This window comes from Gambusia affinis, linkage group LG12 (assembly GCF_019740435.1).
Source record: "Gambusia affinis linkage group LG12, SWU_Gaff_1.0, whole genome shotgun sequence".
In the NCBI taxonomy this organism is placed as follows: Eukaryota; Metazoa; Chordata; class Actinopteri; order Cyprinodontiformes; family Poeciliidae; genus Gambusia; species Gambusia affinis.
The window spans coordinates 3,581,918-3,860,852 of NC_057879.1; the positions used below are offsets into that span (position 1 = coordinate 3,581,918).

The window sequence follows — 278,935 nt, forward strand, 5'->3', positions numbered from 1 at the left end:
AGCAAACACTTGTGGCACTGCGCATCAGCTGAGCTCATTAAAGGAGCTTCTTCTCAGTGCAGCGCTGGCAAAAACGTTGCTAAAGGGTTAATAGAGGAGCCATGTTGTGATGACTTCCTTTAAGTGGCGTTTTAGACAGAGGCCCAAATGCAACTGATGTTTATATATGCATCATTTTTACAACAGCTGAATGCAACATAGTTACTTGATTGTGCTATAAAATGATTCGACGTGTCTTGAGGACACGTAGTTCCTCTTCTTTAAGGACAAAGCAGGAAACATTTGCAACGTAGCGAACACAAATCCCTCAACTCAGTTCTACATGAAATTTATGGGCGGAGATAGGGTGACCAGACGTCCTCTTTTTCCCGGACATGTCCTACTTTTCAGACCTGAAAAAATGTCCGGGGGGAATTTCAAAATCATCCGGGATTTTGGTCAACTGCCTCAAAACACATTACATAGCTTACAGTGCATTGTGATTACATTGCCACTCCGTTCCACTACTCCATTCCAGGTTTCTTTGTATGTATTATCGATTTTGCCTCGAGTTTCTTGGCGCAGTATTTTAGGAGACTGGGAGAAAAAAACGGCGAGCATTTCCAGCTATTAATAGGGTCTGGTGTCGGTTTCTATGGTTCGAAGGTATAAATAAAAACAGTCTCCCTCAGAGCGGGACCACGAGCGGAAAAACCTTGAAATCTTTATTTCCTGCTCTTTGTAGTTGCACCTTTCACTCTCCAAAGCCTTTGAAAGCGGCTCTTAAGAGAGAAACAACAGACTGTGTGGCCCTCTCAGGAGCCACTGGAGAGCCGTGTGACAGAGGACAGGCGTCACCCGGCTCTCCAGCTGGTCCCTCCATACGCTGGGGAGCACCACCGCGGCGGCGGCACGCTGCTGGGACTGCACAGCCTCACGACGGGGACTTTAAAAAAAAAAACAAAACAACGAGAGCTTCCTTTGGCAGCCTTTTTAATAAACGAGCTCATTGAGTAAACCAAACACGCCCACGCGCTCGCACATGCAGGTGACTCGCTCTAACATCTGAGAGAAAACGTGCAGCTCCTTGATGTGAAGAGCTGCCGCATTCGCTGTGGTGAAGCTGCACATGCGTACGCAGCAGCGAGAGGATATGATGACCTTTCAATCAGCGGCTCTCTGTGGCTCAATAAAAATTGAGACGTTTTTATCTCAGGAGAGACTGAAAACGCCGGGAGGTCACGGGGGAGTTTCCACGGTAGCGGCTTCGCAGCAAACACCGTTATAATATTTTAAAATGGAAAGTTGACTTAATCATGCGCTCACACAGAACTTTAGTGCAGTGGTTCCCAGAAGATTTTCTTCCGGGCCCCGGATTACAATGAAATCCTCCCAACAAATGAAAACAATAAATAAAAATCAACTGGGCGCACACATCGTTCAACCAGACATAAACCTATTCACATATTTTATTTTCAAACTCCACTGAAGTTTATTTCACACTTCAGGTTGCAACAAAACACTATAAACCATCTTTACAGTGAAACACTTTTGTGTGACTGGTTTTTTTTTGTTTTTTTTTTAGTTCTTTACTGTAGAAGAGTATTCTTTGCTGTCAGTGTTATAACAATATATATATATATATATATATTTTTTTTTTTTAAAAAGCCTCTGTGCAAAATGGGGTTAAAACACAAAGAGCTCCCAGAGAGGAAAATAAATTCAAATAAAGGTTTGTTGTGCAAAAATGACTTTAATCTTCCGGTCTTTTCAGTGGAACTGCTGGTTGCTGCAGATCTTCTCAAATCTGGGTTGCAGGTGTGACGCTGCAGCCCTGAGTTCATTTTCAGTGTCCGGCTTTGATCTGTATTTGGTCTCGATTGAGGCCACGGCAGAAAAACCTATTTCACGTTGGTAGGATGCGGCAAAAGGAAGAAGTGTGGCCAGTCCTCTCTTTCCTAGCAGAGGGTAATCTTTCTCCACTCCTATCCAAAATGCATCCAGTGTCTTTCAACTAAATGTCTTTGACCTCATTGTTGAATCAGAGGTGATATCAATGAGCTGCTCCTCTTCTGATGGGGTGTTTGTTGCACTGAAGCGATTGCGGATCCAGTCGTATTCTTTGGAATCCTGCACCAGGAAATATTTCTGGAAACTTTTCCGAAGGGCAGAGATGTGAGGCTTTCATGCATGAGATATGCAGGTTTCGTGAGGAACCCGTTACACTTATATCTGTGCTTTCCTCCTCCAAAAAGATGAGGATCTCATCTCGCATTTCCTCGCACGGTGCCGAAAAAAATCCGGGCTTTCGTTGCTTCATTCAGCTCGGGACCCAGCTGTTTAGACGCCAGTGCCTCACGGTGTATCATGCGTTGTGTCCACTGCACATTGTGTGTGTGTGTGTTTGGGGGGGGGAGACGCTCTTAATGAGCGCTTGCAGACCTCCCCGTTTCCCCAGCCATGGCCTGCGCGCCGTCTGTGCAGATCCCCACACAGTTCTCCCATTTCGGATCGGCCTCTTTCAAGTAAGAGTAAATGATTTTAAAGAGTCCTTCTGTGGTGGACCACAATAATGAGCAATAAATATAGAATTGTAAGCATGTAGCAGTGTAGAGTCTCTAGGTTTTCTGCGTACAGGTTACAACTTTGATGCTTATAATAGAATTTATCTTTAAAAGCTCTGGTGGTGCAATGAATAGATCTTCCCTCATTCGGAGCCATCATGACATCGGTGGAATAGGAATAATGTCCGCAAAGGAGTCCCATATCCTCAAAAATTCTTTAATGTAGTTATTCAGAAGAAAAAGAAACAAAAAACGTAGTGGTTATGTCACATAATCTTTACATAATAAATGTAGGAAAACTATGTCTCTCATAAGGGGTTTAAAAAAAAGACCCTGTATTCCGACAGCAGCCAATGACTGACAACAGGCTTGCTAGTTTTTCACATCTTCATGCTGACGCAAACCTAAATGTCATCTCACCTCTCCGCTTTGTCGGAACGCAGCTTCTGATCGGCACCACGCTCCGCTTGCTCGATCATTTTTGTCGCCGTTAACGAACTGCCGCGTCTCACACTCCTCTGGAACAGAGAGGCCGGCGTATTGACTGCACACACGAGGCGAGGCGAGAAGTAAACACAACCACCACTCTCTGCGTGAACAGACGACATAGGAGGAGAGAAAAGTCACAAATTGTGCGGCCGGAGTTGGAAACCTGCACCAAATTAGATTTCCTTGTGCCTGAGTGAATATGTCGAGCAGCTAGCAGGAAATTAGCCCAGCTTGATCTCAAATAAAAGCTTTTATTTTATTTTTTTGTCTCAGTTAGACTTCCGCATAGCCACAATTAATGCCTGCCTAAATGGAGGCTCCACGCAGGAAATGTCACGTTTCCAGCCAGGGGTGTATTGGAGTTCTGGACTAAAAGCTCAAATGAACGGAGCTGAAAACCAGCCGTACCAGCTGGAGCAAAGCTAAAGAACGTGACGTTGTTCGTTCCCCGTTTACTGAGCTGAGAAATCTGCCAAACAAATCCCAAGAAAGGACATCAGATATTTGATCTACTCATCCACACGCGTTTCTAACATTGCTCAAGTGTGTTTTAAATGAATAAGGCTGGTAGTGAAGAGCTCTACAGACACTTGAAGATTCATGGATCTACTCTGCCGAGCAGCGTTGGCGCTCCCGTGATGACTCGCGTGGAGTTTGACGACGATGCGGGTCGATCAGTCTGTTTTTAAACGCGGTAGGTTTAAACACTCCAACGGCGAGACCACTTTCACTTAATTAGAGTCCAGTAAAAATGTGTCGGTGGAGTCACAGCAAAAAATAGCAGGTTTCACCAGTTACAATGTTCAGCACGAATGGCTACATTAGGCTATTCTTTTATTTTTTTAGACAAAAAAAAAATCGCATGTTAAAATCGCAAGTTATGTGATTTTAACATGCAGTGGTATTCTATCAGCTATAATGTTTGTTCCAATGAAAAATGAAAGGGAAACTTTTGAAAATAACTTTTCAACGGTTATACATTTTTTTATAAGCCCATTTTTCTATGGCCAAAATAATTTTTATTGCTGTGATATAATATTTTGAGCTTAAATTTTTTTTTTCACAAGCTGTAAGTGGAAAATCATATTAATACCACTAATCTATGTGTATTTAATCTACATCATTTTTCACTTAATTAATTTGGCTACAAAAGTAAATGCTCATTTTTATGGTATTCTAATTTATTTAATGATTATATGTATAGTAAGAGAGATAATCTCAATTAAGGTTAAGCATATAGATGGTAAATAAAAGTTGCCTGAGAACAGAGCCTGGAGGAACCTCGCATGTAATCTTACAGATTTCTAATTGAGTAGTAATGAATAAAGATTCATCATGACAAGAACATAAATATTTCACCTAAATCTTATTAGAGTCACTAAAAGACTTTATTCATAATGTTACACTTTAGGCAAAAAATAAACACAGCAACCCTTTTTTTTTTTTTTTTTTTTTTTTTTACACAAGAAACATTTTATATTCATGAGGTTCAAACGAGATACGAACAAGATGGCCACATTCGAACTCAGCCGAGTGCTGCTTCTTTGACGTATGGAGACATTTCAGATGAAAACTGATGTTTGCCTGGTCAGAGTTTGACATGAAATGACAGGAAATGGGTCTGATGAGCGGATCGCTCCGGCCCAGAAGCCTGCCGCCTGAATGCTGCTTACAAGGGTGTATAAAAACCAAACTATGCATCATAAACACACACCGCTGCGCACGTTCAGGAGACAAACACGGGGTCAAGGCAATCTCCACTTCCATTTTTACTGCAACGCCACACGTGCTCCCAAAGCGGAAAAAGCAATAGGAACAGAGCGTGTAGGTGAATTAACATATTGACGGCGTCAGTGGATGCCAGATGGATTTATGGAGAAGAGGGGGGGAAAAAAAAGTTGAGTCAAAGTAACTGGAAAAAAGGAGGATAGTGATTGAAACAAACGAGATTCTCTGCTTAGTTAGTAGGAGCAAGAGAGAGAGAGAGAGAGAGAGAGAGAGAGAGAAGAAAAGGAGGTGGGATGAACATCAGCCATCAAATACGGGAAATCAAAGCCTCAGACCAGTCCAGATTTAAAAGCAACGCAAAGAAACAAGGGACAGAAAAAGGAACCTGGAGTTAACGTTTCCTTCCAAAGTATCTTTTCTCATTTTGCAACAGGCTCCTCAACCTGGAGGTGAGTTTATTTTATATAATTCCTCGCATTAATCTCAATGACTCTGCAGCATGTCAAGAGGGGGTCACATACAAATCCACTGTGGGAAATCCAAACAAACGCTTCTCTGGAGTCTTTACTGTCAAAGCACAAATTCTTTACAAAAACAAAAACAGATTGACTTGACAGCATTTAATAATAAACAGGGTTTTGTTTTGTTTTTAGTGAAACTGAACTTTTTTTTTTTTAATGTGAATGCGAACAGCGTTATTGGACCTTTACAGCTAAGTTGTGTTGAACATATTCTATTTTCCACTAAATGAATCACCTTGAAGTGGCTTTTATCTAAAAGCTGCTGCTTTAAATAAACACACACTGCTGGAGGTTAGGAAGCAACAGTTTGTTCTTATTGAAGTGGGGATTAGTATTAGGGTTAGTTAAAAGAAAATTAGAACAATGTATAATTTTTATAGATGTAACACTGGCGTGGGACAAGATAGCAGGGTTATTGAATTTAACATGATTTAAATCAATCATGTTAATTAAACTTAGATATCCAAAGTTTTTGAAAGTCAAGGATCATTTTCAAGTAAAATGATGAAACAATGACCTTTTTTCCCCCCCATCTCATCTGGTTATGTCAGCATCACAAGATTGATTTGGTTTCAAATGTTTTGATTGAAAAAGTCAATTTAAAGCATGATATGTCACAGCTGATAATTTTATAGAGATTAATAGGTCAATTTTTGCAGCCAGTCCCTGTGGGAATATCCAGTTCTGCTGGTTAAAAGTAGAGGATCTACAAATGAGTCACAGAAGCAGCTGATATGGACGATGTTGCAAATTGTTTGAACAAAAAAGGGAAAGTCATCCAGCATGTTCAGATCAGCCTACCAATTAGGATAGAAGTATTTTATGTATGAGCTTTTTCTTTCTTTCTTTCTTTCTTTTTTTTTAAAGAAGTCAATTACAACAAAGAAAAACATTCAGCACTGTGTTCGGCTGATAGCGACACGGAAATGAAAAGCAGATAAGCAGCTTTCTCACCGGAGAAACGGGGAGAGGCGCCGAGTGTGACGGGTTTCTCAAACATCGACAGCCGATCCTCGAGCAGGTTTCAGCTTTTCCAGTCGTTCAAAACAGAAGAGATCTGGTCTTAGTGTTTTATTGAGCTTCCAGATGGAGGATAAAAAAACAAAACAAAAAAAAAACAAAAAAAAAAAACACTTGCTTCATCTGCTTCTCTACGTTTCCCTACGCACAGAGCAGAGGAGCAGGACTTACAGTTGATTGTCAGTACAATGAGAAGAAATACATTAAGAACTAAGAACACAGATAATAAATATAAATAAATACCATAAAAAGATGATTGTACTTATAAAGTAACACATAAATACTGTTGTACTTTTAGTGAATAAATGGATAACACTACTTTTAATTGTGTTTGTAAGATTAGGTCTGCTATGTAAAATTAATATGGCAGGGTTTTTTTGTTGTTTTTTTTTTTTTACTAAAGCAAACAGATACTGCTGTGGAAGCATTAAACCACCAGAGCCACGAAATACATTCAGGAGCAGAAGGAGGAAAAAAGTTTCTCCCTATGACGAGCTACAAAGCTCGTTAAAACCAGAACGTTTCTGGGTAGAATTACAAAAGTCATAAAAACGACGGGCCTCCAAACAGCAGCGCAGCGAGGAGGGGAGCCTGTCCACCGTTTTCTTCCCTCTTTCGCTGTCCAGCTGTCACTCTTTCAGCGGCTCTGCTCGGAGGAACTTTGTGGCCAATCACTAAAATCTGGGCCTGCAAATGATCCTGATGTGAACAAGTTAGTTCTAATGTTATTTTCTGCCTGCTGAGCCTGTTGTGCCATGTGGACGTCAAGTGGACAGTAATCAGTAAACATTGTAACTGGACTTTGTGGTCTTCCATTCATTGAAAATTGTAAGTATTGAATTGTGGGAAATTTTTATCTTTTACCTAAATTTGTTGTCGTAATGATGTTATTAAGCCCCCAATTGCAAAATTGAGATTTTTCTTTTGACAAAGAAAATCTTTGTAATGGAAACGCAGCTGGCGTCTCCTGGAGACAAATCAATGGAGACAATGTACTTTGCATTGAATGAATTTAACAATCTATAAAGTTTTGATGATTGACAGTCAAAAATGTCTTCTTTCTCTTTTCTCCCTTCCCACTTAATAAGTGAGAAACCCACCTGCAGCTGCCAACATGTCAGAGCTGAACTGCTCTCTCGCTGCTCTCGCTATGACCGCTGCCACGGTCTTCAGTGACGTGGGCTGCCCGGAGATCGCTGTGATGTGTGGGGTGAACATCTCCTGGGTATTGGCCAATGCGACGGAACAAGATGTGAGGGAAATGTGTTTGAGCGAGGAGGAGTACCTCACTCTGCAACTGGGGCCAGCAATGTCCCCCAGGTTTCTTCCTGTGTGTATCACCTACCTGGTCATTTTCATGGTGGGTGTTCTGGGAAACTCCTTGACCTGCGCTGTGATTTTGCGCTACAAGGTGATGCAGACCCCCACCAACTACTACCTGCTCAGCCTGGCCGTCTCGGACCTGCTGGTGCTGCTGCTTGGCATGCCGCTGGAGCTCTACGAGATGCAGCAGAACTACCCCTTCCTGCTCGGGGAGGGAGGATGCTACTTCAAAATCTTTCTGTTTGAGACGGTCTGCTTCGCCTCCATCCTCAACGTTACGGCCCTCAGTGTGGAACGTTACGTGGCGGTGGTGCACCCCCTCAAGGTCAAGTACCTGGCAACACGAGCTCACGCCAAGAGGGTCATCTTAGTGCTGTGGGGTCTGTCCATGATGTGTGCCGTGCCCAACGCCAGCTTGCACGGGATAATGGTGCTTCCTCCACGATTTGGACGAGAGTTTCCCCGATCTGCCATTTGTAGTACGTACTGAATGCTAACCCCATTCATTCATTCTGCATTCTGAAGAGCGAAATGTCATGTGGAAAGAGTCAACAGTTTGAGGCACAACTACAAGGCAGTAGCATTCTTCAAGTTATTTGTTACGTTTTAAAACCTGGTATTTCTGCTTCTGAATAAAGTTTTAGTCCTATGATGCCTCCTTGCATAATATTGTGATCTTAGCCAATCTGCTACTTCTCACTGTTGCCTCTCTGTCCCTAGATGTGGTCAAGCCTGCCTGGATGTATAACATGATCATCCTGATCGCCACCTTGGTCTTCTTTGCGCTCCCTTTGCTGATCATTAGCATTCTTTACCTCCTCATTGGCCTGCAGCTGCACAGGGAGAAGGTCACGAACACGGCAGCGGCTAATGGCTACAGCCTTGGAGCCGACTCCTTGTCCAGATGCCACAGGCAGAGACTGAGCAAACGCAACCTGCAAGTCACCAAGATGCTCTGTATGTTGCTTTTTTGTTGTTGTTGTTTTTTAAGTTTTTCACTAAGTTACTCAGCAAATGAAAAAACGGTAAAATTTTAAGTGATGTTTATTGTTTAATTCTTTACAGAGCCCCCTAGTGGACATGAGGAAATTGTTTTTCTTTTGCATTGCGTCGCTAAATTTTAGGATTCCCACACAGTAGGTTTTGGGTTTTCTCACAACAGTGTAGTCCGATCATATGGCATCTTGAGTTATGAAAGTCTTCCTGCTACAATATGATGTTTTTGTACAGTTTTTTTCATGCATGTTAATATCTCATTTCGAGTTTTTTTTATATATATTTATTTTTCTTTAGGATACAAATGCATCATAAACGCATGCGCTACATTCAAAAGCAAAACAGGTCAGTCATGGGCTTTCCATCCCTCTCCATAAACAGAAACTTTGCGTGAGAAGGAAAGAAAGAAAGAAGTCAAGTAACAGTTTGTACTCTGTCTTTTTGCATTGGTAATCCGAATGGTTACTAAAGGGATGTTCTTACGTCTCCACCACACAAACAAACAGTTAATAGATCGACGTCCAAGCAGTTTATGCAGCAAAGAGTCAAGAATGTAGAAACATGTTTTCACTGAGGCCGCTTGAAGGTATTTAGACTTTTAAAACAATATCCGTTATCACTACGACTGCATACAAAATAAATCAGGGAGCACTTGCTAATTTATTGCGAGGGAGTGGAACAGTTCAACACACACAACAACAACAAAAACGTTTCTTGGCATATTTTGTCCTAACTTACCCTCTCGGTGTTTTCCAGCCGTGCTGGTCGTCGTCTTCAGCCTCTGCTGGGCTCCCTTCCACGTGGACCGCTTGATGTGGAGCTACATCGACCCGTCGTCCGCTCGGCACCAGATGATCTTCGAGAGCGTCCACATCGTCTCCGGCGTCTGCTTCTACCTGAGCTCCGCCGTCAACCCCGTCCTCTACAACCTGATGTCGACGCGGTTCAGGGAGCGCTTCGGCCACATCACGTGCCGCGCCAGAGGCTGCCCGGCGCGTTCGCACTTCAAGAAGAGTCAGTCCGGCACCTTGAGCGAGGAGGCGCACGACAGCGAGAAATGGACTTAGCGGCCCTCTGGGGGAGTTCACGGAAAGTTGTCAGAAATAAATTGGCAAAAGAAGTAACTGAATAAAAAATAAATAAAATAAATAAAAAAAACAATGGGGCGTAATAGGAGCCTCGGCGTTCGTTTATATGGTAATTTAATGAGCACCGGACTCTTCTGGAGGGTTCTGGGCTGACCACCGATGTCATGATGGCTCCAAATGAGGGAAAATCTGTTCATTGCACCACCAGAGCTTTTTAAGATAAATTCTGTTATAAGCATCAAAGCTGTAACCTATAGGCAGAAAACCTAGAGACTCTACACTGCTACATGCTTACAATTCTATATTTTTTGCTCATTACTGTGGTCCAAAAGCACCCAGAAGTTAAGCAGGAAGGATTTTACTGGTCACTGAACCGTCGTGAAAGCAGAGAAATAAACTAAAAAGGGTGAAATGGAAAGTTTCCCCACATATTAATTTGCACAGTTTAGCAAAAATATAGAGGGGGGGGGGAGAAACAGTAAATAAGTGTTCGCACCTTTAAGTTAATACTTTTATGAAGCACTTTTTTTGACTGTATCAGTATCTTCTTATAAAGGTGCTGTTGTTACACAGTGGATGATTAACACTTATTTTATGTCATAAAAGAAAAAATAAATTAGCTTCATTTTCCAAAGTCATGTTTTCATTCATTTACAAATGTCACTGTTTCAAAGTAAAGAAGTAATTGGCAAGTTAAATATTAAGCCCCAAGCTAAATATTTAACTCTAAACTAAATATTTAGCTATCAAGCTAAATATCCTTTCTGAATATTTAGTTAGTGAGTGAAATATTTAAATATAGATTCATCCATCCATCCTTTTTCTGTTCACCCTTCGTCCCTAACGGGGTCAGGAGGGTTGCTGGTGTCAATCTCCAGCTGCGTTCCGGGTGAGAGGCGGGGGTCAACCTGGACAGGTCGCCAGTCTGTCGCAAAATGTATGACCTCAGATGATCATCACATTTATTACCTGTAATGTTCAATTACAGAAAATTCTGGGACAGGATCTGTTTCATTACATGTTCACTTCTTACCTGAAATGTGTTAAATACAACAAATATTTCCTTAAAGTGTGATCTAATCCATAACTTTTACTTGTCACCTTTATTGTTTTCTCTGAACACATTAGATGTTTAAAGATGGGCTCCTTCATCTGGTTTGATTGTTTACATTAAATGTTTACTGCAAAATGTCTGATTATATTATTGTTTAACCACATGAAATTTATGTCAAAATATAATCTTCCATTGCATGCATGTTTATTACCTGAAATATTTTAAATATCAAACTTTTACTGAAAATGGGATTCATTTCTACATGCAACTTGAAGAGCTTGAATCAAACGTTTCAAGAATGTTTAAATGATGAATCGAGAGAAAACAGCCACTTTCCAACTGTAAATATATTTCAACGTATTTCCTCTTGAGGAACATTTGAAGAACCGTTTCAAATGTTCTTCAGGAAGATCTTTGTGTGGCGTTTCTTCAGGTTAGCTTAGAAAGTGAGCTATTGTTACGGAGGGAGGGAGGGGAGGAAAATGCTTCAGCGGGTCATGCAATATGGAAAGGATGAAAATGAAACGCTTAGACGATGTCAGACGAGAGCGTAGACAAAGATTATCCAGCTGCTGAGAGCTGACAAATGGTTTGGTAATGATGCAGCATTATGGGTGTGCCACAGCAACGCTAATGAAGACCAATCTCTCCCCCGGTTTCCGTCCCCCGTAACGAGGGTGGAACACACTGCTCACATATATTGGCCCTGCAAATTGACCTATTTAAAACACCGTGTCTCTGTATCACCCAAGTAATGGCATTCACTCAAGCAGACGGAGCCATTTGCAGCAAGTGCCAGGGGGAGTGTGTGTGTGTGTGTGTGCGTGTGTGTGTGTGTGTGTGTGTGTGAGCAAGACCGGTGCCGTGAAAATTAAAGAAGCCAGGCCAAATGAAATGTGTGATCTGCTTCATTTCACTTCCACGGGAGGATCTGGGAGCGTCTTCGAGCCGAAAGCCGTAAAAGTCCAGAGCTGGAAACAATAAAAAAAAATAATAATAAATAAAAAACGTTGATGTGAAACATCAACCCAGCGAAACGTAAGCAGCCGGTCGGAGGATGTGCAGATTATCTCGGTCGCAACCGTTGCTGGATTTCCATTCATCACAAGCGGAAGTGCGATTCAAAGTCATCATAGTGACGTATTCTGATGAGTATTTCAGCTTGGATTTAGGATCTTCAGTAAAACCTGGTGAATTGGTCAAATTACAGACCAGAAGCGGCTGTAGAGCTGGATATTGGAAAGGCCAAGCTGGGTTTTGGACAATGTTCATTTCACAGCAGAGTAATGATTTTGGAGGCGATAATGCAAAACCACCCTGAAGACATGACAGTTGCGGAAGATTAGATTCTAGCAGGACGAAATGATTTGCTTTATGGTAGGTGTGAGCATAGAGGTTCATGCACTGTTTGAACAAGCAGTTGGGTGTTCATTTAACTCTTCAAACTGCTGTTAATTCCCTGCATTTTATTTGGGTTTAATGAATATTTTTGAGTTGAAATGGAGTTTTGACATCTAACAGACACCTGGAGCACTTCACGGGACTTTTTAGAGTAAGTATTGTTAAGTTTTCTAAGAGAGTCATGTGAAGTTATTATTGGTAATATTTCCCATACCGGCTTCGATCAGCATGACATTGGTGGAAAAGCAAACGAGTGATGGAAGCTCGTCAGAAGTGCTCCGTGTCTGGTACAAACACAACGCTGAACAAAACTGCACAAAATTTAAAGATGAAAAAAAATAAGAGTCAGCCGTATTTTTTCCCCTCAAACGTTTTCATGTCCCTGGACATAAAAATACTACAATATAATGTCTGATTTCGAGGATGGAGCGTCCACAACAGCTTGAAAGCTACAGTTTCCAAGCTTCCTCCTCACAGAGCTTCCTTGCCCCGTGACTCCCCCACTCAGCTCCTTCGGACTAGCCAGCAGCAATTAGCAAACCTCTTGCAGAACTGCACAGCAGCTCAGCTCATTATATGAGCTACTTCTCAGTGCAACGCTGGCAAAAACGTCAATCAGTGTTGAGATGACTTCCTGCAAGCGAAGTTTCAGAAAGAGCAGGAGTTTCTCAAGCAGAGGCCCAAGTTCACAGACATTAAAATTACAAAGTCAAATTTCTTTCAGACATTCACATCATTTTTAGAACAACTAAAGCCAACGCAGTTATTTGATTGTGCTACGAAATGATTTGACTCTACTGGACAATACTGCCCCTTTAAGAGGAAAAGCTTAAAAAATCTATTTCTTCAGGAGACCAGATATGAAAAATGAGCCGAATTATAAGAGTCACGTCCAAATTTTAATTGAACAAACAGGGTACCAGAAGGATTAAAGCATCGCCGTTAATCCCTCAACTCTAGACAGATATTCCATATAACTGTAGATTCCCCAGCTTCAACGAGTTAATATTTAAAAAATATCTATAGAGAATATGTAGTTTTTTTTTTCTCTTGAAACAAGGAGAACACGAGGGGATTCATATTTTAATTAGCAAACTGGTTTCAGTTGCAGCGCGTCCTTTAGAGACGGTTTTTATCCACCGCTAAGAGTGCAGTTAATTAGGCTGGACTGGAGAGGGTGTTGTTTTCTTTAATTACCTGTGTGCTGAATGAAAGCTCGCTCCCTAATTGGACTGAAACAGAATTCCTTATATAGACACAGGTTCATATCAGTTTGTTTGATGAAGGAGTTTTGTTTTTTTTCACCCATTAATTGTTGCTGCTGCCAGTTATTTATGTTCGTTGAAAAGAAATCAAATCAATGCTGTTGGTTGGGATTGACATTTAGAAAACACAAAGGTAACAAGGTGCATATATGCTACTTATATCCCTGTTTTTCTTTGCTCTAAATATAAACGTCTTGCTCAGAGACAGAAGGAGGTCACAGGAAGCTGAAGAAGCAACAGATTGGATCGCTCTTTGCCAGCCAGAGGAGAAAACGTCAACAACCGAGGACTGAGCGTGTGACCAACGAGACCTCTGTGTGGACAACACCATCCCCACCAGAACGGTGAGATGTTTCCCTATGGATAAACCCTGGATCACTGTTAAACAAGAAAAAAGAAAAGCCTTTCAGGAACAAGACGGGGAGTTTTTGAGGATTCGGGAGGAAGCTGGAGAATAAACTGCAGAGGAACAATATCAGAGATGAAGAAGATCACAGACTACAGGCCATCCTGCCAACCCACAGCCATCACCATCTACTGCAACTGAATCATTTTTAATTAATAAGAGTTACCACAGTGTCTAATTTCCCTTTGGGGTCAATACGGTATTTTTGAATTTGAGTTTAAGTACTAGAAGAATTAACTTGGTTGGGAATAAACTCTTAACTAAAGGACCTGTGATGATGCAGTTCCTGATTAATTACAGTCAGAATAGAGAAATTAACACACACACACAAAATTCAAAATAGTTGATCTGTTTTTGGCAAACAGAGTCATACAGGCCAAAAGATGTGGACAAAAAAAACAAAAAAAAAATACACACGAGAGCTGTGACAGTGACTCCAAAGGCAGCATCAAAACAATGCAGAAACAGGCTTCTAAAATATATAAAATTAATACATATATTTATATATATATATATATATATATATATATATATATATATATATATATATATATATATATATATATATGTAACAAAAAACATCCTGCAAAATAGTTTGTATAAGCTGGTGGAGTTTAAAAGAAAATAAAGGAAATAAAAGCCCAACATAGCTTACTGGATGGCTTCAGAGATAAGAATAAACGTCCACAGCATAAAAGACATTAAAAAAACGCTCCCTGAGGGAAAATGTAAGAGATGGAGCTCATCAAACATTTCCTCTCCATTCTTTCAAGCGCACCGTGCTTCAGGCCTTTTTGGGACAGTACTTCCTCTCAAACTGAGCTACGTTGAATTTCCGGAGGCAGCCTTTGTAGTTCATGTAGCGGATCTTCCCGAAGACGGGCCTCTCCGCCCAGCCCTGGTCGTGGATGCCGCAGATGGACCACATGCAGCCTGCGGGACGAGACATCCGGCGGAGGAAGAGAAAGAGTGAGAAAACGAGACACAAGAGGACTCGACCCGTCACAACGGTCCTGCTGTTTCTCACCGACGAAGCCGTTGGGGTCCTGACCGTCCAGCTCGTAGCGGTCGTTCAGGTAGAGAGCGATGGAGAGCGCCTCCTCCGGCGAGCGGGTCCACTCCAGGATTTTCTTGGCCCAGTACATCCTCAGGAAACCGTGCATCTTCCCCTCCGCTACCATCTGGTACTGATGGGGGAAACAACGAGTGTCAAAGATAATTAAATAGTTCAAATGAATGATAAAAAGAAAATGCTAAAAATCACATTTTCCCCTTCACAGTTATACAATACTTCTACGGTGTTTTGTAAACTTTTAGTTGAATACGTTTCAACATATGTGTTGAAGTTTTAGTTATCGACTGTTAAAAATTGTCCTAGTAGATGTTTTTATTCCTGCTCTTATTTTGAAGTGTTCGTGTAGCAGTTCCATTTCCTCTCCTCATCCTCTCTCTCTTTATTTCAAAGAAACAGACAGTGGAGAACAAGATAAACATTAAATTCAATGTTTATCTTGTATTTAATGTTTCTTAATGTACATATGCTATGTACAATAATTTTGACATAATGTACATAAGATATGTACATTATTTCAAAACTAAATTTGTCCTCCAGGGTTGTAGTCTTTAAAGTGCAGATATAATAGCTTTAGCATTAGCTTCTGCTAACTACCGTGCTAGTTAATTAGTGTAGCAGTATAGCAATAGCTCCTGTAAAATATTGTATTGCTTTAAAGCTTTAGCATAAGTTTCTGCTAACTACCGGGTTGGTGTTGGGTTTCACTTTAGTGGAACTAATGTTTGTGATTAACACGCTAGGATTAGTACAACAAATTACTAAAATCATTCTGGATGCCTCTTGGATATTTAATGTGGATTTCATCATACCTGAGCTCCGTTCCATAACTTGTCGTGTGTTTGTGCTTTCTCCAGCTGCTCCCGGGTGTAAATGCGTTCCCTCTTGTCTTTGGCGTGGTCCTTCAGGGTCTTCTGGGCCCACTCATAAGCACCTAGGAGCCACGGCCACGATCCAAGATCAGAACAGAAAACTTGAGTTCATTTCTACTGAATTCATTCGGACAAACGTCTGCCGCCTCACTTCTGACGAGACACACCGACCTTCCACTTTGTCGTACTTCTCGTTGTAGAAGCAGAAGTTGTCGGTCAGCTCCCGGCGCACCACCAGCTCCTCGATGAAGGCGGCCACAGACTCGCTGGCGTTTTTCCCGCAGCGCCGGACCTGCAGCGCCACACGCTGGGCTGAAAGCTGGCCTGATCAGAGGAGGGGCACAGAAACGTACAGTATGTAGTCGGAGTCGCGTGAAGTGAGGAGAAGGACATCGGTCTGGACTTGACGGCTCCGGTGAGATCGGTGAAGATCTAACGGAAACATCTCTTGCCTACCGAAGCGGATCCACGGGGAGAGCTGGCTGAGAGCGGCCATGTTGGGGTCGTTGCGCTGCGTGGCGAACAGCTTCAGGCGGACATCGATGAAGGACTCCAGCATGGCCATGCCGGCCTCTGAGCCGGGCGTGGCCCACTGAGGCTCCCCTACTGTTCTGTCAACGTCCAGGGAGGCCAGGGTTTCCTCCCAGTCTACAGGCTGAGGCAGAGCAAACCGGTCAAGTCAAAGCAGCACACCGGACAGCCACAGGCAACATGACCGGCCTATTTAAGGTCACAGCATCTCAGTTGATGTCTGGATTTCTGCCAGAGCCTGCTGCCCTTATGCAGCATTGTTCTGCTGCATACGGGCAGATCTAGTCAGTCTAACTCTACGCTTCGTGCTCTCAGTGAGGTCATGCTTTATTATTTATTTTACATTATATTTTGAATTCCTAATAGCACCTTCTGAGCCATTTCAAAGAAAGTTTGCCATAGTTTTTTTTTTTACATGTTTAATGAAGATAATCAACCTTTATTGTTTTTGTTATTTTCAGATTCTTTATTATTTATTTTACATTGGATGTTCTGCTCCTAATTGAACTGACTGAACAAATTCTGGTTGTTTTTACATGTTTGACCAAAGCTTGTGAAGCTGCTGGTGTGTTTAATTGTGCAGATATCAAATTAATTTGTAATTCAGTATATTAATGTCTCTTGGTTTAAAAATAAGAAGTGTGTTTTAAGTCAATTAACCTGTTTTTTCCTGTATCGCCCGATACTGAACCTCAGATATTGGAAGTGAAGAACATATCTGCTGGTATTTCCACAGCGTTTCCCTACTCTTGAGCAGCATTTTGCTATTTTATATGCACAAATATTCAAGTACATTTTTTTTTAATTATTTTATATAAATGTAAAATATATATATATTTATATCTGTGAACTTACTTTAGCTGTTCTCGTGGCAGTCTGTTGGTGTTTCTCTACAGGAGGAAAGTCAGTGAGGAACTCAGGCAGAAGGTTGGTGATTTTTCCTCTGATGGTTCTGGCAGAATACTCCAGCTTGGGTGAAGCTACCCAGCAGGGAACGATATTATGGGCATCAACCTGTCAATAAAGGGCAGAAATAGCAGGAGACGGTGGAAACAATACAAATGTGGCTAATTTTATACCGTAGTTCAACACAAAGTAAAGAATAATTGCGAAGTGGTATGAAAGGAATACATAGTCATTTTTGTTTCCAATGAAAACATAAAAATCAGGTGTGCATGCGTGGCCACAAATCTTACAGCAGACGATGGAAGACGTTGTTCTGGACCATACGGCTGAAAACGTATCACAATGTCAGTGTTTCATACCAGTCGATATCTATAGTTGTTGATTAGTTTTTTTGTTTCGAAATACTGTTGAACTGGTGGCGTGACCTTTCCCTGATTTATCCAAACAAGTTACTCAACAGGTTGTTGCTAGGAACCCAAAGAGCGAGCGAGTTATTTGATGCCACCAGCCTAGCTTAGCTGGCTGCGAGAGGTTGAGTGGCTAAAGCCTTTCCTCTGCCTACGTCCCCCAGAATGCCGTGCGGTCCTGGATGGGAATTCAGTGAAATTATTGAACGTTCCATCAGATTTTTATGTCCTGGAAAAAAACATTTCCTTCCACTGTGCAGTTCTACACTTTTTTGTTGCTCTTTATTATCAAAATCACAGTAAAAGCATTAAGGTTTGTAGCTTCGATGCGTCTAAGTTGTGTGAGTTGCTGCGAGTTATTTTCTGCGTGCTCAGCTCTTCCAACCTGTATGAGGGGGATGTCCTTGGAAAGCTTCTTTTTGACGTCGTTCAGCCACTGCTGAGGCTCTCTGAGGGGGGAGAAGTCGGTCACCACGGCGCCCAGACCGCGGTCAGACACGAAGCCGGGCAGGACTTCGCCCGGAGCCCCGCGCAGCAGGTGGAACTGGACGTTCAGCCGCTTGCAGTCCTGTTGGACGCAGACGGGAGAGCCAGGCTGAAACTCACAGTTCGTCAACAACCTGCCATATGCAGCTTTTAATTAAAACGCCAAACGACTGACTCTTCCGAAGGCGTGTTCACTGGCAACAGGTATAACTCGGTTACATAAACTCTGCTGTGGTTAGCAGGACTGAGGAAGTGTGAAAGCAGCCGTCTGTTTCCCGGTTCAGATCACAGTGGAAACATTTTCAGTGGGATTAAAGTTGGGCTCATTAATGCGAGCCTGTTTTAGAGCAGGGTGGAAAAGGGTTTGCCTCTTCCTGGTTTTCTGTTTTGTTTTGCATATTTATCCACATTCCAGAGTTTTAGAATATCACTGAAATTTAAATATACCGCATATTTATTTATATAAACAGAATAACAAATTGTAGAGTAAGGGACATATTTACTATGTAAGAAAGTAACACTGTAATTAATATTATAGATTAGCACCTACGGTATGCGTTATCCTGTCTACTATTTTTGCCAAACAGGGAAGTGATATTTCGAAATGATATACTTTTGTAAACAAGAGCTTAATTTTTAGGTTTTGAATGCAACCAAGTTAAAATTCAGCCATACCGTAATTGATTTTCTTAATCTCATCTGAAAAATATGCAGTGCATTAAAAAAAAAAAAAAACATTTTTGCCACTGTATCAAAAAATGGTATTGGGTATTTTTCTTAGCATCATATCAAGTTTGAAAGTTTCAGATTGTGACAATCCCACTTAATGTTTAAGCAGACAGCTGCAAATTTCAGGACCAGGAGCTCCTTTCTCAATATGAGGATGATGCTGATAAACCACTGCAAATGATCTTTACTGATCAGATATCCAGGGAGGATTATTGAAATGCTAGCGAAAGACATGCAAAGAGACATTTAACTGAATATTACAGAGGGTGTATGAATATCTTTGAGAATGTATAAATAAGTTTAACTCTATGTTTACTGCTGCCTTCACAGGTAGGAAAAAAAAAAGTTTGAATGTCTCATTCAGGGCCGATTTAGTGAAAATGAAAATAAATTCGGCCGGCTAAAATAGTTGGCTAATTTGAGCCATTTTTTCTTGTTTTAAGCATCTTGATGCAACCAAATGTTTCACTCGCTTTATATATTTTGTAAAAACACACAATCAAAGTGGTACCTTTGCGACTTCTTGCAGTCCCTTCAGCAGAAAAGCGTAATGTCTCAGTGTGGACAGCTCCGATTTCGGGACCACCAGACAGAAACACACATGCAGGGGGAGCTCTTCCTTTGCGGCCAGCTGTTGCGCACGGATCAAGGCCCAGTTATCTTTATTAGAGTTAGACAGGAGAAGTGAAAACATAGAGTAGAATACACGTCCTCATGAGTCTGACAGATCGTTGTGTGGCATATTGTCACCTTGCACCCTCTGGTCTCTCTGCATCCAGTACAGCACTCCCTCCGAGCCCTGCTTGATCTTCTCCGTGTCGGTGAGAAACCGCTGGCGCTTCTTGTTGAACTTCATGTCCTTCTTGTCCTCCCTCTGCTGCTTCACCAGGTTCTGCAGCCAGCCCGCGGCTTTCTCCGCCTTCTCCACCTTCGGCTGCTTGGCGCTGGGCTCCTTTCCTCCCTCGGCAGTCGGCGCCTTGCGTTTTTTCCCCGACATGGTGGCTCCGCCGAATGAAGCGAAGGAGAGTTTCGGTCTGCGAGCCTGACTGGGGAGTCGCGCGAGCCTCGGGGCTGTTATCGGTGCGGTGAGAAGATGAGATCTGAAGAAAGAAAAGCACAGAGAAAACTGGAAGCGCTCGCGAGCAAATACAAAAGAATTAGCATAAAAAGCGAATACATTAATTGGCAAAACGTGCACAGGGTGTTAATGTTTTCTATCAATGAACCAAACTTTCATTCAAACAGCTCAGCATCAAAAATACAAACCTTTTCCACACACGGAGCAGCATACACGGTGGAAGCCTTCAAGACCGGCCTTTTTTTAGGTGCAGTCAGTCGTGAAAGCTCATTTTTTAATGGAAGAAAGACGAGGAAGCAAACAGAAAACAGCCTCTCACGTAACCTTCTCGCTTTACACAACCACTTGGTGGCAGCTTTCATAATACTGTATTCATTGGATTTGACTACATGTCCCGTCATGCCTCTGTGAGAAATCTCCAGCGGTCATAATGTATGGCAAGCTCATTGCCTAGTTACTCGGTATCCTTGGCATCAGTAGGATATGGCAAGATAGCTGTAAAAATACTTACATATCCTTGCTCATTTTTGGCCTATAATTCGTAGACATTTGACCCGCAGACAGAAGAATTAAAAGTTTAATTAAATAGAGCGCTCTTATTTAGATTCATATTTTGATCACACATGACTAAATCAAACTTTATATATTCTAAGAAATGCTGAGTCACGACTTGTGATTCAGTTAAAAATGTAAGAGGTTATGAAGCATTGTCCATAATACTCATCTGAAAGATTTATATTAGAAAGAAAAATGGTGCAAGAAATTAGAAAATGGTTACATTTCTTTATCTTTATGAATATAAAAAAACATAAAGGAACGTTATTCAATTTCTAAGCAGAAGAGGACTGTACGCTAAAATTCAGATTTAAATCCCCATCATATCCACTCCGTAGCGGTAGGTGGCAGTACACACTTGAAAATCCACAAATAAATCACAAAGAAGCGATAGATAGATAGATAGATAGATAGATAGATAGATAGATAGATAGATAGATAGATAGATAGATAGATAGATAGATAGATAGATAGATAGATAGATAGATAGATAGATAGATAAGAATATTCTTTTGAATCAGGTTGTATTATTTATTTATTTTTTTTTAGAAATAAAACCCTCATAAGCTTCAGTCCCTACCAGTAGATGGCAGTAACATAAATCTTCAGGTTTCTTGCCAACCGTCAAAAAGCACCAGAAGAAGAAACGGATTAAGAAAGCGAAGAAGAAGAAGAAGAGGCGTTCCGGCTGGAGAAGGTTGCTCTGTTGTGGCAGAGCTCCAGAAGCCAGCAGAACCTTCCGCTGGCTGCTGGTCCATTTCTGGAGCGGCTGTCCTGGTTTGAGTGATGAAGAACGGTGGCTTCAGCACAAGACGAAGGGAAATGGCGGCCGTTCCCGATAAAGTCGATATGTCCTTAGGTAACATTCTCCCTTTTTCTTTTCTTTTTTTTTTTACTACCAAAATAGATTCCTTGCGATGTTAGCATCTGCTTAGTAGCATCAGCCAGGCAGTCTGGATAAATATAAACATGGCATTTCTCGCTTTTCTCATTTCGACAGATGACATAATTCGCCTAAATAAAAGGGAGAAACAGTTGATAAGAAGACAAGCTAATGTGAATCGCAGACCGTTCAAGAAGAAAGGCCGTTTGAGTCAAATCAGGAGCGGAGCAGCAGCGCAGAGAGGTGGGAGCTAACCTTCCCCTGCTACTGCGGCGAGGTCCCGTTACAAATCATTAAAACTGTGGGCAAATTGTCATCTCACCAGGAGGTGGCGCACCCCGAGGAGGAGCGGCTGTGCTAAGAAACAGGAGGCTTCCTCCTCTGGTGGGTCGGCGGCGGGGTCAGGGGGTCATCACCGGGCTGGCGGCCAGGAGGCCCGCCGTCCTGCTGAAACGAGCCGGAGTTCTGAGCAGATCAGCAGCCAGCCAGGTAACACCCAGACTGAGAGGTCGGCAGATGATGCGTTCAATGCCCAAGAGGGAATCTCTGGTTCAGTTTAAACACAGAGGTTGCATCCGTGGACATCCTGGACTCGTTCTGTGTTGTTAACACATTCAGAGTGAAGTTCTCACAGTTGGAGATGTGAGAGGAGGCATCTGTCCACAGGAAGTACAGTGTGAAAGGGATTGTTTGCTAAACAGCGAGCGTCGCATATGAAGCTTCCAGCGGTGGGGGAGTAAAATAACATGTTTATAGAAATCATGAATGATTCAGCTGAAAGCAACAGACAGGAAAAGTAGCTGCTACTTTCAGCACGTGGAGTCCTCACAGTCATGCCAGGTTGATCAGGACTACAGTTACAGTCGGGTCCCATGATTCGTTATCAGATAAAGACGACGCAACATTCTGAGTTAATTCCTTATTAAAATGCATTACAGCCATTTCCGGATCGCCTCAAGCATGTGTTTCATGTCATATTGTCCGTTTCTCATCCATTCGTCCCCGTTGGACAGGCTGTTTGCAGATAACAGTCGAATCGTGTCATCTGTAGAAATATCTGCGAATGTTTTGTAAATCTAATTTAAACGCGTTCAATACACGGCGACAGATTTCTTCGTGTTTTTACGATCTTCATAATCAGACGTGACGAGACGTGGAGATGAAATTTTGGGAACAAATTAAACTTTAGAGACTACGGAGCATGAGGAATGGTCTGAGTGAAGCGGCTCTCGGAGCTTTTCCCAAACTCCTGGCTCGCATTTAGCTACAACAGTTTTTCCTTCCACTTAGCTTTCCATCGAACAGCCAGATTCTTTATCAGTGTCTGTTAAGCAGCTGTGAAGTCGGGAGTCTTCCTCCCGATTGTGAAGTGATCTTTATTTTCTTTCTGCTCTAAATGGATTAAAATGCATTTTTGTCTTTTGTTTGTTTTTTTTGTTTTTTTGCATAAGAACCCTCCTTTCGCCTCGTTCGTTCAGAAGGCTCGTCCGCGGACGAGGCCCTTCATTCAGCGCTCGGAGGCCCAGTACAGGAGGCCGGAGGTGCCGAGGCGGCCATACCGGCAGCCCGATCCACAGAGAGGCCAGAACGCGGCAGCGTTGTCGTCGTCTAGGAGACCGTTCCAGCTGCGGCGACGGTGAGATCCAATGGGCCCCGCTGAGACACGGAGCCCCATCCGTCTTGAGCGTTTCCACAGCTTGTCATTTCCTCTCTGCAGACCTCTGCCGCCGGTCCAGCAGACGCAGAGGGAGGCGCGCCAGGCCACATTCCTTTTCCGCAGAGGGCTCAAGGTGCGCCACGGTAACGCTGACGTGGATGAACATCAGACCTGATGTTTCCCAAGGCGACACGTTTAATATCCTCTGTGCTGTGCAGGTTCAAGCCCAGGTACAGAAGACACACCTTCACACTCCTCCAGCCAGAACACGGCAGTAAGTGTCCTCAGTGTGATTGGTTGGGTCCATTAGAAAGAGAGGCTGGGCGTCCCTTAAAAGTCTTAAGTTCACATATCTAAAATTAATGCCTTATAAATTGATTTAAAAAATGGACATGTATATCTGCATGCATGACGCAGCTCTCCTGCTTGCCCACTAGGTGGCGCACGTCTACAGCTGGCAGTGGGATTCTGACTGTTTCCATTGACAACCCGACAGCCAGAACTCAACCAGAGTGAGCGTTCAGTGCCACCTCCTCCGATTAGAAGGTTCTGTGGAGAGATAACTTATCTAAACACACCTCTGCCTCCAACAGCATCTGTGTTTAACTTGCTTGTAGGCCCCCTACTGCCTGGACGCTGCACCCGCCGCCTGTCAGCTCGGCTCCGGTCAAGGTGGAGACGGAGGAGAAGAAGGTCCCTAAAGGAGTCCCTCTGCAGTTTGACATCAACAGCGTCGGGAAGCCGGTAAGAAGACGTTCAGATTTCTTCCTGCAGGTGATTTTAATTTTTTTTATTTTTCGGGTCATTCATTCATTAGTGTCCGTTTTGTTTTTTGCCTCCCCAGCAAACGTCGATGACTCTGAACGAGCGATTCCGCATCCTCAAAGATCGTCGCGTCGCCACGGCGCAGAGCGGCCGGGGCAGCAGGTTTGTTACAGTGGGTTAGCCCGGCATGGAGGAAGAGATGACGTCCCAAAGACCCTCCGTCCCACTCTGACTCCGCCTCGACGACGGGACATGTGCCGAGTCGCTGTGATGCCACTGAGAGGGAAGCCTGAATGGGACAAATAAGCAGGATTCACACGGCTGCTCCGTCACCGGAGCAGTTGGGAATAAGCTTCCATTTTCTCCTTGATGTCGGTGTAGTCAACCTTTTGTGTTGTGACAACTCAGTGCAGGGGAATATTTAAAACTCCTTTTTTTTTCTCCCCATTATGACTCAGAACTGTTAACACCACAAACACTTTTTGAAAAGCATTTTGTTTTCAGAGAAGACGACTGCGTATTTGCTAGGATGGCTTTTGGGGAAAGAATGTTTTTCTGCCATGAATTTTGTAAGTTCTTTAAATAAAAAGATTGTCTAAATACTGATCCTGATACAGCATTATGACCATGACTTCTGATTCTCAATATTTAAAAATCAACATTTTTGAGCTCTATATTATGTTATAATGCTAATCCATTATCCAAAACATACCTGGAGCTTTGCTTTCATTTTTTCCTACATCTTTAAGAAATTCTCTAATTTCCAGAGGCAACCATTCAGCTGTGCAAAACACCTGAGTGGACCTAGCCCCGCCTCCTTGGAGCTTTCCCTCTGGAATTAGTTACTTTAACTGTATAATTTAGACCTAAAGAGTAAGCAGCTATTGGGTTTTAAAACTAGTTCAGTCTGGAGAAATCTACTGAAACTGATCAAAGCTAATGGCTAATTAACTGTCAACTTGTCACTTATTACGTAAAAGTTGATAAGACTTACCAGCTACCAGGCCAAAAGCTAACAAGCGTCGAGTTATTAGGTGTGGTTGTTGTAATCCTGACCGGACACACGTCAGCTGCTTCGCCCAGTTGGAACGTTTAAACACGAGCCGAGCCGCACAGCCACACAGGCACGAGTGAAACGACATCTTGGAATCGGAATATTGCTTTTATTTAAATACAATAAAATTTTGCAAAGTAACAAAACTATTGGCATATGAAATTCAAACACCATTTGACTGAACAAAAACATGGCTCACTTCATTTCGTCTGCGACTAGTGTCGGCAACACTAGGTTTTATTTTCAACTCGCTGCTCGGCAACAGAAACTCCCCTGACTCCCCCCCCCTCTCACTCCCCCAAAATCATTTACACTGTTCAGACTATCTTACAAGAGTGCTGAATAAAAATGAGGTAAGAAAGTGGTTTGAAGGTTACAGATCATGCAGAACATGCTGAACAGCAACGAAACTATTTTTGTGTAGGAGGAAATAACAAAACAAAAAAAAACAAAAAAAAAAAATCATGTGTGCATCTCAAAAGAAATCGATTTACACAGCTTTTAATCTTTGGTTGACGTACGTTGAAGTATGTTGGATGATTTCACAGCTTCTTCCCCCTCCCTCCCCTCCGTTGGCCCCGCCTCCCACAGGAAAACCAGTGGAGCTAAAACTGAAAGTAAAGAGGGGGGGCATGGTAATACTCTTAAATTCACTTTAAGATCAAATAAGTGGGTTTTCTTCAACTCCCCCCCCCCCCTTTGCTGGCTTATATTAACATCTGACGTCGACAGGTGCTGTCGCCCATCAAGGCGAATAATACTTTATACTATACAAAAATGTACATTCAATCGAGCTCAAGCTATGGATTGGCAATTGCAGCGTGATATCTGAGTTAGTGTTAAACATTTGTCAGAATTTTCATTTTATTTTGCCTACATTTTATTCGTCTTCACAGAGGGCAGCCTGGGATGAGGCTGAGCTGTTAAAACACTGTAAAACAGAGAAGAAGAAGAGTTGTTGTCACCGGGCTACTATTCAACAGGTTTCATGGAATTGTTCATTTTTGTGGAAATAGCAGCCCTGTAATAAATAAACACTAATAACAGTGGAACTCAGGAGGACCAATGTGAGAGTTGGACTTGATGCAAGGTGACGGCAGCAGTGTTGGCGCTCCGACAAAAACAAAGTAAAGACTCTCCCAGTTCTTGGATCTCGACATTGAGCAGTTAACCCCTAACGACTCTGTCTCGTTTAAAAAAATAAGCACTTTTTCTCTACTTCCTGTTTGTCTCTTTTCCGCCGGTGAACCCCTTTGAGCGCGTTTCAGGTCAGGCGGTGCGGTTTGGGTTTGGTTCTGAAGCCGCTCCAGCCTGCTTGCCACTCGCCCCTCTCACACTTCCGGTTAGCCTCTCTCTCTCTCTCTCTCTGAAACACACACACCCTTTGATGATTGCATTAACACTGGAAAGGCCCACAGTACAGACACACGCATACATTTCAAAACCAGTTCACAGTCTCGCTTGCTAGCTTGCTAACACACCCCCACACGCATGCGAGCCGCGCGCTCGCACACACACACACACACACAGAAGCACTGTACTTTGTGGTCAAGCTGGTGGCTAAAGACAGTTTCTTTCTTTTTAATTTCACATATACTAATTATATTAAGTTGTACAAGGAGATGCTTTGTTTCTGCCCTGTGTGAAGCAGGGCAGACGCTCTTCAAGCGGAGGTGACGTTGGGCTGCAGTTGTTGGCCAGCGTCGAGTTGAGTCTGGAGCTGCTGAGGCTGGAGCTGCTGAGGCTGGAGCTGCTGGGGTTTGGGATGGAGCTGCTGGAGGCCGGGGGGGGAGGTGGACCCGGGGGCAGCAGCGGCGGCGGCAGTGGTGGCCGGGGCGGCGACGGTCTGAGTCGTTAGCTGAGACAGCTGCTCGCTGTTAGCCAGGGATTTGAGCACGGCGTTCTCCCGCTCCAGCACAGAGTTCCTCTCAAACAGCTCCTTGATCTGCTCCTTCAGCACCTCCACCTCCTCACGCACCGCATACATCAGATGGCTTTTCACCAGGTCCTGCACAAACACACGGAAAGGAGCAGGTGGGTCAAGGGGCAGGTTGCGGTGAAGCGCAGCAATTACACGATTTTATTAAAAGTGGGTGTATTTCAATAATTTAATTTAAAAAAAATCTGAAACCTCATTGAATCACAGATTCAATTATTAGTTAACTTTAGCGATTGATAGCTAATGTCAACCCAAAATTCTGTTTTCTTCAAGAATTGGAGTACTACTAACAAAAAATAAAACAGTAATTTTTTTTTTTTTTTTGACAAAATAATTTTAAAAAAGGCTGGTAAAATAAGCGTTTCTAGTAATAAAGGCTAACCTGGAAGACTGCATTCAAGTTTTGAATCTATACATTGGAAATTTCTGACATTACTATCTATAATAATGGAACTGAAGGCCTGAACATATTTCACTCTCTCTCTCGTGAATCGAAAGAAGTTGGAGGTTTCACTTTCTGCAATCAATTAAAGAAAGAAATTAAAATTCTGACGATTTTAATTAGAATATTTTCTTATAGAGAACAAATAACTGAGGAGCTTACCATTGCCTGTTCAATTTTATTATCAATGGCAACAATGTTGGTTCCAGAGGCACTGAAAGAAAAAAAGACAGAAGGAATTAGATTAGCTTTACAAAACACCCAATACAAGAAATTGATCTAGGCAGCGTAGATGGCATCAGTCAGTGCGTATTTAAAGGAAAAAGAGGAAAAAGTTCTTTTACAACAGAGTAAAGAGGGCAAACATTGTCTTTATAACACATAATCAGTGTTAACATTTAATAATAAAATCAGAAACTCTAGAGATGTCCTGGCCTGGTCACATAAAGGAAGGAAACACCGAAGTGAAGAAAATGGAGAAGACAAACTTGGTTATATTGGCACAATACTTTATAGGAGGAACATCTGATATTTCCGGAAATATTTTAAGATGATAAAAAGGAAGGAAGTGGAAGGAACGGCCTTCATCTGAAAAACCTGGTGGATAAAATCCAGTAAAAGAAACAAGCAGAAGAAGTCACTTAATTGGGAGCACTTAATTATTGTTGCAGCGATGAAACAGGAAAAAAAGGACAAAAAAATGTCACATTGTTGTGAGTCGGTTCTACGCAGTATTGACTCAGGAGGCGGGAATACAAATAAAATAAAATTTATTATCCCACAGAGGGGAAACTGAGGCGTGTAACCGCAGCATCGAGGTATGCAGGTTTACACAAACGTCTTCAGAAAGTGTTATGAAAATATATAAAATTAAAGCTGCAAGCAGCCTCGTGCGGCCCTCGCAGCAAGCGCTGCTCCGGCTCACTGGCCACCGCGGAGTTCCAGCCGCCGCGGAAGCTCTCGCACCGTTTACAGAGCCGGCGCACGCTCGCCGCAGCTGGAGCCGTCGCCAACCTTCCCGCCCGATCGCCCGCCAGGCGGCACTGCGTGAATCGTTCGGCAGCGCTCCCGACGACTCACAAAAAATCTAAGCATGAGATCGGTCCATTTACGGCGGAGATATAGCGGATGGATTGACCTAGGGGGCGCAGTGGCGTAAAATTACATTTCAAAACATTTGAGCTCTTTAAAGGTTACCACAGGTCTTACATTTCAAGTTTGGTGCCAATCGGATCATCCATGTGTGATTTAAAGACAATCGTATGAATATGGCGAGGGTCATTTGGAAGTGGGTGGGGCTAATGATCAAATCATTCTATCCAGGTGGTGCAGCAGCGGCACATCTAAAAGTTGCAGGACAGCGGCCCTTGAGGACTGGAGTTTGACACCCCTGCTGTAAGAAGATGGTTGGATAAATAATTTTAATATTAAATAATATGATTTCTTCAATAGCTTCCAAATCGTGTGCCCCATTAACTCAAAATCAAGGTGAAATTGTTACATTCATCTTTATTACATTTGACCCCCTTTTATTTAACTAATTTTATATTTAAAAAATATACTGTATATAAGAAAAATTCATAAAATGTATTACCTCACATGATCATCACATTTGTTAGCTGTAATGTTCAATTACATAAAATTGGAGGACAGAATCTATTTCATCACATGCTCACTTCTTACATGAAACATGTTAAATACAACAAATATTTACTTTAAGTGTGACAGTGACAGTTTAACCTTAGTGATGTCATCATTTGACCACATGACGATTAATCACTGAAAGTTTGGTTACTCTGAGCTCCGTCTACTGTGAAAATCACATTGAGCTTTGCCAATTCTTAATTGTAAGCTATTGTTGGTAACATCAACAATGTTTCTCCACTGGTAAGGTTGAACTGAAGAGGAGATTGTCCAAAAAATAAAAACGTGAGTAATTTGTGTGGTTCACTGCTGTGTGGAAAACTCTAAGAATTACTTTAAAGCCCCCCACCCCACCCACCGCCTCCAGGTTCTGCGTTACGGCCCTGCGTTTAATATCAAAGCTCAGCGATCCTCCTGCAATTCCACAGCTCAGATTGCTGCACAGATTTGTGACACTTATCTCAATATTAATTATTATAGTGGCGTTAAGTTGCCATTATAATTCTTGGCAACTACGGACACGTTCATTCGTGGCTGTTTTCACGTTTTTTGGACCAGTTTATTTTATTGTCTAATAAATAAAATTCACTTCCTGTCAACACCTTTGAGGTAATATCGTTTAATAGGTTTGCCAGGCAAACTTTTAACTGTAAGGATATTTTGAAAGTACTAAACTCCACAGCTTTGAGTGTGCAGCCCATGTACGGTTAAAACAAAATAATGTGGCTTCCATTAAATGAGCAAGAAATTGTTTAGCATATCAGACTCACCAGAATCCACATCTCTGCAGCAAACACGTTGATAAGTTGGAATGCAACAACAGGACATCTCACCGCTAATACCCATGACATCTGTCTCCTATTCGTTAGGTCCGACAGCTTAGCTACGTTAGCTTGACTGTCAACCGTCATATTCACCCCTTCGGGGGGGAGCGGGGGGGGGGGTGCGCGTGCGTGCGTGCGTTATAAAGATCGAACTGCACACATATCATGACGGCTTGATTGATCGTGAATGTTATCCGTGGAGGCTATTTTTATCCCAACGAGCCAGACATTGCTACGTAAATGTGGGCGGCGGCGGGGGCGGGGGGGGGGGGGCGTGCGAAAACCGAACTGAGAAATAAGATTTAAGCTTTGGCATGCGCTACGTACAAGATGTTTTGAAACAATGTTTCCACAATTTTCTTAATTATAAAGATGATTCAAAAATAAAAATATCAGAAATTCTTCTTTTCTTTTTTTACTTCAGGGAAAATTAATAAGCAGCCGTACAGCTGCAGGCGCTGCTCTCTCCGTTAAATCAAGCATGCTTCTGTGCACTTAATAGCTTAGCTGCGTTAGCTTGACTGTCAACCGTCATATTCAGTTCTCTAGTGCTAATAAGTGATATAAACGCAAATATAGGAGATGGAAATGTATACTTACATAATAAAAACGAACATGCAGACGGGATTAAGGAAGGATTGATCGTTAATGTTATCCGTGGAGGCTATTTTTATCCCAACGAGCCAGCAGAAGTATCGAAAACAACGTAACTGTGGAACTACAAAATACACAGATGCATCTTTGGGAATTGCAGTGGTAAAAATGTACACATAGTCATGTATGGCGTGATAGTGACACCAAGTGGTTAATATCGCCATTACAGCACCTCTCTCATACTGTGTAATTCTCGCCTTATTCATGTGTGGAGTAACAGTGACACCAAGAGGACTTAATGGGAATAACATATGTTTTTTTCTAAAAAATCTAAAATTACAGAAAATCCGTTGAATTTAGAATATGGCTCCAAGAGACTATTTTGTTCGTCCTGAAAAGATACACATATGTACCAAGTTTGGTAATTCTAGGTTGAAGCATGGCTTGAGGCTGATCATTTAAAATTTTCTAGCCGCCATAAATACATTAGGCCACGCCCACCAAATTTTATTATGGATTTCTTTCAGGGGTGGATAAGGATCCATCCTAGTGAGTTTGGAACAGCTTTGCCCAAAACTGTGGAATCAGAGCCAAGCGTGTAATGACAGCGGCGTTAGAGGTCACCGCCATGCCGCCGCCACGCCCACCTGCTCCATCAAAGCCGGTCGGGCTGGAATCCAACATACACCAGAATGTCTTCTGTGTCTGGAAAAACTTTCAAGTTGATTAGGTCAAAGGTGTAAGATAGCGACCGTTCCCAGTAAAACATGACACTTCCTGTTCTCAGGGGGCGTGGCCTGAGTGATGTCATCATTTGACCACAGGGTCTTTTGGGTCAATCCATGATGATCAATCACTGAAAGTTTGGTTCCTCTGAGAGTTTTACTGTAGGAGTTATAAGAGTTTTATGTTTCATGGCGAATAGTCAAAGTTTGACACATAGCCACGCCCACATACTTTGAAGTACGAGAATTCCTTTGATAACTTTTCACCTTTGATGCCTCAAGTGTGTGCTGAGCGATTTTGAAGTCTGTATCTGAAAAACTGTAGGAGGAGTTCGATCAAATCTGAAGGCTGTAAACATCAAAATGGGGTCAATTTTGGAACTTCATTCCAAAATGGCCGACTTCCTGTTGGGTTGAGACCATGGATCCAAGAGACTTTTTGTACATCAGGACAATATACAGATGTGTAAGAAGTTTACGTAATTGTAGGTTAAACCATGGCTAGGGGCTGGTCATTTAAAATTTTCTAGGGGCGCTATAGAGAAATTAGGCCACGCCCACCAAATTTTATTATGGATTCCTGTCTTGGGGTGGATAAAGATCCATCCTAGTGAGTTTGGAGAAGTTTGGCCCAAAACTGTGGAATTCAGAGCCAAGCGTATGACAGCGGCGTTAGAGGTCACTTAGCCACGCCGCCACGCCCACCTGCTCCATCAAAGCCGGTCGGGCTGGAATCCCTTATAGAGCGACATGTTTCCTGTCTGTTAACACAGTTTCATGTTGATTAGGTCAAAGGTGTAATATAGGGACCGTTCCCAGTAAAACATGACACTTCCTGTTCTCAGGGGGCGTGGCCTTAGTGATGTCATCATTTGACCCCAGGGTATTTTAGGTCAACCCATGATGCTCAATCACTGAAAGTTTGGTTCCTCTGAGAGTTTTAGTGTAGGCGGTATAACTGTTTAGAGTTTCGTGGCGAGTTGGTGAACTGTGACCCCCGCTAGCCCCCCTTCAGCATACTCAAAAGTCACCGTTTGATAACTTTTAATCGGCCATGCCTTATGATCAGACTGACCGAGTTTGAAGCCGATCAATCGAAATCCCTAGGAGGAGTTCGATCAAATACGAAGGGTGTAAACGGCAAAAATCGGGTCAAAATGTGACCTTCGATCCAAAATGGCCGACTTCCTGTGATACTTGGACTATGACAATAATTGTAAATTCTGAGCGTCTTGGGGAGCTCTACAACTGTACCAAATTTCAAGTCTCTACGACAAAGTAAGTGAATAGAAAAGGGTCTTTTGAAAATTTCTAGGTGGCGCTGTTGAGCCATTTTTGTTGCGATTTTTGCGACGACCTTAAAATACGTAAATTTTAAACAGTCTCTATGCGTCCGCCAAATTTGGTGAGTTTTTGAATATGTTAAAGCCTCCAAAAAGGCAATTCATTTGGGTGGAAGAATAATAAAGAATAATAAACAGTACAGATACAATAGGCCTTCGCAGCGCTTTGCTGCTCGGGCCTAACAAGATTTGCAATAATGGCAATAATAGTAATGATATAATGCAGAAGATAAAGATACTGTGCAGTTATTAGAATAGAAATATTGTACTCGTAATCCAAGGTACAAATGAGCAGGATGATTTTGGTTTATTTAACCTCATACCATTTCACAATTATGAACTACTTCTGTTGGTTTGTCATAAAAAAAAACCAACCTGGTGTGGTAGTGAGACAAAATATGAATCCCTTTTGAAAAACACTTTAGTATGAGCAAAATGACTTTCCTCCACTAGAGGGCGACAGAAAGCTTCATGTCCAGCTGCAGCAGCAATCTGTAAACTGTTGTCCACAAATTCTCATGAGTTTCTGAAACAATATTTTTGAAAGACCTGAAGCTCAATCCCAGCATGCCTTGCAGCACAGTCCCCGTCCTGTCGGAACCCTGAACCCTACCCTCGACCCCCTACTGGGCACAAGACGTCCTGTTCCTCCGCAGTCCGTCTGGCTGGTGTGCGCGAGACGGGCGGAAGCGCTAAGGCTGATTGTTATCAGTGGGATGTGCTGGGGAGGAATACTTCCCATACCTCTGCTGCCATGACGCCCCATCACTCATTCTATTCTCTCCTTCCCTCTGGTTCGTTCCTAAGATACGACTAGGCTACATGGCCCACCCGGCCTCACGCCGCTCCTGAACGCCCGCTACGAGAGATCCGCTCTGCGACACACGCCCATCGCTGCAAGACACAAATTTGTCCTCAATTCTTTACCCCCCACCCAACCACCACCACCACGAGGGCGAACCGTTTCATGACCCAAAGCTGCGAAAAATGTGTGTTTAATTTAGGCACAGTGAGCTCTCCTAAACTTTTCCTCCCTAATGGAATTTTTTTTCCTCCTCTCAGTCTATAAAACAAAGAGCTGATGGGCTCTGGGTTCCACCCTTGTTGCTTCAGTGGCTTTTGACAGTACAGAAAAATGAAACCACACTCTGTACACCCTACCGCTCCACACTGCCCCGGTGTGTTTGGGTTCACACCAGCCCAGTATTTGCCTACTTCTGGAAATGACATGACTTGATTTGCAATTTGAAGAGACAATGGCACAAACAAACCACACAAAGTTTCTCTTATGCCTCTCTAATCAGAGATTTCTTAATTTGCTTACTCAAACGTTCATCTAGGTTCCCTAAAATCATTCACAGATAACCCAAACTGCGACAGATCTTCTCCTGTGGTTCCTCCTCCCAGAACTCCCAATGATCTCACTTCTACAGAGAAACAGAAAGGAAGAGAAAGAGAGAGAGAGAAGCAGTCTTCCCTAGAGCTTTTCCTGCAGAACTCCTGTAATCACATCAGGGACTAGAAGACGAGGAAAATTCGAAACACCAGTGTGCACTGTCAGCGGGACTTGTGCCAGTGACGGATCTGTAACTATGGTGACCGGAAAACATCGGTAACACAACAACCGTTCCTATGGAGTCGTAGAAGATTTGTGGGCTCAGATTCTTGTTAAACCCTGAAGGTTTGGGTTGATGCTCGCGACTTTAGCTGCGGATGTAGTACTTGCGCTGATGCAAGCAGAGAAACAAAATCCTATCAGTGTCATATTAGGACACCATCTAGTAATCAAAGTACTTGCGAGAACAACTGGAAGTTCTTTCAGGTAATCAGGAGGAGCGGGTTCTGGAAACCACACGAGTGACTGAAGAAATTTCTTTATGCTTTTGGGGGGAACTAGTACAGAAATCCATCTGTCATCAACTCAGTCCCCTCAAAAGGAGTCTGTGTCCATACATCAGTGTGTAAAGTTGAGCCTCTGAAGCTAATGGGCTGGGCTGAAATGAAACAGAATGCCAAAGTGGGTTTCAGCTTACTCTTGATTGTGCAACAGATACTCCTACATCAACACGGCTGACATTTACAAGCCCCGCATACGGGTTCCCATACAGCACTGACAGCTAAACAAGGAATGCCAATAAAAGTCCACTAGAGATAGCAAAGTATAGAAGGGCGAGAAGCTCATCAAATTGTTGTCATTTGTGACAGATCTACTGATGCGTTTAAGAGCAGCAGGGTTCCCGCTGCGGCGGAGCGCTTTACTGTCGGGCTTCCATGGCGATAAGACGCGAGCAGAGATTGGCAGGCGAGATCCTGACGGCGTCATAACTTCACCTGGTCAACAGAAATGCATACAGTATATTCACAGCCCTTCAACTTTTTTCCCTATGTTGTGAATGTATCAGTAGCTGCGTTTCCATTGCAAATGAGCGCAGATATTTGAATATGTTCTGCTGATATAAGCAGCTACGTGAGAAATAATAATAATCCGCCCCTGGTAGCGCTGCTCTTCATCCATCAGTCGTCATCATCATCAGGCGTCGGACAGACAATCTTCTTAATACTTGGGAGTGGCTACGTGTTCTGTGTTATACACTGCGATTTTGCAGAAAAGCTGTGGATTCGACATGTTTGTCTGACGCACAACCTTTTACAAACTGTGCATCTTCGGACCGAACACGCAAACTGAATCACCCCAAAACAAACCATTATCCCGCTGCTTTCTGTCGCCGTCTGTCGTTTTCGCCAGCAGTAGCATCCGGTTTTGATCATGTGCCTCGTGTGATCCAAGTAGATCTATTTCAATATGGCAGACAGAGGTGTAAAGAGAAGCAGCAAAAGCAAATGAGATGGATAAGCAGCGCTTGCCAAAAACCGCTGATGTCCGAGACTGCAACGAGTGATTATTCTAGCAATTATTCTGATGATTATTCAACTTATTGAATAAAAACAAAATTGGCCCATGGTGCAGATTTTCTATTTGCCCACGTAAATATTTTTATACAATACTAGAAATGCTTTAAGGCACATATGTCAGAGTCAAGGCCCGCGGGCCACATCCGGCCCGCGAGAAGATTTTCTACGGCCCCTGGGATGATCTTGATTTATTATTAGAACCGGCCCGCAGCAAGCCGGCACCCCGTCTGAAAAAAATGCGTTCGATCGTCTGGCACTTCGCCGATCGTCTCGTCTGGCGCACCCCCGTTCGATCCTCTGGCGCGCGCCCCCAGTCCGCTTACGAAGGCTTGGGCCGGTCCGCTGCACTAGACCAAATGCGTCATTTAAAAAAATCTCAATGAACATTCGATCAGTCCGGCCCTCGGCTTGTAGCTAAATTTTTTATTTGGCCCTCCGTCCATTTGACTTTGACACCCCTGCTTTAAGGGATGCAAATGAACAATTCAATTCTTTAAAAAAAAAATAAATAAAACATTCTATTGCCTCAAATGAAGCAACATGACATTCTTTTAGTGAATCTCAGGAGTTTTGGGTAAAACATGGTGGTTCTTGCCTTAAAAGCTATATTATTTTGTACAGTTTAGGCTGAATTACTGCTCGGAGTATGTTTTTTTTCAACAAATGCCCTTCTTTAGGCTGGACAGTCTAGCAATCGATTAATCATTAACTGAACTTGTGGACGATTATTTCAACAATTGATTAATCGCAGTTAATCGTTTCAGCCATACTTGCATCATTCCGGACATGTTACTGTGAAATATCTGGATATGGATATGGAGCTGTTAGCATGCCCCGACAGTCATGCAGCAACAGTCTTCAGTCAGAGGCCTCTTGAGACTTGCTGCAGGACTGACTGCTACTGGAGATTCTTCTTGCCCAAAGATTTATAGCCTCAACCACTCTTTGAAGATACTTGGATGATATGAGTTACAAAAATTATTTTCCCTTTGGAATAAATAAAGGATATTCAAATTAAATAGTGTGTTTTGTTTTTTTTCTCATTTCAGTCAACGGACAACTTCCACCAGTTGTGCTTAACGCGTTCTTACACAAGCATCCACCATGAGTCTTCAGTGAACATAAAGAGGAAGTACAAAACCTGCACCCGAGCAAGCTTCAAAAGATAATTTGGGTGGCAATGTCATGCAAATGAATGGAGTTGTAAAACTATTGAGGGTCAGATCACGTTTCTATTTAGAGCTTCGTCTCAGCAAACAAGGCCCAAGGAAATCAAATGGTTTGTGGTGAGAACCCAAGACTGAGGGAAAAAAAGAAAAGAAAAAAAAAGGAAGTAGTTAACTGTTCATAAAGCATTTACTGAAACCTTTTCTGCACTTAGAGTCAGTTTTAGATCAGTTCTTTCGTAGCTTAAAGGCAAAGATTGGCATCATCAGAGCTGGTTGTGTCCTCTTTGTAAGAGATCAGGTAAAACTCACAGCACCTGTTTTCAAGTTGCAGCAGCAAGGTTTTTTTTCCATCTAAAAGTAACAAAACACAATCGGCTAAAACGACATATTATTACAGGGGCAATCACTTGTCTTCACTTGTTGTTCAATGGGGACAACTGGTATGTATTGGGAGATTGTGAATACAACCAGCAGTAGTTGAGCTGCTAGTTTCCACTGGTGGGAAGCTGGCAGCTCAACAGACATCTTGGTGTTTAATTACTTTCAGTTACTAGTCACTTGTAACACTGTATTGAAAACGTTATAATTTTCTGTTACAGCAACTACATTTTCTAACTTGAACTCAAAACTGATCTTGGCATCAGAAATGTTTCCAGTTTCATCAGGTTTCTGAGAGTTAAACCTTGCCAAAACGTCTAAAAACAAAACAAAAAAATGTCTTAAAAAATACAAAAACATATGGTGAATGAGGCAAAAGTATGTAGTTTCTAATAACACCACAAAATGAGTGAAAAGCTTCCATAAATGGATCAGTTTTCTAGGGAAGGAAGTTGGATTCAGCAGATAACTTGATGTTGAATTAGTTAAAATAAAGTTTCCTAAAGCCCAAATCCTTCTGTCACATCTGTCTTGGAGTGAGAAATGAGAAAGAAAAAAATAAAGTCAGTTAAGCATGATCTGTCTGGTAAAGTTTCTTTTTAGTTGTTTTTTTTTTTTGTAAGCTTCTGTATTTGTCGACTTTCAGTTATGCTAAGAGAAATAACTGAACGTTTGAGCATTTTAATAGTCAGTTCATTCAGTTTCTGATTTACCCAGAAGATAAAGTATTTAGTTGCTGCTTATAGTTCATAAAAACAAAACTGAAGTCGGCTGGCACAAAAAGTCTGATCAATGTCTTAATAAACGTCAAAAAACCGACTATGTAGTTAGATTCTGACAGACAGGGTGGATCACCAAAAAAAAATAAAAAACCCTGCTGGGTAGATTATCCATCATGTTAAAATGGCTGTTAGAAACGTTAAATCTGTTTTCTTCTTTGGGATTTCACTAAACCCGTTCCGTGACTTCATCTTGAAACGGACCCCAAACAAGCCCGAGCAAAAAAACAAAAACAACAAAAAACTGGACAATTATGGGTCAACAACATGAGGGGTCATCAACACCAAGATCTACAACACACACCGGCCCAAACACATCACCAGTTGTCCCCGGCTTCCATGGAAACGCAAGCAGACTCGGGTTGATTGGCGTCTCCACAACACCAACCGCTCAGAGAAGCAAAGGAAAAGCTAAACCCTCGTAACGAGGCCGCTAGCTTCATCTCACGGCTTTGTTCTGGTCCAGTTAAAACGGGCGGCACAGATCCACTTCGCGCTAAAGCTGCAGCCATTAAAAGCGAGACGTGCATTGATTATTTTATTTTTTTTGGAGTGTACAGTTCCTCAGTTGGCTGCTGACGGTGTGTCAGCTGTATATTCCTCTTAAAGCAGTTTCATTTCCTGTCACTTATGCTTTCAGCTGTTTCTTTTCCATTCTTGTAAATGTCATCACAGCAAAGTTGAGTTCCTTTAAAGAGGGGCCCCTCGCTACTGGCCTCCCACACCGTCAGCTGGACATTTTCTTAAGAGTCACACAGCAATCAAGGAACAGAAGAACAGATTTCAGTGAAAAACTGTTCTGATTGCAACAAAGCAGTCTTGAAAACATTAAGACTTTAAACCTTGTTTAGAACTATAACTTTGTGGTGATACAAGTACCACACAGATCTGACCATCAACTAAAGTGAGAAAATTAGTGAAATTAGAGAAATTAGTGCAGCAATGCTTCTTCTTGGCAATAAAAAAAAAAAAAAAAGACACTGACCAGCATTTGCAGGTTGAGCAGCCAAGTTCATTACACAGGTTGTAACTCCATAAACTTAATTCTTCTATTGATTTTAGAGTTATCTTCTGGAAAAAAATTAGCAAACGAGAATAATCTGGTTTAATAGCGTATGGAGTGACCGTACACAAAGTTTACTAAAAGTAAAGTTCACGCATCGCCACCGGTTGAAGAATTTAACCTGGATAAGCATTTAGATCGCCTCCTACGATAAGACTCGCACCATTGTCGCTAACTCCGTTTGTGTGGCAACCGGGGCAGCATGCTCCACATGTTCTCCGCACGTTGGCCTTGTGGTCCAACTGCTGCAGGCAAAATCTGATTCATCATGGAATGAGACTTTCCTCCTCAAATTTTACTGCACATGCTGCAGACATCAACGCAAACCGTCCTGATGGTAAATGGTAATTATGACCCATCCTGGCAGCCCTAAGAGACCGCAGACTGTCGGCTTGTCTGAGTAGGGAATTGATAGCCGGTGGTCTGGTGAACCTGCAGAAAACTACCTTCGGTTCTCAATTGTTACGGAGTGAGGACACGGCTTTTTGTGGCGTTGTCTTTTTGGACAATCACTTAGCCCTCAGACTTTTAATCCTCTTCTATAAGTAATTTGGCATCAATATGGACATCGTCCGTGGGCTAAATCCAGTATGAGGTTCCAGTAAGTGTGGGGAGCACTGGAACTACTGCAAACATTAACCATGAAAGTAGAAAAAAAATGTGTGGGACATTTCCTCAACTTTTATCTGACTTGTACTAAACTCACCAAGTGATTTAAATGCAGTTTGTTGAATCCAAACTGACTGGTTGGCAGACAGCAGATATTCACAACTTCTTCCTAATAAAATCTAACATAGTCACTCTATAGATTTGGTTCTTCTTGGTTGGATATGCAGAGCAGTGAAGACAGCAGATTCATTTTGTCTCCAAGCAAACTAAATCCGCTTCTCTTCCAGCTCCAGAACCAAGACAAGATATCTTCCTTGGTCTAACTTTCTGAAATAACTATAAAACTGAACATGTGTTACTTTCTGCACAAGAACAAAAGCCAAGCAGCTCCTCATTCTGTTTGGAGGCTAACAAGAACTCTTGTTTGAGCCCACGGTCATTACAAACCTTTTCAGGCTCAGTTTGATTCAACACAAACACTTTTTGGAACTTTGAGACTGTAAGTGCAGGGCCTGGAAATGTATTCATACCACTATTTTACACATTTTGTCATGCTACAACTAGAAACCTAAGTATACCGCAAATGACACTTTGTGAGGGTAAGCAAAGAGGAACATGCAAGAACTGACTGGTGAACAAAAGTCTGAATGTGTGTGATCAAATCTGATTTCCAGCGCTGCTGTTCCGTTTCTGAGAGTTTTGTTAAGCAACACTAGAGAACAAATAGCTTCAAGGCCATTTGTTCAAGGCTGCTTCTGGTCAAATGCTGATCAATATACAAAATTTTATCCTAAAACTCACTCCACACATCGCCATGGTGAAACATGGTGGCGGCGGTATGATGCTGCGTGGATTCTTTTTAATCAGCAGGGACAGGGAAGCTCAAGCTAGTTGCAATTGCTGAGCCGATCTGAACTACATCAAAGCATATCGATGTGTTGGAACTGATTGCACTTTTCTGCCTGATCATTGATCTTTAAGAAGCCTGATTTGTAGATAGCAGGATTTTTTTGTTTTGGTTGGAAAGTTGCTAAACATGGGGGGGGGAGTTGGTAGCAGTGGGGTGACTATTGCTAATAGCAAATGTTCAGATGTGACCTGGTGGGCAGTGGCTGATTTTCAGACTTTTGTGGAGTAGAATAAGATCGGCTACTCATGTATCGGCCGATTGCTGAGCTCCCAAATTTAAGAAAATCGGTGCACCCCTACTTAAATCCAGTTGAGCATCTGTGCTAATCTGAATTTTGAGATATTCTCAAGAGAAAGGGGCCAAAATTCAGAAATATACCCCAAACTCACATTTAAGGTTTTTTTTGAGACCATTATCAATACGACTTTAGACTTATCATGAAAGAACTGCACAAAATATGTTTTTGTATTTGACAAGGGACCAGAACTGTAAATTTGCTTAGGTCTGTTTTGTGGCTCTTGGTAGCAGCTTTTTGCGTCTCACACCGAGAATGGATGTAAAACCCCAAAATGACAAGTTTTCTCTTTCTGTCCCCAATACAGAATGGACCTAGCATCGTTAGGAGTTGGCAACAGAAGCAAGTCAGTGGCGAAGATCAACTCTGATATATTTACACTTACAGATGTAAAGAAAAAGCTAGTTACCATAAACAGCTAGTTACCATAAACAGCTAGTTACCATAAAGAGCTAGTTACCATAAACAGCTAGTTACCGGTAGCCTGAATCACCTTGAGTCACACTGCGCAGTGAGTGAAACTCAAACTTTTGCCTGACAGAAAAGAACAGTCTTGCCATGACAAAATTCAATTTAAGACCTGTGATTAACATGTTCAAAGCCAACTTATGTTTTCTTGAATGAATTTAAGACATTTTAAGGCTTTAGACATAAATGAATTTAACACTCAATGATATGAAAAATATATATACTACTTTACCGATTTTGTTTTTACCCAACCAATATACAGAATTTGTAGACTGTTCCATATTTATGTGCTGCTTTGGCCCACTAAGGATTTCTTACTGCTGCTCAAAATGCCTCCAGGTGTTTAAAAGATGAATAGAAAGACGTGAAATTCCCCCCATAAGGACTGGTTGAACTGGTTTTTAATCCGATTACCTGACTGACCATTTGAGATGGCCTCTCTGGACTCCGTGTACTTTTGTTCATCTTTGAAACTCAAGAGGAGAGGAATTACTCTGGCGGATAGCTCTACAGAAACGCTAGCAGAAATTGCGAAAGCAACGCCTCGTCACCCCTTGAGCGACAAAGGTGTTATATGATGTCACAGGAAACTCAGGAGAACGACTGCAGGGAATTAGCAGGGCGAGACGGATCTTATTGAGACGGCCGGCGCTGCGTCCGCTGCCAAGCTTTGTTTCCAAACTCAATCCATGCACGTGTCAAAAAGCAAAGCTCACTGCTGCTGAACACTGCACGCGCTTTGTTACACTCTGGCAGGCCGGCCCAGTCCAATCCAGCTCGGTACTGTACCTATCGCTGTGAGCCTTTGAGTCTCTTAATCTGCTTCCAGACTGGAAGGCCTGGTAGAAAGCCGTGGAGGGGTTCCTGTGTCAACCACATCCGAGGAAGAGAGAGAAGAGAAGAGAAACAGTGAAGAGAGAGAGAGAAAACAGTGAAAACACACCGAACTGATTCTGGAAATGCTTTTACCAACTTTGAATCCCATTACAAGACTCTAATGTTGCTGTGGTAACCGTGTAATATTGTCATTGTGACGCTAAGGGCGATCAGAAAATGTGAGTTTAAAGTGGAATGAAGCAGGAATGGATGCTGAACTTTATGGGCCTCCTTCCTCCAACTGGTTCACTGGAGTTGCACAAGCTGTGCTGCTTAAAAAAAAAAGGGGAAAAAAAGATCATTTTCACATGTTAAGAACATGTGAAAATGTTAAGTATTTGAAACAAGACCGCTTTCAAATTTTGGAGCTACAAACATTGTGGTATGAAAAATATTTGTACGATCAGATATTCTGCACTTTTTCAACCAGACATTGGGAATAAAATCAGACGTGACAAAATGTCAGGATGTTTAGAATTGAACGAACAAGGAACGATTCTTTCCACATCTGGTTTAGACTTTTAACCTGAGATTCATCGTCGTCCGAAATTGGTTGATATTTAGATTGACAGGCTCAACGGAAACTGGATCCCTTTTTCTGAACTTCGATCCAGAACCGAACGGCATTCTGGGGGATGTAGGCAGGGGGAAACGATTTAACTGCTCAACCTGTAACGACCAGCTAAGCAAGGTTGATGACATCAACTAACTCAGTCACTCTCCGGTTACCTAGCAACAGTCTGTTGCCTGATACGCACAGCAGAAGCTACATGTCTTTCCACCAAACCCTGTTGCAATAAAAAATATATCAATGAATGAGGTCATAAATTAAAACAAGCTCAATAAAAAATTATCAATAAATAGCGATATCGACTGATATGAAATGCTTATATTGTGACACGTTTCTTTAGTCACATTGTCCTCTCCTACTTTTTAATTATTTTGTCTTAAATTAATAAATGTCTACTCTCTGACAGGCACACAGTGGGACATCACCCCTTACTGCACAGAAGGGTTTCTTAAAAACTATGTTTGCATCAGAAACTACAAGAAAACATTAAAGAAACATTCAAAACTGAGGGGTTTTTTTGTTTGTTTGTTTTACAGAACTAAACATGTCTAAAAGCCATATTGACACGAGAAGCAGAAATCGGAAACAAATCCCCGATCGGCGCATTCCTACATTTACTTTTAGTGGGTTACAAGGACACTGTGTTCCACAGCGAGGGATGGATGTTGGGGGTGGGGAAGGAAACCCCCCCCACTCCTGCCCCGTTGACCCCTACGCACTCATTTCACACACACACACACACGCAGCCTGGTCGTCTTTTACAAAACTAACTGGTCCCTTCCCACCTCCGCGCGCGCACACACACACACACACACACACAGACTGTGGAGTTGATCTACAGCATGTGTGTGAATATTACCGCAGCCAAGGCTCTTTCCTAGAAACCTCTGGCACAAACCGCCTCTGTCACATTACCTCATGACTAAACACTCTCGCTCTCTGCTAGAGCTCTGCTTAAAATCACTTTGCGGGCATTGGAGCAAAAAAAAACAACTTGCGCACATCCACACGTGTGGCGGACGCACACCTCCAGAGAGAACTCCCCTCCTCCGCAGCTGAAACTTAGAGAGCTCTGTACGTCTCCGCTATCGGCCCAAATCCACCGAATCAGATGACTCAAAGTCCTCCTCAAGAACCCGAGTCATCGCTCTGCTGTTTTTGAAGCAGCGAGCGCTCGACTCTCAATGCTGCTCTTTGTGAGTCTGAAGCACAACATGTCAATATCGCCTATGAAAGCCGCTCTTTGAGAAGAGGCCTGCGTCGAACGCCGCCAAAATGTGAAATCCACAACCTGATATCAGAAATGAGAAGGACGGAGGGAGGAACAACAAAACAAGAAATAAGGAAAAAGACGAACCGTATTGGCAGATATTTACATAAAGACTCTGTTTTTCCCCTCTGTTCTTTCGGATTAGAGCTCATGGTTCAAAGCAGATAAAATTCATCTTGAAGGAAGAATGATCTGAATTTTTTTTTTTTAAGGCCCAAAAGCAAGTCGAAGACCGAGCAACAAATTAATGTAACTGTTTTTTGGCAAAAATGTTTGAAGGTTGACATCATCCGATCAGAACATGATACCTCACTTTCACTCTTCAGCAAATCATAACGACTCACTTCTAACAAGGACTGTTGCAATAAGAAATAAATCAGTTCATCACATGATAAATTAAAATGAGTGCAACAATTTCCATTACCATGATTTATCGATTTTTTTGTTTTTCTACCAAAGCTAGATGGTAAACGTTTTCAGTGTGGTGCTTTGCTCTCAACTAGCTCTGTTTTTGAAAGACCTTTTTTTTTTTGTACTGGGACTTTAAAATTCATCTTGTAGTTTTATTTATTTTATTTATATTTATATATTTAAAATACCTTCCAGTTCCAGAAGAATTTAAAGTTCACCGATCTTTGAGAATCTGTTGTTGCAGTATGTCGTCACCATGGTTGAAAATGCTCTTAGGTCAGCTAAATTATCGTTTATCGCAATAACTTCTGGGACAATTTCTTGCCTGGAAAAAAAATCTGTTGCCATCTTGAAGAAGTCTACTTAGCTTTGTGAGAAGAATACATAATTTCTTTTTTTTTGGCATCCTTATTGTCATCACAATAGTACTACAAAATATCATGCTAACGCTCTTAAATTCATACTGCCAACTCCTACTGAAGAGTAATCTTTACTAATTATTTGATTACTTTATTTCCCGAACATCAACTTTACTGAGAATCTAACTTATCTAGCGCACACAACAACACACCCCAGTTAAACCTTGAACTGAGTGGCTGTCATTCGGGGCGTGGAGGTGATGACTGAAGCCGAGTCGGCAGAACTTCAGACCAGCCGGATCGGTCCGACCGGAACAACACATCTTTCTTTTAGGAAACGGCTCAGAGGATCCACAGAGCATGTCACATCCTCCTTGTTTACACAGAGCGCGTTCACTCACACACACACACACACACACTGACCTCTCTGTGAGGTAACTCCAGATAAAATGTGCCCACCAAATGTCATATGATGCGAGCGGAGGGCCTCGGTGTTGGAAGCGGGGAGCGAGCCGAGGAATATCAAGTGAATAGGAGGCGGAGAGCTGAAAGCAGGATGTAGCAGGGAAGAGTGGAGGCCACGGAGGGAAAAAACACACAGTTGCACACGCTGCCCCGGTGTCACCGCAACAGCCACACGTCCACGGCGACACTGAGACCAGGAGCGGGAGCCGTTAGCGACCCCCAGCTCAGAGCTGTGGACACGGGTACAGATAATCCCTGCCTGCCAAACCTCATCTGATAAAGATTAAACTAAAGATGCACCGATCTGATACCAGAATCTCTGTCAGTACTGATACAGAAAACAATTCTAGATTGGGTGTCGTGATTAGGTGCCCCATCCATAAGGGCAAATCTATTCAGTCTAAATCTATGCTTTGTGCTCTGAGTGAAGTCACGCTTTATTGTTTATTATATTTTGAATGTCTAATTGCTCTTTCTAAACCATTTAAAAGAAAGTTTGTTGCAGTTTATTTTCTTACATGTTCGACCAAGAAAGTCCGTTTATTGTTTTTGTCAGTTTCGGTTTCTTTAATTCAGTAAATGTATGTCTGTAAAAAAAAAAAATTAAAAAAAAGGTTTTAAGTCAATTCATACCATTTTTCTGTGTCGGATTGGCGTCGGCCAGTATTAAACTTCAGGTAATCGTTTCTTTTTTTACAAATTTCTGTTCATCTCTTTATAAAAGATATAAATCTGTACAAATTATTCCATCTTTAGTAAGATCACTACTTTTAAATTCAGCATTATATAATCTTATATAATCTTGGCTTTTATCTGAAAACATGCTCACAGTTCACCACTGAACTGAATTAGTCTCTGACACCAGATGAGCAAACGAATTCAGAGCACAAGATTATCATTCAGCAATATTCACTGGCAGGCAGCAGCAGAAAGGCCTCTGATTGATCACCGTCACCCAAATATTCCCCCGACACATCGCAGAGAAACAACGCGTCACAACGCGTCACAACGAGACAACAAGTTGGCCGACACACCCCCCTGTTATCAGGAGAATAGGGGCACAGTGGAGAGAGCGCTGCTGCAGACATGATACGAGCTGGCTGTCACGAGAGCCCCTTCCTCTTATCAGCATGGGAGACGAGACCCCCTCCACGCTGAACATGTGTCTGGACACGAGCACAATGAAAGCCTGGTTACAGAACCAGCAGGTCCGCTGCTGGTCCCGGCGTAGTAACAACAACATCTGGTGTTAACTATTAAGATGAATATCACAGCTGATTTAGACAAAGAGTCGATGACCTGGTTTCGTCATGGTTACCGTCCATCGTTATCCAAAGCACATTTCTCTCTGCTACAGCCTTGTCGTCCTCAGACTGCAGAGGAGGAAACAGGAAGTGCAAACCGGTTCCGTAGCATTTCAATATAAACAAACTTTAAACAAATTGACACAAGGAAGAAAGAACACAGACTGCTTTAAGTCACTAGGCCTTCAAAATCCTTCCGTCGTATCAGTGGATAGAGTTTTCTCTGAAACTGCCCCTCCTCCACCTGCTGCTGCACATTGCCTACCATGAGACTGAAGGGAAAAAATGTGGCACTTTTTCTTGGCAAGAAAGATAAATATGGTTATTACACTTGCATACAGCTAGGGGTGTTCATTCATTATCTATTGTGAGAAATTTCGACTTATTATTGTCTTGATAGACATTTACTTTCCAAACGGAAATTAAATGTTGTTGTAGCTCATTAATTTTAAAAATCTTCAAAGAATAACTTTAATGTGTTACTTCAACATTTTAATTTAGAACAGTCAAAAATAGTGTGCTTGTTTTAAGGGTACGCGTTTAACAGCGCTGGGGAATTTAAACGTACATGCCGTCTGAATGCCGTGTTTCATTGAGCTGTCCGAGCGCAAGTGAATGCAGCACAGAAAGCTCTGCTGAGGTACCAACTCTCCCCTCCCTCTTGTGTTTGGATGACAGGAAGCGGAGAATGAAAACTAAAAAGAACAGCTGAACATGTGTCAGTGGTTGCTATGCCAACGCGCTTTCAAACCAGAAAGTTTTCCTTCTTGCCCTTCTCGGTCATTTACGCAGCATTCACACTGAAGGGAGACGTCACAGGTGTGCAAAATGTGACAGAGAAGTTGAACACTTCTGAATTTGAAGCTGCATGGCAGAAAACCAGTTGTATGCGATACAGAAATGGGGAACTTTTTCTTCCCATTGAAGCCGGATCGGTACGGCTGCAGGTTTAGAAGAACTTTGACTTTTTGAATCTATCTTCGTCTGGATCTGTGTGGTGGGATGAACCAGAGCATGAAAACTAAACCAGAACACTTCAGTTTACACCGACATCAGGCAGAACTTGCTCTTATCTAATCCAAATTGTTTCCAGGTAATACTTGTTGATATTAAAGTTTTTGGAATTGACAAACTGGGACAAATACTCCCAATTGGATAAAAGGAGGAGCTTCTGATAAATTATAGAAATTTTAATCAGGAACTGCCACTAGTTAAACTAAAATATGCAACAAATTTTCATAGATTTTTTTGTGAGCAGTTGATAAATGCAGCAGATATAATATCCTGAGATATTATGGGAATCAATAAACTATTTAATAGGGTTAATTGGAGAGTTCATAATAAATCTAATAGTTTTTTTTTTACTTGACACAATAGGCAACATTTTTGATTCAAAAAATTATTGTGTGACTAAATTATTAAAGAAACAGACATATGAGCTCCAAAGCCAAAATATGTATTATTTTAAATTTGTTATTCAAGTTATTCAACCATCAGGTTGGTGCAAAAATGCTAATCTAGTCATTCAGCTCTCAAGTGTTTTATTCATTTTAGAAATGTGGACTGCGAGCGCTGATGTTTGCATCTGAGCTGCTGCTACATGTTAAGCACTGAGATGCTATTTTAGGCTTTAATATCTTTACCGACAGGCTAACTGCTCTTAGCACAACAACAGTGTTTTCCGGAGTCCCATCAGATCGTTATTTGAAGCAGAAATGATCCCTCCGTGGACCAAGAGAAACAGCTTCGTCTTCCATCTTTATTTACGGATGTTGCTTGTGCGTCAGATTTACGGGCGTACCAGAAACACTCGAATACAAAGGTTCCGGTCAGAACTTTTGTGTATATAAAAAAAAAAAAAGTTAATGTAATTAATTTCATTCAAATTTTTTAACTTGTTTAAAAACCAATTATGACTAATTAATTGAAATTAACTCATTATAGCTCTGGCCCTAATCAGAATGCTTTCCCCGAAAATTACCATATTACACATTTGCTTAGTATAACAAAACAAAATTAAATCAATGATATACATAGGAGCACTGGAACTATAGTCAATTGTGTTATTTAGCATCAGTAGGAATAATTGTTGCTTCTTTGTTTCAAATATCAATTAATTGAGGCATACATGTTTTGCTTTTTTATACCATCACATGAGTTCAATTCAGTAGGAATTATCTCGATCGCTAATGGAAACTGGTTAACTCACATGACACCACATGGGAATAAATAATTGATTTAAAAGAGAAAAGAAGACTAATTAGAGTTTAAAATGAGCTCCAAGCTCAGTAAACTACCCACATCAACATGAAGCACAATAAAACCGTTGCTGCCAGGACTCTACAGGCTGCATTTCCTGCCTGCTCTAGATTCTGGCACCTCTGTGTGACTGTAAATGGAAACCGCTGAGAGATTTCAGGCACTGTATCATTTCCGCTTATGTGCGCCATCTACTGCAGCTGAGAACTCAGAGGTTACTTCAGGAAGGAGAGTGCGCTTGGTATCTGGAGACAGGAAAAGCCAGCGGCACCCATAAGAGATTGCTGCCGGAAGTCTTTACCTTTACACGTTATAAAAGGGGGGAGAAAAAAAAAGCCAAAAAACGGGGTCTCTGGTTCTTAACTGTGTTTGTTTAAAAGCACTAAAGAGCTCAGGTAAAAGTGCAAACCGTGCTGTCACGAGTGTGGCAACACAAACTCAAACACTCTTTGCTTGTTTATGTTCCAAAGTATTTTTCCTGAGCAGGAACTGGCTTATTAAAAGGTCAGGCATGCAGCTCATTTACAGGGAGGCCGTGATTAGCCCAAGGCTACCGGAACAGTGAGCTAAGTCACGGCAACGAGGGCTACGATTCCTTTTTTTTTAAGCTGTGCCTTAAAAGCCATCAGAACACACACAAACACACAGAAGAAGAGGCTTAGGGCAGGTTCAATTTGTGAAGTCTGTTAGCCTTTTTTTTTTTTTTTCTTAAAAAAAAACAGGCATAAATTGCCGAGGCAACACACACTGCAAACCTCAAGATAAGAGATCGCCTGTGTCAGAGCAGCACGTCCGGACCAATAAATTGTTAGGGGGACGAAAAGAAAAAGTGACACCGGCGCGCACTGAGCGAGAAAAGTCTGTCAGAGTGAAACTAGTCTGTACAACAGGAAGCGCTCACGTTGTCTAAAACAGGCTCCACAACTTGTTCCAGATTAACACTTAAAACCGGGGTTCGAAAAAGGTCTCGTGAATTCGAGTGAAATATCATTTAAAAAAATTATTTAACACCTATTCTTAACAGATTTGATTAAAACAGCAGGTAGCAGTCATTTGTGTGCTCCTGCTTTGATCAGGTAGATAATCTACACGCCACATTCCTGACAGTTTTTCATTTTGCAGTTGTTACATTTTCCTTCCTGCTCTTAGTGGTTTAGGAAGCTAAATGCTCTTTTTAAAGAGGCACCAATCGACAGACTAGGAACCGGAATGAGACGGTCTTTTCTTTATCAGATCTGATTGGTGATTATCAAAAACTAATCTATTTCCCCCCCCTTTTCATTAATTTGAGTTTATTTTTCGTCACTGTGTACATATCCAATGAAATTAAAGCCAGCTCCAAAGCAGTGTGAAAATAAAGCAGTGGCGTCCAAACTTACTGGCAAAAATCGGGAAGTTAAACGCACAAAATGTGTCTCTTTAATTTCACCTGATCAATAATTTAAAAAAAGTAAATTTTCTGTTGAAAGAGGAAAAGTAGATCATCGTAGATACAAAAAATAAAAACATTTAAAAAGTCATGCATTAATGATTTTGTAGCAAACAGGGCTGTAGTTTTTACATTTTTCTGGCTCGATTTTTTTCTTATTGGGCTTCAAGTTTTGCTTTTGAGAAAAATCAAATCAATACTTTTGATTCTAATTACTCCAAAACTAAGATGCATGACAAAACTTCACTAATAAATGAGAATCTACTCTTATTTTTTGAAGATGATGTTATTTAGTGGAGAATGAACCGGTGTCTGCCTTGCAGGCCAGATTCGCTCCATTGAGGTTAGGCTGCCCAAAATCCTTCAGAGGGCCGCACCCCTGCATTAAACGCATCAGAACAAAGGACTACCACCATTTGTCCCTCTATAAAAGCACCAACTAACGTCATATAGCGTTTTAAGGAACAGATGATGATTGTCTTGTAAATCTTCCATTTCTTGTTGGATTCAGAATACCGATACGTGTGAGGAAAACCAATTATCGGTAGGAATTGGGGGGGGGAAAAACTAATCGGTGCGTCCGTTTCTGTCAAATCAAACTTATATGTGCGACTAGACTAGATGCCCTTTTCCGTGGAAAAAAATAATAATAAACGCATTACACTTGCAACATTCAAACACACTACCATACACACACCTAGAGGCTCTGAGTTGTAAACAAGAGGTTTTCTATATTCAACAGTTTGTTCCTTGCACTGGCCTCAAGTGTTGATTCTCTATCATTTTTTTTCCTTTTGGCCCAAAAACTAGAATCCAACATTTCCTTCCTGCGCTCCACTGCATTTCCCTCCCATCCATCTGATTTGAGGTGAAGGTAAACCAGGTCCTTCACCTGATGAGACAGATGAGCAACAAGTGTTTCCTGTGATCTGAGCTTCTAAAGGGGAGATACGCCACAGTCGACAATGATCCTGTTGGACTCAACAGAACCTGCAAACACTTCACATAAGAAAGCAGGAATGCGTTACCTGTCCTCCTCCCCGTCGACAGGTAGGATTCCAAACAGGCTTGTGACAGTAGGAGTGGAGAGCTGCAGGGTCTCAGACATGAAGGGCTTCCCGGCGTCCCTCCCAGACACAACCGGAGACTGTGCAATGGCCGCTCCCTCCGACTTCCTTCCGCTTGCCTCCACCTGTCCGAACCCGGTGGCGGGGAGGCCCTGCACCCCCAATATCCACGGAGTCTTGGTGTGGGCTATCAAACCAGGAGGCAAGCTGGAAGTCGTTGCATTTGGCATGGTCGCACTGGAGGCACTGAGCACAGTGGCGGCGGCGCCCGCAGGTGCACTGGAACCACCTCCGACTGCAGGCACGTTTTGCACACCGGTAGCCACAGGGTGGCCCATGGGCTGAGGTTGTACGGCTGGGACGTACTGACTTGCAGTCTGAAGCGGGAGCAAAACGGGCCCCCCGGGGACTCCAAACCCTACAGTCTGAGGCGCTGGTGGTCCTGAAGAGACAGCCCCAGCCACCACTGCGCCGACATCTCCAGCCTGATTCACTCCAGAAGCCGGAGCCAGGACGTGTCCGCCGGTCGCAGCAGAGAGGCTCGACACCGGAAGAGCCTGTTGTCCCCCGGGAAGTGCTGCAGGTATGGACGCAGGCTGAGGCTGCGGGTAATACTCCGTCTGGTGCTGTGCCAGTCCAGACGACTGGCTGGCGATCGGGTGGACTCCGGGAACCGGCTGCTGGGGCGCGTACGGAGGAGGCATCATTGGGGACTTCTGCATGTGGACCTCAGAGTGGGCCAGACCGTTCTGTCCGACGGGAAGCACGCTCTGAGCTGCATGAACCTGAAGACCCCCTATGGATGACTGAGAAGGAAGGGTTACGGGTTTCACACTGGAGAAGGAAGTGTGTGTGGCTGAAGTACTGCCTGCATGCTGCTGGCTGCTGTAGCCCTGATGCAGAACCTGCGGCGGGAGCGAAGAGTGAGACCCTTCAGCCATGGATCCCAAACCAGGACCAGAGTGAGTAGCCGGGGACACTGTTGACCCCACTGAAGGTCCAAGCCCACTGTCCCTCTCTGCAGCAGGGTCCAGGGTTACACTGCCATGCCTTATGCTGTCAGTCCCCGAGTCCTTCTCGTAGAACTCTGTACACGTCCACCTGCCTCTCCGGAACGGTTCTCCGGTACCGTGATCCAGTTTGATGACCCTGAAGCGTGATGAGCAGCTCACGGTGGAGGTGGCAGAGCTGGACCCTGCAGCAGGCTGGGAGGTGCTGGCTGACAGGCCGGGGCTGGCTGTAGCAGGCAGCTGATGCTGGACCCCTCCAGACGGAGTCATGAGGGGTAACCCAGGTGTCAGGGTAATCCCCAGCTGGTTCTGACCGCCATGAACCGAACCGGAGCCTACAACTTTCCTCAGTTCGGTTGTGATACCTCCCGGCCCAGGCGGCAGAGTGGCCTGAGGTGCGTTTGCTGGCGCCTCCGCCTCTCCGACGTTATTCAGAGCTTCGTCGGAGGAACTCCTCTCGCACGCGGGCTCGTACTCAGCTCGCGACACATCGTATATTTCCGACGACATGTCCTCAGTTCGCGACTCGTCCGGGTCGTCTAGACTCTCGGTGTCGTCGGCGGCCCCCACGGCCGCCACCTGGGCCTGAGTCACGCTTGTGATCTGAAAGCAGCTCTTCTTCTTGGCCGGCATCTTCGACATGTTGGCCAGTCGGATTCCGGGTCCCGTACGGCTGTGTTTTTTGCTCCTCCCTTCAAAACGAGGCGCGCTGGTAGAAGCTTTCTGTCTTATTTCCAACACTCGGGTCTGGTTTTCCTCTTCCTATTTAGCTGTAATCAAGATGAATCTGCGCCATCCTCTTCCTCTCTCGGTCTCCTGTTGCGTTTCATGAAGCTGAACTCCACACTCTGCGTCTCCTTGTCCAGCAGTAGGGGTCCTGACACCGCCGAAAGCTGCTTGTACGACGACTGAATTTAAAGTCAGCCCGGACCGGCCTGCTGCTTCCCCGGCTGTCCACTCGTCGGCCGGCCGTTGTCGCAGAGTGTTGCCCAGCTGCAGGAGCTACTTTGAGCTAAGGAGGCCCCGCAGCCCTGAGCTGAGCTAGCTAACAATTCAAGCCAAGTGGCTGCCGCCGCACACTCCCCCTCTACGTCGGTACAAGTATACGAGACATCTTCACCAAAGCGCACCTACTTCACTCAGCTACTTCACTGACGTCAAGACGTCCGTCGAGAACACTTTACTTTGTTACTATCTATAGTTGAAGAGCGAACAGACCTCAAAACGTCTGAAACAAGTGATAATCTTAACAGCGCCGACAGCTCCCTCCCTCTCTCCTGACAAGATGGCTATGTTGTGTGGAACCGCGCTGCATCGTGGGTAAGCAGCAAGCGCAGCGCAGAAGTGTTTACGTATGGCCAGTTTGTGAATCACTCCTCCTGCTGCTTTCAAGAACCGTCGGAAAAATTGCTATTATCGAATGACTAGTCAACGTATGTGTTCTAGGAAGCAGTGAATATGACTATTGTTATTTCAAATACTTACTTTACTTTACTGTAAATATACGTTATACATGCACTAATTTAAAGCATTTATAGATCTATTATTGTAACTATCTAATGCATAAAGAAATTAGCATAAAATGTGTGAATGTTTTCCTGTGCAGCGATACGCAGAGGTATTCACAACCCAGAACCTTTTCACATTCTGCCACAAACATCATTATACCGTATTTATATTTTCTGTAACACAATATGCCTCACATCGTTTTCCCCGTTATTCCCTTTAATTTATTTTTTATTTTTTCTTTTCTTTTCAATTTTTTTTTTTTTTACAGACGTACAGCCTATCTCCAGCGAGACATTTCGGCGAGGTCACCCTGGACAGGCCGCCAGTCCATCGCAGACTTTAGGTTAGTTAGAATTACCAAAATTATTTCTATTTGCTCAATGCCAGAAAACTTGGTCAAAGCATTTTTTTGAGATATTCTTGTTTACACATATTTTTTTCCAGTATCAGGAATAATTGTCTTCTAAGCTGTATGATCTGGGTCAAACCTTTTTTTTTTTATTTCCTTCCACAAACTTAACAGACATATTTCAGTTAATAGGAGACAAACCTAAGGATGTAATTAAAGGCCACACCCAGAAGACACCACGTTTTCTGGCATTTAGCAAATGTTTGTAATTCTAATTAATCTAAACCAAGAGGTTTGATGTATCTTCAGACAGTGAGAAAAATGAGTATGTCTTTTTATTTGGTGTATGTAAATATTTGGGTTCAACTTCAAATCTGAAAAGTGCGGCATGCACTTTTATGGTGCAATTCCTTGGAAGTCCGAACTCGGAGCCCGGAGTGATGTTACGTCTGAGTTAACAGTGTTCTAGTTTAAATAGTCTGAGAATGGCTACTTGGCGACACCCAAGTAGCCATTGTTCATTTGTAGTACCTCTTACGGACATCTTTTTAAGCTTTACTTTCCATAAGCAAACACCACTTTTAATTTGTTCAGTTTAGAGTTGCAGGCACTGCAAGTAACATGGATTTTAGATGCACTCTGACTTGTGTGTGTTAAAAAATAAGAATGTTTTGACCACATTTTACTACGAAAACTGTCATTTGTACAAAGATAAAAAAGCCATTAATATTTTAACCGCTTGAAATAGGTATTCTTGACTACATATGCTCTGTTTTTACTAAATTTTCTATTTTTAGTTATGAAATTGTATGAATGTTTGTATCCTGTGTTTGTATTATGGGACTACGGATGGAAATGATCATTTTGCTATATGCGGTTTATTTATTGCAACATTATTATTTGCCGTCCCATTTAAATAAACTCAATCAGAACTATTGTTGATTGAAGGAACTGCCATTTTAGATGTCAAAGTCAGCGTTGGATAAATTCAGACATTCCAAGTGGGAAATCCGACTCCACAACTTATTAAATAGATTATTTGTTAAGAAAAATGAAAGCTATATTCCTTCCTAAATGCATTAAGATCTGTGGGCTAGGGGACATGAATACTCCATCCGTGAATGGAATTTATTTAGAAAATGTAACTAACTGTACCAGAGGTTACCTGAAGGCATCAACTCTGGCTCTGTAGTTCTATACACTGCAGTGTTAGTGCCAGTGATGTTTACCACCAGAACATCTCCAAAGAAGCTCACTGCAGCAGCCTCATAAAAACTAAGGGGAGGGCTTTTAAAGGGGCGCTGCCTTGTCCCGGTTTATTATTCTAATCCCTTTATTTGCATTCAGTCTCTGCATTTCACGAGAGCCTGTGTAACAGCTAATATGGTCAGTGTGGAGGATTCAGACCCCACAGGCTTTACACAGGGGTCCTGACATTTTGTCCTGTGTTAGGAGCGCAATTCCTGATGGGAATGTTTGCTCGGCCATATTCAACCCCTGGGGGGATATGGAATCAGTACATTTAAAGGATGTTCAGTTAAGTTTGTTTTGTAGCAAAATATGAATAAATCACAGAAGTTGCTGGTATTGACATTTTAATGTCTTTTGGCTAGATCAAGTAGAAGGAACAATTCTGGGATGAATCAGTGTTGAGGTAAGAAAAAAATGATTGGTTTATTTAATGAGGCATCTCATCAGTTTTCAGCCGGATTGAGATCCAAGCTGTTGTTGATCTGGCTTCGCTCAGGAGGAGTTTTAACACACTTCTCTTCATTTGAAAGTTGCATCGTCATCATTCTGAAGAAATGAAATGCTCATTACCAAACCCTACTTTCAGTTCATGGTTGCATGGCTGAATCCAACTTTGAAGCAGTCATCCACAGCCCAAGTCTTCTTCTCTTTAAGCAACAGGAACTTTTTTCTTTCTTTCTATTTTGGTCTAAATTATGGTTCTAGTCAGACTTTTCTGTGTACAACTACTTTGGCTGGTTTCTCACAGTTTGCTTTGCAATGATTTCTCTTTCCTTTCATTTGTCAGACATTTATCTTGTGTAGGTTTTTTTTATGTAAAAAAAAAAAAATCAAAAAGGTAAATAGAACGAGTGTTGGGTCGAGTGTTTCGTTGCTGCCAAAGTGCCTCTCGGCAATCCGGTTTATTTCCCATAAAATGGTGCCACGTTTGTAATGCAAAATTTCCCTTTGGAATTAATGAAGTATCATTGAATTTGAATTGAATTGTGAAGGAAATGCAACTTTGAGCAGCACAGTTGAAAATGAGACAGCAGTCTGGTATTTCCTCCCTGCACTGGTCACCAGCTTGGTCTCACATTGCTATAGGCTATACTGAAATACTGAAAAGCTACATGTAAGGAAACGAGGAGGTAGAAAATACCCTTTAAAATGTTTATTTTAAAACTAACATGGAAAAAAGTCAATTAAATTCAAACTACAGAAAAAATATATATATTTTGGCCCCTGACTGTTGGGAGACCTTTTGTAAAAAAAAAAAAAAAAGAAAAAAAAGAAGAAGATTGTAGCGAGTGTGGTATAGGGGATTCAAAGAGCTCTCCAAAGACTAAACCCATATTTTGCTGTACAGAAAATAATCTACATATGGAGGACATTTAAAATGACTGCCAACATACCCAATCTGACTGTGCAAGCATGTTTACCCTGAAAGAAGGCAGCAAGACGCTACAAGAAATGTCCAAAAAAACACAAAATTTGTTTTGTGAGGGGCTCTTGCTGATATGAAAGTGCATATATGTACATTTAGAAAGAAACTAGACATGTTTAACTGTCATAGGATATATGCATCGAGGTAAATGCAACCTTTGTTTTAAAAAAAAAAAAGAAAACACAAAGCAGGAGTAAAGTTTATTGGAAAATAGGAGCATGACCAGGACGTCTAGAATAATGTTATTTTAAAAAGTGTGACTAAAACCGCATTATTTAGACAGAAGACATGTTTGGCTATACAAAATACACAATTATATATATATATATATATATATATATATATATATATGTCTAGATAGATAGATAGATAGATAGATAGATAGATAGATAGATAGATAGATAGATAGATAGATAGATAGATAGATAGATAGATAGATAGATAGATTTCTGTCCATTTTTGAGCTAGCACTCCCTCTGCTGGCCAAAGAGGGTATTTGTTTTTCGTTTTGTTCCTTTCCAAGTAAAACGAATAGAAACAACTTTAACTTAGTAGTGAGTAATCTCCCTTGACTTCTGCCTCCAACCATCCTCTTAAGTTCCTCTGTAGGGCAGCTGTAAGTATCTTCTTCTTCTTTTCTCTCGATCAAAATTTCTTGCTGGTTTGGTCAGATTTACACAGCCTTGTAAATTAATTTATGGCACTTTTTCCACATTATACCCTAAATGTTTTTACTTATTTTATTGGATATTTATGTAATGGACCAGTGCAAACTAACAAGAAACCTTTTGAAAAATAATAAACTGAAGTGTATTAACTAACCCAACTTTATTCAGGGAATTCAATACAATGCCCTGCAGCATAGAGCTAGCCTGGCCATTGCCTTCCTAAACTATTCTGCTTGCTTCTAATCTCACGTCACCGCTCAGTACATTCCTTCGACAGTATTTGAACTGGGCCAATCGGTGAACAGAAGCAGAAGTTGTGAACGATGTCGACAATTTTCTGTATCGTTTCAGAATTGTAGTCTGCCTGTAGTTTTAGCGATGACAGCAGAGGAAGTGGACAAAGCCATCCACTACATGTTGGCTACGATTCCAAATATTGCATTAACATTAACAGTCACCCTCTGTCGTCACTTTTCTGTTTGTGGTGGGTGAGAGAGGGTTATTTACAGTCCAAGCAATGTCAGGTAAGCTTTACAGCGTCAAACTCATGCATTACAATGGACAAACGTTCAAGACTTGGGTAAAATTTAAAACCCCAACAGAGTCCACACCTCCCGAAAACAATTGATTCTCAATAGTCCACAGCGGAGACCCTCTGTATAAAGCAAAGTGTAAAACAAGGGGCTAGTTTTTACCAGGCTAATAACCTAATCTCCCTTCTCTCAGTAGCTAGCTCTTAGTGAGACAACTCTCCATTTAATACACAATGCAAAACAAAATTTCTGTTAGAATTTGTTTTTGTGCTTGTGTAATCTTTCCTGAACAGAGGATCCTTGTTGGTTTTCCACCTGCTGCTGGCTACATACCTGACAGCAATCAGTGTTTTGTTTGTCTTTGGTTTTTAGTGAGCTGGCAGGCCACCATTTGGTGCCTGACGCCTAACCGTCACTGGTAGAGTCAAGCCAACTCCTGAGTGTAACTTCCTAAGAGTTTCTTGGTTTTTTTAAATGCCTTCTTTGCTCCTTGACCTACTACTCACTCTAGGCACCTCACAGGTTGGACTCTGGTGGTTCTCACACCTCACTGGCTGCTTATTCTGGACCTCCCATCTCTGTGTTTCATGGTTGTCTTCCTCCGTGTGATCATCTTCAGCCGACACTTGTCTGCTCTCCAACTTACCCTGCTCAGAAAAACAAATAATTGCAAGATTCAACCTGCACAGAAACGAACCTCCACAGATCCCATTTCCCTCTCCATGCTGAAACCTCTTCTTTGAACCGTGAGCTCAAAACTGCCATTGAATAATCTGCATCATCCTGCTTGTCAACTGCTGGTCGCTCTTCTCTTTCTCTCCAGACCTTCCTGAGAAAACCAGAGAAACAGACTTGTTATTTTGCAGATTTGACCATGTCTTTTAAATAAACCTTTTACCTATTCAAGAACTCCCTCTGATGCAGCATTTGGGTCAGAAAAATAGCTGAAATCACAACAACTAAGGGAAACAATAGATCACTGGACTCATTTATTTCCTTGTGCTTGTACATGATTTCTAATTGCCAACCTGGACAACTACCCAAATGGCTCATGTCAACTATTACTGGTTGGGTGTCTTGTTGTTGCTGGAAAAAGATAAATAAATTTTTAACATTATAGCTTCACATTTGATCCTAGCAGGGGTTGCATGAGAGCCTCTCAATGCTAAACGTTTGGAGTTGTGTCTGGAAATGCCACAGCTGCATCTCAATTAGATCAAATATTTGAGACTCTCAGGGTTGTACGAGCCAGGGTCTGTAATCACTGGTCCCAGTGGATTCTGACTCATAAATGGTAGACTGGATTGAATTTGCTTGGATTTATGTGTTCTGACCAGACTGCCCAAAAGCAGTCACACAACTCTTTTGTGTTGAGGAGTAAGTAGAGAAACATCTGTATGTGGTGCTGTTTGTGACATGGATAGATTTTAAAAATGTCTTAAATGTTTGTTGGCACAAAGTGTCTGCAGGCGCAAACACTCTTGTTCTTTGTTGCAGATCAGTAACACAAACAATGAGAAATTATGAGTAATAGAAGTTGGTGACGTATGTCTCGGAATAATTGCCTTTGTGTTGGAGGGGTCATATGTGGACAAACTTGTTGATGGGAATTGCACAGTTGTTAGTGGCGAGGATAGTGGAAGGCCTGCAAACCACAGCACCCAAGGCCATCAAAGGACAGCTGTACTCAACTCCAGAAGGCCACAACAGCCCCAGACAGACATACACCATAAATGGAAGTAGGTCGTCAACGAAGGAAAGGAGCAGCAGCCCCCAAGCCAAAGAGGCGCAGGGAGAGATGAAGGCACAGATCTTCCCTGACCCTGCCACATCATCACCAACCCTGTAACACAGAGTCCTCTGTACCCCAATGCTCCCTCCAACACCCGAAAGCAAGACCACCCAGCACCAAGCAGGGGAAACTGCACCCCCCAAAGCACCCAATACGTCTGGCAGCCAAAACTCAAAAAGACCAGGGCAGGGAGGGCGCATTACCACAACACCTGAAGACCCCCAGGAGGGGGTTAAGAGGGATGGACCCCCACAAATGGCCCGTGTAACCTCTGTGGCCCAAGATTTTTCAGCTGTATTTTGTACAGCTGCAGTAAAACGTTTCAGCAGAATTAGAAAGAAGCTGCACACATTTTGGCAACTCTGAACTACATGGAAGCAGTTTGTGAAGCTAGATTCCAGGATCAATCAGTTTTAACCGTGCTGTTTTAAAAAATTGTTTGGTTTGGTTGATGCCATCCATTGAGATCATTTTAAAGCTCCAACTGTTATTCCTGCAGAACTGGTGCATAAAAAGTTAAAAGGGACCAAATTGAGGAAACAAATACATCAGTAATCATTAAGAAAAAAGTAGATAGCCTTTGAGCCTCACTGTAACCTGCATGGGGAGACAGCAGCTTAGAGCCACAATCCTGCAGTAAAAAACATGACTGTCAGGTTAACCAGTCTCTCTAAATTGCTGTTTTGTCTCCGTGTGTATGCCTGGTTGCGACAGACTGGCAACCTGTCCAGGGTGACCCCGCCTCTCGCCTAGAACATTAGTTGGAGTTAGGCACCAGCACCCCTCCTGAACCCACTAGGGACAAGAGTGTTAGAAAATGGATGGGTGGATGGATGGATGGATGGATGGATGGGTGGATGGATGGATGGATGGATGGATGGATGGATGGATGGATGGATGGATGGATGGATGGATGGATGGATGGATGGGTGGATGGATGGATGGATGGATGGATGGGTGTCTGCCTGGTTGTTTGTCCTATTTGTCTCTGTTTTGCCCCAAATCTTCCCATTCAGCTACTATTTAGCATTTGAATTAAAATGTAATTCTCTTTAGGCAGAAGAGTGCAAATATGGCTATATAGGCTTAATTTGTATCAGAGAAGTTAGATACAAAACACCCAAGAGTACAAATGAAAGGACTGGCAAAGGGGCGATATACTTACACAAAATGGGAGAAAATGGTTGCATACTGATACAAAATGAAAGTAAGAAGAAACTATGACAATGCCTAAGCAAAAACGAATCGCTTGAATCACTTACCTATAATGATGTCACCAAGTAAAATACACACAAAGTAGAGTTTGCAGGTTTTTTTTCCTTTAGCCCAATTTGTTTCTAATAAAAAGAACTATTTATTCTATAAAATCCAGCAGTGAAAATGTAAATTAAATTTCGGAGCTATATTTTTCATTGTCAATCAAAATTTTCTAGTCAGCAAACAAACCACTGGATGGCAATTTTAACTAAAAGAAAGTGGGTAACAATTTTAAAATCCCGACTCTAGTTGTCTGTATGCACTAGTGCCTTACACAGCACAACGTCTGGCTAGATAGTCTTTGTCACCTTATTAAACAGCATGAAAATACTGTTGTATAATAAAAATAATGAAACCGAATAAAATGAGCACATGTGCATCCGCCTCTGACCCACAGCACAGACTCTTGGCTGAGCTGATAAGTCCTTCTTTATTCCACCGCGTGCTGCCATAAAAGCACCAGGGAGCGCATTGTGCGGAGTGATCTGATACGGACTACACCCAGCCGCCGCCTCACTGCCCTGGCTTTCTTTGCTGCCCCAGCCTTCGCGTTGGTCAACGTCGAAGTGTGGGTTGGATTGGAGACTTTAAATTTGCTTGGAGATATCGTTCACCTTCCCAAGTCTGTCTATTTTTTTGGTAACATTACCCGCAAAGCTACAGTCTTTTTTTTATATATAAATTTATAGCGTCAATTTCTTGAATATGTCTTGGCAAAGCTACGTGGAAAACCTGATGGCCGATGGCAGCTGTCAGGATAGCGCCATTGTTGGGTATACAGACGCCAAATATGTTTGGGCAGCGCATGCCGGTGGTACATTCAACAATATCACGGTAAGTAATAAAAGAAAGATCAAAAATTGGAGAGAACTGGTGCTGCTAGTTGCCATTACTGGCGCGCGCTTCCCCACGCGGACGCTCAGTAGGGCTAAAACCGTTACCTCGCAGGCTCTAAATGAACCGAGCTAACGTTACGGAGCTAGCCCATATAAGCTAACGTCTATGGGCAGATAAGCTAACTAGCTTATCTGAAGGTGGCCTGCGTTGGATATTAGACATTCTAGGGAAACACTGCTATATTAAACCTTCTGTGACAAGACTTCGGTTTTCATGACAGGGTGCGAAGCTTAAATTATTTGCTTCTTCTGGATTGCGTTTTGAAAGATTTTGGAGCTCCAGCAGTGAACGTGAGGCTAATTTAAAAGCAGCTAGTAGACGGTGTCTGGCAGCAGAACGTGCATGCTTTTGTGCGCGCAGCTGCTTCGATTAGCTGAAGTTAAGCTGCTACTTTACCGGCTACCTGTGGTTCAAAAATCTCTGGCTAGCAAAGCGCAGACGGTACACGCCTTTATGTTCCGTCAGACCAGCCACCTGTTTGCACCGTTAGCTAAAAGGAAATGAATCTTTTCGTTTTATGTAATGAGCTTGGTGCATAGCGACACAGTATAACACTCGATAAAAAAAAAAAAAAAAAGGCAAAGCATAATTGCCAATTTTCAAATACTGTTCTGTCAATACATTGATTTTAATTAGTCAATCTTTCAAATGTGGAAGGATTAGAGACTCTCATTTTAACAAATAGTGCTTGCGCTGCATCTACAGGTACTGCATGCAGCAATGAATGACTCTTCAACAAAATCAATGTGCAAAATTAAAACCGCATCTATTTCAGATATATACCTTTTAGGTAGCCAGACCCACCCCTCATTACATTGAATGGATTTAAACTAAGTGCTTCCAAACTGCTTGCCTAAACATTTAAACAATATCTTGCGGTTTGATTCACTTCTGAGCCTTGTAGACATAAATGGCAATAATTTTGGTACTTTCTGCATCAAGTAAAACGGCTACCTCAATCAAAGAAGCTGCAGCACATTTTTTTAATCCAATTGTTTTGTTTTTTGTTTGTTTGCTTGTTTTGTGTGTGTGTGCGTGTTTTGTCTTTCAGTCTCAGGAAATTGACGTCCTCGTCGGAAAGGACAGGGAGTCGTTTTACACAAATGGTCTCACCCTGGGCTCAAAGAAGTGTTCTGTCCTTAGAGACAGCCTCCAGGATGATGGCGACTGGACGATGGACATCCGGACAAAGAGCCAGGGAGGAGAACCTACATATAACATTTCTGTAGGCAGAGCTGGAAAAGGTAACATTAAACTTGTATGTGGTGGGGATCCAGAAATTGGGATTTTTAAAAATGTATTCATTTATTTTTACTTAATTGCTTAAGAAAACCACAAGTATTAACAACCCCAATTTTTTATTAACATAATAGGAACAGTATATATATATATATAACAAAGTAAATGTACCTGTAGTCATCAAAAGGCAAACTTTGTGATATTTGTGAGCATCTAGCATGAAGATTAAAGCAATATTTTTCTTTTAATGTAACCCTTTAAAACATTTAATTTTGAATTCTTAAGCAATATTTATTGTTGCATCTAATTAGCCCTCAGACACAACAGCACTAGTTCTTCATAAATGGCATATTTAAGGGGGAAATACTTTGATAGAACCTTTTAAAGTAGGGTTCTATGAGGAAAGCCAGGAGTTAATATCTGACCTGTAGCTTACTTATTAACAACTTAGGTTAGACAGAGGTTAAGGAACGGGCCACTTTTAAACCACTCCAGTCTGGAAAAACATTGTAGAACTTTATTCACCAATATTGGATTCTTTGCATACAAAGTAGTGTTTATATATATATATATATATATATATATATAGAGGAGTCTGTAGGCTGTGGTCTGCCATAATGACCCTTCCTGACCATCTTTAATAAAACTAACCTAAAATGCTCTGATGGCAAACAAACGTGACAGGGTTTTAGGTGATCTTCTCACATCCGTTTTGACATTTCTGATCCTGGACTTGTCTGCTCCATGCTAAACGAACAGTCCAACCGTCTTAATCCAGACTGAAGTCCAATAAAGGGATGCTTCAGAAATTTTGAAGCAAGATTTTGTTGGATAAGCAGTTTGTAACTTGTCTGTAGCAGATGATCTTCACATCCTTCATTTAGTATAAAGCTTTATTTCTAAGGTTTTTCCTTAAATTGGATTTTTTTTTTTTTTTTTTTTTTTGAAGAAGTAACTGACAAGCATCCTGGCACCTTTTTGTATTTTCAGGTTTGTCACAATCAGTTTTTAAGAACTAATTGCTTATGTTCAAGAAATTAATAAAGTCTGAGCCAAATTTAAAAATTCTTCAAAAAAAAGTTTAATTAGTTCCACATTCAAATTGGGAGGAGGATAGGGTGTTAAAAGGGTCTTTAAATAATGACTTGGTCTGGCCTGTGTTTTAGATAAGCTAAAAGCCTTGAAAGACTTAATTTACATGAAAGCAAAGCAGAATTTATTTTAAAATGGCTGCAAACTTTCTTGCAGTATGATGATAAGTCTTGTGTTAAATGGTTAGCAGAGAAATTTGCCACATGAGTTTGCCTCTAGTTAGCAGAATTAGAAAGAAACTGTTTTGGCTTTCTAACTTTGTCTTTTCTTTCTCCTGACTCTTGTGCATGATGTTTTGTTAATGTGCATTAATTAAATGTTGCACCTCCTGGAATATTACAAGCATGGTGTGTCATCACTTTGTCTTTATTCAAGCATCATTTCTTACTATCAGACAGTACAAATAAGTCCTGTAGCTGCATTTTACTTGGGTGAATTTAGAAGTCACTGGGTCTTCTACAATGTAATATACAATATTCTTAATTTCAATTTGCATTTTTACAGTAAATGGGAATGCAGCATTTACTACAGGAATCTATAAATTCCAAGTGGTGCACATTTCTGTTTATCAAGAAACTTTTTTTCTTTACCTTTTTTCCTTTCTTTTACTTTTCTTAACTATCCTCTTTTTTTGTTTTTTCCTTTCCATCTTTTCTCTTTCAGTTTTGGTTCTTGTAATGGGCAAAGAAGGCGTCCATGGAGGCGGCTTGAATAAGAAGGCTTACTCAATGGCAAAATACTTGAGGGATTCGGGATTTTAATGCTTTCAAGCTCACGTAGATCCAAGTTGAGGGACAAAAAAGAAGAGAAAAAAATATCGCTGTTAAGAATTCTCCTGCGAGCAGTCAAATGTTTTTGGAAACATTTAATAGCAGTGAAGAGTGATAAGATACTGTGTCACCTTTGTTCTCAACCCTTCATCCTGTATGGGGGGCGGGGCTCTTCTGTTGTTCATTTGTCTATTTTTTATTTATATATATTTTTTTCCCCCCTTGTGCTCCAGTATTGGTTTTAGTCATGGGAAAGGAGGCGGTCCATGGTGGAAATCTTAACAAGAAAGCACATGCAATGGCTGAGTACCTGAGGAAGTCTGGATACTAAGCAACCTCGCCACCCCATTGGTCAACTTAGCAGCTCACTCCCACTCACCGTATTGTTGACACTACTTCCAGGATTTAGGTGGCAAACAGTGTTACTTCCTACCCAGTCTCCTTTTATACACAGTCTTTTGTTGGCTAAACTCCCTCATCCACTTTTTTTTTTTTTTTTTTTTTTCCCCCCCTCCCTTTAACATTGTTTATCATGAGTTTGACACTACAGTTATGGCATGTTTATTGAGATGTTTATCAACCAAACATGTTTAAAAAAAAAAAAAAAAAAAATTTAAGCTAAAGTGCATACTTAAAAGTGTAAAATAAATTTGGACTCCTCTAACAAAAACTGACTTGTTTTCTCTGTACACATCAATATACATATACCTTTTTGTTAAGCATTATTAAAAACATACCTCTAAAAAATGTTTTCCAATATTCAGCATGCAGGCATTATGAAAGTTGCATGTATGCGTTTATCACAGCAAACCCAGCCCTGTTCCCCCATATCCTTCCACAGTGTTTCAGCCAAACCATCTGTCATGCCTTTCTCTTAATGTCCTATTGTTTTTTTTGTTTGTTTTGTTTTTTAAGACAGATTTCCCCTAATTGGCCACCTTCTGTTTCTTTCGTTTTACCGTCCATCACCTGATTTTTGTTTTGCTATTGTACCTGAATGTGGTCTTAAAGTAACTGATGTGGCGTTGGGCTGTTTTATGAGTGTAACGTAAGGTTAGCATTACACCAATTTTATCATTTTTGATCCCATCTTGGAGTCTCAGTGGACATTTCATCTCTTGGCAGTTGAGTTGGGGCCAATTCTCTCCTGCCATTTGTACATTTTTGCTGTAAAAATAAAAACACTACACCTTTGTGAGCTCGCCCTCCCATGTGGACCAACTTCCATAAGAGAGGTACTTTAGCTTATTAGAGGCAATTGTTGGCTGCCTGGAAACCACCGAGATGACTTCAGATGACTGTAAAACATGTAACCGCTTCTTTAGACTTCAACACTAAAATGTTTCCTCACTAACTGACTTCTTGCTAACTTTAATGTGCATTGATTACTACAAAGGCAATGTCATTTTTACTACAGTGTGAATGCATTTAGACTGTACACCGAGGCTGCTGGGCTCCAACACCTTGGGATTGTTTTTTTGCCTTGTGCTTTAGTCATCAAAGTGTATTCACAACTTGTCATAGTATGGTACCTAGAAATATATTAAAAACAATGCTGTGTACACTAAACATTGAAAATGATGTTGGTTGGAATAAGAACATTTGTAAGTTGTCTTGTGGTTTCTTTTTTTTCCTTTTTTTTTTTTTTCCTGAAAAATAACTGTAATTCTGTGCCATAAAATTCAATTTCTGATCTGATACTAATACGAGTTGGATTTGTACCTGCTGCCCAAGCAAGAAATAACTTTAAATGGCACTTTCTCAAGGGATATTTTGGCATTGGTAATCTCCAGACTTTGTGGGATTTGTACAGAATTAAAACAAAGCAAAAGTTTGGAATATTTTGTCATCTTTTAAGTTGAACTTGATTTTTTTTCCCTTCAGTTTTTTTTTTCATATGCCATGACTTCAGATTAAATAAAACATAATCCAACCAGAGATGAGAGCCTGGTTGTCCAGTCTTTTACCCTGTGTGTCAAATTGTATACAGATTGCTAAAATGTAAGCTATAGTCTGAAAGTCTCAATTTTCTTTTTACAAGGTGTTTAAAGAACATTAAAATGTTAAAGTTCTTGAACATTTCAAGAACTATAATAAATTGAAGGACCGTTTAACCTGTACTAGTACTTCAGAACTTGGATCAGGGAATGACCTCATTGATTTATTTATTTATTTTTATTTTTTTTTTAAAGTTCAAAAACCAGTGAGATTTTGGAGTTGAAATCTGTAGTTAAAAGGGCAATATGTTTTATTTTTGTGCTATCAAATACTGTGGTGACATGGATCCCTAAGGAAGGTTTTATCACCCTGAGATAAGGGACAAAAAGTGCAAATAAGTTAACAGCTTATTTGCTGATGTGGTACCTGCTGTGAAAGGATAACCCTCTATTAAAACCTGAGAAGATAAGCGAGTTATTAGAATATATTCCATACTTTTGTCTCATCCATTATATTGTTTAAGATTATGGACACCTGTGTCATCTAATTTTATACCATATTAGAAGGAAGATCATATGCCTTAAGGTAAGATGGGTTAATTAAAATACATTTTATTAACATTGGGCTGAAGGATGGGCTGAGTACCAATTTTTGCTTTCATCTCGTCTCATGCAACAATCACTATTTACTGGTCCATGAGCTAATTAGCACAATTGTTAACACCTGCTGTATCCAGGTGTTTACCAGACCATAACTAGGACTAAGGCTGTGTGCTCTGGTTTAAACATACTAACCAGCTACAGGGGTCAGCTTCCACAGGACACTGCTGAGGCCGTTTGCCTGTGTGCAGTGCTTTCTTTTTTTCCTTCCCTTCAATGGCGTGTAGAGAAAGCAGGGGGGGTGAAATTTTAGCACATTTAGTACTTCTTGTGTTTCTAGTGTCACTATGTAGCTGTGCAAAACTGACGAGGCTTAAGGCATTAGGTGAATCTAGAGGAACCTCGGCGCACACTGAAAAGCAACCTGAAAGAAGTAATCTGCTTCATGGAAGACTCTTAATTGGACAAAGCTCCCAGAAAGACTCTAACTCCACAGAGGCGGCGCTGGATGAAGCGGACTACCAAGCGGACATGGGTAGGTGTTGCAGAATTTAAAACTTAATTCACTTCTTAAAAAAATAATACTAATTTTAAAAAAAAATAGTAAATGCTGTAGTACATAGAATTGTCATTTTAAATAAACTTTGCTTTATTTTGAAAGGCTGGCAGACCAGACAAGAAAAGAGTGACTGGCAAAAAATGGCACTGGAAAACCTGCTAAAAATGGAGTCAAAGGTTGAGTGCAATCAAGATTCTATGAAGCTTCTTGTTCACGATGCTGCCTCTACCCCTGCATCTCTCATCCTAATAGACCGGGGTATGCTTCTTTTTTTTTTTTGTTTGTTTTCCAACTCTTCTGCACAGCTGTTCCTAGTTTGAAATATAAGTGGAACAGATGGAGCTATGATATTTTATGAAGTCTCCATCTTGTCCTTTTCAGGTCACTTGTCTCCCCTGTCTCTGACAAAGTTGCCCTCAAGCTGTGGTTACACCATTAGGTCAACTCAGAAAGATCTGGTCTTGGTAGCACCCTATGATGGCTGCTTTGTCATTATTCAGGTGGGTTTTCTATTATGGATAGTCTACACATCTGATGTATCTGTGCTGTTCTTATCATGCAAAAACACTCTGATTGCAGGAGAACTACTATGTGCTCCCATTGCTCTGGTGGGGCCTACCTGTCAGAATGTCATGTCCTTTAATGGGACATGTGTCACAAAACCCTCCCATGGTCACTTGTCATGCTGAGGGCATGGTTGTGAAAACGGACTGGATCACATCTGCTTCAAAAATCAAAGTAAATGGTAAGTATTTATGTTAGCTGTGGTGTTCTCTAGGTGTGATAACTTGCAGATACATTGTTGTACCATCATCAGAAATTGGCTGGAAATTTAGAACTTTCATTTAGAAAATCCCAGTGACGGGAGTCTTTCTAAATTTTTATTGGAATATTGCCAAGCAGTGAAAACTTGGACTCTCTTATAGAAGTGAGTACATTGAGCCTTAGGTTAGCACTGCAGTTTAGCCTGTTTAATTTTCTGCCTTAAACAATGATATCAGCTTATCACTTTTAAAATTATCTAAAAAATTGGCTGCATGGAATTAAAACGGCTATTTTATTTTTTTTTTAGTGAAAGAGAATGATTTGGAGTAAACTTTCTCTATTGACACTGGTTTCAGTGTGGGATAGAACTCTTAAATTGGTGTGGACCCTGGATTATTAATTTTACTTGACTTTTTTTCCCCCTCCTGTAGTAAATGGAAACTGGGAGTCCCTGTTGACAGCTGCACAACGCTGTGTATTTGGTATAGTAGAACATCCAGAAGGTGTTGTTATCTCTGTGCACTATGCACCTTGCCTGGTGGAGAAGGTAAATTTTAAAACACAGATCATTCTTCTAAGGAGGTGGGGAATAAAATTTAATAATGGTGACTTTTGTTTTCAGGATGGAATGCACTCCCTTGAGTTAGCTGGAGATGTAGAAACCAAGGTTTCATGTCCATCGTTGTTGGCAGCTCAACTCAAAGGGACAGAGAGCCAAGGAAGAGGTTCTGTGCAGGAAAGTGACATGGCAGGCAAATGGGTGTATCCATTTCCCACACCATATCCATCTTTAACACGTCCTCCTGCTCAAATAGCATCTCAAATTCCTAGTTTTTATCAAAACCAGAAGACCCCAAGCAAACCAAATCAAGGTTCAAATCTGGGGCAGCTGCCATACACTCGTTTTTCAGGTTTTCCTTATGGTTACCTTCAAAGGGCAGACTTCACCACTACTAAACGGCCACAGACCACTAAACCTTCAAAATTCAAAGTTACTAAATCTGCAGATCATTTTTACCCTCAGACGTCGTATCCCCACTCTCCTTTTCCTGCAATGCCACGAATGATGCAACCTGTGACCAAATCACCACATATTCCCCAGAAGCCACCTGTCAGCAACCTTCCGATTCCAGAACAAAAATTTCCTTCAACTTATACAGAAGCTTTATCCCTGCTCTCAAATTCTTATCCACTGTATCTCCAAAGATTACTTGACAAACCTGGGCCATCAAATCCTACAATGTCTGAGAAGGGTCAAGGTGAACACATGCCATTCCACTTATTTTGCTCTCAGCAGATGGCGGCCGCAAAACCATCTGTACTTTCTCAGCTAGCATGGCCTGAAATGTTTAAAAGTGAAGTGCACCAGCTAATTCAGCTTGTGTGCATCCAGATGGAGGCAGTCTTAAAACCTCCAGATGTTTCCCAGCCACCATACTCTGACACTGTGAAAGGCCAGGTGTATAAGCCATTCAACCTCTTGTGTGCCTTGCAAAGGTCCCAGCTGCAACATTCAAAAACACCTCAAGGTCAAGTGTATTACTCATTTTTCTTGTTCTGCTACCAGCAGAAACGAGTCTCAAAGCCTGCTGATGTTACACGTGAAACCCCCAAAGGCAATCTATACCAGGCTTTGTACCCCTTCTATTTTCAGGCATCTCAAAAGCACTCTGGAGTTGATGAGCCCTCTCAACCTGTGACTCCTCAAGCCCAAGTATACCCACGGCAAACTCAGAAACCTGCCGTAACTGAGCCACCACAATCGATGACTCCTGAAGCCCATGTATACTCGCCATACTTTCCCTTCTATTCCTACCCAAAACCAACCCAGAAGCCTGCAACCCGGCCACCACAATCAGCAACTCCTCAAACTCCAGTATACTCACCATACTTTCCCTTCTATCCCCACCCAAAACCAACCCAGAAACCAGCAACTCGACCGTCACAAATGGCAACTCCCCAAGCACAATTACACCCTCGGTTCTTTCCCTACTTTGCCCAACCAGCGCCACTTCAGAAACCTGCTGTAACTCGACCACCACAATCTGTAACTTCTCAACCCCAAGCATATCCATCGCCATTCCCCTTCTATTCCCAGCCAAAACCAACCCAGAAACCAGCAACTCGACCGTCACAAATGGCAACTCCCCAAGCGCAAGTACACCCTCGGTTCTTTCCCTACTTTGCCCAACCAGCGCCACTTCAGAAACCTGCTGTAACTCGACCACCACAATCTGTAACTTCTCAACCCCAAGCATATCCATCGCCATTCCCCTTCTATTCCCAGCCAAAAGCAACCCAGAAACCTGCAACTAAGCGACCACAATTGGCAACTCCTCAAGCTCAAGTATACCCACCATTATTTCAGTACTTTGATCAACCACACCCACCTCAAAATCCTGCTGTGACTCTGCCGCCAAGACCAGCGACACCTAAAGCCCGAGTATACCCACCATTTTACTACTACTATACCCATCCACAGGTGGCTCAGAAACCTGCTGTTACTCAAGCCCCACAGCCTGCAGCATCTCAGAACAAAGTTTATGAGCAGTTCCCTGACATCTACCCCAAACCAGAGCCACCTTCAGTGCCCATTACACTTTCTAAACCCCAACAGCTACAACCTCCTCTGGGCCAGGTAACCCAGCCATTCTACTCTTATCACCTATGTACCCTTCCACAATCAAACCCAACTTCGAGATCTACAGCTGAAGATCATAAGGACCAAGAACAACAAAAGCAAAGGTGTTTTTATTCTCAGCTGTTGCCTGAATATCAGCTGGCAAACATTCCAACTAACACTCCTCAGGGATATGGACCCTGTTTGCAGTATAAACCACCAGCTGTGGAAATGAGTGAAAGAGCTTCCCTGGCCAACCATTTCTATTATTCACAACCTCCCGTTGCAAACCCTCTTCAGGGCCAGTTTAAAAACCCCTTCAACATGTTTTACTACTTACTGCAACCTCATGCTATGCAGCAGCCTGATGTGCAACAGTTTGCTGTTTTGTCAAGTCAGCACAAAACAGAATCTCCCCCATCAAAACAAGGTAACCCTGTTCACTGTCATCAATATTGTCCTTTTGTATTATTCAATTGCTGTTTACAAATAGCTTTGCATCAGCATTTTTACATTTCTATCCCAGGTGACGGTAAAGCTGAACCTCAGTTAAATACAAGTTCCTTGCCAGTGTCTGATCCCATCTTTAGCCAAGGCTTGGAAACTACTGAAATTCTACAAAAACCTTCTGCACCAGTTCTGCAACCTGGTGCACAAATTTCTCCTTGGGCACCTCAAACTTATGATGCATATGAATACTTTCTCCAACCACCAGATGGCATCGTTGCACTACCCAGGAGTAGTCTTGCCATGATTGCACATAAAGGGCCAGTTTCTTATCTTGGAAATGAATTTCCAAATCCCATGAGGTCACATGGAGCACAAAACATGGTACTACCACACTTGGAACAAGGGAAATCTGAATCTCCCAATGACCCGTCTGAACTGTGGATGCCTGACGGTGAACAAATGAAGCCAATTGCGCAATATGAACCTTTTAACATCCAATTTCCTGAACAAACTGTCCATTCTAGGCCAAATTTTATGCCTTATCTTGGCCAACATGGTCTACATGTAGGACAGTTACAAAATAAACCTACTGCTGAGCAACGGTCGTTGCACAAATCTGAATATAAAAGTTCAACACATCGCAACTTTAAACGTGCAATTGACCGGTTTTCTTTTCCTTACTATATACCTGGAGATTCTCCTGTGTCAAATGACTCTGTGGGCCTTAATGGTACTCGAGAACAACAACCTGGGACGGGGTCAAATAATTCCACTAAAGAACACAAAACTCAAAATTTCTATTCAGAACCACGAAGTTATGTCCTACTGCAGCATGGCCCACCAGGAAAGGAGCCCAACCGTTTTAGAGAGTTGAATTATGGCGCAAACTCAAAAGCCCTAAAACTAAGACGAAATTCTCATCTGCAAACTTTAGAGTCTTTGCAGGAAAAAAGACAAGAATTAAAGAGGTTGGGGAAAGGAGTATCTACCGGTAGTCATTCACTTGGTAGCAATTATTTGCAGAGGGATGGTGACTCATTAGGTTTGTTTATCTCGTCTGACCCTAATACAGTGAATTTGCACCATGAGCAATCTTTCAGTGCTGACAAATTAAAGCCTGAAGTTCTGAAATCATTTGATGGCCTCTGGAAGTCCCGAACACCTTCAGATTTCAGCCAATCGTTTCTAGCCAATGTTCCAGAAAAGACAGAAGTGAAGAGTGCTACGATGCACCAGCTAGCCACAGGTATGTTCTTAACTTTTGAATGAGTCTTTCATATGATTCTGTTGAAATAACTTCTTTCCCTGATTCTTGCAGAAATGGACAAACGTCTTCAGATGAGCAAAAGGGATTTAAATAGGAAATGAGTTTTCCTTAATAATAAAAAAAACCAACCTAAACTACACATGATTTTGTGGTTTTAATATTTGTATGGGGGAAAAATTGTCAAACTTCACAGCTCCCATGTGATCTGACATTTAATGTTTGGTAAATATTCTTGACTGGCATTGTGTTAAATTGAAGACCAAGAGGTTATTGCTGGTTTTAGTTTTTGTTCAGAGACTATGCAAATTCTGGATGTTTATTCTCATTTAAACATTCACATTAAGTGTCTTGGCCTTCAAATAATGGTGTTTAGCTAGAATATTCACATTTTTAAAGATGCAATTGGGTAAGGGTAGCAGAATGAAGGCAACTGTTTCAAATCTTGTGTTTAGGAGGCTGACCTTTTAAACTGTAGCTGAACTACATGCCTCCCCACATTCACTCCTCTTCCAGCTACTGGAAACACTCCTGGGTACAAAGTTGTCTTGTTTGCATGAGTCAACATGACTGACAAATAGGACTGTGCACTTTGTCAATAATGTGAAGTGTCCTCATTGACCCATAAGGCAATATGTTTTTTTGCCAGCAACATTAGGTACCCAACTTAATAATAATTAAAAAAAAAGCACAGTGAAGAGTTAAAAACAAGGACTGATCTTTATTAAACACTTGCATGCAAATCTAATTTCTAGTAATCTTGTTTCTTTTCCAAATGCTTACATGACCAGTTTCAAACTCTATTCTGAACCTAAGAGTATTACAACACACTTGCAGCAGTTCCTCTAGTACCAGTGTCGTTAAAGCAACTATTGAGTCTTTAGGAGCTTAAGACATTTAGAAGAATCTGATCCTTCCTGGGCACACTTGCACTGGAGCAGCAGGACCTGCAGGAGCATTGGCTACAATGGAGGCAGGTGCTTCTCTCTTCACCAAAGCGACGGGGACTTCCACGCTGGCTGACGAAGCGTCTGAAGACGAGTCGTCAGCAGCTGGCAAGGGACTGGCAGGCTCAGCGGCAGGAACAATCGCAGCGGGGGCAACGGGGACCACTTCAGCAGATTCCGCAGATTCTGACAAATAGTTGCTCATGTGGGGGTTGTGGAGGGCTGTGAGTTTGTGGTGTGCGGCGCCGTGCTTGTGAGAAGCCCTACCAGGGTGGATGTGAACTTGAGGTGGCAAGACAGAGCCTATGGTGTTGTTTGCATCCACAAGTGGCATCTGAAAGTGGGGGGAAAAAATGTCATTTAGCTTTTCCGGGTAAATCGGGTCATGTCAAATTACAGGGAATTTAAAAGTGTTTTACCAGAGTGGAAAACATCTTGCAGTTCACGCTGGGATCGTTTGTACCTTCGGAAATGCAAATGCCACGTGCCTGAAAAGGAAGTTAGACCATTTAATGTCATTTACCAGCTACTCCTACAGACTTCATAATGTTGTCCACTTACAGCCATAGTGTCATTCAGGGGTGTGCAGGTGTCATTGACGCAATTGGCCTCAACTACAACAAATTCTGCCTTGTACTTTTGCCCACCAGCCACAACCTGAAAGACATTTAAAAGGTTGGAGTCTGCTTGAACTTATGGTTGCATGACCTTTGCATGCTGAGACCCACCTGTGAAGACATCCTGCCAATCTCAAAGAGCGAATACGTCAAATTTTGTGTCTCATTGTTGAGTTTTGTCAGTGAGGCTTGAACAAAGTCCTGCCCCTGCGTGTGATTCAGTGGAAGGAGGGTAGAGCAGCCAAGGCACAAGTCCTCTCTCGATTCTAAACATCAACCAGAAAAAAAAACAACAAAAAAACGCTATAAGTGTGTGGTGATTTTTGCGTAATGCCGGTGTGTTAAATCTTACCTTCTGTTTTACATTTGAATGCCAGGACGGTGAGAATACCGGCAACCTTCTTTAGCACCACATCACAATCCCCTTCAATAGCCTAGAGATGCACAAAGAATCAGTCCAAACAGCTGCTGATCTTGTAACATAAAAATCTTACTCTCGTCTGACTGTCATGTCTTGTCTGGTATGGCCGAGCCACTCTAAGTCGTCTGTGGAAGAATAATCTGCGTTCTCACCGTCAGATGTTTGGGCCTGACTGTGCAGTTGGCAACAGGTGTGGGGTCCAGAACATGACAGTCGGTCTCCAGCAATTCAATTTCCAGGACATATGTATTGTTTCCATCAGGCTGTGGGCAGATTAAATAAGACAAAATATTACTTAATTTGTTTACCTCTATATTGTCTTTTAGTTCTTAATAGGACACAATTATCCTATTGATCTGAGATTCTCACATGTACACCTGCTGACCTACCGCAGTGTGGATCTTGATCTCTTCGATCCGGTTCAGCGCGTACTTGTAGCCATGGGTGTGCTGTGCGTTGAGGTGATCCTGAGCCACCAGAGCAGCCTCCTCCGCCTCGGCGGAGTCGCACTCGGGGAGCAAAATATTCGGCTGAGCCCATATACCCCCCAGCAGTCCCAAAGCCACAGTGATGCCCAGGAGTTGCATTTCTTTTCAAGGCACAGTGAGACGTCTGAGAAACGAAGCAAGCGGAAAACGGAAAGAAGTGGCAGAGCTCTGGTCGCCTGTGTTGAATTTGTTCTGCACTTTAAACCGGTCCAAGTTTAACACTGTGATCTCTCCTCCTCCTGCGTCACAAGTGGGCTGCGCTCTGCATCAGGAGAGCTGCCAAGACAAATGGACACGAAGTTTAGCATGGAGCAAGTGACCACCAGTTCAAATCGGTAGTTAGGACTTTACGATAACGGTGCAAAATGAAATGTCTGGATCACGACGGAGGTCATGGGAGGATTTCCTGTTTCTCATCATGAGCTGATGAGTTCACGTCTTGATGTATGGAATTATTTCTCAAATAATTAATGACTGGTTAGTAAATGTCGAGCTGTGTTTACGTCACACGGGAGCTGAAAGCAGCGGTCATTAATGGTTTCTAAGAAGTTTCAAATCTCACATAGGGTCATTTTGTGTGGACTTTGTGTGTTCGCCCCATGCATGTGTTAGTATTTTCCTAGTAGTGCCGTTTTCTGTCACATTTCACAAGCACGCACTTTCTCCTTACTGGCCACTCTAAATGGTTCTCCAGTGGGGGTGTCTGTATGTTTGTTTGGTGGTCCGTCTCTGTTGACCCCATGATGAACCTGTCCAACTTCCACCTTTTACCTAATGAGCTGCAAATGTTTGTTTTAAATAATGTGGTGTTTTTGGTACACCTTCTCCTGCTTCTACAGTGCATGGCAATGGCGATTTGAGCAGCAACAAGTTTTTATTAAAGATCAGTGACCTGGACCCATTCAACACCAGTGTCGACGTCATATTTGGTTGTTGTCCATCTGAGATCAGGAAGCTTTTCTTGTTATTGTGTTTAATGGAGTATAATAATAATAATAATAATAATAATTAATTGAATTAATTGATTTATTTATTATTATTATTATTATTATTATTATTATTATTATTATTATTATTATTATTATTATTATTATTATTATTATTATTATTATTATTATTATTACTATTATTATGTCCCTTTACAAAACCCACTAGGTTAACCAAAGTGCTTGACAGCAGGTGAAATCAAATATAACGTAAAATACAAGGACTAAAACACAAAAGATAATAGAATAAAATATTCTTTTTTATTGGATGCCATGGGGTAATTTTAAAACACATACTGGCCTCTTTCAACAAGGTTAAGAGACAATTATTATTCAGTTTATTCATTTGGTGCCAATTTCACAGCATATGTCTATGAATGAGATTTTAATCACATGCAATTCATAGTCATTGTAATTATAAAACAAGAAGACAAGAAGAATTTTAGCTCATTTAATGGCTTTGATTTAAAAAAACAAAAAACAAAACATGATCTACTGTACCTTCAGTTTGTTTATAGAGGACAATTTTATTTTAAAAGACTGAACCTCTTGCTGGACTTAAAGGCAGTATCACAGGCACAACCTGAGAGTTGGTTCCACCGGAGAGGAGCCTGATACTGTAACTAAACGATCTGCCTCTCATTCTAGATGCTCTAAGAACCACCAGTGACACACGCATATCAGACTATAACTTTATTAATCCCTAGTTGAAGAAATGCCTTGGTTACAATGGCCAAGCAATAAAGTGGCTAAAGCAGATAAATTTAAAAACAAGAAGAAAACAGCTGTATGAATATGAGAGTAATGGGTAAAAGAAAAAAGTAAAATACAAGATTTATACACATCAGTCCAGATGCAGATGTAAAACTGCAACTGGACTGAAGATTAGTTAAGTTATATTTTATTATTTAGTGTACCGGGTTATTATTTGCACTGCGCAGTGCTCTCGCTTCCCCCCCGAGTTGTTGACGAAGCCTAAGTGTTAGCAGCATAATGTCCAGTTTTCAAGTTTGGCCTGGGAGGATTTTATTGATTCATGATAATGTTTTTGGCATGTAGCTGGTCGATGAGCTTCTGTGTGTGATGAACGAAGGTGTCAAATCCAGCCGCTAACATGTACACAAAAACTATAAATGTCTGGGCAGAGGTGAGAGTTCATCTATTAAATTGACTGAGGATGAATACAGAAACAAAAAGCTGGCGTATTGACATTTTTGTATAACTTTTCTTCAGGTTAACTTAGAAAGTCAGGTATTATTGTAAGAGGTTAATTTTCTAAACTACAGAAAAGTTATTGTTAGGGAAGCTTAAATGTGAAAAATTGCACTGATGTTGATATGCGATAGTAGCACTGCTGTTATGTTAGATTTACCAATGTTTTATTTGATCTTTTTGTATAGCCGATTACTCGATTAATCGTAAGAATGATCAATAGATTACTTGATTACTAAAATATTCATTTAGTACAACCCTATCTGATTTTATGACGTTGAGAATTTCACGTTATATTCTGCATTAGTCAGTCCTCCATGGTGATGCATTAACTCATTTTTAGTGATTTTATCCTGGTTCCATGCTCAAACAGTCCTATTGTGTAACCAGCTGCCTGTCTCCACTGAGGTCAGAGAGGAGCCTTGCAAAGCGGGGCCCCTCAGATCAGCGACTGCACTCTTCAGAAGAGGATGTTTGTCGATGGCAGGGGGCATATTTGAGGGCCAGTGACACTCACCACTGCCGTCCTGGATGTTTGTTTTGTATAAGACCATCTGCACAACACACAAGTATCACTCCAGGTCAGGAGCAAACAGAGGTACCGATCCGACTTTTCCTGGTAAAATTCCAGCGTTTTCCTCACACAGGCCAACGTCTCAAAGTTGTCAACTTAAGAGAAAGTTTTTGGTGCAAACGGGTGAGAGAAACAATCTTTGGACAGAGAGGGAAGTCCAAATGGAAGTTTACAATGTTTGCATTGGGACATGCACGCACTGACTTCCATTTTGTTTCGCGTGTTTTTCTACGCACTACATTGTTTCAGAACACCAAACCAATTTAAAGATTAATCATGGACAACACAGGTAAACACAAAATGGAGTTTCTGAAGGGACAGTGTTATGTAAAATTATGTTCTAATGTCATTCCTTCATCAAGAAATTAACTCGAGTGTTGCTTTGATTCTTTCACGCATGTTTGAGAAACGAGGCAAACATTCAGCTGTGCCAAACGCCTGGGTGGGCCTCGCGACGCCTTCGAGACGCAGTTCGAAGGGCTTCTTCAGCTTCCTCTGACCACTTCCTTACAGTCATTTTCCTAACAGGTAGTCTCTGGACAAGGGGGGTTTATATTCAGAGCAGGGAAAAACAAGATTGTCATCTGATTTCTACAGAGGAGGTATTGATTTGGAGATATATAAATCCTTGACATTTGTACAAATGTAGCCTACCTCAGAAAAGACAGCGAACGCCGCGTCAGATTAAAGTCTACATCCGATGCTCTACAAGGTTAAAGCAGCAGACACATCTGAGCATCTGCTGTTTTGAAGCAGAGCTGCCCGGCTGAACAGCTGCACAGAAAGTCAAAGGGAGGTCCAGGAGAAGAGAACCGATCTGGGGAATAAAAAAAACAACAAAAAAACAAGATGTCAAATCTGTGAAAATCTGGTCTGGTCTGACTCAAGATAGATGCACATTTTAAGACCTTCTGAAAAATCAAAATCATTTCCTAAAAAATTAAAAAAACAGAATAGTTATCTATAAATGAGTTAAAAAGTACCATTTTTACCATTGTTTGGTAAAAAAAAACTCACCAAACAATGTTTTGAGCGCAAATGAGAGATTTTTTTCCCTCTTTTCATTTTAAAATTGACAAAAAAAAAAAAAATAAGATAAATTAATTCAATTAAATTTTTCACGAGCTCAAAAAAATATATACGGAAGGCCGCCTGTTTTATTTCATGGACCACCAGGGGGCGCTGTGGGAGCCTCAGAAAGTTTGAGGGAAGATGAAAAAAACAAAAGGCAAAAATACAAAACAATTTATCATAATTTTTTTTAGTTCTTCTTCTTCTTCTTTATTATAAAATATGAATTATAATAATTGATTTAACAAATGTTATTTCTGATGCTCATTTTCGGCTGGGCTGCCAGGCAAATTCATCAAACTGCTTTGCTCCTCAAGCTAGAACAGCAAGCAAGAAAAAGACTTCTGACAAGAAAAAGATCAAAAGAACTACTGCAAAACAAAATATAAGAACTGTGGGAACAAAGTAACATTAGATGTGATTAATATGACATTATATATTTTCCTATAATCAAGGGAAGTTTGTGATGAATAATGTTATTATCTGGTAATAAAGTCATAATATATTATCTGATAATGAATAAGTGAAAAATAATAATTGCTGAATTATGAATAAAAACAGAATACCTATCAAGAAGTATATCCTGTTGTGTGTGTATGCGTATTAAGAATGAAGTTATTTAGATGACACATCTATCTATCTATCTATCTATCTATCTATCTATCTATCTATCTATCTATCTATCTATCTATCTATCTATCTATCTATCTATCTATCTATCTATCTATCTATCTATCTATCTATCTATCTATCTATCTATCTATCTATCTATCTATCTATCTATCTATCTATCTATCTATCTATCTATCTATCTATCTACAACTCAGTCTTGTTTTGTTATTGAATTGGTCGTTTCTGATTGGCTTACACAGGAATGACGCATTTTGTATGCGACTCCCAATGTGGAGACTCTTATTACTATTTCGTCATTGGTTCATCTGGTTTAATTTGATGTTTAACAGCTTAAACTACTATTTTTCCGATACTGTTCTGCTGCGAGTCGTACTGCGGGCCCAGAAGTCGCACCGAGCGGAAGTTTCATCCAGCCAGGCGGAAGAAATGCAGGTAAGGCCGACTGTAGGAAGCTTCCCCAAAACCCCCATGTTCTGCTGCTGTGTCAGAGGAACCTAGCTCTGCGGCTAGCTGCTCCGCCGGGGACTCCGCTCGGTAACACGTGCAAAGCTGAGGCCGGACCAGGCTGGCAACCTGGAGTAAAAGCAAATGCTAGCAAAGCGTCGGAGGACCGTGTGTTTGTCCTCCCGCGTCGGTCTAGTTCTGGACACGTGGGCTCCCACGGTGCCATGCAGAGCCTCGCGTAGAGCTCAGGCTTCTTAACGCTGTGAGGCAGTTTTATGCCATGTGAAGGATAGGTTCTTTACAGAAAGTAGCACCCAGTTTTACAGTGATAGTTCAGCTTAATAACATATTTGTCAAATTGGAGAGAAGGTCTATGGGTTAACCATGAATATTAGCAGCAAAGTAAATGAAAAAAAAAATAAACAAGTTGTTTAAAAAAAAAAAAAAATCCAAGCACACAATAAAAGTATTTTTAACGTTTTTCAAAAAACCAGCTATGCACGTGCAGCGGTTGGTTTCGTCTCGTTTGCCCATTCTTCTTTGCAAAATATCTAAATTTTGTCCAATTGGATGGAGAGTGATACTGAACACAAGTGTTCGAGTCCTGGGACAGATGTCTAATTGAATTCAGTTTTGGACTTTGACTGGGCCATTCTAACTCATTAATGTGCTTTAAATCTAAACCTCTTCACCGTGCTCTCTGTAACTTGAATATGTGCAAGGCATTTCAAAGTGCTTTACATCAAATCAAACACAAAAACACAATGCAACACAGAATCAACAATAAAAACAATATCAAGTCAGATTCCCTCAATAAATTTGTAACTGATTACGTTTCAAATACAACTCTAAACAAGTAGGTTTTTAGTTGAGATTTAAAGGAAGTCAGTGTTTCAGCTGTTTTACAGTTTTCTGGAAGTTTGTTCCAGATTTGTGGTGCATAGATGCTAAATGCTGCTTCTCCTCGTTTGGTTCTGGTTCTGGGGAGGCAGAGCAGACCAGAACCAGAAGACATGAGAGGTCTGGAAGGTTGATACAACAGCAGCAGATCTTTAATGTATTGTGGTGCCAAACCATTCAGTGATTTATAAACTAACAGTATTTTAAAGTCTATTCTTTGAGCTACAGGGAGCCAGTGGAGAGACTTTAAAACTGGTGTTATGTGCTCTATCATCCTGGTTTTAGTGAGAACACCAGCAGCAGTATTCTGGATCAGCTGCAGCTGTTTGATTGATTTGTTGGACAGACCTGTGAAGACGCCAATAATCAATGTGGCTGAAGATAAACGCATGGATGAGTTTCTCTAGATCTGGCTGAGACATTAGTCCTTTAATCCTGGAAATGTTCTTCAGGTGATAGAAGGCCGACTTTGTGACTGTATTTATGTGGCTATGAAGGTTCAGGTCAGAGTCCTTCACTACTCCCGGGTTTCAGGCCTGATCGCTGGTTTTCAGTTGTAATAACTGAAGCTGTGCACTGACTCTAGATCTATAGCTCTAGATCTATAACTCTAGATCGTTCCTCTTTAGGTCCAAAAATAATAACTTCAGTTCTGTTTCTGTTCAGCTGGAGAAAGATTTGGCACATCCACACAGTTATCTGTTCTAAGCATCTGTTCAGTGATTGGATGGGTTCTGAGTCTCCTGGTGACATCGTGATGTAGAGCTGTGTGTGATCTGCATAGTTATGGTAGCTAATATTATTTCCTGTAATAACCTGAGCTAGTGGGAGCATATAAATATTGAATAAGAGGGGTCCTAGGATTGAACCTTGGTGGACCTCACATGTGACCTTTGACCTCTTTGATGGGAAGTTTCCAATTGAAACAAAGAAATCCCTGTTCTTTATGTACGATTCAAACCAGTTAAGCACTGGACCGGAGAGTCCGACCCAACTCTCCAGTCCATCCATCCATCCATCTTCTTCCGCTTATCCGGGGTCGGGTCGCGGGGGTAGTAGCTTCAGAAGGGAGGCCCAGACTTCCCTCTCCCGTCCATTCAGTAATATTTCATGGTCAACAGTGTCAAAAGCTGCACTGAGGTCCAACAGAACCAGCACTGTGGTTCTCCCACAGTCCGTATTTATATGAATGTCATTGAACACTTTGACTAGGCCAGTCTCTGTGCTGTGGTGAGACCGGAAACCAGATTGGAAGGAGTCAAAGCAGTTGGTTATCGTTAGGAAGCTATTTAACTGTTTACACACAACTTTTTCAATAACTTTGCTGATAATGGGAGGTTGGAGATCGGCCTGTAATTCTGCAGTAGTGATTTGTCTAGATTGTTCTTTTTTTATCAGTGGTTTGATTACTGCTGTTTTCAAAGCCTGGGGGAAAACGCCTGATGAGAGCGATGAGTTTACTATTTGGATCAGATCAGTAGCAACAACAGGCAGGACTTTCTTAAAGAAATGTGTGGGTAGAACATCCAGGCAGCAGGAACTGGAGCTGAGTTGACTTATAATTTCCTCTAGGGTTTTATAATTAAGTAGTTGAAATTGGGTCATTTTCCCTGTATTTGTTTTGTTTGGGCACAGCGTTAGTACTGACTTTGACTTTATAGTGGATGTGCAGATTAATCTTCTGATTTTTTTTAATTTTCTCTGAAAAGAAACTGGAAAACTGGTTGCAGGCGGCAATAGACTAAAATTCAGGTGGATGCTGAACCTCTGCTCCAGTCTTTCTGGTCTTGCATACTATTGGTAAATATTGGTTATAACAGCAATATTGATATGGACTCAACTTTTTAGATTAGTGCATCCCTTAAAAAAAACAAATATGTTTGATGTTTGTGCTGAAATGATGCTTCTCTGTTGCAGAGCTGGCATGGACACCCAGGAAGACACTCGCGTTACTTTGGCAACCAGCGTCCGCATTCTCCCTGAGATTTGCCGCTTGATCTAGCGAAGGGCGTCGGGACCATGGTGTGAAATGCTGGGAGTCCGTCCGTTCCAACCAGGAAGCCAGTGGGTCCAGCTCGGCCGCCGCCCCCCTCACATGTGTCGCTCTGTCAAACAGAAGGCTTCCCACAGCTGCGCGCTCACATGTGAGTCCACGTGGTTCGGCCTCTGCCAGATGGAGCAAACGCAGAGCCGCTGGAGGAAGCCGAAGAGCCTGACCAGGAGACGGGCGTTCATGTCGTCCGTCAAGGGCGTGTCCCACCTGTCCAGGCGGGACAAGAGACGCTTGTACTACAAGCTGCAGTTCTGGCTGTGGAGGAAGCACAGCAAGAGGTGTCGCATCTGGAAGGTCCGGACCCGACGGCGGCGGTGCGGCTCCGGGGTCCGTGCAGCCACAGACACTGAACTTAAATTGAAATCACAGAAAACAGTTTCGTTAGAGAATGACGAGAACTTGGAAGTAAAATCCCCAGAATCCATAAAAACCCATTTCGGCCCGGATGCTGGGAGTTCTGGAGAAGTCTGTCAGAACGGGCTGGGGAGCTTCAGCCAATCAGAAAGCGTTTCAGGTTTGTCTGATGCAGGCAGCGGCAGTCAGACCTCGCCAACGGCAGCATTGCTGCCCGATGGCGTTGAACATTGTGGACGAGCCGAGGGGCTTCTCCACCCTCTAGAACTTTCCCACACCGTGAGACCTCTGCAGGGCGCCGGCGACGCCGCACAGTTCAGGTCGCAGATGGGTTCATTAGAACACAGTCCTGATCTCCAGCAGAGCGGGAGTGAAAAGACGACATCCTGTCTGAATGATGCCGACGCTGACACTCTGACCAGGGAGATCCAAGGTCAGTTCACCATTTCCCTGAGGGGTGGGCGGTACGCCGGAGAAACGTATCGCAATAAAATGGTTTTGTATCAAAGACATAGCTAATTATTGATCCGTTTTTTTTTTGTTTGTTTTAAATGTCTGAAACGCTGCCAAACTGGCGATCTGGGGCCGCATGCATAAAGTGTGCGTGCGCACAAAAAATGCGTGGTGCCACATTTTGTGCACAAGTCATATAAAAATTAACTTTGCGTCAAAGTTTGCGCAAATACTCAGCAGCCACGCAAACGTTTTCTGTGGACAATATCACACTACAAAAATCAAAGCTCACCTAAATGCACTGAAATCTGACTACATTCAGTGTTGTTTAGAACAAGAAGCATCAAGCCCGATGGTTTTCATGATTTTAATATTTTATTGTTCAAACTGAACCGCATTTATTGTTCGGTTTCATCAGACATTAAGCTAACACGCACACAAAATAAAGAAAATAAAGGTAAAAGTATGTGAAAACCTCGCTCGAATGTAAATAGAACTTTTTCTCAGTTTTTGTCTCATAAAGATGTAATGGATTGGTCCGTGCGCTGAAGTGTGTGAAATGTATTTATGGGGTCATTTCATTCTCACGGAAAGAAGAAAACAGGGTTTTCTCAAACCTGCTGATTTAAAAATAATGAACAGGTTTGACTATTTTTAAGGTGATCAAGGTGTGTATGCAATCACACGTATTTAAGTAGCTGCGAAAAGGTGAGCCGGGTAATTGTGGAGCGCTGTTAAAACAGGTATTTGCAGGATCTCTTTATTTATTTATTTTTTTAATTTGGATTTTTTTTTTTCTCTTTAAAATGTATTTTTATTTTCGTGAGGTAACATTATGTATCCTCAAAGCACCTTTTAAATAAAATATATGATTATTATTATTATAAATACTTATACTGCTTCGAACAAGGACGTTGCCATGGTTATTGCTTCAGGTGGTGGCAGACCTCTGGGTATTTATACTAATTTCTATGTATTTATGGGTGGCAACAGCGCGGACCAGAAGCTGCGCTCTATTTCCCATGAATTAGGATTTATAAAGGAAATGTGCGCGGTCGCGTGCGTGCGCACGGCTTTATGCATCCGTTTTTGTTTTTTGTGCGCCGCACTTTTCTAAATTTTTCCGTACGCCAAGTCTTGGTGTGAGAACTGCGCATTCTTTTATGCCTGAGGTCCCTGATCTTTATTCTTGAGATGTTGAACTAGTTTTTCCCTCGGACTCCAAACCACTCCTTTCATTTTTAGGCAGTAATGAGGCGAACATGAAACAGCTGATGTGCAAGTTACTCAAGAGGTTGTTGCTAGGTAACCAAAAAGAGTATGTAAATCCCCACATTAATAATCAGTTTAGCAGAGCAGAATTTTGTTTTTACAGCAGTAGAAGAAGCAGCTGTGGATACTTTTGCTGACTACATAAAAAAAATCTATTAAAAATGAGCTGGGCTGAATATTTAGAATATGGTTCCACGATTTAGAAAATTGTGCAATTATATTATTGTTAAATATGGCAGAAATAATTGTTTTATATATTTATTTATATTATTTATATCACAATAATTCAAGTTTTGTAACAGCGCGCGGATCAAATTAGTGCAACATTTTTGCACACTTTTAAAAAAATGTTCATATAGAATCCTGATCAAATGCATGAAGGTTTTCGATGACAAAATGTTTAGAAGTTTAAGTTGGAGGATACTGCATGTCTGTTCCTCACAGCTTCTTCTTCTTCTTTTTTTCCCCCAGACTTCTTGGAAGTCTTCTACAGACGATACGGAAGCTTCATCCCGCTCCATAAGAGTGACGTTTTGAGGCATCTGAAGTGGAAGTTCGACTCTGATTTCAGTGACAGGTGAAGGCTTGAACTAACCCAAAGTAGCTGCGTTGTGTTGCTAGACGAGACCCTAAAGCCAGCTTGTTTCTACATCCACAGGAAAAGCACGATCTTCTCTAAAGTGGACAAATACCGAACCGCGATCATCCAGGAATCCGTCCCGTCATTCCAAGTCGTCTACAAAAAACACATACTGACTCTGGAGGACTTGTTGACCTTGGCGGATGAGCACTGGCTCAATGACCAGGTTGGCATCAAACACCACAAGACCTTCGGTTTGTTGTGTTGAGAGTGTTGAGTTATGCTCTAAACCAGTGTGTTTTGGGGTGAACTGCAGGTCATGAACATGTACGGAGAGTTGATCATGGAATCGTCCAATCACAAGGTAACCTACGTTACAATCGCCATTATGCCAAAAGAAGGATTTTATTGAAGAATTACACATAAATCCATCAAAAATATTGTATGGTAGGAGGATCATGGCGCGGCATATTTATTAATAACTTGTTACTATTCACTTGTGATTTTACATTAGCGGAATATTCACAAAGTTTTGCACACATTTATAATGGGAAGGCGGCTAGCGGCGTTAGCTCTAATCTATCAAAGATCTTCAGGTTCAACTTTACAATTGCTATTTTGGCTTTCGATCAGGAGATGCACTGATTACACTCTTCTGGCCGATCACCGATCTTTAAAAAACCGGACCTGCTGATATCAGATTTTTAAATATATATATATTTAATGGTCTTAAAACTCATAGGATATGATGATAAAGTTGCTAAGTCAACAGCAGCAGGGTGGCTGTCAGACCTTTACACGGAGAGGTGATGTAGGTTTCTCATGTAAGCGTCAGCCAATCATCACAATTAAATTAAGTTTAAGTTTCTACCCCTTTAGGTGATTGGTCCATATATAGAATGTAAATAACTATAATTGTTTGAACTTATTGCCAAATCCATTTTTCAGTCTTTGTTCCTGATTAATTTCAGCATGTTTTTTTTCTTCTTCTTGTTTTTTGTTGTAGGTCCATTTTCTCAACAGTTTCTTCCACCGTCAGCTGATGACCAAAGGATATGACGGTGTGAGGCGATGGACGAAGCAGGTTAGATAAAACGTAAAAATCATTTTCATCGAGTAAACTAAAGAAACGTCCAACACCAAGTCAGATGTGTGTTATTAATCGATTGAGGATGCAAACAGAAAATGTGGATTCTGCAAATAAAAACATGTAAACGAGAGGAGCAGAGGAAACTACAAACCACATTGATTGGTTTATGTGTAAACGGGTCCAATCAGACCCAAACAACAGTGCTGCCAATCAAGAATTGAAGCAGTTTTTGGTACCTTTAGCATCGTGGGTCGGTACCAAATCCTGTTGGAAGATGAAACCAGCGTCTCCATAAAGCTAGCTAGCAGAAGGAAACATAAAGTGTTGGAAAAATATCCTGGCAGACACTCGATTTTAACTTTTTATTGTTTTTGTTCAGGCTGTTAGTTAGAATATATGTTCTAACTAATCCCTCCCAGTAGAACCATTGATCCAGTCTTCCTGTTTCAGGTGGATTTGTTTTCTAAGACTCTTCTTCTGGTGCCCATCCACCTGGAGGTCCACTGGTGTCTGGTTACAGCCGACATTTCCGCCAAGAAAATCTGCCTTTACGATTCTCAAGGACATTCACTCCAGAAGGTTGCAAGGGTAACAAAGCTATTTATTTATTTATACAAATTTTCTTCTTACTAGAATGTCTTGGTAGGATTTTGGGTCAGTTGAGTTGGACTGCATCTGGATGTGTTGCTTTGCTTTGAACAGAACATCCTGAAATACTTGATGTCCGAAGCAAAAGAGAAGAAACAAGCTTCTTTTCAAGACGGCTGGACGGTGTCATTTGTAGAGGTATGAGAGACCGGACCACGTTCTGTAGAAGTATGACGGAACCACAGAGGGCAACTTGAGTTTGACATTTTCACTAGAGTTACACTGGCGTGGCAAAAATAAGACTTGAGACCTGACTTGGAAATACTGGACTTGAACCGGGCCCTCAAAGACTTGTGACGTGATTTGGACTTGTCAGAGAACGTCTCTGTCAGAACCGGTTTTAGGAACACTGAGTTAGCTGCTGTTACTGTAATCACACCCCTAAAACCTTTCTTTTCATTTAGTCACATTTCAAACACAAGCTTCTATGCATTTTATTGTAATTTTATGTGACAAACCAAACATTAGTAAGCGGTCGAGTAGTCTAAAACTAGTTGGTTAGCATTTGTATTCAATAAAATAAAATTTTGAAAAATATGAAAAAGCTGAAGTGCAGCATTTCCAGGCTCAGGAATGCTGTATGTGTATCCTGTTCTAGCACAGCCTAGAGGGATGTGCTCACAAATCTTTGCTCCAGACACCTGACTCTATTGCTGGAGACCTGATATAAAAAAATCTTTCCACTTATGATTCACTCGCTCCATGATTCTCATTTTTTACTTGATGCTTTGTCTCCCCCTGCTGTTCTTCACAGGACATTCCACAACAGACCAATGAGAACGACTGCGGAGTTTTTGTCTTAGAGGTACGTCTCGCTTTTACTCTTAACACGCTTTGCTAATTGATGCTTTTTAATACTGTTTTTTTCTGTCGCCGTGGAAAATAGTACAGTATGTGAAGTAAGTGAAAAATATTAACTGTTTTCACTGTTTTTTTTTCTCGACTTTTTGAAAGCTTTTTTTATTTTCTGTCCTTGTCATACATCTTAAATATTACAGAATTCTCAGAATTTTTAAACCCTTAAAATCCAGTTTATCCAAACTGTGGGGCTCAATAATTAATCTATTTTAAATTTTTTTCGGAAAACTGTAAATAAATACTTTCACCTTTGTCGCTAGCTATAGAAATATTCCATATTAACGTATTTTCTTGAATTCCGTTCTTAATTTCAGTCAAAAGAGTCCTAAACTTTTTTTTTCCTGCAGTTCACCAAAAGACCAATTTTTTTGTTTGTCCAGGCATAAAATTTTTTTGTTATGTCTGGAAAGAAGTGAATTTAAAGTTGGATTATCCAGAACAGACATAGTTGAATTTCTCTTACCTTAAGAAGCTTTATTTGAATTTGGTTTCCAATAAAAATTTCTCCTAAGTTTTTTTTTTTTTTTTTTAAACTTGGATCTGATTGGACTTTATGTCCCAACAATGTTTCAGTCTGACTTTCACCAGTCGACAGAAATGCTAGTCATTTTTGTTATCGCTTTTTGTCATAAATTTTATTCTGTTTTCTTCCAGTTTAGAAGAAAAAAAAAACGTACCAAAATGTTTTTTCTCATTCAGTTTCTGGTTTTCTGGTTTCCCGTTACTTAAACACTCTTTCGCTAAAAAACATGAACCATTTATTGTTTCAGTTTAACACCGCAATGTTTTTTTTTTTTTTTTTTTACAGTACTCTAGATGCCTGGCTCTGTCAAGACCGTTCCAGTTTTCCCAACAGGACATCCCGAACATACGGAAGAGGATCTATAAGGAACTCTGTGACTGTGAGCTTCATGAGCAGGACTGATGAGAGACGATGGTACATGCAGCTTCTGAAGGATTTCTAAAACGAGGAACCTCACTGGTCTGAGGTCTACATATCTGTAACAACTCTTGTTGCTCTGCTGTATTTATGTGATCGCTATTTAACCAGAAGTGTAATTTAAGTAAGAAGCATCTCTGAAGTCCACCAGAAAAGCCTTACTCAGTCTATCACGGACTCTTCGGTTTCTATCCAACTGTTAAAACTAGCGGTTTTACGATTTTAATTTCTGTTTCCGTCATTGTTTCAATAGATGCATTTGGTTGAGTCTTTTGTGATTCAACCGGAAATGATTATAAAGTTTTACAAACAACTTGGATGTACTTCACTTTTATTTGATGTTTTCATCTTGTATATTGGGTATACAGTACACATTTCACGTAGAACAATTTGAAGTTTATACAAGTTTGCATAGTTATATGTGAATCATGTTGTGCTAGCTTCACATGTGTGACTGTCTCTGAACATGAGACCACAGCAGACATTTAAGGTGGACATTTAAGGCACACACAGAGCTCTCTGTCTGAGAACCAGACCTGAAGAACACCAGAAAACATCGAAGAAGACATTTCTACTACAGACTGTAAACTAGATAACTTGTAAGTTCTTTGTGAACAAATCAGAAAAAAACAATGTGCATCGTCAGAGACTTTTAACAATTTTGTATGGGTGCAAATCAGACATAAGGAAATGATGGGTGTACATTCAAATAAAAGGTGGTTCCTCCAACCTATGTGCTGGACAGGGGCAACTCTATTAACTACAACAGTGTTTTTTCAAAGTGGGAGGAACTCCAGGGGGCGCTAAAAACTGGAGCGTAAAAGAGGAAAAACAAGTTAAAGATTTAATCTCATAAAGTTTAAATTATTTTTAAATCTTCAAAAAATGTTTTTCCAATTATTATTATTATTATAAAACATAAGTTAAAATAGTTTCTGTTCTTTGCCATCCTCATCTCTGATTGGCTGACAGTCAAACGCGTCGAGCTGCTTTGCTCATTAAGCTAGCCTACTAGCAAGCGCGGAATGGACGAGTTTTCAAGAAAAAGACCGAAGGAACCGACTAATGTAAAACCCCATGGCCAACTGCAATAAGAAGGTATGACGCAGCGTTTATGCAAAGCAAATGTAATAATTATTGAATAGAGAATAAAAGCCAGAAAAACATAAGTAAAGTCTGATATTTTTTTTATAGCATTGTCTCTTGATCTGAAGAAGCTGATGTTATTTGGGGGTGCAGTCCTCAAATATGATAGACTTAAGTGTTGTTTTTTTTTATTCAACTTAATGCAGAAAAATTACTCAAAGAATGGTGAATTTATGGAGCCCATCTGGTGACTTGGGGCAAAAAGAAACAACTTACGTCCACAAAAATAAATTCAAGATTGGACATAGCAGGTCTTTGATGTTTATAATGTATGTATTACTCTTGAATTGAATTACAGTTGTGACCTCAGTACACGTTAACTAGGAGTTCATATTCAATTCAAAATTCAATTGAAAAATATTTATCTCAAAATGAATTTAAATGTTGTGACTCCTATCATCTGGATATCTTCAAAATGTTATCAAAATTCCACATCACCGTGTCCTGGATGACGCAAGCAATTGTTGGCAATCACTGCTAGTCCACCTCATCTGCTTTTGCCACTCCTGTTTGAATCTCTGTCTGGCCTTATGATTGGAAAGCCGGGCAGAGAGATGTTGGGGATCTGATCAATGGTAGAGATCCATCCATCCATCCATTATCTGAACACCCTTCTTCCCTAATGGGATCGGGAGGGTTGCTGGTGTCTATCTCCAGCTGCGTCCCGGGCGAGAGGCGGAGTTCACCCTGGACAGGTCGCCAGTCTGTCGCAGCAATGGTAGAGATGATAGATGATTTGAACTTCCTCCTTCTCTCTCTACATCCATGCCCCCTCCTTTTCAACTCCTTTAGGATTTGAGGTCATAGTTCAGGTATCATTTGAGTTTTTGAGATGCTAATCAGAAACAAATTCGTCTAGATACGGTTATGCATCATAGCAAATGTCCAAACACATACTGCCTCAACCAAAAACATAACAAGAGTCTACAAAAAGAATGGGTGTATATAAATGATCATCTACATGAAGTTTGGTCCATTTGGTTTCGTCTAATCGTTGACGTGGAACCCCCACTCGATCTCCGGCTCGTCGTCGAGGCGGATGACGAGGTAGGACACGAGTTGGAAGAGGTTCTGCCACAGGCCTAAGAACACGTACATGTAGAAGTCGCTGACGTCCATTTGGCAGTACACACCCGAGTAGTTCATGTCGCACACGCACTCGAAGCTGTTCACGTAGTTGAGGCAGAAGCCTCCATTCATACACGGGTCTGAGGCACATTCATCTATATCTTTCTCGCACCTGAAAGGATACAAAAAATTGTTTTTCAGAAACAAATGCATGCTAACCATGATGGACCAGAAAATAATCTATGTGGAAATACGAACATTTAGTAGTACCTAGGATTTCTGCAAACATTTTGAAAGAACAAGAGGAATTTAGAAATTTGTATCAAAAAATTATTAATTTAGTTTTATTTGGTTAAGCGGCTTTCCTTCAGTGTTTCAAGACAAACATTATTTTGCGTGTCCTACCATTGACCGGTGAATCCAGGCAGGCAGTAGCAGGTATTCTCAGCTTCAGAGCAGTTCCCTCCATTAAAGCAGCTGTAGTTCCATCTTGTACCCGCGCAGAAAGAGGCAGGTAACTGAGGAAGTCTAGGCAGATGCATATATAGTGTCAGCTTCCTTTTTAGTACTTGCATGGCTTTGCAACCTTTGCATTTATTTTGTGTAAAGAAGCACTCACGGATCTGTCTCTATGTACCACGGAGTTTCAGGGATTTTAACACTGTAAGAGATAAACTTTGATTCAGTACAGCTTTTAAAATTTTTTTAGCTATTGCTTAAATACTGCCGTCACACTATTGTACCTTTTAGTTCCCATGATGTAAGAAGGCATAACGTCATTGCGCAATTACTCTCCTACATTGGTTTTTATTCATCCTGTTGCCACCATAGATCACATAATCTCATTTACAGACAAGGGCAGAAATACATCTCAAAAAGATTCCTCCACAGTTGGTGCATCCCATGTATACCATACATGTTCCCCACTAGAAAGTCGACACAACTGCGACTCAGTTGTTGTAACGATGTCCCAATGATAAAATCTTTATCTAACGTTGCCTGCACTGACGAAGTAACACTGAAAGTAACACTGGCATTTTATTCCTGGATGGTCAGCAGATCCATAAATAAGATAAAAGAGGAAAAGGGGAAAAAAATTGCCAAAAATGTATGTACTGTTGCCTGATATATATACACACTATTCAGAACGAGAGCGCATCAGAAGTGACACACCTGCAGGACGTCCGACAACATTGCATTTTACATATCTGTAAATAAAGACATTTAAAAACTGTTTTCGTTCATCATCATAGAATCCAACATCATTTCTACTGCATATGAGACGTTGCTTAACTGGAGTTTGTAACATAACATTGACCCAAAGTATACAAGTAAATCCACTAAAGACTGGCTAAGGATAAAAAAAAAAAAAGTCCTAGGTCAAAGTTTGGGTATCGACTGCAAGGAGATGCTGTAGGGTGGCTTGAAATTGGCCAAACGGGCAGGAAAACCTAAAACATCTTACAGCTGAAAATGAAGAATAAGACAAACTGTCCTCATTCTCACTGAAGTCAGTTTGGCTAGAGGGGGTAATACTAGCTGTCAGGACGTTGGGTTATAAATGTCAACTTTACCTTAGCTAGAAAATGCATTTTTGGTAGCATTTTGTGTTACGCGTAATTAACAGCTAGAGATTTAGCATTCTCATGTTCGTAATTTCTCACAACTGTACTTCAACAAAACGATAGGTTTACGAGTCTTTCTATAAATCAGCATCAATGGAACATTAGAAACAGTGTGACGGCAGTTTTAGGTTCATTGCGTAAAACTTACTCGCAGAAATGTCCTGTCATGTTCCGAGGACACAGACACGTGTAGCTCTGGAAGCCTTTCAGGCAGGTGGCGCCATAGTTGCAGCTGCTGTTTTCACACATATCCATTTCTACCTCACACTGTTCACCAGTGAAGCCCAGCTCACACTCACACTTATAGCCCTCGGAGAGGTTAGTACAGTTACCGTATACACATGGGTGGGAGTTGCAGGTGTCTGTCTGGTCTTGGCATAGTGATCCTGTCCATTCAGAGGGGCAGGTGCACTGATGCTGGTCGAACAGGTCCTCACACATACCCCCATTCTGGCATGGGTTTGGAGCACACACAGTGGCTCCCCAGCATCCGTACTGTGGTGAATTATTGCTGTTGCCCCTCACAAACTGTTCCTCCTGAGGTCTGGGGAGGTTCAGTTCTGTCTCCTGATGGAATGGTAAGTGAAGACCCCCAATCTCCACTGGACCTAGACATCCTGAAAAGGTCAATCCAGATTCCTGGCTTAGGCCACCCAGGAAAATGTCTGCTCCATCCCTGAGAAAGCTCAAGTCTCCAACTGCTGCTTTGGAGACACTGATGTACTCTTTGTGTCCGTCTACATCCATGATCCACCTGGATGTTGGAAACTGTTTCTCCTTGCTGATTGACACAAAGTGCCACTCACCATCACTGAGTGGAGCCAGGCTTTCTGCTGTCACTTTCAGAGAGTCATTATCAGCCCCACCCAGGAGCTCCACAACCAAATGAGAGTCAAGGAGAGAGACCGTTATGTGAACAGAGTCTCTCTCAGCATGAAGCAAAACGGCCTCTGACTGCCTAGTGCGGAAGCTGAGGGAGACACTGGAGAGGTTGGACTTAATTTTCTTGTTGCTGTGATACCACAAAATGCTGTTGTCAAGCCGGAACGTCACATTGGACAAACCTATGGCATGCAAACAGAAAACACTGTAAATAAAAGCCACTTCAATACATTATGGCTGATGATGCCTTATTTGGTTGAAACATTTGAGTCTGATACACCAAAGCAAGAGTGCTCAAGTCCAGTCATTGAGAGCTACCACATTGCAAACTTTAGATGCGTCCCTTCTCTAACACACTTAGATCAAATGAGTGGCTCTCAACCTGACGTATGCAGAGCTGAGTTACTGCTGGTGACAGAATTCAGCTGTTTGATTCAGGTGTGTTGAATCAGGGATGCTTCGCCACTGTCATACTGCCCCAGGTCAGCTGCAACTACAATCCGGTAACTTGCCACCATCAGCTAGTGAATAGGTTAATGTCTGAGTATAGTGTGAAGTGCTTTGGTATTCTCTGGTCTTGGTAAAGCACAATACAAGTACAGCACACGTAGCTAGAATGGAAGGTATCGAGGACTGGACTTGAGTACCCCTGACTAAATTATGCTTTTATTACACCAATAAGACATGCCAAGGTATTGCAGAACATGCCTGTACTCCAATGCAAAAACATGTACAAGTAATGAGAGAGGCAGGTTATTTTTTAAAGAAATTAGTCTTTATGCCCCATACCCAAATGAGGAGCTATATTAGATTTTCTGAAGTATCCTCTTTGTGATCAGCACCTTCCTCCTTTTCTCATCAATAACATGTGACCAAGAAATCTCGTCATCACACACTACCACAAGCATTTGCCATTAGACCTAATCCTACCAGGGATTACTGTGTCTTAGGGGAATCCTGCATGAGCAACTCTGTTCCCTCCTGCAATTAGCCACATGGTAATTAATAAGTCAGAGTCCTGCTTGGGATAAGGAATAGAAATCCTGGCTGTATGTGTAATGTAAGAAGGGGGAAGACATGCAGCAAAGGTCACCGGGAATTGAACTTGCGACAGCCACGTCAAGGTCTGAGGCCCCATTACGTGGGTTGTGCTAAACCCCTGGACCACCACTGCACCCTTTGGAATGTAATTCTTAAGACTTCTTGATTTTTGTACCTGCATTGTACACACATGTTGTAACAGGAAATCTTTGAGGAAAGGGTACTTACACTCAAAGCCTTGGGAGAGGGGCTGACAGATAGTTGCAACAGGGCAGGGAGACAGGTCACACCATTTCACCTCCTCACACCTTTGCCCTGCTGTGTTGGGGGGACAGCTGCAGATAAAATCATCCCACATGGAGTAACACTCCCCTCCATTGAGACAAGGGTTGGCCTTATGTGTGAAAGACAAAAATGAGATTACAAGGCTGGTTCATTTTACACAGAAGTCGCAAGCATGGCTTTTATCTTACAGCACAAGCGTTGTCACTGCTGCATCCTTCTGATACGCCCACAAGCTTCTCCAGGTTGTACGACTCCACAGGAGTTGATACTGGATAGAACTGCAGGTGCTTGCTGTTAATCCTCAGATCCTGGACGCATCCCTTGAAGTAGCCACCAAATGAAGCCGAGGCTCTTGAATCTGGTAGACCTCCAACAAAGACCAAATCGCCAGGATGTGCTTGGACTCGCCTGATGGCCATAGAGCCCTGGGTTTGAGTTGACAGGAACAAAGTGGCTGCAGTTCCTTCCAGCTTCACAGCAACCAGGTGGAAGTGGCCATTGTTGACAGTGTTCCGACCGACAAGAGTCTCAAAGTTGTTGACCTGAACTTTGACCCTGCCCTCCACCAGCCATAGGCGAAGATACTGGCTGGTGGTATTGGCCAGTATGAGAAGCAGACCACTGGACTGTCTGGTGCGAATGAACATGGATATTACTACAGAATCCCCCGGATCATTGTCTAATGAGAACATGGCGTAGCTCTCAAGGTCTTTGTTTCCAAACCTGCCAGTGATGTACTCTGTGATGAAGGAGTGAACAGAGAGAAATAGGTTTCAAAGGCATAAATGATAAACAGTACACTGTCATTTAATTACAGGGTTGTATGTATCAGGTGCTAAAATGTTCAACAATGTCAAACTTTTATTTCTGATTTTTAAAAATGCCATGCTATGTGGCTGCGTACTTTGAAAATGTTTCCTGTCTGAATTTATCAGTCTCTTACTTTGCTGTGCAGGAGCTTCTCTGATGTTCAGATTTACTGTTATGCGGTCTTCAGCACTTCACCAGTATACTTGTTGATCGAGTTTACACTCAGTTGCTCAGTTTGGCTTCCATCTCTACTTTGGTTTGATTTGTCCAAAGGACAGTAGTCTAGAATTCTTGAAGTTCTTGTGACTCTTTTTTGTTAACAAGAAGAGGCTTGGTAGCTTTTTCAAACAAGACAAACCTCAGTCATTATCTGACTATGCATTCAACATCAGCATACTAACTAGAGCCTAAATATAAAATGCAATTTTTTGATTTTATTTGCAGGTTCTCTGATTGATCAGATTGGGGTAAATTTGTGGGGACCTCCATAACTGTAAAGTTTGGCAGCCGTCCTAAATGTTTTCCACTTGTGAAAAATATCTTGATATAAAATGATGGACATTTGTGAAATGGCCTTGTACCCCATCCTAGATTGGTGGGCATTTACAGTTGCCTTTCTAAGGTTATTGTGTTAACACTTACCTGTACTGTCCAGATCAACTGATTAAACTCCTACGTTTGAAGAGATGGTCACTTGTTGCTGATGATCAATTCATCAAGTGTTCTTAGTAAACCCCATCCAGCTTATAGATGATAATATGGAAGCAGCAAAACTGCCCCTTTGATCATACCAAGTACTAGCTCCTTGTATTCCTCAGGTTGTGAATCAGTGGAACGAGTTGTAGGGTTCAGTTCTAGCTTTCATCCCCTATCATTTGTCGATGTGCCATTGGGCAACACATTTTTCTCCAAGCTGCCTTGCTATCTGTGTGCAATTGTGTGAATATAAAAACTCTCTGAGGGGTTCATGTGGCTATAATTCTGTTGTCTTTTTGCCAATTCCTTCTTCATTTTTAATATCCAGCTGAAAATTTGATAAAATGTTGATTTAAGGTGGGGGGTTTTTCTTTTTATTCCAATCTTTTCAGAAATTTTTAAATGTATATTAGCTGACGAAAACAATTAATGAGTTGCTGATGACTTCACTCAGGTAATTTGTTGACGGTTATGTTTGACAATGAAGTAACACATACATAATGATTAAATGTCTTAATTTGCCCTTTAAAGAAGACACCTCGGTGTGTTCCAGACGTTTAAGACTTCTTGATCTGGCGAGCTGAGAGCATTCCCGGTCAATTAGTGTAAGCCACGTTTTTTTAATCCATGGTGCAGGTGTAGGTAAATAGTTTCTAATTTGACATCTGTTTAACTGGACTTTGGGCTATTTCCATTTACCCAATAAGCTCCTTTAAAATTTGCTGTCTAACTTTACCCTGGTGAGTGGCTCTCTTTAAAGCGATCCATTGAGACTTCTCGATGTGACACCTACTAAGACTGGACTTAACCTTTACCTGCTTTAACAGCCTCTGGTAATTCTGCTTACAGTTGGGTCGTTACTAAAGATGAGCATACCGGACGGAGTCACATGCACACACCGTCAAATAAATTAACGAAATAAATGAATGACCTATCAAATAAAAATCAAAAACCAGAGGCATCATGAAAGTCCTCAATAATTGACTGAAACATTGTGTTGTGTCTTGTAGAAATAGTTGAAGTTTTGTCTCATTACCACCTTTTTATTTGATACCAGGGCTCTGCAACTCCAGTCCTGCAACATTTGGATGAATTACCGCTCCAACACACCTGAATCAAAAGGCTAAATGACCTCTTTGGTATGTTAGCAAGTTCTGCAAAGGTCTGAAAACCATTCATTAGATTGAGGTGGGTTGGACTACAGATGCATCCAAAAGCTGTAACAAAATGGCATCCAATGACTAAAGTTACAGACCCCTATGATAGACCAACAAGAAAGAACACACAACAGGACTCATGTATGATTGTTCAAACCATGTATGAACAACCATACATGGTTTTTAATCCACCATCTTGGTGTACCCACCAAGATATGGCAGTGCACTTAATTGAACACTAATCAGACCTCAAGGTTGAAGAATCTATCCACAAGAACAATTAAGGCCCCGACATGCAATGAAAATATTTAGATCAAAGCATATTCAGGTGTTAGAGTGGCCCAGTCAAAGTACAATTGAGAATCTCTGGTGAGGCTTGAACGTTTACATTCACAGACAATCTCCAGATGTGTAAAGCTGATAGACATACCCCAAAAAGATGATCCTACGAAACACTGAATCTGTATAGAAGAAAATGTGTATTAACCCATGTGTCATTTTCCTTCCTCAATTATTCACTACTTTGTGCTGCCCTGTCATCTAAAACTGAACAAGAAGTTATGGTGTAATGTGATAGCAAACAGAAGAGTTCAAAAGATGTGAAGACTATTGAAAGGCACTGAGTGTGTGTGTGTGTTTTACCCTCTGCACAGTCGTCTCCTTCATACGGCCTGTGGCATTCACAGGCGTATCTCCTCCAGCCCTGGCTCACACACCGCCCTCTGTTCTGACATGGGCTCTCCTCACACTTGTCTCTGTCGCTGCATCCAGCTACGATGTTTGCCTGGACGTCTGAATCTTTTGGCACGTCACCGGGCAGCACCAGACGTGAATCTACTAAGACATCCCTAAAGCAGCCCAGAAAGGCTGGTGGATCCTCTGCTCTGTCCTCAACTCTACCTGAAGCCCCGTTCCACCCAATGGCTCCGACAAAGAGGCTTTGTCGAACAACTCCTGGCTCCGGCAGAGAGGCAGCTTGATCCATCGGCTGGACTTCGACGCCCGAGTCCCTGCAGCTCACCTCACTGCAGAGCAGCCTGATGAGACTGACCACACCACCCAGAGATGCTTCAACTGTGTGCCACTTGTTGTTGGACAAATACTCTGGGAGTTCTTGAACCAGAGTGCTGGTGCCTTGATCTCTCAAGCTGAGGAGGCGCAGATGTCCAGCCATCAGCTCGATGATGAGGAGCAAGTCATCCACTCTACGGTGAAAAAGAGTACCAGTTGGGTTCTCTGTTCTAAAGCTGAAGGTCACATTAAGAGGAGATTCAGGGTCCAGTTGCTCGGTGTCGATATACAAATATCCCTGCGACTCAAATGAGAATGTGGTGGAGGTCTGGCATTTTGGCCCGGTGTAACCTTGAAGGCAGATACACGTGTAGGCGTGTTGGTTGTTCGAAAACAAGGGAGAACATATTCCTCCATTCTCACACTGGCTTTCATCACAGCCTGAAAGGGGAACTGTACAGTTCTCTCCACCATACAGGCGTCCATTTTGGCTCTGCTGCGAACAAAGGCAACGGAATCCTCCCGAGTGGCTTTCACATAGTCCGCCATTTTGACACGGCTGCTGTTCGCATCCGCCAAAGTCCTCACTGTACAGTGTTCCTGGAGAAATAAAAAAGAAAAAAAAATCAATATCTATGTTCATACAAACAAGTTTTAATATATTTTATTTTATTAATGCAAATTAGCATATTAACAGGTAGTCCTATCAGCTAGGAACTGACTTATGGGAGGATTAATATGTCCTCTGATCAGTAGCTCTATGTTGTTCCCCCAAAAATTCACAATAACTTCACAATTTTCAAATACTTGAGTATTTTTTATAATCTTACTATGTGCATGCGACTCACCTCATGTAGGCCTAATTAGTGTTACATAAAGTACAATGTTTGAAAAACATGCATTTAGTAAAAAAAAGACATTTGTGTGTGTCCCGTAAAATCGGGGCCTACTTGTGGAAGCCCTTTGTGAATGCACTTTATTTTGACATGATATGGTAGGAATAATTGTGAAGTGAACTGAACATTATTAATATTTTTCCATGGTTTTTGCAATTCAAAATCTGAAAAGAAGTGGCATGCATTTCTATTCAGCGTCTTTCAATCTGCTGGAAAAAGAAAACATTCGATGCGCTCAGTTACTTCAACTGTAAACCTCCCAAGGTCAGCCACCTTAACTTGAAAGAGCAGTCATCAGAGAAGCAGCCAAGAGGCTCATAATCACTCTAGAGACGCTGCAGAGATCCTCAGCTCTGGCGAGGGAATCTGTTCACAGGGCAATCCAATAAACCGGCCTTTATGATGGAATGTCAAGAGGCAAATCCGTGATGAAAGACAGATGGAAGTTGGTCAAGGTTTCCCGTAAGCAAAGTAGTGGACACAGCAAACATGGAAGTCAATGCTCTCATCATAAAAAGAAATGTACTTTTCAGCATTCATATAAAATACCTTGTCTCGTTCACATCACCTGAGTGAACCAGTTGTACCAGTGGAACATAGCAGTGGATACGGATGCTTGTCTTCCCCAGACGCAGGGAAGATAGTCTAAGTTACTGGGAAGATGGACGAAGCTAAATACAATCCTGAGAGTAAACTTAATAGACGGTGCAAACGACTATAAATAGAGGTAAACATTCTTGCCTACCAGGTTTAGGTGTTCATATTTTTGAATGGTCCAGTCAAAGTCAAGACCACTACAAGATCCCATTGCAAAACTTTAAAACTTGTGCTCACAGATACTTCTTATCTGAACTGACTGAGCTTGAACTTTATTCAAAGAAAGGTGCAGAGCTGGTAGGACTTGTTGCAGTTACTGCAGGAAAAGGCGGTTCTACAAAATATTGAATCAGGGGGGAAAGAACACAAATGCACACCGTTTTTAAAACTCTGCATGCTTTTCCTTCCATGTCATAAATCACTCGTCGTATTTTGTGACAAAGTTCAAGCAAAATGGAGACTGTTGAAAGAGACTGTACATAGTAAAAAAAAATACACAAATACAAAATTCAGGCCAAATGACAATGAAACAAAAGAATTTATTCCTTCCTTAATCTGACACACCACACATGCCTAATAATCTCTGGTCATAAATCATTTAACATTACCTGCAGAAAGCAACACAAGGATCCACACACGCATGTTGAACCTCGACATTGTCCTTTACTAGTCCTCCAGATGGTTAGATGTTGGCCAATATCTTCATATCAGATCTGACTGGAGAATGTGTGTGTGTGTGTGTGTGTGTGTGTGGAGCTCCATCTTCTTCCCCCCACCTGCTTCCCTTAATGCATGGATGTGTCAACTGAAATCCTTGGATCGCTGCATGTTAGACAGAAGAGATTAAGCTAATGCACTTATGTAGTCTTACATGTTAAACGTGTTGGAGAGGGGAGGGGCGCGACGGAGCCGGCTAATTCCAGCACCTCCGCGCGTGTTCCCAAACACAACCAAAATGTGCTGTTATGTAAGTGACAGTGACCGGATTTCAAAGTTGTGGTCCGAAAGAACCGCAAAGTAAAGCCTGGCTGCTCACACAGCGACATTTTCTTTTGCAATCACCCAGAAATTGCAGAAAATGAATGAGATATTAAATATCAACTTAGAACTTTGAGTCAAATATAAATGTCATCATTTGGTTACGTAAATGCATTCATGAAATAACTTGTCAAAAAAATTGCCTAAGATGAATTCTTTAAAAAGAATCCTCGTTTTAATGCACAAGATTTTGTGCGTTTATCATAAAGATTGATACTTAAACTACAGTATATATGTCAGACAAAGGATATGTATAAAAAAACAACTTCCAGGAACATGTTATTAATGTCAGCAAGAACAATATGTAAGGAAAACTCTCAGGTCATATTTCTACTCCTTTGATAAAGAGAAAGTTTCCCGATTAAGAAATTAACTATCAAAATATTATTAGGAATGATTAAAACTAAAAGAAATAATTAGCAAAGTTTTTTACACTCGTGAGTTTAAAGAAAGGATGTTCAGACAATTTCTTTAGCTGTAATACTAATATTTAATAATTAATTTGTGTTCCCCGGCAATAAATTGACCACCTGTCTTTGATGGATGGATGGATGGATGGATGGATGGTTTGAAGGACGGATGGATGATGGATGGATGGATGGATGGATGGATGGATGGATGGATGGATGGATGGATGGATGGATGGATGGATGGATGGATGGATATCCAACATTAATCATTATTCTCAGGGAAGAAGGAGAAAAGATTCTGAATAAGAAATTGACATTTATAATATCATCTAAGTTTTTATGCGCTGACAATAAACCAATCTGAGTTTAGTTACTGAAAATGAACCAACAATTTTTCCACAGTTAATTCATTACTTAACATAAGGGGTGGTGATATAAAGTTTGGACAAATATGGAACATCATTCAAAAGCCCTTTATTTAGACGGAACACTGTAAATTGGGCCTGGCGCCACAATTCAAATTTCCGAGGCAAACGGAAGGCATCATAACTTCAACTAGTCTGATTTCATTCAGACTACATTACCCATGATTCTTTTGTGTCCACGGAAGCTTTCCAAATGTCATCGCAGTTGAGCTTGTCAGTAATCGCGTAACATGTTAACTACAGGAACGGACTCAGTTGTCATTTGGTATTAAGACGTTTCATTGAGCTTCACGCAACTTTACGTCTGGACAGAAGGACAATAGCCGCATCAGCCAATGGGGGAGCGCTTTGTTTCGGTGTCCGACATTTCTGGTGGGGCGTTTCAGCTAGAGGCTCAGGAAATTATTATGCCCTCTATTTATTTCCCATTATTATTCCCTTGCGCTAAAAACGACAATATGGAGGCCTCTCACTCGTATTGGGTAAGAATATTTTGAATACGTCCCGATAACAATGTGAGTTCATTAAGTCACGATAAAGGTCGTTTGTCGACGCTCTCCTCGGAGGGGGGCCCGCCCGTCTCACTCATAATATGATGTTAGGGGGGTCCTTGAGGTGGAGGGGGAAATTGTAAACACAACCGTTATTATCGCCGAGAATGAAGCCGACTTTATTACGCTGACTGCCGTAGTTAGTCAGCGACTGTCGCTTCTTTCTGCGAGGCTGCCGACAACAAATAACTCAAACAATGTAACAAGCGTCCATGATATATGTTACTACGCAACATTGTTAAGCTGTTGTTACATTTTATTTACACTTGGAAACAGTGTTACACTTTTGGTGTTGATTCCAGGACTGTTTTACTTAAGTAACTTGTTAGGAATTGTGTCAAAGCTTTTGATACTCTGGGTCCAAAGCGAAATTTGATTTAGGTGCTGAGCTAAAGCCGTCAAATAGCAGCAGCCATCACATTGTAGCCCGACACATGATACTTAATAATTAAATGGTCAGACAATTAACTAGACTGATATAATAAGTATGCCTTGGCAAATACCTTATGAGCAAAAACTACCAAAATGTCACGCTGTGTACACATAAATGTTCCCAGCCAAATAGACACATTGTTACAGGAATTAGAAATGGCTAGATAAGGCTTTGCTGATTTTCTGATTCAGATTTTTCTTTTTCTGATAACTGCAAAAGATAGGAATGTATTTTTTAATTAAAGTTATAGCTTTGCATTCTACAATAAATGAAGGAACTATTCATCAGAGCGTATGCCCCTTACCTTTACCGGGTTTTTAAGAACCTCGTAAAGGTTCTTAAAATCCTTTACCAGGTCCAAACAAAATGCATGTTTGGACATTTACAGACTGTAAATGGAGAGAGCTCTAAGCTTTGATGCATTTTGTTACTAATGGAAAGAAAAAAAATGTATTGTATTACATACAGATCAGAGCAAATTACAGGAAAGTTAGCTGATTCTGAACACTGCTAATTGACTGGTTGATCTCTAATAACAGTGTTATCAAAAACATTTACTTTAGTAAGTTTTATTTCAATACACTGAAGACATATAGAATGACCACCTGCTGAGAACAGCTGCAGATTTCAAGGTGTGATGTTGCTTTGCATATCACACCTTGACACCGTTTTAAATCTGGAGAATAACAAGCTGATGCTTTCTGAGTAATTAGTCAGATCATATGATTTTAGTTTTCACACCATGACTCCCTGTTCTTTGTAATGAAACAACGAAAATGTTATTTATTGTAATGAAGAGAAAACTAGAGTAGCCCTCTTTCAGCCAGCTGACCAGCGGAGCATAGCAATATGTGGCGATGGGCACGGCAGGAAAAAACTTGCTAACTTTCACATCTCATCAAAAAGACTTTGAACTGTGGAAATTGTTTAACAGAAAATTTCTGAGCTTTGAAACATAAACACTTTTAACGCCCACTAGAGATAACGTGTTAGTACTTAGAAGACTGTTCAGACTGCATGTCAAGATTTTCTTTCAATTTTTATTTTTGCTATATTTGTAACCTAATCACACACTAGAGCTATAGGAATAAGTATATCAGTAACAATGGTTCTGCTGGCATAATCATCCATATATAAAGATTTTTGGTCAACAGTTCACTATCATTGGCTATGTGTTCTACAGCTTTGTATTTTTTTGTGTGTGTTTATGATGTAAAGCACTTTGAACTACCTTGTTGCTGAAATGTGCTATACAAATAAACTTGATTGATTGATCAAGCATATTTGAACAATCAATCAAATAAACTTGATTCATTAGATTCAAGTTTATTGAATCAAATAAATTCAATGTTTATTTGATAAATATTCAAATGAACAAATATTGAACTTGTACATTTACACTTTAAATGTACAAGTGGTACATTTACTGATTCTCTGAAATCAACAAATGTTTCAATCTGGTATGAAAAAGTGTTTAAATTGAAGCTTTCCTGACCTACTTGAACTCAAATAAAACCTCTTGAGGTCTTCTCTCCTTGAGAGATGTCAAAGACTCATGGCGCCCTCTGCTGGCCTAGGAGCCCTCAGCAGCTACTTGATTTATGTTATGCCTCTGTCCAGCTTTGGTCGAGCCATCAGAACTAAACCCTGTGATCAACTCCAGTGTCCAGTTTCATTGTATTTGTTGTGTTTTGCAGCACTGATCAATTGTACCCCGACGTTCATCTCCATAATGAAGAGAAAACCAAACAGTATGGTTCTTCCAAAGCGTGGGAGGCTGGCGACAAACTCATCCGCTGCAGAGGAGTGCAGTATCCCCTCGAACCCCAATACCGTCCAGGATTCGTCCCTTCCTCTCAGACGCCTCACCATGTCACAGCACAGTGACAACCTCCTTGCGTTTCTGAACGAGGACCGGACCCGGCAGAGGTTCTGCGATGTGTCCGTGTTGGTGGGTGGGACGGTTTATAGAGCCCACAAAGCCGTCCTGGCCCACGGGAGCAGCTACTTTCATGCAGAGCTCTCCAAGAACTCGGGCACAATGACTCACGTCACTCTGGACCACGTGGAGGATTCGGTTTTCCAGCATCTGCTCGGCTTCCTGTACACGTCAGAGTGTGCCGTTGCAGAGACAGACCTCCCAGCTCTAGCTGAAGCAGCCAGGTTCTTGGATATGATGGACGTATTAAAGCTCTTGTGCGAGGACGGGAAAGCTATCTTTTCCCAGGGAGAGACGAGGGAAACTGAGTTAGAAATTCCCTCCTGTGATGCTGCTGGGGCGGACGCAGAGGTCCAGAGCACCCTAAGCAGCAAAATCTCCCCGCAGCACAGTGTTGCTGAAAGTACTAATCCAGCTTCAAGTAGGGAGGTGAAGACATGTCCGAAAAGTGCTACCACGCGGAGATCAGTTTGTTCAAGAAAAACACCCTCTAAGCATAGGAAAGACAATGGAAAGTACTGTATCAGCAATCCTACGGAGCAACAAAGAGTTGAATCACCAGGGAGACCAGATGAACACAAAGTGGACGGTGTTTTGGAGGTTAATCGGGATGTGAAAGAGACCCCCAAACCGTCTCAGGGCGATGACGTGATGGAGGAGGACACGGAGGAGGACGAGCAAGATGTTAACGTTGGTGCTGTTTCGCAGAAGAACATTTGTGAGGCTTCTGGAAATGACAGGATGGCTTTAGAGGAAGGTTCACACACTGACAGAACAGAGGCCCCATCCGGGCAAGATAGGGACGTTCACATGCCTCCAACAGCAAGCACTAACCAGAGTCCAGAGTATCCTGAGGGTCTGGCTCCAGTTATCATCCAAACATCCAGCAAAAAGACTCTTAAGTGTCCCAAATGTGAGAAGACTTTTGATCGTGCAGGTTGGTTCCCTCGGAGTCAGATTTAGAATGTTCCTCATGTCTTTAGCATGCAGATCCTTTCTGTGTCTCTTGTCATCTTGGTTACAATCAATAATTGCCTGAAAGAAGTTATGGCTTGATTTCCTTTCTCTGGACTTGTAGGGAAATACGAGAGTCACACCAGAGTCCACACAGGAGAGAAGCCTTTCCAGTGTGACATATGCCTCCAGTGCTACTCCACCAAGTCCAACCTGACGGTGCACAAGAAGAAGCATGCAGGCGATGCTCCTATTCCAAAGAAGGAGCACAAGTGTCCCTTTTGCAACAAACTCCATGCCAGCAAGAAAACTCTGGCCAAGCATGTCAGAAGGTAAAACACAAGCCTGTCCGGTCGATCGACCTGCAGTCATTCGGTTTTATAGAGGCAGTCTGTCTCAACAGAATGCTAATACTTCTGTTCAGTCATCATGCCAAAAGATATGGCATGAGTTTCAAGTAACTTTTGAAACTTTGGTTTGAAAGTTATTTGACTTTGAAACCACAGTCAAACTCCAATGTGTCTGATTCTGATTTATGTAAAATTAAGTCAAATGTCGGATATGGGTAGATGAGCTTTTCCATATGTTGAGTTTAAGTGATGTGTAAACAAGGGATGTGCCTATAAGAAAGTTTGGGCGGATATCAATGTCTGATATGAACATTGTTGTCATGGATGACAACCAATATTTACCGATTTTCCATTTTTCTATCCTCTCGATAACGTGGGGAAAAAAACAACATAAAAAACCCGCCGCTGTCATTGATTCTTTACTTCAGTTAAATCCCACAATCCTGCGCTGCGTCACTCTGACTGTCACATGACCAAGCAAGAAGCACATGGTCAACCCGAACCCTCTCCACTCTCACCATGTTTCTAGGTTTCATCCCGATCACACTCAGGAGTTTTTTGCTGCGAGGAAAAAGAAGAGCGAAGGCTGGAAATGTGCAGTAAGGACCAGCTTGTAACTTGACAGAAGTACATTTGTACATTTTCCGAATCATTCACACGTCGGCACACGCCGATCTGGATGACCAAAGCAGATCGTAATCGCATCTTACGCCGCATGAAATGCCGCATCTTAACTACCCGTACACGGTCCAACAGATTTGTTCGAAGACGTTCAGCCGCAGGCCTCACCTGCAGGAGCACATGATCCTCCACACCCAGGACCGGCCCTTCAAATGCTCCTTCTGTGACGAGTACTTCAAGTCCAGGTTTGCGAGGCTGAAGCACCAAGAGAAATATCACTTGGGTGAGACACATCCGAAGCCCTTCCGTTTTTGCTGGTCAAAATCTTTACAATCCACGTTAAGAAAAAAAAAAAAGAAAAGAAAATGGTGTAGAAGATGTTTTTTATTTTATTTTATTTTTCTCCAACGTGCAGGTCCGTTTCCCTGTGAGATCTGTGGACGGCAGTTCAACGACACCGGCAACAAGAAGAGGCACATAGAGTGCACACACGGAGGCAAAAGAAAGTGGACCTGCTACGTTTGTGGGAAATCAGTGAGGGAAAGGTACAGTTCCACCTCCGATGCTCCCCGGGCCGCGCCATGGAAGGAGAATATGTCATTACAATACTACTGTGGAGAATTCTGATGACGACATCGTCAGCAGATGCGATCTCTTAATGTTGATGCCTGTGTTTGATTTGTTTATATCACAATAAAAGATTCAATCAATAAATATCTGTATAGGCAAAAGAGGATGCTGAACCTCAACGACCCGCATTGGAGTCGATACAACAGACCAAACAATCGATGATACCAGAAATCTCACACCAAGGCAGATATTGAATACTGAACTGTTCTTAGTGATTGCACTATTACACGTAATAATATTCCAATAGCTAAAATCGTGCATCTTAAGTTTAGTTCTTTTTATTTTGTATATTCAGTGCCAGAAAAAGTGTGTGTTTTTTTGTTTTTTTTTGCATTTACATTTATAATCAACATTTCTTTTTATTTATGTGATATACCAGCAGGTACAGCTTTAAATGTGCTTATGAAGAAAAAGAATGCATACATTTCTTTATGCATAAAAAAAAGCCTTCTGAAAGCATATTTGTGAAAATTATAATATCGCCTTCAGAAGCCCCACCTGTGTGTCATTTAGCTTAATTGCGTGAGGTGTTTGTCGACAATTGAAACCAAATTGGCTGCGATTGATTTTACTTAGCGGAGTCCGAGGAAAAGGGGGGACGGTTCTGAATGCACGAACCAAAGATGCCCCCATTTTTCTCTCAGTTCACAGTTTTTGCACCACTATGTCGGCCTGTCACATAAAATCCCCTAAACGATATGTTCCGGTTTATGGTTGCAATCTGACAAAATAGCAAGGCCATAATTTATTCGTTCCGTCTCCCTCCCTTCAGGACGACGTTAAGGGAACACTTGCGTATTCACAGCGGAGAGAAACCTCATCTCTGCAGCATTTGTGGGCAAAGTTTCCGTCACAGCAGTTCCTACAGGTGGGAGGTTTTTATTATTATTATTATTATTATTATTATTATTATTATTATTATTATTATTACTAATTTATTTTTTATGTATTTAAAAAAATACATTTACTCCCTGATCACAAACACTTCAGACTTTCAGTATGGCTGGTTCTGGTGATCAGATTAAAACAACAACAAAAAAACTCGTCTGTTTTGTGTTTGCAAAAGGCTTCACCTCAGAGTTCACCATGACGACAAGCGCTATGAGTGCGACCAATGTGGGAAAACCTTCATACGCCACGATCACCTGACCAAGCATCAGAAAATACACTCTGGTAAGTGTTGAAGGCCTCAATTCAGATTTTGTCTCGTCCACCCGGGCCTTCGGTAAACGTCTGGTTTCTCTCTGATGGTGAGTTCAGTGCAGCTTGTTTGTTTTTAGGTGAGAAAGCACACCAGTGTGAAGAATGTGGGAAGTGCTTCAGGCGCCACGATCATCTGACAGTGCACTATAAAAGTGTTCATTTGGGAGAGAAAGTTTGGCAGAAGTACGTCGTCCACATCACAGATTTATGTTTTGTACTAGCAATAGTATACGACTCTTCCTCTCTTTGCCCTGAAGGTTTGATTTATGCTTCTGTCTGAATTGTATTTTATTTCATTTAATTTTTTTCTCAGATATAAAACTGCTGTGCATCAATGTGAGGTTTGCAAGAAAGAGTTTAAAGGAAAGTCCAGTTTGGAGATGCACTTCAGGACTCACTCAGGTAAAATCAGGACTCTGGCTTTAATTTAAAATACATTTTAAATTAATGTTACAATTAGTACCAATACTGATATTATAGAAGTAGTTATTTTTTTACTATTATTCTGAACTATTTTCTTCATTTCACCCATAAATAATAATAATAATAATAATAATAATAATTATTATTATTATTATTATTTTTTTTTTATGATTACCTTAAATCACCACATGGAATTAAGCCCAAAATTATTCATAACCTTGGCAGATTTAAAATGAACTTTCATTTAACCAAGATGTTTGTTTCTGGTAGGAGGTGAGGCGAACGTCACTCTAAAAATACAAAAGCTATTCAAAAGGAGCAAAAAAAGTGTTTCCTTTAAAGTTTCAGTAAAAGAATTGCAGATGGAAAATGATTTATAACTTCTACGTTTTATTAATTTGTCATGGAATCACAGAAGGTTGAACCTCTGTGTTAATGGCTGACCAGCTTTTTTGCGTGTTTCCACTTGTATATTGTTCATTTATCTCATCTGCACAATCAGTAGGCAAGAAGTATTTTTGAAGAAATGACGCCTAGGCGTTTGAAAGACGCGCAAACATTTAGTAAGGAATCTTACGTTCGCTTTATGAAATGTAAAGTTGATTTTTTTTTGTTGCTTGTCCTCCATGTGGAAACTACAGATTGGCAGGACTCTTGAAATAGTTTCTGCTCTTTAAATGCGTGGTCGGTTTTTGATCCACAGGCGAGAAACCCCACAGATGCCCTGAGTGCCATCAGACCTTTCGGATCAAGAAGACCTTAACGAAGCACATGGTGATCCACTCGGACGCCCGTCCCTTTAACTGTCCGCACTGCAGCGCCACCTTCAAGAGAAAAGACAAGCTGAAGTACCATGTGGACCACGTGCACAGCGCCAGGTTCACCGAGCCTGGCGCTAACCCTACCCTAACCCTAACCCCCAGCCAGGACAAAGCCGCCTCCGCTCCTTTTCAGGGAACCCCCAAGTCGGCCCCGCGAAGCGCCTCCAACCCGGCCGCCGTCTGCATCCCCGTCACTTTAGTCCCTGTTCCCATGGCAGCGGGAGGTCCGGGAGACCTTCACCCCCACCGGGCCGCCTCTCTCTCGTCTCAGACCCACAGCGTGGTAAACGTTCAGGCTCAGGGCCAGCAGCAGCAGCAGCAGCAGAACCCCGGCTACCAGGCAGCAACAGATCTGGCTTTCTTAGAGAAGTACACCCTGACCCCTCAGCCGGCCAACATCGTCCATCCCGTAAGGCCCGACCAGATGCTGGACCCTCGAGAGCAGTCGTACCTGGGGACGCTGCTGGGCCTGGACTCGGCTCCCTCTGTTCAAACCATCTCCAACTCCGATCACACTCACCGATGAATGAATGAATCCGGTGGGAAATGCGCAGATTTAGGACAAAAACTATGTGAGCAGCACCCGACCCGGTTTGATTCAAAAGTAACGCCCAAAGAGAGACGCTGACGCACTGACTTATTCATTATGATTTCTATTTAATCTTTTATATAATTTATATCGGCATCATAATTTTTAACAGATTAGAAGATTTCATTTGATGAAATTTAAAACGTAACAAGTGCTTTAAGCAGCTAAGCTGCTGATGAATGAACTTTGTTCTGTTAAACTAATGGTACGTTCTCATTTCCTGCTTGGGTGATTAATTTATCCTCTTAAAACTAACTGAACAAATAATTAACATTTTAACTTGCATCATGAACAACCAAAGCACCTTTACACACTGTAGTGTGTAAACAGACAATTCTGTCATTTTAATCCATAGAACATTAGAACATTTTCTTTTTAGTATTTATCAATTTTCTTTTCTTTTTTTTATAAAAAGAAAGCCATTAAGTTAAAATTTATTATAAAACAACACCATTAAAGATCATAACCTGTGGACAGCTCTTATTTTTTGAAGAGGGACAGTATTTTGTTACGTGCAATATATATTGTTTACTATGGAGAGCCATTTCAGCCAAAATGAAACAAATAAATGGGTAAAATAAATAAATAAAAATGGAAAAATTAAAAATGGCTAAATGAATCTGGGAATAAATAAATGCATAGATGAATAAATATAAATGGGAATAGAGATGCAAATTTTACCCATTTATTTATTCAGTTTTGGCTGAAACAAGTAGAAATGTCTCTACACTGTAAAAAACAAACTTAGCGGGTTATCAGATCAACAAAAGAATATCATGTACTTTTAACTAAATAATTTCATGTTTCAAACAAAAATGTGATACAATCATGTTGGATAAACAAGAAATTCAACAACTTCACGTTTATGAAATTTAATCATGTTGAGATAACATGATTCATTCCAGTCAGACTGATATAGTGCTGAAGACGAGTGAGATCACGGGAGACAATCGTTTTTGTCTCAACTTGAATAACGTATTCAAGTTGAGATCAATTTAGTCAGATTCATTTCCCTCCAAAGAGGGTCTAGAGAGATCAGGGGATCACAAGAGATTATGAGACATCACTGTTTTGTGCCTGGGAAAACTTCAAAGAGGTTTAAGTTACACATTAAACTATAGATATTTGTTTTTCTCTGCAGGGCACTATTGGCATTTAAGAACTGCACTGAAACAGTTCTTAAATTTCTTTCAGCATTTAAGAACTGTAAAAAAGGTCTTTTTTTAAAAAAAGTCTTTGAATTAACGTAATTAAATCATGGAAAGGATTTTTACACGATTAAATAGCTTTCTTTCAGCATGAAGCATGTTTGTTGATTTAACTTAATTTTCATGAGTTGGATCAACTTAATAATTAGTGTGAAGGAATCACTGTAACATAAGTTGGTTTCTCCAGCGTGCTGTGGTGACGCAGGGTTTTAGCACACTGCACGTTTGGAGGCCTTAGTCCTCAATGTGGACGTCGCTGGTTCGACTTCCGGTCCTGGTGACCTTTGCCATTTCCTCACCCTGTCTGCCTACTGTCTCAAAAAAATACGAGCCACTAGCGCTGCAAAAACTCTTCGGAGAAATAAAAAAGGAAAAAAAAGTTGGTTTCAACTAAATTGGCGTTAATCTTGGTCAAGCATTGCACATTATTTGGGCTGGTTCTTTTAAATTACATTGGGTCCAATCAACCTTAATAAATTAAATTGAGCCAACTTATTTTATTTAAATTAGACTAACCATAATAAATTAAGTTGATCTAACACATTTGCTTTAAATAGGAGTAACAGAATTACATGGTGCTGAAATAAAACAAAGTAATCAGGTGGAAAACCTTTCCATGATTTTTTTTCATGTTCATCCAAAGAGGTATTTTTTTCAGTGTTTTTGTAGAAGCAGCGATGACATGGACATTCCTGCTGCCTTGTGTAAAGGTTAGAATGAGACAGTGTACCGTGTTTCCATTTCCTATAGAATTGTGCAAATTGAAATAATGAAAATAAATTTGCTTAATGGAAACGCGCCCATTTAGAAATAGAAAAGATAAATAAATAAAAACCTCGTGTTTTTCCAAAGGAGTGTGAGTTAGAATGAGGCCGTTTTTGAGCCGTATCGAAATAGATGTAGGCTATTACAAAAACAAAACAAAAAAAACTGCAACGGAAACACTTTTTTCCCCATCGCACGAGTCACATGATCAACAGCCGGATGTTACTGCCGGTGGAAAACGATGAAGAAGATGACAAAAGTAATAGGAGTACTGGCCTTTTTTAAATTTATTTTTTTTTTTATACCCCTTTCTGTGGACAGCGTGCAGCTCACAGTTTCGCACACCTAATAAAAACTTATGCGTCCTGTTGAATCGTGTTCTGTAAAATCGCCGAATACAATTATTTCCCCAACATGCCGCATGTAGCCACTCCCCAGTATCAACGGCTAGACTCTCCAAAACGCAGACGTCTCCTCTGATTGGCTGGTAGCTGATGAGCGCCATGGCTGAATTATGAATATGCCGTGTGACTGTTTACATCCGTCTCTGCAAATATTTGTAATGACTTATCGCATGAACAAGCTTATTCACGTGTTATTCTAGTTTAATTTCTTATTTAATGAAAACATCACAATTGTGAAATTGTGTGCGTGTGTGTGTTTTTTTTTCTATTAGCAAAATATTGACAAAATTTATGCATAATTTGTAATGCAAATGCAGCTAGTGATGCACAAGTTTGTAGTGAGTTTGTTGCAGTGCCACAGTGACCTGGTTTGGATAACAGACTGTTGATTTTTTTTTTTACAAATCTGGGGTCTTATTTTGCCTTCTAACTTTAAATACAGATATAGACAAACATAAACATAAAAAATTTGACTTTATTGGTATGCTTGAACAGAATGAAAATATCCAGCCTGGCCGTTAGCAACACATTCAATATCAAGTTGTTTCAAATGGGTTCATGTTTCCATTTGTTGTCAGTCCATCAGTTCAGCCCAAGAGAGCCAGATCTTTTCCCAATGGTGTCTCAGCATGTACCCTGGTTACAGTAAAGACATCAAAAAATAACTGCTTTAGATGTTCATACAAATAGATACACAAAAATAACACAGTTTTAATAGGGGTACCTTGAAATACCTGAAATATTAAGAGCATGTGAGCAACAGAAACATCTTTAAGTAACACAAATACTCACAAAGTTTATCTGGGCCTTGTTGCAACCTGAAAAGAGAAAAAAATATATACATACATTTGAATTTTTATACATTTTTATTTCAATGTCTGCTTCAACTGTGGTTAACTTCAGCCAGTATCCTGCATGTTTCCCTGCTGCAACGTTGCTCAGTCTGTCATCAAGGTCTGCAGAGGCCTTTCAATGAACCAGTTCTTCAATTCTGACGTGTTCAACATGTAAACAAACGCTGGCTTGCAAAAGTATTCATACCCCTTGAACTTTTCCTGTTTTTGACACATTATAACCACAAACATAAAACTATTCCATTGGGATTTTATGTGACAGAACAACACAATGTGGTACAACAACTGCGACACAACTAAGATTTTATTATGTTTTTGGCAGAAATTTACTCCTTTTTTGTATCTACAACGGTCCTAATACACAGTTGTAAAAATGCGACAGGCAATAAGCAAACACAATGATGCGTAAACTGCAAACTCTAAGAAACTCTGTTAATGACCTGTTGGTCTATCTGCTCCAGTGTTCTAACCATCTAAATGGTGCTTATACTGATACTTACATCTGGATACACTGAGTTTCATTTCAATGCACCGAACCACAGCATAGTTGGTAAACCTCCATTTATCAAGACATTTCCGTTCCTCTGTGTCCCCATTTCTGATAAATGGATTGGTAGTATCTAATAGGTCAGGATATACTGTAGTGTTCAGAAGACAGAAATCCTCTGCAAAAAAGGAAAAAAAGAAAAAACTTTTCTTTATGTCTGTTTTTTTTTATATGAAACAGTTTCAGTGTTGTTTTCCTTCTACCTTTACATGTCGGGACTTCGGACCACGTGCCTCCTGTGTGACACACCACTGTGTCAGGACCCACTAACTTGTAATATTCCTGACACGTGTATTTCAAATAACGCTGCTCATGTGGCTCGGAAAGTCCGTTTGTAACCTGAGGGAGCTTTCCACAATTATCGACTGTAAAGGAAGAATAGAGTTTTATAAAACATTGGGCTGTTAAAGTCGAGTTCCTTAGATAAACAATTCATCTCACACAAATCAACAAATCCCTCCGTCTGACTCGGCTTTGTATGTTGCAAGAAATGTGTGAATTACTTACATGGTTATTTCCATTACGTTCTAGATAATTACATTCAGTATAAATGAAGAAATAAATGTGCTCATTTACTGGATACGAATGGCTGAGTGTCGGTGGATCCGGTTTCGGCAATAGGTACTAGAACAAACAGAGCAGAGGGAGGTTTTCATATTTGTTTGTTCTCTCTCACAGTGTTTAATAAAACATAAAATATTCATTTCACGCAGATTTTTTTTTCTACTTAGAAATTTTCTTTTTAACATACACAACTTACTTTTAATATTTAAAGCAAATACTTTTTGAAACGCAGGACTAAATGTGCCTGAATAAAATAACATCATAACAAAGGAAATCACCCACAGATGTTTTTTTTTTTTAACCAGCAAATGTTTGTCCTGTCTTTACTGGGGCATTTTTTGTTTTTCTGAACGACTTTACCATATGAAATTGTCAAAATACCAAAACATTTATTTACACTGCATTCTTTCATTTGGAGATATCAATGTTTATATGTTGTGGACATTAAGTTTTACGTAGCCCATAAGTGGTGCCGGTTTCTGACACAGGCGACAGCCCAGGGCGGCATATTGTGGGGTTGGGGAGGAGCATAAGCGCACCTCCCAAATGCATGTCTGACAGAATGATCAAAAATTCCCATCTCATAAACTCTGAAAAGTCCTCTCAGAAGAGATGAAGCACGACAGAGGGCGCGCCAGCATCATATTAAACCCTAAGCTGATGAAGAACGGGATGTCACTGAAGTTCATGTGAATGCAGACAGACGAGTTTAACAGGGGCGGAGCATCGGCTTATTTTGGGGAGCAAAATGAATACGTAGCAATAATATTATAACTCAAGTAAAAGAAAAAGGCAAAGTGCAGTAAAACTACTCTTATAAGTACCTTTTCCCAAAAAAGTTACTCAAGTGAACAGTGACGTGCGGTCAGGGGAGGCAGGTGAGGCAGTCGATTTTTATTTGTTCAAAATCGCTGAATTTTCTTATTTTCCCATTCAAATGCTTGGAAGCGATGCCGGTGAGGCAGCAACGAGCTCTGCCTCACCTTGGATTGCGCAACCCCTGGCTCTGCGCTGGCTGCTAAGCGGAGAGAGCATGTTGCTGTACGGCGTCAATAAAATGGTTTAAACAAATTTAATATGTGAACTTATTTCCAATAATTTAGCTTATGTATATAATGTACAGTGCTTTTTGTCACCAACTGTGTTTGTGTAACGTGTTTCGTGTAATGAGCGATTATAAACGGCAGAGAACAGGTTCGAGGTGAGGCAGGCAGTTCTCTTGCCTCATGGCAGGGGGCGCTCAAGATCCCAGACGTTCGTCTTGTTCACTCCTCAACTGCCGAGTAAGTGACAGCGAGCTAGGCTAAACGATTCGGGAAGCAAGTCAAGTGCAGCGATAGATTATAATAGAAATAGTGATTTTTTTCCCCTCTCGCTTATCCCGACTTTCGACATGGATGACTACATTACAACTGTTGTAATGTAGTCATCCATGTCGAAATGTGTGTTTTGTGAGCTACAGTTTGTATGTGTAAGGATGCAGAAGTGAAACATAACCTGTAAACTGCTGTCAATCTATGCATCTATTTGCAAATCTGATTCTGATGACGTCAGTGCCTCACCAGCTATGAACCTCACCGCACGTCACTGCAAGTGAATGTAACAAGTACTGCCCACTTTTGAACAACGATAACATCAGAAGCCTAGAGGGTACTAGTTAACAAGCTTAACGTGATATATTGTTAGCTAGTCATCTTTTAGCTAACATTACCTGCGCACAAGACCGGCGCGAGCGTCTTAGCGCTCATTTTGCGTTTACATGCGGCTTGGAAACGCAGGTTACGACGGATTAAACAGTTTTAACTGCTGGAAAAAGTGACAGAGGACACAGATATGGGAAGTGCGGAAGCCCCTACTGTATCAAATCGATGTAACCCAGTCCAAAATAAGAGTATTTTGTATTGAGTTAAGTTCATGGAAGGAATAATAATTTAGAATGTGTTAAGCATGTTTGCTTAAATATGTTAAAGTTGTTATAAATACGTGTTAGCAAAAAGAAATGTATTTAAAACCGTTTTATAGGAAAGTAATCTTCACTATATTTTATTTTGAAGGGCTTATGTTTGTAGGAGGAAGTGGAGTAGAACAAAGCAATTTCATTGGTCCATGGTTGGCTGAGGGTCAGGGAGAGACAGAAAGAGAAAATAGAGAAAAAAACGAGAGAGGAGAGATAGAAAAACCGCGCTGAAAAAATGTGGCAGAGTTAATGAGACACGAGTGTTTTTGTATATATTTAGGCTTTCAACTCGACAGTCTATTTATAAATATCGACTCTACACTTTTGTTTGTAGCTACTGTGATCATTTCAAACCGGAATTCGCTGTACAGTAGGTGCAAGCAATATGTAATGCTCGCTAGCGCATTAGCCTAATAGCATTCATTAGCACAGTGAATGGACATTGAGTACTGTGAGCTAACTCGGCTAACAGAAGACTTAACTAATGTTTCCGTCGTGGGAGCGTTACAGAATTGAGCCTAGTGCAAAGAGATGAGCTTACACTGAGTCTGTGACTGTGCTGGAGGACTGTCTGCGCTGGATTTTCTTGCTGTTTTCTGAATCCTGTGAAGGAGCTGAAGACATCTTGCCAACCGGACTAAGGACAAGTTAAATTTCAAGAAGGTTCAAGGTTTTCTCTGGAGTAAGGTACCAAATTCCACGCTTCATCATCACATCAGGCCTGCAACGGGTTTATTTTTTTGGGACTATATTTCAGTTAATTATTGCCGGCTTAGGTGAACATTTAAGTGTGGGCCCACATTGAAAAACAGGTTTTGAAACCAAAAGATTGAAACATCTAGTGTTTTTTTTTGTGAACTTATTATTGTGTTCAATATATGTTCAAAATCTCATACAGGTGTGTGTTTGATTTATTGTAGAATAGTATTTGGAGTTTATTATTTTTGGTCAAAGCTATATTATTGAGTGACGAGAATAGAAAAGTACTGGAGCATTATTATTCCAAAGTGAAACTTAAACAAAGGTTTAAACACGAGAGTGTTATTATTTATAAGTTAATGGGTTTAATGAACTCAGGGGCCCTTACCTACTTCATTGCGGTATAATTGGGCTACATCGATATAGTAATAACAGAGAGTTGGCCACTCGGAATTAAAAACAACAAACAGCTTCCAGTCCAGGGGGGTCACGGCTGACTCTGTGGGCCGGCAATGCGTCTTCCCCCCACCCCCATGCCGCCGCGCCTATTCATGTAAAATGAATACCATTGGCAACATAGTGCGTCTCAACACAATGACCACTTACTGCAATGTGGAGTTCCGACCCATTCTCCAGCCGTGCAGTTGGCAATTTTTTTGGACTGTCTGCCCTCTGTGACAAATCCATCTCTGCACTGATACTCCACTTTGGAAGAAGCTTCAAACACCTCCTGGTATGCCTGAATAACGACAGCATCAGGGACAGCTGGCGGCTGGCCGCACGCCGTGGTTTGTCCTGTGAATAAACTGTGACAGTCAGTCGGAACGGAAAAAGGCGTTTTTGTGTTTTTTGTTATATATATATATATATATATATATGTATATATATATATATATATCCAACAGGTTCAGGACTTACTCTGACAGGACGATACCTTGGACCACGTCCCACTGTGGCACTCCATATTCTGGCTGTTTAGAAAATATCCTTTGTCGCAGTTTATTTCAAACGAACCGTTTTGGTATTGCATGAATTTGCCGTTCGGAATAACCGGAGGAAGGCAGGCTGTCTCCACTGGGAAACAGGAAAAAATATAAACATACAGACTTTTTTATTTTTATTTTTTAACATGATTAAATAAGATCAGAAGAGTCATTCATAAATTAAAAATAAATAAATAAATAAATAAAAATCCTTACAAGCACACTCCGGTTTCTCGGACCAGTGGCCATCTTGACACACGATTGTCACCCACCATCCCTCCTTTGTGGTTTTGTATCCCGCATCACAGGTGTATGTTACATGTGAGTCATGAGGATAAGATTCTTGCACCGGGATAAAATAACCGTATTCTAGGTTGGGAACACCGCACGGCTTTTCACTCACAGCTGAAATAGACAGAAAACTGTCAGAGATCATGTCAGCAGCAGCTTCTTCTCTAAAATAATAATAATAATAATAATAATAATAATAATAATAATAAATGAACGTCTCTTACCATGCAGCAGTCCAGGAATCCAAACCAGGAGAGCAAATCTCAGACCCGTCAGCCACATGTTGTCAGGAGTCAAATCACAGCCGTTAGACTGCGGAGTTAGGAGCTTTGTTCAGATCAGATGCCTGTTAATAATTAAGGCATTTCCCGCACACAGAGATAAGAAGTGAAGAAAGAAGTCAACATTGCATCGAGCTGCTGCTGCGGGGCTGTCAATACAAATTGTGCAAGTTGGGACATTTTGGTCCCAACTTGTACCTGAACATAAACACAAACTATATGCTCAGGTTTTCTTGTAATCTCACTACAGGATTTCTATGATGACAATAAAGGTTATTATTATTATTATTATTATTATTATTATTATTATTATTATTATTACTATAAGTGATCTACCCTGTCTGTTGGAGAAAACAATGTGTTCAAATATCTGTTTACTATCCAGGTTTCGACAGTGATTTCCCAACACGGTGTGACAAACCAGCCTTACAAAACACCAGAGCACAATGTCAACAAACTGGTTCAGAAGAGATTCATCTTTGAGCATGGACTCTCTTGCGCGATTTCAGGTTGAGTGCAGTACAGCAGGTTGTTTGTTCTTATTTCATCAGGCTGGCAGTAAGGGATTGATAGGAAACGTCTCCCAGGACAGACACTTTTCCCAAGTCTGGATCATACAATGCATTTCCCCCCACATGTCAGCACATGGTCAAATACATTCATTTGCAGAATTTGGACATTCAAATGACGTAGTAATGAACCTCATTGTTACATTAACTAATCCGCTACACTGTAAGAAACAAAACAAAATGTAAACACCAGCAGAATTCTGTCATAAAATTATGGATAAAACATTTGTTTTTCTGTCACAAGCGGCTGTTTTCACCAATTCTTTTATTCGCAGCCACTTTACATGAAATTGACAGTTTTAAGTTGTTTTATAGTTTTCAGATATTTCCTGTCACAACAGTGTTGTTCATCACGTTTACATACACAAATATTCTTTGTATTTTATGGAGACACTGTTTCTGCAACAAGAACAGATTATTTAAGCTAAAATTAATCTGACCACTTGGGGGCGCCAACAAGCTGAACATTAAACTGACCTTTTAGAAACCTCCACAATAGTGTTGGATTAGCATCCATCCATCCATCCATCCATCCATCCATCCATCCATCCATCCATTTTCTGTCCTTGTCCCTTAGAGGGCTGCTGGACAGAACGCCAAAAAAGACCCGAGCAAAATAAATAAATAAAAATAAATAAAACAGTTTAAAATTAAAAACGTCAAATTCTTCAAATTCAGTGTGTATGTGATGTGATCATAGTGTGTGTGGAGTGATGAACAGAAGATGAGTAGGATAAAATTAATCCTAAAATATCAAACCTTTTGCTCTCTGGGTTTTTACCTTCAATGTTTTTTCAAAATTGTTCAATTTGAAAAGGCTTAATGACGTCACCCATCGCTGTTTAGGCTGGACGGAGCTAGCGCAGTTTGACCAATAGACGTCATTTACCCAGAATGCTTTGTAGCATGAACGACAAGGCGACGACAATATTCTTTTTTACATTTTATAAAAACTAAACAGTCTACAGTATTATTATATTATATTGTTTTTACATGTAAAATAAATATTTCTCAAATAAAGTGAATTGTTACAACTAATCCTGGATCCCTTTGGGACTTTGGTCACTTCCACTAAAACGTGATCTGAGAGTTTTTCATGTTGGGCACAAGAACGAGTTGTACTAGAAACCAGAGCTAACAGCTTACAGTGCCTGTCATAAGTACGCTTTATATACCCACTGAGGGGTTTTTTTGTGTTGTGTTTTGTCCACTAGAGTTTCTAAATTAGAAAGTTGACACCTTTGGGGAATTTAGATGAAAAGAGAACACAGAAGAGCTGATCTGTTTAGACTTTATTGCCAAACATTCATGTTGGACACAGTGCTGGATGTTTGAGCTGCTGATTTACTCAGCAGGGCGAATCTTCATGCTGATGGCCTTGAGAGAATACATTCTGCCCTTCCAGCTGTTCCAGATTACTCCGACCTCATGTCTGGTCCCCTCACTGCCCCAGCTGTAGACTCCGTTTGGGTTTCCGTACTGGCATGTCGGACCGGACCAGAAAGCTCCCAGGAAATGTTTTGGACAGTTTTCCGACCCGACGTGTTGATAATTGTCGAAAGTAGCAAATTTATGAAAATGGAGATATGTCAGGGAGTCTCCTGCAAGAAAATATTGAAGTTGAAGACGCATACATTGTTTATCGACCTTCACCTGTCTGAATATACTGAAAAGGTAACTGCTTACTGGGAACACCAAGACAAAAACGCAACAACAAATCAGTCAAGCTTTATTAGAGGTGTCCAGTCCATATCATCATTGCATAAAAACATCAAATCTAACAGGATAATAGAAAACATGCTGTAGAGTATAATGCGAAGAGGTCGCCAACTATACACCTCCAAACTCCATATGACCCTCATATGAAGTTTGGAACCAGTTATTGAGGTTTCCCTGAACTCTCTCTGTAGTTTCTTCTCCTCACAGTTACATGTTTGTGACTTGCTGACTCACAGCTGGTTCTGAAACCCACCTGCTCCTCCGTCGATGTAACCGGCCACGTACAGAGGATAACCTTCCCACTCAGGACCCACACTGAACGAGGAGTAACGAGCGTACGCCTTGTTTCCTTCAAAGTCCTCCATGTCCACTACCAGCTCGAACTTTTTCTGACGGAATAAGTTGTGGAGTTTATCCAGACCTGGAAGAAGAGTTACAAAGTTCAGCTTTTTTCTTTTCTTTTTAACACACTTCAATGTTGTTACTGTTTATGAGCTGCTCTTCACGTGAGAACAGGATGTCTCACATTAAAGTTTCATTTAAAATACAATTGATTCTTTTTAAAAAAAAAAAAGGTTTATTGGCTGTAGTGGCCTTTATTTGACAGTAAATTGACAGGAAAGAGGGTAATGAGAGCTGGGGAAGACATGCAACTAACGCCATCAGGCCGGGTCGTGAACCCAGCCAGCGTCTGCGGTCAGTGTTTCCAGTTCGGTTCTCACCAAGCCAGTACTCTCCGGCGGGATTCCCGAAGCCTATCTTGTAGTCTTTCCACTTCCTGTAGAAGCTAACCGTGCCGTCCATCCTTCTCTGGAACACCTGGCGGGAAGAAAAGGTGATGAACCAACAGATTTCTGAAGCAGTCTTCAAGCTCAAGGAGTTGGCATTGGCCACATATCATGCACCGTCTGCTGAGCTCTTTCTGCTTCGTGACATTGAAAAAATAAAAATAAAAAAATAAAAAATTCTGACTAAACTTTAAAAACTTGAATCTTATGGACCAAATTCAGTCTCAAAATTAATAAAAGTAACAAAAGCTCACCTGAAGGACATGAAGTGTTTTTATACGACAGATAAAACCAGAGCGTGATCTGAGTTCAGATACTCACGGTCCATCGTCCTCCATGTGAGTCCATGTCACAGTAAACCTGCAGACACACAAACTGAAATCTTCATGCTGCTCTGGTGTCTGTCTGTGGTTTGGACTATTTGATGGATGGGAAACTGATCAACATGAACAGGTTTCTGGGAAAATTGTGAAATATGTTCCCTGTTTTCCCGTTAGACAACAAAGAGTCTATAATTCCAACAGATGTGAATGTACCTGGACACCAGATGTGGATCCGATGGGATAGATGGTGTAAACTCCACTGGGATTGCTGGGATTCTGAAGATAAACGTCGCTGCAGTCCAAAATCAGACTGCTGGCCAACAGAGGAACCAGCAGGAGGAGAAGAGCTGACAGCAGCTGCAGCAGAGGAACACGTTGTGTCTTTACCGAATATTTCTTCCTGAAGTTCGTATCGTGAGGCTCCAGAGTAAAGCAGAGAACATTTCCTGGGAGAACCTCGTGTCTCCAGAGAATGTTTCAGCTCCACCAAGGAGCATTCAGAGTTGAACGTGCTGAGCTCACCTTCATATCCAGAGTTGTGCTGTTGCTGCTGCTGGGATGTAAAACTGTGATGGATGTCAGCTGGAGTTTTTCTGAGTTCTGCCGCAGGAATCTGACGACAGTCTGAGGGTTCTCACCTGCTTTTATCACCCACAGATTAATAAATGACCGAGCAGCTGCTGCTGCTGCTGCACACCGATAACACTTCAAACTGGACGGGTGGAAACATGAGTCCTTCACAGCTGTGGGCTTGAGGCTGACGGCAAATGATGACTGAGGTCTGAAACAAAAAACATAAAAACACACACCTGACGGATGGATTAAAGCTGTTTAAAAAGTCAGAGAACTGAGTTCATTTTGATGTCATTTCTTGAAGGTTTACACAGAAGATTCCTCAGGGGATATTTCATTGAGCGAACGCATGGCACTTCCCCTTATTGTCTGCTTTCTGTGTGCAACATGTGAGCTGTCAGCACACAAAAAAATGATTTCATGCCACATATTTCTGTGTGTTTTTTTAAAATAATGTCCATAAGTTTCATAACTGTAATCTTTCTTTTACTGAGCCCTGTATTCTAGAGTTTTTGTATTTTTATGTTACCTTTGGGGCTGCACAGTGGCGCAGTTGGTAGAGCTGTTGCCTTGCAGCAAGAAGGTCCTGGGTTCGATTCCCGGCCGGGGATCTTTCTGCATGGAGTTTGCATGTTCTCCCTGTGCATGCGTGGGTTCTCTCCGGGTTCTCCTGTCCAAAAACATGACTGTCAGGTTAATTGGGCTCTCTAAATTCTCCCTAGGTGTGAGTGTGGGTGTGAATGGTTGTGTGTCCTGTATGTCTCTGTGTTGCCCTGCGACAGACTGGCGACCTGTCCAGGGTGTACCCCGCCTCTCGCCCGGAACGCAGCTGGAGATAGGCACCAGCAACCCTCCTGACCCCGTTAGGGAAGAAGGGTGTAAGAAAATGGATGGATGGATGGATGGATGTTACCTTTGCAGGTAGCCCTGCTAGCTGCAGTTAACCATGCAGATCAGAGGATGTGTATTGAGGTTAAACCTCCTCAGATTACAATTATAACAATAATTAACAATTATTAATTTCTTTAACAGTTTTAAGAAATGGGGTCATTTGGATTCAACAAGTTTTTCATTCGGTGGGCGATCTGGAAGGGTCGCATCGCATGGACCCCACATGTGTTTTTTTTGTTTTTGTTTTTATAAGTTTTTTTTTATGTGAGTGGTTTGGGGAATTGACTCTCTGACGGTACAACTCCGCCACTTCCTCTCTGTCTGACCGTGACACTTCCCACGCTCCTCCTGAGTGACAGCTAAGATCGTGTAAGGGTTACCGACTTACTGAATGTGCTTTTGGGATATTTGTAGCTCAGCAGCTTGGTTCAACATCTGTCCCATATCCCACACCTAAATGGACGGGAGGTTTCATTTCATTCTCATTGGCTGATCCTACCATCATTATCTATGTGTGTCATGAAAAACAGCTGCAGATAGCGATTCAGAAATGTCTGCTTCTCTGCAGGGTATCAGGCATAAGCAATCTAAGCAGCTGCTAAGTGGAACTGCTATTTTTAAGCAACAATTTCTATGTCATTATATTAACAAAAACACACAATTTCATCAGTTGTGATATTTTAAACTAATAATATATGTTTATGATTATGATTATGTAGAAATTATTCTTTATCCAGGCAAAAAGGCGGCTACCTGGGAGCCCCCTGGTGGCCACTGCACACGTCACTGAAGTCTGCATCCAAAGCTCCGAAGAGAAGTTAGCAAAACAATGTCGTAAAAAAGGACTTAGGAAAAGAAAGAGGAAGAATAGAAAAAAAGTCAAGATAAGGGAATGTTTTCATGTCTCTTGGTAGTGTAAACCATTTGTGGAGCTGGTAATAGAAAAGTAGCTTCATAGCGGCCTTGAGAGGTGAAGTTCAACTGCCAAACATGCTATGTTATGCTAGCGTCTTTGTTCTTGTGTGAAACTGAGTTTTAACTTTAAGTGGGTTGATTTTCCGAGGCCAGCTATACGCCGGGGATAAACGGGGCAGTGTCCCCTCAAACAAATGTCTTGTCCCCTCAAATGAAACCTGTCACAATTAATGAACATCTCCTTATCTAAGGTTCTGCAGCGCACCGTGCTGAGCAGATTATGATCTATTCCTGTCTGTCTGCGGTCGGCCTACAGCTGAAACCCCTCCGCCTCTAGTAAACAGCCAATCAGCATTCAGTATTCAAATGAGCCTGATGTGAGCAAGATCCCGCTCCCTGCTAGCGGGCAAAAACCTGCCTGCCAACAATGGCGGCTTTTTCTACCAAGTTGTCAAAATGTTAAAAGTACATGAAAGGAACACAATGTTATTCTAACACTACAGCTACAAAACAAGGCCCAAAGTTTCACAGTTTGTTCAGTAAAATGTTTTAATTTTAAGAAACCCTGTGACGCTCTTTCACGGATAAAAAATATTAATTAAAAATGGAAAACCCACACCAAACTTGGATTCATTTATAGAAACCAATAAGAACTTTGTAAGGCCTTTTAAAGACTGTATCTATGAGCGCTAGGAGTGGCTAACAGGTAGCACTGAGCACAACAACCTGTGGATTTAATGAACAAGTAATGGGTGAGTGTTACTTTTCCATTACATTCTCCTACAGAGTTTAGTGAACATTTTTTTTTCTTTTAACTACTATTTGAGTAGTTTGGATTGATCTTGAGCTTTACTGGAAAAGCTTTACATAGAAAAGCTAGCTTTACATACTAGCTTTACATAGAAAAGTTTTGCTAAATTGCTGGCTGTTTACATGTGCCTGTGAAATTTGCTAAAATATACATTCATATACTGCTTGACAGATGCTGCATTTTTGCTTTATTTATTTTCATGTTATTGGATGCCTGTGGCTTGGTGTGGCGCATAGTTTTTAAATTGTCCTGCACTGTGTGTGTATTGTTCAGGTATAGTTGATGTCTACAGAAGGTACCGATTGAAACACCGTGGCACGCCACTGAATAACAAGAATTAAAACTTCTCAATGTTTGGCATTTTCTAGCCAAATGTTTTTACATCAGGCTACATGGCTGCTACATTAATATAGCAATGAACTACTATGAGCTGCGGCTGGCGATATGTTTGTTTTATGTGGCTAAAACATTATTTTTACATCAACATCTAAGTTATAAAACTTCTTCAGGAGCACTGTAAAAAATATTTGATGGCACAGAATTAGCTCAGAACTGATCGACATTCTCACGTGAGACAGACTCACCTAGTATAAATTAAACTTTTATCTATTGGAATTACCGAATAGAAATCACTTTAATCAAAAGTATATCATGAAATATACAGATAAACATACATATCTGATGGTGTGGGATGTTTTCCAATGACATATTGGATGAACAAACTTCTTTACATGTGACTTTGATTGCTTTACTTTAACATAAACACTGCAATTGCAAAATTGTGTTTATTTTCTTATTAGTTGAATATCAAAAAGGTTTTGTGCACATTTGTAATGGAAACATCTCTGCTAACCTCAATGGCATTTCTAACTATAGATGTCATTAGCTTATGAAATTGATCCCGTCTTATTGAAAACGGGGCTTTCAGATACTGACGTGACCTTTAGAAGTCAGATAGGTGCCAGTTGGAAGCAGCATTGGATTTTTGAAACATTATAAACAGGACGATAAAGGCAGAAAAACAAAATAGGTTTATGCTTTATTGTCCATGATAGGTAAAGTTGATTTTTCGCTTCACTGCTGAGTTACTGAATGTGTGTTAATCACATCGGCAAACTGACTTGGAGCCTTCGTGTTTTTCTTGAGTGGAAGTCAGCTTTCATAAAAATGGAGAGGAATCAGTAGAAAATGCTTGCTTATGAAAAATAGTTTTATTACATTAGTATAACTGTTGGGTACTGAATGGGATGCTTGTAATCTCTGACTGAGTGGTTCTATTGAAGACGGGGAGATGAGTTAGATCCAGTCAAACATGATCTGAGATTTATTCATGTTGAGCAAAAGAAAAGATGGCACTAAAAGTCATTAGTATTAATAAATATTGTCTGAAGTTTTCCTGCTTTCTGTGTTGTGTTTTTGTCCAATACGTTTTTTTTAATGAGAAGCTAAACATCTTCAGGGAAGTTGGACACAAAGAGAACACACAAGAGATGATCTGTTCGACCTTTATTGCCAAATATTCATGTTGGATTCGGCAGCTTCCTGCTGGAGTTTTGAGCTGCTGATTTACTGAACAGGGCGGATCTTCATGCTGATGGCCTTCAGGGAATAGGTGGGCTGATTCTGCGAGGCCTTCCAGTTGTACCAGATTACTCCAACCTCATATTTAGAGCCATTAGCGCCCCAGATGTAGACCCCGTTTGGGTTTCCATAGTAGCACCTCCAGTACCAGAAAGCTCCCAGGAATAACCTTGCACAGTTTTCCGGCCCGGCGTGCTGATAACGATCAAAAGTCTGCCACTGTTGTCCATTATGACGCCCCAGAGTGCTTCCTGCAGAAAAATATTTAAATCAAAGAAATTATGTTTTTTATCTAGTCGTTTATCTAGTCGTTATCTAGCTACAGATGAGTCAAACCTTATCAGCAGACTCAGGTCCATAAATACTAAAGACCAAGATACAGATCTTATACAACAGAGCTGCAAAGAAACGAGATCTAAAAGCATTGGGCTCATTGAGAAACAAATGAGGGCATTAAATAGGAACTTGGTTTCCATAGTCATTTGGCCTACAGTGTACAGTCATGGGTAAAAGTTAGGACCAGTTCCACAAACTGATGGATCTGCTGATGACTGAAGTGAAGATCATTGAAAACTGCATTTATTTAGGTCAAAAGTACAACATAGCTCAACCTAGAAAGTAGAATCTTGCAGCTCTGAAGTTGCAGTGAAGGTTAAGATTATAGTCATTTAGGTTTCCCAGACTCTCTCTGTAGTTTCTTCTCCTCACTGTTACATGTTTGTGACTTGCTGACTCACAGCTGGTTCTGAAACCCACCTGCTCCTCCGTCGATGTAATCACCCACTTGTAGACGATACCCATCGGACTCAGGGCCCACACTGAACGAGGTGTAACGAGCGTACACCTTGTTTCCTTCGAAGTCCTCCATGTCCACTACCAGCTCTTGCTGTTTCTGCTGAGTGAGGAAGTAGATGTTCTCCAAACCTGGAAGAAGAGTTACAAAGTTCTGGCTGTTTCCCCAAGTTGTTCTTTTTATGAGCAGCACTTCAGCTCAGAACATCACATCTTATATCGTCCTAACTGAACACATAATTGAGACGTTTTTATGCCTCCCTGCCTCTGGAGCTCATTGGATTATTTTTGACTTACTGAGACAGAATAGACTTCTTCTGACCAACATAAAAAACCTTTACTGTGAGGATCTGCGTGTTTTCCGGTTCGCAGTCAGTCAGTGTTTCCAGTTCGGGCCTCACCAAGCCAGTACTCTCCATCTGCGTTCCCAAAGCCCAACTTGTAGTCATTCCAGTTCCTGTAGAAATTTACCGTGCCGTCCATCCTTCTCTGGAACACCTGATCAAAAATCAAATTTTAACTTGATTTCTCTTCAAGTTCGCCATTTTGTCGAAAATTCTTGGAAAAATTTCCCCCAAATTGACTGAAAACCCGGTTTGGATGCAAGTGCAGGACTAGAGGTTTTAGATTACTTCAGAGAAAGTACACTCCTAAGTTTTAAAATCACATCTATGTACCCCACTGGGAGTATAAGTGACACTGCAGTGGCTCAGATCATAACAGGGGTCCCACAGGGCTTGATTCTTGGACCTGTGCTGTTTTCTTTGTATTTCCTGCCTGTTATATTCCTAGGAAACACAGCATTGCTTTCTATCGCTATACCAAAGATAACCAGACTAAAACTTAAGGATCATTACTCTGTATAAGCACCAAATTACTTTTTTTTTTTTTTGGAAGGTCACCTGAAGGACATGAAGTGTTTTTATACGACAGATAAAACCAGAGCGTGATCTGAGTTCAGATACTCACGGTCCATCGTCCTCCATGTGAGTCCATGTCACAGTAAACCTGCAGACACACAAACTGAAATCTTCATGCTGCTCTGGTGTCTGTCTGTGGTTTGGACTATTTGATGGATGGGAAACTGACCAACATGAACAGGTTTCTGGGAATATTAGGAAACCTTAATATGGTGAGTTTATAATTCCAACAGGTGTGAATGTACCTGGACACCAGATGTGGATCCGTTGGGATAGATGGTGTAAACACCACTGGGATTGCTGGGATTCTGACGAAAAATGTCGCTGCAGTCCGTAAAACAGCTGGCCAACAGAGGAACCAGCAGGAGGAGAAGAGCTGACAGCAGCTGCAGCAGAGGAACACGTTGCGTCTTTACCAAATATTTCTTCCTGAGGTTCGTATCGTGAGGCTCCAGAGTAAAGCAGAGAACATTTCCTGGGAGAACCTCGTGTCTTCAGAGAATGTTTCAGCTCCACCAAGGAGCATTCAGAGTTGAACGTGCTGAGCTCACCTTCATATCCAGAGTTGTGCTGCTGCTGCTGCTGGGATGTAAAACTGTGATGGATGTCAGCTGGAGTTTTTCTGAGTTCTGCCGCAGGAATCTGACGACAGTCTGAGGGTTCTTACCTGCTTTTATCACCCACAGATTAATAAATGACCGAGCAGCTGCTGCTGCTGCTGCACACCGATAACACTTCAAACTGGACGGGTGGAAACATGAGTCCTTCACAGCTGTGGGCTTGAGGCTGACGGCAAATGATGACTGAGGTCTGAAACAAAAAACATAAAAACACACACCTGACGGATGGATTAAAGCTGTTTATTGAACCATAAGCCTGTTGGTTAGCAGTGTCTGTCCACTGACCTGCACTTAATCGTCATAGTATGTTGTGCACAAACACATTCAAATGAATAAACAAGTGAACGTTTTTTAGAACTTTGAACCGAACAAGGGTGTTTTTTAAGTCAGAAACGAGGTGAAAACTCATTTTGACATTATTTATGCTCTGGGGATGAGCAAACATAAGATATTTCGCTGACTAAAAGCATATCACTTTCCCCCAAGGTGTGCGATCATTAAGCAATAGTGCAAATTGAAATTGCAAAAATAAATTTGCTGTGTGGAAAACAAACAAACAAACAACAAAAGAAAACCTCACGACCCCTGGATGTTGCTACTGACAGAAACTACAAAGGAGACACCAGGAAGTAGTAGCAGGATGACGGTTTGTTTTTGTGGTTTTCTGGCTCCACCAGCATCCTCACAGCATCACACCATATATAAAAAGTTGTGCGTCATTCACATGCGTCAAATCCATATCTGTTCTGTAAAATTGCAAGATTACAATTCGACCCAAAACACCGCATACCCAGCCGCTCCAAGTGGTTCGTCATTCAAACATCTCCTCTGACAGCTGATACGTAGCGCTAGCACCATGTCTGAATTATGAATATCATGTAACTGTTGAGAGTTTACCGTTTGCTGCCACGACTTATCACGCGAACTAACTTATTCATGTGTGATTTTAATTTAATTTCTTATTTCATGGAAACGCAGCAATTGCGAAATAGTGATTTTTCAACATTAGCAGAACATCGACAAAGATTTCTGCACATTTGTAATGGAGACACCTCTAGTGACGCGTAAGTTCTTAGTATATCTGTTGTCAGTTGTGGGCTCGACCCACCGGGGACGACGAATGACGACGAGAAGCGACAGTTTTCCAACATCCAAGGGGTTTGCTCTGCAATCAAGCAACATTTAGACAACGGGGGGCCAATCAGGCATTGAGGATGGAGCAGATGGTGGAACACACATTACAAAAAAGAAATCATCCAGCTATCAGTTGGGCATTGACTAATACTGGTAACTTTTGACATCTTAAATTGTTTAAATTGAACATATCAGATAAGTTTATTTAGTAGTCAGTAGACTACCTGAGGAAAAACCGGAGTCTATGGAACATATTTTTGTGGTGTTTGATATAACGTCCATGTGTTTCATAACTGTAATCATTTTTCCTTTGAGACTTGTATTCTAGAGGTTTTGTATTTTTATTTTTTGCTTCTTCAGTCCCCTCTAGGTTCCCATGGTAACTGCTGTCCTCTCAGATGACATATTGACCTGAAACCTCCTCAGTCAGGACTTTCAAGATGTTACCAGTTACTAGCATTTTTTAAAAAACTGCAGGGATTGTTTTTTTTTTTTTTAGATGTTTGTAGCTCAGCCGTTTGGTTCAACATCTGCCCCATATCCCACAGCTCACTGGGATATGGGGTGGAAGGTTCTGGAATGTTCTCATTGGTTGATTGTCCCGACATTATCTATATGTGTCATGAAAAACCAACGCAGAGTTCTGTAAAGATCCAGAAATATCTGCTTCTGCGATGCACAACAGATCTGCCCTGACTTTCAGAAGGATGTTTATGGAAGAACTTTCATTTCTAAAAATCTCAGAATGAAAAATGTGAAAACAGGCCGACGATCCAGACACCATCATCAGTGTTGGGTACATTCAAGGGGTTTCTCCCAGCCATTGCATATGATGATGAGGACTTTGTGAAGACAAAAATCCAAAAAAATGAAAAAATTGTCCTTTATTTGTATCTGTAGTGGTCCTGATAAACTATCATGCAAAGTTTATAGTAGCCGTTTTTAGAAGAACAAAAAGACCAAAAAGACAAAAGGTGACTTTCTTATTTTAGGAGCGTGTTGTTTGAGTTGGACAACAGAGTTCTGACTCCTATGATAAAATTGTCAATCTCATGGATAAAAACAGCTCAATACAAAAAGATTGGCTGATTGCGCCTGTGTGACAGTCGGGAATCCAGACTATTCTACAGAACATGAAGACTAAAACCATCGCTAATAGTTGGAGTAAAAGTGTTCTGAATCAGAAGATATCACTATCAGCAAAAACATAAAGTCAGACATCAGGATGGGTCAAAGCGTCTCCACTGGCTTACAGGGAGAAACAGAGTGAAAGGTGATGAAGTGATGAAGCTGAGCGTATAGAAAAAAGCCTGAGCCGAACTTTATTTTATGCAACAGAACGAGCCAGCAATGTAATAAATGTGAAATTGCTGCGAACGCATTCCTTGTTTGCATTGATTTTCCATCCGTTAGCTCCCAGAAGCAGTCGACTCTTCTCCTCGATAAGATCTAATAGATGCTGTTGGTCTCTCAGGTAATTAATATTCCTAAAGGAAAAAGTAGATTATGATTATGCCTTATTTCCAGTGATTGTGGTTCTGATTCCAGTGCAGTACAGTTGACCAACATGAACAATGGCGGTTTCTGATATGAGCGACAGGGGCAACCGCCCAGGGCATCTTGTGGGGTGGGCGGCATGAGCTCCCCACAAGATGCCCCCCCACTCTCAGTTCTTTATGTAATACCCACATGGTGAGGTTATTACATTAAATACCTTAACAAACCCCAACAACCCGCCTCCCGTTCACTCGTTAGCTCCACCCACAGCGGGCGGCTACAAATGTCCCAACTTCTCCAAACCAAAACCTGACAGGTGTGGTCAAGAATGACTCTCGTTAAAGTCGAAATGTTTTATTAAGTAGCTGTTGCAGGCCACAGAAATGAAGTCAGACAGAGATTTTTTACAATTCTCTGTATGAAACGCAAAACTATAGAAATGCTACTGGAACAATCTAAATACAGAACATGCTATACTGTGGTAGAACAGAACGAAAATATCCAGCCTGGCCGTTAGGAACACATTCAATATCAAGTTGTTTCAAATGGGTTCATGTTTCCATTTGTTGTCAGTCCATCAGTTCAGCCCAAGAGAACCAGATCTTTTCCCAATGGTGTCTCAGCACTGATCCTGGTTACAGTAAAGAGATCAAAAAATAATAACTGCTTTAGATGTTTATACAAAGAGATACACAAAAATAACACAGTTTTAATAGGGGTACCTTGAAATACCTGAAATATTAAGAGCATGTGAGCAACAAAAACATCTTTAAGTAACACACAAATACTCACAAGTTTTATCTTGGCCCAGTTGCAACCTGAAAAAGAGAAAAAAATATATACATACATTTAAATTTTGATATATTTTTTATTTCATTGTCTGCTTCAACTGTGGTTAACTTCAGCCAGTGTCCTGCATGTTTCCCTGCTGCAACGTTGCTCAGTCTGTCATCAAGGTCTGCAGAGGCCTTTCAATGAACCAGTCCTTCAATTCTGACGTGTTCAACATGTAAACAAACGCTGGCTTGCAAAAGTATTCATACCCCTCGAACCTTTCCTGTTTTTGACATATTATAACCACAAACACTGATACTTACATCTGGATACACTGAGTTTCCCTTCAATGCACCGAATCACAACATAGTTGTGAAACGTCCGTATATCTATACATCTCGGGTACACTGTGTCCCCATTTCTGATTAATGTATTGCCAGTATCTAATAGGTCAGGATACTCTGCAGTGTTCAGACGACAGAAGTCCTCTGCAAAAAAAGAAAAAGAACAAAGCACTTTTCTTTATGTCTGTTTTTCTTTTTCTTTTTTTATGAAACAGTTTCAGTGTTGTTTTCCTTCTACCTTTACATGTGGGGACTTCGGACCACGTGCCTCCTCTGTGACACACCACTGTGTCAGGACCCACTAATTTGTAATAGTCCTGACACGTGTATTTCAAATGAAGTCGCTCATATGGCTCAGCAAGTCCGTTTGTAACCTGAGGGAACGCTCCACAATTATCGACTGTAAAGGAAGAATAGAGTTTCATAAAACTGTTAAAGTCGAGTTTCTTAGTTCATCTCATACTTTCTTTTCTCAAGCAAACCAACAAATTCCTTAACTCTAATTCATTAACTCTTAAGAAATGCATAGATTAGTTTGGTTACATTCTAGATAAATACATGTAATATTAATGAAGAAATGAATGTGATTATTTACTGGATGTAACAGTAGGATGACCGGGTCCAGTAGAAGGTGCTGGAACAAACAGAGCAGAGGCAGATTCATCTTGTTATTTGTTGTAAATCAGTGACGCCTACAAAAGATTTTCAGATGTGGAAAGACCAAGAAAAGCTTTAGAGGGGTCTGAACATACACATTTACACCAGTGACGTGCGGAGAGGTTCATAGCCGGTGAGGCACTAAGTTAATCATAATCATATTTACAAATATAGAGCGCCTGCATGTTATTGTTTACATGAGGAAATTCCGTGCATGGGACAAAGCTGGTGTCATGTTCCGTGTTTTCCTGTGTATTTCTGTGTCTGAGTCTCCGTATTGTCCAGTCTCCCCTTGACTATTCCCAGCTGTGTCTCGTTCCTTGATTACCTTTTGTGTATTTAGTGTCACCTGCGTCACTGTGTCTTTGTCGGTTCCTTGTCATTTGCACCAGTCATTGTTTTGTCTGCTGTCCATTCATATACCCTGTTGCTACCAGTACTGAGCCTTTGCTTTCCGCTCTGCTGTGCTGCCAGGATTTTGGACTTTGTATTGGATTATTTCATCATTAAACATCCTCATTTTTACAGCAACCTGCTTCCACTGCGCGCCTCACCACCTACCACACTTCATGACAGTTGGAGGGCAAAAAGACTTTTCTTTAGACGCGCTGCCGTAGAATAATTCCGTTAACTCAATCAAACTTGGACATATCCATATTATTAATTTCGTGCTGTGCTCCACAGCAAAGGGAAAAACCGTTAAAGAACAACTCAAAACCATTTCTTTCTCGCTCTCTGTATTTGCGCACGCGCAGACTTGTTGTCAAAGCAACTAACAAAAAAAGAAAACACTCAGATATTTCCCACACAAAGAGCAGAACATTCAGTCTGTTGCAGTAGTATGGTTTTAGGCTTAATGTTTATCTTGCGATTATTAATAAGTAATTGCTGCGGTAAGAGGAGAAAACTATAAAAAACTATAAATTTGCACTTGACTTTACTGTATGGCTAGCTCTCTGTTACTGTCTCTTACTCTGCAGTTGAGGAGTCACAATGTCTGGGATCGTGAGCGCCCCCTGCCATGAGGCAAGAGAACTGCCTGCCTCACCTCGAATCTGGTCTCTGCCGTTTCTAATCGATCCTCAGCTCACGAATCTCGTGACACACAGAGTTGGTGACAAAAATCACTGTACATTATATACACTAGCTAGATTATGGAAAATCAGTTCAGTATATTAAGTGTTTTTTAACCATTTTATTGGTGACGTTCAGACAGGAGGATTGTGATCTCATGGAATGGCAGCCAGTGAAGTTAGAGAGGTTGATCAATCCCAGGTGAGGCTCAACTCGCTGCTGCCTCACCTGCATCGGTTCTGAGCATTTGAAAAGGAATATGCTAAAATTCAGCGATTTTTCAAGAAAAAATAATCAGAATTGGTTACGCTAAATGAAAAGTAGGTACTTTATAGCAGTGGTCCCCAACCTTGTTGGCGCGCAAGACGTAACCGACACCATCCGGTTTAGGATTTTCAAAATAAAAGCTCCTCCAGACTCAATACTTAGAACGGACATTATTATTATTTCTTGCACGGCCCGATACCAATTGGTCCACGGACAGGTACCGGTCCGCTGCCCAGTGGTTTGGGACCACTGCTTTATAGTACAAACTACAGGGTGAAAATAGCAATATAAATTATTTTATCATTATATATTATTTTTCCATGATGACAGGTGAGGCTCTTCATTTAGGTTATTTCAGTGATAGTATATTAATAGCATAACAATAGGAACAGGTCATTGGCATTTAGGGTATCAGAAATTAGGTCATTTTATACAACAGAACATCTACAGGAACATCTTTACTATCTGTAACCTGTTTTGTAATGAGGATTAGACAACTGGTTTTACTAGATTTAATTAAAGAAGATTGAATACAAACAAACTCAACACTTTTTACATCTTTTTTTTCACATTAAGGTATAAAGACATTGTATCCTTTTCCTTCAACATAACAGTTACACACTACGTTGCCTTGGTTAGAAAACAAAAAGACATTGTAGTTTGTGATTTTAACTGGACAAAATGTTAAAATGTTTGTGTTATAAATATTCTTGGCAGGTTCTGTACATGTCTGAATTCTCTCCACCTACCACATGTTGGGACATCTGTCCAAACTCCAGCTCTACAAAAGACAGATTTCTTGGTGGCTCCTTCCTTTGTCGTATGTCCGTCCTTACACTGATACACCACTTCTGTGTCTTGAGTAAATACGTCCTGAAAATCCAGATTAATTATGGTGGCATTGGATATTTTTGGAGGCTCACAGCAGGTAGGAGGATTTTCTGTAAAGAAGAAAATTAAACACAGAAGCTTTTCGAGTAAAATACCAAAAGTCACAGATTCCATTTCAAAGAAGCTCAAGAAGATGAGAAATCGACCAAGGTTCTGTTTACTGCTCAGTCTTAAACTAAAATGCATAAAAATACTTAAAGAAAATCTTTTCATGGAATAAATGAAACACTTACCAATACAGGTTGGGGTACCAAACCATATACCATCGAGACATGTGCTTGTTCCCCACCAGCCTCCTCGTTCTGCTTTGTATCCATCATTGCAGGAATAACTGATCTTTGTTCCATGAGGATATGATTCCTGCACCGGGAGAAAAAAACCTGCATCCAGGCTCGGAGCGCTGCAAGGCTGAGGGCCTTGAGCTGATCGACCACAACAGACAACAATCAGACACAACTTCAGGAATATACCATATCAATGTTCATTATACGTACCTTGCAGCAGTCCAGGAACCCAAAGCAGAAGAACAAATTCAAGACACCTCACCTCCATGTTGTCAGGGATCAAAATCACCCAGAGAATGAAGAGTCAGGGACCAAGCTCAGTTAATTATTACTGAACATTTCTCTGGAATAAGAAGTGATGAAACAGTCAACTGTATGTCAAAGCACAACTTTCACTGTGGCCAACAAATCCCATCAGCAAAAATCTGTCAGAATGTTTACTGTCCTCATGTGAAGCTGGTTTCCTGGACTGCTGTGATCAGAGGTCGGGATTGAGCAAACGCCAAACACTGGAGATAAACTGGCTTTAGAAAACACCACAATACTAACAGGTACTGATGGACTTTATATCTTATAATCTGGTAATTAACTTCAGTGAATGCCTGCAGCAGCTATCAAATCCAAAAATATGTGGAAAGATTTTTCAATGACTTTATTGAACTCTTACTAGTTTTATGCATTGATTAAGATTCTCTAATTCTGGTGGAGACTTCAACATCCATGTTTACAACTTCAAAGACAAAAGGGGCAAAAAAGTTGTGATGTACCTCAAAACTTTGGTTTGTCTCAACATATTGAAGAGGCAACATACACACACATATACACACACACACACACTAGGACACAGTCTGAATTAACACTCTGGGCACCAGATCAGATAACAATTATTTTGGTCAACTCTGTTTATTTCCATCTTCCATAAAGTTTCACTGGTAAATCTCAAAGGTGGCTCCAAACAGCTGAACCTCTCTGCAGTGGTACGTTGCACATGGTGCTTACTCAGTTTTCCCACCAATGCACACGGCAGTCATGTTTAGAAATCTTAGTTATTGTAGCCTTTTTATTTTCCCAGTCTGCCAATAAACATGTAATGAGGTTTAATTACTGTGATATTGAAACTTTAACCTCTTTAACGGCAGGACTGCATATTTTCCATATTTATGTTACTCCTAAACTGTTCTTGTGAGCAAAACTAACCAGGAAAATGTATTCAGTCAGTCCAGTACACCGGGACAATCAGTGGATTTGAATTTCTTGAAAACTTAATTGGACTTTCACTTTATAGGTTAAATCGTCGGGCGGCTCAGTGGCTCCACTCTGCAGAGAGTCTGATCAGGTTACAGGATCGGCTCCAGATTTCACAGACGATGAGAGTCGAAAATCATTTTGAACACAGTGTGAGGGAGAACAAAACAAAGGATACCCTGAAGGTTGTCGAAACATTTTATTTTTAGACAAAGTCAAGCATTTTATAGTTGCTGTCAACCAACAATCAACAGAAATTAACTAAAAAAAAGAAAAAGTTTCCTTCCAGAGATACTTCTGTTTCTGTCAGAAGTATCTCTGATGTCACTTCCTTCTCTGCTTGCGGTGGATGAATCCAAAGCCGGGAAATGTTACTGCATCAAGTTAAACCAGCAACGGTTCTAATAAGAAGACACAACAAATAAAGTGAATTTAGGAGTGATTAACATCTCAGCAGACAAACTGTCTAAGATTGATGTGATTATTGGAAAGATGTGTCCAATAATAACACTTACTAGTCTAAGGGTTTCCCTGCTGCAACCTGGAAATATACAAACAGAACTCATTTATAAATGTTGGATTCATTAAAACATTGATGGATTGTATTTTTTGAATTTCACATAAAATGAATAAGGAAATGAGTCATTTTAAAAATGTTTGTAAATTAAAAAAACAACTGCTTTATTAAAATTCTCCTGGTTTCATGTTGTTGTTTTTAGATCAAGTGAATCAATGAATGAATGAACGTCTTCCCTGATACTAAATTGAAATTGAATCTAAAATTAATAGCAATCTTTTACTTTGGGTTTCCTGTTTAAAGCCTTTTAACTAAAACAAATTACATCATAGATTACCTGGAAACAAAATAAATTTATTTATCATGTTACTCACAACTGGTTGCTTCTATTTTTCCATTAGAGCACCTTGCAACCATCCAGTGTTCTTTCCACTGTGTACATTCAATCCACTTTTTCTCTCCATCCTCCATGTTGATTTGTATAGTTTGACCAATATTCAATCTACTCAGATCCAACACACAGGAACCTGCTGAAAGTTTAAAGAAACAAAAGAAGATCAAACTGTTTAGAAACAAAAATGAACAAAATATCACATTTTATTCACACATCTGAACAAAATCAGAACTAGATGGTTAGTTGTGGCCATGAGTCTTAATTACAACAGACTAAACCAAAAAGAGTCACACAGCATGTCTCTGTTACAATATCCTGACTGGTGATTTATTCTGACTGTAGGAACATTTTCCAGGAAGTAGCATGATGGATGTTAAACTAGATTTCGGGCCTGATTGCTAGTTTTTGTAGTTGTAATATCTACAAAATGTAGTTGGAGTTGTAATAAGGACAAGCCAGCAGACTCTACATTGCTCCTCTGGGACGAGATCAGACCCAGAAACCTGTGACAAGTTTTTTTTGTTTGTTTGTTTTAATAGTTGAATATTCCCAGTGTTTCGTTTCAATCATCTCTCACATTGTGAAGGAGAGTAATGTTGTGGTTCAGTCAAGTGACCTGAAACATTTCACTCCAGACTGTACATTTTGGGAACCTTCTATTCTCTGCTGTTCATTTCTGCTGTGCCTCTCCACTGTAGAGTCCACAGCCAGGCTGTTCATGTTAATGCTCAGAAGGACTTTAACTGCAGGATGCTGACTGACGTCGTTCTCAGCTGCTGAGTGCAGGACAGAAAGGCTCCACTGACCAAAATAAAAGCCTTCATTCTTTTAGTTCCTGTAACAAATCCATCTGTACCGGTGATTACACTTAAAACTCCTGCAGTCACATTAAACCTTGCGGGGAGCGGTAACCATGACAACACGTTGTGTTCATGTGCTAAAATATGTTTACATTACTGATTTAAAAGGAATGCTTCACACACCAACAGCTTATTACACATTTGATGTAATTCACTGAGTCAGTCAGCTGATGGTATTAATCCATCTTAATGTAAACCCTGTTGAACACGGAAGGTCATCATGAGTTACTGTTTAAATTTAGTGGGGCGTTTTTTAAAGAAAGAGTAAGCAGGACTGATGGTGTGGTAACCATGGTAACACCAACCAAACTCTTTCTGCGGCTTTTAAAGGCAAAAAGAGTATTCTTTTGCATGTCACCGTAGCCGCGCTGCCGTAGAATAGTTCTGCTTGGTCAATCAAAATTGGACATGTAGATATTATAAATCTTTATGCACAGGAAAGCGAAAACCCGTTAAAGTACATCTCAAAACCACTGCTTTCTCGGTTTCTGTATATGCGCAGATACGCGCAGACTCGTTGCCATAGCAACTGACAACAACGCCATCAAAACAAAAACAAAACAAAAAAAGAAAACACTCAGCTATGTCCCACACATACAGCAGAACATTCAGTCTGTTGCAGTAGTATGGTTTTAGGCTTAATGTTTATCTTGCGATTATTAATAAGTGATCGCTGTGGTAAGAGGAGAAAAGTATAAATATATCGCAGCACTTTACAGTATAACTAGCTCGCTGTTACTGTCTCTTACTCTGCAGTTGTGGAGTCACAATGTCTGGAATCATGAGCGCCCCCTCAAAATACACTTTTCTTTATGTCTGTTTTTCCATGAAACAGTTTCAGTGTTGTTTTCCTCCTACATTCACATGTTGGGACTTCGGACCACATGCCTCCTCTGTGACACCACTGTGTCAGGACCCACTAACTTGTAATAGATCTGACACTTGTATTTCAAATAACTTTGCTGCTGTTGCACAAGAAGTCCATTTGGAACCTGAGGATGTAAAAATTCGGCTGAAAGCTGAATTCACAATACACTCAAGGGGGAAATCTGTCACAGGAATCAGGTAAAATATGCCACACCTTGAATCTGATAAAATATTCAAACACTGAATTTGTCCATCTTCTGCAACAATTATTTATTCAAAAAAAATTATTATACTACGAAATAATAATAGTTATCATGATAAAGAGATCAAATAACCAAAATCCCTCAAACAATAAACAGGGTTACTCAGTTCGAATCAGCAAACAAAACAAAAAAAACTCACTAATTAAGAGTCCGAAATTTTCTATTTCCTTTTCCCCAAGAGATTATTGTCCACACCAGAGTTCCATATCCTGAAAAATAAACAAAGTCCTGGAAATATTCCCCCCGTTTTATTCCAAAGTCCCGATCCAAAAGGGAAAAATCCAAACGTCAAAAACCCCTCCAAAAAATGGAGAAAACAAAAAGAGTGGTACCACCAAAAATCCCCAAAAAGAAAAGTAAAGTCCAGATCTCACCGGGAACGACTTTCTATCCCTTCGGTGGCGTCCTCTCGCACTGGCGGCGTCTTCTTGCCCCGGGCGGCGTTTCTTGGGTGCAAACTCCGATCCAGTTCCTGAAATATGATCTGCGGCGCTGGGCGAACTTTTGATCGTTATTTAATGTCTTTCCTTTGATTTTTAAAAGTTCTAAACGTTTATACGAATCAAAACTCCCGCTGCCCAGATCTACCGGCGAGTGTCTTCCTCTTCGGTTGCGCCTCTCGCGCCGTCGCCCCCGCCCCCTTTTAAAATCACTAATTACACACACACACCTGAAAATTCCATGATCCACCCAAATCAGTTACAAACAGTGGAAATTCGAAAGATTTTTTAACAATTAAATCACCGAAACTGTTTACAGAACAGTTACAGAACAGTTTAACACGTTTACTTTTTATCGTATTTATTCAGGAAAAACAAACATAGTGGTTATGTTACAATCCCCCCCCCCCCCAGCCGGAGGCAAGGGAGGTTGAACTCCAAAATAAGGCTTTAAGTTAACCACATTAACTGTGTCTGTTCCTTTGTGCTGGTCTTTCCACTGAAGCTGATAATTTACTGGGCCTAACTGTTTCCTCACTATAGCTGGACCTGACCACTTTGGCGCTAGCTTTGAGGAAAAACTGTCTATTGCTTTGGAAAGTGGGTGAGACCTAACCCAGACCAAATCTCCCGGCCGGAACTGTGCACCTCTCCTCCGGGCATTGTAATATTTGGCTTGTCGGGTTTGGCTTATCCCAACTTTCCTTTTGACTTCTTCTTTCATCTCACTATGACACTCCAACCATTTGTATATGGGTTGCTGCGGCGATGGTGGTTTGGCTATCACCCTCTCCAAAGGCCCTTGAAGTTGGCGTCCCAACATTAACTCTGCAGGGGCTCTCCCTGTGGTTTCATGTTGAGCACTATTAATGGCAAAACGTAACTCCCATATATGTTGGTCCCACTGATTGTGATGCTGTCCAACAAATGAGGCTATCATTGTTTTGATAGTTCTGTTCGCCCGTTCAGTGAAGTTAGATTGGGGATGATAGCTGGTGGTAAAATGATGCTTTAGCCCCCACATAGAGCAAAACCTGGACATCTCTTGACTGGTAAACTGGGACCCACGATCTGACACAAGACTTTGTGGAACTCCAAAACGAGTAAATATCTCCTCCTGGAGGATAGTGATGAGCTTCTGTGTCTTGCTGTCTCTTCAAGGAAACATCTCCACCCACTTTGTGAAGTAGTCGATCACCACAAAAAGGAAAACATTTCCTTTTTTGCTGCGTGGAAAAGGTCCCATCAGGTCCACCCCAAGTTTCGCCCAGGGTTCAGTCAGAGGTGTCGGCTGCAGAAAACCAGCTGGAACTTGATTATCTGATTTGTACTTCTGACAAACTGCACAGTTCTTCACATATTGCCACACATCCTTACGGACGGATAACCACCATGCTACTTCCAACAGCCGGAGGAGTGTCTTTAGCCGGCCCAGATGTCCACTCAATGGCCGATCATGGAAATACTGTAGAAATTTAGGAATTAAAGATTTGGGAACCACCAGCTGATATTTCATGCCATCTTTTAGTGGGGTCTTCCTATACCAGAGATCGTGAACTTTGTAGTAAGAGATTTTGTCAGGTCTCTGGTATCTTTGATCCTGAACCATCTCCATCAGGTCCGAGTCATTTTCTTGAGCTTCCTTGATATCTGTTAATGATAGGGGTAAACCTAACAAGGTTTTAGCAGAATTCAGGGCTACATGTGCTGTTCCAGCTGGATCAGAGAACATTGCTCGGGACAGCGCATCAGGCACTACATTGTGCATTCCTTTTCTATATCGTACTTCAAAATCGAAATCTTGCAACCTCAGCACCCAGCGTGTTAACCTGGAACTGGTTCTGGGGCAATTAAATGCCCAGGTTAGGGCAGCATGGTCAGTATAAATGGTAAACTTTGTACCCTCTACAAAGTGTCTCCACTTTTCTACTGCCCAAACAACTGCCAAACATTCCTTTTCAGAGGTGAAATAGTTCCGCTCTGCTCCCTTCAATGATCTTGAAGCAAAAGCAATAACCTTTTCTCCATCAGGAGTTGGCTGGACCAGGACGGCACCCAGACCAACATTACTGGCATCGGTATGTATTTCAAAAGGTAATTCGAAATCTGGCTGCCCAAGTATGGGTGATTCCCCCAAAGCCTTCTTCAGTGTCATGAAAGCATTGTGGCATTCCTCTGTCCACCCCCACTTAGCATCTTTTTTGAGCAGTTGATAAAGAGGTGTAGCGATTTCTGCAAAATGGGAGATGAACTTGTGGTACCAACCAACCATTCCAAGGAATCTCTGAAGCGTTTTCGGGTCAGTTGGAGTAGGATAAACCGTAATGGCGTCGGTTTTTTCGGGATCCACTTGAACACCTTTCGCTGATACAATGTGTCCCAGAAACTTGAGTTCTTGCTGGAAAAAGTTGCATTTTTTAAGATTGAGGGACAGATTGGCGTCATGGAGCCTTGCAAATACGGTATCCAGGTCCTTCAGGTGTTGCTCAGCCGAAGCTGAGAAAACAATCACATCATCGATGTACACACAGCAGATCTTTCCCCGTAGCTCTCCTAAAACTTTCTCCATTAAACGTTGAAAGGATGCTCCTGCATTTTTTAATCCAAATGGCATGCACTTAAATTGATAAAATCCAAATGGGGTAATAACCGCAGTTTTCGCTTTGCTGTCTTCTGCCACCACCATCTGCCAATATCCAGACTTCAAATCCAGGGTGCTGAAAATTTTTGCTCCAGTCATTGACTCCAACAGCTCGTGGATGATGGGCATGGGATAGGCATCCTGAAGAGTTTTGGTGTTCAAAGCTCTGTAGTCCACACAAAACCGAAAAGATTTGTCTGGCTTAGGAACAAGGACAACGGGGGATCCCCATGAAGATTGTGATGGCTCTATAATACCATCCTTTAGCATAGCATCAATCTGTTCTTTTATTATTTGCCGCTTAAAAGGAGACACCCGGTAAGCTCTGCAGCGGATGGGTATTTCATCTGTGGTCATTATTCTGTGTTCTTCCACAGATGTTCTGCCCAATGTATCCGAGCATACGGATGGCCAGGCCTCCAAAAGCTTCTGGACTTCTGGAGGATGTTTTATCTTCATGGGATATGATGCTGTGTTTGGTACTTTGTCCTTTTCCAGGGGCAGAGCCGGGATCAGATTAAGCAGAGAATGACTATCATGCCCAGGTGTTCTGGCAACAACCGAAGATGAAAAAGGATAAAAGGTATAACCTTTCGGCCCTTTTACCCCATAGGTGTGGTCACCCAGGTTGATTATGGCAGAAGTTTTGGACAAAAAGTCGAGACCTAGGATGATGGGAAAGGTAAGGTTATCATCCTCCACCACAAAAGTCTCCAAAGACCACATCATGCCATGCCAACTATAGATGATTGTCGCTTTCCCTAAAGCCCTGTAGGTTTTGCCATTGGCAAGTTCAAACTTCTGGTCGTCAGCTGGCTTCAAAACCTCCCCTTCTTTTGCAATTATTTTCCACTGACTATTTCTCATCAGGGAATAGGTGCATGCTGTATCCAGAACAGCGTTGTACATCCTGTCACGCACCTCAATGGGAACGTGAAGGAGGGAGGATGCAGGTCCTCGCTGAACAACAAATACAGAGTCGGTTGGCTTTCTGGTATTTCCCTTAGATCTTGCTGGGCATTTTCCTTTGGCTTTGTGCTGATCTACTTTCCCCCAGTAAACTTTTACCCCAGCGCAGTCTTTTTCAACCTGGGATCCCACCTTTATTAATTGATCCATAGAGGTGACTGTGCCACGAAGACAGCCTGCTAGCTTTGGATTACAGTTGTTTAAAATCCTCCTCACAAGCTCTGTCTCACCGTACGGGCCACCAAATTGTAAAAATTCGGCTGAAAGCTGAATTCACAATACACTCAAGGGGGAAATCTGTCACAGGAATCAGGTAAAATATGCCACACCTTGAATCTGATAAAATATTCAAACACTGAATTTGTCCATCTTCTGCAACAATGATTTATTCAAAAAAAATTATTATACTACGAAATAATAATAGTTATCATGATAAAGAGATCAAATAACCAAAATCCCTCAAACAATAAACAGGGTTACTCAGTTCGAATCAGCAAACAAAACAAAAAAAACTCACTAATTAAGAGTCCGAAATTTTCTATTTCCTTTTCCCCAAGAGATTATTGTCCACACCAGAGTTCCATATCCTGAAAAATAAACAAAGTCCTGGAAATATTCCCCGTTTTATTCCAAAGTCCCGATCCAAAAGGGAAAAATCCAAACGCGTCAAAAACCCTCCAAAAATGGAGAAAACAAAAGAGTGGTACCACCAAAATCCCCAAAAGAAAAGTAAAGTCCAGATCTCACCGAACGACTTTCTATCCCTTGATGGCGTCCTCTCGCACTGGCGTCTTCTTGCCCGGCGGCGTTTCTTGGGTGCAAACTCCGATCCAGTTCCTGAAATATGATTCGCGGCGCTGGGCGAACTTTTGATCGTTATTTAATGTCTTTCCTTTGATTTTTAAAAGTTCTAAACGTTTATCTGAATCAAAACTCCGCTGCCCAGATCTACCGGCGAGTGTCTTCCTCTTCGGTTGCGCCTCTCGCGCCGTCGCCCCCGCCCCCTTTTAAAATCACTAATTACACACACACACCTGAAAATTCCATGATCCACCCAAATCAGTTACAAACAGTGGAAATTCGAAAGATTTTTTAACAATTAAATCACGAAACTGTTTACAGAACAGTTACAGAACAGTTTAACACGTTTACTTTTTATCGTATTTATTCAGGAAAAACAAACATAGTGGTTATGTTACAATCCCCCCCCCCCCAGCCGGAGGCAAGGGAGGTTGAACTCCAAAATAAGGCTTTAAGTTAACCACATTAACTGTGTCTGTTCCTTTGTGCTGGTCTTTCCACTGAAGCTGATAATTTACTGGGCCTAACTGTTTCCTCACTATAGCTGGACCTGACCACTTTGGCGCTAGCTTTGAGGAAAAACTGTCTATTGCTTTGGAAAGTGGGTGAGACCTAACCCAGACCAAATCTCCCGGCGGAACTGTGCACCTCTCCTCCGGGCATTGTAATATTTGGCTTGTCGGGTTTGGCTTATCCCAACTTTCCTTTTGACTTCTTCTTTCATCTCACTATGACACTCCAACCATTTGTATATGGGTTGCTGCGGCGATGGTGGTTTGGCTATCACCCTCTCCAAAGGCCCTTGAAGTTGGCGTCCCAACATTAACTCTGCAGGGGCTCTCCCTGTGGTTTCATGTTGAGCACTATTAATGGCAAAACGTAACTCCCATATATGTTGGTCCCACTGATTGTGATGCTGTCCAACAAATGAGGCTATCATTGTTTTGATAGTTCTGTTCGCCCGTTCAGTGAAGTTAGATTGGGGATGATAGCTGGTGGTAAAATGATGCTTTAGCCCCCACATAGAGCAAAACCTGGACATCTCTTGACTGGTAAACTGGGGCCCACGATCTGACACAAGACTTTGTGGAACTCCAAAACGAGTAAATATCTCCTCCTGGAGGATAGTGATGAGCTTCTGTGTCTTGCTGTCTCTTCAAGGAAACATCTCCACCCACTTTGTGAAGTAGTCGATCACCACAAAAAGGAAAACATTTCCTTTTTTGCTGCGTGGAAAAGGTCCCATCAGGTCCACCCCAAGTTTCGCCCAGGGTTCAGTCAGAGGTGTCGGCTGCAGAAAACCAGCTGGAACTTGATTATCTGATTTGTACTTCTGACAAACTGCACAGTTCTTCACATATTGCCACACATCCTTACGGACGGATGGCCACCATGCTACTTCCAACAGCCGGAGGAGTGTCTTTAGCCCAGATGTCCACTCAATGGCCGATCATGGAAATACTGTAGAAATTTAGGAATTAAAGATTTGGGAACCACCAGCTGATATTTCATGCCATCTTTTAGTGGGGTCTTCCTATACCAGAGATCGTGAACTTTGTAGTAAGAGATTTTGTCAGGTCTCTGGTATCTTTGATCCTGAACCATCTCCATCAGGTCCGAGTCATTTTCTTGAGCTTCCTTGATATCTGTTAATGATAGGGATAAACCTAACAAGGTTTTAGCAGAATTCAGGGCTACATGTGCTGTTCCAGCTGGATCAGAGAACATTGCTCGGGACAGCGCATCAGGCACTACATTGTGCATTCCTTTTCTATATCGTACTTCAAAATCGAAATCTTGCAACCTCAGCACCCAGCGTGTTAACCTGGAACTGGTTCTGGGGCAATTAAATGCCCAGGTTAGGGCAGCATGGTCAGTATAAATGGTAAACTTTGTACCCTCTACAAAGTGTCTCCACTTTTCTACTGCCCAAACAACTGCCAAACATTCCTTTTCAGAGGTGGAATAGTTCCGCTCTGCTCCCTTCAATGATCTTGAAGCAAAAGCAATAACCTTTTCTCCATCAGGAGTTGGCTGGACCAGGACGGCACCCAGACCAACATTACTGGCATCGGTATGTATTTCAAAAGGTAATTCGAAATCTGGCTGCCCAAGTATGGGTGATTCCCCCAAAGCCTTCTTCAGTGTCATGAAAGCATTGTGGCATTCCTCTGTCCACCCCCACTTAGCATCTTTTTTGAGCAGTTGATAAAGAGGTGTAGCGATTTCTGCAAAATGGGAGATGAACTTGTGGTACCAACCAACCATTCCAAGGAATCTCTGAAGCGTTTTCGGGTCAGTTGGAGTAGGATAAACCGTAATGGCGTCGGTTTTTTCGGGATCCACTTGAACACCTTTCGCTGATACAATGTGTCCCAGAAACTTGAGTTCTTGCTGGAAAAAGTTGCATTTTTTAAGATTGAGGGACAGATTGGCGTCATGGAGCCTTGCAAATACGGTATCCAGGTCCTTCAGGTGTTGCTCAGCCGAAGCTGAGAAAACAATCACATCATCGATGTACACACAGCAGATCTTTCCCCGTAGCTCTCCTAAAACTTTCTCCATTAAACGTTGAAAGGATGCTCCTGCATTTTTTAATCCAAATGGCATGCACTTAAATTGATAAAATCCAAATGGGGTAATAACCGCAGTTTTCGCTTTGCTGTCTTCTGCCACCACCATCTGCCAATATCCAGACTTCAAATCCAGGGTGCTGAAAATTTTTGCTCCAGTCATTGACTCCAACAGCTCGTGGATGATGGGCATGGGATAGGCATCCTGAAGAGTTTTGGTGTTCAAAGCTCTGTAGTCCACACAAAACCGAAAAGATTTGTCTGGCTTAGGAACAAGGACAACGGGGGATCCCCATGAAGATTGTGATGGCTCTATAATACCATCCTTTAGCATAGCATCAATCTGTTCTTTTATTATTTGCCGCTTAAAAGGAGACACCCGGTAAGCTCTGCAGCGGATGGGTATTTCATCTGTGGTCATTATTCTGTGTTCTTCCACAGATGTTCTGCCCAATGTATCCGAGCATACGGATGGCCAGGCCTCCAAAAGCTTCTGGACTTCTGGAGGATGTTTTATCTTCATGGGATATGATGCTGTGTTTGGTACTTTGTCCTTTTCCAGGGGCAGAGCCGGGATCAGATTAAGCAGAGAATGACTATCATGCCCAGGTGTTCTGGCAACAACCGAAGATGAAAAAGGATAAAAGGTATAACCTTTCGGCCCTTTTACCCCATAGGTGTGGTCACCCAGGTTGATTATGGCAGAAGTTTTGGACAAAAAGTCGAGACCTAGGATGATGGGAAAGGTAAGGTTATCATCCTCCACCACAAAAGTCTCCAAAGACCACATCATGCCATGCCAACTATAGATGATTGTCGCTTTCCCTAAAGCCCTGTAGGTTTTGCCATTGGCAAGTTCAAACTTCTGGTCGTCAGCTGGCTTCAAAACCTCCCCTTCTTTTGCAATTATTTTCCACTGACTATTTCTCATCAGGGAATAGGTGCATGCTGTATCCAGAACAGCGTTGTACATCCTGTCACGCACCTCAATGGGAACGTGAAGGAGGGAGGATGCAGGTCCTGAACAACAAATACAGAGTCGGTTGGCTTTCTGGTATTTCCCTTAGATCTTGCTGGGCATTTTCCTTTGGCTTTGTGCTGATCTACTTTCCCCCAGTAAACTTTTACCCCAGCGCAGTCTTTTTCAACCTGGGATCCTACCTTTATTAATTGATCCATAGAGGTGACTGTGCCACGAAGACAGCCTGCTAGCTTTGGATTACAGTTGTTTAAAATCCTCCTCACAAGCTCTGTCTCACCGTACGGGCCACCAAATTGTAAAAATTCGGCTGAAAGCTGAATTCACAATACACTCAAGGGGGAAATCTGTCACAGGAATCAGGTAAAATATGCCACACCTTGAATCTGATAAAATATTCAAACACTGAATTTGTCCATCTTCTGCAACAATGATTTATTCAAAAAAAATTATTATACTACGAAATAATAATAGTTATCATGATAAAGAGATCAAATAACCAAAATCCCTCAAACAATAAACAGGGTTACTCAGTTCGAATCAGCAAACAAAACAAAAAAAACTCACTAATTAAGAGTCCGAAATTTTCTATTTCCTTTTCCCCAAGAGATTATTGTCCACACCAGAGTTCCATATCCTGAAAAATAAACAAAGTCCTGGAAATATTCCCCCCGTTTTATTCCAAAGTCCCGATCCAAAAGGGAAAAATCCAAACGTCAAAAACCCCTCCAAAAAATGGAGAAAACAAAAAGAGTGGTACCACCAAAAATCCCCAAAAAGAAAAGTAAAGTCCAGATCTCACCGGGAACGACTTTCTATCCCTTCGGTGGCGTCCTCTCGCACTGGCGGCGTCTTCTTGCCCCGGGCGGCGTTTCTTGGGTGCAAACTCCGATCCAGTTCCTGAAATATGATCTGCGGCGCTGGGCGAACTTTTGATCGTTATTTAATGTCTTTCCTTTGATTTTTAAAAGTTCTAAACGTTTATACGAATCAAAACTCCCGCTGCCCAGATCTACCGGCGAGTGTCTTCCTCTTCGGTTGCGCCTCTCGCGCCGTCGCCCCCGCCCCCTTTTAAAATCACTAATTACACACACACACCTGAAAATTCCATGATCCACCCAAATCAGTTACAAACAGTGGAAATTCGAAAGATTTTTTAACAATTAAATCACCGAAACTGTTCTACAGAACAGTTTAACACGTTTACTTTTTATCGTATTTATTCAGGAAAAACAAACATAGTGGTTATGTTACAAGGGAACGCTCCACAATTATCGACTGTAAAGGAAGAATAGAGTTTTATAAAACTGTTAAAGTTGAGTTCCTTAGTTCATCTCATACTTTCTATTCTCAAACAAATCAACAAATCCCTTAACTCTAATTCATTAACTCTTAAGAAATGCATAGCTTAGTTTGGTTACATTCTAGATAAATACATGTAATATTAATGAAGAAATTAATGTGCTTATTTACACGATGTAACAGTAGGATGAGTGTCGGTTGATCCGGGTCCAGTAGAAGGTGCTGGAACAAACAGAGCAGAGGCAGATTCATCTTGTTATTTGTTCTAAATCAGTGACGCCTCCAAAAGATTTTCAGAGGTGGAAAGACCAAGAAAAGCTTTAGAGGGGTCTGAACATACACATTTACACCAGTGACGTGCGGAGAGGTTCATAGCCGGTAAGGCACTAAGTTAATCATAATCATATTTACAAATATAGAGCGCCTGCATGTTATTGTTTACATGAGGAAATTCACTGTGTCTTTGTCGGTTCCTTGTCATTTACACCAGTCATTGTTTTGTCTGCTGTCCATTCGTACCTTGTTGCTACCAGTAGTGAGCCTTTGCTTTCCGCTCTGCTGTGGTGTCAAGATTTTGGACTTTATATTGGATTATTTCACCATTAAAAATCATTATTTTTTACTGTAACCTGGTTCCACTGCGTGTGCCTCACCACACTTCATGACAGCTGCATGGTAAAAAGACTTTTCTTTTACATGTCATCCATAGACGCACTGCCGTACAATAATTCCATAAACTCAATCAAACTTGGACATATCCATATTATTAATTTCGTGCTGTGCTTCACAGCAAAGGGAAAAACCGTTAAAGAACAACTCAAAACCATTTCTTTCTCGCATCTACACGCAGACTCGTTGTCAAAGCAACTAACAACGCAAAAAGAAAAAAAAACACTCAGCTATGTCCCACACATACAGCAGAACATTCAGTCTGTTGCAGTAGTATGTTTTAGGCCTAATGTTTACCTTGCGATTATTAATAATAATTGCTGTGGTAAGAGGAGAAAACTACAAATATATCGCAGCACTTTACTGTATGGCTAGCTCTCTGTTACTGTCTCTTACTCTGCAGTTGTGGAGTCACAATGTCTGGGATCGTGAGCGCCCCCTGCCATGAGGCAAGAGAACTGCCTGCCTCACCTCGAATCTGGTCTCTGCCGTTTCTGATCGATCCTCAGCTCACGAAACTCGTGACACACAGAGTTGGTGACAAAAAACACCGTGCATTATATACAATAGGAAATAAATTCTGGAAAATTAGTTCATATATTAAGTGTTTCTTAACCAATTTATTGGTGACGTACAGACAGGAGGATTGTGTTCTCATGGAATGGCAGCCAGTGAAGTTAGAGAGGTTGATCAATCCCAGGTGAGGCTCAACACGCTGCTGCCTCACCTGCATCGGTTCTGAGCATTTGAAAAGGAATATGCTAAAACTGAGCGATCTTTCAAGAAAAAATAATCAGAATTGGTTAAGCTAATTGAGAAATAGGTACTTTACAGTACAAACTATAGGGTGAAAATAGCAATATAAATTATTTTATCAATAAATATTATTTTTCCATGATGACAGATGAGGGTCTGCCTCACCCGCCTCCCCTGACCGCAGGTGACCGACACCCACATACATACATATATGTAAAAATTAAATAATTAAATTGAGGGTACAGTGGCAACAAACGTGTGATAGTAACTTTTTTTGTTTTTTATAATTTTGTTCTTTATTGAGACGACCAAGACTGTTGATATGAGGAGTGGTTAAAAAATTTATTGTTTATGGAAATAAATGACTATGCCAATAAATTCTGCTTCCAATTTCATTTAGGTTATTTCAGTGATAGTATTTTAATAATAGCTTAACAATATGAACAAGTCATTGGCATTTAGGGTATCAGAAATTAGGTCATTTTATACAACAGAACATCTACAGGAACATCTTTACTATCTGTAACCTGTTTTGTAATGAGGATTAGACAACTGGTTTTACTAGATTTAATTAAAGAAGATTGAATACAAACAAACTCAACACTTTTTAGATCTTTTTTTCACAATAAGGTTTAAAGACATTGTATCCTTTTCCTTCAACCTAACAGTTACACACTACGTTGCCTTGGTTACAAGACAAAAACACTTTGTAGTTTGTGATTTTAACTGGACAAAATGTTAAAATGTTTGTGTTATAAATATTCTTGGCAGGTTCTGTACATGTCTGAATTCTCTCCACCTACCACATGTTGGGACATCTGTCCAAACTCCAGCTCTACAAAAGACAGATTTCTTGGTGGCTCCTTCCTTTGTCGTATGTCCGTCCTTACACTGATACACCACTTCTGTGTCTTGAGTAAATACGTCCTGAAAATCCAGATTAATTATGGTGGCATTGGATATTCTTGGAGGCTCACGGCAGGTAGGAGGATTTTCTGTAGAGAAGAAAATTAAACACAGAAGCTTTTCGAGTAAAATACCAAAAGTCACAGATTCCATTTCAAAGAAGCTCAAGAAGATGAGAAATCGACCAAGGTTCTGTTTACTGCTCAGTCTCAAACTAAAATGCATAAAAGTACTTAAAGAAAATCATTTCATGGAATAAATAAAACTTACCAATACAGGCTGGGATACCAAACCATAAACCATCAAAACATGTGCTTGTTCCCCACCAGCCTCCTCGTTCTGCTTTGTATCCATCATTGCAGGAATAACTGATCTTTGTTCCATGAGGATATGATTCCTGCACCGGGAGAAAAAAACCTGCATCCAGGCTCGGAGCGCTGCAAGGCTGAGGGCCTTGAGCTGATCGACCACAACAGACAACAATCAGACACAACTTCAGGAATATACCATATCAATGTTCATTATATGTACCTTGCAGCAGTCCAGGAACCCAAAGCAGAAGAACAAATTCAAGACACCTCACCTCCATGTTGTCAGGGATCAAAAACACCCAGAGAATGAAGAGTCAGGGACCAAGCTCAGTTAATTATTACTGAACATTTCTCTGGAATAAGAAGTGATGAAACAGTCAACTGTATGTCAAAGCACAACTTTCACTGTGGCCAACAAATCCCATCAGCAAAAATCTGTCAGAATGTTTACTGTCCTCATGTGAAGCTGGTTTCCTGGACTGCTGTGATCAGAGGTCGGGATTGAGCAAACACCAAACACTGGAGATGAACTGGCTTTAGAAAACACCACAATACTAACAGGTACTGATGGACTTTATATCTTATAATCTGGTAATTAACTTCAGTGAATGCCTGCAGCAGCTATCAAATCCAAAAATATGTGGAAAGATTTTTCAATGACTTTATTGAACTCTTACTTGTTTTATGTATTGATTAAGATTCTCTAATTCTGGTGGAGACTTCAACATCCATGTTTACAACTCCAAAGACAAAGGGGTAAAAAAGCTGATATACCTCAAAACTTTGGTTTGTCTCGACATGTTGAAGAGGCAACACACACACACACACACACACACACACACACACACACACCTAGGGAGAATTTAGAGAAACCAATTAACCTGTCAGTCATTGTTTTTAGACTCTGGGAGGAACCCAGAGAACCCAAAGAGAACCCACCATGCACATGGAGAACATGCAAACTCCCTGCAGAAAGACCCCGGGCCGGGAAATGAACCCAGGACCTTCTTGCTGCAAGGCAACAGTGCTATAATATCAGTTTTAACAAATATGTAAAAAAAAAAATTACCCAATTAATTTTTAATAGTTTTTGCAAGGTACTCTGATTAAGACAAGCTTGAAATGATGCTGGACTTTTTCTCTAAAAAATGAAGTGAAGAAATTGTCAACTTTATGTCAAAGGATCAGTTTCACTCTGGCAAACAAATCAGATCCACAAATATCTATCAGATAAGATCTAATAGATGCTGTTGGTCTCTCAGGTAATTAATATTCCTAAAGGAAAAAGTAGATTATGATTATGCCTTATTTCCAGAGATTGTGGTTCTGATTCCAGTGCAGTACAGTTGACTCCCATGAACAATGGGGGTTTCTGATATGGGCAACATGGGCAACTGCCCAGGGCATCTTGTGGGGTGGGCGGCATGATCTCCCCACAAGATGCCCCCCCACTCTCAGTTCTTTATGTAATACCCACATGGCTGTTGCAGGCCACAGAGACGAAGTCAGACAGAGGTTTTTTACAATTCTCTCTATGAAACGCAAAACTATAGAAATGCTACTGGAACAATCTAAATACAGAACATGCTATACTGTGGTAGAACAGAATGAAAATATCCAGCCTGGCCGTTAGCAACACATTCAATATCAAGTTGTTTCAAATGGGTTCATGTTTCCATTTGTTGTCAGTCCATCAGTTCAGCCCAAGAGAACCAGATCTTTTCCCAATGGTGTCTCAGCACTGATCCTGGTTACAGTAAAGAGATCAAAAAATAATAACTGCTTTAGATGTTTATACAAATAAATACACAAAAATAACACAGTTTTAACAGGGGTACTCTGAAATGCTTGAAATATTAAGAGGATGTGAGCAACAAAAACATCTTTAAGTAACACACAAATACTCACCTGTCTTATCTGGAACATGTTGCAACCTGAAAAAAAAAAAAATCAAAAAATATTTGAATTTTGATACATTTTTATTTCATTGTCTGCTTCAACTGTGGTTAATTTCAGCCAGTATCCTGCATGTTTCCCTGCTGCAACGTTGCTCAGTCTGTGATCAAGGTCTGCAGAGGCCTTTCAATGAACCAGTCCTTCAATTCTGACGTGTTCAACATGTAAACAAACGCTGGCTTGCAAAAGTATTCATACCACTCGAACCTTTCCTGTTTTTGACACATTATAACCACAAACACTGATACTTACATCTGGATACACTGAGTTTCATTTCGATGCACCGAACCAGAGCGTAGGTGGTAAACGTCCATTTGTCAACACATCTCCGGCTCTCCGTGTCCCCATTTCTGATAAATGGATAGGTAGTATCTAATAGGTCAGGATACTCTGCAGTGTTCAGACGACAGAAATCCACTGCAAAAAAAGAAAAAGAACATAACACTTTTCTTTATGTCTATTTTTTTTTTTTTATGAAACAGTTTCAGTGTTGTTTTCCTTCTACCTTTACATGTCGGGACTTCGGACCACGTGCCTCCTCTGTGACACACCACTGTGTCAGGACCCACTAACTTGTAATAGTCCTGACACGTGTATTTCAAATGAAGTCGCTCATGTGGCTCAGCAAGTCCGTTTGGAACCTGAGGGAACGCTCCACAATTATCGACTGTAAAGGAAGAATAGAGTTTCATAAAACTGTTAAAGTTGAGTTTCTTAGTTCATCTCATACTTTCTTTTCTCAAGCAAATCAACAAATCCCTTAACTCTAATTCATTAAGTCTTAAGAAATGCATAGATTAGTTTGTTTACATTCTAGATAAATACATGTAATATTAATGAAGAAATGAATGTGATTATTTACTGGATGTAACAGTAGGATGACCGGGTCCAGTAGAAGGTGCTGGAACAAACAGAGCAGAGGCAGATTCATCTTGTTATTTGTTGTAAATCAGTGACGCCTCTAAAGGATTTTCAGAGGTGAAAAGACCAAGAAAACCTTTAGAGGGGTCTGAACATACACATTTACACCATATACTATCACATTTCAGTGGTAGTATTTTAATAATAGCATAACAATAGGAACAGGTCATTGGCATTTAGGGAATCAGAAATTAGGTCATTTTATACAACAGAACATCTACAGGAACATCTTTACTGTCTGTAACCTGTTTTGTAATGAGAATTAGACAACTGGTTTTACTAGATTTAATTAAAGAAGATTGAATACAAACAAACTCAACACTTTTTAGATCTTTTTTTTCACATTAAGGTATAAAGATCCTTTTCCTTCAACATAACAGTTACACACTACGTTGCCTTGGTTAGAAAACAAAAAGACATTGTAGTTTGTGATTTTAACTGGACAAAATGTTAAAATGTTTGTGTTATAAATATTCTTGGCAGGTTCTGTACATGTCTGAATTCTCTCCACCTACCACATGTTGGGACATCTGTCCAAACTCCAGCTCTACAAAAGACAGATTTCTTGGTGGCTCCTTCCTTTGTCGTATGTCCGTCCTTACACTGATACACCACTTCTGTGTTTTGAGTAAATACGTCCTGAAAATCCAGATTAATTATGGTGGCATTGGATATTTTTGGAGGCTCACGGCAGGTAGGAGGATTTTCTGTAAAGAAGAAATTTAAACACAGAAGCTTTTCGAGTAAAATACCAAAAGTCACAGATTCCATTTCAAAGAAACTCAAGAAGATGAGAAATCGACCAAGGTTCTGTTTACTGCTCAGTCCTAAACTAAAATGCATAAAAATACTTAAAGAAAATCTTTTCATGGAATAAATGAAACACTTACCAATACAGGCTGGGGTACCAAACCATATACCATCAAAACATGTGCTTGTTCCCCACCAGCCTCCTCGTTCTGCTTTGTATCCATCATTGCAGGAATAACTGATCTTTGTTCCATGAGGATATGATTCCTGCACCGGGAGAAAAAAACCTGCATCCAGGCTCGGAGCGCTGCAAGGCTGAGGACCTTGAGCTGATCGACCACAACAGACAACAATCAGACACAACTTCAGGAATATACCATATCAATGTTCATTATACGTACCTTGCAGCAGTCCAGGAACCCAAAGCAGAAGAACAAATTCAAGACACCTCACCTCCATGTTGTCAGGGATCAAAATCACCCAGAGAATGAAGAGTCAGGGACCAAGCTCAGTTAATTATTACTGAACATTTCTCTGGACTAAGAAGTGATGAAACAGTCAACTGTATGTCAAAGCACAACTTTCACTGTGGCCAACAAATCCCATCAGCAAAAATCTGTCAGAATGTTTACTGTCCTCATGTGAAGCTGGTTTCCTGGACTGCTGTGATCAGAGGTCGGGATTGAGCAAACGCCAAACACTGGAGATGAACTGGCTTTAGAAAACACCACAATACTAACAGGTACTGATGGACTTTATATCTTATAATCTGGTAATTAACTTCAATGAATGCCTGCAGGGTGCTGCACAGTGGTGCAGTTGGTAGAGTTGTTGCCTTGCAGCAAGAAGGTCCTGGGTTCGATTCCCGGCCCAGGGTCTTTCTGCATGGAGTTTGCATGTTCTCCCTGTGCATGGTGGGTTCTCTCCGGGTTCTCCGGCTTCCTCCCACAGTACAAAAACATGACTGTCAGGTTCATTGGTCTCTCTAAATTCTCCCTAGGTGTGAGTGTGTGTGAATGGTTGTTTGTCTTGTTTGTCTCTGTGTTGCCCTGCGACAGACTGGCGACCTGTCCAGGGTGAAACCCGCCTCTCGCCCAGAACGTAGCTGGACAGGAACCAGCAACCCTCCTGACCCCATTAGGGACAAGGGTGAACAGAAAATGGATGGATGGAATGCCTACAGCAGCTATAAAATTCCAAAATATGTGGAAAGATTTTTCAATGACTTTATTGAACTCTTACTAGTTTTATGCATTGATTAAGATTCTCTAATTCTGGTGGAGACTTCAACATCCATGTTTACAACTTCAAAGACAAAAGGGGCAAAAAAGTTGTGATGTACCTCAAAACTTTGGTTTGACTCGACATGTTGAAGAGGCAACATACACACACATATACACACACACACACACTAGGACACAGTCTGAATTAACACTCTGGGCACCAGATCAGATAACAATTATTTTGGTCAACTCTGTTTATTTCCATCTTCCATAAAGTTTCACTGGTAAATCTCAAAGGTGGCTCCAAACAGCTGAACCTCTCTGCAGTGGTACGTTGCACATGGTGCTTACTCAGTTTTCCCACCAATGCACACGGCAGTCATATTTAGAAATCTTAGTTATTGTAGCCTTTTTATTTTCCCAGTCTGCCAATAAACATGAAACGAGGTTTAATTACTGTGATATTGAAACTTTAACCTCTTTAACGGCAGGACTGGATGTTTTCCATATTTATGTTACTCCTAAACTGTTCTTGTGAGCAAAACTAACCAGGAAATTGTATTCAGTCAGTCCAGTACACCGGGACAATCAGTGGATTTGAATTCCTTGAAAACTTAATTGGACTTTCACTTTATAGGTTAAATCGTCGGGCGGCTCAGTGGCTCCACTCTGCAGAGAGTCTGATCAGGTTACAGGATCGGCTCCAGATTTCACAGACGATGAGAGTCGAAAATCATTTTGAACACAGTGTGAGGGAGAACAAAACAAAGGATACCCTGAAGGTTGTCGAAACATTTTATTTTTAGACAAAGTCAAGCATTTTATAGTTGCTGTCAACCAACAATCAACAGAAATTAACTAAAAAAAAGAAAAAGTTTCCTTCCAGAGATACTTCTGTTTCTGTCAGAAGTATCTCTGATGTCACTTCCTTCTCTGCTTGCGGTGGATGAATCCAAAGCAGGGAAATGTTACTGCATCGAGTTAAACCAGCAACGGTTCTAATAAGAAGACACAACAAATAAAGTGAATTTAGGAGTGATTAACATCTCAGCAGACAAACTGTCTAAGATTGATGTGATTATTGGAAAGATGTGTCCAATAATAACACTTACTTGATCAATGGTGTACCTGCTGCAACCTGGAAATAGACAAACAGAACTCATTTATAAATGTTGGATTCATTAAAACATTTATGGATTGTATTTTTTGAATTTCACATAAAATGAATAAGGAAATGAGTCATTTTAAAAATGTTTGTAAATTAAAAAAACAACTGCTTTATTAAAATTCTCCTGGTTTCATGTTGTTGTTTTTAGATCAAGTGAATCAATGAATGAATGAACGTCTTCCCTGATACTAAATTGAAATTGAATCTAAAATTAATAGCAATCTTTTACTTTGGGTTTGCTGCTTAAAGCCTTTTAACTAAAACAAATTACATCATAGATTACCTGGAAACAAAATAAATTTATTTATCATGTTACTCACAACTGGTTGCTTCTATTTTTCCATTAGAGCACTTTGCATACATCCAGTGTTCTTTCCACTTTGTACATTCAATCGTCTTTGTCTCTCTATCCTCCATGTTGATCTGTATAGTTTGACCAATATTCAATCTACTCAGATCCAACACACAGGAACCTGCTGAAAGTTTAAAGAAACAAAAGAAGATCAAACTGTTTAGAAACAAAAATGAACCAAATATCACATTTTATTCACACATCTGAACAAAATCAGAACTAGATGGTTAGTTGTGGCCATGAGTCTTAATTACAACAGACTAAACCAAAAAGAGTCACACAGCATGTCTCTGTTACAATATCCTGACTGGTGATTTATTCTGACTGTAGGAACATTTTCCAGGAAGTAGCATGATGGATGTTAAACTAGATTTCGGGCCTGATTGCTAGTTTGTAGTTGTAATATCTACAAAATGTAGTTGGAGTTGTAATAAGGACAAGCCAGCAGACTCTACATTGCTCCTCTGGGACGAGATCAGACCCAGAAACCTGTGACGAGTTTTTTGTTTGTTTTAATAGTTGAATATTCCCAGTGTTTCGTTTCAATCATCTCTCACATTGTGAAGGAGAGTAATGTTGTGGTTCAGTCAAGTGACCTGAAACATTTCACTCCAGACTGTACATTTTGGGAACCTTCTATTCTCTGCTGTTCATTTCTGCTGTGCCTATCCACTGTAGAGTCCACAGCCAGGCTGTTCATGTTAATGCTCAGAAGGACTTTAACTGCAGGATGCTGACTGACGTCGTTCTCAGCTGCTGAGTGCAGGACAGAAAGGCTCCACTGACCAAAATAAAAGCCTTCATTCTTTTAGTTCCTGTAACAAATCCATCTGTACCGGTGATTACACTTAAAACTCCTGCAGTCACATTAAACCTTGTGGGGAGCGGTAACCATGACAACACGTTGTGTTCATGTGCTAAAATATGTTTACATTACTGATGTAAAAGAAATGCTTCACACACCAACAGCTTATTACACATTTGATGTAATTCACTGAGTCAGTCAGCTGATGGTATTAATCCATCTTAATGTAAACCCTGTTGAACACGGAAGGTCATCATGAGTTACTGTTTAAATTTAGTGGGGCGTTTTTTAAAGAAAGAGTAAGCAGGGTTGATGATGGGCTGCACAGTGGCGCAGTTGGTAGAGCTGTTGCCTTGCAGCAAGAAGGTCCTGGGTTCGATTCCCGGCCCGGGGTCTTTCTGCATGGAGTTTGCATGTTCTCCCTGTGTATGGTGGGTTCTCTTCGGGTTCTCCGGGTTCTCCCACAGTCCAAAATTAACTGTCAGGTTAATTGGTCTCTCTAAATTCTCCCTAGGTGTGAGTGTGTGTGTGAATGGTTGTGTGTCCTGTCTGTTTTCTGTGTTACCCTGCGACAGACTGGTGACCTGTCCAGGGTGAACCCGCCTCTCGCCCAGAACATTAGCTGAGGATAGGAACCAGCAACCCTCCTGACCCCATTAGGGACAAAGGGTGAATAGAATAGGATGGATTCTATTCAAACTCTTTCTGCGGCTTTTAAAGGCAAAAAGAGTATTCTTTTGCATGTCACCGTAGCCGCGCTGCCGTAGAATAATTCTGCTTGGTCAATCAAAATTGGACATGTAGATATTATTAATTTTTATGCACAGCAAAGCGAAAACCCGTTAAAGTACATCTCAAAACCACTGCTTTCTCGGTTTCTGTATATGCGCAGATACGCGCAGACTCGTTGCCAGTGCAACTGACAACAACGCCATCAAAACAAAAACAAAACAAAAAAAGAAAACACTCAGCTATGTCCCACACATACAGCAGAACATTCAGTCTGTTGCAGTAGTATGGTTTTAGGCTTAATGTTTATCTTGCGATTATTAATAAGTGATCGCTGTGGTAAGAGGAGAAAACTATAAATATATCGCAGCGCTTGACTTTACTGTATGGGTCGTTCGCTGTTACTGTCTCTTTCTCTGCAGTTGTGGAGTCACAATGTCTGGAATCATGAGCGCCCCCTGAAAAAACACTTTTCTTTATGTCTGTTTCTTTATGAAACAGTTTCAATGTTGTTTTCCTCCTACATTCACATGTTGGGACTTCGGACCACGTGCCTCCTTTGTGACACACCACTGTGTCAGGACCCACTAACTCAGGGGTGGGCAACTCCTGGTCCTCGAGGGCCGGTCTCTTGCAACTTTTAGATGTATCTCTACTTCAACACACCTGAATCAAATAATGAGGTCATTAGCAGGACTCTGGAGAACCTGACTGCACTTGGGAGGCGATTCAGCTGTTGGATCCAAGTGTGTTGGTTCAGGGAGACATCTAAGAGTTGCAGGACACTGGCCCTCGAGGACCAGGATTGCCCACCCCTGCACTAACTTGTAATAGATCTGACACTTGTATTTCAAATAACTTTGCTGCTGTTGCACAAGAAGTCCATTTGGAACCTGAGGGAACGCTCCACAATTATCGACTGTAAAGGAAGAATAGAATTTCATAAAACTGTTAAAGTCGAGTTCCTTAGTTCATCTCATACTTTCTATTCTCAAACAAATCAACAAATCCCTTAACTCTAATTAATTAACTCTTAAGAAATGCATAGATTAGTTTGGTTACATTCGAGATAAATACATGTAATATTAATGAAGAAATGAATGTGCTTATTTACTGGATGTAACAGTAGGATGAGTGTTGGTTGATCCGGGTCCAGTAGAAGGTGCTGGAACAAACAGAGCAGAGGCAGAATCATCTTGTTATTTGTTCTAAATCAGTGACGCCTCCAACAGATTTTCAGAGGTGGAAAGACTGATGGTGTGGTAACCATGGTAACACCAACCAAACTCTGCGGCTTTTACAAGGCTGTCTGGTTTTGACCTGATCGTCTCACTGTAGCTCAAACACGCTTCACTCCTGTAGCAGAACATGTTAGTTGCAGTGTCTTTGTCCACTTACTGCATGGCTGTGCTCCAGTCCAGGCTCCATATTGGCAAGTAATAGTTCTTTGGTTATGTGCTTGACCTGTAGTGTATCCATTTTCACACTGATACTCCAGCTGAGTGTTATGGCCGTAAACCTCCTTGGGTTCCTGATTGATGATAACTGCATGGGGGATTTTACCAGGCACATCACATGCATTATCGCTTCCTGTAAAATAAAAGTGCGATCTTTAGGACAAACACAAAACCTAATATTGATTCTTTAAGCATTTCCTTGCGTCCCTTTAATATTTCAGCTCAAACATCTGATGGACTCACTCTCACAAACAAGCAGGGGATGCCATCCTCCATTTGAGCATTGAATTCGGTTGGAGTGGGATTTCATGACAAACCCGTCTTCACAGGCGACCTTGATCGTGTCGTCGTTGTTATACGAACCCCTTTGCGCTTCTTCGTACTTCGCATTTTCAATAGCAGGTGGAAAACAGGAGCTACTATCTGAGAAAGGTAGGAGTTAGATAATTATTTTAAAGATATGGGCCACAGTCTGCATGCTGTGTGATAGAGACACAAATTCATTATTTTACATTTTTCATTTATATCTGGTTTGTGGTTCTATTTAGCTACAACGTCTTCCTGGAGGGGCACAATGACTGGAGTCCCCAACCTTTTTATTGCCGCAAACCGGTCAAGGCTTGGCAATTGTACTGTTACTCTTTTTTTGCCCCAATTTTCCCCTTACCACAATCTTAGAACGTTTCGAGCTTGCGATAATCGTGACCGATCATCCTGCTGTGTTTGGTGTGTTACAAAGATCCAGAGGTGCACAAGGTTCTGCGACACGCTGCGCATGCGTGCTTCTGCGTACCGCTTCAACACGCGCTGCTGCGTGCTCAGTTCAGGCTCTAGGCTCTGAGATGAAATTGATACGAGTGTCAAAATGATCCGACTATCCACGGTTCTGAACTGATTTGAATTTGTGTCGTTTCATCATTGGTGACCAGTAGCCTGATGTTTCATTACTCTCCTGGTTTGTTGTAGGCTACTTCATGTTAGATGGCTTTAGAATGACAGCCGCTCTCTGTGGTGGTGAAACTTGTAAGCTCGGGCACGTCTGTGTTGTGAAGTTAAATTATCATGAGCTTTATTGTTTTGGTATAAAAAGTCCGGTCATTAGCCCCGCCACCCGGCCCGACTCTCACTTGTTCTGCTAGGGAAACAGCATGAATGTTTATTCAGCATTTAGTACAAGAAATAACAGAAATGATAAGGAGAGGATTTGGAGCGGAACCCGGTAACTTTTTAGCTATCCATCATTAAAGTGACATAGCCTAAATAATTTATAAGTCTGTTCTTTCAGCCTGGGCTTGATGCGTAGCTGACACTGGCTAGCTTAAAATGAGTCCACAAACTATCACTATTGCTTCTATGTCGTCATCCGCGTTTGTTTATCGGAGGGTTTTAGAGGATTTTCTTCTGAAATCGGGATGTTTCTGAGTGGAATCGTTCATGTGTGGCTGGACACACGATCGATAGAACCTCTTTTACTTTTATTGGTTCATGTCATGTGTGTGGTCACAGAGGTTTGGAAAATTTGCCGACAATTATTAAATCATCCAGACTCAGATAATCTAGGAAACGGGAATATTTAATTATCTATTTTGAGGGGGGTGTGGGGGTAATAATTGGTCCACAGACCGGTACCGATCCGCAGCCCGGTGGTTGGGGACCACTGGTTTAATGGTTACAACAGTACAAAAAAAAGAAAAAAATTGTGAGTAGTTTGTGTGGTCCATTGTTGTCTGGAAATCTCTAAGATGGATTTTAAAGACCCCCTCTCCACCCAGCCTCCAGGTTCTGCGTTACGGCTCTGTGTCTACTGTCACAGTGCACAGAGCTCCTCCTGCAGCTCCACAACTCGGATGGCTGCACAGATTTGTGACACTTATCTTAATATTCATAATTAAAATGGCGTTAAGTTGCCATTATAATTATTGACAACTACGGACACGTTTATTCATGGATGTTTTCACGTTTATTGCGCTGTTCATATTGGTCTCGATGTTTGCAGTTTTCTGGAGCGCAACGCGAAGCTCGACGTCATTCAGAGGTAATATTTTAACTTAACATTAACAAAGACATCCGGGAAATGATGGAGAGACAGAGTAAAACTACCTTAATGACGGACAAATTCTGGGATTTATTATGAGTCTCTGCTTACTCCAAAGCCCAAATGAGTAACTTCACGTTCAAAAACGAGCCCAAAAAGGCGCAACCCGCCACTCATTAAATTTGCAAACGACTTTTTAAAAAATGAAGCCCAAAGTCGCTTATAATAATCGGTCAGGCCGACAGAAACTCAAAATAGTTCCAGTTTTTCCACCAACAAAACGCACATCTCTCTCCATTGTTTACATTAGAGATGTCGGTCACTCGACAAGACATCTCTACCCTAACCCGCGTAGAGGAAATACGATTAAATAACAAAAGAAGATAGTAACGCACAGTGATTTCAATAAGTAACTAGTCTGACTACTGGATTTGAAATAGCAACGCGTTAGATTACTCGTTACTGAAAGAAGTGGTCCGACGTCACTGGTGATATGTGACATAGGTCATTGTAAAGAATATTGTTGTTCAGGACACTGCCTGTAAACATGAATCTTCAGTACAGTAAAATCCACTCCTATGCTGGTTTTTACTTAGTGTCACAAGCCCTGTGGGTAATCCGGTACTCACCTATACACTGAGGGGTATGAGTCCATTCACCGTTCTGGCATGTGCTTGTTGCCCACCAGCCCTCCACCACCGGCTTGAATCCAGTGTCACAGCTATAAGTCAACGTTTGTCCTTGATCATATTTTTCTTGCTGTGGGACAAAATAGCCATGAGGGAGCTCAGGAGGATTACAAAGATTTTGAGCTGAAAGAAAGACACACACAAAAAGATCAGTCAGTAAATTGTTCTTTTTTATTATTATTATTAACAAGTGGATAAAAATGAATGGGTAGGGGAGGGAAACCTCACCATGCAGAAAGCCAGGAAGCCAAGCCAGAAGCACAAATCCCAGATACTTCACACACATTTTGTCAGGAATAACAAAGTTCCTCTGTGGATTGGAACAAAATCCCAGCTCCAGACAGAAGTAGTTAATAATTATTCAGGGCAGATTTCCAAAGTTAGGAAATTTGGAGTCAACAGTAGTTCTGCCAAAAGAGGGCAAACAAATGTGTTACGACAAAAAAAAAACAAAAAAAACACTTGTGATCAATAAAAGAAAATATTATGTGCTATTTTTTTTTTCTTTAAACATTTCAAAATTAGTTATAAAAGAACCCCCATAAAATACAGGGTCAGATCAAATCCACATCGGGTTACTTATGCAATCATAATCCAGTCTCTAAAAGCAGCTGGATGATGTTTGGATTCGACCAAAGAGCTCAAATTGATTCATCAGGACACCAAATTTCACAATTACTGCGTTCAGAGGTCAGGGTTGTTCCCCCGCGCAGCCAGGCCACCGTCACACCGCTCAACAGAACCGACGCTCTGCTGGGAAAAACAGTTTAAAAGCAATTAAAGCCGCGAGCGCTCCGGCCTATGGCCACCTGCACACGCTCTCGTGCAGTTCCCGCGCCCGTCCGCCTGGCGATACGCATCGATGCGTTCGGCAAGGCTCCCAGACGACGCACAAAAACATCTGGTCCAGATCAGCTGACGCGGTGAGAAGATATAGATGATGGATTAACCTAGGGGGCGCAGTGGAGTCAAATTGCAATTCAATTCTATTGGGCTCTTTAGAGGTTCTCAATAGTCAATCTTAAAAAGTTACATGGAAATCCTATGATGCATGTATGATTTAGAGAGGACCAGCGTATCTCAGCCTGTTTTAGTATCAAACTGTATCTCAGCTCCCCTGAATCAGGTTGCCAGCCTTCCCGTAAAATACAGAGTCGTCTCATATTTGGCCGTTAAATGTGCATCCCGAATTGAACCTTTCTAATAAAGTGTAGAGATCCTCTTATTTCTAAGAAAGGGTCAAACATTTTCAAAAGATCCATGCATGCAAAATATGGCCCTTTATTCTGGCTGTCAGATGATTCTTCATGACCTCTAAATGGAATAGGTCCTGTGCTCCAGATGAGCCAAGCACCTCAGGGGTGTCTCCTGGTCAGGCATTCAAGCCTTTAGCTATGCGGCCATTTCCAAAAGCATGGCCAAGGAAAACAACTGGCAGGATCAGGAAGAAAAGGAAATCTGAAATTCTCACTGACACACCAGAGAAACAAGCATTGATGGAAGAAGAGCAGAGAAAAAGAAGCAAAAATGTAAGGAAGAGTTTCTTTGCAAAGAATAAAGGCAAGCAAAAGAGGAAGGAGAGAAAGCCTGCCAAGAAAATGTTAAAAGCCAATGCTGAGGATTCTGAGACCTCAGACGATGAATATTTTTGTGTTGTGTGTATGGAACCATTTGGCAACTCAAAGCTACAGGAAGTGTGGTTAAAATGTGCCCTATGCAGTCTCTGGGCCCACCAAGCCTGCACTCCTGGGCTACCATCATTCATTTGTCATCACTGTGACTCTGATTAAGGATACACACACATAGACACAAACACAAACTCACACATACACATTGACATTGTTTTTTTGTTAGATCTACATGTTTGTTCAGTGTTCATTAAGCATACATAAGGAACTTTGTTCTAGTAGAATTATTTACACACATGCACACACACAAACAGAGTATATTTGAGTTATGGCCAGTCACAGAAAGAGAGACATTGTTCTTGTATTGTTCTTTTAATTAAGTAAACCTCTTTTTGAAGCATATCACATGGTGTGGCCTCTGTTTTTGCTTCTTTTGTCTAATTGTTACAACTTACCCCAGCAGGTGTTACAACCCACCTCGATAGTGGGGTAGGTTGTAACAAAGGAACACCATCTATTTGACATGAACTCATGAGGTCTGTGACATTCTTGCAGAGGTTTGAACTGGTGCCATTTGTAGTAGACAAATGTGGGTATTTTGTATAAAAGTTTGAAAACTCTAGCTCAAAAATTCTGTGAGTTAAAGGTGCTGGAGCAAAAAGTGTTACAACCATACCCGGTCTTCCCTACCTTGTTTCCCCAGCATACTGGTCACTGCCACAACGCGTTTCAGGCACTTCCTTCTCTCACTGATGCCAAAGGAATTTCCACTTTCTATTTGTTGCACAACACTTCCCGTTGACAAACCAGATCTATAGCAGGAAACCACACTGTCTTTGTGTGATTGTGTGGTTTCTTTTCTCCAATTTTTTACCCCACCAGTGACAAAATTATCTTTTTTTAAATGTTTGCCAAACACCCTACAACTATAGCGAAATGCAGCATTTGTTGTAGTGGAGTATTCCAGCCAGATGAAACTCTGGAACCAATTACACTGAAAAGCTCTCTTCTGTGTGCCAAAGACACTTTGTGGGTCCAGAGGCAGCTTTACTTGTGTAGGACCAGTGTCTCTGTCACCTAAATCAGAGGCTATATTTGTAGAAATGGGTGCGTCAGATAACTGGACAAACTGCTCTTCAAGCTCTTCCACTTCTTTCTTAAAATCTGTGGTCTGCTCCTCCCAAATGTCCCATATTAAATCCTCCCTAACAAAGGCTTTGGAAGCGTTTTCAAGCAGATATATGTCAGGTTTTTTGTTTTCAATCTGTTCTTGAGTTTGTTTCGATACTGGGCGCGATGCGTTACTTTTTAAGATGTTTTAGGCTTCCTCATGTTATTTCTTAAATCTAAAGGTCTGGCAGTAATTAGTGATAAAAATGTTTAAAAATTCACGTTTAGTTTATGATTTAACAAAGGGGATTTCAATTAAATTCTGTATTGGGATTTGGTTTGTTTTGAATTGCTTTTCCACTTCGAAAGTCCATCATTCGATTTCTGCATCGTGGAAATCTGTGAGGGAATGTCAATTGAAGTAGCCAAGCTACGAAGCACTGCTTTTGCAACATCTGCTATTTTATAGCACAGTTCATGGTAAAGTAGCTCTAAATTCTTCAGTAATAGGAAAGTTGCACGAACGTAAAAGTTGCATGAACTAAAACCTTCGTCTCTGAAATATTGTCCGCCTTGCATTCATACCCTACTTTATAAATCACGCGGCTCCATTATTAGACTTAACAGCCAATCTGATAACAAATATTTTTATTGCGTTAACAGAAAAACATCAAATATACACGTCATTGTCAGTTTTAAATAGGCTGTTTGTTTTTACATGGCCTCAGTCTTTCTTTCTTTTCATATATAAGCCAAACTGCATGCTTGGTACAGCAACAAGACTGGCATCTAATGTAAAACACATGCCCTTAAAATGAATAGAAACCACTGTTAAACAACTGGAGTTATCTGAAGGCCCTTGGGCATAACAGAGTCAGTCTGAATTACTTAAATATACAAACAATAAGAAAAACCCCCCAACTAAAAACATGCAAGCTGAAGACAATTTAGAACAAAAAGCTGAAGCTTGAAAGACTGTCTTACGGGAATAAGTGAACAATAACTATGTACAAATAAACCACTGGTTTCCCATTATATAAAAGATCAATTCTGTTTCATTAAATATCCTGTAGTTCATCTAAACAGATTTAAAAAAGCTAATTATAGCTGAATACATCATCAAGCAGCATATAGGGGGAAAAAAAAAACAATTAAGAGAAATGTAATTTCTTTGTTTTGCCATCAGTGGGCGATATTTACAAGATAAGATATTTTCCAGACGACAAAAACTCTGGGATGAAACGGTACGGAGGAAACAGCTGGCTTTTGCTGTTTCTTTTGAACTTCAGCTGGACAATGAAGTCTGACCTTGTGCTGAAGGGGGGTGGGGAGGGCCCACAGTATGGGGCTTACTGCTGATGAAGTGCAGACGCTCAGTTTCAGTGATTTATGTTCCATCGCATACTTCACCGTGAGCAACATCCAGATTTAGGACCTTGACGTTGTTGGATTAATAATTGTGAGACTGCAGGCCACTCAGTTTCAAAGCTGATAAAGCAGCTTTAACACTGCTACAAATGCATGTAAAATTAAATTCATATAAACAGTTGAAGTAGTAGGAAGTTCCCTTTGAAGGTGGTTCGCGTAACTCATAAAAGTATTTTCACCTTCCTAAAAATGGTGGCCAAGTCATTTTTTTTTGCCAATAGGTGATTTAAGCAAAAAAAGAAAAGAAAAAAAAACTTTTAGCAAAAAAAAAAAAGACTCAGTCTATTATTTTAGGAAGGCAAAAATATTTGGGTTTTTTGTTTGTTTGTTGTTGTTTTTTACACATGTTAAAATGATCATTTTGATGCGACAGTATAACCTTAGATGAGTTGTGAAAAGCTCAAGTTCCTCCACCTCATGTGACTATTGGTGTTTTTTTTAGAAATGCGCTGCAGCGGTAAAAAACAACCAATCAGAGCCAGGAGGAGCATCGTACTGCTGTCAATCATGCTTGTGACTGACAGCGACATCCTTGGTTTGAATTCCAGCTTGGAGTCTCTTTCCATGAAGCTGACCTGTTCTCCCTTTGGACCCTTAGATTCTCTCCAGGTTCTGCTTGGTTATAGCTAATTGATGAATGGATGGCTGGAAGCTTTATGCAGTAATTAGCCATGACAGGAGTTAAAAATGAAGCCAATTCCACTTTACCAAACCACTCTAGATGACCTCCTGCTAACAGATGTATTTATTTGAGTCATAATTTTTTGTTCTTAGAGTACTAGATTATGATTACAATATAGGAAAATAATGAAACATCCCCATTGGGTGTGGATTGATGCATTGCTAGTACAAAACCTTCCAGAGTGAAAGAGGAAATTCACAACAAAAAAGTAACAAATGAAACACCTAATATTTCAAGGAGACTATTGTGTTGAATAGGCCAAATGAGTACACTGCAAAAACACAAAATCTTTTACCACGTTTCGTTTGTGTTGTTTCTAGTGCAAACATTTTAGTACATTTGAAATAAGACAAAAACTAACTTACAAGTAACTTCTCAGCAAGATATAGGAGCTTGTTTTGAGTCAATAATTCTTTAATATTAATGAAAAGGTGCTGGAAGATTATTTCACATATAACATGGGGGAAAATGTCTTATGTGAAGTAATCTGCCAGTATTTATTAACATCAATATTAAGAAACGACTGACATGAAACAAATTCCTGGATCTTGCTGAAAAGTTACTTGTAAGTTGGTTATGTCTTATTTCAAATTTACTAATATATTTGAATAACAGACATCAAATACTTGGTAATATTTTTTCTTTTTGCAATGTGGCAACTTCGTCATTTAACTCAGAGGTATTGAAACAAATGTTAGGTGAAACCTTCAGGTTAGCATTTATTACCTTAAATAACAATGCGTTTCAGTAAGATTATGAATATCTGTGGCCTTACTGTTAAACTCAAATAGGAAGAAAAAATATGGGAAGGTTTTGCCCTTTCTGGGTGTTTGTTATTATGCTGCCACCCAAACCGCTGACACCCCACTTCCTGCTTGGTGACTGATTTGATTGACTCGTCCACGTACACAGTCTAGGATGAAGAAGACAGCGGTGCCGTTATAAACCTGAAAGGATGCTCGTAGACTCAAGCTGGCCCACTGGCACCCCTCAAGCATCTGACCCGCCACCTGCTGGGCTATGGGTACAGGCCGCAGACCCTCTGCTTCACGGCCCCCAACAGCGTCACTTTGCCTCAGCAGAGTGACCTTGACCAAGTTGCAGGAGTGAATGAGTTTGAGGTCCAACGCCACACTGACTGTGCCTCTCTCCCTGAAGACAAAGTCCTTTTTCTGATTTGGAGATCCTTTCCCAAACAGCCCCATTTGCGGCACCTGGGGGCTGGTCTGGTGGAAGAACAGAGGCTTGTTCCGTACTGCTCCAGATGGAAGGCCAGTGTTGGCCACAGAAGCAGTCATAGAGGATGAGATGGCAGCAGGGACCCAAAATAGACTGAGAAGACTGATGCCGGACTCATCGCCAAAGAAGCGTACATTGCACTGAGCAGGAGAGAGGATCTCAAAGCCAATGACATCCCCGGGACTGACTGTGGCGGCTCCAGACAGAGATATAGATGTGTCTCTGTAGTGAACCCCTGGTTTGAAGACCCGAAACATCTCAGTGGAGGTTCCATTTTTGTTGAGATATGCCACGAGCTGAAAGCCGTCACTCACACAAGCTTGGCCCATAGAGTACAACGCTTGCTGGAACACAAAACGCACAGTTCCGTTCTCCGCGAAACGGATCCCTCGACTGTCGTGACTCAGCCCCACTACGTAGGGGTCAGAGGTGGAGGAGATGCGGAAGGCCGGGCGGTAATTTGTGTGGTAATGTGCAGAAACCACGGCCTGTGCTGTCATGGCAACAGCCCCGGTGTCATGAGAGAGCCAGAGAAGAGAGATCATGGCTGCAGAGGTGTCATAAAGCTGCAGACCTTCGCTGCTTTGGTTGCAGTGATGGCTGGCGCTCCGAAGAAACAGGGACATAAGGTGATCCGGGGCGACTTCCGCGACCCCACTGATGCTGACGCCTTGAAGAGACCTTCGTTCCTGGTGCTCCACCCGTATGCCGCTCAGGTCACGGCCGTCGGACCCATCTGTGTGGTTTAAACGTAAGCAGACCTGGATGAAGCTACGGCAGCCGTGACCAAGTGACAGAACTCCGTCGAGCCAGACCAAACCGTGCTGCCTCAGGACCAGCTGCCCGTCCTCAGCTGAAACCAGACCCATGTCGTCTCTTCCCTGTATGTGAATCTGCGCGCTGGGGAAGGCGTGAACCAGGATCTGGCCTTTTGGACCCTTCAGACTCATGTCTCCAGACCAGGAGAGCGATAAAGCGTGAACATCGGCAACAGAGCCGGAGCAGACAGTGTCTGTGACTAAGGTGCAAGGGGAAGCAACCGGTTCCCCATCGCACTCACTGCAGGCCTGACATTCATCCATCTCAGAGTTGTAGAAGTAGCCATGGCCACACATTCCAGAGTTGGCGTCCCGTACCGTCATGCCCTGGCACTTGAATCCACCTGGTGATATGACAGAAAGCAAATTGGCCAATTAGAAATGAAAGTCCATCAATCAGAAAAGGAAAAAATGTAAGAAAATATTGCTATGTTGATAAATAAAAGCATGATTCATCGTACCTGGAGTGTTAATACACTTCTGTTTATCTCTGCACAAGTCTGATATCTCAAGACATTCATCTCGGTCCTGTAACAACAACAAATTTGTTAGAGTTACCGGTTGCAGAGATCAGAGAGTGAATCAAGACTCTGCCTGATTGTTGACATGTTTATTTGTTGTTTTTTTTTAACAAGTTATCACATGAACCAGATTGTTCACATGTGATTTTAATTTCGCATCTTATTGAATGGAAACACTGCAATTCTGACATTTTGTTTTTTCGACATTAGCAGAGTATTGACTAAATTTAATGTTTAATTTTAATTTTAAAAAAGACCAAACTGGCATGACTCAGTTGAGTTGAGAAAGCCATTCGTTGAAAGCGTAAAATTGCAAACCTGGCAGATCCGGTCAGCATGGACAGAACATTGGGCGACCAGGAAGAATCCAGGAGGGCAAATCGTGCACTTTTCACATCTAGGATGTCTGCTGCTGTAGCTGCAGTACTCCTCTGGACCGCAGCTCCCACAGGCCAGCTGGGGTTGTCTCACCTGATCACATTAAAAGCAGTAAAGTGAGAATCCTTGAACCAGCAGCAGGACCTCAGCATTAATCTGGTGCAATTGTTCAGGAATCTTCCCTAGATACCTCAATGTCTAGAATAACATGAGCTCACCTCCATCACACTGGCCTCCATGTCCATTTTATGCAATGACAAAGCTTGTTGTGTTCGATGGGGTTTCACTTGCCCACTCAGGGTTTCCATGTGACTGTCCAGGTCCTCCTGAAGGTTCTGGAAGGACGTCTGCTTGATGGTGTCCATCAAAATGCTGTACTGGGCTTTTACCTGCACACATAAATCTCTTCGTTTCAGTGTGATCATTAAACAGACGTCGCACTTTGAACACAAAGACGCAGACGACAACATCCATTCAAGGATTTAGAGAAACGTCAGAAAGACTGAGGCTGGACTCAGTGCGTCAAGAGACAAACAAATCCTACACATGGGCTACAAATGTTGCAGTTCTCGTGTCAGGCCTCTCATAAACCAGATCTGGACTGTTGCCTTCTTCTGATGAAAACAAAGTTTGTGTTTTATTACAAAGTCGAGGTCCCAGAGTCTGGAGGCAGAGCGGAGAGACACAGAATCCACGTTGCTCGAAGTTGAGTGTGAAGTTTCCACAGTCACAGATGATTTAGGGTTGTCATCTGCTGGTGTTGGTCCACTGAAGTCCTCTGCAACGCAGCTGTCTACCCGGAAAGTTTAGCACACTTAATGCTTCTCTCTGCTGACACACTTTGTGGAGATGTCGATTTAATTTCCCAGCAGGATTTATCACCTGCCCAGTCTGCTAAATGTACCAAAATTTGGTTAAGAGACAATGGTGTTACTGTGATTGTCCAGGAAACCGGCCTATCCTGAAACCTAGAGAGAAGCAGTGGTGTACTGTCAAGAGGAAGACGAGGAACACCAGGCCCAACAGTGCAGATGAGCTGGAGTTCGCTGTCAAAGCAACCTGGCCTTTCAGTACAACCCAGCATTCCCACAGACCGGTCACTTCCATCCCACATTACTTTGACTGATTCATGCAAAAGGAGCCCAGACCAAGTTCTGGGTGAACATACTTTTCAGAAACCTCACATTTCAGTTTAAAATATGCTTTTTTTCCATTGACCCTCTTTTTTTCTTTTTAGGTCTGCGCTTCTTATCGCCAGTAAACAAACATTAATCATTCCTCATCAGTTGCTGCAGACTTACTTGCTCCATCTGATCATACATCCTCCTCTGTTGCTCCAGTATTTCCCTCTGCTGGTTAACGAGCGCCCCCTGCTGTTCACCGAGGAGTCTCTGCAGTTCCTTGACCTCGCTCTGTTGGCCCCTGAGGGCCTCGACGAATCTCTCCTGGCCCTTGGATAGCTGCAGCTGCAGGACAAGAGCGTCCTCCGATGGAACCTCGTTGGACCCTGTGGGGAAGAAAGAAACTTTTTATACAACTGTATTTCCCCCCCCCTGGTTTATGAAGCATTTTAATAACATAAATCAGACAAAGTTCAGGGCTTCCTCTCACATGTGATTAGGCCATTATTTTACGAAAGTGAGGATATAAAGCTTATATTTGCACACTTCTGCTAAACACAATCAGAGTTTGAAATGAATTTAAATATCATGAAACGTCAAAATGTCCTTGATTTTTGATGAACCAACCCCGCCGGCTGCAGCCTGTCTGACTGCGGAGTTGGCTACTGTGCGTTGCGCTGCTCTCAGGACTGAAATAAAGCCAAAGATGACAGTCTGAAGTATCTAAGGAAGGTTAAGTTAAATGCATTTTTAGTTCAAGCCCGTTAATATATGTTGCACTTCTACGAACAGCAAGACATAGATTAGTGCTGGGTTGCATTTTCAGAAAAGAATGTAAAAGTATTTTCAGTAGAGGAAGGGATCTGAGGAAGACATTAAACTTAGATGGAGATGCTCAAAGTAATTTACTGTGCTCCAGTTCCCTAAGATATAAATGATAGTTATCTGTTACTATGGCCAACTCCAGACAGCCTTCCATCACAAGTTTTTAAAAAAGTCATAGAGGAGACCCTGAAGTCTCCTCTTAACACCCACCTGGCTTCATGTCACATGCCAGCTGTATCCAAGCTCCACGATCCAAGCCGAAGTCCGGGAGCTCGCCGAGGAACTGTGCAGCCCTGTCCGTCGCTTGAACAGGAGGAGAGTCTCGCCTCCCGTCGTCTCCAGCATGCGTCCTGCAGCCGCTCCCGACGCACTGCTGCTGCTGCTGCTGCTGCTGCTGCTGCTGCTGCTTTTGGCTCGCCCTGTGGGGCGATCTGCACCCAATCCCTTTGCACTCTCCCTTGTCATCATTGGTCCCACGATGAGAAACGGTGGTCGGACAAGACCCACCGGAGCAGCCGGGATGAAACACCTCCGCCGTGATAGTCCTGGGGTTGGTCCTCCTGGTGCCATCGGTTCCAAAGCCTCCGTGTTGACTCTGGACACCGCTGTAGGAGGATATCGGGGTGATTTGAGCTTGGTGGTGATGGCGGAACTGACCGTCTTGCTGGTAGCTGGGATAAACCTGCCCTGTCCTAGATTGCGCAGCGTGGTGCGGCTGCCTTCGGGTAGGGGACGCCTCCGTGCGCCCCTGGCAGTGCGCTCCGACGCACGGCCTGCTGCTCCACTCCTGGCCAGGGAAGCAGCGCGTCCCGCGGCACACCTCGGGTCCGCTCCCCGAGCAGAGGGCGGAAATGGAAAGGAGCACAAAAGTCGCACAGGCAGTCTTCATGTTGCAGTTGTTCCACGGGAGAAATGTGCAAGGGGGCCACGTGGGGACGGTGTCCAAAGTTTTCACGCATCCAACTTCTCAGATTTATGGGCCCCGTTTGATCATCACGGTGAGGAGAGGGGGGGGAAAAAAGAGAAAATCTTTCTGCGCAAATATCTACATAACTCAACTTTACTGCACCGGTTCAGTTCGCCTCCATCTCACACGGCTTCTGGCTTCTCTCTGCGTCTAGCCCACATGTGGCGCTCACTGCTCCTAATTGGCACCAGGCTTTTGCTCCTAGTCTTAAATTAACCCGTAACTTTCCCGGACATACCTCTCTACCGACCCACCCCGTCTCCCAAATATCCTATTTGCTTGATTTTCTTGGATATCTCCATTTTAATTTCGCAGCGCTTAATATTCGTACCCATCATTTCCAGACATTTACAACTTCAAAAGGAAAGAGGGACTTTTTTTGAGGGAAACATTTACTTTCTTTCTTCGTGCTTTTCATTTTGATGAAAGGATCTATTTTGTGTGTGTATGTGGGGGGCGGGGGGGTGTTAACAGGCCGACGTGTTCTGTAGGGATTATAAAATCAAAATGCCATTCAGACTTTCATCTCGCTTGGATTAAAAAGGCTGCGGTGGGGCTTCTGGAACACTGTCTTCTTAAAATTAGAGCCAAAACAGTTTATGACATCTTTATGACAGTTTATTGCCATTTCATTTCCCTTTATTTAAGATTAAAAATTGCCTGAAAATGCTTTATTTCTTCTCATCAGTCTTCGCACAAGTCGTCATTCTACGAACATCATGACTATAATCAGTGACTTCTGTCAGTACTTCCCTCGCTGTTTCTAATAGTAAACACATTAGATGTTGAAGTAAGTCTGATACCGTGGTATTACCAGTATATACATACACTCATAGTGGTCAAGCTATTCAAATATAGTTTTGACACTTTACGATCCCTTTGAACTGTGAACTTTTTAATATGAGGAGATTATACACAAAACAAAAACTTGGTGTCCAAATGACATGTTTTTAAAATTTCCGGCAGATTTTCTCTAAAACTGGTTCAAATATAGGCACCACATTCCTTCAGTTCATTACCATTCAATTTTATTTTCTTATTTTATTTTTAATTTTAACCAAATTCCTAAAAATCAATTCAAACTCAAAAACACCTTATTGAGCCAGCCAGAAAATAAATTCACACATGCTAATAAATAAATAAACATACGTAGTAAAAAAAAAAAAGGTGCAGTGAGAAGGGGAAGTTTACAACATGAAGTGATACTGTGCACTTATTAAAAATGGCATATTCATATTTTAAGGAAGGTGCAGCATGGAGGGTAATCTAAAGAAAATAAAAAGCACAAGTTGTGGATGTAAAAAACAACAAGCTGTTGACAACAGGAATGTGCAGGAATGTTATTTGAAATGAGAAAAACTGCAAATAAGAGTAAAGTTATGAGGATTTGTTGAGTCTGTTGGGAGTTGTGATGGTTATAAAGTTTAGCAGCTGCTGAGAGGAAGGATCTGACTTAACGCTCCTTTGTACACCTAGGATGCAGCAGTAGCTTTGAAAACCTCCCCTTCTCCATGGAGTTATGTCTGAATTTATTTGAACAGCACATTAATACGTCATCATGGCCAAGCAGAGCTTCATTGACTGACAGGTCCTCAGGTTGGGATCGGATCCGATGGATTCGTGGACGGTTGTGTCCAGAACCAACATGCGGCGGCCCTGGCTGGACAGTTCTCTCAGAACTCAGTGTATCGTCCAAGGATTCTGTTCGCCATATTTTCTTTCGTTTGTTGTTTTTATTGTGTTACACTCCGAGGAGAGATCAAAACGTATTGTGCCGAGTGAGAAAGGAATCTGGATATTCAAACTGTAGTGACAGGCAGACAGCTTGATCCCACCGAAAATTCCAAACCCTCAGAGAAATAACAAAAATGTCCATGTGTAGTTTTTAAAAATAGTTCTCGCGCATTTTATTCTTTAATTAAGATTTGGGTTCATTAAACCTTCCAGATCTCTCAGTTCCTCTGGTTGTGGTTCTGCTCTGCATCCCCAGAACCAGAACCAGACGTGCAGAAGCAGCATTCAGCTTCTAGGCACCGCAAACCTGGAACAAACTCCAAGAAAACTGCCAAAGTGCTGAAACCCAGAGTTTCTTTAAATCTAGAGTAAAAGCCGACCTTTGAGCCGTAGCTACTGAAGCGCTGACCAATATATTTGATACGTATTGATGATTTATCATGGCACACATCCTGCAGTTACTGACTGCATGATGTGTCTTTGATGTTTTCACGTTTTCATGAAGCAGAGCGTTTTGAATTGCCTCATTGCTGAAATGTGCCGCACAAATAAGCTCCACCGGTTGATCGAAAGTCGGAAAATAACTTAAGCTTGTCTTTATCTGATGCCAGGTGAGCAATTAAAAGGTGTAAATAGCTGCAGCTTAGACAAACAATCCAGAAAGGCTACTTATGCACAGAGAGAGAGAGAGAGTATTTAAATGAGACTTCTCTGCAGTGCTGCAGTAACACAGGCGTGAAGAAATGCCTCAGTCTATCTGTGGTGCAGAAGCACATGTATGCAATATGTTTAGAAAAAAAAAAAAAAAAAGAAAAACACTAAACCTCACAGGTTTTACTACAGAAGTTTGATCTACTTCCTGATTTCTCAGGAAGTTCAGTGAATATCTGCCAGAAGTCATGTGGACATGTGGTTAGATTATAAAAGTGACCTGCGGGCTGCTCATCAGTCACACTCACTCAGCGGTGGTCGCATGTGTGAAAGGCAGAAGAGGTAAGAAGGATGCCACTATAGTTAACAGGCGCGTGCAGGCGTGTGTGTGTGTGCGTGTGTGTGTGTGTGTCTTTTCAGTTGATTCTTAACTGTATGTTGCATTTATAAAGTCGTGTTTGTTTTCTGTACGTTCAGTTTATGCAGATGCAAAGCAAAGATGCGTAGTGTGAGAACTGTCTTTGAAACAGCAACACCTCTTATTTGTTTTGTATGACAAAGAAAAATTTAAATTTCTTCCGTGAACGAATGGGCTTCAGTGGGTCTGAGTCAAACGGCGGGTGGACACGACTTTAAGACTCGTCAGGCCTTTTTCTGCAAAGCAGAAACTCTTCTAGGTCCCTCAGACCTTCTAAGAGTTAAATACCAGAACATCCACGTCAGCCTCGATTCAGTCAAACACATGTTCGCTCACAGGAGCCAACACATGGGATGTGCAGCTAATTAGGAAACACCGAGACACTCTCGGCCACAAAAAAGGGGATCAGACATGACAGTGGCCTGTCAGCAGTTTGCTGTCGTCATGTTCCTTCCGAGCGCGCAGTCTTGATAAATTGTTTGCTTACCCAGAGTTTGGGTTGAAGTCGACTGTTGACGTGCCCGGCGGTTTCGCAGCAGTTTCTCGTTGTGTTGACGCGTGAGGTCGATGCCTCCCACCGAGCGGCAACTCTGACGGGCCCCCGATGAGACGGCGGCATCATAAAAGGCTTGTGGGTTTGTCACGAAGCATGCTCGAAAACTACAACTGTTTATGGATTTATTCCCGAACGCGGTTCTTCAGCTGAAAAGCAGTAGAAGACAGAAATTAAATCTCAATTTCCACATCTGGTGCAGGCGCAGGTTTGGACAGTGTTTTTCACTTTCATGCGAAAACAAGACTTGGCGTCCAAGGATGTGAACCTGTTCCCCTTTACTCTATTATAGCAAATGGGTAGTCTGTTTAGCCGAGCTCACACATAAGAAGGACAATTTCAGTTTGTCTGTATTTACAGTGGATTATTTACCTTTTGTTTAGAAATGACGAGCTGTTTCTGCAGAGAAAAATCCTGGATTTATGTGCCGCAAACACTAAGAGGCGGTTTCATTTATTGGCAATGTGTAAAGTTTAGATAATACAAATATTTGTCAGTAAGTCATCATGAAGACATTGTCTGAAATGGTGTAAAATTGTAATGAAAAGCACAGAAGACCCAAAATTCCAGCCAGATGCAATTAGTGATTGTTCAAAACATTTCTGAAAGTGGAAAAGCAGGAAACCGCCAACAGGAGCCGCTGAGGAGTGAAGAGACAAGTTTCACAGAAACCAAAAATTAAAGCCACTAATCTTCTCAGAATCCACGAGAATCTGAAATTCTGCTCCTCCGCAGTGGAGCGATGAACTGTATGGCGGCGTAGTGACGTCGACACAAGACATGGCTTTGGGTTTGACTTGGAAGACATGCAACGTGGGCTGAATCCTGAAGGACAGCCGCCGGGTTCACAGTGTTGGAAACGAGGAACGGGCCGATGAAGTTGCAGTTCTCCCTTTCCAGCATGGTCACCAAAAGTTGAAGTGACTTTGGGAGAATAAACACGGCCACACCACTGGCCACCGAATCAGGGGGTTTGTGAATCCTGGAACGTGCATCCGGTTTAACTTTCTTGGTCCCGGATCTGTAAGGGAGGGAAAACTTATACCAACCAAAGAAAAGAGCCCACCTGGCTGTCTGTGGTCTTACCTGACTTCAGATACTCTGAAGTCTTGTGGCTGGTCCAGACAAGGTCAAAGGTCTCCATTCTGCCAGAGCTAGTTTAATGAGACTCATTTAGTGAATGTCCATCCAGGGCCAAAATATTAGGGATCAACGGAGCAGATAGAAGCTTAATCCTGAGACTCTCGGCTAAAGATACATCCATTTATTCTGCATCTGCTGTGGAATCAATGAAAACTGAGACATGATGGGCTGAAGAAGAGATCAACATGTTAGCTGGGAAAGAGGTAGGAGACTAGCTAGACACAAGAATCTCTAGATTCTTGGACTGATCTTGGAAGTCTGGGAGAAACTAAATAAACCTCTGACTGTTTCTGCTCCATCCTTTGTTCTGCTAGTCTGAACCCATCCAAGTCCAAATCGTTGAGTGAGTTTGGGTAGCTCTGGGTGGCCCGTTCACCTTTGATGTCATCATTAAGTCATTGCACGAACACATCCATTAATGCAATCTTGATTCCAGGAACTGTTTGCAGCGAGCAAATGGAAGTCAGTTCTGAACTATGACGCTTTTACTGCCTTGCTTAATGGATGGCTAACCCCTACATGCCATAATATTTCTTAAAAATAAATAAAGTAAAACGAAAATTAGCTGAGAGTTTTTAATGATTGCGTGCGTTGAACTTCTTCAGTCACACACAAAATCAATGTGTAAAGTCAAAACGCGGGCGGACCATGACTGTCCTCCTTCGCCGTTTCCCTTCTTTATATCTCCTGCTTGTAGTTTCTAAAATCTCTGCCTTTAAAACCCTGTGTGGGTCTCAGCCCCTCTCTGCGACGTGTTCACCAAGTTGGCAGTCGCAGAAAGCTCATTCTTCAGTTTGCTTTTTGAAGTCAATCCACATGAAAGGTACATTTTTGATCCTGGGAGCTGGCAAGACGATGCCTCCATATGGAAACACCCAGAGCTGAGTTCTGTGAAGCCTTGTCCACCTCAATAAAACCTTTTAGCAGGAATAATACATGCAAAGTATTTCGTGCCCTTTAAGCAGAAGATTAAGTGAACGCATTTGGGATAGAAATCGACGTGGGGCAGCGTCTAGATTGAGATCCCACGTCTTTGATTTGTTGGCCGGTGATTAAAGGCACGTTGTGTTTGTTTACAGCCAGAGGAGCATGGAAACCATTTCTGCTCCGCTTCTTTACAGCTCTGCATCATCCGCCCTGGAGATGCAGAGCATTGCTCAAGATGTCCAACGTTCTTTTTTTTGTTTTTTGTTTTTTTGTTTTTTGGTGAAAAGAGTGATTAAGTTCAAACCGTTTCGATTTTCAATGCTTCTTGCCTGAAACCGATTTTAAACCGAACTGAAAGTGGCAGTGCGTTTTCAGTTCCTGACGTGCTTTGCTTTGAAATCTAGCACGTATTCTATTTCAACTTCACCAAAAAGTATAGATATTCCTTCCATTTGTACTTAAAAAAAAATAATAATTTGCAGACACAAACATTCGTTTATTTTATGCATAACAGACCAACATAAAGTAGCGGATATTTGAGAAAAGGACAATAAATGACACGTGGTATTCCTATTTCTACGACTAAAACCTCGTCAAGTGAACATTTGTCTTTTGGTGTGGGTCTCCATCAGCTTTGCACATCTGGAAACTGGCTTTCCTGCCTGTCTGATTGGAGTGGGAGCATCAACGATCATCAGTTGTCAAGTATTGCCTCAGAGTCTCTCAATTAGACTCAAGTTTGCAGTGTTGGAATCGAGGCCACAGCACACCAAGACCACGATGCTCAGGAAAGCTGAGACCAGGGCACAACAAAGACCAAAGCACTTTACAAACTCTTTAAAATCACATTGAAATAGTACGAGCACCTTCTCTTGTATTGGATTTACTGAGAACATTTGGGCAGCTTGCGCAGGGATTCAGGCAAACAAAGGGAAAAGGCTTTTACACACCTTCATACTGCTCAGCTGTAAGCTGGGACTCTTTCGGTTCCACATTCCCATCTACATGCTCTGACAGCACATGGACTCTATTTACAAATAAGTTGACTTCTGAGGCCGATTTGTTGCACTCAATTACATGTAAGAAAATCAGGGCAAATCACACTTTTTAGATGTTTATGGTTATGCCCTATACGTTTTGTTGGTCCGCCATATAAAATCCCAATAAAACAAAAGTAGGTTTTTGGGTTGTTTTGGGGTCATATAATAAGATGACAAAAAAAAAAGTCCAGTTGATATGAATACTTTTGCAAGGTGATGTATGTAATAATAATTTTGCTGCTTTTGGCAGATGGATGATATCGATGCTATGTTCAGTGACCTGCTGGGAGAGATGGATCATCTCTCTCAGGTAAGTTTCTTTTTCTTTTTCCGTGGTAGCAAGTACCAACCTCGTTTGTCTGAATGCTGACAAGCTGGCTGGTGGGAGGCTGTTAGTTTGATGCAAGTCAGTCAGCATGTTGGCATCAATGTTAGCTGAAATTTGGAAAAACAACGGCTACGGCCCAATTATTTTATTTCTTTTATTAATCTTTTCACTGCACATCGCGTTATGTTCATTTATGTTATGTTCATTCGCTGAATCAATGACAAAAATCTGTTTTCACCTAAAATACATCGATGCATGAGAAAAAAAAAAAGGATAGTTTGACAGCGGCATTAAAGTCCCAATACGCAAAAAAGACGTTTTTCTACATAAGGCTGTTGAAACAGTATTTTTGGAAAGTGAAAGCAGTTTTCATTAAAAACAAAACAAAAAAAACATCTTGTAAGCATGGAGGGGGATCAGTTATGCTTTGGTCTTGGAGACATGGAGAAAAAAAAAAGTGTTTGTGTTTTTTTTATATGTATGCAAACTTCTGGTTTTAACTGTAAGTAAGGTTTAGCTGTTGGACTGTGGCCAAGGAGACACTACACACACATGCAGGCAGTACAATCAATGCTTCATGGGCCAGTTGCATTAAGAGGTGCTTATTCGAAGTGTTGACTTGGTGGAGATGCCCACCGCACTTTTTAGATTTTTATTAGCAAAAGAAACAAACAAACAAAAAAAAAAAAAAAATCCAATGCAAGAAGGTTTGTGATTGTGACAATTCGTGGATGTAAATGATTAGGTGAGACGATGTTTCCCTGATGCTTTGGTTGGTTTCAATTCACCGACATTCTTGCGCGGCTCAACAATATTAATCGTAAATTTATGGCCAAATGACTCCATTTTTAGATTCACATACTCTTCTTTTCTTGGGATAACAGCTGTTTACAGATAACTCTCTTTACCCAACAGTCTGATCCTGATGCAGTCATAATTTCTTCAGGATCTCTTGACTTTCCAAACTGCTTTGTGTTGGTATCTTTCAGGCTCCGAAGCATCAGCAGGTCCGTTTCTTTCGAACTGATTTGCTGCTCCTGATGGCTTTGCCTCTCGTAAAACGAGCTGCAGCCTCGCCTGTTTATGGGTCGGCTCGGTTAAAGGAGCAATCCCACAGAACCAGATACCACTGATAAATGACTTTGTGTCGCGCTTCAAGTTTTAAAGGCCTTGCAGTCGTTTCTTCTGCAGACACTCTACTTTAAGTGTCACCAGAACGGTCAGAAGACGGTTCCTTTCTCTGCTCAAATCCACGTTTGGGGATTCAGTTAATCATGCGACGTCCGTCGCGTTTGTCCGGATGATATCAGATTGCACCAGGCGCTCTTGTGTTTGGACTCTGCAGATCATAAACAGGATGAAAACCGAAGCGGCTGCATGTGGGTCGGACATCAGGCCGCAGAGACGACGTAAGCTGCTCATCATAAAAACTGCAGCTTTCGCCAAGAGCATATTGATGTCTCATGGAGGCTCCGCCTGAGGCATATTTTACCATTCTCCTCCTCCAATGTCTGCATAGAAGCAGGAAACGAGAGCAACATAGAGAATGGGATCAGTCTATAGTTCATGTCAGATTGACTCACACTGGTAGCTTGGAGCGCTTTCTTTGCAAAGTCATAACTGCAAAAGCACGAAAAGGATTTAAATTAAGGTACAAACATCCCTTTCATTATATCAATTATCTGCTTCAGTTGAGTTTGAGGAAACAGAGCATTAAGTAATTTAAACTCCAGCCTCGCCTTTGCCTGTCGCTTGCAAAACTGTGAAATTACGAACTACATCGACAGCCACGCCTGCCTGCTCTAGATTTTTGAGCATGAGCATCAAAACTCTGAGATGCCAAAGGTATTCCCAAACACACCACTGCTGCAAAATGCATAAATACATGCTCAAAGGAAGGACTAGACAGGTGCATTAATTAATCTCATGCTACTCTATGCAAGTGCTCCATCTTCACTGATGAAGATTTACTCACCTCAGCATGCTGAATGCTTTAAGGGGCTCCGACTGACTGCAGCCCGGCCCACTTTTTGACAAAATCAGCTAATGGTTATCAGATTACTATAAGGCTTTTTCACCCAAAAATCACACCAAATATTCATCTTCTAGTTTCTTGTGAAAATATCTTAGCACACTTGAAATAAGACAAAACTAGCTTACAAGTAACTTTTCAGCAAGATTTTTTTCCACTTATATAAAGACATTTATCCCATGTCACAAGTGAGTTCAAACGTAACTAACTAAACTTTCTTTGTTCTGTTAGGCCTCTAGTTTGTTCACTATTTAATTTGAACCCTGACCTCCGGTCCCTCCACGTCTCTGCAGAGTCTATCAGAAGCCACAGTTTCATCAGGAGTGGACGCGACTCTGCAAGAAAGCTCCTTCTCCATCGGCTTCGACAACCTGAACGGCGAGTTCTCCATCGTTCTCGACTGTTTCGTCTGAGACAGTGACAATGGCAAAACAGATTGTTGCTCGATTTAAAATGTGACAATTTACATTTTAAATGTAATTTGTCACATTTAAACAAATTACTAATTTAAACAACGGTATTAGCCGGTATTAGCTGAAGCTTAACGGGCTTTTGAGCGAGCCGAACTCCAATATAAAATGTATTCATCGTTCAGCATGCAAGATTAATATTTTTTGTGAAGATTTAAAACTGTGATTATAAATTTGCTGTTTATTTCTAATGGGAGGAAAAAGCTGATACTTTTTGTAATTTTAGTCATTTCAGCCAAATTTAGCTTTTGTCGTGAAAATTCACAACTGGAAGGCTGATTCAAGATTCAGTGCATAAAAAAATCTTAAAGAAATGTACGAATATGTGAAGAAGTATTTTTCACTCTTATTTTTGAGCTTGCACAATTTCAGCCAGGTCTTATCATATGCATATGCATGAGGGGCAGATAATGTTGCATTCGTTTCCTCCCGCGTTAGCAACGGTTATCTCCAGGGAAAAGCATGCAGCCCTTATCACTTTGCAGCCAAATGAACTCTCATGCCAGAACCTGGTGCTAAATATAATGCACATGGATGACGTGGTGAACAATTTTATTGGCAGAGCAGGTCAGAAGTAAATCTCTTCTCACAACTTTAACAAACTACCAGAGTCTTTTTTTTATTCTTTAAAAAAAAACTTCTATTAATCTAAAAACATCTGGAAATCTGAAGCATTTCTTACAAAATATCTCATGTTGTTTTGACAGACATGTTTGGCAGAGTCAGATTATTAAAAACATAAGAAAATTGGAAAAAAAACAAAAAAAAAACCTCTACGTTCTCCAACATTTAACCACAAACTCCACCTATCATCCCAGATGTCATCTGACAGACTGTGTCACTGTGTTCAAGGAGAAACCTCAGAGCCGACACGCTAACTACGCGACAAACTTGTCATCATCAGAAAATAAGGCATGAAAGTGTTTTCCAACGTAGCTGCCTGGAAGACTAATGTCTCAAAACATGTATGGTCTTCCTTTTCCTTTAACTAAACCAATATGGCTCTCTGGAACTTTGCTTCTCTGGAAGCAAAATTTTGCCCACCCTGGCGCCAAAAGCTAACTGCTAAGCTAAGTTGTAGCAGATGTGGGATTCTCCGAGTGCGTGGCCTCCCAGTCGAAATCCCTGGTACTTTACAGAATTTTGTAGGTTAGAAATAACAAAAAAAAAATTAGATGTTGTTTGGAAGTTAAAGGTAATAATGATAAACACACCAGTAGACTAGGCTTAGCGATGCAGGCTGCTAGCATTCGCTGGTAGCACAAAGCGTATAATCTTAATGTAGTGACAGAATGTGTAAAGCTAAAGTACTGTCTAAGTCAGGGGTGAGCAACTCCAGGCTTAGAGAGTTGCCGGTCTCTAGCAACTTTTAGATGTTTCTCTACTTCAACACACCTGAGTCAAATAATGAGGTCATTAGCAGGACTCTGGAGAACCTGACTGATTCAGCTGTTGGATTCAAGTGTGTTGGACCAGGGAGACATCTAAGAGTTGCAGGACACTGACCCTTGAGGACCAGGATTGCCCACCCCTGGTCTAAGCAAAGCTTTCCTTTAACAACTGCAGAGTCTCTGAATGAGCTGGAGGACCATGATCTGGATGCTCTGGTGGCCGATCTGGAGTCAAAGTCCGCTGATGAACAATCTCCCACACGCAACGACAACAGCAACCCCACAGGAAATGAAACCTCACCACTTGCCGTTTATCAAGAGTCCGAGCCTGTGGTAACCTTTCCTGTGGTCACCAATCAGTCATCCAGAGGTGTGAAAATGGTAGGACTTAAAAGTTTCACAGGGCACTGAACACGCAAAATTATTTAAGCCTTAAAAAATGTTTCATTTTTAGTTCAAAATAGCTCAACATTGAAATGCTCTGTAGACGTCTGGGCAAACGTACACAGACATGTGGTGTAAAGCATTTTATTAATTTTTTTTCAAAGTCTGGAATTGATATTAGACTTCTTCTTAAAGAGACAGAGGCCAATGTGGACCACAGCTTTCCCACTGTGGTTCTGACGTTGTACTTCATGCCTTCCAGAACGAACCCCAAACGAAAGCGGATAAAATTAAAGCGGCTCTGGATAAACTGAAAGAAGCCAAAGTGAGGAAGGTAAACTCAGCGCTCACTGTCTCACTTCCACCCTGCAGTAGCACAGCTCAATTAAACCCAGCACTCCGCCCCTTTATAGTTGATTATAAAGGTGCTGATGAGTGACAACAGCTCTAAGACGCTGATGGTGGACGAGAGGCAGACAGTCAGGGATGTTTTGGACACTTTGTTTGAGAAGACACACTGTGAGAGCAGCATTGAATGGAGCCTGTGTGAGACCAATCCAGACCTGCAGATTGGTGAGACAACCGGCACACACAGAACAGTCGAGCCGAACCCGTGTAGGCACTCTCTTAGGCGCCGTTTTCTTCAAATTGTCGCAGATAGGGCCTTTGAGGATCACGAGTGTCTCGTGGAACCGCTGTCTGCTTGGAGTCGGCACAGCGAAAACAAACTCTACTTCTTGTCATCGCCTCAGAAGTACATGATGTTCACAGAGCCTCAGGTAAGCTCCGGTCTTGAGAAACGCCTGAGCGCATCACCCACCCTGACCCTAATCCTAATCCAATGTGCAGATTTTTTACATGTGGAAGAAGAAGAAATCTGGCAGCGATATAAATAGCCAGGCCAAAGAGCTTCTTATCAAGGTTGGTTATGGTAAAACCGAATCAGTCTTCTCTCCATCACACATTTTAACTCGGTTAGCCAAGAATTACCTTTGCGTTGTTTTTCTTTTCTCACAATAGGAGCATTTTGGAGGTTCTACTACTATTGTCCCTAATCTCGAGGGGGTGTTACACCTAAAAGAGGATGGGAAGAAGGTTTGGAAACCTCGCTACTTCATGCTTAGGGCCTCTGGGATCTATTATGTCCCCAAAGGAAAAACAAAGGTATGACACATAAAGGAAAAGAAGCTAAAGGGGTAAACTCATAAAAAAACTAACCTTTTTGAGCTTTATATCATGTTATAATGTTATTAGCTCATCAAAAATATACTTGGATTGTTGCTTTGATTCTATAATGCATGTTTGAGAAATCCTTTAATCTCCTATGGCAACCATTCAGCTGGCCAAAACACCTGATTGGACCTAGCCCCGCCTTCAGAGCTGCAGTTTCCAAGCCTCAGAGCTTCTGCCTCACAGAACAGCCCTCCCTCACTCAGCTCCTTCAGACTAGCCAGCAGCAGTTAGCAAACCCCTGGTGGTATCTGCTCAGTATCTCCTGAGTTCATTACATGAGCTACCTCTCAGTGAAACGCTGGGAAAAATGCTGTTAAAGGGTTAATAGAGGAGCCATGTCGTGACGACTTCCTGAAGGCGGAGTTTCAGAAAGAGCAAGATGGCCTCTGTTGCCCAATTTCAAGACTAAATCCAGAAGTAAAAATCCTTTTAAGTCATATCCAGAATATAAAGCATTTTTATAACAACTGAAGGTAACATAGTTACTTAATTATGATTAAAAAAATCCACCATCTGCCCGGAAAACACATAATACTGCTCCTTTAAATCTAACCTCAAGAGTATAAAAACACATCTTTATTCATAGCTCTAGAGAAAAGATGCTTTAATTATACTACTGCATTGCTTCTAAACAATTTAAGAAGTAAAGTCAGATCCAGGTGGTTCAAATTGAAAGCAGTGGACTATCTAATCATTCGCAGATGGGTGTTAACGCAAAACTAAGAAGGGAAGACATTGGAATTGACCATGGAGAACTGTCTGAAGTCCATTTTACTACAATAAGATTATTAACAACAGGAAAACATTTATGACCGCTAAAAACCTTCTCAACATCTCAAGTTGCCAAGAAATACCTCTCTCTCCAAACAGAAGCAGCATTATTTATTCTGGCTGGACTGCATCTGACTAGATAACAAATTGGTGAAAAAGGCTCTTTCGGCAGATGGGGGGCGAGAGAGGAAGTAGAGAGATATTTGATATTTGACATGCACAGCCCCCCCGTTTACTGAAACCTAAACATAGCTTGTGCAAAAACACCTCACAGAAACTGTTAAACACAGAGGGGAAAGTTGATGATCTGGGCTTGTTTGCTTTGGTTGACCACTAACTTGCCTGAACTCCGAGTCACAATGTTTAGCAAAAACTGAGTCAGGCTACAATGAAATGGCAGCAAAGCTACAACAGAATGGCTGGAGATGATGACTCGGCGTGATGCAGCCAGTAAAAGCCCCAATCTCAACCTGTCTGACATGCTGTAGTCGACCTTATGAGAACATCAAGTGTAGAGAAGCAAATACCCTAAAAACTACATGAATTGCTGCTGTAAAGAAGAGTCAGCAACAATTTACTTCACAACAACATGAAAGACTAACAGCTACCAGTAGGTTTTGCTCCTGTTGGTGTTTGGTATAAGCCGCTGGTCTAGAGGTTTTCCATTATAGTTTAACTTTTTTAATGTGAATAACTACAACCTGGAAACTGCTGACTGTTTTTCTGCTCTTTGGGTTTAAGACTGAACTAATTTTAGAACCTGGTAAAGAGCAGATCATTTTTGACATGCTGATGTGTAAAGCTGTAGAACCGATATAGCGTGACACTTTTATACCGTGACTGTGTCGAGTTTGAAAATAATTTGATTTAGAACTGGGTGTTTTCAGGAAACAACAGCAAACACTCAACTCCCACGTCCAAAAATCTTCTTCGAGATCGTTGAGCAGATTAAGGCTTCGTTTTAACAGAGACTCTTGCTGTGAAAAAGTTGTAGCCTTTATCCAACCTGTATGTTTAGTTGGACATTCAGGTTGCAAACAACCGAGCAACTGCGATGCGCAAACGATTCAAAATTATATATTAGTTTGTATCGATTTTGCAAACAAACAACCTTACTTTCTATTGAAGTTAACAGGATGGAACTTCATCTGAACCTGAAATGACCATCTGTCCCATCTTCCTGCAAGCAGGAGTTTGGCTTCAGTCACTTTCAACCTCTTACAAGTGTAGATTTAGACAGTTCATTAGTGATTTGAATGCACTCCTGTTTAATGTAGCTGACATGTAAACCTGAATGTCATCAGCAAAGAATGAAAAGCGCTTCCCAAAACAGATACAGAAGACAAATTGTACAAAGTGAGCAATGGACCCAATGCATATCCATGAGGAATCCCAAAATTGATGGGAAATCATTACTGCTAGTCAAACGGTTATAGTTAGCATATTTGTTATACTTGTTATACTCTAGCTCTTGTAGAGTCTAACTTAAAATAACATTAACTGCTAAGTAGTTAGTAGCATGGCTACTGCTAGCCATGATTAAAATTAACACTTTGACCAAAGAACTGTGCACAAAATCTGTACAGAATGATAATAAGTAAATACTGAATATGAATTTTGTTGACTCAACTCTACTGTGTTAGTAAACCAAGACTTGGATTGATCAAAATTGAAACCTTGATTAGACTTGATTTGCAGAAGATTTAAAAAAAAGCCCATTTTGAGTTGATTTAAACCCAGCAGTTTTTAATGTGCATCTGGGTGTTTCATTGTACGTCATATTTTACATTGAGGAAATGGTGGTTGAAGTTTCTCCTGTAACTGGTGGGTTGCCATTTCGGAAACCAGCTCCATTTGTTCCAGCCGTTGTGTCCTTGGGCAAGACACTTCACCTGCCTTACGTTTCGCCACCGGCAGCTGTGGCTACGGTGTAGTAGCTCGCCACCATCAGCGTGTGAATGACTGAATGTAGAGCAAAGCGCTTTGGAGTCTTCTGAATTTGATTAAGCGCCATACAAGCACAAGCCATACACCGTGTGCCATATTCCCACACGACCAGGCAGTCTTTCTTATGAGCTGATACGAGACTATTTAAAATATATTGCAGAAAATTACACAAGTTGTGGAAAAATGACTGAAACTCATTGCATAGAGAGAGATAAATAGCAGCCAGTCAAAATGCTTCACTTTCAGGAAGTCACTAGGCTTCAACTTTGTCACCAACAACCCCGTGTTTGTCGGTGAGGGTAAATATGTCAACATTATTGTCATCTGCTGAAAAAGAAAATAGGAAGAAAAGTTGTAAGATTTTAGACACTGTGCTTTGAACTGTGTACTTGCTTTAAGATTAGATTTTTATATATATATATAATTCTTTAGAATGTATTGATAAACATCAAGTTCAGTTGCACCTAAAACTATTCAATCCCTGTTGCAAATAGATTTCCTTTGCCAAATTCAAAAATGTGTAGGTGCTTCCAAGAAACTAATTACACAGAAACTGTGAAATAAAAGTAACATTTCCAATATTTTGGCTAGATTTATCCTACTTTCAATGAATACTCCATCAATGTAATTGTCTATTATCTCTAGAGAAGAGATTCTTACCTTGTACAAACAAGAACAAAAAAAAAGAATACCAAAACAAAACAGAGGTTGTGAATGTTTCTAGAGATACAGCTGAAAGTTTTTAGAGTTAAAGGTGAAGGAGCAGCGGCTGCACCACATAGTCGGAGTGAAAACAGGAAGCAATCACCGACTGCCAAGGGCCATGAGAAAGCAAGTGGTGAAAAACTAAACGCTGAAATACTTCTTCATTGAACTCCAAGACACACACTACCGTAGGCCTAACAGAACCACACACACAAAAAATAATAATTAAAAAAAAAACGGTTCCAGTTTCCTCACAGCTCCATAAAGGTTTGGAGATTCTGTGGCACGTTGAATTAAAACTGAAACTTTTCTGCTCTGTGAATTAGCATGTCTAGCATGTCTAGCTTGCCTACAGTGAAGCATGGTGGCGGGTATGTGATGTGCGGGGCTGCTGGGCTTTGTCCAGTAGTGAAAAACTGTTAGATTTAATCTCAGGATTGCAAATCCAAGCAGAAAATGTCATATTAGGTGCACGCTACCAATTGGTTACAGAAGACTTCCTACAACAGTGGTTCATAACCCCCATCCTCAAGTGCCATTAGACACAGTGCATGTTTTAGGTGTTTTCTTGCTGCCACACACCTGACTTAAACAACTGAGTGATTACAATTGGCATAACAGAGGAGGTCATGCAAGGATTTTAATCAGGTGTGCTGCAGTAAAGACACATCTAAAACATGGAGAAGATGAACACCTGAGGACAGGGGCTGGGAACCAATGTCCAAAGGCCTTTTCACATGAGGAGAAAGGTAAGATTCATCAGAACGCTGCTAGAATGACCACGAGTCACATTTGCTGTAGCTCAGGACAGCAAAGAGGTGCTGTGGATGCTTGTCTTGAAGGAGTTGCGCCATCCTCTGTACATCTTCCAAAGTTTTCAGCAGTGCACATCCTAAACATTTCTGTCTCTCTCCAAAGTCTTCCACCGATCTCGCCTGTTTTGTTCGCTTCGAAAAAGTCAACGTCTACACCGCCAGCAACTACAAACAGAAATACCGAGCTCCCACAGACTTCTGTTTCCTGTTAAAGGTGAGGTGCTGTTCAGGATTTAAAGAGCTCCTTTACTCTTCAGGTGTTTTTTTCTCTATGAAAAGTACTTTGATCACGCGCTGGCGGAAACTATATTTTTCATCCTAATGTTCAAACCGGTCTTGAGGCGACAGCAGCTGATTGTAGTGACTGGCATTAGGAGGACTTCTGATGACAACAGTTGCTGATAAGTCTAATAAATGCAGGTTCACGATCAGTTTCGTAGCAATGAGTTACCACTTGTGGCTATTGCAGCTTAACAGATGTATTGCGTTCAGAGTTCACAGATGGATGTATTTTTAACACCCCTCAGACTTTTTGAAGGTGCACATATGAAAACAGTCAAAGTGAAAGAGGAAGACGGTGCGCAAAATAAGGAACAGAGGGCGGTGAGGTGGTGCCCCACACCGGAGTGAGCCGAGGTGTTTTTGGAGTTTCAGCTGAAAAGATCCGAGAGAGCAGCAAGAGGGCTGGTAGCAATATGTGGAGTCAAATATCAGGCTGCAGGTTTAAGAGGTTATACAGACATATTGTCTGGCTTTACACAACAACAAAAACAGCACAGCTTAAACTCTCTAGATGTGGGTAAAAAAAAAAAAAACTATTTAATATCAAATGCAATCCCTTCTTTTTTCAGTTTTTGCGTGTCCACACTGCCCTCTGCTGGCCCTTTTTTTGTACTACTCGTTAAAGAAAGTAATGAAACCATTTCCTTCAGCGCCTTATACAAGGCATAACAAAATACATTCATTGTCTGTGTAGCTCTAAATGAAAAATGTCAACAATGTCAGTATCCTCATCTCAGCTTGACCCAGTTTGGAAAATGAGGGCTTGCAGCACAACAACCGAGGCCAGTGGTTTAATCAAACGCAGGCGCATTTGTTGGCACCTAGACATGTCAAAAGTCTTAAAAGACTGTAAATCCAGCTTTTATAGTGGCATAAACTCACGATGACAAATTGATGCAAAGCCAGAATACATTTATTCAGTGAGGGAACAAAAAATCCCATCGAAAAATATCTGACAAATAAGCAATTTTATTATTTATTTATCTAACTCACCCAGAATCCCCGGGTCATCTCTTGTACAAACTCCTCTTCAGCTCACCGTGCAGATTTTTTCGATAAACCATTTCTGTGCTGATTTGGCCACGTTTTGGAACATTGTCCCACTGAAAGACTCACTGATGACACTATTTTTAGTTCACCAGATTTTTTTTGTGTGTTTCAAAGTATTCATGAAGTCGTGCACTCTAGCAAGGGATCTTTGGAAGAAAATCAGGCCCACAGCATTACAGATCCTCTACTGTACATACACAGTAGACATGCGGTGCTTTTCCACACATTCCTTTCTTGTTTCACGGCAAACCTAAGTGGAGTGTTAAAGTGAACTGAAATTTAAGGTTGTAGTTTTCAAATGCTCCACTGCGAGACCATCCTTCTGCAATAAAACACAAATATACTCAGAAGTTTTTTCTATGTCTCAGCATCCCTGCATCCAGAAGGAGTCTCCCTACATCAAGATCCTGTGCTGCGAAGACAAACACACACTTCTGCTTTGGGTCAACTCCATCAGAATAGCAAAGGTCAGGTTCATTCCCTCTCACTGTAATGCGCGCATGGTGTTGCGTGTTCAAAGATGTGTGTCCTCTGTGTGTGTGTGTTTCAGTACGGTGCTGAGCTGTACAAGAACTACCAAGCTGCGGTGACCAGAGCATCCGCTCTGCAGATTCCCTACTCGGCAGCAAACAAAGGTGAGGACCCAGAAATGCAGAAGAAACGAACGAATGGTTTGTCTGAAACGGCTCTATCCAAGCTAAACCTTCCAAATTTCTTTAGATATCGCCAATGTAGTGCTGCAACAATCAGGGACAACTTGTTGACTAAACATTTCAATTCTAAAATTGGAACTTCTTTATATTTCTCTGCAGAGAAATCCAACAGTGCTACCTCCCTGGAAAGCCCGTACCCAAGTTCATGAGCCAAATTCACTGAAGCTAAATCATCACCTGAGACTTGACATCTTCAATCCTCCTTCTGGACAAAAATATCTTTGAAACAAACAAGAACTTCCCTCAGCACAGCACCTTGCCTGGAGTTTGCATATTTGTGGCAGGAGGATGTCCAAAATCACTTATTGTCCCTGGGGCCACACTTTGGACATCCCTGACCTCAAATAAACACATTTTTATTTGCAGTGGCATGACCTTGTACTGTAAGGTGCGAGGTCATGCCCGTACCTCATAGTATAAGCATGACCTTGTACTATAGGTCATGGTTGTACAAAGTCAGAGAGGAATTCTGTGTTGATCCCATTTGTGTTCTTGAGAAATCTTCTCTTTTCCTGTTGGAGCTCATTTAACACAAAGGATCCGTTTGGAAGCACTTTGACTCCATCCAGTGATCGCCGTGTGAATGACATGTACTTGTAAATGCAATTTATAATTTTCTTATAATAAAAATGTAAAATTCAGGCAGTAAGGGGTTAGGAAACAATGACCCGGGACTCTGGGTGAGTTAGATAAATAAATAATAAGTATAATAAGTGCAATCTTGGGAGTCCTGCTGTGGACATTTGTCCTACTCCCCCTTTCCAACAAGACATCACATCGTCGCTGAGGTTGGACCATAAAGAGACTCTTTGTACAAACTGAACGTTTTGCCAAGGTGGCCAAAAATGTAAAGCTGAAAGTATTTTATGGGCCATAACGTTTTATCTTATTTTATAGTTTTTATTAAAGCTGATTTAAAGATGGTGTTTGTCCAGATTTCTTTTGTGCGTGTATCCTGAGCAACAAGAGCAAGACGTGGCTCGCGATTGCATTACTTAGGCTATGTAAAAAAAAAAACTGGTTGGCGTCTCGTGTTTTGTACGTTTTTAATGCTGCTCCGGTATAAGAGTAAACGCCGTTTATAACATAGGGATATAAACCATGTGGAGAGAATTCAGGCGAAATTTGGTTAACACATCAGGAGGGAGGAACTCGGGCACAGCTTATGAAGCCTGCTGGTAATTGCTCTTGCTACAGCAATCCTCCACTGCCAGAAGAGAGCCGAGAGATCGCTAAACGGCTCCATTCACTTCCTCCGCTGCCTTTGCTGAAACTACAAACACGTTTATGAGAATGCAACAAAAGCAGTGTTTTTTTTTGTTTTTTTTGTTATTGTTTTCAGGTAAAAAGAACCTTACTTAATGCTACCTTCAACCAACCACAGAAAAAAAAAAAAGCAAATTCATACAGAAAGAGTTTACCTAAAATTTCAGGGTCCCAGTTTTCTGTCTTTTTCTGACCCAAGACTGTCAATGCATGTCCCAATAAACAAGAACGTGACGCCAAGGAAAATATGACCGATTTTAAAAAATCTGGAATTTTACTTCCATTTCATATTGAAAAAAAAAACAACTTTAAAATTTGTTTCAATGAGCTGTTTATTACAAAAAGACTGTACATAAATTTTAATGAGCACATTCTATGTACAAACGGAGAGGAGGACAAACAGATTCTATTCCCATGAACACTTAAGTTACACGTTTTTTTTCTTCTTCTTCTTCTTGATTCCACGTTTGAGCATTATGAAAACACGTTGGAGAAAGGGTGCCACGTCTCGTGATGCCCTGGCATTCGGGGCGAGTAAACATGTTCCGCCCGCCAGTGGCCAGTTCATGATTTCCAAACGAAAACAAAAAGGGTATAAATAAAACCTTCACATACAAACCTGCGAGCAAACGCGTCTCTGCTGTTTCTCACGTACAAAAAAAACAAGTCAAATGCAAAGTTAAAAATGCGTCACGTAGAAAAAAGTTGTCTTCTCAATTTAAAAAAAACAAAACACAAACGGCCTCATGATGTCAAATACAATCCAGCCAGAGACGCACCGGAGGATCAGAGTCTATAAATGACACACGATCATGCAGAGAGGCTGAACGAATACTGCTCACATCAGGACGTCCCCTGTTAAAGTAAAAATGATAAAAAGCCGTCACTTCAAAGTACAAACCAGTATGTGATCTATAGGCTTCAAAGATATGTAGGAGTTTTACTTCCACCGACAATCATTTTGTAAGAGCAGGTTTTTCTTTTTAGAGAGGAAACTACCTACAGCCCTCGTTCTTTAGACCGTAAAGGTGCAGTTCACATATTGTTGATGGTGAGGTTCCTTTACCTGCAGCAGAGAGAGTTTGTAGAAGAGTGAGAGTGATAGGAGGCTAACAGCTAGTCAGTTTTAGCGCCACTCCCTCGTTTTATCGCGTTTCGTCCATTTAAAACAACGGAAACTGAAAAATTTTCATATCTGTGGTGTACACTGCTACATAAGTGGATGTTTATTGTCAACATTTCACAGGATGCCATTTCCTGCTGCCATTTTCTCAGGCATACAGTATCTGCTTTACTACTTTAAACTCTGCGGACTGAGTTATGGTTATTTACATGTGAACCATATCCTACTGTAGCATTGTCTTTGAAGGGCAGTGGTGGCTCTTGATCTGGGCACTTACACAGGGCGGTATTAGAAAAAGGGAGGCACTGAAGTATCAGATGAAAAGACCAAACATGTCGGTCACTTAAGCACTTTCTGTTACTTTCACGCAAGTGCAGTTAATGGGTAGTTAGCGCCCGCTTCTGTTGAATAGGAAGCAACAAAAATAAGGAGCCTACAATATTTGTTTTCTCTTGGACTGCGCTGCATTCATCACACCCCAGGTTTTCTGATCATTTCAAGCATTTTAATTGGCTGGGAGACAGCAGCAGAATATTAGCTGAAACAATGACTGACTGGCTGAGGACTTAACTTTTCCGCAAACTCACTGGAATATTTCCTGTCTCTACCACAGGTAAGGGAACTACTACTAAAAATGTTAATAGAATGTTAGCTTAGCAAAGCTAACGTATCCCTTTAAGCATATTTTCTCAGCAGTAGCTAGAAATGTTTAGCACAGAATCTTGGACCAAAGATTAGCGGGCTACTGCTGATTTGCCTACATTCACATTACAGATATGATTGAAGGAATTTACAATCAAAAAGCCAGCGACGTTGGAAAATAAGAGACACGCCTCTGCGTTCTTCGGTACAATTCTCCATTGAGCAGCGTCGTACTTGAGGTTGTTCAGGTCGGTGAGCACCAACTGGAAAGCACGGCACCAGCAAATGTTTGCAGAATAAACGAGTTCTCCCGGGGCGTCCTTCGTCGCTCCCCGCTTGACGGCGACTGGCGCGTCGCAATCAAACCTCGAGACGAAAATCAAAGTCGCTACAGTCGTTGATAACTATCAGTGCAGCTACGACACAAAGGAAAACAACATGAACAGACGCAACAGTGAGTCCTGAAGCCGGACAGTGTCACAGAATACAGCGGCGACGACCGAATCAGAACGGAATAGACACAGTCCCAAAACGGAAATGGCACCGTGACTGTTGAGGACAAAAAAAATGGAACATTCAAGTAAAAATGAGCTAAGTTGAAAAGGAAACCCAACCTTGGCACCGCTCACCTCCACTGACGAAGCACACCGACAAAATGTACTGTACTGGCAGTTGGTCACGTTACACGTTATATACACGTTAGAGTACAGAAAGAAACTCCACCAGACTGAAGAAGGAAATTCTCTCTCTCTCTTTTTTTTCGTCTATTGATGCGTTCTGTACAACCTTCCTTTGTAATTCGACACAGAGCGTTGCAAGTACACACGCCTTCACACTCCCGCTCGTAAACCTCTTCGTGATTTTCGACAGCGTGGAACATTCAGTCGTGTCCTAACTAAACGCACTTGTTGACGTTTTAGTTGTCCGTTTGAAGCGGAGGGAAGAGTCGCTCTGGTGGTCCGCAGTGCAAACAATCAGGTAGCAGTTTGAAGCTACAGGAGCCTCGTCTCAGTTTTCAGACTGAATCTACTGTATTTTTCTTGGTAGTTTGCAATGACAAACGTATGGTTACAGGTAAATTCTAGTGAGGCTCCTCTTCTTGCATTTCCAGTGTAAATTAGCAGACCGCAGCCTGTCAAATATTAAACTCCTTCACCGTTTTTGTGCAACATTCGTATTTTAGTAGACTAAATAAATGCAAGCACGACTCGCGCGGACCTAAATGAAATCCTTTAAAAGAAAAAGCCATGGCACTTTACTCAAAATGGGAGTTTCGTTTCTCGCCATACGGCTGTACATATGTAGATCTATATTTAAAATATAAAAAAAAAACTGAGCTCCATCATTTGTGGAGGTTTTTCTTTGTTTTTTGGGGTTATTTTCTTTAGTCAGCGTAATGCATGATTGATTCGACGTAATTTCCTGGAAAGAGTCCGGTGACGCCGTTGCAGACGCCTTCGAACCATCCGTCGTCGTTCTTTTTGATTATGTAGATGATGGCGCCTTCCATGAAAGACAGCTCGTCCTCCTTGTCCTTCGTGTAGTCGTAGATGGCCACAACTGGGTCAGAAGAAACATAAGATGCCGTCTGTTTAGTGAATATAAAGGACTGGGTGAGAACAAATTTCCTTTGTCAAGATTCAAGACCTTTCCATGCTCAACATCAGCCCATTTTTTAAACAATAATTACAAATGTTTAGTATGCACTTATATAGCAGATGATTCATTATGCTAACTAGATAATTCATTATGCTAGCTTGACTTTGACAGCCTTGCCATGTAGATGTGCTGCAGAATTCAGTTGACAAAAAAAGTTGACCCACGTTCTCTGACAAATCATCAGCAGAACAGGCATTTAAATTAGCTAATTAGCCAGAGCTAGTGTTATATTAATAATTGCAAAATAAGCAAAAGGCCTGAAACCGTAAATCTATAGCGGACCAGAATGCTCTGGTTTTGTTTTTTGTGTGGGAAATATTTGCGTGTTTATTGGTGTAGAACTCCCTGGCACATTTAGGCTAGTGGGGGTGTTGTCAGTCGGTTGCCAGGACAACTGCTATGCATGTGGAGTAAAGCTGATTCAGAGCAGAAGAACAAAATTTTGTGGTTTTGAATTGTTTCTCAACAATTTTTCAGCATTACTTTCGCTTAGCTGTGGCCGTGTAATTTCTGGAGGTTCACTAAAAGACAAAAACTAGACCAATAGCCTCGTTCCTTTGTTGATCGTCGAGATATTCATAACAGTCTACATATCAGATGAATTATTTCGTAAAATATTTCACAAACTAAAGCGGGAGTTATGTAAAGTGAAATTAATTATGCAATAGAAGAGAGAAATTCGCTTAGTCCTCTTTGCATCTTGACACAGTTGACGTAAACCAAACCAAACTGAGCTCTGTATGTACATAAATGACACTCTATCCTTTCCAGTCTGTGTAGGGACTCTGAATAATATTACCTTCATCCACTGGCACTGACCTTTCTCTAAGTACACCTTGGGGGCCCAGTGGGGGTCTCCATCAGCGTAGGGATCGCTGTAGTGAACGACGGCAGCTTCCTCCTCCTCGTAATCCACAGGCGGAGGAGGTGGAGGGGGAGCAGGCTCCTCAAACACACCTATGTCCTCTGGGGGAGGTGGAGGAGGCGGAGCTGGACTGTCTGTTACTGGAACACAAGAAAATGTAGAAAACTATTAGTTTTCTGGTTCAATTTGATCCAAATATGCTGAGCAAAAGTCGTCACAAACCTTGCTTTTTAATTTAAGGACGCAGCAAAGAAATGTTGAAATACTTTGACCAATAGAGGACAGTGAAGGATCCTGACTAAAAATGTGTTTGTCTGGCATGTAGGTCTACATCGCATCTGTTTTCACAGGATACGTTTTTAAAAACAATGTCTTGCTCATGTACTAAAGCAACTCTTTGGTTCCAACCTCCATTTTCCCGCTGGTCGACCAATTGACTCCAGCGATGTTTTAAGTTCACAATAAAACGACCCCTGACAGCAGTTTTATTACCTGCAGTAAAAACTCTGGATTTAGTCAGACTTTAAGTATATTTCTGGCAAATGTTTCTGTAATAAAACAGCTTTAAGGATGATCCACGAAGCGATAGTAGTGCCTGTTTCAAATGTCCCACCCTTTGGAGATCCCTCTCCAGGGAAGCTCCCTTGTTAAAATACGTGACTCCAACTTACAGCCTGCTATTAACTATTCTTGCACATATGGTAAGCTTATTTTATTGAATGTATTATGAGCTTTAGGCATAGACCAACAAAAAATTGCATCTAATTGCAATGTGTTTAGAAACCATGTACACTTTCATCTCACTGAGCGCTGGTGATCTTACCGTGAACCAAACTGCTTCAATGTTCCAAGTGAGCGAAATATGACGGCCATTTTTTCTCGTCATTTATTCACTCACCTACATGCAACGAAACGTTTGGCTCTTTAAGACGTTTCTCCTCCACCGATGTCAATTTGGTGGCATAACTTATTTTATCTCGCTGTGATAAACAGTTGTATTATGCCAACAACATGCTAGATAATGTTAAAACAGCGAGGTAAATGCGGGTAGCCATGGCAACCGGTGCAGTTTCTGCAGTCAAGTTGCGCGTTTACAAACACATGATCCCTCTATGCATCTGCAGGTATGAACCGAAGTAGGTTTAATATGTCATCCAGCCAATCACTCCATGTTGCTGTCAAAGTAATCGACTATTTAAAAAAATAAAACCTAAAATCTTACAACTCACATAATTTTGGCCTAGGAGTTTTAAATAAAGTTTTATACAATATTTTCAAAACACACGTTAGATGTGTAGATATGTGGGACGTATTTGGATGAGACAGTTCGGGGTAGGATTTAATAAGCTTCGTCTTCTTTCCTCTCCTGTGTTGAACTGGGTGTGGACGTTTTGTTGTTTGGTTATTATGATATATATTTTGTTTTCTTCTTCAGTATTTAATTTTCCTCTGGCATTTTACTTTATCAAAATAAAGATTTAATTTAATAAAAAAAAAAAAAAAAAATCTTTGGAGCCACCCCTAAAAGTTGGTTGCCCTGGGCTACTGCCCCTGTGAGGCTTTTCCAAATTTCCAGATTAAATGTCTGCAGATGTTTCCTGCACTCTAAGCAGGCAGACACAGACAGGTGGAGAATTCAGGACAAGAACATCAGGTCACATTTTCTACCTTTTGGTGGACAGACATACAAGGATCCGGGATGATTCATCACCATGGCAACCCCTCAGACATCAGAGAGGGCGCTCCGTCAGCAACCTTGCTACGCCGTGCAAGTAAAACCTAGCCCCTCTGAAGCCGGATGCGTGTAAGCGTGTGTGTCCTCACCAGCGGCTGGGTGTGATGCTGTACTTACTGCTCTCCTGCATTCTGGCCACGAAGCCGGTCAGGGGGATCTGCGGGGTCAGCTGGACCATGGGGGGAGGAGGCGGCGGATTCACAGACACTGAAGCAGCGACGCCCAGGCGGGAAAGCAGAGGAAGCGACAGAGAGACGGGGAGCGGAGGTGGACAGGGAGAGTGATGGAGACGTGAAAAAGGACTTGACAAGAGCGTGAAAGTCAGCGTGGTACGAAAGATTACCAAAAAATAAAATAAAATAAAAAAGCCAGAGGTGGTAAAAATGTGGAGGAAAAAAATACATTTCAGTTTTCCGGTCTAGAGTGGAATTTCTTCTAATCTCAGTTTGAGGATATGCCTCATCAGCATGTTTTTTTTATAAAAAAATAAACTGTAAACCGCAGAAAGCTTCAGACAGTAAAAAGAAAGCAAGGAGCTGCACAGACCCAAACACATGGCAGCGGCGAGAGCTCACCAGCTGATTAATCGTCAAGAGTCAAATATTCTGACGATTAATCAGATAAAATAAAACAATTTGCCACCTCCTGCAGATTTTTCATTGCAAATAAACAGATAATTCAATCTCTTCTTTAAATAGTAAAAAACAGGTTATTGCCTAAATGCGACAACATATCGAAAATTTTGTTTCAAAGGACGCCTCGGCATCTAAAAAGATACTTCTAACATCAACATGTGAAAAATCAATCCAGAATACGGCTGAGCTGTGGATTATTTTTGGATTAATAATTGGAGAGCAAAAGGTGTTTAAGATATTTTTGTACAGAATTTGAATCAGGTGAAAGTAAAACTGGGGCACCTGAACATAGTTACAAAGTCTTTTATATGTACATCTTAAGTGCAAAATGTGGATATTTTTCTCGTTGAGTCAATATGTTCCAATTAACGATTAATCAATTAACTGAGGATCATTTCAATAATGTATTTGTTGCGATTAATCCGATTAATTGCTTCAGCCCTACTGAAAAGCATTCAGAAAGCCACAGCATTTCTAAGTAATCCACGTCATTTAAATAATATATACAGCATCATGCCTGTATAAAAAAGAAGTTTAACCCCCACTGTCTCAAAAAAAAAAAAAAAAAAAGAGGGAAAGCGATAAGCAGACAGGCAAACAGCTGTCCTCACGCAACGATGATGTCACACGCAGACCCATGCCAGCTCTGACTCATAAATCACATGTAATGGAAGGGCGTCTGCAGTCCCGCTGCGCTCCAAAGCCTTTTGCTGTCCGTCTGCGGCTCAAACGTGTCAGCTGCTTCCTGTAATCGCCACCGACCGCCGCAGGTCCAGGAGTCACTTTCAGTCCGGTTACGCTACACCGGCACAGAGGCCGCCTCGTCCGTCTGCGTTTTCTGCCAAGAAAGATGGTCGTCCTCGGAGGCGGGAGCCATTAGAGGAGGATGGGGAGAATAAATCCAACTCCCTGGATAAGAAGGAATGGGTTTCCCCCGTTTGTCCAGCGGCCGTTTGTGTTTCAGACCCACCTTATCTAAAGAGTAGGACGTTTCCTCCAGGCGGTTTAAAGGTTTGTCACGTTAAGTGGTAAGAAGTAACGATGAAACGAATCAGAACGGAAACCGGAGGGTTTCAGCGTCCTGGGCCTGAGTTAGCACAACTCATCATCTGCAGCGTCTTGCATAAGTATTATAAAGCCTAGAGAGCTTTACATTGTATTTTTGTATTAGGTTGACACAGAGTAGCATATATTTATGAGATGGAAGGAAAATAATGCACTGCTTAAAAAAACAACAACATTTTAAACAAAAAAAATTGCACCATCTTGAATTCAGTCCGTCTGGAACAATACTTTGGAGACCAAGCCTCAGATGGAGATACAGTCAAGGTTTTTTCTTAAGTTTAGAGGGAAAAAAAACAGCTACAGACATAAAGAACATTTTGGAAAAAATCCAGTAGTTTTTTTGAGATATTCCTCTACTAATTTTGCACTTGTTAAAGTATAAGTTTAACAACAGATATTTATTGTTTTTAAATCTGTAATTCAGCTGTCAGACTGGTCCAAGCTGTTAATCCACCCAGGAACCCCTGATAATTTGTAGAACTCCTTTAGAAATGAGGACGTTGTGCACGGACACCCAGCGTCGTTGGACGTCTGTGGTGCTGCTACATGTTTAGCATTCAGGTGCTACAATCGGCTTTCGTAGCTTTGCTAATAAGCTAACTCGGTTAAGCACAACTTCAACATAAACAATAGTCTTTTCCAGCAGATTGTGTTTGAAGAAAAAATTTAAGATGAAAGCAAAGGTTCCGCCTTGAGACTTTCGTATGTTAAAAACAAAAAGAAAAGAAAAAAATATATTTGCGTTAAAGTATTTAACACGTTAAAATCGGTTATTAATTCATTGAAGTTACTTAAAGTCCCGGCCCTAATTATTATTTTTTGCATTTATTCCCATTCAGCGACATAAAATCCCAGATGAAACTGTGGCTGCGATGTGACAAACTAAAGAGATCAACATAACTTTTAAATCTCCTCAACCATTTTCACCACAGTCAACAACAACGTAAAAAGAAAAAAAAAATCTCTAATTTTACAGTTGAAATGCAAGAAAGAACACTAAAGTGTTTCCCTCCTAAAGTTCTGACCCACCTGCGTTCTGTTGGAACGCCGGGCCCCCGTTGACGTGAGGCTGCTGGGAGGAGACGGAGGGCGCGCGGCGGTAGGTCCCTGTGGCTGACACCATGGAGGCCGAGGAAGTGGTGGAAGAGTTGTGACGGGAGATCTGGCGAGAGATCGTGCCGAACTGGGACATGGGGATGGGACCCAAGCCGGGGCCCTGCGGCACCGACGCCGCGGAGGTCGCCACTGCGGGACAGGAAGAGGACGGCAACCAGGATTAAAACGGTGAAACGATCAGCTGCCCTATTGCAAGTGAATTCTCCATTTGATGGAGGACAAACGAAGTGAGCTGCAGCTGCCGGGACCCACCTTGCCCCATGCTGGGAGGGGACGGAGTGGGAACGGCGAGGGGGACCCCGACCACGCTGCTGCCGCCGCTGTTCTCCCGGCCGCCGCTGCCCCCGCTGCTGCCGCTGCAGACACAGCAGAAGAAGCTTCAGGAAGGCCCTAATTACACAACCGGGTCTGGCAGGCCGTCATTACTCCGGCGTGTGTCATTCTGTCGCAACACTTATTCCATCGCCATGGTAACGGGTTCGCATGTGGTATGCAAAAATGCTTCACAGTTGCGTTTTGCAGCTCGACAGTGGACCAACAGCAGCCCGCTGTTGGCGTGCGTCGCCGTTGCATCTGGGTGTGTGTGTTCGGTTTAGCCCACACACACCTTTACAGCTTGAAGAGGCTTTACCGCTCTCTGGACGGCCATATGAAATGTTTTCAGCAAATGTCACTGGACGTTGTGAAAAAGGACAACTTATAATTTAGTTTGTCTTTTGATAACCAACATTTTATCTCCATTTTTTTTCTTATTTAAAAGTGAGATAAACGTGAAATTGTGCAAAAAGAGGATCTTTTTTCTTTCTGTGGGATGGAAGATGATGCGAATTACACATAGATATTTCAAAAAAGTTTTAAATACCTATTGCTGGCACCTTTATGGTGTTTTCACACCTAATATCCCAGTGGACGTGGTTTGACTGGGACCAATGCTGCAACAACTGTTTCATTTTCAGCTGGTGCTGTTCACTGTCACACTGCACTGTGTCAAATCAAACCTTTTGAAAAACCAGTCCACCTCCTCGCCTGTGATGGCGCTGCATCAAGAACTACTGAAGGACATGGCATAAAAACCCCAGAAGAAGACAAAAGTGCAACTTCCTTCTTTGTAAAATGTTTTTTAAAAAAATGGAGTGGTGTTTAACTTTAGTGGTGGTAGGATTTTTTATTTTTATTTTTTGGTGAAAAGCCACAAGCCATTTTTCCCGCTCATGCTAGGCTCACATGTTTGTTTTGGTTGTATTTACCCAAAATGCCCTGTGCTAACAGTTTGCCTCCTGCTTTTGGAGCGGTCTCTGGTCAGCTAGGTATTCACATCCGCATTCAAACCCCACCAGAGTTCACTTCAACCTCACCCAGACAGACGTTTTCAGCCAGACTAGAGTTCGCTTTTTTTATTTATTTATTTTTTTATTATTTGCATCAAAGTTTGATTGCTCCTTCAATCAAACTACTGGCGTTCGATTAAAGAGGACTGGTATGCTGTGAATGCGTCCTCAGTGTCATTCTCCATAAGAATTTAATACTAACACTGCAGGGAAAAATTTCTTAATATATTTATGTTTAAGTCTCCAGAGTCGCATGTTGAAGACCCCTGATTTAGACAGACGGTCTCAGGTTTGCTACCTGTGTGTCCTGGGTCTCTGGTTGAGCGAGGCCGTGCGTACGGGGCTGTGCTGGTTCCCCAGTCGGGCCGGGCTCGTCATGTAGTCATTAGGCACCACCGGAGGCTTCACGGGCTCCAGGGTTTTGTAGGGGGTGTTACGCCTGGAGTCAGACCAGCAAAGGTGAAAGAGAGAGAGAGAGAGAGCAGATTTCAACCTCAGTATGTAGAGAAAGAAAAATGTTCACAATCAAAACAAAAGGGCGGTTAAATCCTTCAGAAGAAGCTCAAAAGAGTAATCAGATTTACTACTAGGTGAGTTATTGGAAAATAATATTTCTGCAGGGTGTCTGTGCATCCTTAAAAATCTTAAAAATTCTTAAATTAACGTATCTGAAATTAAGGCCTTAAAATGGCTTAAATTCATGGAAGAAAACGTAAGTTTGCCTAAGATACATTAATCACAGGTCTTGCACTGATGGGACTTTTTTTCAGTCGCAGACATCATCACTCACTGCACTGTCTCAAGGCGGTAGAAGCTGCCAGCTACCAGGTTTTAATACTTGCTAGCTAACTCGCTAGCATTTTTTTATGTAAGCGTAAATTTATTGCGGTAAATTGACTACGTTCATCTTCACCAACCCACACGATGCTCCACGCAATCTGTGCGGAGAAAGAGTTTGCACTAAGGCGTTAAGAGAGCGGCTGTCAGCAGCCACAAAGAGACCCCAGCTCTTTCAGTTTTGGTCCTCTGGAAAACTAAATCTGAGTTGGTGAAACCTGGAGACACTTTGTTGTATTTAGCTTTATGCTGTAGCTTCTTACCCGAGCGTTCCCCGGCCAGCCATAGGGGGACTCGGGGGTTTCTGTGAAGGCGGGTTGGTCCTGGACAGGGTTCCTCCTCGTCCTGCTGCGTTGTTCCCGTGTTGCTAGAGAAGCAAAGAGGAGGTAAGTCTAGAGCTCAAATAGTTGTCACGAAAACTCTGATTTCCATTCTATTCAACGCAGAGGAGAAGAAAGAGACAAAGTCAACTCTTACCTTGGCTTTAAGCCACTGAGTGCAAGCAGGCAGAGAGGAGACAAACAAGTTATTATTAAGCTTGGTTAGCAACACTGTTTCTTAGTAAGGAGTGAAAGGAAAAACAGAACGGAAAAGAAAAGCATCCATTCTCAGTCTCCCTATGTGTTCACGTACTGACCAGACTATGCTGCGTTTCTCTTCAACCTGTCTTTCCTATCACTATTACTGGTGTATATAAAAAAAAACCTATAGCAGATAAACAAATGACACTTAGAGCAAGTAAAGCCTGGTGGCCCGCCAGGCTTATAATACTCTGGGGAAACATTGCCTGTTTTTTTTAACTCTTAAAAAATTGGGATATGTCAATTTCGTAGCCCATTTGGCCTCTACATACTGTTTGAGTGACGTGGCCTGCTGATGTCTCGAGCGTTCCTATTGGACAAGAACCACGAGAGGCTGTGAGGTCATAAATAACAGCAGACAGTCCGGGGGATGGGAAGGCTGTAACCTGTAAGAAAATCTGTCGCTGTGGTAACTCTCAGAAATGTCCACAAAGGTTATTGTGGCAAAGAAGAGAAGAGCTCAGTCAACACGCTGCGTGTGAATTCCTCCGAATTCCCAGCTTTCTTTTTTTTTGGCTGATGAAGTTGAAATTAAAGAAGAGGTAGAAGGACGACGGCGACAATGCTTCAGGAGCTCGAGGGAATCCGCCACAGCTTAAACGAAACACGTCGGAGGGATGGAGCGCTAATAAGCTGCACAGTAGATTTCTGTGTGGCGGCGACGGGTTTCATTGCTTCTGAACTATTTGCAGATGTGTATGGAAGAAAGGGCTTGGTAGGGACTGGAATGCGATATGTATTTCTGTCCACATGGATCTATTTAAATGCACAGCCACACACACACACACACACACACACACACACATAGCTGGAATGAAAAACAGAGAGAGTTTTAAAAGAAGACTGAGAAATAAATCCTAATAAATTCCAAACGTAGTTGAATTAAATGCTTTAAATCTTTGATTTCTTTTTTTTTTTGAGCTCCAACAGCCTCCGGCTCCATTGATCTGCGCTGATTTCTACAGAGGTCCATCATCTCTTGTGTCCATGAATGACGCCTGATTTGCATAGTCAGCCATGCCAGATCTGGCTCAGTGTGAGCCAGCTCTCACAGGAGGAGACACTGGCTTTTGAATTTGAATCAGTGGATGTTTGAAAATCGGCAGACAGCCGCTATCTCAACAGAGACAGACCCAAAGGGGGGTGGAGGGGGGGGGTAGGAGAAAACGACGCACAGGCCAAATCACACATTAGACAGACGACTGGGTGTACACACACACACACACAGACACGCACACACACACACGCACACGCACACGCGTGAGCATGCACAAAATGCACGGGAGAGAGTGGGGAGAGGAGAGGATGGATCATGGGGAGAAATATAAAAAAACTCCCAAAATGAAACGGAAGAAGGCTGAGAGATTTCTTTTCTTCTGCGATTCAACAGTGGATGTGTGAATAACACTTGGCACAGATGTCTCCGTCCTTGCTCACACACACACACACACCCACGCACACACACCCACACCAAACAACGTTCAGTACTGGACCCCCAACCCCCTAAAAAACAAGAGGTTTGTTTAGTGAATCTGTTTTCAGCCACAGTCAGCATCGACTGGTGAAGGGCGACACGCGGAGTCAGAACTCCAGACTCTTCCAGAATCACATTTCTGAGTTTCTCTGATGTTCATTAGACATTTTTAAAGGAGCGGTATTATGTAAAATCCACTCTTTTCCAGCTTTATATCTTGTTATAATGTCATTCTCTCGTCGGAAACATATTCGGAGCGTTGCTTTGATTCTTTCATGTGTCTTTGATAAAAAAAATCTTTCAATCTCCCGTGGCAACCAATCTGGGGTTCCTCGACTTATTTATCGCCTCAGTGAACCTCTGTTTCTGTCTGCCTTCGTCTGAAGTGTAACTCTTTTTTAACGTCTTCTCTTACTTTGACACCGTGTCCCACGTCGTCCAGCAGCGTGTAGTCGATGGGTTTCCGGATGTACCGCACGGGCCGCTCCATGTTCGCCGGGGCGATGATCTTGTGGGTGCGAGAGGTGTTCTTGTTTGTGGTCAAGATGCCGATTTCTCGACGCGCCACCTTCTCCTTGTGGATGTCCACCGTCTGAAAAAAAGAGAGACGGAGGACGAAGCCCCCATGATGGGACGCAGCACATTGATCCATCTGACATATTAAACTTTGACTCTTTCCTTTACAAATGTGCACAACAGTTAGTTGATATTCTGCTAATGTTGAAAAACACAACACAATCTAGCAATTGCTGTGTCTGCGTCAAATAAGAAATGCAATTAAAATCACATGTGGATACGTTAGCACATTTGTTTACATGATGAATAATTTTAAAAAAAAAGAAGCCACACCGTTCTCCTTCCTCTACTTCCTGTCGTCTTCTTTGTCGTTTTCGCCAGTAATATCTCGCTGTTGATCAGGCGATTTGTGTGATGCAAAAAAGGCGTCTCCGTTACAGTTTTGCAAAAACGACAAATTTCTATATGTTTGAGAAACAATTTCCAGGCCGGGAATCGAACCTGCGACAGCCGCGTCGAGGGCTAAGGCCTCCATATGTGGGTTGTGCTTAACCCCTGTGCCACCACTGCACCCCCTCATTGTGCTTATTTTATTTTTTTTTAAATCCATTTTTGTTTTTCACTATCCATTTCATGCTGTTTTATAAAGAAATGCTGTATCATTTTAAAGCTGTTAAATTTTCATTTTACGGGATTATATTACAGCTCATGTCAAGATCGTTAAAAACAAAAAGGAAGTCTTTGGAATTTGTCTATTTTTTTCTTTTTAAACCACAGTAAAAATAAAAAACTAAAAAAAACAACTAAAAGAGCAAACAGCCAACTAATAAACTGGAGATTGATTTTGTTTTTCCCATGCTATTTTCACAAAGATCCCCTTTGGCCCTTCACACCAGGACTAATTGAAAATACCGATGACCTACTTCTCCTCTCAGGCTTAAGTCATTATCACTCTCAGCAGTCTCCTGTACGAACTGGCCCTCAATCTATGAATGATAGATGAAACTGGAATGGATGAGTGATGCTCGGAGGCAGAGGGGCGGGGCTAAGGAGAGCAGGAGGAAAAACGAGTGGAGCTGAAGCAGGCCTGGGGTTTACCTCCCTAATGAACGAACCGCTGGTAAAAACTAAGAGCTCCCCGTTCTCTGGCCTTAATGAAATTTAAAAAATTTGATGAATATCTCGGATGAATTACAATAAATGGCGTACTATCTCTTTTTTAATAAGACTAAGTCAAGATGGAGAGGGAGGCAATGGGACAACAAAGAGCATCCTTCCTGTTTTAGAAGACTTGGAGGATAAAAAGCTCCTTTTCGTTCCTCCTGTTTTAACAAAACAGGGATAACAAAAGTTAACCCATTTTTGCTCACATGGATTCCTTTTATTTGTTGTTTCAGTTGTTTTGTTGATGTGTTTTCCAGTTCGCGAAAAACCTTTTGGACAATTTGTCATTCAGCAAAACGAGTTGCTGTGGCAGGCCTAAATCTGAGCATATCTGCAAAATCATTACAAAGAGTTATTAATCCATCGAAACGCTGACTCAAGTGACGGATTTAGCTTTTCATACAATTGTTCACATAATGACATTTACTGTTGCATTTATCCAACTGGTAAGGACTGAATGCTTCTTTATGGGGTACGGATTTATAAAAATGTGTTTTTTATTGAAAGAGAGTTGTGATACGATTGTAGCAGGTAATAAATGTTTTTAAATAACGGTGTGTAGGAACGAGTGGATGTTTTTGCTAGGTGTTGTCAAGTGCCTTTGCTTGATCTGAAGTCTCTGACTGGCTGAAGGCGAGTTAAATATAGAGAACCAGCTGAGCCCTTTTTTTAGGAGAGGAAACCAACGTTACACACCCAGCTTCAGCTGGGAAGTAAGAGAAAAGAGCCGCCCATTTCCTGCCAGCGACAGGCGAGCTGAGGTGACGATTAGATAAAGTGAGGAAAACCAAGAAGAAGAACAGAAAGGGATAAGGCGAACAGAGGATTCTGACATTATGTTACGATTAAAAAAAAACAAAAAAATCAATGAAGAAGAGGGAAAAAAGTAAAAGAGATTTACACACAGGGTTTAAAACAAATCCAGCACACAGAGGAGACACGTTTCTCGGCAACAGCAGCTGCTGTAAACATCCGTCTTTTGCTCTACTGCCGCAGCCGTCAACAAACACGGCTGCACCGTCATCTCTGTTTCAACATTTCCTCGGAGCGCTCATCGCTGAAAGGCCTGAACAAGCGTGATGATCTGTGTCAAACTTTCAGACGTAATAACCGGTTACCTAATCGCTGACGGCACAACTCCGTCTGCCCTTCCTGCACTCGCTCCATCTCATTTTCTTCTGTAATCTTTGCCCTCAGAGACGTCCCCGCTGCGCCTTTCAGAGAGCAGATGGTTCAGGGGCGATGATCTCCCGCCTCCGGTCTAATAAATCTCCTTTTTGGCAAAACAATTCCACATTGCCACAAAGTAGCCAAATATGCTGAGTTGTGGCTGGACCGGGGAGGATGAAGTCCAAGACAAGATAGACGATTTCAAACGTCATGAATGCAGTATTCAGTTTAGGGAGGCAAAAATACGCCTTTTGTCACTCCTGATACCGATAATTGAGGCTTTAGCATCGGCTGATACCAACCTGGCACAGAAAATCGAATTGATTTAAAATGTTTCTATTTTGCGAACGCAGACATAAATGTACTGAATTAGACATCTGTTTGATCAGCACGCTTAATAACACGGATAGCTTCCCAAGCTTGGTCAAAAGTTTTAAAACAACACAACTTTAATTTGTTCGGTCAGATCAGCCGATGTAAAATAAATAATAAAGAAACTGAAACTGGCAAAAACAATGGGTTGATTACCTTGGACAATAATGTAAAAAAAGTAAATAAATAAAGTGCAACAAACCTTCATTCAAATGGTTGAAATGGGTAGTAATGATAAATATAATGTAAAATAAATGATGAATTAGAGCTCAGAGCACAAAGCATCGGATAGAATTACACTGGATAGATCAACCCTTAAGCATCGGGAACATTTTCACTGATACCCAATGTAGAATCTTTTTCACGATATCGAGGCCGATACAGATATTAGTATCCGATCGGAGCTTCTCCTTTTCACACAGGTTTACTTTGGACCCAGGTTTCTCGGCTAACGGTCGACTGGATCGCCTGACATCGACCCACAAGTGTTTGTGGGGAACAAAACGGAGAAAAATACATTTTAAAAAAAGCAGGCACGGGAAAGAGTTACACAGCCAGAGCGTGTGTGTTTTTATCTACCTCTGCATTGAAGATATTCTTAGCCACAAATATCCAACCTAAACAGTGATTCACATCTCAGCTTTACATGGCGTGTCGATGTCGAAGCGCTCCTTGGGTTAATCCGTCACGGCCTCCTCTGTTGTGAGCTTTTTCAACGAGGCCTGGACTTGGCGAGCCACGTTTGGCTTCCTTCTCACTCTAATCTCATTTCAACCGTTTCAGCTGAACTAAGCTGGAAGTTCAAACTTAATTCCTTAGACACAAAAAAAAAACAAAAAAACACTTGAACGCTCAACGAAAGCCAGAAATGCCTGTTTTAGATGTGCGAACGAGGGAGGGGGGGGGACAGTGATAATTATTCATACCCCTTGTGGCGTTTCCAGTTTTCTCATGCACCAACCGCGATCTTTATTGGGAAGTTTATTGGGAATTTATGTGATGGACCAACAGAATGTAGTAAATAATTGGAAAGTGAAAGGTAAATATGTAGTTTAAAAAAGTATCGTGCAATGAAAAGAAACTGAGCTGCATTCTGGGTGTATGACCTCAAGCTCATTAATCTGTGAACACCTCAGATTCTCAATTGGATTTAGGTCTATACTTTGACTGGGACACCGTAACGCCTAAATATGTTTTGACCACTGTAGTCCTTGCTGGATCAAGGTCAGCACTGCAGCTGCGCTTCCGGTACAATTGTGCGCAAAACTTTGTCGGTTTCCCGCTAGTGTCGAAAAAGCTCAATTTTGCAATTGCGGTGTTTCTATTAAATAAGAAACACAATTAAAATCCCACGGTAACAAGCTTGTTAGCACTGCCAGTGCCTACAACGCTGCTGCACACAAACTGTAATGTAAAAAAAAGTGTCTCCATTCCTCGATAAAGCTGAAAAATCACCCCATCCTAGCACAGAAATGTTTTTATCAAAGTTGGTTCGTTTACTTACATCAAATTTTTTCTCATAATTCCAGTTTGCACAATTTTATGGTCAATGGGAACTCAGCTTCTGTCATGCAGTCAAAGTTTTCTTCAAGGATTAACCTGTAGTTATTAGGGTTGTACCGATTGTAGTCTTCTGGCCCGTTGTTTCCAATTTTGGCCGTTACCAATTTTTTTCGTCTGAAAAGTCCGTAAGTAAAGCTTTATTTGTAAAGAAACAACAAACAAAAACACAAACAAAACAACAAACACACAAAACAAATTTAAGCAAAAGCAGATTTAAAAAGATACGTTTTTAGCCGGTCTTTCAAGGAAGCCATTGAGTCTGCATCCAGCGGTAATGTTTGATATTGGACTCATGGGCTGTAGCCCAGGGCGGCATCAGAAAGGAGTGAGGCTCCCGAGAATAGAAAATAAAATTGATCTTATCTGTCGGTTTTCTCCTGAACATGTTTGCTAGAACTTGTATGCATGAGTAGTGAAGTAAGTTTCCCTTAGTTGCTGTTGTTTCTAGGAGACTACATTACCTACTTTCTGCTACAAAAAAAAGAGTAAATCAGATTATCGCTTGCATTTTCATTGATTGGAGAAGGAGGAGGAGCTTGCTCTGGGCACCGTTCTTGGGCAAGCCCAACTGCATATTTTTATTTCAAGCTTATTAAGCACAGTGATTAACCGTGGTTACATTTTTTGTCGATTGGCAGGGGTAAAAAAAGAAAAAAAAACAAACTAAACTAAATTTTGAAGAGTTTTTACCACACTGATTATGTGAAATTGTCCAAGTTCCACTCCAGTGACCGTACTTGATGGCTGGTCAGAGTTACACTGCGGTTAGCACCGAGGGCTGTAAAATGTGAAGCTGAGATGTCAAGTGGGAAACAAGACGGGGCGCTTAGCCTCTTTAATGGGTCGATAACGGCGGCGCATTGTTCTTGGTCGGACCGCACCTAACGCCGCTCTATCCGGCCGCGGGAGGTGAGAATGCAGAAACAGAGAGAGAGAAAGAGAGAGAGTGCTGCTGTCAGGATTTTTTCTTCATTCCTGACGGGCCTAATGAAGCATGGAGGCAGGGCACGGGACGTTCACTGACTGAGAGAGACAGAGAGCAGACAGGGGAGGTGTGGCATGCCCTCCATCATATCTGTCTGCAAGAGTTTATTAATGTTATCATACCGGAGAACATCAGTGGAATGCATGTCTTTGTACCTAACGGGAATTAATTTCTAAATTAAAATCATGCGAAATACAACACCATAACAGCCTTTATCGTGAAAGACTAGGACTGTACAATGTGTCATATCAGCCGATATTGATCATTGTTAATCATTTTTGTTTTAAATATATGAAATGATGGCCCGGCCTTTCCTCTCTTATCCACAGTTTTCACTCCAGATCGTTGTTTTTTTATTTTTAGGCTGTTTTGAGACAAGTTGCTCAACAAGCTGTTGCTATGTAACTAGGGGTGTACCGATTTATCGGCACTTAATTTTGGGACGTCGGTGATCGGCCGATAATTACATATGAAGACGATCTTTTCACACAATCTTATCTACCTCGCAAATGTTTAAAAATAAGCAACTGTCTTCTTCTGCTCTGCCATGACAGAGTTTCAACTGATAGACCGGCTCACCAGGTCATATCCACACGTTTGCAGCAAACATCAGTCACCCCAATGTTGCCAACTCTGTGACTTTCTTGCTATATTTACCAACATTTCAGACAAAAAAATTGGTATTGGCCAAAATGGGAATCAGCAGATCAGGCTTTTTTTTTTTTTTTTTTTAAATATCGGCATTCGGTCAGAAAACTGCAATCGGTGCACCTTCATAAGTAACCACTGAGTGAGTTATTTAGTTGATACATTCCAACGTTGCTTAGCTGGCTGGGAACGGTTGAGCGGACGAAGCCTTCATCTGCTTAAATCTCCCAGAATGCTGTGCGGTTCTGAAATTCTTATATCATGATACGTTTTTCAGCCATATCAACCAACCCAAACTTTTGGTACACATCTTGGTACACGGTGGAGTGTTTCCTCTGGGATTTTTTTTTAAAACCTTGGTGATAGGCTGTCAAGGTGGGTGTGTGCGATATGACACTGATGATTAAAGAAATCAGGGAGCCTTCAAACCGTATCTGAAACATTAGGCATCAAGACCAAACTATATAACTGAACTACCGTCGTGCAAATCCAACATATGATGACATCGGGATTGTTTTCACAGTTTAACTAAAAATTTAATCCACTTAACATTCCTTAGATACTTTCCTTGCACCTTTTCTCTGCCTCTATTCCCGACTATCATCTGTCGTTTTACTTCCCTCCTGAAAGAGGCGCAGCGCACAGTGGCCAGCTTCACAAGCAGACAGGCGAAAATTTTCATGTTTCATGACATTTAAATTCAAAATGTCAAACTCTGATTATGGATAGGATAAGTGTGCAAATATATATGCATGCCATATGCTTTACTTGTGCTTTTATTTTGAACTACATGAAGAGGAGACCCTGCGGCGGCTGAAACGGTTCGTCTCGAAATCATCTGAGGCAGCTGAGGCGCAACTAAAGCCTCGCGAGTGTCGATCAGGCCGTCGTACCTGGGAGATGTGGTTGATGGAGGACTCCATGCGTCGTAGCTGCGAGGCCTGAATGTCCAGCAGCTGCAGCACATTATTAGCTAAGGCATTGATCTGGTAGGCAACGCTGGCCAGAGACTGCGTGGTGTAGGCTTTGGTCTCCTCCAGGGCTTTCTTTTTGTCTTGAGCCTGGCAGGGAGAGGAAGAGAAAGCAGAAGTTAGGGGGGAAAAAAATTGTGAATAGTGAAAGGATGTGTGGTAGGAGGAAACGCTGTACTCTAATTTTTAATCTCTTGTCAGTTTTTTTTTTTTTTTTTTTTAAGCTGAGAGTGTGGAGAGCAGGTATCTGACAGGACCATTCAGTCTCGGCTGTTCTCAAGCCGCAAAGCCCCCGTTAAGCTCCGAGGGGAAGCGAGGGCACGAGACTCTAGAGGAAGATAACCCAAGCCAGAAAATTTCACAACACAACTCCAGAGTAAGCCAGGTTGGCAGTGTGGGAACAGGTGCATGGTGGGAATTAAGCCCAGAATGTAGGAATGCCAGGACATTCCTATTTTACTTTTTTTTTTTTTTTATGGGATCCCAAATCTCTGCCCGGCTGCACAAACCATCTGTTTCTGGATGTCTCGAGCGCGACACTGAGACTGAGTGGACATATTTATAGTTTGGAAACCAAACAGGGATAATGCAGCCACACACAGAGAGGCTCTAACAGGGGAAATGCCAAGTCCGGTTAGGAAGCAGGACTACAATTATTCCACAGATGTTTTCAATTGAAAGAAAGAAAAAAAAAAAAGGATCTAATTTTGCACATCAAAATGCAGTTTGTCACAGTGGAATTTGTAGCTTTATTAAATCCTAAAAATAAATAAATAAAACTGTAGGGGAAGAAAAATTCCATAAATATGCAAATTAGCCCACCCACTCATTAGTTGTGTTTCTGAATTCCAGGATTACCTGAAAGTTAATAAGATCAATGCAGTCTTCGACATCTGAACTACACACATCGCTAAGCCCAAAAGGACTTACTTCAGCTTTGAAACAATCTTTTCGTTTTTATCACCATTTCTCTTCGGATTTGATACAATATTAACATTTCGGAATGACTTATATCTGTGAAGAAAAATATACATTAGGGTGACGATAAGGAGGCCTTCTTTGAAGCTACGTAGTCAACTTCAATGTGAGAAAGCCTGTGTTTACTGCCCAATCTGGTGCGGTGTGATTTTATTGTTTGGTTTATGGAAGAACACTGAAGATCTGTTGCATGTCACAGGGCTCTTCTAATTCCCCAACAGCAGATTTAACGCCGCGCTATCCCTAATCTTTGCTTAAAGAACGTCTGGCGGTGTTATGAACAGCTTTCAAGGCCGACCATAACTTGCTTTTTGGTGCCTATCTCATCAGAACAAAGACTTTAAATGCGGCAACAATGACTTGGACTCCTTTCGTTACGAGGTGAATCTAATGTCACTGCAGCAGCACACTTTATCATCCAGCTCGCTGCTAACCCGCATTTAAAAACTAGCTTAACACTTACGTAAATGGTCTTATCGTAGTACATGTTCAGTTTCTTCTAATAAATGGAGGGTCGACGGGGACAAAATTAAACATAAATACATAATTAAATCATTAGTGAACTGCATCACGTAACAGACAAATGTTTAATTGCATGCTTACGTCAAAAACGTCAGGAAATTAATGTGCTAAATGTCATTCATGAAATCATTAAAATGCAAACTTATAATAGCTAATGCAGATAATTAAGTAAATATCTATTTAATTACTTCATGGTTCCTGCTCCTCCACTGTGATTATGAGATAATTGTATCTGGCGGGGCGGAGCTACAGATGGGGCGGAGCTATAGGCGGGGCGGGGCTACATATGGGGCGGGGCTACATGTGGGGCGGAGCTACAAGCGGGGCTAGCGCTGATCTTTTTCTCCAAATGTACGGAGGGTTAAACGGGACAAAATTAAGTAAATGTATTCAATAATTTATTGAAATTTATTGAAATACATTTAAATAAATAATTTAAATGTTAAGCATAATTTAAGTGCTTAAATTATATATTTCAATAAATGCACTTAAATAAACAAATTAATCATCACAGTAAATTTATTTAAATAAATCGATATTTGTATTACTAATCAAATTCAATTCATTTATAATTCTAAACCTATCATCAAATTGCTAAGATGGAAACTTATAATAGCGGATGCAGATAATTATTTGATTACTATTTGATTACTTCACAGTTCCTGTTCCTGCAGTGTCATCATGAAGTAACTTCGTCTGCCCATTGACGTCGAGGGGCGGAGTTATCGGCGGGGTTAATGCTAAACTATTAGCTTCATCCTTTGACAACCATGGCGGCTCATGTAAAGGAGAGCTAAATGCAGGAGGACTTATCTAACAAATTGTCTATCAATTCAACATTTAATTAACCATTTATTTATCTCATGGTACATTTAATTAACCACTCAATGGTGTATTTATTTATCTATTTAATTTGTTCCCTTTTTGCCCTTCATACAAATTAGTCTGATTAGCATCCTAAAGACTTAATAGCAATGTGCTAAGAAGGGAGAAAGAAAACCTTTGAAGAAACATTCTTTTAAAAGATGAAAAAGCAAGAACCCCCGTAAGCTGAAAGCAAAATGACGTTAAAGACGTTAAGAAAAATGCACAAGCAGTTTTCCTGTTCCACTTCCTCCACTATGACAGGCCACCTGCTGCACTAATGTCTGTTGAAAGGCTCTGCTGCTACCTGCAGAGTCCCAGCTTACCAGCCTGCTACACAGCAGACACCCTGTTGTTTGGATATTTTCACAAACGCTGGATGGAAGGTTCCTATTTAAACGTTTTCCATGCATGCATAGAGGAAACAGACAAAACTACAATTACTCTCAGCACCAGCACCTGAGGAAGTGCGTGGAAGCTGAAGTACGAGTGCAAAACTTTTCATTTTAACAAAACATCAACTTGAAACAGCAACCTTTACACAATTTAACGCGGTAAAATTATCCTGACCACTAAACTGCTGGGATACTGGGAATCAAAATGATTATTATTATAGTTATTCATTCTCACGGTGCTCTTCATTAATTCACTAAAGATAAAACTTATTGCCAAATAAGGATTTTGCCTCCTTAAAATAAAAAGTATACGCTTGTAAACTTTCTCATTTACACTGGGTGAGGGATATGTTACACATGCTTGTAGTAACAGTTCCTAAAAACAAATTAATGAGGAAAATGTTGGATGTTTACAAACCAAATAGAAAGAAGTGATTCTTTTTTTTTTCTCTCTCTGAGCACAACACCAAAGAAAATTCAACCACTTTTTTATGTTGCAATTGGACCACGGTTACTATGGACGCAATGTGGTTTCAAGAGGCGGCTTTCAAGGTAAGTGAAGCAGCTGCAATCCAACCTCAACAAATGTTGTGGACATCAACACAAACTGACCGAAAAAACAAAATCCTCTAGAAATGACAGTAACTTTTAAGCACATTACTGGACCATGTCTAGAAATGTATCCCTCTAACCTACTTTAACTTTGTCCAACAAAGTCCCAAACTGAGACAATGAGTTCAATATGCAGAGTAGAATTGGGACGGTGGAACAAACAGTGTTTCTTTCCTTTATCCCACACTGACCTATCTGTAACCCAGAAACAACAAAAAAGACTCAAACGAATTTAAAATCTGCTTTATTCTTACCAGCTTTTGAGGGTGACAGTTTGACAGTTCCTCCAAAATGGATTCCTTTTTCTGCAAATATCTGATCTAAGAATAAAACTCCAGCTCTAAAGCATCACACAAATGATCTGCATATCACAGCGTGGCTGTTTGTTTTTGTGCAGCGCTGCTATTTAAGCTGATGATCTGACAATATGAGTGCTTTTTAAATGGCCTATATGCAGGAGGATGAAGAACTGTTTGAAATTAGATGAGCAGATTTCAGCTCTAGGCTTCAACATCACTGACTAACAACCGGAGGCTCGAGTCCTAATGCTCACCAGACATGTTACCGGTCGTTTCGGGGAGAATATTAACTGAAGCTGTTCTGGGTGACCATTTGCATGCTTCATAGCATAATTTTTTTGTAAAAGCGCGTTAAGATGCATACAGATTCTCACTGTTTCCAATCTCCCTAAAAGGATTATTATTCAAAAGAAACCAAAACAGATTCATGTTCATATTCCGTGGCTGACCTGCTGAGAAACACTGCACTAGTGACCAATTTTCAATAGGGGTTTTTCTTGAACCGATATTGATATCGGATCTTGGTCCAATATCAAACAAAAAATAAGTATCGGAATATAAACTGGGCATAAAATCTCTGATAGAAGCATTCTGCCCCAGCATTTCAATCCAGCAGTGCTTCTATCCCATTGGACAATAATAAATGTGTCAGTGTCTCTCCTACCTATTGAGTAACATCACTTGATCAAGCCTTTTTTTACACAGTAAAATATGAAAGGAAAAAATAGTTTGATTCTTTTTTTTAAAAAATAAGAAAATAAACATTTATTGCCTAGAACGCAATAATACAGAATTCCTTGGTTGAATGTTAAAAAAAAAAAAAAAAAAAAAAGCCACTGGAGCAGTTTTGGATAAAATATGTTTACAGAGAAGAGTGTTTTTGTTTTAAAGGCAAAATGTGAATTTTGTACAGGTTTGGCTTCATTTCCTCTCTCACTATGTTTAACGTTTTTCAGCAAATGGCCTTTTTTCCAGTTAACAATTAATGGTTACTAAATTAGTTGATGATTGTTCCAATAATGAGCATAAATTGGATTAATCCTTTCAACCCTACTTTTACATCGGAAGGTCACGATTGTGTTTCTGATGGTAACTGGAGTTAAGCAAAATAAAAAATTAAATTAAATTTAAAAAAATAAATGTGATATTATGTTGAACACAGTATCACAGTGAAAATAATTACCACTGTGGAGCACAGCTCCTGGTCTCACTTATGAGAGACACAACAGTTCATACCGGCTCGTGCATTTTCTGAAAACACTCTGCGGGAGAGCAGCAACATGAAATCAAATCACAGTCGTCATTACAGCATCAAGGTCTGCAATCTCCAGCAGCTGCTCGGACGCAACATTTAGCATCGCATCACGGCGCATTCGCTTTCTCGTTCAAATTCCACATTTAGCCGGTTGGATGGACTCTTCGATTCGAACTTTCATGAGCTTTAAGTGGCTGAGATGCAAAACGTGGTAGGTGGAAAAGTGGCATGTGGACAATGGCATGCTGGGAAAAAGGAAGAGAGAGAGGAAAACGTGGCTAATCAATCAACCAAAGTTGGCAACAAGCTGGTCATAAATAACTAGAGAAATTGTTGGTTGTTGCTAATGTCTGGTTTTCTGAAATGCTTACTCTGATTTTGATGGTTTAGATGTATTTGCAATGATTACACCATATGAAACAGAAAAGAATGAGACACAAGTTCTGATAGAGAACAAATTAAATGCAGCATTACATCTTATCAATGTGCACCATTGCTCACAAAAAGTTGTGTAGAGCACACAACCACACCTTAGAAGAAACCTGATATAATGTAATAATACAAGTGGAGATGCAACAGCACACTTTTTTTTTGTTGATACTATTTATTGATGTCCATAAGATTTAGTGACTTTTTGTTAAACTAAAAAAACACATCAAAGTTCATGCGGCTAATGTGTTCATAAACAAAATATAATGGAAATTCTTTGTGTTCTGTTTTGCATTTAAACTAATCTGCTGATTACTTATCAGGAAAGACTGAGGGAAAATTGACCAATTGATTGGTGCATCTGCGTTGATTTGATATTTTGCTTTTTGGTTGTTGTTTTTTCTTTCCTTATCTGCAAGGTAATGGCTTACTCTGTGGCACGCATAAGTGAAGATTAATGCTGTAATTCAGTGCTAAGATTAACAGAGGAAAAGTGCCACATTTATATAAATCATATATATATATATATATAATCTTGTAAGGACCCATGTTTCATTTGAAGAATTACTATTCGTAACGCTGTTATGACGCCTGAACGTTGTCAGCACACTCAGTGGGATTCGTATAGCGAAGGATAAAAACGTCAAAACTAAAAATGGGGTCGACATTGTCTCTTACAGGTACCTATAAGAGACTGAAGTGACAAACCACTTATAGCCTTAATAACGACACACCCTCTGAAAGCCTCCCCCCCACACACACACACACAAACCCCCCAGCAGTTTTTAGCTCGCCGAGCACAGCCCCTTGCTTTATCAATGAAGCCGAAAGGAGAAAACGCCGACGTGCAGCCCTGCCCGAGCCCACACCGAGCCACGGCTGACAGAAACAGCTCACCGGGAGCCGAGACCACTCGGCGAGGCCAGCGCTTGGAGAACCGCTTTCATTGCGACCAGCATTTCCTGCCGCTGTGGTTTCACTCTCCTCAGCTACAACACCGCAGGCACGACGAAGAAACGGGATGAGGGGGGGAAATGATCGCGTTTGGCGGCCTTTACTTACCTGAACATAATTGTTTTCACAGTATTCTGCAACCCGGGACAGGTTCTGATAGCTTTCCACCAGCGCTCTTTTACCGGCCGGGATTTCCTCCTCTAATAGCATTTGTAGCTCTGCCATCTTACATCCCTTTGCATTGCTCTCCTGCCCGTCTTTTTTTTTTTTTTTTTTTTTTTTATCAGTGAGGCGAGGCTGTGATGCTGTGCTGTGTTGCTGAGAAAGGGGCTCCCCCGTCTGGCATTGTGGCTCCGCGCTGGCCTCCGATTCACAACAGTGCGTGATTAATCGCAGCTACGTTGTAAACGGAGAGCGCTCATTGGTTCAGAAACCGAGCGGGTGGATGAGCTAACCAATCAGATTTCGCTGCGGCGGTTTTACACGTAATTATATGGCCGTGTAATATTTTAGTAGAGTTTTCATTTAATTAGTATAGAAAGGTAACATTTAATATGTTAATATAAATAGATTATACAATTTTTGTCTATTGTATATTTAACTGTCATAGTAAGAAAAATAACAATAATAAAACAAAGCATGTAATAATTATTCAAATTTTAACTACAATAATAAACCACAAATGGAGATGTACATTTAATCTTTTTGACGTATATCATCAATAAAGTTGAACTGAATTTACAAATTTAATACTAAATTAATAAAATATATAAATATATATATATATATATCTTACTCTTGTTTTCAGTAAATGTGCTAAATCTGAATTGTCAACAATATCGAGTATGCTATGAAATTCAGAAATCCAAAATTTTCTGCATTAAAAATTGAACTTCTAAATGAAATAGATTTTTAAAAACTTGTAAAATCACATAAAATTGGTATGACAAACCTCAAGTATGTGTTCACCAGCGAGCCAAAGCGTACATTTCCCATAAAACCCCTCGTCCCCCATTAGACAGACAGACAGAGACAAATAGACAGATAGATGGATAGACAGACAGATAGTGTAATACGAAGCAATCTTTATTTTCTACATTTGCAAGTAAAGTATTTGTCCGAAATTTACATAAATAATTATGATAACGCTTAAAATAAATCCAGAGTGCTTACATGACATACATTTCCAAAGATTTGGCAGACTGACATCTTAAAGCAACAAACGGGTTTCAGCGTTTTGCTGCATAGACGAAACATGTTGTAAGACTACATTTCCCATAACCACCCTGTGTTTAAAATCCCCCCACCCCAAGTAAATGAGGTTTGTGGGATTTGATCGCCTTCAGCGGTGGGAGGCGAACCTCTTCCTTAAGTGGCTCTTGCTGCTATGAACTACATTTCCCACAAACAAGCAGCGCTCAAGCGTTAACTGCTGGGCTTATCCTTAACCAGAGAGGAGATTGGCTCTATGCTTCAATACTGCAGGCAGACACCGGTTTTATGAAGTAATAAGGTGGGTTTCTTCAAAATCCGAGATGGGAGGTTGGGGGGATATGACTTCAAAAATAATAATAATAATAATAATAATAAAAAAGCACATATGTTGCAACAGATAGCATGGGTTACGCGGATTTTATAGACTAATAAAAAAATGAATTGGGAGCATGCGAATCTTCTGTTTTTGTCTATAGGCTGCACGGCAGGGGGACTGCACCCTTCATCGGACACTCTCTGATCCACCTTGATTTTTTATTTTATTTTATTTTTTTTATCCTTATTCTCGTCCAAGATCTGAGGCTCCTTTCATGTCATCCCTGTGTGGAGTCGGCATGGCGCAGCAGGAGAAGAAGGAGGAGGAGAAGGACGAGTACAGCCTGGAGGCGAAATTTACCGCTGCGGTTCAAGTGATCCGGAGTTTGCCGGATGAAGGTGATGAATCATCCCGATATGTTCTGAAACCCCCCCCAAAAACGATGGCAATTATAAAATAAACCCAGAGTTGTCTAATCATGCGCAGTAGTCCATTTGACGTACGCGCCTTGTGGAGTGTAAACAATCCAGGTGACTGACCTACATGCGGTCCTGTCACTCCTGGCTCCCAAACCTGCTCTCATAAAGCTGCTGCACAGGGATAAAGAGCCGTGATTAAAGGAGTCGTTTGTCTGGTCTAGAGGCTTAGATCATGGATTAGCACACAATTCTTAAAAGGACTCTTTTATGTTTTTTTTGTTTTTTTAAAAAAGAGGTTTTAAATGTCATCCTGTCACCCAGTTTTTCTTCGTTTCTTAGGTCCTTTCCAGCCTTCAGATGACATAATGCTGAGGTTTTATAGCTACTATAAGCAGGCTACCATGGGGCCCTGTCACATCCCCAGACCGACTGGCTTCTGGGACACTGGAGGCAAAGCTAAATGGTAAACCTTAACTGTTTTAAGGTGAATTTAACTTACAATTATGCAAAAATGAATTTATTAGAGCTTAACCCCACTTTCATGCTTTGGAGAGCATTTGCTTTGCCTTGGAACTGTTATTATTTTGTCAATAAGGCTGTAAAAACCTGTTACTGTCAAAATATTTAATATTGTGGCGTTAATATGTTGTTGTCGTCCCCATTTTCGAGGATAATCTTAAATCAAATTCAGAGAAACAATTGTTTTTGGTGACAGATCAGTCCATTATTCAAAAATAACAGGTTCTGCATAACTGGTACCAAGATGTGGGGCTCCTTCTAAACGGAGAGGCACCGGTTCCGGTCAGAAACAATCAGTCAGAGCAGGGACGCGGGTCTTAGCGCTATCAATCATGCTCCTGCACATGCATGCAGACGGCAATAGTAGCACTGGGATCAGGTGGGACAGCTTGATCTTTCTTCTTTTTTTGTTTTGACAGATCATCTGGCTCATACTATCATGTCATGGTGACAGTTTTTAAAAAAATATGTGAAAAAATATATATGTAGAAGTTATGCTGCAGCTTTAAAGATAGCCAAATAAAAACAAGTTTTCAGTTTGCCACAAGTTATGCACACCAGCTGTCCTTTGGGCCTGTTATCCTCCGTGTTTTACTTGTTTCCCTGCTCCATGGTAACATCCCTGCAAAAGTCTTTAACTCGTTTACTTTAACCAGGGATGTGACGACAGGAAAACGTCTAAACTGTGCGGCTCTGTGAGTCCTAAAGGTCACGGAAGTACAAATGATACGGCAAACATCTGAGAATCAGTGCTCATGTTTAAAATATCATTTAAAACTTAGAGTGCAGGGAAACTTAAGGGTTGCGTAAAACTTTATTCAAGGCATTGCATTTTATCACTACCCAAAGCTTACTGCCTTATTAATTTTATGAAAAGACTTTCAGAGAGACAGCTTCGCTAAAGTTATTTGGCATTCAGCTCTTTCCTCTGTGTTGAACTTGGACTGTGTTGTCAGGGACGCGTGGAGTTCTCTGGGAAACATGACAAAAGAGGAAGCCATGAAGAATTACATAGAGCACATCCAGCTGGTAAGCTGCTTTCCCACAAAACAGAAGCGTAGACTACATTAACGTGTTCGAGTTTTGCTCCGTGCGTCAACGTTTGTGCCCAGATAAAAGAAAAAAAAATAATAATAATGCTGGACCTTTATGCTGCTGAGTCAGTGTCAGCCACTGGAACTCCGCTTCGTGTGTGTATGTGTGTGCGTTGTTGTCAGATTTTGGAGACCATCCCAATCTCAGAGGAAGTTACAGAGCTGGTGCAGAGGCTTGGCAACTTCTACACCGAGGTGGACGGAGAGGGAGAGGAGGAAGGAAACGAGGCAGTCAGGAGGCCCTTCACCAGGCCTTTTGCGGAGCACGCAGGTAAAGAAGATTAGTAACAACCAAGTGTTCATGCTGCATCAGACCTAAAGGCACACCAAATGTAATAAGAGCATACTGTGTTTTTGCCATGTGTTCGTATCATTAGAGGAGCTGGTTAAATCGATAAAGAAGCCAACAATGGAAGGCAAGTCTTTGACGTTACTTGCTTTAGACTCAGTAGAGATAGGTTGTGTTGTGCATTAGCCTGGTCTAGTTAAAGAGAGGCCATGAGAACAAATGTGTGTTTTCATTGTTTATGTTGTGTTTAATTTACCTGTGTTCCTGCAGAGTTCAGAATTGGTCAAACATTGTGTGTGTGTGTGTGTGTGTGTGTGTGTGTGTTCATAATGTTCTGCTTCTTGCATGAGAATTAATACTCCCTATGGGGCTTTTCCACATCTATAACTCTTGTTTCAATTTAATTCAATTTCACTTTATTGCCAAAACTATCAGTAGTATATAAGACATAGACATAACTGGAAACAATGACCTCGATTCAAAGATTCTTTATCGATCCTAAAGAGAATTTAAATCGGTGCAAATGGCAATATGTATAAAAATAAAAACGTGCAATACCATAAAAGTGACAATCAATTTAGTGTAAACAGAATGAACTGTGCAAATATATTACAATTTTTGTTAAAAATTGAAAACTAACAAATCACATTTACGTAAGTATTCACTCCCCGTGTTTGTCGTATCATTCCTCAATTATCACAATAAATTTCTTATCATGATAAGATTTTGATTCATCGCTGTCACAATAAATTCCAATCAATGATGTTTAAAAACCCCTGAGACTGTCCGTGTTGTTGGGGTTGTTATTTTTGCTATTTTACTCCACTGTTTGTTCAATGATAGTATCAATAAATTTGACGATATGATTAACCCGTAATTTCTTTCTTTACTTCTAGAAGATGTAAAAGTATTGCTTTGGCTCTGGTCATCTAATTTAAGTTTTTAAGTAAAATAATAGGTTATTTACTCTTAGGTAATATCAGTTTCATATGGCTAGTGTGAATGGCCACAGGACCAGACCTCTTTATTTGCGGCCTGAACAGCTGGAGGTAAATGTCTGCCTCAAACTTGTACAAGAGGACGTGAGTAAAATACTTTTGATAAACAAACACAACTATAGTACAGTACTTATGTTCTTTAAGAGGTCTTCTACTGACATACAATGAGAATTTTATCATGGAAAGCATCTTCTAGTCATAAGAAGAGTAAATGTAAGCCTAGCAACAATTGCTGCTAGCATGCTACACTGATAGCGCTAAGCTAGGTGTCAAAGGTTTTGACTTTGACACCTTACTTTTTTTCCACACAGTTTAAAACTATGTGGGAAAAATAGCTCCATGTTGCACACTTTAATGATTAGACAGTGTGTTTTTCGCAGGTTCTTTATTTTCTTTACACTGTTAACACAGACAAGAGCGACAGTGAGCGCCTCCGCTGACCAGCCGTTACTGCACTAAATTGACCGTTGGAACGCTGAGTCAATAAATATTTACAATATAGGTCAAAATGCTCATTCAAAACTTACACATAAACATTTAGTTACTTTACTCTAGCACACTTCCCCTCAACAAGACAATTTATGTAAATAGCAGCGCTAATTGATATTTACCTGTTAACACAGACAAGAGCGACAGTGAGCGCCTCCGCTGACCAGCCGTTACTGCACTAAATTGCCGTTGGCTCGCTGAGTCAGGAGTGCTCACCGTGCTCCATGTGCCAACTGGTGGCGAACTGCTGTAACTGCATCCCAGCTCAAGCAGGGGAAGTGCAGCCCAAAGGCACGGTCAAAAGAAGTCTTTAAATAAAGTAAAGTAAAAAAGGGAGGGGTGTAATACTTCTAATGTCCATTCTGTCACACTCCCCTCCAAAATGTAATGTCGTCCGACATTCGGGTACCCTAGCGTTACAGCAAATAAATCAGCAAACATGTTTTAATGCTTTACAATTATGCAGAGTACTTCTAGGAAGGAGTCAGAATGAATGTTCAAAGAGATGCTATGCTGTGTCCAGTCCGACAATATGACATATATCTCCTATTAACGTCACATTGCTGCAGTCGACGTCATTGTGCACGATGACAATCCACCACTTGATCCGCCAGTAGCGTAAATATCTGCAATCTCTTCTGAGAGTAAGGTACTTTAACTTAAAAGTAAACTCTACCTTTAAAAACATGCTGAAATTGATACCATGGGTACTCATCTATCATTCTACCTAAGATACATCAAAAAGTAGTTAATCATGCAAATCATTCTAACTTATTCACATTAGAGAAAAGGCTGTCCCAAATTATGGTAATTGAATCGTAACATAGGTTTTCTTGTTCGAAAAGGATACCTTCCCACCCTGTGGGGTGATATGTCAGTCTCTTCTTGGTCACTGGCAGCTGACTGGTGAGACTCATCTCCACTGTTCATGTTCTCTGGATGAAAGTCGTCTTCTAGTGTTGCATCCATGTCCTCACCAAGAGTTGGTTGTTGCCCTGGTCCACCACCATCAGCTATGCAGTCCCTTTGCATGTCCTCGTTGATTGGGTGGAACTCTGGTGCCTCCGCTCTCAGCTGACTCTCGATGAGATGATCTGACTCCATTTTGTGATGCTGTAGAGGTGGATGAATGATGGCTTCCCAGTCGTCTTCATCATCAGAGCTGTCTGCATGTCTCTGCTTCTCTTTCTCTTTCGGGTCTTTTAGGTTGAGTGGTTACTTTTGGTTCTGTCGTTGAAAGGAAATCGCATGGAAGCAGCAGATTTCTGTGGATGGTCCTGATTCGCCTTTTCCACTTTCTGGGTGAATTTCATAGACAGGACTGTCCTGATGTTTCCTTTCTTTAACAAGGTACACTTTATCTTCCCAGAATGCTCTCAATTTTCCTGGTCCTCCTTCTCATTCAGATTCCTAACAAGCACTCGGCAACCTGGATACAACTCCCTCCATGCAGTTTCCTATCATAGTGAGCCTTCCTCTCATCGCTTGCTTACTGGCTGTCCTGGATGCCAACTGATAGGCTTCACTCATCCTTGTCCTCCATTTTTCTGCATAATCCCGGTGGGAAGAGCTTTGGTTCTTTTCACTGAGACCAAACATAAGATCAATGGGGAGCCGGGGCTGACGACCAAATAAGAGGAAGTACGGAGCATAGCCAGTAGCTTCATGTGCAATTGTATGCATGAACCACTTTTGGTAGAGAAGATTTCCAATCTTTTTTTCAATTTCTGGCAGACTCCTCAGCATGGCAAGTAGTGTCCTGTTGAACCTTTCAACCTGACCATTACCCTGGATGGTATGGCGTTGTTCTTGACCCCTTGACTCCACTGTACTTTTCGAGTGATGCAAATAGTTTGTTTTCAAACTCTTTACCCTGGTCATGATGCAGCTTTGTGGGAAAACCAAACTTCAAAATAAAATCCCCAAATATTTTCTCTGCAGCTGTTTTGGCAGCTTTGTTTTTGCAAGGATAAGCCTGGGCAAACCGTGTGAAATGATCCATCACTACAAGGATGTATTCATACCCACCACTGCATTTCTCCAGATGTAAGAAATCAATGGAGACTAACTCAAATGGGTATGTAGTGATGATGTTGGTAAGAGGGGCTCGAGCTGGTTTATTGGGCCGCTTTCGTTTCAAACAACTGCATACACGGGTGACATAGTGTTCAACATCACCTTGCATGTTAGGCCAATAGAAACGATCTCTGATGAGATGCAACACCCTCTCAACTCCAAGATGACCCATCTCCTCATGAAGCTCCTTAAAAACAAGTGCATGATATTTCTGTGGTAGAAGGAGTTGTGAGCGACTGGCTGTCTTGCGGTGGAGTAGTCCATCTTCATCCATATATAATCTGTGTTTTTGTCTCATCAGAGCAACAGCCAACCTGTTGCCCTTGTGCCAGCCATGCTTTGGTTTTTTCTGTGCAGTAACACATCTCAATACTTCACTAATCACTGGATCATCTTGTTGAGCTTGTCTAAGAGCTGCTCTACTGATGTCCTTTACTGATGTGTTAGCTGCATCACATTCCTCTGTGACCAGACTGTTGATGGTTGCTGGGCATAGCCATGGCTCAGAGTCTTGAAACTGAAGAGCAACTGCTTGAATAACACTGTTCATCACCTCTGGGTGTACTACCTGTGTGCAGGTTTGCATGTACTCCTCCATGCTGAGTGACATTCGGGAGAGACCATCTGCATCTCCATTTACTTTACCTGGGCGATACTTTATTGAGAACTGGAAATCAGCCAGTTCAGCAACCCATCGATGAGTGGTTGCATTCAGTTTAGCTGTGGAAAGCACATATGTAAGAGGGTTATTGTCAGTGTAAACTGTAAATGGTGGTGCATAATAGAGATAATCTCTAAACCTCTCACAGATGGCCCACTTCAGAGCCAGGAACTCCAGTTTTCCTGAATGAAGGTGATAGTTTTTTTCTGGGGGTGTTAGCGTTCTGGATCCATATGCTATGACTGCTAGAGTTCCCTGTTGTCTCTGGTAAAGTACAGCACCAAGCCCTTCTTGTGAAGCATCACAATGTAGAATGAACGGTTGTTCAAAGTCCGGATAACCCAATACTGGTGGCTTCACTAGAAAATCTAATAACTGGCCAAGCACTTCTTGATGTTTTGCTGACCATATAATTGGGTGTGATGATGGTAATTGTCCACTGTTCTGATTTTGTTTCCCTACTTCTCGCTTTTTGTGTTTTCCTTTTCCCTTTTTCTCAGGGCTTAAGGAGAGAAGATCATATAGAGGCTTAGCTATGCCGGAGAAGTTTGGGATGTAACTGCGATAGTAGGAGACAAATCCCAATAATTTTCTCAGTTCTCCCACTGTGGAGGGTTTTCTCTCAAAGCCTGTACAGGAGCAATATCTGCAGGATCCACTGTATATCCATCTTTTGTGACCAACTTTCCAAGAAATCTCACTTGGTTCTTAAAGATGTCACATTTCCTTGGTGTCAGCTTGACTCCTGTTTCCTGATAACGCTGCAATACACTTCTAAGATGATTCAAGTGGTCTTCAAATGTTTTAGAGTGCACCAAATTATCATCCAGGTAAGGCAAACACACCTCATCACGTAGTCCAGTCAGGCACTCCTCCATGGACCTCTGAAACTCTGCTGGTGCTGATGATAATCCAAATGGTATTCTCACCCATTCATACAGACCCCACGGTGTGATAAATGCAGTGAGCGGGCGACTTGATTCTTCCAGAAAGCCCTGGTGATAGGCTTTTCCCTGATCAAGGACAGAAAACCAAGAACTTCCAATCAGGCTATTTAGCATGTCCTGTATGCGGGGAATGGGATGACGATCTGGCAGAGACTTCTTATTCAACTCTCTGTAATCACAGCACAGTCTGAGGCTACCATCCCTTTTACGGACACAGACTATTGGGCTAGAATAATTTGACCTAGACTTTGTGATCCATCCTCTATTTAACAAATCTTCAAGATATTCTTTTACCTCATTGTGCAGTGGTTTTGGAACAGATATATATGTTCTTGTCACTGGTGTGGGATCTTGCAGTCGGATTTTGAGCTGCAGTGAGGGATGGTTCCAACATCATAATCATCATGAGAGAAGGCTTTACACTCATCTCGGAGTAGTTGTTTCACCAACTGCTGTTGTGCTGGGGAAAGGTGGCTGATGGGAACTGGTGGATCCCAAAGATCTTCACTTTCAGCCCTATTTTGGTTCTCCTTTTTTTCTCCTTTGCTCTCTGATCCTGTTGAAGTTCCCTTTTCACAATTGAAATTTGGTGTCTCTATTTCATTTATTTTTGTTGATTCTGTTGGTGCCACATACATTGCTTTTACTGCTTGGATTTGACCTACTTTGCTTTTGGAGGGTAAAATAATGTCATGAGCAGTATCATTGTTCACTGGGATTCTGAAGCAGGACCAGGAACTCTGATGTAGGCACACTATTCCTTCTTTAACCCTTAGTCCTTCTGGTAGCTGCGACTGTGACAGAGGTTCAAACAGGACTCCTTGCTGACCTGCAAGTGGACCAGCTCGTGTACTGCACTTCACCATCTTCGCCTGGCCAGCTGGGATGATGAAGTTTTCTCGATGTTTTAACAGTACTTATGCCCTGTTCCTCCTTCATATTTCTCATGACTTTTAGAAATACCTCTGCCTTCTTACTTTCAATGGAAAATGCTGTACTAACAGCTTCTGTGATGATGGTGGGAGGATCTAGACCCCTTTAATAGGTACTCAATCACATTGTAACCAATGATTGGTTCTTCTCCCACTGCATCCTCTTCAGCAACTAGAACTGGCACCCAGAGCTCTAGTTGTGTTTGACTCACTGATGGTAATTTAAATTTGACCTCAACCCAGCCAATAAAAGGGATTGGTGTCTTATTCACTGCTCTTCCATCCAATATTCCAGGTCCAATAATCTCAGTGAGACTTCTGATAGTAACATGAGGGAGATTCTGCTTTCTCCATTTTTCACTCATGAGGCAGACCTGTGATCCAGTATCCCATAGAGCTCTGGTTTCCACTCCATCCAGCAGACAGATAATGGTACACTTCTTTCCAATCAAGTTAAGCAGTTTGTCTCTTTGTGATGGAGAGAGGAGGTTGATACCAACACTCTCATTCAACTCAGGTGCTGCATGTCTCACTCCTTCCATACACTTAAGTTCCGAATGATGTGTGATGTCAGTGGTCAGCTTGTGTCCATTTCCTGTTTGGTCATTTTCCTTTTTATCATATTCTGTTGCTGGTACAGATGTCACACTGCTCACAGACATATCTGCTTTCTCCGGCCTGTCTGATGTGTTTTTAACAAATCTACACCCACGTGATAGATGCCCACCTTGTCCACATTTGAAGCAATGGTCACAAAACTCTCCTCTATTGTTTTCCTGGCAATGTTTACATCCACGCCTCCGACTTGGTTTTGATTTGGAAATAGATAAATGAGAGTCATTAACCAGTCTCCTGATGTCTTGCATCTCACTTTGAAGTTGTCGGATGGCATCTAGGAGCTCAGTTTCTGTGTGAGAAGCAGATGATTGTACTTTTCCAGTTCTATTTTTTTTTTCGATGGAAGATGGCTGTTCTTGCTCCCAAACTGCTCCAACTGTTGTTTTGGGAACTGCCTGTGCTTCTGCTCTAACCTCCCTCACTTTCAGATCTTTATTATTCCTTCTGAACTTCTGTTGCCTTTCCCATTCAATACTAGCTGCCTCATTAGTCTTTGCTATCAGTACATCATCTGCAACTGTCAGATCATCCAGGAAGTTCTTGAGCTGGTGTTTAACATTATCATTAATAAGTCCTGTTCCTACTGCTCTCAGAAACTTCTTTTGAATCAGTTCTGGGCCGTAATCTTCCTCAGAGCCAGGTTCTCTAGATGCCATGAGCAATCTTTCTTTTAACTCTATTGCTCTAAACAAGAAATTTTGTGGTGACTCATTACTGTCCTGTGTGATGTTAATTAACCGATGGTACAGGTCAGTGGAGCTGTCTTCTTTGTAATGACCCTTTAGTATTGTTCGCAGCTGTGCAATAGTGAGGTCTGTTTTGATCTCTAGCATGTCGCGAGGGGTAGACCTGGGCTAATAGCCCTGACCACAGCCTCTATGATCTCCACTTCACTGTGATTTCTTTTTAGGCCCATTTCAATCTGATGGATCAGGTTTGAATAGGACAGTTTGTCTCTCTGACCTCTTTCTCCAATTTGGCCATTAATTTTAAATTCTCTTCTTATTGTAACTTCTGGTGGATGTGCTACAATGGGGTTGGTAGGTTGTTTTTTCACTTTGTTTTCCAATTTTGCCATTTCTCCCTGTAATTTCTTTGTTGCAGCCTGGAAACTTAACTGTAATGCTGCATATTGTTCTTGCAAACTTATAAGAGCAGCATTATCCTGATTCACAGCATCATCGACCATCTGTGACATCTCATTTTCGCTCACTTCTTTAGCTTTTGATATTAATCTGCTGAGGAATTCACAAGCCACATCCTCTTCCTCACAATCTATAGCTGTATCTACAGCTGTATTTATTAGACTGATCAGCTTGTGCTTCCTGGTTTGGTTTTCTGCTGAGACTTTTCCATATAAACACACCTCTTGTAGCTGGTCCACTTTCAACTGCACTAGGGCCTTACTTAGCTGGTCCTGCAGTTGCTCCAACTCCATCGCTGGTGTGCCACGATCTCTCTTTCTCTTTACTGAAGCACCGCTGATCCCCGTACGGGCCACCAATTTTTGTTGCACACTTTAATGATTAGACAGTGTGTTTTTCGCAGGTTCTTTATTTTCTTTACACTGTTAACACAGACAAGAGCGACAGTGAGCGCCTCCGCTGACCAGCCGTTACTGCACTAAATTTTCCGTTGGCTCGCTGAGTCAATAAATATTTACAATATAGGTCAAAATGCTCATTCAAAACTTACACATAAACATTTAGTTACTTTACTCTAGCACACTTCCCCTCAACAAGACAATTTATGTAAATAGCAGCGCTAATTGATATTTACCTGTTAACACAGACAAGAGCGACAGTGAGCGCCTCCGCTGACCAGCCGTTACTGCACTAAATTGCCGTTGGCTCGCTGAGTCAGGAGTGCTCACCGTGCTCCATGTGCCAACTGGTGGCGAACTGCTGTAACTGCATCCCAGCTCAAGCAGGGGAAGTGCAGCCCAAAGGCACGGTCAAAAGAAGTCTTTAAATAAAGTAAAGTAAAAAAAGGGAGGGGGGTGTAATACTTCTAATGTCCATTCTGTCACATCCACATAGAACTATTTTTGCACTATGTGGAAAAATAGCACTATGTAGTATTTTTCCCACATAGTGAATAGTACTATATTTCTGATTTCCTTCTAGATCAGAAAAAAACTCAAAATGAAATGTTCTACATCAGGTAGAAAAAGGTTTTTATCTTTAGCTTTAAGTGGTGTGAATGTTTGGTAAGACACTGTAGATCCTGAAGTGCTGTCTGTCACTATGTCACTATTTCAGGCTATGGGGATCTGTGGGAGGACATACAAAACGTCCAGGAGAGCGACAGAGACCGCAGTGTCCTGAGACGAAGTGCGAGCAGCGAGGAGGCCGAGGGAGGCACAGTGATATCAGAGGAAAGTGGGGAGAACTGGAACGACGACTTCTGCGCCGACAACGTGGGGACCAGAGGTGCGACGAAAAACCAGAAATTCAAAAGCAAGAAGAGACATTGTCAAATGTTCCTTTTTTATTTATTTTTTTGCCCCCAGATTGGGACCAGGACCCACGCTTTTTAACCGTGGAGGACAGAAGGTGGCGGTCTGACACTAAGGGGTCCAACAGCAGCCTGGAGCCCAGCGTGTCGTCCTTCACCAACGGCACGCACAGCTCCCTCAACAGCGAGGTGGAGGAGGAGGAGCTGGCCTGCTCCATGGAGCCCACTGGACTCCATAACCCATACCTGCACTTTAATGGACACTTTAACGGTAGGATCCTGTAAGGATTTGGTTGTTTTTGTGTGTTTATTTCGATTTCTGTGTTCTGTAGAGTCCAGTGACATGCGGTGAGGTTCGTAGCCGGTGAGACACTGACTTAATCATAATCATATTTACAAATATAGACCCCCCTGCATGTTATTGTTTACATAAGGAAATGTCGCGCATGCGGACAACGCTGATCAACAGCCAGATGTTGCCACCGGTGCAAACCATGAAGAAGACGGCAGGAAGGAGTTGGAGAATCGTGGCGTGGAATTATTTCTAATGACTTGTCATCTGAACAAACTTATTCGCGTGTGATTTTTTCATTTTTAAAATTCTTATTGTGTTTCTTATTTAATGGAAACAACTCTCCAATATTGACTCATTAGCAAACTGTGTGCTAGAGAAGCAGTTTCACTATCAGACTTTCAAACCAAATATTCAATTATTAGATGGATATGATTAGTAGGGTTGTTTTTTTTTGGTAACACATTTATGTTTTTGGTATGCTTTGTTTTCTGACCACCCAGACGACCACGATGCTAATCCTGAGCGGAACCATCGACCCACAGACTCTGACAACGAGGAATTCTGTGACTCAATGGAGCATCTGGCCATGGAGGAGGTTTGCCGTGTCTCTTCATCTCCCTGATGAAAATAAATGTCAGGACTAGAGATGCACCAGTCAGTCAAACATCGCAGCTCTGAACCGGAAAGTTTTCTCCTAACTGGATTGATTGGCAGACAGTAGTTTGGATTTTTAAATATAAAGCTAGAAAGTCCCACAACTTTCAGCCTATAAACACATCAACCTACAGCAAGTGCATCACAGCACTTTGTAAAGTTATCGGATAAAAATCCGATAACGGTTTGCGACACATTTTTTGATGCTGGTATTAACGTATGCATTTGCAAAAAACACAAAATCTCACTAAATATTTTTGGTCTAGTTTCTAGCGCAAATATCTTAGCACACTTAAAAAAAGACAAAATTAACTTACAAGTAACTTTTCGGCAAGATATGAGAACTTGTTTTATGTCAGTGATTCCTTAATATTGATTTAAAAACGTTCTCGCTCCACTGCCAGATTAATTCCCTTGTAACATGGAAAAAATGTCGCTTTATGACTGAAACATTCTGCCAGTGTGAGTTTTACTTTTTCATCAACATTAAGGAATTGTTGACTTAAGTAAGCTCCTATATTTTGTTGAAAAGTTACATGTAAGTTAGTTTAGTCTTATTTCCAGTGTACTGAGATACGTGCACTAGACACTAGACCAGAAATACTTGTGTTTTCGCAACGTCTCTCTTTATTTTCTATTAGATTCAAAACTACTACATTTAAAATAAAATAAAAACTGTGTCTCACTTTGTGTTTATTACATTGCTTTAAAAAAAATTCCAATCTTTCAGTCGGACCTCAAAGAAAACCACAATTCATGATGCAGGTGCAGGTGGTTGTCTTTAGTCGATAGTGTGTAACTCTATTTGTCTGTGCTCGACTCTTGTTTGCGCGCGCAGCGGCTGCCTCCGTCTAAAGGCCAGTCCCCCGGGTCAGGAGCTACATCGGTGAAGACGAGTGACGTTTGGTTTGAGAGCAGCACAACCCTGAAAGATGCCCAAGATGAAGGGCCGACGGGAGATTTCTGCACGAAGGAAAGAGCGGCGTCGAGGAAGCACAGCAGCTCCATGTCGAAACGAGGACGAGGTGAACCGTGCAGTAGTGTCACTTGATAACACTGCATCACTAAAGGGGCAGTATTATGTGTTTTCCTGGCATTTAGTGCCATTTTATAGCACAATCAAGCAACTGTGTTAACTTCAGTTGTTAAAAACATTGCTACATATATCAAATAAAAGAACTTTGACTTCATAGTTTAATGCCTTGAATATGGGCCTCTTTAAAAAAAAACTCCTGCTTTTTCTAAGACTCTCCCTTCAGGAAGTCATCCGGAAAGCGGAAGTGTGATGACTAGCCTTTTAACAACGTCTATACCAGCGTTTCACTGAGAAGTAGCTCATATAATGAGCTCAGCAGTTCCGCCAGGCGTTTGCCAATTTCTTCTGGCTAGTCTGAAGGAGCCGAATGGTGGGGTTGCACGAGATAACCGCTCTGTGAGGCGGAACCTCTGTAGCTTGAAAACTGCAGCTCGGAGGAGGAGCTTCCTCCCTGAAAGCGGGGCTAGGTCCAACCACACGTTTTGCACAGCTGAATTGTTGCCATGGGAGATTAAGGGATTTCTCAAATACGCATGAAAGAATCAAGAAAACACTACAGGTTTGTTTTTGATGAGGGAATAAAATTATAACACGATGTTCAGCTCAAAAAAGTCGAATTTTGAATAATACCTCCCCTTTAAAATGTTGATCCCCCCACACCCCCACAAAGTTCTTGCTCTTTGATGCCTCTTGTTCTGTTGCAGGTTCGCCCAGAGGCGCCTGCATCCCTCTGCGTTGTGTAAGCGCAGACGCTGCCTGTGACTGCGTGTTGCGGAGCAGACATCCTGTCGTTGCAACGAGGGGAAGCACGAACGAGCAAATAGCAGCTGCTCTGCGGAGGCTGCAGCACAACATGGCCGACGTGCTGCACAGGCTGCACGCTCTAGAAGAGCTCACCAGGTCACAGGTGATCAACCAGAACCGCCGGCTGCTGTATTTGCTTCAGCGGCATCCGGACTTGTTCTGTTTACGTCACATTTTTGCTCAGCTGGTTTACCGTCACTGGTCTGCGCGTACTAAAAGATGCCTTTGTTTTCTTATTTTTAGTCAAGATCTCCGTCTCCAAGAGAGGAAGGCTTGTTACCCGTTCCACGAAAGGTTCTCGTCATTTCTGTTCTTTTCTCACTGTTCTCACTCTTATTATCACAGTAGCAAAGAGTGTAGATCAATAATATATATATTTCTATATGGTTTCTGCAGAACATTATCATGAGATTCTTTAGTTTTGAGCTGACAAAATTAATCGCCACCTTCCTAAAACAACGCCCCGAGTTATTCCTTGGCCAAAATTGATTTTGGCAAAAAAAAAATAAATAAATAAAAAACAGAATTACCACTTCTTTTTTTTCCCAAAAGATACTTTAGGCAAAAAAGTTAATAGGTTTAAGTAGCAATTATTTTTCACATAGGAATTAGTGTCCATTTTTTTCTCCAAAATAAATCAAATCATCATAACCATCACAATACAATGAAAATACAATGATAAAAAGGCAGGCGGGTATTCTTATTGCAGGTTAAGAGGTTAAAAAATAGATCTTGGATTTACTCGTGTAATTATCTTATTATTTAAGAAGGCATGGACGACGGATGCAACCTTTAAGTTTTAGAGAAGAAAAAAAAAAGCAGAAGAAAACTTTAGGTTGCACATTGTTTTTCTCTTCACTTGATTTTATGAATGGCATTTGTCACTCATAAAATCACATGCAACTATATGCTGGACTTAAAATCATCTGAAGCTTTAAGGATGCACAATCATAATAAAGGAAGCATTTAACAGTCAACAGGGATTTATTCACGTATTCGGTTGTGGGATTTACATAATGTGATGACATGAAGACACTAATATCAGACCTGGCTTTAGAAAGCATTGAACATGTCAGTGAGGATAATCTGTTAAAACCTCATCCAAATCGTTTAAAATCTAGATTAAGCAGGTAATTACACAATACTAGCTTCTTGCTAAACTAAGCAGCTTCCTTTAAACAATAAAATATTCAAATGTTCTGAACTGAAAAAGAACATAGAAAAACATAAATAAAATGAAAAAAAAAAGTCCTGCTATTAGTGAAATAATCTATTGGTGGAACTAGTAGTTGTTAAAAAAAATCAATATTAAGGAATTATTGACTTCTAGATCTGCTGAAAAGTTACTTGCAGCCTAGTTTTGTCGTATTCAAAGTGTGCTGAGATATTTGCACTCGAAACTAGACCAAAAATACCAAAGATTTTTCCGTCTAGCCACTTTGGTGAGGTCAAAGCAGTGACACATAAATCTGCACCATGGTAACCGGTTTTTGTATGAAGCCCAGAAAGCTCTAATGTTTTTTTTACTCGCAGTCACCTTATGAGCTCAGAAATGATGTTTTTCCCCCCCGACAAATATCCCATCACCTCAGTAGAAAAGTTCATCTTTGGAATAATGAATTGTGAGTAACATTTCGCATTAAAGCAACATGTTTACAAAACATGTTTTTTCCCATAATTATTAAAACAGTCATTATATTGTGACAGTTTCTTATGAGACAGATAATCTGTGGAAAAAACTGAGCTCCTCCGCCTTCTCTCAGCGCTCTTATTGTCGGTCAAAAACAGCCAATCAGAGCCAGGAGGATTGCCTTAGCGCTGTCAATCAACTGCTCAATGTATGCTGCTCAATGTGCTAATGGTGGAAAAGCAACATGCTGTTACAGAAAAAAACCATTTAGCAGTGGCTATGCTACCTAGCATTAACGTTAGTGGCAGACTGTGTTGTGGTGAACCAACTGTAGCTTAGCAAGGAGCAAGCGGGAGGGGGCGAGCACGAGAGTGATTGACAGCGCAAAGACCCTCCTCCTGGCAGTGATTTGTTGTTTCTGAATGGTGTTTTTAATGCAGTTAGTGCTGGGAGCACTGGGAGAAAGTAGAATATTAATTCTAGCAAATACATTAAAAAAAAGTTATATGTTTTTTAAATAAAGGTTGAATGATGCATCTTTAAACAAAGATAAAGACTTTCATTTTCTCTAGAAATTTATTTTCTTATCTAAGTAAAACAGCATGAAAAGGGTAATCCACGAGAAGAGCTAAAGAAGGAGCAGCTGCTCTCGGCTTTCACATATTGTTACAAAAACGTGCTACAATCGCTACCAAGATGTTATTATCGTTTGTTCATTTCTGTTTATGTCGGTTGCCTGTGTGTGTTGTAGCTCCTGAGGCCATCTTGGTGGCCTTTCCACCTCTCTCCACTCACTGTGGTGTTGACGGCGCTCTGGCCTCTTGTCACCCACTGGCTTGTCCAACTTTATTTCCAACGTAAAAGAAGGTGAGCAGGATTCAAGCCTAGTAATAATAATAATAATAATAATAATAATAATAATAATAATAATAATAATAATAATAATAAAAGCTAACTAGATTTTAATGTTTTATTTTGACTCAGTCTCCGCTTTTCTCTTCACAGGAAAATACCGTGAGGGCTCTGACACTCGACAGGAACCAAAAATGCACTTTTGTTTCGCTGTGGCTTCACTGAAGCCAACGTTCCAGATGTGGAGTTATGAAACTTGAATCTGAAAGCTGCAGGAAATTGGTGGTTTCTCCTAAGCAAGGGGAGCCCTGTTAGGTGTGTGAGAAGATTTAATTATAGCCTGTAGCCATAAAATGACTGAAATGAAATGATAGTTTATGATTATACAATGACTATAGTTCACCACTATTGGGGGGTTTCTAGATTCTCATTATTATTTATTTGGTGGCTCATGATTGTGCAATTTAGTTAATTTTAATGTCTCGGGAAGATATATTTATAAATTATAAATCAGTGTTTAACTTGTGTATTTATTTATTTATTTTTATGTTTAAATAGGCTGAGGGTATTTCTCTTAATATCTGATATACATTTTATGTAGCAAGCAGAAATTTTAATATGTAGCTTGTCGCTGCAGTGAAGTAATAAATAATGATTCCTCCATCTACATGGAGAGGTAGCTGAGTCAAAAGCTGACTGCTGAGTCAGCTTTTTATATTTATTTATTTTTTTGTAATTTAGAAAAAAGAAAAATATATGCTTTAAAAAATGAAAAACAATAATAGCAGCAAAGAAACTGCTACAGAAGTATTGAACAAGGTTTGCAGTAAGTGGGTTCAGGTGTCTGTTTATGTCATAATACTGCCTCCATTTGCAACGTATACTACAGACAATCTATATTAGCCTTAGCTAATCATTCATCTAGTCATTTTTACAGTATAAATTAAGATATTGTACATTTTAGATGATCTTACAGCAAGACTAGTTGTAATGTGTGACTGTATAAAACTTCAAAGATAAAATAAAACATTTTTTGTAACTAAAATTGACTGTCTTTACATCAATATTTAAAGTTTTTAGTAGTTTGTGGTTGTTGAAAACATTCCATGCACCAAGTATTGATTCCCTCAGCTGATATTTGCAATTTCTTTCTTCTTTTTTTTTTTTATTCTGTTATGTTTATGAGCATTGGTGCTAGCGAATCTATAGAAGCTACTGCCACAGCCAGCTCATTTAGCCTATGAACCAACCCAGTTGTGTGCATATGGAGAGAAAATGGAATGAAATTTAAGCCCCAAATAGGCAAAATAAGGACTCTGTGTTAAATGATCTAATTTTGTTTGGGTTAGAAAAATTCTAGGTGTTAAGTGGAATCCAGCGTGGTAAGAAACACAAAAAAACAACAAACAAATGTGAAGTTCTAACCCAGTTACAAAATATACTGTATTTACCCTGAAAGGAAATAAAATTTTGTTGTAGATCTTACTCTTTGGTCCTGCTCTGTAGCAGTGAGCGGTTTGAGCTAAAAATATTGTCAACAACGTCAATAACAGCACATTGCTTATTAAATTTTTATTTTATTTTTGTAATGTAGTTTCTCACCTCTACCTCACAAAAGAATTTCTTTTTAAATATATATATATTTTTGCACTATATTTAGGGGAAAAGTGAAAACACATTTATTTCGTTTTTCTACTGTTTCTGTTTATTATGTTAATATGTTGTTTAAGTATTTTGTAGACAAATCCGTTCCAAATTATGTCCTAACAAAATAATTCAAAGGACAGAAGCCTGCTTATATTTTTAAAATGGAAAAATAAAAAGTATTGTTATTGGCATCGGCGACACTGACCCGATATTTATTTGATAGCATATCAATATTCAATTCTATTTTCTGTAGTTTCTGAAGTTTCCGTTTCATTTGCTCTGGAATTTGGCGTCATAAATCAGGTTTTATGTAAATTTTTCGAACCCTACTTAGCTTCTCCCAGTTTTAAAAACAATACCTTGTTTCCATGATTGCACATCATAACAATTGTCTGAAAGTAAACAAATAAGACCAAAACAAAATCGCATCCAAAAAATTAAAGACCATAGAATAATTGTTCTAAGTACGCAATATCTCAACAACGAAAACACGTCGGCCAAGAAAAAAAAAACCATAACACAACTACTCCGTCACCATTATAACTCCCAACAGTTTATTCTGTTAAAACAAACATTAAATTCACTTCAAGAATGTATTCGAGTTGATTCTCCATTATTTTTCAACTTTCTCAACCAACGGAACTAATCAAAACAAAATAATTTTCGACAGGGACGCTCTTTTTTGTTGTTGTTGCCACAACACCGTTGACGTCATATCCGTTTTTAGCCCCCCACCTCCCCACCGGTGTCAGTGCTGCTCTGCTGAAGTTCGCAGTTGAACTTGCTATGCCTGCTGCGGAGAAACTGAGGGGAACATACCGACGCCTTTAACTCTCGGGGACAGTGATATAAAGTGACTCAGACTGCTGGGGCTGCTGCACCGCATATTAGCGGATGATGTTTTCCTTATCAATGTCGGTCCAGCCACAGGTAAGAAACAAGTAGGCCGAGCTAGCTTTAGCATTCTTGTTGTTTTTGTTTCTGACCTCCCCAGCTGGGCTTTGCCTGCTAGGTCAGTCCCTGCTGTTTATCTAATGAAAACCATATTAGTTTGTGTGGACGTTTAAGGACACTCAACAAATGTACATAAGTTTTCCTATTCTACCTTTGTAAACATTCAAACTATTCCAGCCTTGCTTCACCACATAGAGTCATTGTAATACCCGCAATACTTTGCGTGTTTCAGGTATAGCTTTAACATAATTCTGGGACAACAAATTGGGTTTTGATCGTGGCTGTTTGAATCATCGCAGGTGACTCTGCCTCTCAGTCACCTCATCAACATCCTTCACCCCCTGAAGAGCTCAGTGGGAAGCAGCAGCAGTGTCACCTGCACGTCAAGAAAACAAAAGGAGCATGCCCCGGATGCAGATCCCCACCGTACAGAGGTATAATGCAACGACTCTGGGCGACGTTAAATTGTTCAAATATCATCTGATGTCAGATGACGTAAGATGCCGAGACGAAACGAATGGAATGAGTTATAACCAAGACTGTTGCAATAAGAAATAAATCAATTAATCACATGATAAATTAAAATAAGCTCGATAATTTTCATTTGTATAATATTTGATTTTATGCGTAATTTTCTACCAAATAGTGGATGAGAAATCTCTTCAGCCTTGCATTTTATTTAGAGATTTCAGTAACCATTTTATTTATTTTATTTATTTATGTTGGAGATATCAAATGTCTTCCGCTTCCGGTGTTGAATCTCCTTTAGAAATTAACGTTTGTGCATGTTTAAGAGAGCAAACTTGCATTTTTATGCCATTATTGTCTCAAACCAACAATATTATCATTTATCGCAATAACCTTTGGGACAATTTATCGTCTGAAAAAATAATTACAACAGGCTGATGATGCAAAAACAAACAACAACTTATTTTTTCCAAATATAGCAGTAATTTTGTAACCTGTTTCTTATATCAAGACCTAATTTGAATTAGAAGACAAGTACAAGGTGTTGTTTCTTATTTTACTTGTTTTAACATGTATGTACCGTAGTCTACACAAAAATAAAACTACTAGTAACAGTAGGAGAGTGCTGCTGTCATTCAAAAGGCTGCAACCCGTTAAGTTTAATTAATCCAAATGTAGGGAAACATTCAGGATAGACAAAAAAATCTGTCAAACTCTAATAACCGTTCTGAAATTCAAATTTTACTTTTTGCTTTTTGGACTACTCCTTTAGATCAGACTGCGTTATGGAGCTCTGTACTCCTTGTTTTAACAAAAACCAATTGTTCTTGAACCTTAACACAAATCGTCGTCTGCACGCGTGTTTTTCAGCACGCGCTCTCCGCCGGGAACCTCCGGGAGCTCGGTTTGTCCGACCTCGGAAAGCAGCAGCTGGACGAGCTGGTGAGCCAGGTGTTGCCACGCTTGAGCCCGCAGGAGACGCCCCCTCCTGCCTGGGGACAGTCGCCATGGAGGACCTCCCACCTCTCTTCTCACTCCTTTTTCCACAATAAGCACGGTGAAAACGAACTGCTTTATTTAGAAAAAAAATTCTTGTTTTTCATCGGTTGTCTCGGCAGCCTGTCGTGGTTTTCATCTCGTTGTCTCACAATTAACAGACGGCTGTTGTTGTCTGTTTTGCTCAGGCTTTTCTTTGGGCGCCTTGCCCCTGATGCCTCCTGCTTACTTAAACAAGCACCCGTCTCCCCTTCAGACGGTCTGCACAGAGCTGAGACACTGGCCAGGTAATTGCTGATCAGTTGCCTTTATGAGCAGTTTAGTCAACTGTGATCACTGAGAGACTAATAAGTCGGATTAATTACAAAGTTCTGCGTTGTCACATGTCGCCACCAACATGTTTCAACAATGTCTGTTGGAGGTAATATGCAGTGTTAGTTTTTCAACACGCATGTGATTTTACAAATAGCTGAATACGTGGTTTCATCTGGTGAGAAATTCACCCAGTTTGTTCCACGACTGTATTGTTTTTTTTTAAAGTGATGTTTCAGAACAGAGGCTTCAAAACTCTAAGGACCAAAACCAGGCGAGTGCAGTCGGCCTTCGAACGGCCTGCCGACTCCGAGACTTTCGCACCGTCTTTCATCAAGGTGGGTTCTGAAGGATACTCGCCCACCAAATAGGGCTGGACGATAAATCAATTTTATCGATGAATCAAAGTTTTGGTTTTTGATAAAGTTCCAAATAATTTGTCCAAAATGGTTCAGATTTTTGGGATAATTTCTTCTTTTTTATTTTTATTCACCAATCCTCTCATTGGGTATCCATTGTTCAGCACAAACTTGTTTGAAAAGCAAGTTTTCCAGCTTCTATTTATTTGGACTTTGAATTCAGATCAACTCTACAAAGGAATGTAAGAGCCAGACTGAGAATAAGTCGTAATCTTACAATTAAGAAGTCATGACAGTGAAATCTAAATAATACGAGAACAAAGTTGAAATATTAGGAAAACAAAGTAGTAATTTTGTAATATTGGTATTAGTTCCAAAGGTAGTAGTTGTGAGAATTTCAACACAAAGAATTAAAATTTAATTCTCCAAGCTTTATCCCAGATTTTCCCTGAAATTTAAAGATGTTCTTCTGGTAAAATTGCATCTTTTTTCTGCTAAAATTATGAATCTTTTCTCGTAATTAAACAAGGAAATTCTCTTAGTTTTACTCAGTCTCGTGTTTTGTTTTGTGTTTCGTGTTTCTACAGGGTTTCCTGACGCGCGGTAAGGGGCTGGACGCTGATAGCCTGGATGGTCTGGTGAGGAACAAGAACATACCTGATGGACACCAGGAGGCGTTCAAGAGGGGCTTCGCTGATGGTTTCCTCAAAGCTCAGGCGCTGACGCAGCGCACCCAAGGCAGGTTGCACTCCCGATCCACCTGACAGAAGAACTGATGCCAGAACTAAAATGGTTCTGTTGTGACTGTTCAGACTCTCTGAGGAGAACTCGTCTGTTCCTGCTGGTCCTGCTTCTGGTCGGGCTCTACGGCATCTCCAAGACTCCGTTCATATCTGGTAAACGCCCGCCTCTCCTCTTTTCCCTTTTTGTTTTTTCCCAGTCGCGCAAAATTACTTTCACATTTTAGATCCGTGGTTTAGCTGCTTGATTGGCTTAAATCGGGTGTGAACGTTTTCCACGGAGCTCAGCGTCAGCTCCATGCACAACTGAGCCGCTCGCTGCTCTGACTAGATAACGTTCCTGTGCTGTATTGAACTTGGACAGTTCGCTTCCGAACAACAACAGGCCTGGACTCAGCCGTGGACCCGGTGCAGATGAAAAATGTGACGTTCGAGCACGTGAAGGGCGTCGAGGAAGCCAAAAACGAGCTGCAGGAGGTGGTGGAGTTCCTGAAGAACCCGCAGAAGTTCACGGCCCTCGGAGGAAAGCTGCCAAAGGGTGAGACGTCATGGCTGAAAAACGGTGCCTGCAGCTACTGCGATAAACGATAATGCTGTTTTGAGACCGTTTTCAAGTGAAATGCTTTAGGGCTGAAACAGTTAATAACGATTAATCGATTGTTGAAATGATCATCAACCAATTTAGTAATTGAATAACTGTTTTGGGGAGTATATGGATTCTAAAAAAAAAAGATAATTTTCTCAAAGAACAACACAGTCAGAGCAGAAATGAAGGGAACCAGAATAGTAAGGTGAAAAACCTTTTGATGTTGGGGAGAAAAGATGTCCTCATGCACAAAAGTAACTGAATTATTTGCAAGTTTTGATGTATTTCAAATACTGTGTATAAAAAGCAAACAAACTTAAGTAGTTAAGTGACAAATCTGTAAAGTGTGCCAATTTTTATCCAATTAATAGACAAAATAATCAATTACTAAAATAATCATTTGTTGCAGCCCTAATATATTGATGGTAGCGTAATAACACAAGTTTGCCCTCTGAAAACCTCAAGACTCAGTGTGAGGTTTTCTTCACAAAAATGGACATCCAAAATAAAAACAACAAAACAACCAGTGGCGATAAACAAAATGGAAATAAAAGCCAAAGACAATCAAACCTATGAATAAAATTATGATTTCTCTGTAAACAACGTTTCCCTTCAAAAAATTTTAATCGTTAGAATGGAAACTATGGAGCTCATTTTAATTTATTAGTGACAGGTGTAGTTGTGGCATCTTTTTATTTGTTTAACTTTAACTTTCTCTTCCGTCTGTGTTTTTATCTTAGGCGTTCTGCTCGTTGGTCCTCCAGGGACAGGAAAGACTCTGCTGGCCCGAGCCGTGGCCGGAGAGGCCGACGTGCCGTTTTACTACGCCTCTGGTTCAGAGTTTGACGAGATGTTTGTTGGCGTTGGAGCGAGTCGCATCAGGAACCTTTTCAGTGGGTAGTTTTTCCTTCTTTGGGAGCCTAAAGAAGTTTATTCACTCTCATCATGGACATGGATATCATATCGGTTGTATCGGGCGTCTTCTTTTGAGGCTGGAATATTTGAACAGTTAAATGGTTTTTCCACCATTAGAACATTTACCAGCACGTACGCTAGGATGATTGACAGTGCTAAGATCCTCCCCCGCCTCTGATTGGTTGTTTTGCTTGGTGTATTTCTTCAGACGGCAATAGCAGCACAAGGATGAAGTGGAGGAAATCCGTCTTTTCACAGATTACCTGTATTAAACTGTCACAACATGGGGGCAGTTTTAACAAATATGTAAAAACATTTTTTTTTTAAATAAAAGTTACATACTGAAGCTTTAATTTTTGAAAAGGAAATTCAGTAAAGCATTTTTGAATTTGAATTAAAATTTTAAATGTCCACAAGATATTTAACCCCATATTACAAGTAGTGTACGCGTATACATTCGATTGTTTCTTTATTTTTGTTCTTGAGCCTTTGTGGATTTCAGGAAATACATTTTAGATTCATAATTATGCAGCAAAGTCTTATTTAGAAAAATTGTTGCAGTTGTGTTTTGTATCATCATATCTCTCCGAATCACACCCACGGTGATTGTCAAGCCCTTGAGCTTTGTTCACTTCAACAGGTAACTTATAAAAAACCCCCCGAGTCATTCATTTAGATGTGGCTGCTGTTTTCTCAGGGGAGGCTAAAGCTAACGCTCCGTGTGTGATCTTCATCGACGAACTGGACAGCGTGGGAGGGAAAAGGATCGAGTCTCCTATGCACCCTTACTCCAGACAGACCATCAACCAGCTGCTTGCCGAGATGGACGGGTAATCTCAGAAACGGTTGGCTACACATTTTTAATTTGGCTCGATTTTATTATTTTTTTAAATCTCCCATCTTCCAAACTAAGCATTTGTTTAAGCCAATCAGAAAATGACCCCAGAGACACTGACCAGATCTTATTATAGGTTTAAACCTAATGAGGGGGTGATCATCATTGGAGCAACTAACTTCCCAGAGGCTCTGGATAAGTACGTTTAATGTCTCTGGGTAATGCAGTGCCCGCCGTTCAGGTTCTGCACGGCTGTGCGTTTACTCTGCTTCTGTGTTTGTGTTCGAAGCGCGCTGATCCGCCCGGGGCGTTTTGACATGCAGGTGACCGTACCCAAACCAGACGTGAAGGGACGGACGGAGATTCTCAACTGGTACCTGAAGAAGATCAAAGTAGATCAAGGTGAGCTGTTGGAATCATTCGAATCAAATTATTTCACACTCTTGTTGTTTCATGTTTACATTGAGATGAGGGGGCGGAGTTTTCTCTGTGGGGGCTCGTCCGGTCAGAGTGCAGCACATCTGTGTGAGGGGCTGCGAGGCCAGGAATAAAACAGAAACTACCAAATGTTTCAAATGTTTCTGTTTTTGTTGAACTGATTTTAATTAAAATGCCTGGCAACAAAAGCATCTCAGGGTTATTGAGAAAGGCTGCTTAAATTAAACATTCAAAAGGTAAGCTGGTCAGTGCTGATGGGAAGATCAATTAAGACGACTCTGAACATTGAGTCAGAGCTAAAACTGATTGGTTTAGATAATTTAGAATGCTCAACACAAAGTCTGGATTTAAATCCAGACTTTGACGCTAATAGTTGTTTTCATCTAGTCTAATTGGTGAAAAAACTAACCTTTGTAGATGTGCAAAGCGATGGAAAGATGCCCCAAACTCTCAGAGGTGTAATTGTAAAAGGCTTTTCTGAAAAATATTCACTCAGAAGGCCTGAACACTTAAAGCATTTTATGTCCACTTTCTGTGCACCCAAGTATTTTGTGATACAGTAATGTAGTAAGATAAAGCATTTAAACGACGCTGCCACTACTACTACAGCCAAGCAGTTCCCCGACTACACGCCTGTTCTCTGTTCTGTCCGCAGCCATTGAGGCCAACGTTATCGCCCGGGGAACAGTCGGATTCTCTGGCGCCGATCTGGAAAATCTGGTGAACCAGGCCGCCTTGAAGGCAGCAGTCGATGGCAAAGACATAGTCACCATGAAGGAGCTGGAGTTCGCTAAAGACAAAATCCTCATGGGTGTGTAATACCACGCCGGCGTAGTTGCAGACCGTAGTTCATTTCCAGGAGTTCCAGCTCCCGGAAATGAACTCGCATCTGAGTTTCCTCAAGAATATTCTTTGACCGTGGTGGTGGGCTGCCCAGGACAGTTTAGGGGGAGGGAGGATGGCACAATGCTGCTGATCAAATACCAAGATCATGGAGCCTTCAAAACCTGGAACTTTAGGTATGAAGGCCAAACTACACCGTGTTCCAAATTATTATGCAAATTGGATTTAAGTGTCCTAAAGATAACATTTTTTGTTGTGCTATTAAATGTATAGATGGTATTGTGTGTCAGGACTCTATGAATCACTATAATTAATTTCAGAGAGCTGGTTGATTAGTTTGTCTGGTGAGCTCAATTAAAGGAAATCTTCTTAAGAAGGATGTTCCACATTATTAAGCAGACCACAGGTTTCAAGCAATATGGGAAAGAGAAAGAATCTCTGCTGACGAAAATCATCAGACAGTGTAGTGACGTAAGACAAGGTATGAAAACATTAGATATTTAACAAAAACTGAAGCGTTGTTGTACTGTGAAGAGATTTGTGGCTGATTCAGAACAAAGATGGTTTGTTCAGATAAAGGCATCATGAAGAAAGTTTCTGTTAGACAAATTCATTGGATTTAGAGAGCAGCTGTTAAAATGCCTTTAAAAAGCAGCAAACAGTTATTTGAAGCTGCTGGAGCCTCTGGAACCTCAAGGTGGAGGATCCTCCAGAGGCTTGTTGTGTATTATTGGGCCCCTAACCAGAGCTCACAAGCAGAACCGGTCTCAGTGGGTCCAGCTGGACATGAAGATTCATTTTCAAACAGATTTGTTCACTGATGACTGCTGTGTAACCCTGGATGGTCCAGATGGATCCAGTAGTGGATTGTTAGTGGACGGCCACCATGTCCCAACACGGCTGTGACGTCAGCAAGGAGGTGGTGGAGTCATGCTGTGGGCTGAAATCATGGGGAGAGAATCATTGGTCGACCCTTCAGAGTCCATGAAGGTCTGAAAATGACCTGAGCAAATATATGGACTTTCTGACTGATCACTTTGTTTCATGGTTCAACAAGAAGAGATGAACCTTCAGTAGCAAATTCATCTTCATCATGACAATGAACCATCTCATGCTGCAAGGAAAACCACTGTGTCATTGGCTGCTATGGGCATGAAAGAGGAGAAAGTCATGGTGTGGTCACCATCCTCCTCTGACCTCTGACCTCAACCCTATTGAGAACCTTTGGAGTTTCCTCAAGCAGAAGATCTGAGGGTCTAATGCAGTTCATATCAAACAGCAGCTCTGGGAAGATATTCTGACATCCTGCAAAGAAATTCAAGCAGAAACTTTCCACAAACTCACAAGTTCAATGGATCAAGAATTGAGCTGTGATATAAAAGAAGGTCCTATGTTAACATGTAACTCGTTTGTTAAGATGTTTTTGATTGAAACAGCTTTTGATTTTAGTGCATTTGACCACTTAATGCTGCACATTCAAAGAATGACCGTTTGCAGTTCTTTATAATCCATAAAATGTTTAGAAAATCTGCTGTGCATAATAATTTGGAACAGTGCATTTTGAGTTTTTTATTTTTAAAAAATATACATACTGTCCTCATGGGGAGCTTTGTTCAGTAAAATTAGATTTATACTGTAATAGTTCATGACTTGAAAATTACACTGATCATCATTTGCATTGAGCATTTGAGAAAATCTGAGAAAATATCACTTGCATGATAATTTGGAACACGGTGTATATTACCTGCGTTATTGTTGTTCAAATGTAGGATGTGTTACCATTAGGATTGTTTTCGAAGGTTTCAGCTAAAAATGCCTTCAACTTAATCTTCCTTAGATAACCTTCTTTCAACGTTTCTTTCTCTCTACTTCGGACCGTCGTCTAGTTTTACTTCACTCCTCAGAGTGAGCGCACAGTTGCCACCTTCACAGACAGACAGGCAAAAATATTAACGTTCCATGATATTTAAATTCATTTCAAAGGCTGTTTGTGGTTAGTATAAGTGTGCATGCATCTATCTATCTTTCTATCTGTCTTTGTGTCTGTCTGTCCTAACGTGAAAACCCAAAACAAAGCTTAATTCTGAAGGTGTGGCGGCGTTTATTTTGCTGTGGCAGAGCGCCGCCATCAATTACGTGTAGAGGAGACCCTGAACGTCCTCGTCGTCTTCCTCCTTGTTTTTTTTCTTCAAGGCCCTGAGAGAAGGAGCGCAGAAGTAGACCAGAAGAACAAGCTCATCACGGCGTACCACGAGTCTGGTCACGCCATCGTAGCGTACTACACCAAAGACGCCATGCCGATTAACAAGGCCACCATCATGCCCAGAGGCCCGAGTCTGGGACACGTAGGGGAATCCAGATCTAGTTTTTTTTTTTTTTCTTTTGAACTACGATGGGGTTTGTTTTTTTGTTGTTTTTTTTTTTGCGTGATGTAAACATTTGAGAGCCTCTCTGCCCTCCAGGTGTCCATGCTTCCGGAGAACGACAGGTGGAGCGAGACTCGCTCTCAGCTTCTGGCACAGATGGACGTCAGTATGGGCGGCCGTGTGGCAGAGGAGATTATTTTTGGCCATGAAAACATCACAACAGGTAGGAGACAGCGCCTTTAACAGGTGATTGGGAGAAGGAAGTATAAAACACTGTTTAGTAGGACTGGGCGATAGACCGATTTTATAAATTAATAAAAAAAATTTTTTTGCTTTTTGACTATTTAAATTTTGGTAAATCTGGATTATTTTTCTTCCGTCAATCAACTCTTTGGGTTTTCATACTTCAGAAAGCTGTCGGCTCCCCAGGGTGGCCATCTTGTTTGACTAGTGTGTTTTACAGTTCCTATTTGCTTGGACTTTTTTAAAGACAAAAACAAACTTAGGCGTTTCCTTCTGCTGGTTTGGAGCAAATCAACAAGGCTACACAAAGCGTAATTTCGTCAGATCTTGACGTTTTGCATGGCTGCAGCAAACAGGAAGCAGAGGTTGCAAACTAGCATGATGCGCACATGTCAGAGAAATGGAGAGTTCTCCCCTCCATGACGGACTTCCATGCCTCTGGTAAGGCACACAGCCACAAGTGGATGGGGAAATCCATTGATCTTTGAACCTATTGAGCAAATTTGTTCCCATCTCCCCTTTCACGCATTAACTCAAGACGGCGTTTTCGCAAACCTGAGGACGTTATGTTGAACTTTGCAGTTTCCAGCAACCTTTTCTAATGCAATATTTCAAAAGACATTGACGTAAACGAGGCGTTGTCGTTTCCCCTGTTTAAGGCGCATCGAGCGACTTCGATAGCGCTACCAGGATTGCCAAGATGATGGTGACCCGATACGGGATGTGTGAGAAGGTAAGCCGAAAACTTTAAACTGACGGCAGGAGAAACGTCGCGCTTATTTCCGCTCTGACTCCGCTCCCCCGTCTCTCAGTTAGGCGTGATGACCTACTCCGACCTGACAACCCAAAGTCCGGAGACACAAGCTGCTGTGGAGCAAGAAGTCAGGGTTCTGCTGAAGGTCTACCTCCATCGTATCTAAACACGTGAACCTTCTCTGCTCCTGTTAGCCTTGTGTAACACCTGTTTTGTTTTGTTTTTGTTGGGTTTTTTTTTTTTTTTTTTTTCAGGACTCCTACGAGCGTGCCAAATCCTTGCTGAAGTCTCACGCCAAGGAGCACAAGAACCTGGCCGACGCTCTGCTCATGTACGAGACGCTGGACGCCAAAGAGATTCAGCTGGTCCTGGAGGGCAAAACGCTGGAGACCAGATAAAACCAGCAGGAACACAGCCGGGGAATGAACGGGGGCGGGAGGGCATGGGTACATTTTTAAAGAGAATTAAATCAGAGGCATCCATCCGTAGTGTCTCCTTTTTAAAAAAGAAAAGTGCTCCACTTTATGTCCTCGTGACTTCGTGGAACCTCCCAAACAGTTCAGGTTGATTCTTAAAACAAAGACTCGTCTTCGGCGTCATCGTGCGTTCCGATGCCAGCACATCGTTTTTTGTTTTTTTTTCTTTTCTTCTTGAGCCTCAAGGTGCCGACGTGTGGAGCGCCTTTAAATAAATCAAATCTTTTATGGCAGGGTCATAATCTCACGTTGAAATTTGTAGGGGAAAAAAATAATAAAAAAATCAACTTTAATTTATTTGTATTTATTCTGTGGGAGGAGAAAATCAATGTTAAATTTTAACTCAGTCATCAATGACATATTGGAGAGAGTTCTTGGTTGAGACTGTCTAGATCCTGGAGTGTCAGGGAGCCTTTTACAGCCCTGTGAATTATTGTTATTGTTATTATTATTATTAATAAAGTTATCTATATTTTTTTTGCTTAAGCAAGGGACAGGCGGCTGATGTTTCTGTGGTTTAGATGCTTATTTGTATTATTTTAAGTGTGACATTTTTGCTGATGAAAGAGTTCTCAAAAATATGATGCAAATTATTGTCTACTTGCCGCATTTACTTTTATTATTATTATTATTATTATTATTATTATTATTATTATTATTATTATTATTATTATGTCATAATAAATTAGATAAACATCAAGTCACGTAAACAGGGTAGAAACCAACCAGCACAAAAAAAATGCCAGAAATTATGAGCCATTCTTACAAAATTCAGACTTTGTCTCGTTTAAAATGTTATGTTTTTAGATAGAGGAGGATTTTGTTTGGGGGGGATTTTTCTTTTCTCGCTAAAATAAATAGAACTCAAATTGAAGGCAGGATTTTTTATTATTATTATCATTATTTTCAGCATGAGATTATGCTGCCACTATAAAAGAGGAATCCAATTTAATTGTTTATCCACGTCTGTCCGTAACTGTAATGATTCATGAATGTATGGATGAACTCTTAAAGATTTATCCACTTTAAAAGTGAATGAACCCTCGTTTTTCCTGGAAGATGTCGCGGCGTTTCACGCACGGGGAGGGTTTTACTAAGATGGTAAAAATGATCGGGTAATAACACAAAAACACAGTAGCCACCATGTTTTCCATCTTAGTGTTTTGAAGAGGCGCGTCACAAATATTCCCACTTTTCCTTCCTCCCATTTGCCCCTCACAGGTATCTGCTCCTCCGTCGTAAAGGCGGCCTTTTGGGTGAATGCATAACGAGCCATTTTATTTTATTTTTTTACTTCAGTGCATTACTGTCTGTGCACTTTATTTTCTCATTTTAAAGTCAAAACTACCCTTATTTATTTGGTTTGGCTTTTGGAAAGGCTCAGAGTGAAACGCTAGTCTGCTTGTAATTACAGATACGCGAAGCGAAGACGAACCAAAAGGCCCGTTTTGCGTCGCTCTTCTTCTTCGCTGCGGACAAATCTCCTGCCCACATTTGCTTCTGCGGATATGTATTTCATTTTTCTCTTTGGAAGCTAAGATTTCTTCAGGACGGCGAAGCGACTCTTCACCAGTGGAGAAATGATGTATCAGGCTGGCTAAAACTGAACCTGGAAGCAACATCCGAGACTCTGGAAATGTTTGGACGTTTTTTTAATTTATTGTGGTTCACATCTGAGGCAACTAAGAGCATACGCCAAGTTTAGAGCAGTCCATTATTTAAATCTATACCATAATCAACAGAGTTGGCGATATTTTCTTGACGTTGGCTTCAGTTTCACACGTTGTCTGTTTCTTGATCTCTTAGCTTTGCTTGGCATGTATATACGACTCAGTGGTGGGAAACCTGTATATAAATGTATAGGAGTGCTTTTATTCTCTGTACTCTCTGAAAGGTCGCTTTCATAGAGCGATAAAGACTGATTATGTGAATCAGAAATAAACAAACTCCAAATAAAATCATTAAAAAGAAAAACAAAAAATAAGGAAAGTGGCCGGTTTCTTCTTGTAAAAGCCATAGCAAATTTTTTTCTGTGCGGTGAAAAAATCCTTATGTTTGCCGATTTAAGAGCAGAACAAAAATGATCAAAACGGTACATCCTTCACAGTTAGCATGAGAAGACTAAATGACAATCAAATCGATTTGAGCATATTTTGCAAAAATGACCAAAAACACCCAATGAAACCAACAGCAGAGGAGGGACCTAAAACTAAACCCTGCAGGAGAGAGTAAATGTTCATAACTGTTAATCCAACTGATAATGTTGAGATTAGATTAGGCTTGAGTTGGACTCTGTTGTGCTTCAGATACTTACACTTGAGGTTGTGAACTGATGGCTGATGGTTTCATCAATTACTATTATCTGGACCAGTTGTCCAGATGTATTGATTATACATCAGTTGTCCAGATGCCGCTTCACATCCTGAAGCAGCATCTGGTCGTCACCATTCCACCATAATGTTTGACTGTTGGTGAGATTGTCTTTCTCTGAAAAGCTTTTTTTTGTGTGTGTGTGTGTGTTTGTTTTAATTGGATGCACACATTTCAAAAAGTTTCACTTTTACCTCATTTAGTCCCGAGATTATTTTCCAATAAAGTTCAGGGTGTCGCCCGTAAATGTGAGATGCCTTTGGAGGCATTTTTTGGTGAAAGGAGGTTTTGACTTTGCATCCTCATGAATTTATTTATAAATGTCACTGTTCTAAAATAAACATTTAATTTGCAAACTAGATGTTTAGTTAGTAAGCTAAATATCTAGTCAACAAACAAAACGGGTAGCTCCACACTTAATGTTTGGTTAGCAAGCTCAATGTTTAGTTTGGAGAAGAATAAACTTACTCATTGCAATGAGTTTCAAACCATGTAACTTTACAAACGGCACTCCGTACTTTTTGACCTGCGTACATTTGGGCCTGTTGACTTTCACGACTGATTTTGACCTCTGACCTAGGGTGACCAGACGTCCTCTTTTTCCCGGACATGTCCTACTTTTCAGACCTAAAAAAATGTCCGGGGGGAATTTCAAAATCGTCCGGGATTTTGGTCAACTGCCTCAAAACACAGCGGACAATTCTACCCCCCGTCAACAAAAAAAGAAGTGTCCTACGTTTCAGAAACCCAAATCTGGTCACCCTACTCTGACCTAACCAGAATAATTTTGAGCGAGCTAATTATAATAGAACAAAAATTATTTATTGGAATCATGAAACGGCAAAAGAGTTTTAAATATTATTTGCCAATGCGGGTACGAAGAGACTGTTGGTATTAAACAAGTTAATAATTTTTTTGTATTAGAGCTGAGTCCTCGTGAACTTCGGTGACGTCACGCGTGTCGCAGCAGATTAGGCGGAAGTTGCGCGGCCAGCAGGCAGCTGTCATCGTAGCCGATAGCCGCCTGCTGCTGCAAACAAGTTCAACATTTGTCGCTCCAAGCGTCTGCACCTGGAGGTCCGCTTATAGCCAACCTGGGCAACATGGACGAGGACGTACTGACCACCCTGAAGCTGCTGATAATTGGAGAAAGCGGAGTGGGGAAGTCCAGGTTTGTGCATGCTAGCAGCTGCTAGCCTCTTGTTGATGTAGACATTATCCTCTTCGTTACGTAAGTTTATTCTTCTCTGCTCAACAGCCACTGCTTAGTGCTAATGTCATTCTTTTATGTTTACTACTTGTTTAACACAAAGTGAAAGTTGCTATAAGAAAAACCCCGTAGTATTTATTGACTTTGTTACGTGTAACTTTACAAACAGCAGCTGTGAAAGTTTTGTTTTGTTTTCGCTCTGAAGGAATGATGCTGCACATTCGGTGTCAGAAATGTGTTGTTGTGTTGTTATGTTCCTGACGGAAAGCTAGCTTAATGAGTTTCCCCCCCACAATATCCTGCTGAACATCCTGTTCATTTCCAATGTGTCCTTGTTTTCCCTTACAGCCTCCTCCTGAGGTTCACAGAAGACACTTTTGACCCAGAGCAGTCAGCCACAATAGGTTCTACAGTCATAAATACACTCATATATGCCGATGTAGAATACAGAAACTATTTCATGTCAGCAATATTTCTCTTATCTCCAGTTTCTCTTTTGTTTGTCGTGTTTCTTAAGGTGTGGACTTCAAAGTAAAGACTCTTGCAATTGAAGGAAACAAAGCAAAGCTAGCCATTTGGGTGAGTCTTCATGACCTCCATCATCACCCACGTTCACAAACATGGTGAAGTTGAACGTTTTGTCCACACGGTGGCGACATCGCTTAGCAGTAAATACTATTGAGGAACAACAGCTGTCGAGCTGCAGCTCTGTGGCCTAGGTCACAGTAAAAATTGAAGCGCCTTTGAACAGTGAATTTTAGAAACTAATCCTCATTCAGAGGGTGAAATGTATGCTGAGTTGTTTTTTTCCCCCCCCCACAACAGGCCAAAATGTCCCAATGACTGCAAAGGGATCCCTTTGTGGACTTGTAAAGTACTAAGTGGTGGAAAATGTCACTTTAAAGTCTGGTGTGTTTTCTTTTCAAGGACACGGCTGGACAGGAGAGGTTTCGCACGCTGACGCCCAGCTACTACCGCGGCGCTCAGGGAGTCATACTCGGTAATCAGCTGATACTTTTCGAGTCAAACTACCCCTACCTTCCCGCTTTCTTTTTTTTTTTTCTTCTCCATCCACTGGAGAGGAAAAAACCTCGCGTATTGGTTATAATATTTTGCTTTAACTTTACATACATCGCCTTCCGTTGAGTCTTAAGGCTGCTTGAACCTTTCCAATCCAAAATTATTTTATTTTTTAAGTCATCTACTATAGAAAGCTTTTTTTTCTTTTTCTTTTTTTTTCTTCTAGATTTAGGTTTTGTAATAAAGAGAAATTTCTTCCAGATTTACTTGGAAGAAATCTGGAAGAAAATAAAACATTCCAAATCAATTTTGGGAAAAATTGTCATTATTTTACAGCGTAACCCTTCTTTAAACTTCTCCACAACTTTCTCCCTGACCTGTGTGCTGTGTTCCTCTGTCTTCATGATGCTGTTCATTCACTGATGTTCCCTAATAACAAACCTCTTTTACCTTCACAGGATGACTGGATTTATGCTTTAAAAAAAACAAACAAACAAAAAAACCCATAGAAAACCCGTAGTTACACTTTTGGTTTAGCTCATAAAAATCAGATTTTATATATTTTGAAATGTACAATGCAGCACAACAGAAACTGAAGAAAATTGCCCAAACTTCAAAGAAAAGGTTTGTAAGTTGCATTAGTGAAGTCGGAGCTCAAGCATTTTTATACCAGCATATGTCAACACAGCTGCAGATGCGCCGATGCGAAAATTTGGGCCGATATTTACAGACATTTATAGATATCAACCAAACTTTCTGACACCGTGGGAAAAAAAGAGACCACACCGCTCGGTCCGCTGCTGTGCTTCCGTTCCAATCCAATCGACAGCGATGTCGGTGCTGACGTGTCGGGCCTCCCTAATCACAACGCGCTGTTGTTGTTGTTGTTGTGTTTTCTGCCAGTATACGACGTCACCCGGCGCGACTCTTTCACGAAGCTCGAAAACTGGTTGAACGAACTGGAAACTTACTCGACACGCGACGACATTGTCAAAATGCTGGTCGGCAACAAAATCGATAAGGTGAGTCACTTCCTGGAGTTCTGGCATGCACAACGGGTGACTGACCCCAACGCTAAAAACAGACATTTTACGTTTTAATTGTACTGTTTTCATAAATGTAGGACGACTTGCATTATTGTTTTTTGATAAAAAAAAAAATAAAAAAAGCAGTGAAATATCTGTTTAATGCATTTTGTGCTGCTCTGCTGCTGTCGGTCTGGATTTCCCTGTGCGGTGTGCTGTAGTTCTTTTATGGTTCTTAAACGTCTGATGTGGTTTCAGGATGACCGTGAAGTGGACAGAAATGAAGGACTGAAATTTGCCAGGAAACACTCGATGCTTTTTATTGGTAAGCACTGGCCTAAGTGTGGAATCAGATGTTGTCGGTCATGTTCGTTTGCAGCGAGAACGCCGTAAAGCTCCAGCCGGCGCCAATAAAACTCTTCAAATTGTATTTAAAAGTTACAGCTGTCATTAAATGTCACAGAAGGAAGTCGTGCACACAGCTCAGATTAGCCGGGCTGGTTTTACGGCGCTCTGCTCACGACAAGCAATCGAGGGGTGCAGACAACCAAGAAGAAAAAATAAAATGCCATTATTATTAAAACTGAACTGCTTGAAGTGACCAAATCCATGTCAGCGTCTGGTCCTGATTCCCACCTTTACATCAGCTTGTCTAGAATTTGTTTTAGAAAAACTGAATGAAGAAGCTTAAAGGCAAAATTACAAGATATGATGGATTTAATCTGCTCTTTATTCTAATTGCTATTTCTTATTTAGAGATGCACCATTTAAATGTTTTCCTGAGGTTTTCTTTGAGTTATGACTTGCTGATCCAGGTTTTTTTTTTTTTTCAGGAAGAAGAAATTGAAAAGTGAAATATCTAAACAATGAAATCTTTATATTAAAATAATAGCAATGTTTTCTCAAAAAAAAAAAAAAAAACAGTCCTGAAGTTACAGAACTGTCACCAAAAATTAGCAAATTCAGAAAAATCCTTCCTGTTGTTGGATGGAAATTGAAACGGACCGATTTCTCCTGGCTAATCCTGGTTTCTTAGTTCTGATGTGAAGAATTTGACATGAACTAGGGATTCATGATATATTGGCATCAACTTCAGTATTGGCAAATTTTTACAGATCGGTACTGGTCCGCTAAGCAAAACTGAGCCGATTAACAACAAATGTTTATTTCCCTCTTTTAGCCATTTGTGTTCATGATTCCTGTGATGACGCAGCAAAGGATTGTGGGGTGTGTAATTGAACCACACTTCGCATGACGAAGTGTGGTTTGTGTCACTAAACTGCACACAGTAACTGCATTTAATCCTTTGCTTTCAAATTTATGAATACTCTTATTGAACAGTGGAGAAAATAATAAAGGACAGTTCGGTATTAATTGGAATTTATCGTAACAACAGTAAATCAAGATTCTTGTCACGACAAGAAATTTATCGCGATAAACGCTAAAATAAATGCTCACCGATAAGTAATGTTAGCATTTCTTTTTTTCTTCTTCTTTTTTTTTTTTTTAGACCAGCAGTGACATTTGTGTCGTCTTTACTTTTTGTTTGCCTTCTGTAGCACTTTTACCTCCCTGACCACATTAATCCCGTCTTTGTTCAGAGGCCAGTGCTAAGACCAAAGATGGCGTCCAGTGTGCCTTCGAGGAGCTAGTGGAGAAGATCCTCCAGACTCCGGGGCTCTGGGAGAGCGACAACCAGGGTCAGAAGGTCCAGCTGGGGCAGCAGGAGCAGGGCAGGGGTCGGGCGTGTGGCGGATACTGCTCCATACCCTGAAACCGACAGAAACCACGGAAACGGCGACCTGACGGGGAAACGCTACGGACCAGAGAAACGGAACTAAAGAGGGGCGGAAGAAGAAAAGGAAGCTAATTGTTGGGAGCGCCGTCATCTGAACGAACACTGCAGTTTTGCACAATTACTGTTCAAACATCCTCACTTATTTGACTCTTATCATGTTTTGTTAGCGAGCGCATCAATCGGCTTTCAGTCAGCGGTGGAATGGTGTCTTCATATAAAAGGAGACGTTCCCAGGGCGTCGCAGCGGCACACGTCTGGGGCGGCTCGCCATCGTTAGCAACAGTCCGGCATTACTTTACCAGCATTGTGCCTGTAACATAATCAGATTTTTAGGTGGCGCTTCAGGTTTTATTCTAAATATTTAATCCTAAACAGTAAAAAAGAAAAAATTTAATCTCCTAGTTTGTGTCCGATTCTCTTCAAATTCCCGACTTTATTCCACCTCAGCACTGTGAATTCTCTGAAATGATTCATTGAACAGTGGAGCCCAGTTACTGTCCCCCCCAACCACCCGTCTTTTCACTCCCGTCTCCACATTGTTACTTCTTGCTACAAAGTATTCCCACTTATTGCTTCAATGCAATTTTCTCAGCATTATCAGCCTCTGTTGTCCAGCTTAATTTCACCTCTGACAAGTTTTAGTTTTGCGGTGCTTTCTTTGCAATCATCATTTGTCAACCGTAGAATGAGAACAGTCCCAAGCACTCTTTCCCTCCGTCTCCTTTAAGTATTTGAATTCCAGCTTTAATTAATACTTTATTATTCCTAGTTACTGTTACCTGGGAGAAGAAATGAATTTAATCTTTTTTTTTTCTTTTTTTTCTTTTCTTTTTTTTTTTTTTACTGTTGCTTGGTTGTGCTTTCAGTCATGTACTGTCACACGTCGATCTGAGACCTGCCTTAACACTAAGAGAGTAGCATCTGACTTGTTTTGAACATAAATAAATAGAAACCTGATGATGGGATCTCTCGGCTCCAGTAATTGTTTGTTTGCTGTTTGATAGCGTAGTACGTTGTTGATGACTGGACGTAAGAATGAAAGTATTTCTTGGGAAAAAAAAAAAAATAAATCTCCCCCCCCCTCCCAAAAGAAAGTCTGCCGAGCAAAAGTAGCACATTTTGAAAATCCAAGATAAATTATTAAAAACAACAACAATAATTCAGAAATACTTGCAGCAGTGGAAAAGTAATGTTTCCAATGCAGTCTGGAGAAGTATGTCAGTATTTTCCAACTTGGGGTAGGAATAGATAAAACTGAGTTTGGAAAAAATGTATTTCCAGACTCTTTTCCTTATCCCACTGTCTAAAAGTGATATCTATCCATTAATCCAGACATTCATTACTTTATCTGAAATTTATTGGATGGAGAGACTTTAAACCATGCATGTGTTTGATCTTTCCGTCTATTTGTCAGTTTTTTCCATAATACAATAACGTGCCAGTCTGTCCATTTCTCTGTCCATCCAAATTTAAAGCGTAGATCCGTCCATAAATCAATCAGTCCAACTTTCGGAACATCACTTTATCTGTCCATCGTTCATTAATCTATAGTTCATCCATAAATCATTTCGTTTTTGCGAGTTCCAAATTTTAGTCAAACCCAATCAAATTTTTATATAGTTTATATTAAACAGTCCTGCACATTTAAAACACTGAAATAAGAGGAAAACATGAGAAAATACCAAAGGATGCATAAAATGAGAAATAGCTAAATTACAGAAGTGACAACTCTTATTAACTCTGATTATAAGCGAGGAATTTCGCAAAACTGCAATGAAAACACTTTTTTTTTCTTATCGTGTCACACAAGTCACGTGATCAACAGCCGGATGTTACTACTGGCAAAAACAACGAAGAACAGCAGCAGCCAAGTGTCTGCCAACTTTTTATCCCAGTTGATTCTCTCTGACCTCTGTGCCTCCAGGAGCCGTGTTCGGACTCCTCTTGGTGTGCCATCTTTTTATTTTTTTTTTTCCATGGTGCATTTTCAAAATGAAAGACCATAAAGCACATGAAACCTACCACTAAGTACAGCTCCGTGGAACATAATTAGGTTGTCTCGGCCCCTGTAAAGTAATGATTTAAAGCAGAAAAAAGAGGCAGGCCAGACGCTTTCACATTGGCTTTATTCAAACGGCTGCTGTAAAACTTCATCACGGGAGGATTCTCCGGTGTCTTGACAGTTCTTATAAGTTATGGAACACGAAGGTCACGTAGGGCGTAGCAAAGCAAGCAGGCATTATTTGCATTCACTCTTCGGGGTGCTAATTAGATGTTACAGTATATAACATAATTAGAAAGGTGTAAAACATTAGGCCTGTACACTGTGTACACTACGAGGCACTTTGGCCGGCGGCGAGTGGAACACGGCGTTCAGTGCCTACCCGGTGTTTGCCAGGGGGGTTTTGACAGTCTGGACCTCAGAGATGTGAGACGATTTCTGGATGATGCGGCTGGTGAGGGCGGTCCCCGCGCTCCGCTTCTGGGCCGACACGGCTCCCGTCACACACAGCCTGCCCGTGAGGCTGGCTTTCGCTACGGAGAAAGGCTCCGCGGTGCGGCTCTCCCCCGTGGCGGCGCCGGGTGCCGGGTCGGCGCACTGAGCCGCCTTGCAGCTCTTGCCCTGGGCCAGGCTGGTGAGAGCCACGGCGGCGTGGATCTCCCTCCAGCCCTGGCCGTCTTTTCTCGGTGGGTTTCGGCTCCGCAGCTGGCCCCTGTGAACAAACAGCCAGTGAGATCCAGATGAGTTAGAGCTGCCAGGTGAGGTTGTACTTTATTCGCGCCACTCGCCAATAAAAAAAAAAAAAATCTGTATTGCAGCAGCAGCAGCATTGAGGAAAATGATATTTTTAATTTGAGCACCTTTATTCAGCTATAGCCAAAGCTTTTTTTCTTCTTCTTTTTTTATGTTGCTGTTTTAATTTCTTGTGAGTTTCTAGGAAATGCTACACTGCAAAAACGCAAAATCTTACCAAGTATTTTTTAGTGTAGTTTCTAGTGAAAGTATCGAAAATACACTTAAAGACAAAAGCAACTTACAAGGAACCTTTCAGAAATATATGGGAGCTTGTTTCAACATTTAAGTCAAAACTTAATTCCTCTGCGTCGACAAAAATAATAATTAAAAAAAAGCTGTTCCACTGGCATCACGTTAGAAATATATTTTATTAGGCAATAATTCATATAGCACTTTTCACAACCACAGTATGGGAGACCAAAAATGCTTTACAGGGTCAAAAAGAACATGAAAAACACAGCGACAAGAAAATCAACACAGCAAAGCAACGCCGAGCAAGCAAAATAAAACCAAAAGTCTCACCACACATTTAAAGCTGCAGTATGTAACCTTTATAAAAAAGTATGTTTTTATATATTTGTTAAATCTATCACCATGCCATGACTGTATCATATGAGACAGACAATCTGTGAAAAGATTTAACTCCTCCACCCTCTTTCTGAGCTGCTTTTGCAGTCTGAAGAAATGCAACAACCAAAATCAACCAATCAGAGCCTCTATTAATCACGTGTGTTAAATGCGTTAATGGCAGAGAAACAACTTAACGCTTGTCTGCCGTCCTCAGTGGCTATGCTAACTAGCCTTAGCATTCTCGACAGGATCTGCTGATGGAGAAAAGCTGTAGCATAGAAGAGAGCAAGTGGAGGAGAGGGAAGTGCGGTGAGCAGCGCCAGACGAAAGGTGATCGACACCGCTAAGACCCGCCCCCTGGCTCTGATTGGCTTTCTAGATAGCACTGCAAGCAGGAAGAGGAGTTAAAATTTTTTTCACAGATTATCTGTCTCATATGATTCTGTCACAATATAAAGAAAGTTTCAACAGAAGAATAGAAAATATATATATTTATTTGTTTCGCAAAAGTTACATTCAAGGCTAAGCAACTCTTCTAAACGATGATGGTCAAAATCTCTGTAATAAGTGAAATAATCTGCCAGTAGTACTTCTTCGACAATATTAAGGTATCATTGACTCAAAAACAAGATCATATCTCTTGCTGAAAAGTTGTTTGGAAGTTGGTTTTGTTTTATTTAAAGTGTACTGAGGTACTTGCACTCAGAACTGGACCAGAAACACTCGGTGAGATGTTGTGTTTTTGTAGCGTAATCCGTAATCCACAACTTTCCGTTCTCATGGACTATAAATATGATGTGAGGCCCGTTCTTTGTTTTTTTTTTTTTGTTTTTTTTTTTACATACTGGCCACTAGATTGAACGAAGAGCCATATTTATCTTGCCATCACATGTGGTGAGCAACATGATGAAGGAGGTAATAAAACATTTCCAAAGTCTACTGAAGATACGGAACTACAGCGAAAAGAAAAAAAAAGATGACATAGCAAGTCTTGATAACAAACATTAGACTCTTTCTCTGCGGGACTGCGCCGCTCACGGTGGAGTCGCATTTTGTAGACTTTTAGTTCATAATTTTTTTCGGTTGAGGCTTCGCATGTTTGGGCAGTTATTCTGTCTGCGTTTTGGATGCCAGGCAGCCGGGGGATTATTCCTCTTACTTTTTGTACTTTTGGACAGTTTGTTATGATGCGTAACCGTGGTTAAAACACTGTATTGTTTTTACATCCAGGAGCAGCTGGTTAGCATCTTGAAAGCTCTAATAAAACCTGAACTCCAAACCAAAATCCCAGAGGAGTTGGAACAAAAAGGCTTTGTGGATGAAAAGCAGGTCCAAAGAGAAGAGAGAAAAGATAGTATTCGCTATTATTATTGTTTTTATTATTATTATTATTACAGCCCGGCTTTCTAACCACACGGCCAGTCAGAGATTTAAACTGGAGCGGCAAAAGCAAACCAGTTGGATTAGCAGTGCTTGCCAACAGCTGATGGTGTCGTCCATGTGATGTTGACTGCGAACTATTGATAAGATATTAGCATCTTATGAAAGCTGTCAGACAACATGCAACAGTCTTCAATCAGAGGCATCTTCAGATGTGTTGCGAAGCTGACTGCTGCAGGAGATCCGTCTTTCCCGCAGCAGCTCACAGTGAGTTTTGACTGTATCGGATTTCCTTCGCGATAAGTAAAGCATGTTTGAACTGAATTTGACTCAAACGGAAAAACACGTCCTTCCAACACAAACGCAGGGATGTGGACTTTGCTGAACTGTACCGGGACTTTAACGACCCGGTTCAGTCGGAGGAGTCCGAGCTCGAGCTTAATGGTAACAAACTCCAGGTGGGTTTGATGTGAAACAGAGGATGAACATGGAGGGGAAATTATTTCATGCCCACTGTTGAGCAGAGTGGAAAATATGTGATTCCGTTGGCCTTTTTCTCCTCCACATACGCCGAGAGCCTGGAAGTCCGAAATACAATCACGTTGAAATCAAATGCCAGGACTGGTAGTCTCTAACGGGTCGTCGCCATGGGCTTATTCAGAATAACTACCCAAAAACTGTGACTCCCAAAGATTCTGCTCAAATCAGTAATTCCTTATAGAGTAGTATTATGTATTTTATAGCTCAAAGTCGACTTTCTTCCGAGACAATCCTGACTACATAGTTTAACGCCTTGAATTTGGGCCTCTGTTTTTTTTTTTTTTTTTTTTTTTTTTAAAAAAGGTTTTGTTGGCTCTAGTGGCCTTTATTTGAAACTAGTTCAACAAGGAAGAGGGTAATGAGAGAGGGGGAAGACATGCGACAAATGTCGCCAGGCCGGGAGTCGAACCTGCGACCTACAGCCTCAATATGTGGGTTGTGGTTTGCCCCTGCGCCACCACAGCACCCAGGCCTCTGTCTCTTTAAAAACTCCTGGTCTTTCTGAAACTCCGCCTTCAGGAAGTCAGCATCACTCCTGTATTAACTCTTTTTTTGGGTGGAGCCATCTCTGTGAGGCGGAAGCTTGGAAACTTCAGCTCAGAGGTGGAGCTTGGTCCTTGAAGGCGGGGCTAGGTCCACCCAGACGTTTTGCACAGCTGAATGGTTGCCATGGAGATAAAAGGATTTCTTAAACATGCATAAAAGCATAAAGGCAACACTTCATGTATGTTTTTGACGAGGGTATAACATTACAACATGTGAAAAGAAGTCGATTTTTGATAATGCTGTCCCTTTAACATTGAATCAATTGACCTACTCAAAGTTAAGGTTTAACTTTGCTAAAATTAACAGTGAGGTTATGCTTCTGCAATGAAAGAGGACTTTATTTTGAAAGGTCTTCTTCAACACTGGAAGCAGAGTTTTTTGTTGTTGTTTTTTGAAGTATGAAAAAGTACCAGCCGCATTGACAGGGTTATGAGATATGAATTGTGGTACTAACCTGCAACTTTTAATTGAAGTGTTGTCAGTTGTATCTGTAAAACAAAAACATAAAAACATGGAAAACTTAGCAAATGTACCACAAAGCTACTTACCAGATTATTAGGTTGTCGTATGCTTCTTGTAAAATCAAACACATTTGTGTTAAAACTGGTTCATTTTTCTGCATGTGTCCAAGCAATCATTCGAATGTTTGGTGCAAATTCCTTCAGTATGTGTTCCTGCTTTTGGTAAACATCGGAATGTAATTCTCCTCCCTCCTTCCAAATATTCAGTCATTTGTCTCTGAAGTTCGTGGGTTGCAGGTCTTTATCTCAGCTCAAGCACAAGCACTAACGGGTAGGAACCATTTCAGAAACCAATGCTGGACGCCTTGGCTGTATCTCCTGAATAACTAAGGATCAGTTGTTCTCCAAAGGGGCTTCGAAGATGTTTTTTTTATGAGCACAGACGAGAGGAAAGGAAGCGAGAGAGAGAGAGAGAGAGACCATAACCAATGTTACGTTGCTTCCAACCTGCAATTTCTGTTTGCGGTCTGTGCATACATGTGCGATATTTGTAGAATATATTTTCCATCTTTGCTTTGGATTACAGCCTTATTTTAGGTTGGAGCACATAGATAGTGGCCAAAACCCATTTTTCTTCAGAGTCCAATAGAAAAAGAAATTAGATGCTGAAGCTAAGCCTTTCGGCGCTAACAGTCTGAAACATACCGCAAACCTGAGCCAAAAGTAACTTCTTGCTGATAGTAAATCACTTTTGTGTGTTATGCTTTTTTGCTTTGCTACTGCACATCCCTCACCATGTCCCTGCTAAGCCATAAAGTGCCCCTGCCAAGAAAGTAGCTCTGTACCTCTGCTATATTTATGGCCAGGGGGAAAAAACTTAGTTTTTACCTCTGGTGAGTTTCACTATGCGAAAGGGGATTAGTGACAACTTAATTTTATAAGTTGGCAATGAATCCAATCAGGGCTTTATTTCCAGTGGGTTATCCGTCTTAATCAATATGAAAATGTAACCGCAATAGATCATAGCTTCGTGCTCATGAAGCTGCAGTCTGGCGCACAAGCTAAACGTCTTCTGGTCTTTGAAATATAAACATTGTGCGCACCTGTTTCGTTTCCACGGCCACTAACGGCAATTCACCTGCTGCAGCTTTTTTAATACATAAACTCTCACACAAATTAAAAATGTAAAAAAAACATGTATCTGTCTGATGTTTGACTGTGTTTTATAAAAAAAAAAAACAAAAACAAAAAATTTGAAACAGAAACCAGAAAGACTTAGTGTTATTATTGATCTATGATTTTGAAAATCTATGTAAGGCAGATTCTGATACACTCCCTGGACTTAACTCAAGCATTAGCAGGACAGAACCAAAATATTTATCCATATCAGTCTGTTGAAAAATAATCTCCAATGGACAGATATGGACATGTTGATGTGAATGTACATTAAGATATAGATTAAAATAGATTCCTAGAGAGACAGACAATGAGAGCATAGAACAAACAATTGCTAAATATCAGCTTGATGAATCTGAAAATGTGCTTTAAAGGAATCTCTGATTGTTGTAGAAGAACAACATTCAGAGTCCCGACTCCCTAAAAGCGTTAAATAAACCTTTAATGTGATCCAACTTACATATGTTGTTGACTGTTCGCGGGTAATCATATTAAGTTTATGCAAAGTTAATTTACTAAGTTTATTAAGTCATCAAGTTAAATAAACATAAAAAAGGAAGCTTGGCAAACTCCATTCACTTGAATGTGACTAGTTTTGTTTTTCAGTCTGAGCTGCATTCTTCATTTTTTAGTGCAAAGTGTGTGTGTGTGTGTGTGTGTGTGTGTGTTGTTTTTTTTACTTAGAGCATACATCTTTTTAGCATCATAATCCCACTTTGAAATAATGAAAAACAGACAGGGAAAAAAGGGGTGAAGAAAAACAGAGCAAGGCCTGTGTCCTGAAATATTTCCAATAAACACAACTCCAGTCACACTGGTAGGATCCCTACAGGTAAAAACTGAGCTGGTGTCAGTATCCACTGTAAACAATCCTTAATAATAAATCATAAAATTCCCAGTAAGCCATTCCTTATACTTTTACCTCCTTTGAGACAGACAACTTGTACGACACACTCCAGTGGCATCACCTAACTCAGGATCATTGCATGTTTAGTGTCTGCTTCAGCGTCTCCCATGCACTCTGAAGACATATTAACGGTGCTGGTGATGGTCATGTTCTGGCAGCGTGACTCTCCGTTTTATCTTCACAGAGGAGCCATAATGACCAAGAGGGGTAGCTTTAATGATCGGAATAGTGTTTAGGGGATTCTATCAAGAAGGTAAGCACAAAATAATCCAGAAATAAAAAGACATGCCCAATTTAGTATGTAATTCTTAGCTTTCTTATAAAAATTTGCTAAAATGCTAATGTTAGCTTAAATGCTACAAGTAGCTTGAAATGGTCTCACAAGTGTGGCCACAATTCACATGAACAAAACATTCACTTCAGTGAGTTAATAAAAACATTAATGCTACTTTCAATAAAGTAGCATTTGTTGAAGTAAAAAAAACAATAAATGATTGTAGCGATGTTGTGTTATTAGCTTGTAGCTTATGCTACATTTAAAAATCAATTAAGTAAAATTAGCACTAGTAGCTTAAGTGCTACAAGTAGCATTTAAGCTAACCAAATGCTATTGACAACAATAGCATTTATTGCAACAATAGCATGTAGCTATGCTATTGGTAGCATTTAACCAACCAATAGCTTAAATGTTGCTAATAGTTTAAATGCTACCAGTAGCGTTAAAGGTAATCATAGCATTTTGCGTGAGTGAAGGAGCCAACTGACATTTTGAAAAAAGAAAATTCAAAAAAAGATCATGGCAAACATTGCAGACGTTTGACCACTATTGAAACTGTCTCATTTTCTAAGGATATCTAAACTGTAAAATATGCAAAGCACCTTTTATATGTTGTTGTACGTACAAAATTTACAACAGCTTATTAGATTTAAATTTGAACAGCGTTAATTGAAAACAATCAATTATGATTTTCTGTTTTATTTTATTTTATTTTATTTTGCTTTAATGATTATTATCAGTATCTCTTGTGCACCCACCTTCAGCCTCGTGACTACCAGTGGAAGGTAGCAGCCTTTAAATGGGTGGATATCATTTGTCATACGGCTTCACAAGCGCAGTGACAATTTACATAAACAAAGCATTCTCTTCATTAAGTTAATAAAAAATATTCCAGACAAAATCCAGTGATATTTTATCTGTGCTGGCAGAAGAAATAATGTCTCTTGTGTCTGAATCTCTAATAAATATCTCAAGTGTCCAGTTCTTTTTAGCTCAAAAGAAACTCTCCTTTGACTACAGTATTCCTATACAAGTTTAACTAAGCTCAGCACAAAGAGCAATGAAATTTGCCTTTGGTCAATTTATTTCTTTGATGTATCAAAGCTTCTTGGCAATTAATATTATACTGTTGGACAGCCTGTTTATTTCCCCCTTAAACGGGGCCACGTTTGTAAGGAAAATGCATTTTTGTGTTAATAAGCAGAGTTGAGTGTGTATTGGCAGCACCCATGGAAAGGCTTGCCAAGGCCTCTCTGCCAATGCCAATCAGCTCTTTGTGGAGGTATTGCGAGGGTGTGAGGCGGCAACGCCCTAATGGGAAAAAAATAACGCGTGATCAGTGAAGGCCGTCTCAGCTCAAATATGGAGATGAGATATTGTAACCAATACCAAATCTCCACTCCTAGAAACCAAAGTATCCAAGATGTCTTCGCCCGCCGATTTGGGGTTTATCAGAGGCCACCTCCAGGATTTGGAGGCGGACATAATGAAATGGTCTGCACACATACACACACACACATTCACACACACTCCGTGTTGTTCTGGCCTCTGTTTGCTAAACGAATAATTTTTCAAACTCCAGTCATCTTCCAGTCCAACAACAACCTGAAATCCAACACCAAACCAGAGTCAATAGAGAAGGAGGAATTCATGGCGTGGATTTGGCAGGTCGCGTTCCCCACATAACTCTGCTGTTAAAACCAGCAAATCCATTTTCCTTTCAAAATGTAGCACCATTTAACTGGATGTTACGGCCCAAGCTTATAAAAAAAATACTTTCCAAACGAAATTCTTTTTCTTTTTTTGCGAGTAAGGATTGTACAACAAAGGAATAACTAGACAAACACAAATGTCCTTGCTTTTCGTGCAAATAGTCAACCACTATAATATGAAGCAAGACCTGATTCTAAATATGTTACGCTGACCAAAAAAAAATCCTATTATCATTGCTTTTAAGCTACAATGCTTCCCAGTTTTAAAGTCAGTGCGAACGATTCGACGACAGAGGAAGGAATTAGACTTTAAACACAACAAATACAACAGATGTTAGCGTGCTAGCTTGGTTGTTTCCCCTAATTTTTCGTCTTCAGGATGGACTCCCCAACACTTGCAGTTAATGTTGACCTGAAACTTGAAAACTTGAAAAAAATCTTTAGGGCAAACTGCAAAAAAAAAAAAAAACAAACAAACAAAAAAAAACTAAATAAAACTTAGCACAGATCTCAGAGGCTAAGTCTTACAGCTAAGTATAGCTAGCTAAAGGCTGCAGCCAGATTATGACTGTTCAAGATACGGTTTGGGCTTAAAAACAAAGTGAGGCAGCTCTGCCAGTTTAATGGCTGAAGACCCAATTTTCTTGAAAAAACCCAGCGATGTTTTTTGTCAGGACCTCCTGAAATCGAACCATGAGAAGGAAAAGTGTAAAACCCAATTTTTGTTGTTATTCTGGCCTTGTTTAATGGACGCTTTAGCATCATTTGTATGCCTTACTGTATTTTTCATCCAAAAGCTGGCCTCTATGCTTGTAAGAAGGTACTTATAAAGTCGTTCTAGAAAAACTAAAGCTATACTCATTAGACCTGCTTTCCTGGAATGTTAATTATAATGAATTTCTCACAATCACAGCTTAGCTTTCAGTTCAAAACATTTCTAAAAAGCAGTAGAGATTGAGCAAAGTTTAAAAGTGACATTAATGATTGTACAGTCTTAGTTTTAATTAATAATCTTATTTAAGTGTCTGTGGGATGATTTTCAGTTGTTGATTGCATTGTATTTTGTTGTATTGGATGCACCACCGAACCAATGAAACATAGGGGACCTTAGAGATCTATATAATAAATATAAGAACGCTGCAATAAACTGTAGAGTTCCAGGTATTTTTCTGTCCTAACGGAGCAGCTCAAATGAATCCAAGTTCAGACAGACTCCAGAAGCAAATGTCTGAGAGAGTGGCTTCAATGCAAAAGTGCGTAGTTGTCCGAGAGAATCGAGAAAATGCAACATTGCCTGAAAACGCAGCACCCCGACAGCAAAGGTAAGCAGAGGACGATATACAGGTAATGATACTGGCAGGGTTCTGTCTGACAATGACCAAAGCAAATCAGCAGAGTGACCACAGGATGAGTAACAGGTGTGCTGATTAACCGATAGCAGAAAGATGAAACCACCAAGAGAAGGACACAAAGCAAAAACATAAACCTACATTTTTAACTTTCAGTTCATGGTGAACCTTTAAAATGAACATACTCATTTCATGCGCCTATGTGACCGCAGAAAGTTTTGTGTTGTTAAACTTTTCTCCTGTTTAATTGCTAACCTATGTCTGAGCTATTTTTTTCACTCAAGTTTTACTCAAACTACAAAAAACATTCCTTAAGTAACTTTGCGAGGCTGGAACTTCTTTGTTGCCAGGAATAATTAGGCAGCGCCGTCCTTAGTGTTGGAGTGAAACGTATGTAGAGGTGCTAGAGAGTGGAAGTGACTACAGAAACGCTACACACAATTCCTCTAATGCGACGCAAATGAAACTGCTTTCGAGCAGGAAAGCAACACATGGAAGGTACAGACTGCCAAAGCACACAGTAACATCCTCACAGACTGCTAGAACAAGCCAAGTAAATATTAGCGTGTTGCCTCACTTTTGCGTGGCTGCTGCAGCACTTACTCTACAATCTGTCTGTCTTCAGTGTTTTATTTTTTTTTCTGCCGACAGACTGTTCCCTTTCTACACCCAGGCTGATGTTTCCACTTCTCACCCTGGGAGAAATAAAGTCTCAGACATGCTGTAATTGTCCTTGAGGCCGGACTGGACATTTCCACCAAGGCTAGAAGTCGAAGTGGAACAAATGGCACATTCTAAGTATATGGAAATGATATTTGTGGTGTTCGGTGGCAGCCAGCGAGAGCCCCTTCCAATTCTTAAATGTAGGATTTCAGCATCTGCGTGAGTCTTTATTAGTGATCTTTGCAGAGGCTTTGGCTGACTTCTTCGGGTGGCTTTGAGACGTGCCAGTGCGCCGCGCTCCCCGTAAGTCTGAGAAGGTAACCATGTGTCAAGCTCCCCCCTCTGTTTCGCCGTTGCATTTATGATCGAATCTCGCCGAGCTTCTGACTTGCAGACGGACGCCAGAGATTTATTAATGTCAGATCGCCCTCGGGAGCCAAGTTGGAGGTTTCTGTTTGCTGTGTTCTTATTTTACTGCACACTGTGGTGTTTTAAAATGGAACTGCGAGGAAACAGGGTAGTAAAACTGCCAGTGTGCTTTGCATTCATCGTTAATCTCTAATTAACGAGGAATATGTCTTTATTATTTCTTCAGCCGGAGGAACTCTGTTGTTTTCTCTTCATCAACCTTGATGTATATAACATCCAAACCTGTTTGCTGTTCCTACATGGTCAACTGCCTCTTACTAGCTTGGCCATTGTCTTCCTGCGATATTCCACTCGATTCAAATCTCGCTTACAGCAGAGTCAAATTTCTACTGGTAGTGAGCGATGACCACATTTTGACGACAAGTTTTAGTATCGTTGTCTGTCTGTAGTTTTAGCAATGGGAGTGGAAGAAGTGATCAAAGCTGTTGAGTCTGTGTTAGACACGCTTCCAAATACTGAATTAGCATTACCACTAGCTTTGTTTGGTTTGCCACATCTCTCTTCACATTGGAGGAAGGTTGTTTACAATTTTGGGTAAGCTTCATAGTGTTCAACTGATGCATTACATACGTCACAACTGGGTAAAAGTGAGATCTTCAACAGAGTTCACGTCTCCTGGAAGAAATCGTTTATTAACAGCCGAGAGCTTTTAGCAGGCTAATAATCTCTTACCCGTGCTGTAGATGAAGTTGGCCTCTGCTTCTGAAGAAGAATCTGGCGAGACAACATCTCGATCGCATTCGTTGGAACTGAACGATTGGGAAAGGCATCTCTTCCCGCGAGCGGAGGCAATGGCGTCAGCTTTTGCCGCCATCATATGTCGCAAGGTGTCGTTCAGGTAGCGGTTCAGCAAGCTGCTCTTGTACTTGGATGGAGGAGACGTGCCGTCATCTTCGTTGGAGCAGTCTGCCCCGGCGAGGACGCTGGCCTGTTTCTCAAGTAGGCTTCGGCGGTATGACGAGCCGCCAAAGTTTGATTGGGCGATTGGAGTCGGTAGGGTGCACTCTTCATCTAGAGAGGATGAAACAAAACCGTCACTGCAAATTCTGCTTAACAAGAGAGATTTAGTGGACATGGCAGCAGGTTTAAACTTTCTGAACTGCATTCCTCGAGGGCTGATGTCCTGTATTTTGTAGATGTGTCCCTTGTCCTACACACTTGAAGTAAACAGTAAAACTGCCTCATTAACATACAGTCAATCTCTCTCACATCTCTTAGGCTAGGTGTGCTGAAGAAGAGGGACATCTAAAAGTTGCAGGACATCGGCCCTTGAGGGCCGCTGTTCCAGACCTAATTCTTAGAATTCTCTTGGTGAAACTAAAAGGTTGATCGTCAGTACAGACCAAACGTTTGGACACACCTTCTAATTGAGTTCAATTAGAAGGTGTGTCCAAACGTTTGGTCTGTACTGTATGTCCAACCATTAATCTTAAAGCCTCACCGTCTGAGTTTGTATCGTCACTGCACACACTCAGCCTCTCAGCATTTCCCTGGATGTATTTATTGTAGAGCTTGATTCTCAGCGCCCAGCTCAGGTCTGGCTGCCTCACCGTGTTCTTCAGCCTTCGCCGGGCGTTTGCAAACCAGTTGGAAACCTTGCACAGACATCACTTGATCAATCAGTATGACTAGCCCTAAGGAAAAAAAATTAAGTATTCCTTTGACGAGACGGTCTCACCTGCACTAGTGTCATGTGTGAACCCAGGGCGAGAAGAACCTTCTCGGTTTTTGTTGGGTAAGGGTTGTCTCGGTGCTTGTACAGCCAATGTTTCAGCGGCCGAGCCATGTCCTGGAGTACCTGCCTTTTGTGACGAGCTTTCACCCCACCGAGACGAGGCCTGGGGGAGCTACAAGACAAATACTTCATGCCATATATCTTTCCTGTTTTAGGTTGGAACTTCCATAAATCAGATCTTTTTTTTTTTTTTTTTTTTTTTTTTAAGTCCAAAATTGAAAGAATTAAAAAAAATTCTTTAAGAAAAGATTCTTACCTGCATCTTCTGTACTTCATGGCAGAGATTTTCTCGGCCTGCTGCAGGTCTGGGCTCTGTCCGTCTGTTAAACTCGTCTGAGACGAGTCTTCGCAGTTCGGCCCAGTCCTGTCTTCAACTCTTTTGTAGTTGTCCACACAATACTGAGCATCATCAGTCTTCATCGCTGCAAATTTGTCCATTCTTAAACGCTCAGGGTTTCTCCTCTGTCAACAGGTGCATCAACAGACTCCCAAAGACATCCACAAACAGTAGACCCTCATTCTTTATAGACAAGGGAAAAAAGTGTAAATTATGTCCACTGCTCCTTCTTTTTTTTTTTTTTTTTTTTTTTTTTTGGAGTCGCAGGAGCAAATAAAAACTGAACCTTACCAGAGAATAAGTTTAGAAAAGTCAGATGATGTTGTCTGGTTTTACCGTTCTGTCTGAGGAGAGTTCAAATGACACTAAGCTCTGCAGACTATTGGTCTTCACGTCGGCCAATCGCCTCGCTGCAACACTCTGCAAGCCTTTCCTTGCAGAGTCCTGCCTCGCAGAGAAAGTCCTGCAGCAGTACCTCTGGATGTGAAAAATTACTCCACTCCAAAGAATATCAGCAAACCCAGTCATTAGATTGACTAGAAAGTGATTCTGTCAGTCTGCGTGAAGCTGCTTAAGCGTGGCCTCATACTTTCAGCATGAGCCGCGCGATTCTTGCGGCTCTTGCGGCATCACTAAGAATGGTGTCAGCAAATAATAATCCATGTTTTATCAGGGGATTCTGGAAATTTACGAGGATAATAACATGGTTGCTAAAAACCACAAAACGACGGCTCATGTCAGGCAGGAAATCCCGCTGTTTTTCTGGAGGAGGGGCTGAGGAGGGGGGACTTCGGTATGGATTTCAGTAAAAACCAGCTGTTCAGAGAGGAACCGCGTTCAGTTTGTAGATGCATTCAATTATGATCACAAATGCGCTCGTAAACAATTCACGATAAATACATCATCGACATAATCTTCATCCAGACATGATTGCGTGCATTTTAATGGATTTCCCATCGTGTTTATGACATACGGCCTCTTGTAAAATTTATTATGAGACTAAAGCTTCTTTTTTTTTAACCTATTCCTATTGCTGGAAAAAAACATATCGTGATATAAGCCTTTCATGTGAGTCGATATTGATAATTACGATTACCTTTTAGTCTTAAATGTCCTAAATACTGCCAAACTGGTGGCGTTCCTGTTTGATCCAGATCTCTCTCCACGCCATTGTTGGTTATTTTTAAGCAGTTCTGAGGCAAAGAAACCTGAAACTGCTGCTGCGCAAGTCAATCAGCACCAGCAGTTGCTAGGTGACCAAAGAGTTGATGCTGTTGATTGCTGTGAGAGGTTGAACAGCTACACTTTTCCTCTGCTTACATCCCCCAGAATGCTGTTCAATTCTGGATCAGAGCTCAGTGAATATTCTATATTTACATTCGATATTCTATAATGATCTATTATCGATTCTATTGCTATAGATATTGTTATTGATTGTGTCCAGCCCTACACGTTCCTATTTGTAAGTCAGCTCAAGCTCAAGTATATTGGATGCAAAGTGACTTTGGACACTATTGTCTGATACTCTGTTTGATTTAGTGCTGCGCTTTAACTGGGCCATTCATCTGTTCTGATCTAAACAACTCAGTTGTGTCTCCTGCTGTATATCTGTCCTGCTAGAAGTAAATCTTTGTAACATTACATTTTATTAAGGAGAATCAAAGCAAAAACTTTCCTGATTTGTATCTGTAAAAGATACTAGAAGCATGTATAGTTTTCATTACACTTTAAAATCTTTCCACTTTGAAATAATACCGAACTAAGATTTGGCAAGTAGCATAAAATAAAAAATTTTAAAAAACAACAACTTTGTAGTTCTCTTTGTAATGCAGTAATGTGTGTGGAGAGGGGGGGAAAAGTCAAAAGGGGTGTGAATACTTCTGCGAGGCCTTGTAATTATTTTTCTAAGTGGGGTCTCCTTTAAATTATGGCTGAAATTCAAGCAGCGCTCGTTCGACACACTTAAAGACAAATGTCTTTTCCAAGTTCATAACTCAACACTATGAATAGGCAGGTTGAGTTTTAGAGCTTTCAGAGCTGAAAACCACATGGAGCAGAAGCATCTCCGGTAGGTGCCGTAAATTCCTTGCTCGCATTCCTCGGCGGCGGCTGGAGAGCGGCTGGCCCGGCCTTGCTATCACACGCCGTTTAATCCGCCGTCCCTCTGCGAGCCGCCCAGCGGCAGCACTGTTGATCCTAGCAGGAACACGCCAGCCGTCTGCAGTAAAAAAAAAAAAAAAAAAAAGAAAAGGGGAAAAAAAGAAAAGAAAGTGGAGGAGGACACATATTCTGCGTTGTTTGGATAATTTGGCGCTCGTTCCAGTGTTCGGTGTTTGCCTTACAGGTTCACAAACGTGAACCTGTAACACGCCGGGGAGAAGGGAAGGGTTAGTCAAACATGGCGTTTTTGCAGTATTGCCGAATAGCTGCGGTTCCAAGTGGGCTGTCCGAAG

General features: G+C 41.1%; 23 protein-coding genes and 1 long non-coding RNA gene across 44 annotated transcripts; 10 read left to right on the forward strand and 14 right to left on the reverse strand.

The window, feature by feature from the left end:
• The first annotated feature begins 3,565 nt into the window (after positions 1–3,565).
• On the forward strand, positions 3,566–10,111 carry LOC122841364 (neuromedin-U receptor 1-like). 3 transcript variants are annotated; one of them, XM_044134632.1, is made up of 5 exons: positions 3,566–3,726; positions 7,390–7,631; positions 7,713–8,103; positions 8,345–8,581; positions 9,377–10,111. In XM_044134632.1, the coding sequence occupies exons 1-5, from the start codon at positions 3,696–3,698 to the stop codon at positions 9,685–9,687; spliced, it is 1,212 nt and encodes a 403-aa protein (XP_043990567.1). In that variant the 5' UTR covers positions 3,566–3,695; the 3' UTR covers positions 9,688–10,111. The 3 variants fall into 3 exon arrangements, with proteins under 3 accessions (XP_043990567.1, XP_043990564.1, XP_043990565.1); XM_044134629.1 differs by having other exon boundaries at positions 7,390–8,103; XM_044134630.1 differs by lacking the exon at positions 3,566–3,726 and adding an exon at positions 4,977–5,209 and having other exon boundaries at positions 7,390–8,103.
• Positions 10,112–14,167: 4,056 nt separating this feature from the next.
• Positions 14,168–20,278, reverse strand: LOC122841365 (CPD photolyase). Its single transcript, XM_044134633.1, has 10 exons — positions 20,104–20,278; positions 19,588–19,937; positions 19,349–19,497; positions 18,008–18,190; positions 17,165–17,323; positions 16,235–16,433; positions 15,950–16,102; positions 15,719–15,840; positions 14,862–15,021; positions 14,168–14,767 (listed from the first exon to the last, which is right to left on the reverse strand). Exons 1-10 carry the CDS (start codon positions 20,124–20,126, stop codon positions 14,619–14,621), a joined length of 1,647 nt encoding a protein of 548 aa, XP_043990568.1. The 5' UTR covers positions 20,127–20,278; the 3' UTR covers positions 14,168–14,618.
• An 830-nt stretch (positions 20,279–21,108) lies between these two features.
• Positions 21,109–24,381, forward strand: LOC122841366 (UAP56-interacting factor-like). 2 transcript variants are annotated; one of them, XM_044134634.1, is made up of 9 exons: positions 21,109–21,329; positions 21,471–21,596; positions 21,679–21,842; positions 22,805–22,989; positions 23,071–23,143; positions 23,229–23,284; positions 23,448–23,522; positions 23,628–23,754; positions 23,855–24,381. In XM_044134634.1, exons 1-9 carry the CDS (start codon positions 21,257–21,259, stop codon positions 23,954–23,956), a joined length of 981 nt encoding a protein of 326 aa, XP_043990569.1. In that variant the 5' UTR covers positions 21,109–21,256; the 3' UTR covers positions 23,957–24,381. The 2 variants fall into 2 exon arrangements, with proteins under 2 accessions (XP_043990569.1, XP_043990570.1); XM_044134635.1 differs by having other exon boundaries at positions 21,112–21,329; positions 21,682–21,842.
• Positions 24,382–24,918: 537 nt separating this feature from the next.
• LOC122841367 (TSC22 domain family protein 2-like) lies at positions 24,919–53,262 on the reverse strand. Of its 2 annotated transcripts, XM_044134636.1 has the most exons (4): positions 50,897–53,238; positions 41,714–41,788; positions 27,373–27,424; positions 24,919–26,837 (listed from the first exon to the last, which is right to left on the reverse strand). In XM_044134636.1, exons 1-4 carry the CDS (start codon positions 52,585–52,587, stop codon positions 26,493–26,495), a joined length of 2,163 nt encoding a protein of 720 aa, XP_043990571.1. In that variant the 5' UTR covers positions 52,588–53,238; the 3' UTR covers positions 24,919–26,492. The 2 variants fall into 2 exon arrangements, with proteins under 2 accessions (XP_043990571.1, XP_043990572.1); XM_044134637.1 differs by lacking the exon at positions 41,714–41,788 and having other exon boundaries at positions 50,897–53,262.
• Positions 53,263–58,194: 4,932 nt separating this feature from the next.
• LOC122841368 lies at positions 58,195–60,801 on the reverse strand. The gene is made up of 3 exons (XR_006372380.1): positions 60,736–60,801; positions 58,414–58,510; positions 58,195–58,328 (listed from the first exon to the last, which is right to left on the reverse strand). It is a non-coding gene; the product is annotated as an uncharacterized LOC122841368 (long non-coding RNA).
• A 321-nt stretch (positions 60,802–61,122) lies between these two features.
• LOC122841369 (profilin-2-like) lies at positions 61,123–66,562 on the forward strand. Of its 3 annotated transcripts, XM_044134640.1 has the most exons (4): positions 61,171–61,352; positions 61,450–61,564; positions 62,679–62,871; positions 64,962–66,562. In XM_044134640.1, the coding sequence occupies exons 2-4, from the start codon at positions 61,466–61,468 to the stop codon at positions 65,057–65,059; spliced, it is 390 nt and encodes a 129-aa protein (XP_043990575.1). In that variant the 5' UTR covers positions 61,171–61,352; positions 61,450–61,465; the 3' UTR covers positions 65,060–66,562. The 3 variants fall into 3 exon arrangements, with proteins under 3 accessions (XP_043990573.1, XP_043990574.1, XP_043990575.1); XM_044134638.1 differs by having other exon boundaries at positions 61,123–61,564; XM_044134639.1 differs by having other exon boundaries at positions 61,127–61,564; positions 64,622–66,562.
• An 867-nt stretch (positions 66,563–67,429) lies between these two features.
• On the forward strand, positions 67,430–73,065 carry LOC122841370. Of its 2 annotated transcripts, XM_044134642.1 has the most exons (8): positions 67,430–67,800; positions 67,927–68,082; positions 68,206–68,324; positions 68,404–68,569; positions 69,021–69,136; positions 69,212–71,639; positions 71,736–72,905; positions 72,978–73,065. In XM_044134642.1, exons 1-8 carry the CDS (start codon positions 67,542–67,544, stop codon positions 73,025–73,027), a joined length of 4,464 nt encoding a protein of 1,487 aa, XP_043990577.1. In that variant the 5' UTR covers positions 67,430–67,541; the 3' UTR covers positions 73,028–73,065. The 2 variants fall into 2 exon arrangements, with proteins under 2 accessions (XP_043990577.1, XP_043990576.1); XM_044134641.1 differs by having other exon boundaries at positions 67,431–67,800; positions 69,212–72,905.
• Positions 73,066–73,624: 559 nt separating this feature from the next.
• On the reverse strand, positions 73,625–75,657 carry ahsg2 (alpha-2-HS-glycoprotein 2). Its single transcript, XM_044134643.1, has 7 exons — positions 75,298–75,657; positions 75,061–75,171; positions 74,840–74,921; positions 74,599–74,753; positions 74,432–74,527; positions 74,290–74,358; positions 73,625–74,204 (listed from the first exon to the last, which is right to left on the reverse strand). Exons 1-7 carry the CDS (start codon positions 75,493–75,495, stop codon positions 73,821–73,823), a joined length of 1,095 nt encoding a protein of 364 aa, XP_043990578.1. The 5' UTR covers positions 75,496–75,657; the 3' UTR covers positions 73,625–73,820.
• A 4,400-nt stretch (positions 75,658–80,057) lies between these two features.
• On the forward strand, positions 80,058–89,777 carry LOC122841299 (sentrin-specific protease 5-like). Its single transcript, XM_044134504.1, has 10 exons — positions 80,058–80,304; positions 83,134–84,056; positions 85,820–85,925; positions 86,007–86,154; positions 86,245–86,292; positions 86,935–87,012; positions 87,469–87,606; positions 87,721–87,804; positions 88,421–88,471; positions 89,333–89,777. Exons 2-10 carry the CDS (start codon positions 83,246–83,248, stop codon positions 89,447–89,449), a joined length of 1,581 nt encoding a protein of 526 aa, XP_043990439.1. The 5' UTR covers positions 80,058–80,304; positions 83,134–83,245; the 3' UTR covers positions 89,450–89,777.
• Positions 89,778–91,597: 1,820 nt separating this feature from the next.
• LOC122841271 (protein crumbs homolog 1-like) lies at positions 91,598–101,320 on the reverse strand. The gene is made up of 8 exons (XM_044134444.1): positions 101,287–101,320; positions 98,817–99,785; positions 95,700–96,250; positions 95,455–95,620; positions 93,452–94,367; positions 92,298–92,339; positions 92,084–92,206; positions 91,598–91,850 (listed from the first exon to the last, which is right to left on the reverse strand). Exons 1-8 carry the CDS (start codon positions 101,318–101,320, stop codon positions 91,598–91,600), a joined length of 3,054 nt encoding a protein of 1,017 aa, XP_043990379.1.
• A 1,377-nt stretch (positions 101,321–102,697) lies between these two features.
• zbtb41 (zinc finger and BTB domain containing 41) lies at positions 102,698–111,905 on the forward strand. 2 transcript variants are annotated; one of them, XM_044135351.1, is made up of 11 exons: positions 102,737–103,033; positions 105,233–106,411; positions 106,553–106,760; positions 107,308–107,377; positions 107,535–107,682; positions 107,815–107,944; positions 108,802–108,897; positions 109,096–109,202; positions 109,310–109,415; positions 109,546–109,634; positions 110,359–111,905. In XM_044135351.1, exons 2-11 carry the CDS (start codon positions 105,268–105,270, stop codon positions 111,000–111,002), a joined length of 2,742 nt encoding a protein of 913 aa, XP_043991286.1. In that variant the 5' UTR covers positions 102,737–103,033; positions 105,233–105,267; the 3' UTR covers positions 111,003–111,905. The 2 variants fall into 2 exon arrangements, with proteins under 2 accessions (XP_043991285.1, XP_043991286.1); XM_044135350.1 differs by having other exon boundaries at positions 102,698–103,033; positions 107,535–107,944.
• A 1,992-nt stretch (positions 111,906–113,897) lies between these two features.
• On the reverse strand, positions 113,898–119,722 carry LOC122841805 (complement factor H-like). The gene is made up of 9 exons (XM_044135352.1): positions 119,562–119,722; positions 119,263–119,451; positions 118,982–119,137; positions 118,670–118,858; positions 115,420–115,467; positions 115,047–115,208; positions 114,797–114,961; positions 114,235–114,260; positions 113,898–114,078 (listed from the first exon to the last, which is right to left on the reverse strand). The coding sequence occupies exons 1-9, from the start codon at positions 119,617–119,619 to the stop codon at positions 114,067–114,069; spliced, it is 1,005 nt and encodes a 334-aa protein (XP_043991287.1). The 5' UTR covers positions 119,620–119,722; the 3' UTR covers positions 113,898–114,066.
• Positions 119,723–121,467: 1,745 nt separating this feature from the next.
• LOC122841806 (microfibril-associated glycoprotein 4-like) lies at positions 121,468–127,086 on the reverse strand. The gene is made up of 7 exons (XM_044135353.1): positions 127,061–127,086; positions 123,540–123,798; positions 123,231–123,374; positions 123,016–123,054; positions 122,629–122,725; positions 122,160–122,327; positions 121,468–121,788 (listed from the first exon to the last, which is right to left on the reverse strand). The coding sequence occupies exons 1-7, from the start codon at positions 127,069–127,071 to the stop codon at positions 121,532–121,534; spliced, it is 975 nt and encodes a 324-aa protein (XP_043991288.1). The 5' UTR covers positions 127,072–127,086; the 3' UTR covers positions 121,468–121,531.
• A 612-nt stretch (positions 127,087–127,698) lies between these two features.
• LOC122841810 (microfibril-associated glycoprotein 4-like) lies at positions 127,699–130,758 on the reverse strand. Its single transcript, XM_044135361.1, has 6 exons — positions 130,052–130,758; positions 129,746–129,886; positions 129,550–129,588; positions 128,982–129,078; positions 128,545–128,712; positions 127,699–128,039 (listed from the first exon to the last, which is right to left on the reverse strand). The coding sequence occupies exons 1-6, from the start codon at positions 130,055–130,057 to the stop codon at positions 127,774–127,776; spliced, it is 717 nt and encodes a 238-aa protein (XP_043991296.1). The 5' UTR covers positions 130,058–130,758; the 3' UTR covers positions 127,699–127,773.
• Positions 130,759–133,089: 2,331 nt separating this feature from the next.
• On the reverse strand, positions 133,090–137,545 carry LOC122841809 (complement factor H-related protein 4-like). Its single transcript, XM_044135360.1, has 8 exons — positions 137,253–137,545; positions 136,992–137,180; positions 136,617–136,808; positions 134,465–134,503; positions 134,108–134,269; positions 133,849–134,013; positions 133,544–133,569; positions 133,090–133,382 (listed from the first exon to the last, which is right to left on the reverse strand). Exons 1-8 carry the CDS (start codon positions 137,308–137,310, stop codon positions 133,371–133,373), a joined length of 843 nt encoding a protein of 280 aa, XP_043991295.1. The 5' UTR covers positions 137,311–137,545; the 3' UTR covers positions 133,090–133,370.
• A 922-nt stretch (positions 137,546–138,467) lies between these two features.
• Positions 138,468–157,839, reverse strand: LOC122841807 (complement factor H-like). Of its 4 annotated transcripts, none has more exons than XM_044135355.1 (13): positions 157,564–157,839; positions 157,303–157,491; positions 156,928–157,119; positions 156,354–156,392; positions 155,997–156,158; positions 155,744–155,908; positions 155,444–155,469; positions 153,756–155,282; positions 153,495–153,683; positions 153,122–153,313; positions 139,179–139,331; positions 138,803–138,828; positions 138,468–138,688 (listed from the first exon to the last, which is right to left on the reverse strand). In XM_044135355.1, exons 1-8 carry the CDS (start codon positions 157,619–157,621, stop codon positions 155,271–155,273), a joined length of 843 nt encoding a protein of 280 aa, XP_043991290.1. In that variant the 5' UTR covers positions 157,622–157,839; the 3' UTR covers positions 138,468–138,688; positions 138,803–138,828; positions 139,179–139,331; positions 153,122–153,313; positions 153,495–153,683; positions 153,756–155,270. The 4 variants fall into 4 exon arrangements, with proteins under 4 accessions (XP_043991290.1, XP_043991289.1, XP_043991294.1 ...); XM_044135354.1 differs by having other exon boundaries at positions 139,179–139,334; XM_044135359.1 differs by lacking the exons at positions 155,444–155,469; positions 155,744–155,908; positions 155,997–156,158; ... (2 more) ...; positions 157,303–157,491; positions 157,564–157,839 and adding an exon at positions 151,065–151,115 and having other exon boundaries at positions 153,756–155,267.
• A 1,323-nt stretch (positions 157,840–159,162) lies between these two features.
• Positions 159,163–166,488, reverse strand: LOC122841811 (complement factor H-related protein 2-like). 2 transcript variants are annotated; one of them, XM_044135364.1, is made up of 9 exons: positions 166,300–166,488; positions 165,849–166,027; positions 165,561–165,743; positions 163,140–163,319; positions 162,838–163,029; positions 162,554–162,604; positions 159,874–160,026; positions 159,498–159,523; positions 159,163–159,383 (listed from the first exon to the last, which is right to left on the reverse strand). In XM_044135364.1, the coding sequence occupies exons 2-9, from the start codon at positions 165,904–165,906 to the stop codon at positions 159,354–159,356; spliced, it is 873 nt and encodes a 290-aa protein (XP_043991299.1). In that variant the 5' UTR covers positions 165,907–166,027; positions 166,300–166,488; the 3' UTR covers positions 159,163–159,353. The 2 variants fall into 2 exon arrangements, with proteins under 2 accessions (XP_043991299.1, XP_043991298.1); XM_044135363.1 differs by having other exon boundaries at positions 159,874–160,029; positions 166,300–166,484.
• Positions 166,489–170,824: 4,336 nt separating this feature from the next.
• On the reverse strand, positions 170,825–176,259 carry LOC122841340. The gene is made up of 6 exons (XM_044134593.1): positions 175,581–176,259; positions 174,726–174,931; positions 173,643–173,813; positions 173,365–173,517; positions 172,987–173,053; positions 170,825–172,869 (listed from the first exon to the last, which is right to left on the reverse strand). The coding sequence occupies exons 1-6, from the start codon at positions 176,257–176,259 to the stop codon at positions 171,305–171,307; spliced, it is 2,841 nt and encodes a 946-aa protein (XP_043990528.1). The 3' UTR covers positions 170,825–171,304.
• Positions 176,260–179,017: 2,758 nt separating this feature from the next.
• Positions 179,018–195,847, forward strand: LOC122841501 (amyloid beta A4 precursor protein-binding family B member 1-interacting protein-like). The gene is made up of 13 exons (XM_044134829.1): positions 179,018–179,064; positions 183,054–183,113; positions 185,457–185,541; positions 187,200–187,405; positions 187,671–187,742; positions 187,822–187,981; positions 188,066–188,187; positions 188,258–188,329; positions 188,429–188,572; positions 192,983–193,093; positions 194,580–194,678; positions 194,762–194,846; positions 195,024–195,847. The coding sequence occupies exons 2-13, from the start codon at positions 183,054–183,056 to the stop codon at positions 195,071–195,073; spliced, it is 1,266 nt and encodes a 421-aa protein (XP_043990764.1). The 5' UTR covers positions 179,018–179,064; the 3' UTR covers positions 195,074–195,847.
• A 657-nt stretch (positions 195,848–196,504) lies between these two features.
• Positions 196,505–223,314, reverse strand: LOC122841129 (abl interactor 1-like). Of its 5 annotated transcripts, XM_044134167.1 has the most exons (11): positions 223,056–223,310; positions 216,562–216,729; positions 209,666–209,842; positions 207,673–207,687; positions 207,459–207,562; positions 206,657–206,797; positions 205,283–205,386; positions 204,944–205,159; positions 202,332–202,421; positions 200,434–200,619; positions 196,505–199,515 (listed from the first exon to the last, which is right to left on the reverse strand). In XM_044134167.1, the coding sequence occupies exons 1-11, from the start codon at positions 223,170–223,172 to the stop codon at positions 199,340–199,342; spliced, it is 1,494 nt and encodes a 497-aa protein (XP_043990102.1). In that variant the 5' UTR covers positions 223,173–223,310; the 3' UTR covers positions 196,505–199,339. The 5 variants fall into 5 exon arrangements, with proteins under 5 accessions (XP_043990102.1, XP_043990106.1, XP_043990104.1 ...); XM_044134171.1 differs by lacking the exon at positions 204,944–205,159 and having other exon boundaries at positions 202,332–202,516; positions 205,288–205,386; positions 223,056–223,314; XM_044134169.1 differs by lacking the exon at positions 202,332–202,421.
• A 573-nt stretch (positions 223,315–223,887) lies between these two features.
• On the forward strand, positions 223,888–242,293 carry LOC122841327 (acyl-CoA-binding domain-containing protein 5A-like). Of its 3 annotated transcripts, none has more exons than XM_044134573.1 (14): positions 223,888–224,460; positions 224,737–224,876; positions 225,237–225,360; positions 226,373–226,445; positions 226,634–226,781; positions 226,888–226,926; positions 235,782–235,952; positions 236,033–236,248; positions 236,773–236,867; positions 237,765–237,951; positions 238,667–238,869; positions 239,010–239,060; positions 241,148–241,263; positions 241,402–242,288. In XM_044134573.1, the coding sequence occupies exons 2-14, from the start codon at positions 224,753–224,755 to the stop codon at positions 241,412–241,414; spliced, it is 1,560 nt and encodes a 519-aa protein (XP_043990508.1). In that variant the 5' UTR covers positions 223,888–224,460; positions 224,737–224,752; the 3' UTR covers positions 241,415–242,288. The 3 variants fall into 3 exon arrangements, with proteins under 3 accessions (XP_043990508.1, XP_043990507.1, XP_043990509.1); XM_044134572.1 differs by having other exon boundaries at positions 224,282–224,460; positions 224,639–224,876; positions 241,402–242,293; XM_044134574.1 differs by lacking the exon at positions 226,888–226,926 and having other exon boundaries at positions 224,283–224,460; positions 224,639–224,876.
• Positions 242,294–243,602: 1,309 nt separating this feature from the next.
• LOC122841263 (ATP-dependent zinc metalloprotease YME1L1-like) lies at positions 243,603–255,655 on the forward strand. 2 transcript variants are annotated; one of them, XM_044134418.1, is made up of 18 exons: positions 243,603–243,825; positions 244,149–244,283; positions 245,188–245,374; positions 245,502–245,600; positions 245,854–245,963; positions 246,572–246,722; positions 246,797–246,880; positions 247,089–247,262; positions 248,051–248,203; positions 248,923–249,055; positions 249,197–249,259; positions 249,350–249,462; positions 250,154–250,309; positions 252,535–252,686; positions 252,804–252,930; positions 253,610–253,683; positions 253,763–253,849; positions 253,959–255,655. In XM_044134418.1, the coding sequence occupies exons 1-18, from the start codon at positions 243,790–243,792 to the stop codon at positions 254,100–254,102; spliced, it is 2,178 nt and encodes a 725-aa protein (XP_043990353.1). In that variant the 5' UTR covers positions 243,603–243,789; the 3' UTR covers positions 254,103–255,655. The 2 variants fall into 2 exon arrangements, with proteins under 2 accessions (XP_043990353.1, XP_043990354.1); XM_044134419.1 differs by having other exon boundaries at positions 247,110–247,262.
• A 1,845-nt stretch (positions 255,656–257,500) lies between these two features.
• LOC122841829 (ras-related protein Rab-18-B) lies at positions 257,501–262,568 on the forward strand. 2 transcript variants are annotated; one of them, XM_044135434.1, is made up of 7 exons: positions 257,501–257,721; positions 258,109–258,164; positions 258,278–258,339; positions 258,688–258,760; positions 259,684–259,802; positions 260,064–260,130; positions 261,407–262,568. In XM_044135434.1, the coding sequence occupies exons 1-7, from the start codon at positions 257,654–257,656 to the stop codon at positions 261,577–261,579; spliced, it is 618 nt and encodes a 205-aa protein (XP_043991369.1). In that variant the 5' UTR covers positions 257,501–257,653; the 3' UTR covers positions 261,580–262,568. The 2 variants fall into 2 exon arrangements, with proteins under 2 accessions (XP_043991369.1, XP_043991368.1); XM_044135433.1 differs by lacking the exon at positions 257,501–257,721 and adding an exon at positions 257,979–258,003 and having other exon boundaries at positions 258,042–258,164.
• A 1,185-nt stretch (positions 262,569–263,753) lies between these two features.
• On the reverse strand, positions 263,754–276,692 carry LOC122841830 (homeobox protein Mohawk-like). The gene is made up of 6 exons (XM_044135435.1): positions 276,402–276,692; positions 276,089–276,257; positions 275,852–276,005; positions 275,083–275,421; positions 267,891–267,924; positions 263,754–264,317 (listed from the first exon to the last, which is right to left on the reverse strand). Exons 1-6 carry the CDS (start codon positions 276,581–276,583, stop codon positions 263,984–263,986), a joined length of 1,212 nt encoding a protein of 403 aa, XP_043991370.1. The 5' UTR covers positions 276,584–276,692; the 3' UTR covers positions 263,754–263,983.
• Positions 276,693–278,935: the final 2,243 nt, after the last annotated feature.

Coding starts and splice junctions, on each gene's coding strand:
- LOC122841366 (XM_044134634.1), top strand. CDS start 21,257: ATGAAGAACGGTGGCTTCAGCACAAGACGAAGGGAAATGGCGGCCGTT. Junction 22,990..23,070: donor CCGTTCCAGCTGCGGCGACG/GTGAGATCCAAT, acceptor TCCTCTCTGCAG/ACCTCTGCCGCCGGTCCAGC. Junction 23,285..23,447: donor CCTCCAGCCAGAACACGGCA/GTAAGTGTCCTC, acceptor CTTGCCCACTAG/GTGGCGCACGTCTACAGCTG.
- LOC122841810 (XM_044135361.1), bottom strand. Junction 129,589..129,745: donor GATCCACATCTGGTGTCCAG/GTACATTCACAC, acceptor GTGTGTCTGCAG/GTTTACTGTGACATGGACTC. Junction 129,079..129,549: donor CACATGGAGGACGATGGACC/GTGAGTATCTGA, acceptor ATTTTTGATCAG/GTGTTCCAGAGAAGGATGGA.
- LOC122841369 (XM_044134638.1), top strand. CDS start 61,436: ATGTCTTGGCAAAGCTACGTGGAAAACCTGATGGCCGATGGCAGCTGT. Junction 61,565..62,678: donor GTACATTCAACAATATCACG/GTAAGTAATAAA, acceptor TTTGTCTTTCAG/TCTCAGGAAATTGACGTCCT. Junction 62,872..64,961: donor TGTAGGCAGAGCTGGAAAAG/GTAACATTAAAC, acceptor CTTGTGCTCCAG/TATTGGTTTTAGTCATGGGA.
- LOC122841263 (XM_044134418.1), top strand. CDS start 243,790: ATGATGTTTTCCTTATCAATGTCGGTCCAGCCACAG. Junction 246,723..246,796: donor GCTGACGCAGCGCACCCAAG/GCAGGTTGCACT, acceptor GTGACTGTTCAG/ACTCTCTGAGGAGAACTCGT. Junction 253,684..253,762: donor GATACGGGATGTGTGAGAAG/GTAAGCCGAAAA, acceptor CCCGTCTCTCAG/TTAGGCGTGATGACCTACTC.
- LOC122841365 (XM_044134633.1), bottom strand. CDS start 20,126: ATGCTGCTCCGTGTGTGGAAAAG. Junction 18,191..19,348: donor GACTGCAAGAAGTCGCAAAG/GTACCACTTTGA, acceptor TGCGTCCAACAG/GACTGCAAGCGGCTGAACGT. Junction 16,434..17,164: donor CTGCCACGAGAACAGCTAAA/GTAAGTTCACAG, acceptor GCTCTGCCTCAG/CCTGTAGACTGGGAGGAAAC.
- LOC122841811 (XM_044135363.1), bottom strand. CDS start 165,906: ATGTGTGTGAAGTATCTGGGATTTGTGCTTCTGGCTTGGCTTCCTGGC. Junction 163,320..165,560: donor TCATACCCCTCAGTGTATAG/GTGAGTACCGGA, acceptor TACCTTTCTCAG/ATAGTAGCTCCTGTTTTCCA. Junction 163,030..163,139: donor TCCCCTGCTTGTTTGTGAGA/GTGAGTCCATCA, acceptor TTTATTTTACAG/GAAGCGATAATGCATGTGAT.
- LOC122841806 (XM_044135353.1), bottom strand. Junction 123,055..123,230: donor GATCCACATCTGGTGTCCAG/GTACATTCACAT, acceptor GTGTGTCTGCAG/GTTTACTGTGACATGGACTC. Junction 122,328..122,628: donor CGCCGGAGAGTACTGGCTTG/GTGAGAACCGAA, acceptor CTCTTCTTCCAG/GTCTGGATAAACTCCACAAC.
- LOC122841829 (XM_044135433.1), top strand. Junction 258,340..258,687: donor AAGCAAAGCTAGCCATTTGG/GTGAGTCTTCAT, acceptor TTTCTTTTCAAG/GACACGGCTGGACAGGAGAG. Junction 260,131..261,406: donor ACACTCGATGCTTTTTATTG/GTAAGCACTGGC, acceptor GTCTTTGTTCAG/AGGCCAGTGCTAAGACCAAA.
- ahsg2 (XM_044134643.1), bottom strand. CDS start 75,495: ATGCAACTCCTGGGCATCACTGTGGCTTTGGGACTGCTGGGGGGTATA. Junction 75,172..75,297: donor AGATCAAGATCCACACTGCG/GTAGGTCAGCAG, acceptor ATCTGCCCACAG/CCTGATGGAAACAATACATA. Junction 74,528..74,598: donor TTGGCAGGATGTCTTCACAG/GTGGGTCTCAGC, acceptor AATGTCTTTCAG/GTTGTGGCTGGTGGGCAAAA.
- LOC122841830 (XM_044135435.1), bottom strand. CDS start 276,583: ATGGACAAATTTGCAGCGATGAAGACTGATGATGCTCAGTATTGTGTG. Junction 267,925..275,082: donor CAACTTCATCTACAGCACGG/GTAAGAGATTAT, acceptor TTTGTTTTACAG/ATACAACTGACAACACTTCA. Junction 264,318..267,890: donor ACTTCAATTAAAAGTTGCAG/GTTAGTACCACA, acceptor GTTTGTTCACAG/GGGCCAGCTGCGGAGCCGAA.
- LOC122841327 (XM_044134573.1), top strand. CDS start 224,753: ATGTCATCCCTGTGTGGAGTCGGCATGGCGCAGCAGGAGAAGAAGGAG. Junction 235,953..236,032: donor CGACAACGTGGGGACCAGAG/GTGCGACGAAAA, acceptor TTTTGCCCCCAG/ATTGGGACCAGGACCCACGC. Junction 237,952..238,666: donor CATGTCGAAACGAGGACGAG/GTGAACCGTGCA, acceptor GTTCTGTTGCAG/GTTCGCCCAGAGGCGCCTGC.
- zbtb41 (XM_044135350.1), top strand. CDS start 105,268: ATGAAGAGAAAACCAAACAGTATGGTTCTTCCAAAGCGTGGGAGGCTG. Junction 107,945..108,801: donor GGGAAATCAGTGAGGGAAAG/GTACAGTTCCAC, acceptor CCCTCCCTTCAG/GACGACGTTAAGGGAACACT. Junction 109,635..110,358: donor GCACTTCAGGACTCACTCAG/GTAAAATCAGGA, acceptor TTTGATCCACAG/GCGAGAAACCCCACAGATGC.
- LOC122841501 (XM_044134829.1), top strand. CDS start 183,054: ATGGATGATATCGATGCTATGTTCAGTGACCTGCTGGGAGAGATGGAT. Junction 185,542..187,199: donor CGGCTTCGACAACCTGAACG/GCGAGTTCTCCA, acceptor TAACAACTGCAG/AGTCTCTGAATGAGCTGGAG. Junction 187,406..187,670: donor CATCCAGAGGTGTGAAAATG/GTAGGACTTAAA, acceptor CATGCCTTCCAG/AACGAACCCCAAACGAAAGC.
- LOC122841807 (XM_044135355.1), bottom strand. CDS start 157,621: ATGGAGGTGAGGTGTCTTGAATTTGTTCTTCTGCTTTGGGTTCCTGGA. Junction 157,492..157,563: donor GGTTCCTGGACTGCTGCAAG/GTACGTATAATG, acceptor GTGGTCGATCAG/CTCAAGGTCCTCAGCCTTGC. Junction 155,909..155,996: donor CGAAGTCCCGACATGTAAAG/GTAGAAGGAAAA, acceptor CTTTTTTTGCAG/TGGATTTCTGTCGTCTGAAC.
- LOC122841271 (XM_044134444.1), bottom strand. CDS start 101,320: ATGCGTGTGTGGATCCTTGTGTTGCTTTCTGCAG. Junction 92,207..92,297: donor TGGTACATAGAGACAGATCC/GTGAGTGCTTCT, acceptor GCATCTGCCTAG/ACTTCCTCAGTTACCTGCCT. Junction 91,851..92,083: donor CCTGGATTCACCGGTCAATG/GTAGGACACGCA, acceptor GTATCCTTTCAG/GTGCGAGAAAGATATAGATG.
- LOC122841340 (XM_044134593.1), bottom strand. CDS start 176,259: ATGAAGACTGCCTGTGCGACTTTTGTGCTCCTTTCCATTTCCGCCCTC. Junction 173,518..173,642: donor TGGAGGCCAGTGTGATGGAG/GTGAGCTCATGT, acceptor TAATGTGATCAG/GTGAGACAACCCCAGCTGGC. Junction 173,054..173,364: donor ATGCTGACCGGATCTGCCAG/GTTTGCAATTTT, acceptor TTGTTGTTACAG/GACCGAGATGAATGTCTTGA.
- LOC122841364 (XM_044134629.1), top strand. CDS start 3,696: ATGCGGGTCGATCAGTCTGTTTTTAAACGCG. Junction 3,727..7,389: donor TCAGTCTGTTTTTAAACGCG/GTAGGTTTAAAC, acceptor CCACTTAATAAG/TGAGAAACCCACCTGCAGCT. Junction 8,104..8,344: donor TCCCCGATCTGCCATTTGTA/GTACGTACTGAA, acceptor CTCTGTCCCTAG/ATGTGGTCAAGCCTGCCTGG.
- LOC122841805 (XM_044135352.1), bottom strand. CDS start 119,619: ATGTGGCTGACGGGTCTGAGATTTGCTCTCCTGGTTTGGATTCCTGGA. Junction 119,138..119,262: donor CGAGAAACCGGAGTGTGCTT/GTAAGGATTTTT, acceptor CCTGTTTCCCAG/TGGAGACAGCCTGCCTTCCT. Junction 115,468..118,669: donor GGTCGGAACTCCACATTGCA/GTAAGTGGTCAT, acceptor TGTTTGTTCTAG/TACCTATTGCCGAAACCGGA.
- LOC122841809 (XM_044135360.1), bottom strand. CDS start 137,310: ATGGAGGTGAGGTGTCTTGAATTTGTTCTTCTGCTTTGGGTTCCTGGA. Junction 137,181..137,252: donor GGTTCCTGGACTGCTGCAAG/GTACGTATAATG, acceptor GTGGTCGATCAG/CTCAAGGCCCTCAGCCTTGC. Junction 136,809..136,991: donor TGGTACCCCAACCTGTATTG/GTAAGTGTTTCA, acceptor TCTTCTTTACAG/AAAATCCTCCTACCTGCTGT.
- LOC122841299 (XM_044134504.1), top strand. CDS start 83,246: ATGCTGGGAGTCCGTCCGTTCCAACCAGGAAGCCAGTGGGTCCAGCTC. Junction 84,057..85,819: donor TCTGACCAGGGAGATCCAAG/GTCAGTTCACCA, acceptor TTTTTCCCCCAG/ACTTCTTGGAAGTCTTCTAC. Junction 86,293..86,934: donor TGGAATCGTCCAATCACAAG/GTAACCTACGTT, acceptor TTTTTGTTGTAG/GTCCATTTTCTCAACAGTTT.
- LOC122841370 (XM_044134641.1), top strand. CDS start 67,542: ATGGCGTGTAGAGAAAGCAGGGGGGGTGAAATTTTAGCACATTTAGTA. Junction 68,083..68,205: donor TCTCATCCTAATAGACCGGG/GTATGCTTCTTT, acceptor TGTCCTTTTCAG/GTCACTTGTCTCCCCTGTCT. Junction 68,325..68,403: donor GCTGCTTTGTCATTATTCAG/GTGGGTTTTCTA, acceptor CTCTGATTGCAG/GAGAACTACTATGTGCTCCC.
- LOC122841367 (XM_044134636.1), bottom strand. CDS start 52,587: ATGTCGAAGATGCCGGCCAAGAAGAAGAGCTGCTTTCAGATCACAAGC. Junction 41,789..50,896: donor GTCGACGGGGAGGAGGACAG/GTAACGCATTCC, acceptor TGGTTGACACAG/GAACCCCTCCACGGCTTTCT. Junction 27,425..41,713: donor TCAAAGGCTCACAGCGATAG/GTACAGTACCGA, acceptor TTTTTCTTTCAG/TGCCTCTGGAACCAACATTG.
- LOC122841129 (XM_044134167.1), bottom strand. CDS start 223,172: ATGGCAGAGCTACAAATGCTATTAGAGGAGGAAATCCCGGCCGGTAAA. Junction 216,730..223,055: donor GTGAAAACAATTATGTTCAG/GTAAGTAAAGGC, acceptor TCTCCCTGCCAG/GCTCAAGACAAAAAGAAAGC. Junction 200,620..202,331: donor GGCCAGAATGCAGGAGAGCA/GTAAGTACAGCA, acceptor CTTGTGTTCCAG/TAACAGACAGTCCAGCTCCG.